This window comes from Canis aureus, chromosome 33 (genome assembly GCF_053574225.1).
Source record: "Canis aureus isolate CA01 chromosome 33, VMU_Caureus_v.1.0, whole genome shotgun sequence".
Lineage (NCBI taxonomy): Eukaryota > Metazoa > Chordata > Mammalia > Carnivora > Canidae > Canis > Canis aureus.
Genome location: NC_135643.1, coordinates 30,866,286 through 31,154,643, shown reverse-complemented (window position 1 = coordinate 31,154,643; position 288,358 = coordinate 30,866,286). Strand labels below are relative to the sequence as shown.

Below are 288,358 nucleotides of genomic sequence, written 5' to 3'. Positions count from 1 at the left end.
AAGAGAGGACAGTCAGGTAGAAGGAATCATGTGAATAAATTCCCAGAGGGCAAGATAAAGGGCATGAGGGGGGAATGATGTACAGGAATGTGGGAATAGAAGCTTGTAGAGGAAGCTAACATTGGAAAGATAAGTCACGGCTGGATTGCAGAAGGCCATAAATGCAAGCCTAGGATCTTGGACCTGATTCCTTTGGCAATAGAGAGAGTTCTTGAAAGCAGGAAAAGACAGGAAAAGTCCCAATGAATGCTGAACCCTAGACAGGTCAGTCTCAGAGAGGTGCATTGAGGGCTGAGGAAGTAGTAGGAGGGTTTGCGATTTTCTGGTTGAGAAGAAATAAGGAACTAAATTAAGACAGTGTCAGAGATGATGGAAATGCACTGGTGAGCATGAGAAACAATTTTATGGTACAACTGACAAAACCTAGTAATTGATTAGATGTGGGAGAAAAGAGAGAGGGCGAATCCCAGTCAAGCCAGAGAACACCGGATGAGAGGTTTTGTGGAATGAGTTGAATGGAGATGAAGGCCTTGCTTTTGAATATTGTAGAGGCTTGCTGTTGAGCTTTACTGTGACCATAATATCAGGGTGACCTTATTAAGATTACTTGCCCTTAGATCAGGAGAAATAACTATTTCAACTACTAGCACACAGTAAAAATTGTACTCAGCTCCAAAATGATATAATAAGATAATATCTCATTAAGATGATTTAATCTTAATCAGAAAAACATATAATTTCAAACAGTTATGCTTTTACAAAAGTGATCAAAGAATCTATTGCTCTTATACCAAAATAAAGTCACTTACTTCAGCATACAACATATGGTTCCCTATCTTTTCAATTATTTAGATACTGGTATAAAAAGAAGTAAATATTCAAGGAGAGACACAACATTTCCTAGGATCAAAATAGTGAAAAGTTAAATTTTTCCAAACCCTGGGAAGCCCGGGTGGCTCAGCAGTTTAGCACCGCCTTCGGCCCAGGGCGTGATCCTGGAGACCCGAGATCAAGTCCCGTGCCGGGCTCCCTGCATGGAGCCTGCTTCTCCCTCTGCCTGTGTCTCTGCCTCTCTCTGTGTGTGTGTGTGTGTGTGTGTGTGTGTGTGTGTCATGAATGAATAAATAAATAAAATCTTTAAAATTAAAAAAAATTAAAAATAAATAAAATTTTCCAAACCCTAACTCAAATCCTTTTAGTATAACAATCTTACACCTTTGGGAAAATAATATCAAACAGCTTTTGAAAATATGCATTAATAATATGTAAACAGTCAAAGAAGACAGTTGGTTTAGAAAAACATACTTTAGAAAATGAAAAGCAATAGCAAATTATCTGAAAGATGAACTCAATGTTAGCAACATAAAACAGGGCCACTAAGGCGAATTTTCAGAAACTTAGATATCTATTTTCTGCACTCTCCAGAAAACAGTAACAATGGGGCAAAGAAATGGAGGCTTTAGCTCCCTCATCTCTTGGTACAAGGATCAGTGTACCCCCAGGACACCCTCACCACCTTTGCACCTCTTCAAATCAATGCTGTAAGCAAAATGGCATTTCCTCTCTCATGTTGGGTCCTGCCTCCCAAGTGACTAAGCCAAAAGCTGTTTCTACAGTCTTCCTCTCAGCTTGAAGTTAAATCCCCCTAAAGAATTAGTAGCTCTAGTCTGGGTATTTAGTCCCAGAGATTTTGCTTTTGAATAGGGGCTTCAAAGTCCAAAAGATAAGTGTTACAAGTATTATAAGGGTCCTGCAGTAAACTGCAAGTGCCTGAAACAGACACCATGCTTTGTCTGCTTTCGCGTCATTTCAGTATCTCACATGGTGCTTAGCATGCAGTAGCTGCTCAGTGAATAATAACTAAATAGAGAAATAAACTAATGCGTCTCTAATCATCTAATTTTAGGCGCACACCCAAGGGTATTTGAGGGCTGAAGGGGCTGCCTGATGCTCCTGAAATCACGCCAGATGGATCGCCCACTCAGAAGCCTAGCCTAGACTGGGAATGTGAATGCCTGGTACCCACAGCATATCATTAATACAAACTCCTAGTTACCAAACAAGGAAGATCAAGGTCAAGATAAATTAGAGAGCGTTCCACAATAAAATTATGTGTGGAAAACAAGAGGAAGAAAATGTCTTTAAGGGGAAAAAGGGTGGGAAACAACAGAGAAGAAGGGGGAAAAAAAAAAACTTTACTTAAGTTCCCTGTCTTTAGAGAGGATAAACAGGTTTTCAGATGTGGTCAGATATATGGAGAATTGTCCTTTGATGATCCTGCACTAATGCTATTTCCTGAGTCTACAAAAGTGGCCAGACAGATACACTTCACAGACTTCTTCTACACACTGTATCCTGTTCCTTAATAAAGACTGCCTTCACTGCCCTTGGAGTCTGTTGCTTTGGAAATCCTAACCCTAACATTCTCATTGAACACAGACATGTTGCTTAAGTTAAACATCCATCGGAAATAGTAGCTGTGATATCCAGTTACGAAACCCAGAAAATGTCAGCCTGTTGGTTCCAACAGTTACACTGGACCCCTGAATGTCCATTGTCAATATGTGAGTGGTACTAGTACAATCAGCACAGTTTCAGTGATACTTGCAGAGTGATTACATTCTAATGGCTTACTGTGTCCTTCTGCCTGACTGTATCTACTGACATCCTGATGAATTAGTCCTCTTTCCTAAGCATTTTCCTACCACTGACTGTGAGTTGGGAAACAGAGACAAATATGCAGAGCAAAAAATCCAACTTTATGATGGGCTCTCTGGGGTTTTTACAACTCTCTTTTTAATCTTCTTGCTTTATAAAGCTGAATCATGTATTAACCACACATCCAACTCCCTTTCAAATGATTTTGTCCTTTGTCTCCATGAGTGTTGAATCTGATAATCTTAGCTGACTGTATCATTGTGCTAATGAGGTCAAAGTTGGTCTTCAATTTGATTCCCATGTAGTCCAGTTAACTCTGATCTGTCTTATTCCCAAGGTCCCAACCTAAATATATTGCCTGGGTAGTATAGGTATGGTTCATGAAAAAGAGAACCAAGAATAACAGAGAACAAGCCACCCAGCACTCTATTGAAAAGCAAATTTCCTATTTTATATGGACATTTATGTATGTCATACAATGAATGAGTATATTCCATTATATGTGGAACTGGGTTGATCTGTGGGTATGTGCTCTACTCCACTAGTTCATTATTTGTAAACCTGAAGCTGGACTCTCTCCAACAGTAGTCTCCATGTGCAAAGGGTTAATGCTAAGTGGGATTGACCAGTCCTTTTCACAAATGGACATCAATAAGAGAAAGGCTCAAAACATAAATATTTTTTTCAAAAATATTTTTTTAAAAGCATAAATGTATAGAGACAGATGTACCTCGGTAACTACATTCCTGCGTTATTCATAGGTGGATTTTTACATCTTTTCTATTATATGAAGCAAAATTTCAATTACAGCCTAATTACATGTGTCCCATAACAAACTTGATGTCATCATCTGGTTCATGCTCAGGAAATACAAATTCTTTTCATTCTTAGCCTAAATAAAACACAACAAAATGAGGCAAATATGGTGTCAAACTATGTTGGATAGATAAAGATGACTTTAGTGATAATAGATAATAGCTTTTCCTAAAAGTGCACTTACATATTGATGATTCACAATTATTTTATATGGTAGATATATGAACACTTTTAATTTTACTAATTATTCACTTGTTTTGTTACAAATAGAAGTATGCAAAAAAAATTGAAGTATGCCAACTAGAACGTAAAGTTTTGATTTCTCAGAGATTATTCTTAAGAAAGAGTTAAAAATGCACACACACACACATTAACACAAATGATATAGAGAGATTACAAAAATCTTGAAACTGGAATGTGAATAATTAAAATTTGGGAAATGAGTATATGTTTCTAAAATAAAAGCAATGATATTGGAAAATATAGGTTTATAGTTTGTTTTCACAGGTATTTTTAAAAAAGGAAAGGATGATCCCAGGAACATCAATTTATCAGTTAATTTTCACTTATTATTTTGCACGCAAAGAAAGCAGCTCTTGCACACCTTTTTACCTGTATGTTACCAAATCAATTCCCCTCAAAATGATACAAAACTTAAAGGAATTAATGATTGTAGAAGAAATCATTCTGACCATATTCTCTTCCCAAAGAACAATCTCCTGCCTGAAACTGCCCTTGTGAGGACTTTCAAATGCAAAAGACCACCCACCTGCCACAGTTCTGGTCCACACACAGATATAGGTAAGAAACCCTCCACTTGGAAGGCTCAGCCTTCTGGAACCCTGGGTGCCTGGACTAGAGGGGCACCTCAGTTTCCCTGCCACAAACAGCTTATATTAAGTGACTTAACACCAAAATATACCTTAACTATTTTTCTTTCTTCACATCATTCTATTAGCTTAGCATTTCAAGCAGAAGGGAGATGGAATATATCCTGACACAGACAAAATCTGGTCTGTTCGAGAAATTCAAGAGGACAGTGTGATGGAAGGCAGTGAGTGAGGGATAGTGTTCCACGGGGTGGGAGGCAGGGAAAGGGCATGTAGATTCTGAAGGGCATGTGATTGTTTGGATTGTATTCCAAGTACAACAGAAAGTCACAGAAGAGTTTTAAGCAGGGGAATGGAATGATCTGACTTTCATATATCAAGATATTTCTAGATGCTGTGTGAAGAATTAATGTTGGATGGGGAAGGCAGAATGGGCAGAAGAGAGATTGGTCAGAGGCTGTTAAATTCACTTAACAGTCAATGATCATGACCTGGGCTAGAGTAGCAGTTTAATGATAGAGGAAGTGGATGTGAGTAAGGTAAAAGAGGAAGAAAGGCTGATTTCCAGACTTTGGGTAGATTTTATTGAGATAATGAAGAGTTGGAAGAATCATAGACTTGGCTGCATAAGAATCAACAATTCAGTGTGGAGTATGTTAGTTGAAGATACAAGGAGATGTACAAATGGAGATGTCAAGGAGGCATATAGTTAGATATAAATGTCTGGAATTCAGAAGGCAGGTCAGAGTTGAAGACATCAGTTTGGGATTCATTCATATATAGAATACTTCAAACTATGAGACTGAATGAAATAACCTGTAGAGAGTGTACAAACTAGTAAGAAAATAAGTTCTAGGTCAAAGCAATGTATACTGAGCAGAAAAAGGAGGAAGAGCCAGCAAAGACGGAAGGCACCACCAGGGAAGTATGGTGAAAACCAGGAGAGCAGGGTATGGTAGAAGACAGACATGGGTATCAACAAGGAGGAAATGGTCAACAGTGCTGACTTACAGGGCAACTAAGATGAGGAGAAATGTTGCTGACACTGGGCCCTCGGCAAGAGCAGTTCCAAGATGACAACGTGTAAAGCCAGGTTCAAAAAGTCAAAGAATAAAAAGAAGATGAGAAAGTGGACACAGAGTGGATAGATAGTTTAAATTAAAATATATATATATTTTAGTGGGGAGGGGCAGAGGGAGAGAGAGAATCTCCAGCGGACTCCCCAGTGAGCTCAGAGCCCGACATGGGGCTGGATCTTTTGACCTTGAGATCACGACTCAAGCTGAAACAAGAGTCTGACTCTCAAATGACTGAGCCACACCGATGCTCCTAGATAGTTCTTTTTAAAAGTTTGTTTATACAGTGTAGCTGAGAGGGAAAATGCAGATTCAAGAGAGCTTTTGTTCACTTTTGTTTGTGTTTAAGGATGAATTAGTTAAATGGAGTGGCAGTATTGGTGCTGCTCTGATCTTCCCAATGCACTCATGTCCACTTTCTGGATCTGGCCAGTACTTGCAAGCATTTGGTTGAACCACAAGCAGACAGTCCTTCCAAGAAGAAATACAAGACCCAAAAGTAAACACCTACTTAATCTCCCCACTTAGAAGCATCATTTTCAGATAGATTATTTGATGAATTATAAGGAATTTCAGTTCATGTTAATTCACGTTGAAACTGTTTACCTATAGTAAGAAATTTTTCTCACCAAAATGAAGCATCTTCCCGCAATGTTTTAGGTTAGAAATAAAACCAAGGAGTTCAGAAATGGTTAACAAAGTCTTTATTCTTGTCAAATGCACTTTACTAGTTTGCTAGGGCTGCCATAACATGGTACTACAAATGAGGCAGCTTTAGAAATCTATTGCCTCACAGTTCTGGAGGCTAGCTTTCTGAAATCAAGGCATTAGTGGGGCTATTCTTTCTGAGGGTTGTAAAGGAGAATCTGCTCCAAGGCTTTCTCTTGGCTTACAGTGGTTTGCTGGCACCCTTGGTGTTGTTTGGCTTATAGACATGTCACCAGACCTTTGCCTCACATGGCACTCTCCCGGTATTATGACTGTATCCAAATTGCCCCCTTCTATAAGGACACCAGTTATATTGAATTAGGACCTACCATAATAAGCTCATTGTGAAAAGGCCTATTTCCAAATTAGGTGACATCCTGGGGTACTGGGGATTAGGACTTCATCTATTTTTTGAGGACATAAACCCATAAAACGGGCTAAATAAAATATAGTCTTTCCTTTACTTAGAAAAAGGGGGAAGAAACACTTTTTGTGAGAGACACCTTTAGATTCATGGTATTCAGGTTTGAATCCCACAGTTCTCAGGCAGCCAGACTCGCATGTGTGTATCTGCAGGATGTTCACTACCAGAAGCAAAACTTCACAGGGTTCCTAGATTACTTGTGGGGCTTGAAATTCAAAATAATGAGTAGTAATCATCATTTTGCAAGTGATAATTTATAGTTACAACTGTCTTAAAATGAAATGGTTTCTCAATATACAAGTATTTTATTTTCATAATATAAATAGTTTTATGGGATTGGGGTTGAATTTTTCAGAGATTACACATAACGAAGATGAATATTTACCCAATGCTAAAATTCTTGTAAGATATTCTTCATTAGGTAGAGAAGTTTTTTTTTGTTCTGTCAAATACCTTGATAGGTTCTTTTTTCAATAAATAAATAATGATAGACGATAGATGAGAGATGATAGATAGATAGATAGATAGATAGATAGATAGATAGATGATAGATAGTCTCAAATGAGGGCTCTGAAGCAAGAAATACAAGAGAAGAGGGAAGAGGGATCAGGCCTGACAGGCTGAAAGGAGGGAAAAAGTGAGAAGACAAGCAGTGTGATATAAAGCCAGGCTCTATGCCAAGAACCAGACCTGTGAGGAGCTCTCAGAGGCAGGAATTATAAAAGGACTTTGAGATCTAATATTTATTGTTGATTATTTTCTAGGTTGCATATTATCTCCCTTCATAACCCCAGGTCTTCAGTAAAAGTCTACATGCACAAACTTGGGTCTGTGGAACTTTGGGGAAGTTCAGGAATTGAGGTATCCAGAAAAGGATGAGAGAGTACAGAAAAGTGGCAGCAGCATCTAAGGAAGGATATAGGTTGGGAGTTGAGTGTTCTGAAATTTTAGATGATTAGCAGAGGTAACCAATCACAACATAAACTTCCCCAAAAAATCTTGAACGTATTTGAGGGCTGATGTAATTCCCTCCATTCTTGACATAGGGTCCATGGCAATTTTATTTAAATCTGAAAGCAAGCTGGAGGACTCTGATGACATCTAAGCAGCTGCCCCTTGGCTTACCTAAGTATAACAGTATCCAGTTTCTGGCACCTAAGAGGACCTGAATACATCTTTGTTATTTTTGTTTTTATTTTGCAATTTGAGAATCCTGTAGAAATACAGAATGGGAAAAACCTCACTTACAAGTAGTTTACATGAAAAAGATTAAGGGATTTTAGTTGGCAAAAAGATCAATATTAGTCAACAACGTTCCCCAAGAAAATAATGAAATCTTGAGCTGCATTAATAGAAGTAGAGTGCCCAGAAGCAGGAAAATGTCATCGTCACTGAATCTTCCTGAGTCTGATCATATTTATAATTCAGTTCTGGACATTTAAAAAAGACATTGCCAATAAGGAATAAATATAGAGGGTGGCAATGAGGCTGGTAATGAATCTGGGAGCCATTCCACATATGAAACAAATAAACAACAACAACAACAACAAATAAACATTTCTTATGTTAACCTAAAAAAAAAAAAAAAAAGGAGGAGGAGGAGGAGAAGAAGAAGGAGAGGAAGACGTTTTAAAAGATACATATTTGTAGTTATGTGGAGAATAACAACCCCCAAAGAAGTCTATATTATAATCCCTAAAACCTGGAAAAGAACTTTGTAGATGTGATTAAGGGCCTTGAGACAGGGAAATTATCCTGGACTAGGCAGGTGGGTCCAGTATAATCACAAGAGTCCTTAAAGATGGAAGAAAGAGATAGAAGGTCAGAGTCAGAGAAGGAGATAGAATTAGAGGTGCCAGTGGTATGGGGCCATGAGCCAAGGGAAGCTGCCAGTCTCTAGAAGCTAGAAAAGGCAAGGAAATGAATTCTCTCCTAGAGTACCCAGAAGAAACACAGCTTTGCTAACCCATTTTAGACTTCTAACCTCTAGAACTGTAAAATAATAAATTTGTAGTGTTTTATGCCAGTACATCTGTGGAATGTTTTTGTTTTTGTTTTTGTTTTTGTTTTACAGCAACAATAGGAAACTAGTACAAAGAGTAAATTATCTAAAGAATGCTAAATAACATAAGGAAAGCAAGTAGATGGAAGCCGATGGGATAAAGTTTCAGTCCAATCCAAAGTCCTAGTCCAACAGCCCCAGAACTCCTGTCACATGGAGCTCAGTTACCAACCCCAGGGCCAGGAGGACATGCCCTCTCCAGCCACAGTCTCCTTCTACAGGCCTGCCCAAAGACATAAAATAGTAAAGACTAAAAATATTTTTTATAAAAAGGTACAGGAATGAGAATGTAAGAAGGGGGGGGGGGAGCAGTAGATGAGGAAATCCACACATTTTTGAAAGATGGAAAGCAAATGAGGAGTGAACATTGGTATATTAGCTAATATATGTGACCGGGAGATTGGCAGGGCCAATTCTAAATGAAACAGAGAGCAGCATTACCAAATAATACAAGGATGATCAGGATCAAGGGTGCCAGAGCTAAGGGGCACCTGGGTTGTTCAGTGGTTGAGCATCTGCCTTTGGCTCAGGTTGTGATCCCGGGGCCCTGATCCAGTTTCACATCTGGCTCCCCTCAGGGAACCTGCTTCTCTCTCTGCCTATGTCTCTGCCTCTCTGTGTGTCTCTCATGAATAAATAAATTAACAATATTTTTAAAAAGAAAGAAAAGAGCCCATTTATGTGCTGTCCCCCATGGAATCACTGGTCTCTTTCCTAACAGAACCATCAGAGATCAGAGAAGTCCCACCAGGAAAAGGTGGGGTACAACTTGCCATTTTCAAAAAGTGAGGGAAAGGGGGCAAGAAACTGAGAGGCAAGCAAAGGAGAAGAAGGGGTGAGGGAAAGAAGAAAAAAAGAAAGAAAGAAAAGAAGGAAGGAAGGAAGGAAGGAAGGAAGGAAGGAAGGAAGGAAGGAAGGAAGGAAGGAAGGAAGGAAGGAAGGAAGGAAGATGACACTGACTGCTGACTAGAAAAGAAGAAAAGAAACATTAAAAAAGAAAAATCATTAGGCAGGCCGTGGAGGATTTTACACTCCTGTGCCTCATGCCTCTCAGGCTCTTTGTTTTGATACAAAACTTCATTTGTTCCTTTTTTATTTTGCATTGAGGTAACATTAAGCATCTCCTACTTACATAGTAAGTCTACTAAAGGTTATGCCAAAGCAACTTTATTACTTTGTGATAAATTACTTTACTGATATGATTGAGGTTGGAAGTTTCTCTTTCTCAGAGGCTCTGTGTTTTATATGCTGTAGACGCCTAAGGAAATAAGGCTTTGAGATTAAACACTAAGCTGATATTTGAAAGATAATAGATTCATAGAGGTTGCGGTATATGAGATCAATATCTATCCTTGATCATTGGCCATTTTCTTTGTAACTCAACTTTGGAAGAAAATGCACCACTGCTCAAATCAAGAGATCTGAATAACTCTTCTGACTTTAACACTCTTCTTATAGTCAAAATGCTATAAAATAGAAAGGCTCTTTGGGTAAAGAAAACAAAACTAGATTTTCATAAGCTCCAAGTTCTACACAAATGGTCTTTGTAATGCATTTGGGATAGAGGGGTCTTCTTATTTTCAAAGCATCACTAGAACATTAGTAGTATAGAGAGAGATTAAAAACCCACATGTAAAGTCAGGACAAGGATATAGGTATGTAAAAGCATACCTCTGTACTGTTTCCATTAAGGTTAAATCATCCATTTCTTATCTTAAACCCCTAATTTAGATTTCTCAGGATGATTGATATTTTATTTTAGTTTTCTTAAAGTAGTTGAAATTAGAAGGTTCAAATTCCAGTCTAGATTCTAAAATTCTCAGGATAAGGAACTGTGCTTCACTTGCCTTTGTATTTTCCAATCTTGAAGAAGCACCTGGAACCAAGTAGCCTTTCAATGTGTGATTACTGAAATAAACGGAATAAACTGAGGGGACTCATTTGGCTCATGTGGCTTTCTATTTTTTTAACAATGGAGACAACTTGGGGGATCCCTGGGTGGCTCAGCAGTTTAGCGCCTGCCTTCGGGCCAGGGCATGATCCTGGGGTCCCAGGATGGAGTCTCACGTCAGGCTCCCTGCATGGAACCTGCTTCTCCCTCTCTCTGTGTCTCTGCTTCTCTCTCTCTCTTTCTCTCTCTCTCTCTCTCAAAAACAAAAACAAAAACAAGAAACAAAAAAAGACAATAGCGACAACTTTCAGTATTGATGAACACAATTGCTAAAATGAATTTACTGCAGATAAAAAAAGAAACAAATTTAACTTCTTCAGCCTTTCATGACTTGCTCCTATAGAGAATTTTTTTTTAATTTTTATTTATTTATGATAGTCACAGAGAGAGAGAGGCAGAGACACAAGCAGAGGGAGAAGCAGGCTCCATGCACCGGGAGCCCAACGTGGGACTCGATCCCGGGTCCCCAGGATCGCGCCCTGGGCCAAAGGCAGGTGCCAAACCACTGTGCCACCCAGGGATCCCCCGAGAATTTTTTAATTAAAGAAAAGGGTGGGTAGGAGAGAGTCAATTACAGAAAGCCAAAGTTACAAACACATTTCATCTCAGGAATAAGTAAATTTCATATTAATAATATTGTGTACTAAAAATTTAAGGGGACATTCAAAATAAAAACCAAGAACAGATTAAATATTCAAACTGGTATCTAAAAATAAGTTATCCCAAGGAATAAACAATGGGACAGAAATTGCAAATGATTAAAATGTAGGTAGCAAAAGTAAGCATGCACTAATTAGAAAGCTTACTGAACAGTATTTCGTTGCCTTCTCCCTACCATACCAGGCCATACTGACCCCAAGGACCATCATGTCTGATATTAGGTACTTTATTCCTGGCTTATAAAAACTATTAGCCAAAATATGTATCACTGGCTTAAAAAAAAAAAGAAAAAAAGAAAAAGAAAAACTCTGTAAATGTAATTAAAATGACTTCACTATTTTAACCAAATATTCATTATAAACTGTAAAACTGCCACCTAGTTTATCCACGTAGGATTTACTATTTTGACATTGCAAATTTAAAAAGTGTATTAACCTTTGTTAAATTGGAAATTACACATGCAGTAGAAAGACCACCCATGCCAGCAGTGGGAATTGATGGCTTTCTGATCTGTTTTACATGTGTTTGATGAAGGATGCAATTCAGCTGTTGTACTGATTTCATTCTTGGATGACTTCCCCTTGGGTAGCATAGTGACCACTTTTCACTGGTTATTCATGTGCTTTATTGATTGACACCCTAAACCAAGTTATTAGATCCTTTTTAAACACAAGGCTTTCCTGTGGAAAAAAAAATAGCTTTTACAGCATACAAGTAATGTATTTTTTAAAGATAATTTATATGCTTTACAGAAAGCAGAATAACCTTGCTACTGAAGACATTGATACTTTCTCTGGAAGATTGTTTCCTTCTCAAAAATAGCTTAAGAACAAAAGCTCAGGTTTTGTATAAACTCAGGTTTTATATAAGTTGGTGAATAAGACATCCAAAAACTAACAGAAATAAACTAATAACTTGGATTAGCTGACATGATATTGGGATTCCTAAACTTTTCTTGGTGTTAGAACAAACCCCCAAAACCAAACCAAACCAACCAACTAACCAACTAAAAGCCTCAGGCATGCAAGTTAGTCTTCAGCGTAGGTATGACTTGTAGTTGGTAATTACATGCAATGAGGACAAAAACAAATCTTCGTAACATTCATCAAACTCAGCCTAATGTTATTACCACATACGCCCCCCTTTCCTTTTTGCTGCTTGTCTCTATATTCTGAGACATGTTTTAAAATGCCTGTATACTTGTCCTTGTCCCAGAGGAGCTAGATTCTCCCCGAAGTCTGTTCTCTTCTTCGTGGACATGGCAAGACTATTTTTCATAGCCTCCCTTGTTTCTAGTTATATTTGGCAGCTACATTTTCATCCAATGGACAAATGCCATACACCATTTTGAAGACCTTCTTTAAATGGCACATAATACAGATTCTATAACTTTGTTGCCCCTTCCTCCTTCCTGTTAACTAGAATGTGCACAAGATGACTGGAGGTGGAGTGGCTATTTTTAAAAAAATTTTTTTCATGTATTTAGTATTTATTTAAGAGACAGAGTGAGAGAGAGAGAAAGAGAAATCACAAATGGGACAGAGGCAGAGGGAGAAGCAGACTCCCTACTGAGCAGAAAGCCCAACACCGGACTTGATCCCGGGATCCTGGGACCATGACCTGAGCCAAAAGCAGATGGCTAACCAACTGAGACACCCAGGCACCCTGGAGTGGCTATCTTGAGCCACAAAATATGCTTGATAATAGACCTACATGCATGCAAAGGAGCAACAAGATAGAATCAGCTGGGTCCCTGAACACTTTGTGGAACAGACTCACCACATCAGTATTAAACTACTGATCTATAAACCTTTTCCTATCCAAGAAATAATTTTCAGTTTTATTTAGGACACAACATTTTGGGTCTGCAATTCTCAGTAAAATCTACTAAATAGCAACATCCAATGGCATTAGAGAAAGGGGCAAAGAGTCAACCAAGGAACTTTTAATACACATGACATCAACCATGGAGCTTTTAATACACTCTGTATCAGAAGATATATATACCTGCAAATATCTGCCTCTAGAGAATAATAGAGTTAAGAGTAGCAAATATAACAACTACCATTCCTGAAGGAGAGCAAAGTGATGCGTAGGAACGCCGAGACTCAGGCAAGGTGACACATACAAGGTCACATGGCCAGTAAGAGACAGAGCCAAGGTAAAAAAAGATTAGACCCAAAGAAATGAAAGCCCCAGGTCAGATGGTCCATGGTACTATATCTGCCATAGTCCTCATCTGAGCAATTAGATCACTTCTGTGAAGAGAGTAGAGTGCCCTGCAGTATTCCTCAGACATATCCCTCCCCTGCAGCCAAATACTGCAGTAAGCAGGGTGGTACCACTCTTTGCTCTGAGGTCAAAATGATGAGGCTATTATGTGAGTTCCTACGAGTACAGCAGAGTCTCTATCTCAGACATTTATAAAATATTATTGCCTACCTCCCGATACTAACAGTGTGAAATAATTAATCCCTGCCACAGAAGAAAAATTAAACCACAGTCTAAAATGTTTTGTATTTTGCAGTTCACAAAAGCAATTCTTATATACATAATTATCTTTGCCCACAGTTATTTTACAATGCATGCAAAAGAGATATTATTTCCATCTTAAAGACCAAAAAAAAAAAAAAAAAAAAAAGCTAAACATCAGAGAAATTAAGTAACCCAAGCAGTGTCATACAGCTATTAAAATATAGGCCCAAAAATTGAGATGCATCTTTACACATTTAGTATCCCTTCAACCGCATCAGAAGGGTTCCCTGTCTTTTGAAACCATTTCTTATCTCATCATTAAAACTAAAGCTATGGCCATGAAATCGATACCATAACTAGGACCAGATTCTCCAAAAGCAGAATGGTTAGTCAGGAGATTCTGGAATTTTTATTATCTCATTCACGTTAATAAGATGGTAATCAATGCACCACAATTTTCAAGTAGCTTTAAATTGCTCCTGGGGATTAGCATTTATTTTGCATTCAGTTGCCTTACTTATATATCATAGGCATGCAACTGTAAAAACATCATGCAATCAATGGATATCCAAATTTGAAAAATAAAACATAATATTCAAGAGCTGGAGAAATTTTTGGACATTGTCTAGTATGACTCCCTCAACTATGGGAAAGCTATCCTGCAATGTTATGTTTGCTTAAAGTCATACAACTAGTGACAATTAGGACAAGAATTGGAACCCAGATCTCTTGGGGCTAACTAAGTCTTGCATTCTTTTGTACCACAACTACCTACTTCCTAACACAAATGTAGAGAGTAAGTTGATGAAGCAGATATTGGTATTACATTAAGAGGATTCTTCAGGTATCCAATATTTTCTTTCTTCCTTCTCTCTTTTTCTTTCAGATATATTTCAATAAAGTGTTCTATTGTTACATCTAGGATGTGACTCGATTCATAAAAAATTAATGTTATATGCAACTCTTCCTTTTATAGGTTAGTAAGACTCATTTTATAGGGGATTTCATCTAGAGAGTGGGATCCCTCTGTAGCCCATATGAATTAACTACACAGTTAACCACTAAATTCATGACACAACCATAATGAAAACCAAAAATGAAATGCTTAGATTTGGTAAGTCACTACAAGTTCACTTCATCTGTGTACACCAAATGTAAGATTCTGAGGCTAAATGACTAACACTGTTTTCCCTAGTGTTTATAATTGCCTACATACACATAATTCTCACATTTTTCCAGTTAAGTATTACCTCCACTAACCGTGAGTGTGTGCATTCTTGCCAGGTTATTGTGGTATTCCCAAGAAAGCACTTGGGTGGTTACAGGAGAAATTTGAATGAAGATGGGCTCAACCTTTATGTCCTGAGACTTCTCAACCCCTTCCTCTCACTTTGCTCCCACCCTTGCTACAGGTAGAATATATTTTTGAAGCTGCTCTATAGATTTATTTCAAATCTCTTTATACTATGATTGTCTTATTCTTAACCTGTCCCCCCACCCTGTCAATCCTTTGCATCAGCAATTATTTTGAAACATATTCAAATTGATGATGTGTAAAAAAGACAGAGGCAGCTTTTTCTCCAGAGAAGATAATACTGAGAGTCAAACCATGGGTAAGAGATATCAGGAAATATTACTTCAAAAAACAGTGTCACTTTTCCTATCAGCATTTAAATAATACTGCAATATAAGAATTTTTGGTTTGGGGTGTTTTATGGAGGAGGAGGAAGTTGGCTTATTTCACTAATAACTAGTAGTCTGAAAATAAGTAAACAAGTGAATGAATAAATAAATTTAATGGTTTTCTTACCAAGAGACTTGGTCATACCCTATTTTGTGAAATAGATGTCTCTTCTTTTGTTTTACAAATACTGCAGTATCATGTCCCAGGCAAGTATGTCAGAAAGACATAACTCACTTCATAAATTTCTACAACTTATGTCTGATCTGGTTGGAATTTTATAAACATGCTGTTTTCCCAAATGACATGGCTGTGATCCTGAGCTTACTTGAGCAAGGCATAGGCTACGTTTAGAGCAATAGGGAATAGACACTCATTCACATACCTAGATTCACTATTCCTTGAAAATGCAGCTGAAAAGAGGAGTTCCATACAGAGGCTTATTTACTAAGACTTCTTAATCTAAATTAGCTAAAGTGTCATTTTAGTGAAAACCTTGAACCTCTTTACTTTGGAATTCCTGATGTTCAGACATCTATGTTGAAAATAGGTCCCTTTGTTGTTTTTCATCATGTCTACTATTATCAATCACTGTTCAAGGTGCTTGAGAAACAAAAAGAAGTAGATTTGGTCTTGCTCACATGGAGCATAAATTACAGTGGAAGATTATAATCATACGCAGATAAACTAATGAATAAATGAAATAAGGATTTGTGAAGTATAATATAAAAATAAATAGTTAAAAACAGGAGAACGGTGTGATACTATATTCTCTCTTAGAAATCACTCTGGTTTCTTAAAGGAATGGAAATGAGCAAAAATGAAAATGAGGAGGGGCGCCTGGGTGGCTCAGTCAGTTCAGCATCTGACTCTTAGTTTCAGCTCAGTTCACCAATCTCAGGGTCCGGGGATCCAGCCTGAACCTCACATGGGGCTGAGCTCAGTGTGGAGACTGCTTATCCCTCTCCCTCCTCCTCTGTCCCTCCCCCTGCTCAAACATACTTGGACCTTCTCTCTCTCTCTCTCAAATAAATAAATAAATAAATAAATAAATAAATAAATAAATAAAATCTTTTAAAAAATGAAAATGAGGAGATTGGTTCAATAGTCCAGGCAAGAAATTAGAAAGACTTGTTCCAAGGTGGTCCCCTAAGAGGGGAAAATGAGTTGACAAGTTTGTAATATATTTTAGAAGCTAAGGAGACAGAACCTTCTGATGGATTAAATGTGAATGATAAAGAGACAACTTAAGAATGGTATCTAAGACACTAGCTTGTGACTTTATTGGATGTTAGTATCATTCACTGAGAAGGGGATCTAGAAGGAATTATAGATGACAGAACTGTAGCAAATTCCATTCTGGGTAGATTAATTTGCAATTTACTGTGGAACATCATAATGATGTATATTGGCTAAGTATTTAAATATAAGGGCCTTGATTTCAAAAACAAATCCTAAATTAGAGATGCAATATAGAAATTCATCAGTATATGACAATGAAGCCATAGGAGCAGATCCAACTGATTAGCAGGAAACATGCAAATAAAAAGAATTGGTGCAAAGGCAAAATACCACTGTTTAAAAAATATACCAATAAAAGGGAAATCTGCAAGAGACTGAGAAGCTGGAGGAATCCCTAAAGACTACCAGATTCCTAGATTAAGGATCTAGAGGGTGATGGTACTGCTACTAAGATGTGGAAGACCAAAGATGATTATTAGGAAAAGAAGGGACTGAAATCAAGAACTGTGTTAGCCATGTTAAGTTGAAGATGTCTGTAATTCCTCCAGAAATAGATCTCGAGGAGATAGTTTGAATATTTGAGTATATAATTCAAATGAGAAGTCTGAGGAGAAGATATAAATGTGAAAAATTCCTGCATATATGGTATTTAAAGTCATGAAGTTGGGGGAGATCACCTTGGGGAAAAACATAAAAAGGAATGAAGACTGGATCAGCCCTGTAGATCTCCAACATTTAGAGGTTGAATCAAGAGGAAGAGCAAGTAAAGGAGAATGAGACTGGGCTGCTAATGAGGCAAGAAGAAAGTCAGCAATGTGTGATATCATGGAAGCTAAGAAAGAGAAATGTTTGCAAAAGAAAGAAGCACTAAAGAAAGAAGGACTAAATTGTGCTGAATGCACCTGAGAAATGGAGTAAAATGAAAATAAAACATAAACACTAAATTGGACATGAACAATTTCAGTGAAGTGGTAGAGATGCAAGCCAGATTTCAGTGGTTTGAAAACTGAGTATAAGGTGAAACAGGGTAACAGCATATGTAGACTCCCGCTTCAAATAATGTGGCCAGGAAGGGCGTAGAGAAATGAAGCAACAGACTAAAGGTCAGGGGAGATGAGAGTTTACTGGGTTGGGGCGTGTTTGTTTCTTTAAGAAGAGGGATATGATAGCATTTTTTTATAATGATGAGAATAATCTAGTGGAAAGAGAGGTATTCACAATATAAAAGACACAGGAGAGACTGAAGTATTTAAAAAGACAAGTGGGAATGGGATTCCAAGCAAAATTAGACGGACTGGCCTTTGGTGGAAGAATTGACTCCCCTTCCACCTTTTCTCTAAGAAAGATAGAGATACAAGCTATTTCTACATTTAGTAGAGAGTTCTCTGATAAGTATAATTTTTCTCAGTGATATATGAGATAGGGTGTTCTGCTAGGAACTGGGTAGGAAAGAGGGTGAAGGGTAATGAGAACTCTGAGGAGCAAGTCAACAGATCAAATAGTCATCTTACGGAGTAGAAATGTCAAGTTATTACTGTAACTTGGGCAACAGATTTTGATACATATTAACATGGTTTTCTCTTTTGCATTTTCATGGACATGACCTTCCCTCTTCTCAGAGACATCTACTTATAGGGAAGTTAAAGAGCAGGTGCCAAGGGGCACGGGGGGTGGGGGGAGTGGAGAAGAGGATGATGATAACAGGAATAGGAAGAAAACGACCAGTGTTCCATTGAATCCCTAACAACACCTCAATCTGAAAAACTTTGAGATTTTGAAACACTTTGAAGGTTTTGTCAAGAGAAATGCATTTTCTAATTCCTTAGACTCTCAATAACGTATCAAAAGCCAGTCTGGCAGATTTGACCATCAAGTTTATTACCTGTAGAGAAAACCCAAGAGAGGGCACAGGAAAAGTCCCTGCCAAATGGAAGGAAGAAGAGCCCACTCAACCCAACCTGAAGAGAAATGTGGACAGAAGAGGAAAAGGTAGGGGAAGGTCTTTCTCTTTCCTGCCATTGTCAGGATTGGATCCCCATAGTGGGCTGTAGGAACACTCTGATAGATAGAGAAGCACTCAAGAACATGAGCACTAACAGCCTGCTTCTCCAGGCAGAGCCTGGAGGAGACACAAATGACTAGCAGAAGTCTCTTATTTGTTTCAGCACCATGACCAATGGCCATGGAAGCAACAGCACACATATTGCTACTGGTTTTTTGAAGACTATATGGGATATGTGTGGATGGAAAGGTGCTGAGATAGCTGGCTGAACAGAGGAGACCTGGCACTGTGAAAAGGAGACCAAAAGGAATGATATCTGTGCAACCAGATTGTTGGCTTAGACTGCAGATTTCATAAACAGAGACATGCACAAGACCTCCAAAAGGCCACAGCAGACCAGACATGCTTCCATGGACTCCAATGCAAAGGGCCAAAGGTCAATGCAGATAAGACACTTCTCCTACCCAGCAAAGACAACAGATGTCTAGAGTTTATTAAGTGAGTCTGGGTCTTCTTGCTCTTTATCATAAAATCAAGAAAGTCATTCCATATGTCCAAAAATCATCATGAAGAGAAATTTGAGAGAGCAGAAATTTGGAAGACAAAGCACCCAAATGCTGTCCAAAGCAATAATTTCTGAAATTGAGACTCCATTAATTAAATTTTATAACTAAGTTTCCCCTTCCCTACAATGTCATCTCCCCAACTTTTGCTTCTATTACTAAGTAAGTGAGACGTATGAGGCAGGAGATCACATCTGTTACCAAAAATTATAAGCCACTTTATTTTTTCCAATGAGAGCAAAAGTGTTTAAAATTTTGATCCACCAACAGACAGAAAAGTAAAAAAATAAAAAAAAAAATTAAAAACTTAGATTGTGTTTGAGCCCATTTGGAGTTTGAGATCAAGAATTTAAAAACATACAAGTCAGATTCACTGTGAGAAAATTTTTCCCCAAATAGTTTCAAGGAAGGGGATGGTTGGGTTCAATCAGGATTGAGCTTTTGCCAGTTAAATGTGAAGGAGGAGAAGAGGGCCAAGGGAGTTTACGGCATTAGCAAGGGAGTGATCATAATGATGGACCATGACATTATGCTGGACAAGAAAGGAAATGAAGACGGGGGGACTGATGGATAGGGCACTTAGGGTCGATGGACTGAAGGTCTCAATGACATTGAAGAATTGTGGCAGTGGGTGTACCATAGCAATTGAGCTGGAAAAATGAGATGGGAGTTGGTGAATGGGATATTTAAAGATTTCATAGATGGTGGTGGTAACATTCACAATATTTTACACGTGTTCGATTTACCAAGTACATTTCACATACATAATTGTATTTATTTAACTATCCTTGCCTGCCACAATAGGGAAATTTAACAAAGCGACCTAAGGTTCAGGAAATTATTTAAGACATTTAAGAGGAAAAATCTACATTCAAGTACCCTAGGGGAAATTCAGAAACAACTCTATAAATACACCTAAATACGAATCACAAATTCATCCTTTTTTTTCACTGATATAGGTCTCCTAAGAAACTAAACCACAATTTTTATCAAATTATTAAGTGGGTTGCTTAGCTGATTCATTAGAGCTTTTGTTTTTCTTTTGTTGTTGTTGTTGTTGTTGTGTGTTTTGCTTTTTGAGGGGTTTTTTGCTTTTATTTTTCTCTATTTTCTATTTATTTTTAAGTAATCTCTACACCCAATGTAGGGTTTAACCCCACAACCCTGAGATCATGATCCCATGCTCCACTGACTGAGCCATCCAGAGGTTCCCTCTATATTTTCTATTTAGATATATTTCTTGAAGCTAAATGAAATTTTAAAATTTTAATCCAAAGTTCTAGCTTTAAGAATAATAAAATACAATCATTACAAGTTCCTTCCACTTAGGCACAATGATCAAACATTTTAATTTTCCGCCATTTTACCAACTGACCAACAAAATCAGTTCATCACAGAAATAGACACTAAGCCACCTCTACAGTTAGCCTTTCTGCCTTTTGCTATCCAGTGCAGTTTCTGACCGTTTTTTCCATATCTCCATGGAATGCAAACATTTCATAATCTTAAAAAGAAAATATTCTTATAATATTTCTACATTTGGAATTTGAGACATTTAGAAGCTGATCAATAGAGTAAGTCTATATATCCACTGTTAAAAGTTAAAATACTATTTGATGGCTAATTAAATCAACCCTCAAAATGAGTAAAAATAATCTAAGAAATGTATTCATACAATTCAAATTTTAAAAGAATGCTTTAGTTTGAAATATGTAATAAAATGATAAAAGCACCAAGTTTTTTTAAAATATTAATTCATTAGTTAACATACAGTGTAATATTAGTTTCAGATGTACAATATAGTGAGCCAACACTTCCATACAACACCCAGTGCTCATTATGATAAGTGCACTTCTTAACCCCCATCACCTATTTCACCCACCCCCCATCCCTCACCTCTGGTAACCAGCAGAGTTAAGAGTAACAGTTAAGAGTCTGTTTCTTGATTTGTCTTTCCCTCTCTCATTTTACCTTTGCACCATCTTTTTAACTAACATTAAATCAAAGAGTCCCCACATTGAGTACCAAGGCCTAATCTGGCCTTCTCAACTCTGCTAAGTAAGCCAGTACTCAAAAATGATTTGGATTTGGATACCTTAAGGCAGGACAGGCCACTCCTAAGTTCCCACAGTAGACCTTACTCTTGATGTTTTCAACCCAGTAACTTTACTTTCTGACTATAAATGATTTATAACTGGTGACCTCTGGTCTATATAACTCTCTATTTTTTGTACAGAGCCTGTTTAAATTATATAGTTCTTATTTCCTTTTTTAATATATTAAGCAATCTTAGTTTTTTTTTAATTTAAACTATCCTTTTTCATTTTCAAAGTGTCTATAAAACTTCAATCTCTTTCAGCAACTATTTGACCTGAATTCCTTAAGTAAAAACATTATCACCCAAAGATTTGAGAAGACAAGATAATTCTTGAATATCTTCCAGTTTCAACCACAAAGAAGTTAACCCATTTTTGCAAACATTTAGAAAAAAACACACATATATATATATATACACACACACATATATATGGGCTTATATATAGGCATATATATATATAATTTTCTTAGATTCAAATTCCTTGAGGCATCATTCAAGCTTCACATGAGGTTCAAAGTGTAGTAATTAGCAGTAGGCTGCTTACATTGCCAATATATTTGTACAAACATATGTTGGCACTCGGTTCCATATCAGCTACACATCAAAGAAGGGTGCTGAGGAGGAATTATTCCACCTAAGGGCTGGATTAGTGTCTGCCTGAAAAAGGCCTCATTTAAGGGTATGGTTTTGGGAAAATTAAAGAACCCACATGGCCTGGGCATGGGAGTGAATCCATTAACAAAAAGCTGTGCCGAGTATTTCTGCCCTTCTTTTTCCTGCCTTGCCACTATAATCCTGGGGCAAGTTGTAACCTCTTTTATCTTCAGCTTGCTAGTCTACAAAAGGCAGACCATGTAATTCCCAAACACCTCACAGAATGGGCATGTCAAGAATTCTCATGTTAGGAACATTGGTGCTTCTTTCTGATAACAACTTTTTCCAGGTATGCACAAACCTTCCTATCATTTCCCTGCATACCCACCACAATATTGCTGTGTAGGGACTAAAACTAAGCCCCCACCCCCAGCCCCCTGCCACCTTGATATGGTCAAACCAAGGGCCAGAGACTGAGAAAAATCTCAGTCTTAATCTCACCTGCCAAGAAAAGCTGGCTTTCTTTTTATTATTGTAAATTTGACACTATTGACAACATGAGCCCATTATTTCAGAAGAAAACCAATATTAGAATAATAATAGAACTGATGTAATATTAGTAATATTACAACTGATGTACAAGGCTATGATTATGTTTCCATAATTTGATCCCCCACAACAACTTTTTAGGGTGGGTACCATTATCCCCATTTGGCATATGAGGCAACAGGATTAGACATTAACTAACTTACCTACTAAGTTATACCACTAAGCCACAAAGCCAAAATTTTAACTCAATCCTGACTCCAAAGCCAGGTAACTTAATTGTTCCACCAGGGCTGAAAGTTCAGATAAAATCAGCAAAACTGATCAAGAAGTGACTGTCAATCAGTGATGTGCTAGAGCCAGTTCATGCCAATGTGAGAAAGCCAACTGCTAAATTCTCAGGAATTTTATGACAGTCATTATTAAAATTTAAATTATGTAATATATAAAGAAATTAATTATTTAATAATAAAGATAAGAAATACTCAAAACTGTAAATGGGTCAACACAATTTCAGAAAGACCTTAAGATGGAAAAGTCATTCTCTTAAGAAATATTATGCTCATAAACATTAAGAATGCAAATTTGAAAACCCTACTGTTTCATAGACTCAAAATACAGAGAACAAACTGATGCTTGCCAGAGAGAGGGAGAGAGGTGAATGTGCAAAATAGGTGAAGAGGATTAAGAGGTGCAAATTTGGGCAGCCCTGGTGGCTCAGCGGTTTAGTGCTGCCTTCAGCCCAGGGCCTGATCCTGGAAACCTGGGATGAGTCCCACGTGGAGCCTGTTCTCCCTCTGCCTGTGTCTTTGCCTCTCTCTCTCTTTCTCTCTCTGTGTGTCTCTCATAAATAAATAAATAAAATCTTTAAAAAAAAAGTAAAGGACAAGAATAATCAGATATGATACCAAACGTATCTGTTATCCTTGAAAAAAAAGAGGTGCAAGCTTCCACTTATAAAATAATTAAGTCACAGAGATGAAAAGTACAGCACAAGAAATATAGTCAATAACATTGTAATAATGTTATATGCTAACAGGTGGTAACTACACTTCTCATGGTAAGCATTACATAACGCATAGAATCCTGGAATCACTATGTTACACACCTGAAACTAATGTAACATTGTACATCAAATATACATAGATAATATTTTTAAAGAAAGTTATTATATAAATTATATATACAATATTATTATATATTATATATAATAATTATATTACAATATATTATATATATTATATATAATATTATTATATAGCTATATATAATATAATGAATATATAATTATATATATAGTTACCTTTTGCTACCACAAAACTTCATGAATTAAGCAATTACCATTTAAATATATCTCATAATTTTTTGAGTTAGGAAATCCAGCAGGGCTGGACTGGATGATTTGTCTGTTCTACATGTTGTCAACTGAGGTGACAGATGGGCTGCTCTGGATAGTCCAAGATGGCTTTACTCACATATCTAGTGCTTTGGCAGAGAGGGCTAGAAGGCTGGGCTCAGCTGGGTCTGTTGACTGGAGTACTTACACATGCCTTTCCATCACAGCTGTCTCAAGGTAGTTGAATTTCTTATGTGAAATTCAAGGCTCTCAGAGAAAGTGTTTCAAGAAACAGAAAGTGAAAGCTCTTAAGACCAAGGCCCTGAGGCTGGTATGGACAGCATCAATTCTGCCGTATTGAGGCCATGGTGACTGGCCAAGACAAAGAAAGGGGTCATAGATGCCACCACTTGATCAAAGAGGGTCAAATGATTGTTATCACTTTTAACCTACCACCAAGAAAATTATTATTTTCTTTTCTCTATGCCAGATTTTTAATATTATTATTATCTAGAGATATTGCTGAAATATTTACATATCAGATGATACGATGTAAGCAGTGAATCAAGGTATAGATAAAATAAGACGGGTCACAAGGTGACATTGTTGAAGTTAGATATTGGCTAAATGAGGGTTCATTACCCTATTTATATATGTTTGAACTTCTCCATATTTAAAAAAAAACTATTTCAATATCAACTAAGCAAAAAGCATTAACCTAGATGCATACACCAAGCACATGGGAAGACTTAAAGAGAGTGCAAAACACAGTTCTTTAAAAACTGTTCTGACCAAGGCTCCATGGAGAAATGGTTAATTCTAGGACTGGAGCAGAAAATATACAATATGATCCTGAGGCATCTTATAGTGCAAGAAAAAAGTTAAAACACAGAGATAGGGACACATCAAAGGGACAAAGGAGCCAGATGAAAGAACTCCCAATGGCCAAACTAGGACAATTTAAGCCACAAAATAAGGTAGTACCGGATTATAACCCAAAGTTGAAAATAAAAATCCATGAGTCTATACTGACATAAGTGATTGATTCAAAAGGTAAATAAATAGGGAGAATGAACAAAGTGCCAATACAGAACAATTCCAAATAACATGTAGATACTATATCCTTAAAGAGGTAGAGCACAACTCCCCATTCTTGCATCATATTGTGATACAGATTCAGCTATACAACTCGCCCCTAAACCCTTGTAATTTCTCTTAGTTCGTGGTGATAAATTCTTCTAGATGGACTGTATGTATAATGACTTCCTCCCAAAGAGTACTATACAGTGAAGAAACATGACAAACACTACTAAATCAGGTGATCAAGGTTAATATTAACAGTGGCAAGTCATGTTGGTCATATATACCCTTGATATCATGCATTGAAAATAACACTTTTCCTCTGTAGTCACCATTCCAAAACCCACAGTCCCATTCAAATTGTAAGAAAGCATCAGACAAAACCCAGTTGAGGAACATTCTACAAAATATCTCAGTAGTACTTAAGTATTCTCCAAAGTTGCCATGGTCATCAAAAACAAGAAAAGTCTGAAAAATTGTCACAGCCAAGAAGAATCTAAAAAGACATGATGACTAAATGTAATGTGGTATCCTGGATGAGATCCTGGAAAAAGGACAATTAGGAGGAATTCAGAAAATCTGAATAAAGTATGGAGTTTAGCTCCAACTTGTATTAATACTGATTCAATAATTAGAACAAATATGCCATATTAATGTAAGATGTTAATAGACAAATAGGGTATGAGTTATATGAGAATTTTCTTTACTATCTTTGCAATTTTTGTATAAATTTAAAACTATCCTAAAATAAAGTTTATTTTTAAAAATTATAAACTGAGGCTCCTGCGTGGCTCAATCAGTTAAGTGCCAGACTCTTGTTTTCAGCTAAGGTCATGATCTCATGGGTCATCTGATCAAGCCCCTGGTCAGGCTCCACGCTCAGCAGGGGGTCTGCTTGAAGATTCTCTCCCCCTCTCTCTCTAGCTCTTAAATAAATAAATCTTCAAAAAATGTTTATATTAAAAATAATAGTAATAATTAAAAATAAAAATTATAAACTGCTTCTGTAGCCCTGATGGAAATCTGACAAGCTCTAGAGCCTTGGAGTTGTTATTGTAGTCCATATGGAAAAGACTTAGAAGTACCAAGAGAAACCTGCACTTAAATCCAAATCTGGTTATTAGATGAGAGAAGATAACATCAAGAAAGATACACCATTGACTGAAAGAACTAGCTTCTTTCCCTACCTAAAATACTCCTTTATGTGGATGCGTTTCTGCTCTATAGCACAAGAGAATAAAGAATCAAGATCTAATGCTACCTGAAAGACAGAGAGGTCCCGAGGATTGTCTCAATTACAAATGAAAGAACATTCAAGAGGCATAAAGAAATTAATTCATCTTCCAAATATGTCAAAAAGGCGGGGGTTTTTAGAGACTTTAAGCAAATCTGGATCATTTCTCTTGGTATCCGGGAAAGAAACAATTCCTTGGTAAGTATCTAAAGATATCTTAACAATGTCACATATCCTCTTAAGTAGGTCCACATTGGAGTTTGCTCAGGTTTAGGAGAAAAGGTCAGATAGCATGCCTACCTGACCCTAGAGCAGTCCTCATGCTCCAAACATTTAAGTGGCCATTGCTACAAGGTCAATCTTGCAATTATGAAAAGGAAAAGCATTAAAAAATCAGGACAGGGACGCCTGGGTGGCTCAGCGGTTGGGTGTCTGCCTTTGGCCCAGGGCATGATCCTGGAGTCCCGGGATCGAGTCCCACGCTGGGCTCCCTGCATGGAGCCTGCTTCTCCCTCTGCCTGTGTCTCTGCCTCTCTGTTTCTCATGAATAAATAAATAAAACCTTAAAAAAGTTTTTTTTTAAATCAGGACATTCTTCCTCTTCAGGTTACCTTTGATGAACCACTGTAAGCATCACCGTTGACCATCTGATTTTGCCATCTAGTCAAAATAAACCTGCACCCAGTGCTGAAAATTATTTCTGGCTACCATTGAGAAGAATCTCAACTACTACTGGAATCATTCCTTCAGTGGTCCAGGAGCAGCCAATATCCAAATCTAGTTCCGGGTTTACATCTCAAAGATTGTATCTGGCAAGAGTACCATAACCACCTGCATGTCCTACTTGGGTGTAGGACTAGACACCACCACTCCAAATACTTTTATCTGCTGCAAAGGGAAGCTAAAACTCAGATCTGCTGGGCCTCGGGCTTGCACACCCCATAACTTGGAGCTTACAGAGTTTGCATTTGTGCCTGCATCATACCATGGTGTATGTAAAAAACACCAAAAACTCGCATAATTTCTCTAGTTTGTGATGATAAATTCCCCTAGATAGAATTAACAGAGAATCTCCTTTATGTTCTTTATGTTAAGTAAGTGAAAAGTAAGTTGATTTAAACTCCTTATAGAATCAATCATCCATTATTACTATCAATGGAGGAGTGTAATAACAGATACTTCAAATGTCCCACACATGTGACTATACAAATTTTGTGAAATAAGCATAATTGTCTTTTACTTACATAATATTAAAGTAAGTTTTATTGTGCAGAAACACAGACCAGAAATGTCTTGGGCTGATTGAAAGAAGATATCTCAAATTAAGTATTACATTCGCTTTTCATTGTGTGCAGAGAAATCAGACTACTCTAGAGGGACCAGTGTGGAATAATTTTGACTCATCAAAAATGGCCAGACAGTCATTGGGGGGGGGGGGGGGTGTAACCCACCACCTTTAAAAAAACAAAAAACACAAAGACAAGCAAAGCACACCCATAAATTTAAAACACAGCTTTAGCACCTAAATTTAACTTGCTGTAGTTTAATTAAGTTGCATCAGCCAGCTTTATAGTTAAGATCTGCAGACTTTAACAGCTTTAGAAAACAATTTAGTGACCAAAGAAAGCCTCATTACAAAGTGGCAACTCAAGAATATATAGTCCCAAAAAACACTCACTCACTAAGGCAGACATGAAATGAAATCTAAAGATATGGTCTCTCAAAGGCATGATGCAACAGGAACCAGGAAATAGACTGGCAGACATAGGTACATAAGATGGACTACAGATAAACTTCTCCATTTACCACCTTGATGGAATCTTAACTATGCTTTATTTACTAAAGAGAGGCTAGATTGAGTCTAAAATATAAAGATGTATCTGACTGACATTTTAAAAGTATTTGTTTTAAAACAACACGGTCAGTGGACATCTAGCTATCAATTAATTGAATCAGTAAAAGAAATTTTATAATCCAAATGAATGACTTTTCTTAAATGGACACTTTTACATGAGTGATAACTAATTTTTAACTGATTCTTCAGAATTTTTTTTAAAAGACTTCATTATTGAGAGAGAGAGAGAGCATGTATGTGCTGGGGGAGGGGCAGAGGAAGAAAGAGAATTTTAAGCAGGACATTCAACTGACTGAGCCGCCCAGGTGCCCCTCTACTTCACATTCTTAAATCATTTCATTTTCCCCTAGTTTGACAATAAACTCATCATCATTTTCTCATCACATAATACTATACCCCTGGAGTCTCAGCTCTGCCTATGAAATGTTGAACTGAAATATAAACCACACTGCATTTAGGAAGATTTCTCCCAGACTCTAATCCACCTTCAACCCATGACATTTATTGGCCTTTAGAAAGCAGTGCTACACCATGTGGCCATAACTGACAGTATCATCTGAGAATCATGCCAAAGACCTGAATCATGAGAATCATGCATTGTTGTTTTTACACTTAAATCAAAAATCACCAACAGCTTTCAATTTAAAAATTTCATCTGGGGTTGTCAACACATTTGCCAAATTTCAGTTGATGGTGATTTGGAATGGTTAGATTACACAACAATCGAATAGCAACTCAGTAAACGGAAACACTAACAGGCTTTCAGCTCATGGAATTCTCTCAAGGTCAAGGCAGCTGAATCAAGGAAATGCTCCCAAGAAAGCTCAAGCAGGTAGATGAAAGTACTTTCTCCTGTATGTGCCCCATCACAAGGTTGGGAGTTGCCCTGAAGCCTTTGTAGGCTAAAGCCAGCCAGCTGATTCTCCTGGTAGAGAACAGACAGCAACTTCCTAAAGCCTGGGCTCCCAGGGTCCTGGTATTTAATGAGAATTCTGAGGTAAATGTCACTGGCTTGGACTCAGATGACCCAGGTTCCAGGCATGATTGATTGGCCACTAGTGTTCTGTGGATCACTGGGCAAAGTATCCACTGGATTTCTATACTTTCCTACTAGACTATATACTTCACTATTGGAAGTGACATGTTTCTACCTAGTGAGGTGCTTTTTTTTTTTTTTTTTTGCCATGTGCCACACCCATGTTCTGAGGTTTTAACACACCTGCATGTGTAACAATGGACTGCACACACTGATTTTTTAAACTGTAGTTCAGGTAACTACATGTCTAACCTTTCAATTACTTCAATTACCTCAGGAGAAATTTCCATGAATAAAGATTGTGAAAAATTTGCATTGCAAAATTTCATTTAATGTTTCCCAATAAATCTAACCTCTTGAAAAGCTTTCAAGAAAGGTCACTAATAGATCATCAACCTTTCTAAAATTGTGGAGTGATTATATTTGGCATTTTGAATTTAATCCAAACATGACTGTTCAGAAACACCTTCATTTCTTCTTAGCCCTCAGCACTAATTTTCCCATGTAATCTGTTCTTTTAGAACCCTGGGAGACTCTATTTAAACAATTGTACTGACAATTTTTAAAAGTTGCTTAATTAAGTGAGTAGGATTCTTTTTTTCCCTTGAAAAATCCGCAGCCCATATCTAGATCTTGTTTTAAACCCTGGTATTTTAAGGATTCTTTCAAGGTGTTTGAAGTATTCTTAATAGTTACTCAATTGCTATAAAACCCAATTTCTATTCTTCTAATCTCTATAATCAAATCTTTACTTTCATGACTTGCTATTAAGCCTCTATTTAGGATTATAAAACCAGATATTCATCTTCTGTGACTTGTTACCATCAAGTTGAAGATGGCGAGAATTTCGCACATACTTAACAGTGGATATACTTGTTAGGCACACAGTCAGGAATAAAATGTATGTTAAGGTTCCTGTATTGTTACTCGGAAAGCACTTACAGAGAGTTGAATCCACAGCATAAAGCTTGATGAACACAGTAGACACATGTGCACCATTAAGCTTGCAGATGCCCTGATCCATAAAGTGTATTGTGCATACCACCTAAGAATCATAGGCATCTAATAATATCCAACACCAGTGGGATCTCTCTTTGAATACAATGACTAGAGTAGGAGCCACAGACAAGAGAAGTTGGAAGAAATAAAATGCAGGACCAGAGACTTAAAATAGTTATAATATCTGTACAACAGTGTGATTGTACTTAATAGTATCAAACTGTACACTTAAAATGGTTGGAATGATAATTTTATGCTTTGACCACAATAAAGTAATAACAGTAATAACAAGAAACAGCAAGGATATGTGTGCTTCCTGTGTCAGCTGCTTCCTAAGCATTATCCATTTAGTCTCCAAAGTAACTCTTTGAGGAGGTCCTGTTATTGTCCTCCCTTGAAGGATTGGAAACCCAAAACCACATAAATAAAGTGACTTCTCTGAGAGTTAATAAAGTAACTTCTTCAAGTAGGTTCTCATAGAACAATAAGTGAGAAAGGCACACAGGAATCTAAATATTCTAAGTTTATATTCTGTGATTTTTAATTATTTACAATATGACATACAGATATTAATGAAAATAGTAAAATTATAGGGAAAGGGGGTTCATGCTAAAAAGTAAAATCATCCCAAAACTTTAGTCAAAACAAAAAGATGACTAGCTGAGCTACACCAATAATGTAGGAGGATATGGTGGGAGAGTGGTTGGTTTGTGATTATTTTTCATCTAGGCAATAAATAATTGGAAGTCTACCAGGTGCCAGTTACAGGCATTGAGGATATTATGTGAATAAGATAGACAAAGGCCTTGATTTTCTGGAAAGATAGTAAAATAAGTAAATAGATAAATTTTAAAGTCACTTTGACTCTCAACAAGTGTGATGAGGAAGTAAAACATTGCTGGCAAGAAGGTGACAAGTGTTAGAGAGGGGGGTTCTTTTGGAGGTTTTCCAATCTTGGCACTCTTGACCTCTTAGGCCAGATAAGTCTTTGTTGTATGGATGGCTATCATGCACATTGTGGGATACTTAGCAGCATTCTTAGCCGCTACCCATCAGATGATAGTAGCATAACCCCTCCTCCCCAATTGAGACAAAATTGTATCCAGACATTGCCCAGTGTCCCATGAGGGACAAGATCACCTCCAGTTGAGAAGCACAGGCTTAAAGGATCATGGAAGTCTTCTCTGAAAAAGTGATACCTGACCTGAGGCCAAATGGATGTGATAGGGCAAGCCATGAGAAACCTGGAGAAATAACATCTGGAATCAAGGCAAAGGGATAAATAAGAGCAAACACCCTAAAATAAGAAAAAAGATCAGAAAGAAGGCTGGGATGGCTGGAGCCCAGTGACGTGTGACAAGAGTGGTTGGAAGGGGTAGCGGAGAGGTAGCCAAGGGTCAGGCCACAGGGATCCTATAGGTAACTGAGTTTTTTAAGTGTTTTAGTTTATCAGGAAAAATTTTGCTTGAGAGCACGCAAAATTTTTTAACTCTAAAACAGATAATAAAAGCAAGTATCTTTCCATTCTCTCTAAAATTCTAAAAACAGCTAAGCATTTATCACAACTAACACCTATCTAGGATGAAACTAGCAATGACCTCTTTAGGTTCTATATAGTCATTTCTTCATTCATACCAATATCTATTGGGTATATCTATTGGGTATGGTTGTTTGAAAACCAACAATGGGTAGGTGGAGCCCTTTAAGCCATTTTTGTTTGGGGACTCAAATATACAGGTATATCGCAACTAGTGTGAATCCAAATTAGGATTAATGAGATACAGCCAAAAATCTGTCAATCAATCTTTCATATGAGTAATTTGCAATGTGTGTTATGCCACCCCAGGCTGAGTATAATTTTCCTTTTTTGCTTTATTACTAAACAAATAAGCTAAGTTAAAGCTACAAAAACAGTGACAACTTTGAATGAACTCATAGTAGGTACATCCTCCCTGCAACTAACTTTTATCAAATGACTCTTCAAATAAAAATAGAAGGAAACACGTTAAAATCTTTCAAAACAAGATAAATGTATTCGTTTCTTATGGTAGCTGCAAGAAATCACTACAAACCTGGTGACTTAAAACAACAGAAATTTATTCTCTTACTGTTCTGGAAACCAAAGTCTGACATCACGTTCACAGGGCCAAACTCAAGGTGTGTCATCAGGGCCACACTCCCTCTGGAGGTTCCCGGGGACAATCTGCTCTTTGCTTCTTCTGGCTTTTGGAAGTGCCAGCATCCCTTTGCAATGCCACATCAACTGCAGCCTGCATGTCACCTTCGCTCAGACTACTCTAATCTCCCTCCAACTCTCTCAGAAGGACATTTTTAGGGCCCACTTAGAAAATTCCAGATAATCTCCTCATCTAAAAATCCTTAACTAATCACATTTGCAAAAAATGATTTTCAAAAAAAAGTAGTATTTACAGGTTCTAGGGCTTCAGACATGAGGATCTTTTGGCAGTCATTTCTCAGCTTACCACAATGAACAGTGTTCTCTTACACAGAGGGAAGTAGGGAACCAAATGTAAACATTTGGGAGAAGTCCCTGCTCTCATATAAGCATCACAGTTCATCACTAAATATCACTTCAGCAGTAAGTGCTACTCCAGTTGCCAGAATTTTGTATCCCACTAAAATGAACTGGAAGTGTTAAATAAATGTCAGCGACAATATATCAAACCCTTCCTAACATTAATAGGTTTCATTTTCTTTGACTTGAAAAAAAGTGACCATGGGTTCTAGATAGGGTCTTTGATTTAAAGAAAAATATTACAACAGAACTGTTTTTATTCCTGTAAGGATATGCTTTACATTCCATCGCTCATAGAATTAGGCCTTAATTCCAAGCTGTCAGTACAAACCAATACTAAAAGAGCAGTTTTAAGAATCTATTTTTTAGACTAGTACTTTATGTTTGCTAAGAAAGCTAACCCCTAGTCTATGCTCAACTACTAAAAATCATGGGGCATGAAGTTCTATTTCCCTTAGGACTGAAAAAGCCAAAGAGATCACTCCTTCTCTAACAAGAAAATAAAAGAGATAACCCACAAAATCGTAACTCTTCCTGGACCCAGCAGAGAGCTAAAGTCACAAAGTCAAAAGACAATCAGATAAACTAAATTTGAAAGAATGATAAGCCCCTCTGAAGATAAATGGAATGCATGAACTGTTTCATCTTTGTTTGGCAGAGTACAAGAGGAAGAAAGAATCTGCCATCATAAAAATGGACAAGAAGAAAACTAAAATTTTTACAAATTCTTAAAGGCCAATTATAAATCAACAATAAAGGCCAGTGTACTAAATCAACAATTTAGCATTCTTGGGTGCTCCAGACCCAAGGAGAGTACAGGTTCATTCTCTAGCACTTTTCCATGAGCCTTGACTCACAAGAAAGATTGGGGTGAACAGGAGAGCTGAGAGAGCCCTCCTTGGTGAAACTTTAGGGGTGAAAGCCTGCCTGCACCCAGACCCTTCTCTCATATGAAGCAAAAGCTTAAGCCCTGAGAGAAGAGCAGGAAAGCTCCCCTCTCAGGCAAAGATCCCCTGTAAAATACCGCAGGTCCAACTGTTCAACTATCAGCTTAAGTAACACTGGCTCAACTATTTGCTTGAAGCTAAAATGACACTGGTGTCTGGGAAGGATGGAAAACAGAAGAAGCAGGAAGTTGAAGATGAGAAGCGGAAACTTGGAAGCAGAGCAGGAGAGCAGTAAGAAAAGGTCTCTCAGAGAATAAACTGAGGGTTGTTGCAGGGGAGAAGAGGAGACGGGCTAAATGGGTGATGGGCAGTAAGGAGGGCACTTGTGATGAGCACTGGGTGTTATATAGAATTGATGAATCACTAAATTCTATTCCCAAAACCAACATTACACTATATATTCACCAACTTGAACTTAAATAAAAACTTAGAAGAAGAAAAAAAAAAAAAGAAAACTTCTCTCCTGCTGGAGATGATGATGTCTCCAGGCCTCACACTAGGGGTGGTCTTTGTTTGGATTTGAGTTTCATAGACTCAATTGAGCTTCAGAAAGCTGGATAAGCAACAGGAGATGTTCAAAATACAGTAATCTTGTTCCACATCCCATGGGAGGTAGAAATACATAATAGTTAAAAGCACAGTGTGTGGAGTTCTACAGATCTAAGTTTAAGTCCTGGTCCTGCTACTGACCAATTATGGCTTTCTCTGGGTGCTAAATTCTGTGTTTCAGTTTCTTCATTTCTATGAAATAACAATAATAATATTTAATAGACAATTATTTATGATGATTAAATGAGAGCTTGTCTATAAAACAACTGTAACTGATACAGCAAACAGTAAATCATAGCTGCAGTTGCTCTTGTCATTATGGGAGTAGTGGTAGTGGTACTAGTAGTGGTAATAGGAGCAATCCTAGTAATGGTAGTAGTACTGGTAGTGGTAGTGGCAGTGACATTGGTAGTTATTGTGGTAGCAGCTTAATTATTTTTCTGCTTATGGTTAGGGGAGTGGAAGTTTGTAGGGAAAAGGATTAGAAGACTCAGTCCACAGTTCTTGTCCATTCCAAGTCCTTTCCACTTCCATCCTTCTCTGCTGTGACTCAGTTCCTCCAACGGCTTGCAGAATGTGAAACAATGAACTACAGTGTTCTAGGTGAGAAGGAAAAAAGAAAGAAAGAAGGCTAGGTAAGATTTTATTTCTTCAAACCACTTTTTTTCATATAAAACCAAAGCATGATCAGCCAAATATTTCTTCCTAGAACACAGAAGGGTGTATTACTGTTCAGAGCAAAGTAATAAATATAAGGACCCTCATTTTTATGAGCTGGTTTGGAAGTTTGGGGAAGGCTCTGACCACGCAACATTTTAATATTCTGTTGGTACCAGGAGATGGATCCTGCCTCTTTGAAGAAGGTGTAACTGACACCTTGGAGACCTGCCACTTACCACACATAAAATTCAGAGGTTATCTAGAATAGAGAAATTCCCTCAATGTGGAAATTTTACTTTGCCTTTATTCTGTAAATCACAAAGCAAATTTTATGGACTGTAAATATATATTTTACAATATGTCCATATACATGATAATGAGACCAGGAAATATGAATTGTAATTGTCATATGACCTGTGTAAGTTAAAGTCCCAAATGTGTAAGAGTTTTGAGGGAAAGGACTGAGTGAGGAACAGGAAAAAAAAAAAACTTAAAAATAAATACATGTTAAAAAAACATGAGGGGCACCTGGGTGGCTCAGTCAGATAAGCATCTGCCTTCTGTTCAGGTCATGATCCCAGGGTCTTGAGCCCACATTGGGCTCCCTGATCATCAGGGAGTCTGCTTCTTCCTCTCCCTCTTCCTCTCCCTCTTCCTCTCCCTCTTCCTCTGTGCACTCTTTCTCTCTCTCTCTTTCTCTCTCTTACTCTCTCTCTCTCTCTCTGTGCTCTCTATCTCTCTCAAATAAACAAAATCTTTAAAAAAGAAAACATGAGAAATTAAGGACAAGAGACAGCACGGTTTGTGAAGAGGATATGGATGAGAGAAGCAGTAGATTTAGGAGACAGAAAGGAGGAAGAAGGAGGAATATAAAGATGACAAAGGCCCCCATGTACAAGAAAATAACAGATGAAGGCTGGAAGAGTCTTTGAGGAGGTAGACCATGGGAATTTTACTCACCATGAGTCTGAGATGCCACAGGAAGAATTTCTTCATTGTTCATCAAAGCCTGAGTTTCAGAAAGAACCTCTCTTCCTCATTTACCAAGGTGCTAGGAGAGATGGTTCTAATGTGAATTGAAAGATATTAGGAAAAGGGTCAGAAAACCCCAAGGGTCAGAGATTAAGGGAAAATATGGAGAAAAGAGCTATTAGGATCTGATTAATCAATTCAACAGCATTAAACTAATTTAAATAGCATTATCATTGACTTATGACATAACTACATCTATATACAGGTCCATTCTCTACGTTCACAGTAATTATACTCTAGGAAGTTGCTGCAAACAGTGAATCAGCAAACACTGAACCACTGCTCTTAGAGGAAATAGAAGTTTAGGTCCCTTTGAGCCTCTGGCCGCAACATTTTTGTCAATTGATTAATATATAAACCTTACTTTGTGTGTGTTTCTGTTTCAACACATCTTAATACATACTTTTTATTTATTAACATTGAATTCGTGACCAACAACACTATACCTCGTACCTGAGGGAAGTTTATCTGATGTATTTTCTCTCTCATATCTGAGGGAAGTTTATCTGATGTGTAAGGCACATCACAACCTTGATTCACTTGGGAGCACTGCAAGCCCTTAAGTACTATGCATCAGGCTTATTTTAAGCCGTGAAATCACCAATAAAAAATACAAAACTGTGGCACTAAATAGACTGTAAAAAGGATATTTATGTTTAGTATGAGAACTAAAACCAAGAAAGCAGTGTTGCTTTGTTCAGACTCAACTGGGAACACTCATGTAAGGCAAATCACTCTCTGCAAGTCCACGAATAACCATAAAAGTGCCACAAGTATTGATTATGGGTTACCAATAAGTATTTGCAAGTAAGCAAATTCATACATATGGAATCTTAACAGTCCGGATCAGCCCAGGGTAAGCTTCATATGTTCCTGAGCCTGTGGCCTTTTCTATGCAGAGAGAAATAGAAGGGGAAAGACTATGGGCCTTGGACACCTGGGTGGCTCAGTGGTTGAGCGTCTGCCTTCAGCTCAGGACATGGAGTCCCAGGATCGGGCAGCCCGGGTGGCTCAGCGGTTTAACGCTGCCTTCAGCCCAGGGTGTGACTCTGGAGACCTGGGATCAAGTCCCACATCAGGCTCCCTGCATGGAGCCTGCTTCTCCCTCTGCCTGTGTCTCTGCCTCTTTCTCACTCCATGTCTCTCATGAATGAATAAATAAAATTAAAAAAAAAAAAAGAAAAAAAAAGGGAGTCCCAGGATTGAGTTCCACATCGGGATCCCCACAGGGAACCTACTTCTCCCTCTGCCTGCATCTCTGACTCTCTCTGTGTGTCTCTCATGAATAAATAAATAAACAAAATCTGAAAGAAAAAAGAAAGAAAGAACGAATGAACCATGGGCCCAAGAACAAAATCTATGGAGAAGAAACTCTAGTACCTTGGGCTGGGGTGGCAGAAAGTTCAATCATAAAAATTTCCAGAGAACCTTCTGTTTCAGAGTTAACTTAGAGAGACTATTATATATATATATATATATATATATATATATATATATATATATATAACTTATATAACAGACAAACCTGAATAGGCTTTCCAAAATATACAAAAACTAGTAAAAAGGCCAAAATTAATTTAGGAAAAACTTTAATACTAAATGAAATATTAAATGCAGTTCTAAGGCCAATAGGGAGGCAAGAAAGGCCAATTCTTTTCCTTTCTGTTGGAAAAAGTTCCAAGAAGGAAGCAGCATCTGGCATGGCATTTGGTAAGCTGGAGGGAGGTTGTTTCATACTGAGGACAGAACGTGAAAAAAGCGTGAGAGCAGAAAAGCACCGACATGAGAAATATTCCACTTTAGCTGGGAAATGTAAAGGGACAGCCAGAAAAAGTTGGGGAAATTTTTATGACCTGGCCCGTGAAAACAGACTTAGTAGTTGGCACCTAATTCAACAAGAAGTTGGCAACCCTCAGGATGATATGAGCATGAGATTCATCTGCCAGCAAAGCAGGAGGGAAGAGTTGAAGAGGCCATTATAATAGTCTAGGTAAGAAGCAGTGAATTTCTAAACTAAGGTTTAGGCAGTGAAAGGAAAAAAAAAAAACTGTGAACTTACTGTGGATATATAGATGTGAGAGCTGACTTATTTGGCAGAAGCAGAGAATCATGGAACAGGCAAGAATAAAAGGAGGCTCTCAGGGAAGATGGGGTTTTATTTTGAATGACAGGGAGTGGTGGTGCCATTGAAATATACCTTAAACTTGAGGGAAGAGCTGGAGGAGAGAGTTGATGAGTTAGGTTTCAGACAAGATGAATTCTAAAATGTTCCCAATCCATCTCAATAAAGACTAGAAAGAAAAGAAAGGGATCTGTAACTGGAGATGAAACATAAATTTAGGAGAGGGTGGAGAGAAAGAAGAGAATATTGGGACTAGGACTTGGGTTTATCTACATTTAAGAAGAAAGAAAACAAATTAGCAAAGAAGATGGGCAAGGATGGTCCAGTACTAGAGATTTCCCATCAGACAAAAATTTTTTTATTATTACACTGTGCACTCAAACATGAGCACTTCAGCTATTGCTCTACACAAACAAAAATAAAAACTCATTTCCTTTGCTACAATAGAACAGAATATTAAGACATTATTATGATCCATCAATTCAGTCTCATGACTTGCCAAATACATGGCTAGAATACGATCCACTAGAAAATTTTAAATTGCTCTGCCACATATCATCTTTACATATAAGTTCAGTAGAATATTTTCTTTTAAATATCACTTAAAATCACTCAATTATGAGAATAGAAGGAGAGGGCCCTTTAGAAATAGTGTTGAATATTGGAATGAAAATCCTTGAGCTCCTTGTCTTATGAAATAAGTCTTTTTGTGTGCATAAAATATAGTTCAACATTAAACATTTTCTACAAAATGGGGGACAAATCCCAGAGTAATCTTCATACAAAGTTATTTTAGGTGCCTAATGCCTGTAAAATTATAGTTGTACATTGTCCTAAAGTTGAGAGCCTTTCAACGTTTTCATCATAAACCCCGTTTTTCAGGGGCTTAGAGCTCAACTAGAGAAATTTGCTTCAGGATGAAACTTGGAATACCCAATTTCAATCTGATCTAGTTATAACCAGTTGAAATAAAGACAAAAAAGTTTGCATTATATCTTTTTCATTTGGCTATCTGTAGTTTTAAGTTTAAAAAATCACTTTCAGACATTTCCACCAATTTTTCAAATATCTTTATCTTTGGAATTTTTGAAACATAGAAAAAAGAATAAAAAGACAATTTGATAAGTAATTAATGTCACAAGAGAAGGATAAAGATGTGCTGAATCTTGTACAGCCAACTTACCCTCCAAAATCGAAGTAAGGTCAGCAGATATTGAAACTTATTACAACATAACACTTATTTTCAGTGAAGAGCTTTTATTTAATAAGAATAGGATAGCCAACTGAGGCCTATTGCATGGAAAGATATGGGAAAATTGAACCCTAAACAGTTCAGCATACAATGAGGTAATATTCTAGATTTTTTTTAGAGTAAAACAAAACAAAACAAAACAAGTACTCTGAAACAAATATTTTTCTTTACACATATAAAAAATTACCTTTTTTCTAAGAGAAGGAAAAATATTTAAATATAAATAATTATAAACCATTGTTATAATTAAGTCCTTGGAGAAGGTGTACAGAATAGAATGTTTTCACCACCTAAGATTTGTCCTAGTTCCTTAGCAACTAAATTACTATTTGGCAAGATGAAGCACAACAAACGTGATCATTGCTTGCTTTATTTTTCCTACTAAATGCAGCCATATGCTTTCAGAGCAATCTGTTTTCATTTACATGTCTGTGTCTCCCATCTTTTGTACACTCCACCTTCATTGATTGTACATACTACCTCATACTACCTCGGCACCACCTAAAGTGTATATAAAATAGTCTTCTCATGTCTGGCAAATAGCAGGGACTCATAGCTGCTCCAAGTTCCCTATGCACTTCTCTCCTTCAAGTACATCCATGCTCAGTAGCTGGTCTTCAGACTCTATGCGCACCATGCACTTTTGACTTTCTTCCATAATGCACCTGGGCCAGATGTAATAGGTTTAAGGTCAAGAGACAAGAAAGAAAATGAAGCTTGAGAGCTAAGATGTGTAAACTGACAGATGATACATTTTGCTGAAAGGTAACAAGACAAAAACCATTCCAGATTTTAATCTCTATTCTGCTACCAGCCAGCTATTCTTCACCTGTCTGAGCCTGACTTTTTTCATGTGCAGGATAAAAACATTAGATCAGAAGATTTTTGACATCCTTCTTGTAGGTTCTAGAATTCTTGTGGAAATAAGTATTTAGCTCAGTGACGTACATTTTTCTCTTATGCAGTCCAATTAAACTCACACAGATACCAGTTTTCTCCCCCAAAGCATTTTACTGTCCTGACTAAACAGGATATTCTTTGGTCAAAAATCACACTGTCTTACTGAAGTTTTATGTTTTACTAATTCACACATGCCAAGACATTGGAGGATTCCGTTCCCAGCACTAGACAGCTGACCATGTGACCATTGCCTGACCCCACAGCCAAACCTATAGAAGAAAATAAGGGCAAAGATAGTTGCTGAAATCCCTCAATCTTGTAGATTTTAAACAAACCCATTGGAAACTCCAGTGGCTTTTGTGGGTTAGCCATGCATGTGAAATGCAAGCTTGTTAAGAACTTAAACCAATATCCATAATTTGATGTCAGTCAGATTCCTTTTCCTTCCCATCCCTTGTGAAGTCTGAAAGAAGGATAATGAAGATGAGAGAAGGAAGAAAAAGAGCCTGTGGAAAATGAACAGAACAGAAAAGAACACTGTGAAAATGTACAACAAATTTTAAAATACTAGAATCTGACAGTGCTAAAAGAATTTGGCCACTCAGTTTGCTTATCTCAGTAGCTACCCAACTAGAATATGGTAAAAACTTAAAGACACACAATTAAAACAGATCCAGTCCTTTCCCACTTTTAGAAACAGATCTTTTTCTGCAGGCAGGTCAGAATGCCTGTCTTTTCCCTATATATTAGAGCTGCTATCAGATTACCTGGGAACCACAGTTTGGCTCCTACTCTGCATAATTCCTGAAGTAGAATGGGGATCCCCCTTCACACCAGGGAGGAAGGCTATGCCTTAAAGTGCTAAAATAATTTCAAGTAAGGATAAGCAAGGATAGCATAGCAATACATAAAGACTGGGCATTTTCAGAAAGTGGAGGCAATCAGATTCCCAAATGAATCTCTCTGGGTTTTTTTAAGATTTTATTAATTTATTCATGACAGGGACAGAGAAAGAGACAGAGACATAGGCGGAGGGAGAAGCAGGCTCCCTGCAGAGAATCCCAAGCAGGACTTGATCCCAGGACCCCAAGATCATGATCTGAGCCAAAGGCAAATAGATGCTCAACCACTGAGGCACCCAGGTGCCCCCCTCAATAAATCTCTGATCCCCTTAAGTGAAGACTTAAGACTGCAACATGAGCAAAGATCCCAGGCAACCACATAACTCTTGAGGACATGGCAATTTCTTCTTTATTAAGTAGCTTTGAGGTCAGGAAGTATAATCTCAACTTTGCATCTCATTAGAGTACTGGGCACACTGTAAATATTGAAAACAGAGGGAATTTAGGGCAGGAATTGGTTACACAGGTAATGAAATTGGTGAGAAAACAAACTGGAGAAAGAGAAACAACCCAGAAATTAGGAAAAGCAGGAAGCCACTCCTTATGCTGAGGAAACAAAAGATGGAGGCAATATTATCAGAATCCAGTGAATGGCATTGCCCAAAAGAGGTTAAGACAACTGCAGCTTGTTCAGGAGAGGCTGGAGTCGCAAGGGTTGTGGAGCCATCCAATGCAGGTCGAGCAGAGAAATACCCTGGTTGGTCCCTTTCGCCTGCCCTTTGGTCTCCCCCAGCTACCTTCTATTGCCCAAACCCAGAGGGAAGATAGTTGTGTGGGACCCTGAGAAATGCAGCCTGCAGGGATCAGCTTTCCTGAGGCATGGAACAGAGCTGAGGACAGGTGGGAGGGGAATGAATCTGCAAGCACTGGAGTCAAGAAGCAGAATGAGTATTTTCATCCGTTCATTAACATGCATACAAAATGAGCACCTACTATGGGCCAGGCAATCCTCACTGGGATAGACACCACGAACGCAACAGGTCCCAAAGAAGTTAACGTGTTGTGGAAGGGACAGATATATAAGCGCATAATTCCGACCCTACCTGTAAGAAGTGATAAGGTACATCAGAACTCAGGGAAGGGAGTGGCAGTCTGGGAAAGGGGGCTTGTGATATGGTGAGTGTCCTTGAATTAATTTCCTCAGGAAAAATGTTAAAATGATGTTATCTCGAATGGGAAACACAGACTGTCTTCTTATCAAAGAATCTCTTCTCTTAAAAATCCACAAAAAGGTCCTAAAGAAATTATTGTTGCTTTTTTTTGCTTCTCGTTTCCCATGATCAAATGACTTCTGTCATCCTTGAAGGATTTTGACTTTCTCTGGAAAATGATGGCTAGAGTAACCCAACCAAAATGAGTATTGCGGTAAGGAGGCCATTAGGCTGGAAAGACACCCAGCCAAAAGTGCCTTCAGAGACTACAAGTCAAGTAGGGGGTGAGGGGAATGAGAACAAACTCAGCCTTTGCAAATGTAAGGAGATTTTCCAGTAAAGCGACAATAATTTAATTACAAAAATGCTTCTGATACTGCTACCCATGAAATCTTTTTTGGCAAAAAGACCGACAGAGTAAGTACAGCGGGCTAAGTGATTACTGATTGGTTTGAATTAGAGCCAGATTAAAGGTACTGTACTGGCTTTCCGTGTAGGGTGCTTGAAGCAACAGCCAAATGTTCAAGCCCGAACCCTTCCTCTAGCATATAATCCAAGGCCACCATGTTCTGTCAAGACACATTAACAAGTTTTAAGTCAGTGGGCTGACCACCAACATTTTTCTCTCCTGATTTATTTATCATCAGTACAAAATATTAACATGAGTCCTACTGATTTCTATGGCAAAAATCAAATGCTACCACAATCACACTAGACGACCTAAGTACGGAATGATGACTTTTAAAGAACAAATCATACCCACCATAAAGAGCCCCAGTAGCATTTCAATCCCTCTTTGCCCCTCAGTGCTCTGTGTTTTGTAGCCAAAGTCTTTAACAGCCCGTGAAAGCTGATAAACACCTTGTATTTAATAGCAGACTAAGAATGTAATCATCATTAAGTGATTTTTAAGCCCAAGTGTGGCTCCATTTATATTCAATTGGTTTTAAAAAAAAATGATGCTTTGTATTTTACTGGGAACCATCCAGATTTTTATTTAAAACAGAAATGCTGAAAAAAAAAAAACTAGAAAAAAAAATACTACACAGTTTCTGTTCTGGACCATTAATTTTTCAGTCAGATCTAACTATCATTTAATTGGTTCCTGATGCTAAAACTTGGATTCCACTTTAAACGCTTGAAACTAGAGCATATAGAATAATTTGTTATGCTGAGCTATTCATCCCAAATGTCCAGGGAAAATAAACCAATCTCAAAATAAAACTGGGCTACTTTCTGTGATGACACAAAATTAATAACACAGTCTGAGAAATAAACCTTGCATCTACGTTTGCCAAAAAAAAAAAAAAATCATTAGGATCTCCATGACGAAGTAATATTTAATTCATATTAATGTTTAATGTAAAAGGAGGTCTGTTAACTAAAAAAACAAATTTTGAGAACATAAACTGGAGATATCCTGCCTAATTTAACAAGACTCAGAATAATAATTCAGATAAATCTGCCTTCCTTGGGTATGTAAATTAATTTTTAGTACTTCTTATTTTTTGTATTTACAGATAGGTTAAAATTAGTTGTGGTAATATTTAATCCGATGATGAATTTGCTGAAGGAAACTTAAACTTTCCAAAGATTTCAAAGCAGTCTGCCTCGGCACTTTACAACATGAAACCTGAAAGGGAAAATACTTTGTAGATATGACTTTTTCTTTGGTGAGCACAAGAAAACATGTATGTATTGGGTTATCTGGGAATTTAAGCAGAAAAGTGGCTTGGGAGATCTGCTTTGTAAGCAGGTTTCTGTTCACAGGAGTCAATTTGTAATCTGGCTAAACTAACCAGCTCGGAAAACAACCTCTGAACAGGAATGCCACACATGCAGATAAGCACTAGTGAAAGAACTGCTAGTTCAGCGGGAGCCCAGCGCAACTTGGTAACCAGTCCTCTGGATTGATGCCAAATTAGGCAGAAAATTTCTCTGGCCTGAATGTAGCCCTAGAGATGCTAAAATCCAAAATTCTTCCCAGCTTCTTAAGGCTAGCTGGCAGGTCCTCAGCTAGTGACCATGCAACAGTGCTAGTGATATTTCTGCAGCTTCAATAATAACAAAGGACTCTGTAGATGAGGTGCTCTCTTTACCAGTGAAATAAAGTTTCCAGACAATGTGGCTGAGCTGTTTGCCAGCAATTGAAACTGCCAGAGAAAAAGGAGGCATCATATGCACAATATCTTTCATGTAGAGAAGGTAGGTATAAACTTTTCTAGTCCTCCAAAAGCATTTTAGGAATATATTAGTAAAATGTATCCTCATTCTTTTAACTCTAACCCCCACCCCAGTCAATACTTTCATCCAGATGCAAGGTACTAGCTTCATATGTATTTTTATAATTTTTTCTTCTAGTCAGCTGTTGATTAGTCATTTTCTGGGGCTTTCTGTTAGAGTTTTATGTAGCAGTATCAGAAGTATTTAGCAGTACTAAATTTTGAGCATTTTTTGTAACGACATTATCGTCACTTTCCTGAAAAATCTCACATTTGTAAAGACTGAATTCATTCTCATTCTTTGCTGCCCACTTGACTTATAGTCTACGAAGGCATTTTGGCTGTGTGCCTTTTCAGCCTAATGACCTCCCCGCCGACCCATCAGAATATATGTTGATTTAACTATTTGTCCTGGTTCTTCTTGATAGAAACAGCTTCCACCGGCAAGATAGTTTGTTAACTCCACAATATAGTCTGACTTAGTGCCAAGAAATTTATCACCTTGCCTTCCCCCAAACCTCTCCCACCTCCAGTGCTGCCTAGATCAATGAGAGTGCCAAGTCACAAGGTAGAAAATTGGCTCCACTCAGAGATTCCTCTTACTCCCTCAACCCCCATGTCCCTCGGTTAAGTCCTGCCCAGTGGACCCCCAAATGCACCTCTGTTTTAACACTCATGCAGGCAGGTCCCTCTATTTCACAAAATCATCAGTGGCTCCAATGCCCGTGGCTTCAACTCTATCCTCCTTGCAGGCCTTACAAGACCTTCTGGGTTCCATCTCTGACCAATCAAGGTATTGATTCCAGTTGGCATTTCCCCCAAATATCTCATTTTCTTTTTATCTTTGAGTTGGCTGCTTCCTCCGCATGGAATATCTGTCCCATCCTATCCCCTAGAATCTGTGTAAAGAATTCCTTACAGACTCAGGTTCTCCTACCTCCTGTGGGCAACCTCCCAATACACACATACCCACTCCACCCCTCTACCCAGCAGTAGGGCTTTCCCTGGTCTTCCTTCTCAAGTACCATTCCACACTCCCTTAGGACACATACCTGCTGCTAGGGAATTATCGGTTTACAGATGGTTGAGTTCCCTGGGAGCCGGGATCTTTTTCTGACCCATTTTTGTATTCCTAGCACCTAATCTAATCTTGAGAATCTGAAGAAGGGAGGGCAGCCCAGGAGGGAAGAAGAAGAGAAAAGAAAGGGAAGTAAGGAAAAAAGGAAAGGAAAAGAGGAAGAAAGGAAGGAGTCCAGGAGGGGAACAGAACCACTTTCATACCCCTGTTGGAATAAATACTTTTAGCTGAGTGAGACAACCAACTACTGAAAAACTGGCTCAGTAAAACATGCAAAAAAAGAAACACACCCTTTGCTTACATGGGAAGCTTGTGTGTGAGTCCTGAAAGAGGTCTGCAAAGATAAGAGTACAGTCCTTTCTAACAGAACTGAGTCACATGCTGAGCTTGGTTTCTGAAACCAATGGTATCTAAAAGTAAGGAAAATCATGAATGTCAGAATGGCATATAGGGGTGGATCTTTCTCTGAAATACACCCTAGAGATTGGAAAGGGAGAGGGTCAAGGTCAACTAGACCTGAGAGGAGCCAAAAAAAATCACCTTTTCCTCCCTTTGAAAGGCATCAGAGAAAGGAAGGGGAGGATTGTACTTTAATGGAAAAAATCAACCACTCTGATTAAATGTTACACATTTTTTATTCACTCAAATTTCAGAAGACTAGGGGAGGGGCCAAAGGGTGTGTTTTTACGAATGATTAATCTCTCCGTGTATGTGTTTTTCAACCCGGTGACATTGTTAGACTTGGGGCAGGGGAGAGAAGAACTAAGCTAGCCAAACGTAGGTTCTCTCTGACTCTCCTAGAACATTATCCTTAATGCAAGTTCCCCTTGATTATTCACTTTTATGTACCCAGTGAGAGGCCTGAATTGAGAGGGGTTTTTCTTTTATGATTTGGCACCAAAACATTTTGTCTCTTACTGTGAAAAGTCATCAAATAAAGGAAGTTACAGAAAAACATTACTGTCCCCAAAGCAATCTATAATAGATAAGGCACCCAAAGTTATGTTTGTTTAAAAAAAAACTTCTGAGATGACCAGTTGTTAAAATATTTGAGAAAGCTAAGAACATCTAATTCTAAAGGAGTCTGTTCTTCCTATATGGTGGCATAAAAAAAAAAAAAAAAAGGCCTAAAGACACAGCAGGAATAAATAATCCACAGTGATTTATTTACAGAGCCTGAAGTGTATGGTTCTGAACAAGATATTTCCCAGAGCTGCAGCGGCAAGCCTGACACAGCACCAGACCCGTTTCAATCTCGCAAACTACTTTTCCACAGCCATTTGCCTCTGTTCTCCTGCTATATTTCCTGCTCCAAGGTCAGTACCTTATTTCATTTACTTCTTTCTCTGACCCATATGCCTATCCTATGACACTAATCTCTGAGGTCTCCATTTCAGTGATGTTGGTGACACTGACCCCATGTTGTTTAATCACCAGTCAATCCAAATGCTCATCTGTATTTTATCACTGATCACCCCAAGTAAGCCATATACCTTCATTCATTTGTTCGTTCATTCATTCATTCCACATATCCATCATGAGAAACTAGTATATACCTGGCACAGTGCTAAGTACTGATGGGCAAAGGTTAACAAGGGCTATTCCTCAGTGTGAACCACAGTGACAATACTGGGTAACAAAAGGAAAACAGAAAGTAAGGATGCAGAGAGGAAGCAGCAATCAACATTAATTCCTTTTTCCAAAAAAGAAGTTTGCCTTCAAAGGCAAACTTTTAACATTTCACTCCAGAAATTATCAGAATATTCTCATGTGCCATTGGATTAGCATTTACACTTCTTAAGACCTAGGTCTGTAAGATCATCTTCTATAGAAAAAACTAAGATGTAACTTAGAGAAATCATCTAGATACCTGTTTGGAGGGGGACAGGAGGGAGGGGATTACCTAGGGAAGAGTGTCAACATGTATAAATTATTGAGAGATTTGCTTAGAGTGCCTGTGGAAATGTGATCCAAGTTCACATATGTGGTTGAGAATTAACAAAATGCCTTTACCAGAGGCCTGCCAGAGCAAATTCATGGAGACTAGTCCTAACTTACAGTGATATAGGACTTAATGGGTTTTAAAGCACTTTCATCCTCATTATCTCCATGCACCTAAGGGTATATATACTGAGGCACTCAGGGAAAGTAATAAATTCCCAATCTGACTGGGAGAATTGAGGATCAGAGAGCCATGCTTGCAAATAGCATATCCAGGATGAGCTCTCTGTTCTTCTGAGTCCTGCCCAGTGCTCCTCTACCAATACGACAACTTTACACTTCATTGTATGAAGAAAAAGAGCAGGGAGATTAAAATCTAAATACAAAATCAAGCTTTCGGTCAGGTCAGCAAAATAGATATGATTGTATCACATAGATACGTTGCAAATAAATCTGATTCCTAATGACCCCCGGTTCTCCACTAAATAGCTGGAGTAGGTTCATCCCCATGCTAGATCTCATGCTGAGAAAGAATAAACTTAGAAGAGCAGGAGTGGGAGCAGGGCATCTTCTTTAAAGACCTTGGAGATTTTGGAGATCAGTATTTTCTTCTGTGGACTAAAGGAAGCTCAGGGGATCACAGGGAGGAAAAAGTCAACCTAGGAAGTGACTCTGAAATCCACTCAGTACCAAGGATTTTGACCTTGTAAGTCTATTCACTCTTTCAAAACACCGGGGAGGGTTTTTCCCTGATTAGCAGGAGAAAAATTTGGTGTAGACCAGGATTCAGCTTGACCCATGGCTGACTGGGGGAGAGATGCCTTCCCAGGGAAGGTCTGTAGTGCTGATGATGCGGAAGTGAGTAAGCTCAGCCATGGTGAAGGTTGTCGAATCCAGGACTGGACCATACGAAGCTTGGGGACTGCATCAAAGGAAGGATTCCACACACACACATACACACATGATCTCCTGATTCCACATGTTGGTTTGGCTCTGGTAATCGGCAGACCTAAAATGACAGTGTCTTAAACAAGATGGAAGTTTCTTTCCCAAGTGTCAGTCCAAGCCATCCAGCGGGTGTGGTGGTTCCCTGGTGCCAGGAACCAAGCTCCTTCAACTGGTTGCTCAATCCTGTGCCCGCTCCAGCTCCAGTCCTCCCAGCGCACCACACTGTAGGCAGTGGAGAGGAAGGGCACGAGGATGCAGTCTACAAGTTGCACACAGAGCTCTTGTTACTATCTCATTGGCTAAAATGCCATCCCTTGTGCATATCTGGTTGCATGGGAGGCCTGGCTAAAAACTCTTGTGACTCTAAAAACATGGGAGAGCAGATGTGAGAGGCAGTCGTTTCTGCCACAAACACAAACCTGAAGAATCGTTCCCAACCAGGCTTCCTCTTTTCCTTCAGTTCAACAGCAACTATTTTCTAGCACTTTGCTGTCATGATGAGGCTCCTGTTCCATCTGAACTGTGACCCCCTGTCTGAGGTATTAAGTCACTGGGGGCTCCTTGAGTGGGAGCCACAAGCTTAAAAGTTGCTCACAAGGCCTCTGCTCCAAAGTGATTAATTAGCCTCACAAATATATTACTGATATTTTTTACTGCTAGCTCTTAGCCTTGCAGGCTAAGAATTAATTTTTAACCAAAAGAAATATTATCTGCTTGGATGTGAGAGCCATCTGGTTGTGACGTCTGTCACCCCATTGACTGCCAGAGTTGATTCTGCAGACCTGGCTGGCTAGGCAGGTGTCCACTTCCTCCCTCACCACTCCAGGTGTGTCCCTCCACACCAAGCTGCACACTTGGTGGAAGAGGATGACCTTCCCCGATAGAGGAGGATCATTCTTCCATGAAGGGTATATGCGCAGCTGTGCTCTCCTGCAAGAACCTCCAAACAAGCCCTCAACGTCCATTTGTAGGAAAATGTAGGATAGTCAAGCTTCCAAGACTGCAGACACTTCCAAATGAGGCATTGCACGTGGCAGTCTGCCTTAAAAAAAAAAAAATGCTTAATAGGAATATCAGTCTATGAGAGACAAATGGTCTCTGCTCCCTATTAAAGAAATCATGTACTTTGGGGCATGTTAAGAATATTATATCACTTTAATACTTGAGATATGAAAAAATTGATGGAAGTGTTAGTATCTATTTCAATGATAGCTTTAAAGTGATGGTCAAAACACATTTCTTCAATTCTCTGTCCATTTAACTATCTCAATAGGTCACTACATCAAAAAAGGGAGAGAACACCAAAACTGAGGTTAAAATGAATCATGCTCAGTTCCAGTCAAAATTGCATCGAATGTATGTATGGAATTTATTTGGATTAATATTACTCACAGCAAAGATACCAAAAATACTGTGTGACAGGAAATTTGAGGTTCTCACCAGTGTCCAGAGCATGCATACATACCATCCAGTAGTTATGTTACATTGTAAGGGTGCTGTCAAACATCTTGTATAGCAACATTAAATATGGGTCTGGAAGCCAGTAAGAAAATCCCTAAACCGAGTTTATTTGAGAGCTTAACAATATAAATTGCAGAAGAAGAGAGAATCTCCTAGAGAAACTTCCCTATAATATAACACTACAAACAGCCATGCAGAAACATATTTCATCAACTGAGTAAGATCCCCTTGGCAGGCCATCTCCCAGGGTAAGCTGCAACATCTGTAACATCTCCAACTCTGGGAGAAAGATGACGTTCTCGGAATCCTGGAGGAACTGTGTTTTCCCCTTAGAACAAAAAGCATCATCCTAGGGGTGGGCCCTGTCAGCTTTATTACGACTGCCAAACCCCACCATCTCCCTTCCCCCAAATACATACACTGACACACACATACACACAAACACACACATACACAGTCACTATGAAGAGCAGATTTTTGTTTTTTTGAAAGCATAATTTGTAATAAGACAATTATATTACTCATTAATGCTTTTTGGAGTCAAATAATTAAGGTGATCTGATCACTGGGGTGTTTAGACTCTTCACCATTTGGCTTTCTACTGGAAAAAGAACAAGGCATCTGTGACTGAGCCTGGCAGCTGCTTAACCTTGATGTCCTTCTTGGGAAGAGAACTCTGATTTTACTTGGGCTTATTATCCCCCCAAATAAAAGACTATGTTTCCTGGGCTCTTTTCAGCTAGGTGTGACCATGGACCATGGATCAAAATTCTGCCCAATGTGATGTTCTGTGGATGATTTCTGACAAGCCTATTGAAAGGGCCTGACTCAGATGGGAGAGCTATTTGTCCTTCTACTTACCCTTCTTCTGATTTGCAACGTGGATATGGTAATTGGAACTGTCATACCCAGATGGCTCAGGTGGCATCTTGAACCATGAGGTGAGTCTGAGAATGTCAACCACACCTAGGATGATATCTTAAATAAAGTAGGCTAAGCTGCTGTAACAAAGAAAATCCAGACTTGGTGACTTGGAAGACAGATCATTTTTCTCTTATATAAAGTGAGGGTTCTCAGCAATGAGCAGACTTGGTCCAGTCATTCAAAGACTTAGGCTCATGGTAACTTTGCCATCTTTGTTGTGTGGCTTCCAAGGCCACTTTAGCTATTACCATCCAGCCAAAGTCAACTGGGGAAAGAGTGGAAAGCCCGGATCAGAGGTCTCCTCTTAGGCAAATGAGGAGGAAGCTGCTTACATAATCTCTCCTCACATCCCATTGGCAAGAACTTTACCACATGCCCAAATCCAGCTAGGAGGGAGACTGGGAAATTCAGTGAGCCTAACTGGAGAGTTATATCTCCGCTATAATTCTGTTACTATGGGAAAAGAGAAAAAATTATTTTTTATAAACAGATATCAGTCTCCAGACAGAAAGTAAGGTGGAATGATAGGAGTCTGGGCCCTGATGACACCATAGGACTGAACTCTATACTGACAACATTGACATTTCTTTTACTTGAAAGAAAAATCAGTGTTTATGTTGTTAAGCTACTTTTATTTTGAAAGGTTTTCTCCCTTCTTTACAGCCAAACATAATCCTAAATGGTACAAATTATCAAATTTTACCTTTCAACATAGGAACATTTGGTTTATGAGTACAAAATACTTATTGGTCACTTAAACAATTATGGGAATTTAAAACTATAAAGGATTACTCTAATGAGACATTGGAGATTATGGCTGCAATTTTGAGTTAGCATTTTAAGTGGAACTTTTTCTTATCTTCCTTAATATTACTTGTCCTTTTACTTTGCAATACACCATGTGATTTCTCTGTGGCCTAAATATTAATAATATTGATGTAAAAACTAAGATTCACTTTTATGCTTTTACGATATCAGAGTGAGGTACATATATTTATTCATATTTTGCAAAAAAAAAAGCACATGTACACATAAAACTTGCACTTGAGGGAATCATGAGCCCCTCATAAAACATTCAATCAGATTTTCCTCAATGCCTCAGTCAGTGTGTTCAGCCTTTTAAGTCATTAGGGCTGCATTTAGCACCCCTCACCACAATATAAAATTAAAATGACTTCGAAAATTACTTTGAAATCTGCTTGTTAACTTCAGTGGAGAGTTTTAGGTATGGGAACCAGAAGACATGGGTTCTGGTTTTTACTTACCAGAACTCAGATCCCTGATTAAACAATCTCTATCATCTTGCTCTACTTTACCAATTATTTTCCCAGTTCTAAAGATCGCCCAACCCTGAGATGACAAGCCAAGCTTGCACAGGGATGGCAAATGGCATCACCCCACAATAAAAATCCTTAGGAACATGGGAGTAGCCCATGTATTAGTCAGAGATGGTTACACAATTGTGTAAGTCATGAGGCTGTGTTGTCCACCCTCCATGACAACTTTTAGTAACACAGATAGTTACTTTTTACTGGGAGTTTATTATTTGCCAGGCACTGTGCCAGGTGAATTACATACAGTATCTCACTTAATCCTCCTGACAATCTCATGAAGGCATTGATATTATCCCCATTGCATAGATGCGGAATCAGAGGCTTATGGCGATTAAATAATTTGCTTGAGCTATGCAGAGGGTTGACTAGAACCCAGGGCTGCCCAGCTCCTGAGCACTGGCTCTTCAGCACTGTGCGGAGAGATGACTGCAGGAGGTCAGGTGGTCCTGGCAAACTGCTCCCCTGACCCCACTCCTAGGCATGCCATTTGAGTCACTCATATTTAATTACACCATGAAGTCTCCATAGTAAACATTCTTTGTGTCCCTCCAGACTCCATTCCCTTACTTCTCCTAATAATAGATGCGAACATTAATTGAGCACTTGCCACAGAGCTCTTCTCTTTAAATAGATTGTCTCATTTATCGTCACAACAATCCTCTGAGATAGATACTATTATTTCCTCCATTTCACAGGAAGGACACTGTGATAGAGAAAAGCTAAGGATGTTGCCCAAGCAACCCAGCTACTGAGTGAAAAATAAATGTTTCTAATTCCTAAGTAAATAAAAATTGATAAACTCTGGTAATATTCTAAAATGGACACACATTGATAGTTAACAATGTGCTGGGCCCTGTGCTAATGATTCACATAAACCATCACATTTAACCCCGTAAAGAGGCATTATTGTTTTTGAAGTAATGTGAAAGATAACAAAACCCAGGCAGTGTTGACTAAGTCATGAGAGAAAGTCGAGCAGAGGCTATAGAACAAAATGTTCACAAGATCAGGCTTTCCACATCACACAGACAACTGGTTAGTACCACCGGTGGTGTGCTCTCAACAAACTACTCAATTTTGCTCTGCCTCAGTTTCTCCACATGTGAAATGGGTGCGTTATGAGGATTAAATGTGTTAATATGTGTAAAGCTTTTGAAACAGTCTCTGACACAGAGTAAGAACCATGTGACAATTAAGGCAAAATCAGTAAAACCCCAGACATTGCCTCTTACTACCAAAGTTGTTTTATTTTTCTCTGCCATAGTCTTGTCATTCCCCAAATAGGAACAATACCAGTACTGACCTGGAAGTGTTGTTTTGAAGAGGAAATGAGTAATGTGTATAGAGAGTAAATGAGTAGATACATATTAGAAGAGTGCATGGCGCTTAAATATTCTTTCATAGTAGTTGTTATTAGGATTATAGCATTATTGGCATTTTGATCCTTTTCTCAGTGACACAGACACACACACACACACACACACACACACACACACACACACACAATCCTCCTCTGCTTCAGCAGTGATCAAGCCAGCCCCGCCTGAACTCTTTTTCCTCAAGGGAACAGAAGTGATGCCTAGGGTGGTCAGTAATTTGAGTCATTTCAGATGAGCAATACACACAGATTACAGACTGCTTTTTTCCTCAGCACTCACCCCCAGGAAGACAAGAATAATTCCCAGTACCCGGGCATGAATGGTACTCACTACACCATGTCAATAAGCCCATAATTATACCCTGCCCTGAAATGTTTTCTAAGAACGTGCCTGACTTGCATGACTGCAAGTCTTTCAGGACAGGGCCTTGACGTCCACTGTCTTGATGACTCCTGCAGCACCCAGCTGTAGTCCAAGATTTTGACTGATCGTTGGTTGACTAATTGAGACAGAAGCCGGCCCCTCTAGCTGCTCAGCTTCCAGTGCAGACAGTCCTGCTCTGGAGATGCGGGACTGTGGGAGGCTTACCTGTTGCCAAAGCCTGACTCCCTGGCTTTAAGACCTTCCTCCATTTTCTGTTTAGGTGAACTTAGGTCATTTATCTCACTTCTTTGTGCCTTGAAAAGCTCTAAGATAGGAATCATAAGAGTCTCTATTCTGAGGATTAACTGGATTCATCATGTAAGGACGTAGAAAGGTTTCTCAGCATAATAAGTACTCGATACATATTAGCTTGTATTTTTTTTTTTTTTTTTTGGTTTCCAGTGTCTCATTTTGGATGAACTGACAGGCTTTTTTTTTTTTTTTAATTTACTTAAATTCAATATGTTTAGTGTTATTGACTGGCTCACACAGCTAACTTAAAGTAATCTGGGTTGTCCAGTTACCTCACAGTCACATGGTGTGTCCCCATCTGAACATAGAATAGACAGTGCTTCCCTCCTTTTGTGGGTATAGGCTGTCGTCAGTCCAGCAGAGAGAAAGCTTCCACAGCAGCTGTGCCCTGCCCATCACTCCAGCAGCGAATGTGGGCCAAGCGTACATACCTCCATGAATCATTTTGGCTGTTAAGAATCATTCACCAACATGACCTTCTCTTTTCTTCTTGAGCCATGCTAATAAGGCTATATCACTTACCACCCACACGTACATACACATCCAAAATAAAATTTAATCTTGCAACAATTATGTCATATAGATTTGTCCTTGGGCAAGAAGAATAATATCTGTTCTATCTCTCCCTTATTCTGTCCATAAACATTTACTGAATGTCCATTACCTAGACACAGGTCTAGGCATTATGATTATAACAGGGAAAGTCGTTTTAGACCAGAGTTTATAAACTGGAGGGATGAGGGACACAGAAGATGGAGCACGAAGAGAAGTAAATAAGCGAATATAAGGCCATGTGATAAAGCGTAGGGTTTCAAGCAGGGAAGGCAGGGAGGCTAAATAATTAGACATCAAACTAAAAAAGCAGAGTTTCAAAGAAAGCTTCCCCAACAAAATGGCATCCAAGCTGAGCCTTAAGCAAAGGTATGTTAATTCACATCAGTATTCTGTTATGTGGGTAGAGAAACTGAGGCACGGGGGACACCAAAATACAGTTGCAAAAATGCACAAGAGTCTTTGGAATAAAACACTGTCCTGAAGACATGGAGTTCTTTATTTCCACCATCACACCATGCTCCCTCCCTCCAGAAGATCTAAACATTTTAAGTTTATGAGTCTGACAACTTCAATGGCATTCCTTACCCAGGCTATAAAATTCTAGCCCTGCCACCACAGAGCTCTTTTTTCTGAATTTCACAAACTTAGAGATAACACTGACTCTAGTTTTCTGGCTAGCAACAGTAATGGAGCCCAGGAGCGTGGTTTATATTTGAAGACTAACTTTACAACTAGAAAAAAGCTGCTGCCTGTGAAATTCAGGCCAGAGGGTGAGGGTAGGGGAAGGAGTTTTCTCTGAGATTCCCTGCTTTGGGAAAGCTAGAACTTTCTACTTATTTCGTAAATCTTGAATTTCCCTTCAAAGTTATGTTTTTGGAGAATTTTGTTTGTAATGACACAGGAAGATATCATGTCATAGCAATATCTACAAAGTAATAATTGAAATACTCTTTTCAAAAATAAATACTATGTGTAAAAAAATTAAGTAATGATAATGCAATTATTTCTCATGGATATCTACTATACAGTAAAATAAAGAGGTAGGATCAACATGCCAACTTTGCACAAAGTTATCAACACATAACCTGCCTCATAAAATAGTTTCTAAGTAAGATTGTAAGTAAGATTTTCCCTCTTTTTCACAAGAGGATGCCTATGTCCATCCTCTTGGTTCTGATAACATTGTACAAGCATTCATTAACCAAGAAACTTTACATGCCATGGTAACACTGGTTCAGCCAAAATAATTAATGAAGATCCTTTGCCAAGCATGTGAAGGCTATTGCTTTTAGAGCCAAATCTGGTTGACTTCCACTCCTACAATCATGTAATTTGACACCTGAGATATCCCTACTCCCACCCCAATCCACTCCATCAGACTTATTCTACCAAAGCAGTGCAGGTTTATAAAGAACCAGAGAAATTATCATCAGAAGAGAGAAAGATGTTATTTTGGCATAATTATAATCAGTAACCTGAGGCATGCCAAAGTTAAGTCAATAAAGGTTATTTATAAAGCATGAGGTAGCACAGTACTGTTAGGAATAAATAGAACCCAGGACTTCAATCCTTGACTTCAGCTAACAATGTTCTCTACTGGGAGAACTATCTCTAAAGTTCTAGAAAAGGAATCATGGGGAGAATATCAGCAAGACCTATATTTTGCATTCTTTACTGAAAGAGTATTTTAGAAATGAAATGTGATAACAATCAGATGCTCACTCCTACAAGGAAGAATGGACTAATAGCAACTTTTGCCTTCATCATCTGATGGTAAACACTGCCTGGAGAGCTGAATATAGACCTAAGGCCATGGAGAGTACAGAGAGAGCTGGAGGTTAGAAAGCAGGTTCACTTAGGGGACCTCTTCTCTTTAGATAACACTTTACAGTTCACAAAGTTTGTTTCAATTTCGCCAAAACCCATCAGGTGTCTTCTGTGTGCTGGCATTATTCTAGGCATTCTGGTGTCAGTGGCCAACAAGGAAATCAAAGTCCTATCCCGGCTGTCTTATTTAATCCTTGAAACAAACTCACAAGAGGTAGACATTATCCCTATTTTATGGTTAAGAAAAGCGAAATTTAACAGGATTAAGTGATTTTCCTAAGATCACAGAGCCATCAGACTGAGAAAGTAGTAAGAATCTAAACACTGGTCATTTGACTCCCAGACCCACACCCTGTACAATAAATCACTCCACCTCCAGGGGGTGCCCTCGAGCCCTCTTGTGGCTATTCTTCAGCTTTTTTCTGTTCATATCACCTTTTGTCTGGAGGACAGCTCCAGCAGTCAGCCAATTGACCTTTGAACAAAAGACTGGACGATCGGAAGAAGGCTCAGAAACTAGAGATGGGGGGGGGGGAGGTGATGTAAAGAAAGGAGGGGTAACACTCCAGTCTCCACCCTTCTCTCAGCTCCATGCCTGGATTAATGGAAAATTGTGATTTTCCTAAAGTAGCTACCAATTGTGATATTAATGTGTTCACATTTATTTTTTAAATAAGTTTGGCTTCCACCAAATTTTACAGTTGCTCAAAAAAGCATTTAGCTGGTTATATGCAGAATGTAGAAGTTACTCCTAGACTCAAAATAATTTAATATTCAGGCAGAAACTATGCAATAACAAATCCCGTAGTAGTGACTCATCTTTAGGCTGAACATTAGGATGGAAAGTTTTTAAACATTACCAAATCCCTAGGACCTTCTACAGACTAATCAAACTGGAAGTCTTGGGGTTGGAGCCCCAGCATGAGTTTCGTGTCAAGCTTTCCACATGATTCTACTATACAGGCAAAGTTGGTAACCTTTCAGTGGTTCTCAAAGTGTGGTCCTGGAGGTGAGCAGGAGCAGCAGGAGTAGCAGCAGTACCTGAGTCCTGTTAGAGATGCAAATTGTCAGGCCCCACCCTAGATCCAAAAGCCAAAACTCTGAGGGTGAGGTCAGGCTTGCTGTTTAAGAAGCTTCCAGGTGATTCTGGCAAAAGCTCAAGTTTGAGAATCAATGCCTTAAAATATTTTGTTAGTCTACGAACTATGATCAATCTAGGTGAACATCCAAAACACCTCCCAAACCTTAGAAGCAATGAACATGGAACTACTTAAAAAACACATTTTGCATTTGAAAAAAAATGATGGCCATAGCAAATAAATTTAAGCTAAATGATGTAGGGTGGGGGAAACTTATTAAATTTCTTTTTTTCTGAGTTTTTCTTATATTTTTCATTGATTTTATTTTCCTTCTGTTTCTAGTGATCAAATGCTAAAGCTTTCAGAGTGCTGGCCTAATGTAAATGAGTTCCCTCTCTCTTTAATTGCATGAGACACATGTGAGCACAGAAATATGAGTTACAGATTTATGTGTATTAATCTTTGTGAAAGCAGCATTCTCTGAGTATCATGCAAGCCTCACGTGACAGTGTTGGGTGCCACAGGCAGGCATGAGTTGTTTACATTAGCAAATACATTTCAACAAAAACACATGTTGGCAGTTAGCGCTCTCTCAGCTCCTCACACAAGCCATTCTGTGGGGAGCTAGACTTTGTTAGGAGAATTTTAAAAGTCCTTTTTTTTTTTTATATTTGGTTCCTAACAACCATCTGAAGATCTCAAAGCATTTTGGATATGTCCGATTTTCAAATCTCTGTAAATACAAAGAATTAATATGACTGATCCAAAACCAGAGAGTGAAGTAAGAAATTTCACAGTCTTCAGGCCACACTTTGAATGAACATCTCCATATGAATGCTTTTGGGGGAAAGTGGGGGGGTGGTTAACTTCTCATTCAGAAGCCAACAAAAACAGCCCCTGCTGTGGAAACGAGGACATAAATAGTCCAGTTAAGCAGAATTCTGAAGAGCCCAGGAATGTCATTAAAGTGACATAGGATGAGAACAAGCAAGCCATTTCCAGAGGCAGGGCTAAGGCTACCCAGCTTGCAGGGCCAGCTCTGTTGGTACAGGATGCAAATACTTCCATATGGATTGGTAAAGAATTGATGCTCTGAGCTCCCACAGTGTCCTCTCACTGCGATGGCCACCCCTGATGCTCCCTCTCCTACCCCGGCACTCCTGCCCTCCCCACTCCAATCCTGCAGCTGCAGAGGCAAGGCCAGACAGACCAGGGCGTTCCCCTGCTGAAGCCCTGCAGCTGATCTCTTCCGATAGCCGGTGCCCACACCATGTAGTCTGTTGAAAGTTTTGAATATCACCCGGTGCCCATCTAAGCCTAAAAATGACTCTCGGAAAGGAATGAAAAGAGTTTTGGGTGATTTAACAAGTCACTAATATACTTAACTTCACACCGTGTATTGTTGTACTTGAATGAAATGCCCTTAAGCATATATACATTTTTTAAAGTGGGGGTAGTTTCTGGCACTTGAGGCCTTATTCCTAATGGTACCATTGGCCTCAGCAGTGTTCATGGTGGTCATTGTGGTGACAGTCATGATCACAGTTGTACTGACATTCCACCTGTGTTGCTTCTCTCATTGCAACTTCTTCTAACCGGAGAGCACTATGGGTCACCAAATTCAGAGGAAGGCAGTTCTCCCATCAGATCAAGCATGTAAAGGAGCACATAATGGCTTGGGAAATGGAAAAATGCATAAAAATCTCCTACTTTAGAGTTTGAACTTGAAAACGTTTTTCCCCCTTTCATTTCAAGACATTTATTTCTGCTGTGTTTTCAGAAAGGGTCTCCCAATGGAAGTGTCCCAATGGGCTGTGGATGAGCTGTGTTGCACAGTCATAAACCCAGACCCTCCTGAGAGACCATCCCCACCCTTCTCTTTCAATACTTTTTGGCTAATCAAGAGAAAAGGGAAGGTGCGAGAAAGCACATGATACTATGCCATCCAGCACAGTGTATGAACTCCTGCTTGACAGGACCTAACTGTCTGAAGCAGGCTCAGACACAGCCATGCAGCCTCAAAAACTTTTTCAAGCCCCCACCTCCCAAACCTGCTCATTCAGTTTTGCCTGTTGTCTGATCCACACCCAACAATTCTCTCCAGCTCTCCGTTTTCATTCTTTGCCAGCTCCCTTAGCTGGAGGCTTTACCAGTTCCTTTACTTCCTGTTCTACCCTTGACCCTTGTGTCCCACGCCTTCATGTTCTGCAACCTTGGGACAGTTGCTACTACACACGCAGCCTAAGTTCCTGGAAACCCAGCCTGAGCAGAGCCCCCAGACCTGCTTGCTGGGCCTGGGAGCACAGGAGCCTGGTTTCATCTGCATCACTATATTTTCACAAGAGGACTTGCTAACCTCAGGATCATTCACTCTCCTCTACATTGTAGTGCCATCTAGTCAGCTAACCACCTCTAAGCACCAACTCTTTACAAGTTACCTTCTCAGAGCTACGGAATCTGTGCCTTACCAGGGACTGAATCATTCATGGCAGTAGTGGTGAGTGAGAATAAACATAAAAGAAAAGAGATAGAGAATAAACATAAAAGAAAAGAGATATTTTAAGATCTACGCAGGGGGAAAAAAAAAAAACCTATTTAAATAAATGTAAATATCCATAGTTTTCAGCAGGGAAAAAGTCCACATTACATACCTCTTCCTTACATAGTTACTAATGAAGAATTTCCAGTTAAAACAAGCCCCAAAGGCATGTATCCTTTTTTTTTTACAAAGATTTATTTATTTATTCAGAGAGAGAGAGGCAGAGACACAGGCAGAGGGAGAAGCAGGCTCCATGCAGGGAGCCCGACGCGGGACTTGATCCCAGGTCTCCAGGATCACACCCCAGGCTGCAGGCGGCGCCAAACCACTGCGCCACCAGGGCTGCCCCCAAAGGCATGTATCCTATGGAAAGTTCTTTTTCTCTTTTTTCGGTTACTCATTTATGAGGAATTCTAGGAAATGATATTAATTTAGTGCCCAAGACTTTACTTTAGCCTTAAGTCCTCTCATCCAAATTCTGATGAGATTTACTATGTAAAGAGGATTAACTTTAACATTTAATTTAAGTGCCCTTAGGATTATATTATCCATAAATGTCGGTAAATAAGTATTATCTTTCTCCTTCAGTATATAAAATGTAACACTCCCATACCACACTTGTTTTCCAATAACAGTTGGCAAGTTTGGTGTGGGGTGGGGCTTTTTAAGAAATTGATGTGGAACCAGCAAAATAGGTTTAAGATGCATCTGGCACTTAAATTCTTTTATTGTCTCCCATTTACTCCAGGCTTATATAAGTTTTAGATTTAAGTAATCAGCCCCATAGTGATATCATCCATGTTTCTCAGAAGTAGGCATCTTTGTCCTCTAGATTTTAGTATTTCACGTACCTTCTCTTTCTAAATCCCTGCTAGTGAGAAACACTAAATTAATTCCACCTGACCAGCAGGAACATTGGGTCTAAAAAAACATTGCTTATGGGTGGCTCAGTGGTTGAGCAGCTACCTTTGGCTCAGGAAGTGATCCTGGAGTCCGGGGATCGAGTCCCACTCGGGCTGCCTGCGTGGAGCCTGCTTCTCCCTCTGCCTATGTCTCTGCCTCTCTCTCTGTTTGTCTCTCATGAATAAATAAAATCTTTTAAAAAATTTTTTTAAAAACCTTGCTTATCAACTTATTTACCATGAATATTTTCTTTGTGCTTCTTCCTAAACTTTATTATCACATTCCCTGTTGTTAGAACTCTGTGAACAAATCTGGCTATAAATTCATCAAAATTAGTGCTTTCAAGAAATTTCCTATAAAATCATTATCTGCAACCACTGTCCTAAATCTCACCTCTACTAAAAGTATTAGTAAAGCATTCGATTTCCAATGTCACCCAAAATTCTTATTTTCTTTATTTGTTGAGTATTTCACTTGGAGTTATAATATTAAAAAAAAAAAACCTCAAGGGTTTAGTTCATATATGAAACGTTTGGAGAACCTCCAAGGACCTTATGTAGAAATATATTTACAAAATAAGATAACACGTTAGAGATGTTACAAGGCAAATAACTAGAGTACTAAAAACAAAAGGAGAGAAGAAACAGCCAGTGCTTGCTTGGTTTCCAACCAAAACTTCACTTCTGAAAACGGCAAAACATAAAGACCTGCTTTTCATGGATTATCTTTAAAACTGAAATTGATTTCAATCAGTTCCGCCAAAGTGTATTAATCATAATAGCTACCATGAATGAAAGCGCAGTGTCAGCCACCTCTTGTATGTCACCTCTGAGCCTCTGAGCGTCAGCTGTCTCTGGGATCCTAAAGCACCTGTTGGGCTTCAGCTGCCTGTTCCCTCCACGTCCGCTAGGGCTCCTCCCAGACACCTGGGCATCCTGTGCCTCAGCATCACTCACAGCTCCTCACCTCTCACAGTCTGGAGGCTTTACCAGTTCCTTTACTTCCTGTTCTACCCTTGACCCTTGTGTCCCACGCCTTCATGTTCTGCAACCTTGGGACAGTTGCTACTACACACGCAGCCTAAGTTCCTGGAAACCCAGCCTGAGCAGAGCCCCCAGACCTGCTTGCTGGGCCTGGGAGCACAGGAGCCTGGTTTCATCTGCATCACTATGATATTTTCACAAGAGGACTCGCTAACCTCAGGATCATTAACCCTCACCCCTCATCCCGGGGCACCAGGTGCCCAGGACTTGTTCACCACCCTCACAGGAGCAACTGGAAGTGAAAAGGAATTAATACCCATGAAGTAAACATTTGATAAATGGAGGGTACGAAACAAAAACAATTTTGTTTTCCCTTTGCCATCCCCATGATACAACAGTTCACGTGTCCTTTCAGAAGGCAGTGTCACAAGAGTGTCTGTACACCAAGTAGACACAGGCTTAGTAGCATCCCCTCGTATTTGCCCCACCTCCCTCATCACTCCTGTTTCCCGAGGGTTGCACTCCCTTATCACAGCTCTAGGTAAGAGGAGTGACACGTGGCTCTGCTTTGGTCTGTCTGCTTGCTGGGAAACCGGTACACTGGTTAACTATTCCTGCATAACACAACTACCACACCTCAGTGGCATGTGACAAACAGCATTTCATTCTTTGCCAGTGGGCTGGGCAGCTGTGCTTCAAGCTGTGACTGCTGAGATGGCTCTGCTGCTAGCTGGGGGTCCGACTGGCCATAGCTCCTTGCTGCAGGCTGGGCTCAAGTCAACCCCACGTGTACTGTGTAGTAACCATGGAACTCGGACTGTAGGATCAGTGAGGGAAGTTCTTCTTACAGGGCTGGCATAAGTGTAAAAAGCACCACAGCCCCTGCTTGAGTCACGTCAACTAATATCTCGCAGACCAAAGCAAGCCATATGACTGAATCCAAGAGGGGAAGAGGCACACCTAGTGAGAAACTGCAGGGTTATGTGGTAAAGGGCCTGGGTATAGGCAACAGGTCAAGAAACCGAGCCAATGATGCAATCTATCAGATCTGGCTAAGACAAGCAGTCTTGTAACAATTTAAAAGATATCTATAGTTTACAGATGAAGAAATAACCATCCTAAGAAACAAAGGAACTTACTCAAAGTTAATCGGTTTGACTGAGCCAGGATCCTAACACAAGTCAAGTCCATCAGACTCAAAAGTCCATTTATTCAGAAATTGCAAGTGAGTGCCCACTCTGCACCAGGAAGTGTGTAAAGTATTGGGGATGCCAAAGTATCATTCTGACCTCCAAGAGCTTGAAGACTAGTGGAAAGACATACTGACATATAAGTACGATATAATCAGGTGATTGCTATAATGGAGCTGTGGGCAAGCGTGGGAGACAGGGCATCTAAGCCAGAACTCCCACGACAATCTGAATGTCCTCATTTTTCACATTTCTCCACACAGCAAGCTGCTCATTTCACAACACAGCATGTTTCCTACCCATCTCAAGAACATTTGTACAGATAAAGCTAAGAAATTCCAGCACTGTAACATCTTACTCCATAGGAATGCCCTAGGCTTTATTTATGGAAAGATAGAAATGTAGACATTCCTTCCCCAAATGAGATCAATTTCTTGCATAAGTAATCAAAGAAAAGGTAGATCTTCCGGACACATTTTATTGTTTTCCCAGAACTTAGGCTTACATACCTGTTCCTGCTAAGAGTCACAAAAGTTCCTTTTTTCTTTTTTTTTAGATTTTATTTATTTATTCACCAGAGACACAGAGAGAGAGAGGCAGAAACATAGGCAGAGGGAGAAGCAGGCTCACCCAATGCAGTTCTCAATCCCAGGACCCTGAGATCACAACCTGAGTCAAAGGCAGATGCTCAATGTTGAGCCACCCAAGGGTCCCAAAAATTACTTTTTTAATCCCAAAGTACAATACTGTTTATTCAATATAATTTCAATTTATGGCAAGGCATTTTGCATCTCACAACACAAAATATGCTGCATATGTTTATGTCACGCTAACTGGCAAAATATTATGATTTATATTTTTATCTTTCTTCCTTCCAATCATTACCATCTTCATTCAAAAGACTTAGAATGAAATTATTAATAGCAATGAAATGAAAGAAGGTATCAGAGGAAAGAAGGCTTTGTCCTATTATTAGTTACCACCCAGAATTTGTACCAGTGGTTTTCTATCCTGGCTACATATCAGAATTAGAATCCATTTTTGAAAAATGTTCAGGCCACATAGAGCAAATAAATCAGAATTTCTGGATGTCGTCTGGATATCATCTTTTTTTTTTTTCTGGGGTCACTCTATGCATTTTATTGACTACAGGGAAGAGGCCACCTCCATGTCACCAGAGGTGCTCACAATTTCTTCAGCCACTCCAGGCTGGGGCCCTGGGGGTCCTGGGGGTGTCTGGGCATGTCGGGCATGTTCCCATCATCTCGGAGGGGCACTGGATAGTTGTGGGGTGTGGCCTGGTTGATCATGGTGGCATATTTGGTGAAGGGACTGAAGATGGGCAGAATCACAGCGAGGCCCCGCATGGTGAAGGACGCAACCAGCACCGGCTCTTTGGCCCAGGCGTCCTTGAGGAAGGCAGCGAGTCTCCCGGCCACCTTGGTCTCTGCGGCGGCAGCCTGGATATCATCATTTTTAAAAAGCTTCTTAGGTGATTATAATGACAAGCCAGGACTGAGAAACACTGTTCTTCTATACCATAAACCTAGATTTTCCCCATTTTAACTTGATTTCTTTCCTTAGCATAAAGTTGCTATTTGAGATGTTAAGGTATATCCAGTATCCTCAGTAAAAATGTTTTAATTCACTTATTCAACAAATATTTGCTGAGTGCCTGCTACATCCCCCATGCTACTACATACAGAGGGGAGGTAAAGAGTACTGAGCAGGAGCCATAGTCCCTTTCTTTAGGGAGATTATGGAACAAAAAGCAAACATTTAACAAGTAAACAAAGGCTATTTAAAAAGTAAACCAAAATATTATAAATTATAAGTGGCATGAAGTAAAAGCCTGCCTGAGGACATTACATATAAGCTGAGATTTGGGGGATAAATGGGAATTTACTAGACAAGGAGCTGGAGAAAGAGTTTTCCAGACAGAGGAACAGCACGTGCAAACATGCTGAGACAAAGGGTTAGGCTTGTTCAGGGAACTGAAAAAAAGGAGCTGTGGTTGGGACAATGTGAGGTGGGAGAAGGGGCTAGGCTGAGGGGCCCACATGGTTAGGGGGTCCGGTTGTGTTAAGAACTATATAGTATGCTCTAAGTACAATAAGAAGCTTTCAGATATTTAGAAATGGGGAGAGGAGGTGAGGGAGAGTGACAAAATCCAATTTACCTCAATTAAAGGGAATGAGTGCTCCTCCTTAACCTACCAGGAGACATTTCAAGAGTCAAATGCTCAGAAACTATGAAATGATTAGTGGAATCATTTAATAAAGTGTTTATGAAAATAAAGCATATATTTATAAATCACAAACACACACACACACACACACACACACACACCGTTGTCACCTAAAGTTTATTCATACTAACTAGTAGAACAGTTCATGTCAATAGTGGTACTGGAGTGCCTGGGTGGCTCAGTTGGTTCAGCATCTGACTCTTGATTTGGACCCAGGCCATTATCTCAGAGTTGTGAGATTCAGCTCTATCTGGGGCTCCCCTCCATGCATGGAACCTACTTATATTCTCTCTCTCCCTCTGCTCCTCCCCCTCCACACACATTCTCTCTCACTCTCTCCCTCAAAAAAAAAAAAAAATACTCAGCTGTACTGTTCCTTTTAATAACTAATTTTTTAATACAGTGCTGGCTGTTCTGCAAAATTACAAGCAGTGTTTGTAATCATTCTCTTTTATTGCCAAACCTAATTGCTGTCTTTGTTATTGTAGAACCTGAGTTCCTTCTGAAGAGGATGAAACACTCATCCATTTGCCCAGGAAAGGCAGTATTATTTTAAGGAAAATGTTGCTTTGATTTTCATTGATGATCTTTAGCCAGTTGATAAATCTTCAAAGAGAAACTTATACCTACATACAAGTATGATGGATTTCTGATACGCTAATAAGATCGGTCCTATGAAGAATCCCAGGAAGATAAATATACTCTGGGAACAAATGGCTTTTTTGCTAAATGACAGATTCATTGGTTTTAATGACTTCTTCCAAGCCTTCCTTCGGCAAATATGGTGCCTCAAAACAAATCACCAGTAGTGTGTTTAAATTATAATTTAATGACTTAAATGAATCATCTATGTGTTCGTTTAAACAAATAAGTGTGATCCTTTATATTAATTTATGAGGACTGTCATAACAAATTCTACAAACTTGGTGGCTTACAGCAACAGGAATATATTTTCTCATGGTTCTGGAGGCCAAAGTCCAAAATTGCCAAATTTTCCACTTTAGAGGAAAATCCTTCCTTGCCTCTTCTAGCTTCTGACACTCTGGCTTGCAGCGACATAACTCCAGTCTCTGTCTTTACATGGTCTTCTTCCCTGAGTCTCTCTCTGTCTCCAGTCTCCATCTTACAAGGACACATCACTGGATGTAGAGCCCATCCAAAATCTAAAATGATCTCATCTCAATATCCTTAATTGCATCTAGAAAGACTGTTTTCAAAAAAGGTCACATTCATGGGTACTGGGGGTAGGACTTGAATATATCTCTCTAGAGCACAAAATTCAATGCACTATACTCTCATAAGCTAAGTAGTTAATATTATGATTGGCTATAAATGAAAAAGCTCTCAAAATAATAGCAGCGTAACCAAGAATAATTTATTTTTCTCTCAAGATAAAGCTCAAGTAGGAGGACAATGTCAATATAGCTCATATATAGGCCAGGGTATCAAGGACTCAAACTCTTTCTATCTTGTTTATATAAGAGAATGGCCTCTATTCTTAAATTTGCCTCATGAAGCAAAATAACTACTCTATCTCCAACCACCATTTCTGCATCCCAAATACCTGGAAAGTAAAAAGATAAACAGAAGAATATAGCTTTTTCTTTTAACAAAACTTATTGAAAACTGTTCATATCACTACCATTTACATCTCATTGCCAGAATTTAGTCATATGGCAAACCTAGCTGCAAGGGAAGCTAGGAATTCTAGTTTCTATTCTGGGTGGGCATTTGCCCCCCTAAAATTTAAGGATTCCATTACTGAAGAAGAATCGGAAAGTGGTATTGAAGAACACAAAAACATCTCTGCTCCAATGGCGAAATAACCGCCCAGGATTGTTCTTGAAGAACTAAACATCCTGAGTTGCTATGTTCTATAAAAAAAAAAAAAAAAAAAAAACAATGCCTGCACAGGCCTGAATTTACTCTAATCTCTGAAGTGAGCATATTTTTACACTTGTTTCCCTTTGGATTTCTTTTCCCTAATTATTACCTAATTTGCTTGTTTGATCTCCATAGAATACTGTGATGTCTCCACCAAATGTACCAGTTAAAAAACTATTACATTTATTGGCCAGTATAACAGTCATTCCAATTCCCTTGACTGCTAATCCTTTCTTGAGGTACTATCCCCCTGTATCTCATTGGGGTAAGGACATGAATGGAAAGCAAAGGAGCATGATTCAAGTAACAGGGGGATTGCATCCTAAAGAAGGAAGGAACTAAGTGGACTTGGGAGATAACAGAAGCAGCAGCAGCTTCCGTCCCAGCAGGAAATGAGCAGTTCGTTTTACCTCCAAATGTGACTGAAGAACAACTGTTTGACAATTGAAACTTAAGGCTGAGTAGTAACCGGGCATCTCATCTGAGCTGATGGAAGAAAGACATGCCTCAGGAGCTCCCATAATGGTAACATTCAGAGTCAATTATAGACCATGGCATTAACTGGGGGAGTTAGCTTAGTGTAGCAGAAAGGAGATGGAGGAGGAAAATCTGCTCTATGAAATAGAATTCATTGGAATGAGATCAGGAAACAAGCCCCAGTAGGCCAGCCAGGGTAGTGGGTCACCCTTATTCCCTACTAGAGACAAAAAAGCAAAGACAAAGAAATCCAGAAATGAAAAAAGTGCTGGGAAGTGGGGAGAAAAACTGTCAGAAGCCTCTACCGAAGATAGATTCAGAAAATACTTGTCAGATATTGCCAACCACAACCACAGAATACAGTATCCTCTGGAACTGTGCCCCAAGGAACAAGCAAGCAGAGGATATTTGCCAAGTAGTGAGTGAGGAAAACATGTCTTGATACCTTGATAGGTGGAAGTTCCACCACAACCTGCTAGTGATATCCCATTTACTAATTGTGAGGACAAGTCCAGCAAGGTAAAAATTGACTACCACTTTCTCAAATACATGTACTTTTGTACTTAAAGTACCAAGTCCGTTTCTTCATTGACCCCCATTTCTGTGGGCTCTAGTGTTAATCCTAAAAATAAGATTGTTTTTGTAATAAAACCAACAGCCAACTAATTTCAGGTCTTCAGTTTTTCTGTTCCTAGGCATACAACTTCTACACTTATCAATAAATCCATGTTTTATTATTCCCTTGAGTCTAATTAGGGAGACAAATCCTCTTATTCTGAATCACTATTAAAAGGGGCAAATCCATATCTCCCATTTATAAACCTATGAAGGGAAATCCTCTGAATTCAGGCCCTGGCAGAAGAATTCATGTGTATCCAAAATGGTAGAGAACGAAAGATTTCTTTCACTCTCATAATTTGGAGCACAGATTTCATAGTCCCCAAAATATTAAAAAAGAAGAAGTAGCTTAAGTAACATACCAACCATTACCAAAAGTGGTGAAATGGTTGTGTGATTAAAAAGAACTTTTGTCTATTGTTGGATCAGACACCCATCATCTGACCAGCTGTAGCTCAGATGATTTTTTCCTTCCCGAATGTTCTTTTTTTTCTTTCACATCTATAATAAGGGGAGCAAATCCCCTACAAACACTACAGAGTTCACATAAAAATAATATAAGGAAACAGATGTGAGGGCATTTGGTGCAGTACAATGAAATATATAGATGCAAGATGTTCGTATTTCTACAAGAATGAACACTTCCCTCTAGGAGTATTTTGCTCAGTATTTTGCTCACTTTGACTCACCACAGGACCAGTGTAATTGCCAGAGTGTTGAGAGGATTTTGTTTTATGTTCATTGTTATATAGTTCGTGTTCCCATTTCATCTTTTAGGTCTTTATCTTGATTCTTTGATTTGTTTGCTGAATTTTCATTTTGCTTGCTCAGGAATAAAAATCTTCTGTTTGTGATCCCTCCACTGCACAGTTTTCTCATTCCGCAGCATGGAATTGTTGGTGTGTCTTTAAAGGCTTCATTCAGGGGACCACACAGGCTTAAACAAGGAGTGACTTCAGTTGTTCTTTCATTGCTGATTAACTTAGCAAATCTTAGAAAGACAAGAGAACAAGTTAGTTCAGTGGATGATTTGGTGGAAGAGGGGAGCAGGGATCCTCAGCCATGCACTCTGCCTTCCAACCCCAGGAAGCCTTTGAAACACATACTGAGACAAGGATGTTTTTCCTTCACACCAGACTCCATCCACCCTGGCCTCCAATTTTTCTGACAATAATAATCACAGTAGCTTTTTGAGGAACCTCAACTGAACCAAAGAGTAAGACAAAAAGAGTCACCTACTGAACAAAAATACCAACTTTACTCCTGATGCAGACTGGATTAGAAGACTTAGCTTATCATGAGAACTGAAATGAGTTTGTTCATTCCCAATATTTACTCTCATTGTCAGAACAGCCTACCTAAAGAAAAGTGTGAGACCATGAGGCACACACTCTTACCCAGGTCACTGCCTCCACTTCTCTAAGCAGAGAGTGGAAAGAAGCACACCAACTCCCCTCACACACAGGACTTTTAATAGAATAGTTCCCCACAAGCAAGGAAATTTGAGTAATGGCTATCACTAGACAAACACGTCACCAAGAGGAAGAAGGAATTGGTCCAAAGGTTGGGAGTACATAGAGACCATCATTCCTCACAGAAACCAGGACTCAAGGGAGAGATTTCTCTCTAATAAATACTAATAGCTAACACTTATTGAGTTCTCACTATGTGCTAGATACTGCTCTAGAAGCTTTACCTAGATTAACTCATTTGATCCTCGTAAGAAGCTTTTCCCATAAAGTACCATTGTTATCCATTGTTATCTCCATTCTACCGATGAGGAAACTGAGGCACAGAAAAGTTAAGTAACAGGAGAGAAAAGAAAATCATGTCCAAGCAGAAGACTCACCAGAAGGCAAAGCAACATTGTATCACTTATAGGAATTCCTGGAAAGTCCAGCCCAGATGGAAGAGTTTCTTTTCTTCTATATTTAGGGTTTCTCTTCCCAATACAGCCAAGGCTGTAAGAAAATCCCAACACACAGTGCTGCTCACGAACTGGGCTGGCCTTGATGGGTACGACAGGAAGGACAGGAGGAATGTTCTCTCTTCAAAATATCTCCCCCTTTGGCTGGGGTGGAACCTGCAGGAAGTCCCCACTGACTTCTCTGCTGGCATTATTGCAACCAAAATCAGCTGTAAAACATAAGTGTGATTAAAATGGGGTAAAGATGAGTTATAAACAGGGACGCCTGGGTGGCTCAGCCGTTGAGCGTCTACCTTTGGCTCAGATCCCGGGGTCCTGGGATGGAGTCCCACATTGGTCTCCCCGCAGGGAGCCTGCTTCTCTTTCTGCCTATGTCTCTGGGCTTCCCTTTGTGTCTCTCATGAATAAATAAATAAAATCTTTATTTAAAAAAACGATTATTATAAACAGGATTTATCTCCTTGCAACATGTGAATGTAAAGGTGGGGGTTAGCTCCAGGAAAAGAGCCCTAAGGAAATGAGACCGATTGAAGAAAGGTGAGAAGAAGGAAAGAGCATTCTCAAGCTGGAGAGCTTGGTGAGAAGGGCTCACAGATGTCCAGGAAGCAATGTGAGGGCCCCACGACTAAAAGTGTAAATACAGAACAGGGGATGGTCTGCCCCTCTCTCATGCCTTCACTTTATTCGACCTGATGTTCCCAAGCCCTTTGAGGGGGAAGTTTTCTTTTAAAAAAAAAAATTTATTTATTTATTCATGAGAGACACACAGAGAGAGGCAGAGATTTAGGCAGAGGGAGAAGCAGGCTCCATGCAGCGAGCCTGATGTGGGACTTGATCCGAGGTCTCCAGGATCACGCCCTGGGCCAAAGGCAGACACTTAACCGCTGATCCACTGAGGCATCCCAAGAGAGAAGTTTTCTTATAAAATCCCTCTCATTTGCCAAAAGGTCATTATTGCCTGTCTATATTAGAACAAGAACACTCTTCTGTCCCTGAATCTCTTCAACTATCCATTGCCACCAATACATGCCCTGAGAGTCTGTAAAGTCAGCAATGATACAAAAGACATCAGTTCCAGGATGTGATATATAAATATAGATTATAAGGATACCTGGGTCGCTCAGTGGTCTGCCTTAAGCTCAGGGCCTGATCCTGGAGACCCGGGATCAAGTCCCACATTGGGCTCCCTGCATGGAGCCTGCTTCTCCCTCTGCCTGTGTGTGTCTCTGCCTCTCTCTCTGTGTCTGTCATGAGTAAATAAATAAAATCGTTTTAAAAATAAAATAAAAATAAAATAAATATAGGTTATACATAAATACATGTTTTTATATAATCTGTATATAATTTTATATATAACTATATATTTACATATCAGTATATTTATATATACAGGCTATATATAGGCTATATATATACTTTACATATGAAACATCAGTTCTATAATATCAGTTCTCCCCTTCAATATATTAGTTTCCTGTGGCTCCTATAACAAATTATCACAAACTGGGTGGCTTCAACAGAAATTTATTCTCTCACAGTTTTGGAAGCCAAAAGTCAAAAATCAAAGTGTTGGCAGGACTGTATTCCCTCCAGAGGCTCTAGGGGAGAAATCTTCCTTTCCTCCTCCATCTTCCCGTGGCTGTCCACACTCCTTTGCTTCCTTGACTTCTGGCCACACCACTCTGATCTCTGTCTCCATGCTCATATTGTCTTCAATATATGAGCAAATTCAATATGTAGCAAATTCTTTGCAACATCTTCTCCTCGTCATTCAGTCTCAAATTTTTTTCTGTCTTTCTGTCAAAATCACTTTATTAAAGATCTATCCAGATAATCCAGGAGGATTTCATCATCTCAAGATTTTTTTAAAGTATTTTATTTATTTATTTGAGAGAAAGAGAAAGAACAGGGGGAGGGGGAGAAGCAGACTCACCACTGAGCAGGGAGCCCAACATGGGGCTTGATCCCAGGACCCTAGGATCATGACCTGAGCCTAAGGCAAGTGCTTAATCAACTGAGCCACCCAGGCACAACCTCATCATCTCAAGATTTTTAACTTAATTATATTTGCAAAGGCAATTTTACCAAATAAATTGGCATTCACAAGTTCTAGGGACTAAAATGGAGCCATATATTTCGGGGCACTACCATTCAACCTACTATATTCCATCAGAAGAACAAGCGAAAAAAAATGAGAAAATAAATGGAGTAATAGAGCCTCACCTCATGCCACTTCATCAAGTTAAATACTAAAATGAGAGATTGTATGGCAATGCCCTGAAAAAGTGTACCAGAAAAGAGCACTGAGTAACTGTCCCAACAATTTTGACAACCAGGCATGTGATCTTAGATGATTCATTTAAGGCTTTCAGGGCCTCAGTTTTCTAATCTGTAAAAGAGGGTTGTTTGGATGTTCCTTGAGTATCTTCCAATCTCAACATCTTATGATCCCACAGAAATTTCCACATATATTGTAGAGCCCAGTATGCACACTGTTAGAAAACAGACAAAAGTAATGTTATTATCCAGCAAACATTGCTGAATGCCTTCTTTTTGCCAGGAAAATGAAGAGGGTTCTGCACATCAATACATAAGCTATCGCACTAACTCAAGCAATCAGCAGAATCTCTCAGTGATGCTAAAATCAACAAGCCCCCCTCCCCAACAAAATTAAACTGTTTTAAACAAGTCTACCCTACCCAAAAGGGGGGGAAAAGGGTAAGAAGAAAAACCTGGCATAACGAATCTGAAGCAAAGTGGCCTGGTTGCCACTAAACATACCTGATTTTGTTCTGTGCTAGGGAGATACTGTGCTGCAAAAGAAAGAGTATGCATTCTGGAGATTCAGTTCGATCTGAAATTGATCCCAATTCTATGAGATCTTGAAAAAGTCATTTAACCTTCCCAAATCTCTCTGCTTTTGTGGAAAATGGGAAAACCACAAGAATGCCATGGGGAAATAGTGAGAACGCAAGTGGAGAAGGTATGGAAGTCATTCAGTGGCAGCTGCCTGGCATGTGCTGTTTCCTTCTGTTTGCCCTGCCCAGGAGAGAGTAAATAGATCTGACCTTAGACAAAGCTGTAAAGTGTTTGAAGTTCACTTTTCACCTGCTTTCCCCTACTTGTCTTTTCCCTCTTAATGGTAACCCTTCCAGGCAAGGAATTTGTCATTTATAGATGTTTATTTAAAAAACGGAAATTACTCATACCAAAATGTTACCCGTAGCAGACTTCTGATTATTTTGTCTCTCACTGTGGAATGTATGTCACAGAATATATAAATGTGAGCAAGCAGGTGACAGAAGATCAGGGTGTGGGAGCAGAGAAGCTGATTTTAAAGTCCTCTGAAATGAAACTAGCCCCTCGGCAGACCCAAAGGAAGATTCTCATTAGGTATTTTAGAATTGCATGCAAGGACTGAATGCAACAGCATGTTGATTCCTCTCTTTCTTACAAAGTCAAGCTGAAAGCTAGAAACTCATTCTAATCTGCTGTGATTTAAATAATGACAGTACATATTCATAAGAATAAGAAGCCTATCCCATTGTCACATTTGCCTTCCCCAAATTTACTTAATGGGAACACTTCTCCTTCCCCAAGATATCAAGATGTATGATAAATGTTTTCTGAAAGAAATTTATGTCGTGTGGATATTTGATAAGTTTTTCAATGCCAATCCTTCCCCACAGCTCTTATCCAAGAGTACAACAAATTAGATTTCTTGTTTCTTTTCATATAAATACATTTAAAAACCAAGTGGCAAAAGATACTGAATATAATCCAGGCCAGTTAATGTTTATATGGAACACTGTGTTTATAAGGAGAAAAAAATTCTTCATAAATTCTGAATTTGTTGTAGTTTCAATACAGTTTCAATACAGTAGCATAATTGGCCAGGCCTTTCGACATCAAGTATTAAGATGAATGAAAAGGGATTATTTTTACCTTCCCAGTGCCAAAACATTCTACTGATTAGAATTGGCACAGGATACGTCATCTAAAAATATTCCAATTCGTCATTTTCTGCTATATAAGACCATGTCACTTTTTTTTTAATTGGTCTGAGACAAGGAGGTTTTCATTAACTCTTACCAACATTATTCCAAAGAAGAGTTAGCTTCAGATAAAGCCATATACTTTTTAATTATGTGTAACTGTGCCAAGATATTCTTGGGGAGAAAAAAATAAAAAGCTCCCTCACAACCCTTACTAAGAATCTTACCATGGGGACTTTGCTCTTATTTAAATTAAGAGTCAATCCTTTATTAAATATATTCTAACTAAAAAAAAATATATATATATATATTCTAACTAGCTATTACTATTATGGGAAAATCACCTCTATGAATGAGGAGATTAGGGGTAGGAGAGGCAGGGAGAGTCTGAACTAAATTGTTTGTTCTTTACAATTCATCAACACTCAGAGAATGCTTTCGTAAAAACATAAAGCATTACTTTTACATTTTAAGTATTATCCTATATAGAATGTAGTGTGCAGTTAAACTTTGTGCTAGAGCTTAAGGACTTCATGAGTTCACTAGGGAATGAGAAAACACCTTTGGTAAATAAATTAGAAGTACTTAAAGGATTGATATTTCAGTTCTCTATATGAGTCGGAGAGTTTTCCCATTCTAGTTATTATTTATCCTATTCTTTATTTGTTTTTGTTGTCAAAATTATAAGCAGATAGAAATTATAGGAAATGTTGATATATTGTATATGTATATATGTGTATAAATGTTTATCACACATTTATAAAGGATGACCTATCTGAAATCATAATGCTTTACATGGACCTCCTATTGGGAATATTTAAATATATATTAATTTTTCTATATATGGACAACAGAATATTGACAGAGAATATATTCACATTTATGTGACTCTTTTAAACCATGTTTCTTAATTAAAAAGGGTGAAAAATTAAACAAAACACTATCATAAAGTTTAATGTTACTTCTAACTAGATAGCTCTGATTTAGCTTATGATGACTTATTTGTATAAGCTTTTTTTTTTTTTTAAATAAGTTGGAATTCAAGTATAAAGAATGAAAATCTGGCCAGAACAAAAACCTAAAAAAAAAAAAAAGAAAAAAAAAGAAAACCATTGTTCAAAATAATAATGACAACCACAATCAATGACTTACAAAATAATGAGATATTTTTCAACTCAGCAGTAATATTTACCTTTTTTTTTTAAACATTTTATCTGTTTATTCTTGAGAAACACAGACAGAGGCAGAGAGAGAAGCAGGCTCCATGCAGAGAGCCCAATGCAGAACTTGATCCTGGGACTCCAGGACTCCAGGATCATGCCCTGAGCCGAAGGCAGAAGCTCAACTGCTGAGCCACTCAGTGTCCCAACAGTAATACTTATCAACTAACACCTAATAGTTATTTAAAAAAAAAGTGACTATTACATCAGAGTCGGCTTGGTTATTAGCTGTTTTGAAGATCTAGATTCACATCAATTTCATAGTTTTCAGATGTCTGGCAGGAAATCAGACATAATAAATCAATTAAAATCAATAAACTTTATCCAGATCAGCAATTCACTGTATTTTAGAGAGAATTAAGTTTTTCTCATTTCACAAAAAAAATGTTGATTTTTGTTGTTTTCTCCCTATTCCTCAACTCCACATATCATATCTTTGTCTTTCACTATCTATATAGGTCATAGCAGGTTGTCAGGGGCCAATGACCCAGTAATAAATAGAATACAGACATAGGGGACACCTGCGTAGCTCAATGGTTGAGCGTCTGCCTTTGGCTCAGGGCGTGATCCCGGATTCCCAGGGTCGAGTCCCTCATCGGGCTCCTTGCATGGAGCCTGCTTCTCCTCCCTCTGCCTGTTTCTGCCTCTCTTTTTCTGTGTGTCTCTCATGAATAAATAAATAAAATATTTTTTAAAAAGAGAATACAGAAGTAGGATCCTAGGGGGCAGCCAGGACTCTTGCACATGGTAACAGAGGGATAATTCAAGGGCTCCATTGCTTCTACCCCAGCATTATGGCTCAAATACCTCTGTCCTGGCAGACTCCTCATTCTGCATGGGCTGTATGACCACCAAACCTGGAACTTCTGGGGTATAGACTCTTTTGAGGAACTGTCACAGATATCATTACCTGTAGGAGTTTGCTGGTTTGATGGCAAAGCAAAATGATAGCAGCCTTGAACCTGATGGAAATCCTCATCTTTGCATTCCTTCAAATCCTGGGAGCCATCTATAGTCAGAATAAGCTTACTGATTGGCTTACAGATTTCCAATGAAATAATCCTTAGAGGGATCTGGAAATAATGTACTTGCCCAGTGTTTCCAAACCTCCAAAAGATATATTTAAAAGTAAAAACTAAGATAGCAACATTTAAACTAAATCACAGCATCTCTTATGATACAAATTATTATAACAAAATGATTGCAGACATGAGAAATTAACTTCACCTGTGGATAAAGTAAATTTTCCATCTAAAAATGTAATACTGTTTAAATCCAACCTGGGAAACAAAAGCCTCAAAAAAACAGTCTCCTAAAGTCATTTTGCAAACCATCCTACTCTCTACTCTCTCATCTTCCCCAGCCCTGCACCCTACCACACCAACCTAACCATTCCTCTTTTCTTTCCTTTTTTTGTGATCATTTGCATATAATTAAAAGATTTGGTTAGTCTTTTTTTTAAAACTCAGTTCATGCCCATTGAAAATCTAGAAATATTGTTTCCATCATCCAGAACTCAGCCTCACAAATTACCACAAATTAAATCTACTAAATTGAATGTATCATCTGGCTGAACCACAATCCTAAATGGTGACTCTGCTTTTTTTCCTCATTTTTATTCTGTCATTCCTTTTCCTTTCTTGATTTTTGTCTCCCTACTCAACACATTCTTGCGCAGTTAGCAAAGTGGAGAATGAGGAAAACATACATGATTTGTGTGTACCCTTTTAAGACATAAGAAGACAATAAATATTTCAAGATGAAAGGCATTTTTACCTACATTTGTAGAACCTACTTGATTTTTGTAAATCAGGAAGCAATAGAATGATATTAATGCTTTGGGAAAAGAGGGATGAGTTGTCCAAAAGATAACTGTGGCAAAAAGAATAAAGAACTATAAGGATATGGCTTTAACTTCTGCAATTCTCAGCTGCTCTCTTATAGGAGAGGAAACTAATACTAAATATTCTCCATAAATACATCCCTGAGAGAATAGATATTTCAGGGAGAGGGCATCCTGGATGGCTCAGCAGTTCAGCGCTGCCTTCAGCCCAGGGCGTGATCCTGGAGACCTGGGATCGAGTCCCACGTCAGGTTCCCTGCGTGGAGCCTGCTTCTCCCTCTGCCTGTGTCTCTGCCTCTCTCTCTCTCTCTCTCTCTCTCTCTTTCTGATGAATAAATAAAAATAAAAATCTTTTAAAAATCTATAAAAAAAAACATACTTCAGGGGAGAATGAAGAGAGCAAACTTCAAAAAAGAAAACAAGTAAGAATCCTATTGCTTTTGATTTGTACATTACATTCAGGAAAGAGAACTTTTTCACATAGTCCAGCAAAAAATGTTGGAATATGTGGATTTGAAAGAAGAAAGAGCATTTACATGCAGATAAAGATAATGATGAAAAAAATCATATTTGTTCCACGATTACTCCAACATTTTCCTTCAGGACATTTAAATATCTTTCAGTGAATCAGTGATTTCAGTTTCTTGAAGTCAGACTTGGGAAACATACTAAACACACCTGTGAGAAAACAAGCTTCTGAACAGAAAGGCAGTTTTTATAACCTCAAGAGTGACACAGACAAAAATGATCAATACCCTCCCAAGAGACAGTGTAAATATCCAAAGTGCTAATAAGTGGAGGCGGAGCCCTCATGACAGAAGGTGTGGTATGTGTACAATTTCCAGATAAGAATGAAATCATGGCACTTAAACAGTAGCAGCAGTGTTAGTTACATGTAATATTTGAAAAATATGACAACCATCTCAATCTGCTCAAGTAGCTCTCATGGTAAGGGTGAAATTTTATCAACATTGGTTAACTTATGGTGTGTTAGAAAAATAGCAAGGAGATAAATTGATGGATTAAAAGATAAGCTACTCACAGGCAGACAAACAGAAGGACAGATAGAGTTACAATCAAACATGTACTTTACTCAAAAAGATAATAACTAGCCCCAAGAAGTGACGGGTCTGCTAGGAAAGCCTTGAACATAGAATTTTCTTTGTTTTTAATTTAGTTCTCGCAGTGTCATACTGCATAACTGAGGATAATGCTTAAAAGTCTCTAGGACACTGTTTTCCATCTGTTAAGTGAGGCTAATGATATTTTCATATAGTTTTTTGAGGGTAAAAGACTTATGAAATATTTGAAAGACTCTGGAAAAAAATAAAAAAATAAAAAAAAAGAAAGAAAGACTCTGGAAGAAATGCCCTCTATTAATTGGAGCTATTTTTTTTTAAGATTTTATTTATTTATTCATGAGAGAGACAGAGCGAGAGAGAGGCAGAGACACAGGCAGAGGGAGAAGCAGACTCCATACAGGGAGCCCGATGCGGGACTCAATCCCGGGGCTCCAGGATCACGCCCTGGGCCAAAGGCAGGTGCTCAACCGCTGAGCCACCCGGGCGTCCCTAATTGGAGCTATTTGACATGACATTATTTTCTTTAGTAACTGGAGTTCAGCCAATAGACAGAAATGCAGTGTATATATGAAATGATGAAGCATCTGAATGCACTATGAGGGGACCTTAGGGGGTTCTTTGCTGAAAAGGGGACTGGCTATCTTTCTAGCAGTAATTTCGACATAAACCAAGGGAAAGGGTTGCCCTCTAGATCCTTTCCAATTCTGACGTCTATGGATCCTAATTTCTCCTGCCCATTAAAAAAAAAAAAAAATGTTAACAAGAGACCCACAATATAGAGATGGAAAATAAGACTGTGCTTGCCCTCACACTTTACTTTCAAAAATACCATAGAATTTCACAAGAGATAGTCTGTATTACAGTATAGGTGGTGATCCCCTTTAAAATAAATTCAACTACCCGTTTTCATTATATGACCCACTCCTCATGTACCTTTCTCTACACACAGCACAAAGGAATAAGAGCGTTTTTGCCAGGAAACAGGAAACCATATTCTTCTTCCATTTCTTCTTCTCCTGTGCTTCTTAAAATTGGAAGCCACACATGCACTTATATTTATCTATCCCTTCTGGAAAAGGTCAAAGTGAGTCCATTTTAAATCATTTTTGACAATGGGACAAACTTGAACTGGGAGCAACCTTTTGGACCAGCATGTGGTCTGCTATGATGAAAAGGACCTTGTAGATGACTCACTGGCATTCTCTCCTGGCTCACATTCCACCACCAACAACCAGTATATGGTCCTGCATTGGTACCCACAGACGACTGTGGGATCATTACCTTTCCCCTTTATTTGTCTCTTAACACCCATCCACTCAAGGTTTCTTTTTCAGTACAGGAAGTCAATTTCCTTAAAATCTCAAATGACTTTACTACAGTAATAAAGGCATTAGACTACAAACTAGACAGGTAGGTAATGATAAGTAAAATCTCATTTCTCCTTTGAGTTTGGCATAGTGTAGCACCAATAACCAGATTCCTAACAGGTTTTTCTACATTTCATTGTCCCACTCCATTTGTATGTTCTTGCAATGTGGATGTCCCTATTACTCAGTCCTTGTTTATATTTCTCTCTGGTTTTAGGATAAAACTACTCAAATTTCAATTTTGACATCTTATTCTCCCTTAGAATATCTAGGAAAGAGTTCTTGTAAACTAGATTCCTGAGATCTTATACCAGGCTTAGGCCAAACCTGACAATCTGAGCACTAATTTTCCTACTGTTCAGAAATATCCTAGAAATATCCCTGAAAGAATATTATCTTTCTCTTTCCTAGAATGACCTGCCCAGGACAAATAGTAGACATTGGTTTTTCTGTCCTCTCTAATTTAATCATGTCTCTTTTCCTCCTCTCCAGCACGTAAAACATTTCTAACTTTCTCTGTCCCCCAGGTAATATATTTGCTTTTCTTATCTCTGTGTTTTCCTTCTGTTTTTTCAGATGTTCCACATGGAAGGTCTATATTTCTCTCCTCCAGAGGATTCTAACCCTCCTGTTATGGTCACCATCAGTTCGCTGTACTACTAAAGATTTGGGACTTTTGAGCTAGAAAATCCAGACTCAAATTCCCACTGTGCCACTTAACACCCATGTGATCCAAGGTAATCTCCCACTGACTCTGCACACCAGTGGCTAAAAGCTAGGTGACCGTGGGCCAATGACATGATCACTCCAAACCTCACTGCCACTATTTACAAAATGACAGTGCCTACCTTACAATGTTGGTGAAAGGAGTAAATGTGATGATCAACACAAAACTGCTCAACATGATTGCTAAACAAACGAAGCACTCTAGAGATATTACTTATTGCCATTATTACTAATGTAGACCCATACTATGTATACTGGGTTTCCTGTCTTCACTTTGTTCTCAAAACAAATGCTATTATTTCTTAAACCTAGGCTTCATCATACCTCATTAGCCATGAGAATTTCCCTCAACAGTCCACATGAAGTTTGGAGTAGTAAGCTGGGGGAGTTGCAAGCACACCCAGACTTTTTACATAGTCAGAGCCATTTAAGCATATCTGAATTTGAGTTTTGATGAGTCCTCACTTGTTCCACCTCTTCCGTGTGCTACAGCTCATGAACAGGGCAGCTTTCACCTAAATACACCAAAACCTAAACACAGATTATGATAATAAGAGAGCTGCAGCTACAAAACATCATTGAACTAGAGACTTTCCATAAAACCACACAGTGAAGACCACAAGGGAGAATGGACATGCACATCAAGAGCTTCAGGATCCCACAGTTGGGGGAGGTGGGCTCCAATTCAAGAGAAATGCTGGGTGGGAGATCTGACCACTGCATCAGTCACTTCACTGACTCTGGGTATTTTCAGCTACAATTTCCAATGTGTCCTTCCTCCTCCCTCACTCTGAAGGCCATTCCTCCAGACATGAGAGCCTGTCAAAGAGAGTATATTCTGTGAGAGAGCTTGTTCCTGTTGCTGCCAACTTTTGTGAGAAATTCCAAGAAAGTTTACTAGATCCTTTTACAGGATGATGTGAAGTACAGCATTTCAAGTGCCAATTATTAGACAAGAAAGAATTTAGCTTTTCGATTTTGTTGTTTGTGGTGGTGATGATGATGAAACCCAACCCACTTCCCCCAAAGGTAAAGAGAAGACATAGAATACTACAAATTATTACTTGTAACAATCAAAAAGGAAGTTCTGAGGTGAAAACTGGGAGCTGCGTAGATTAAACTAATTTTTTATGTTATTTGAAAACCAAGGTTATGCTGGCAGAAAGGCCAGCTTAAAATCAGACCAGAAGTTGAACTTTCCTAATAACAAATATAGACTCAGACAATAACCAAGTCTGGTAAAGGTGCACAAGCCCTCACAGCTTACCTGACACAAAACCAGAAACAATACTATACTCCTGAACTCACAGGAACAGTCAACTTAAGGGGTTTACCCAGTTCAGGGTGCCTCTGCGGATTTATTTTCCGAGGTTGCCATCAGAAATTAAATTCTGTATAGCAACGTTTAATGGAAATGCAGATTAGTCAAAGTACATGAAATAGAGCAGTTTGTGTCTTAATTCCCACTATTATAAACGAAGTTAAACCACTGTAGACTTTGGGGGTCTTCCTTTCACTGATGATCCGGGGGTATTATCCTCCCTAATGCCAATAACCGTGTTGACATATCCTTTCCTGTCTAATTCTGCATGTACTGAAACTAGGTGGTTACAAATAAAACCCTGAGACATAATTTGCATTTGAATGAAATAATCCTGAAATTATTCTGCTTTTTCCTGTGGCATTACTTGTTGTTCCACAGAACAGGTTCCTTTGGGCCTCCCACTTGCCATGACTCAGTGCAGATGACGGCCAGAGAGCTGATTGAAGAATCCTGAAATTGAGGATTCTGATTCCTGATGCAATCTATATTCCCAGTCTACTACACTAGTTTCTCTTTATTCACAGTTTGGTAAAGAATGCAGGTGGAGATGGTGTGGGCACACTTGCACACATGTTCAAACTGCTTAGAAAAAGGAATGGGCAAGAGAGTGAGTATCCAAGGTTAAAATCAGGCCGGCATTTCAGATTTCAAGAGATAACTGAGAAGGGAACATCTGTTAGATCCCCTGGGTTGGAGGACAGTCTGTGTAAGTCTTCATATCTCTTGAGTCTGTGCACATTGTGGAGAGGGTGGAGTCTTCCATCTTCAAATCTAAAAAGATTGAGCAATTTCGGAAGGCCCAGATGTGCCAAAGGTCAGAAGGATCAATATACAGGCCTTACTTGGGGGGGGGGGGTGGAGGAAAGGAATAGAAAACCGCTACAAAAGGGAAGCCAATGAGAGGTAAGGAAGTTTCTGAATAATTAAAAAGTTAAGAATAAGCAAACTCAGTTGCCATGGGGGAAGGAGGTGGGGTGGGGGATAAAAATTAAAAAAAAAAAAAAGTAGTTGATGTGGTAATTAAGAATTTGGTGAGAGCCTGGGCAGGTCACCTCCTTCCTCAGATCAGAGCCCCATCAGAAATTCTTTCAAGTGTCCTTCTGCGTCGCCAAAGATGACAACAGCAAATCAATAAGTGCTTGAAATGAAAGGGGTTGTTGGCGAGCCCCCAGGCTACAGATTTCCCGCCGCCAGCCTTTTCTGAACTCCTAGCGTGCCTTTGCACCGCCTCTCTTAAGAAGAGCTACCTTTTATTCCTATTCTCAGGACGAAGGTAAGTGCTCAGTTAGCATATCTATTAAATGTCGGTTCTAGTTCCAGCTCTGCGAGCGCGCCGAGAGCGCGGCCGCAGCTCGCCCGCCGGCCGGCCGGGCTGCAGGAGGGGGGCGGACTGGCCAGGCCGTCAGGGGGGCCGCAGCCCCCCGGGGCTGGCCCGGCGTCTCCCACGCTTTAGCACTGCTGGGTTACAGCCCAACGGTCCCTGCCTGGCAGAGCAGAGGGCCGGAGCCACCGCGGCCACCAGAGCGCCCCTTGAACTTCACTTATTTACAAGCAAGCACAAAAATCATTAAGAATAGGCAAGAACCAGTGCTCCAAAATTACCGCTCGGCATCACCGGGAACTCCGTCCTGAGTTCCATACTCTGCTCCGTTACCCTTCCAATATTCATCCCTCCCCTAATATGTCTCGATCTAACAATCTTTCCAGACCCAACATCCCCGGGACGTTTTAATTAGGTAATTCATTAGTGAGTCAATACGGACATTTATATATTCTTTTAGCTCGAGTGGTTAAGTACTAATTTCGAAATGATTATAAAACACCGGAATAGGCAACGCATAATAATTTTAATTTATATGCAAATCAATTGGTTCATCTTAATGCCTTGTTTTTTTTTTTTTTTTTAATTATTGTATTGTAGCATGGGGGTACGGATCAAAGCGCCCGAGTGGACAATTCGGAAACCGGACCTGGACTAGGGAGAAATTTTAGAACAGCCAACAAATCAATAATGTTTGAGGCAGTTAAACATCTCTAGCCATTGGTATTTACATACTCGCTTGTTGTCAGATAAGGAGCTGGGGAAATTGCTTGCCAGGGTTGAGATCATAATCCAGAGTGAAGAAAGTAAATGATAGCACGCACCCCGCCGCGGCGGGCTCTAAAATAATACTGTACCTTTCCCAAATGCTGACTCTTGGGTGAGAGTGGGTTGGTGGAGGTCAGCGCACATTTGTTCTCGGTTTTGCCCCCCTCTGATCACAAAATTGTATGTCCTCCCCCAGCTTCACAACTTGATCCTTGTTCTAACAGTTGTCACCTGCTTCAAAATATTGGGGGCGGGGGTATAACTCAGAATCTCACTAAAAATTATCTGGACCCATTTAGCCAGCACCCCTCTTCTTATTCTGATGGGGAGGAGGAGGGTCTGTCTAATTCCGTGTGTCCTCCCACATTATTACATTAGATAACTAAAAAGACAGAAGAAACGGCTGTGGGAAATGATCCAGTGCCTTGGCTTATCGGAGGTTATTATCTTTAGACATAGCTTAGAATTTTGGAAAAGGAAAAAGAATGTAGTCTTCCGGGGAAAACAAAAATTTGAGATATTCTAGAACAGTGAGTCTCACTGGGGATTACTAGAAGATCCACCGGAGTTGTTTACGTATAAGTGTAACATCCTTGAAATTCACAGATACATAAGGTCAGTGTCTCCCCACCCCCCGGCTCCCAGCCCAGGCGATCTGGCCCTTAAGGAGCTGGTACCTTTGATGCTACAATCTTGTTTACATCTGCAGGGCAGGGAATTGCTTGCTTTGCTTGGACGCTCCCTCTACCCCCTTCTAATTTGAAGTAATCGGAATCTAAATACAATCGCCACGGCCCCACTCTTCCATTTCTGCTCTGACGAGGGAAAAACCTGAAATCCATGTCTTAAGTCAGCTCGGTGGTTCGTAGGCCCCCCCCGCCCCCAGCACCCTGCCTCTCCGCTGCATGCCTAATGTATTCCCTAGTGGTTCTGGGCATTAATTAGTTGTTTAATAGGAGTATGACTAAAAATGTAAAAGAAGGATTAGGAGCGTGAAACGTATGTCCAGCTCCTTCCACACACTCGAGGAGGGAATGAGAATCATTCTGTATCTTCTATTTCTCCAGGAGCCATTAGCATTTCCCACCAGCTGCTCACTTCAGCTGCACTGGCGCTGGGCGAGGCGAAGACCCAAAAGCTCAGCGCGAGGTCTGAGGCGGCCCGGACTGGGGTTAACCAGCCCCTGGCGGACGAGACTCCAGACAGAAGGTGGGGTGAGGGGAACATGAGCTTCCAGGAGCCCCCTCATCCCAGCCCGGGTTTGCAAACCTCCGAATCTTGAAAGGGGGAGGGGGTTGCACGCCCTTATCTGCGCGTCTCTCCAGCGCCTGCCCCTTTTCTCTTTCCCTCGTCTCTCCGCAAGTCTCTGAATCTTCCTGTCTCTGATTTTTTCACTCTTTTCCCACTTTTCCAAGAGATTCCTCATCCTCGCCACCAGACGAAAGGAGGTCGTTCTGCTAGGAGCGTCTCTTAATCTCTGTAAAATGAAAAGAAAAAAAGGGGGGGGAGGACACTAACCCATTACTCAGGGGATGGGGAGAAGCAAAAATCGTTGATGGATAGAGATGAAAAGGTCCTTCTCTGACCGCACTCTCCTGGTTTGCTGCGACTTTGGATTGCAGTTGTGGGACTTGTTGAAGAAATTTTATTTCCTTGATTCAGCAGGATTTCAAAAACCAGAAATAAAAATTCTCAGAAACGGAGGGGAAATAAAAATAAAAACAGCGCTTGGGCATTTCTCTCTCATTTCTCCCCCCTTAAATAACACTGCCTTGAATTTCCAATGGGTAAAGAGAAAAAGTTTGAGTTTTCATGGATGTTAGGTGGAGGTTAGAAATGGCTTCAAAAATGTAGATCTCTCAGTCAGTTTTCTTCGTGGCTGAAGAGGCTAACCCTTTCCATAAAATGAGTCCATCTGTCGACTGTTAGCTATTTCAAAGTGAAGGGATTTAGCACTCAAAACAAATTGAGCAAGTTTGTTTGCCTGTTTTTACTGCTAACTCAAATGAATTCAAAACACGGAGTAATTCAAGAAAACACATAACATGTTCCAGACAGTCCCCAAATGTAGGGAAAGCCCAGCACCTATGTGGTGACCTGGGTTATTTTAAACGCCAGGCTTTTTGTAATGTATACATTTCACACATGCTCTCCCAACAAGTTATTATAATTTCCTAAAATTGAGAGAATTGGTATACTGATTTAGGAAGAGCAATACAACTTTTAGATGGAACTTTATTCTCTATTGAGGACCAAGGGGGAGGGCTCTTTAATGGAGGGCCTGGGAAACTGTTGTTCCTATGCAGGAATTAATACTGATGGGAAAACCAAACGGTGGTGGTGGTGGTGGGGGGGATATGATTGCTTTCCTACGCTTTCCAAAAACATTAACAGGATGCCCTTGAAATTCAAAAAAACTTTGTCTAGTGTGCCCGGCAGAAGCCTTCACACCTGGTCTTGCAGACGAATCGTATTTATAGTTCTTACGCCCAAGGCAGGACAGAGCAAAAATACCCTGTTTGCTACCCAAATACACGCCCTTGCTTCCAGTCAAGAAATCGGAAAATCAGGGTTTAGAAGTAAGGCACACTTTTCGAGTGAAAATGACTCCTATAACTTCACGTGTTTTTCGATTTTCAGGAGCAAATGTGGATTTGAGGGTGGCTTCCCTTCCCACCCCCACCGCCATCCCTTGCAATTCAATACCATGCTCGCCAGGAACCTTAACCTCGTCATTTTAAAAAATGAGATATCCGTGACCCGGGGTGAACTTGTTGAGTGTAGGTACAGCAGAGGAAATTCTAGACTCTATGAACGCCCGAGCCTTGCCCAGCGCAGTGGTTTCGCGTACACTGGTCAGTGCGCGACCGTGCCCACCTGCGCACGGACACCGCGCGCGGCCTGCCCGGGGCACCCGCCTTGACCTCGGGAGCCGGGTCCCCGCCGGCAGCGACGGGCCCCGCATCTGGGCCTTCCCCGGCCGACTAGTCTCGCTCGCTCGGGGCTGTCGCCCTCCCAGTTCTCTTCCCCACCCTCCCACCACCACCACCACCACCCACCCCCGCTCGCCCCACTTTTCTAGATTTCCCTTTAGTCATCCTCTCACCCCCACTCCACCTACTTTCACCCCAGCCTCCCGCGCGCCCCTCACTTGCCCACCACCCCCACTCCGCAATCCCTCGCCTCTGCGACCTCTTCCTACAACCCCGCAGGCCTGAAAGGTCACGTACAGGCTCTCTCAGACTCACACGCCACTGCCTCGCCCCAAACCAGCCCAGGCACTCTGTCCTTTGTTCCATTCCTTGGGCCACTTGCCCCGTCCCTTCCTCCTCCTCCGTCCTGGCTTGCTCCCCGGGAGTACGTTCCTGCCTCCCGGACGCGCGGGTCCCCCCACCCCACCCCTCTGATTTACTAGCGCTCCCGGTTCGGCACCGATTCCTTTTCCTTCTCCTCCATCCCCGCCTCCCCTCCTGTCCTCCTTTGCGCCCGCTGCGCGTCGGCTCCGGCTCCGGCTCCGGCTCCGGCTCCGGCTCCTGCTCCCGGCCCGGCTCCCTGCCCCTCGTCGCTCGCCGGGCTCGCTCTCCGTCCCGCGCCCAAGTCTCCCGCCCGCCGGCCGGCGCGCCCTGCCCTGCCCTGCCCGGCCCGGCCCGGCCCTGCCCCGCTCCGCGTCGCCCCCGGCCGCTCCCCCCCGCGCCCGCCCGAACGCCCCGCTCGCTCCCTGAACGCCCGCCGCGCAGCCGGGCTCGGCCGCCCGCCCGCCCGCCCGCCCGCCACTGTGCAGCGGAGTTTGGTGGAATCTCTGCTGACGTCACGTCACTCCCCACTCGGAGACCGAGCCGAGGGAAGAGAGAGGGATGAGAGCGAGGGAGGGGAGAGAGAGTGCGAGACGGAGCGAGAAAGCTGGAGCGGAGCAGAGAGAAACTGCCAGCGACGGCTAGGTTCCCGCGGCCGCCGCGCACCCCTGGACCCCCTCGGAACTTGGCACCCTCGGGAGCCCCGCGGTGCTCTCGGGCTCGGCGTTCGGGCGCTCGCGGTGCAGCCTGCGCCTCGGCTCTCTGGAAACCTCCCCGGGAAGCGGTGGGACGCGGAGACCGCAGCTCGCTCCCGGTAGCCGGTAAGTGGAGGCCGTCTCTTCCGCAGGGATGTGAGATCATGCGAGTTTGGAAATTTGTTCCACTTTGGAGACTCTTCACCGAGGGTGATTTGTGGTTCTTGGGGCTGCCTCTCCCCTCACCGAGGTAAACTCAGTTGGCAAACAGACCTTGCAAAGCCCTGTTCCTCTAGTCCCCAGTCGCTGACACTAACAATCTATGGGTTTGCTGAAGTCGAGTGGGAAGGGAGACCACGGCTGGCATTTAAAACGAGGTATCTTCCCTTAAATCTCGGTGCCAACACTGCAGGGACAAATCCTCAGGCTGAGGATTAGCATTCTCAAGATAAAGGGCCGGGTACAAAGTTTCAGCTACTGGAAGATTAGCCCCCTTCCCATTGTTACCAATTGGAAAAAAAAAAAAAAAAAAAAAAAGATTCCATCTTAACTGGCAGTTAGTGACCTCTCAGGCCCAAGCGAATTACCTGGGAGCCAGGCCTGGATGCCAGGCTCACACAATTACTTTGGATTATAAATCCTTTAAATTGATCACCAGTCAACTCCAATCTTGCACTTGAAGAGATACGTTTTTAAATGGTAAAGAAGAGAGGACTGTTTTCCAAGTGTCGAGTAAGAAAAAATTAGGATTCTAAATCTGGGACTTACCGGTCTCCTTTCATTCCAATTCAATGACTTTACTTTCCCAAGTAATTAGAAATCATAGAGTGGTATGATTTTTACTCTTTTTTTGCGTGAGTACTATAAAGATATAGTAAAACTAAAGTAAAACTAAATGAAAAAAACCTTACTATTATGAATTAAAATAATACAGGCATGCATACATTCTTAAGTATTTGTATGAAAAAAATCTGATTTAAAGAGATTCCTTTGCATTTTCTGAGCCATCAATAAGAATTAAACATGGATTTAAAATAATTTTGGAGGAAATTTATCTAAAATTCAAATACCAATTATGTCAAGGAAACAAAGCACGTAAGTAAAATAGATTGAGGATGTTTATTGTTGTAACATAAAATAAGCATACAAGGTTTCAACAATCAAACATTCTCTAAAAATTAAACAGCTACTTCATTTGCGAATGTTTTACTTTACCTCAGCAAAACTACACTTAAATTATTCAGGTGCTTTGTTCCTCAAGTTGAGCATGTTTGTCTTCAAGTGTTCATAAAGCATCAATATTAATTGGTTTAAAAGAAGGCTTAAACTGGTAAAATGCAGAACTGTGTTAAGCAGTATTTTAATTTCCTTAAATGATTACCCACTGCAAATTAATTTACTGGCTAATCTCACCAATTTAGTTCATTTAAAACATATGTTCTTGTGCTGTTTATTTTTAAACTTTCCATTAAAGATTTTGTTATGGGGTAACAAAATAAATGGAAAGGGGAGAAATGAGAAAGGAGCTGGAATTATTAGAACTCTATTTTATCCTGCAATTTCCTCATGTGGCAATCATCAGAAATTATTTTTAAGAAAATTGTTTTATTTTCTTACTGCTTTACTGCCTGCCTTGGCCAGTGTGGTTCAGTGTGCTTCATTAACTATGTGGTGCTTTTTAGCATATTCACAATAGGAAACTCAAGCTGGCCAAAACAAGATTGCCTGGCATATACATTCAAACCGGGACTTGAACTTTTGGGGTGAGAACAACTTCCCATCAAGAAAAGTTGTGCATCTTAATTTGTGAGATTAGCGGGAGAAGCTAGTCCCTAAATCCTACAGCGAAATTTGTCTAGTAAGACTTGTCTCCCTTGACAGGGCAAGTTTAAGGATCAGCAGGCAGGAATTGGAGGTTATTTTTAAAAACTGTCTTCCCTAGTTACTTAGATTCATTTCATCTAGTAGGCCTAGTAATTATATCAAGCAAAAAATAAATAAGTAATGCAGGTCTCAGGGCACATTCTGACTGCAAAATAAATCCCCAAGTCACAAGGACACTTAGAAGTGAGCTAAGGAACACGCCTTGACCTTCTTTTCAGTCCTCAGAACAGAGTTCTTGAAGATTTGTTTTGTATTGCTTTGTTTGGTCTTCAGCACTGAAGCTTGGGAGTAGGGAGAGAATGTGTAATAATTGACTGACTTTACACTCAGCGACCCCATCTTTTTCTTCTGTATATTTCATTCCTCAAAAAATAAATAAAAAATAAATAAATAAATAAAAACTATTTGCAGTTACCATCTGCAATGCTTCGGCTACCCGCTAATAATGCAGCCGGTTCAGATGTTTAAAAAAAAAAAAAAAAAAAGGAAAAAAAAAAAAAGATTATCGAGTTGATGATGACATGCAAATTTCCCCCGAAATTATCATAAGTAAACATTTGAAGTCTGGACTAATAAAATCCCATCTGTGTTACTTCATATCGAGTTAGTAGAAAGCTGTGATAATGAATTTTGTAATATCTCACGAACAGACATCTCAATCAGGGACTAATCCTGTGATTTTACTGCAGAATCACTAAATCTGGAGCCGCCAAACTGCTACTACTGGGCCCCCGGGCCTGCAAGGATCCGCAGAGCCCCCGCCCACGTCCCAGCTAGCCCGTGAGGGGAACCCCTGGGTCCCCCCGCCGCCGCGCGGGGCAGCCCCTCCGCTAAGCAGCGACCTTGGCCAGAGGCCCCCGAGGCGCAGCTCGTTCTGGGAGAGGCCGAGGAGCCGGGAAATAGGACCCAGACTAGAGCCAGACTCGCAGCTCCCTGCCCCGCCTCTGCTCTTGGGCCCAAGGGGCAACGCCCGCTCCCACCCTTAGCCCTGGACCCCAGCGACGCGGGCCCTCCCGCCGCCGGCGTACCCGGGTTAGCGTGGAGAGTGCCAGGCGCCGCGATCCAAGGGCCTGGGGAGCCCGAGACCTCCTTTCTTTTCTTCCGTCTTTAAAGCAGCCGCGGCTCTTCTAACCCACCCCGACAAGGTCTCTCGCCACCCACCTCTCCCGGTTTGCCTGTGGCGGAAAAGGGGGCGCGCGTTAAACGCTTGGCTCGCTGCGCTGTGGTTGGAAATTTGAAAAAGATTTGGTTTGCCGGGGAGAATCGGGGGAGCCGTCCTCGGAGAGTTCTTTCTACGTCCTTGGTGGGAAGAAAACCCTCCGGACGTTTGCCCCCGTCCTCCCTCGTCTCACCCAAGTCACCCCGTTTACCTCCTCTGCGATCTTAAATCTTCACCTTAGGGTAAATAAATGGCCGGGTGAGTACGTCCAGGGAAAAGTGTGGCTAAATATGGATAAGCGGCTCCTGATGGATGAGAGCCCCGAAGCCAGCTCGCTCCCGGGGCACCCTAGGCCAAGACCCTTAGAGTCCCGTTCATTTCAGAATTACCGAAAATCTAGGGCAACTGCTGTCTAGGACAGTTACAAGTTGACTCTGATATTCTATAAAGGTTTACTGAGCTCCTACTAAAGGAAAGCACCGTGCTTGACGGTGGCCTTCCACACAACCCCCTAAACAGGGGGGAAAAGTCCTCCTCATTCACCCCCAAAATGTTGCATCTGCTTAAGTTTGGCCTCGTGTTCCGACGGCCTCTTAACCCTTGACACAAGCATCTTGTGAGTAGACTCCACAGCCCTGAATCCGCCCCCACCCCCACCCCCACCCCACCACGATGCTTTTATCCGTAGAGAGCGCCAGGGCCCATTCACCGCCACCCCAGAGGAGAGGTCCCCCTCGGGCCCATCCAGACGTGCTGGACCAGGGGCTTGGCTGCGGACGAGGCTGGGCAGCCCGAGGCGGTCAGGGCAGAGAAACGGGCCCGAAACCCAGCACAGAGTAGGCGCTTAATAGCGACTTTGAAGCTGTCCGCCCCGCTGGTGGCCTCGGTCGAGCCCTGCGCACGCTCGGGACCGCCGCCACTCACAGCCCCTCCTTGTCTTTTATTTTGCAGGTTACGGGGAATGGAGACCAACTGCCGCAAACTAGTGTCGGCGTGTGTGCAATTAGGTAAGACTCGCTTCTCCAGCCCGGGTCACCCGACGGGAGCCCGCACCACGCGAGCGCGGCAGGAGGGCACCGGCCCCTCGGCGGGGAGGCGGCGAGGGGCTCCTCCAGGAGGGGCCGGCCGGGACGGAAAGGGAATCCGAGCCAGGACGCTGGTGGCCTCCCCCGGGGGGAGGTGGGGGCGGGGGCTCTGGATGCGGAGCGAGCGGCTCGCCGCGTCCCGACGCCCCGGCCTCCTCCTCCTCCCCCCGGGGGTGGGGGGGGCCGCTGACAGCCGCCCCTCGCCGGGTTGCCAGAGGGTCCGGGGGACTGGAGTGCCCTCCGCCCTTTCCTCTAACTGGGTCTTTGCTCTTTGTCCCTCTTTCTCCTCCCGTCTTGCCTCCTGCCCCCGCCTCCCCAACACCCCCGCTTCTTTCCGCGGCGGTCCCGGGCGTCTCTCTCCCCGCTGGTGGGGCGGGCGCGCGTGGCCCAGGCGTGCAGCCGGCGGCCGTTGAATGCCTCTTCTCCAAAGACTCCGAAATCAAAAAGGTCGAGTTCACAGACTCTCCCGAGAGCCGGAAAGAGGCGGCCAGCAGCAAGCTCTTCCCGCGGCAGCATCCCGGCGCCACTGGTAAGGCCGGGAGCGAAGTGCAGGCCGCGCGCAGGGCACCCGCCTCCGGGCCTCTGGCCTTCGGGTAAGGCGCGGGCAGGCCAGGCCGCCAGGGGCGACGTGCCTGCTCCTTGACTTAGACACTTGGCCTCTGGGTGGGACGGGAAGCCGCCGTCCCAGGGACCTTAATTCCTTTCTCCAAATTATACTGCACTCCTGAGACCCGACACCTCTCCCTCTAGCTCTTTCTCGCTCTCTCCGTGTGGCCTGATCCCCTACGCACACCCCAACCTACCTCTGTGCCTCTAGCTGGCGCGGAAAAGTAGTCCAACAGCGACCTCTGTCGCCCGCCACGTCCCACTGCGCGCAGCTCCGCCAAGGGTCCACCCCGCCCCTGCAGCTCTCAGCCGCGCCCCGCCCAGGCTTGTGGGCGCGGGGTTTACCGCGGAAGGCGAGCAGGGGACGCTGGTGTTGGCAGAGATTCGCCTGGCCGGGAGGGGAAAGAGCTGACTAGAGCCCCGCAGAGCCTGAGGGCAGCGACGGTGCGCCGCAGCCGAGGGTGTAATGAAGTGTATGTGCCCCCGTCGACGCGAACCTACCTGTTGTGCAGGTTGCAAGGCCTCGGGTCTTGGTGGTGTCGTTGCTTAATTAGCTGGTTTCATTGTGGAAGAGTCCAGGGACACTGCTGCTCAAAGTCTGCAGACTTGTGTAAAAGTGAAATGTCTCCAACCCACTGCACAGGGCTTTGCTGAACTGAAAATTACCCTTTGGGTTTGTGTGCGTGTGTGTGTGCGTGTGTGTGTGTGCGTGTGTGTGTGTAGGGATGAAGGGACAAGCTTTCCCTTGGAATACATGCAAAACTCAAACTTAATTGTTTTAATATTCTCCGGGTTTTCCAGGTTGCTATAATAATGAGTGCTTAGCCTTAGGAAGTTGTTGACCTTTGATAGTGTGAGGAGATAAAGCCCCCCACCGCCCTCAGCCCCTAACCCCCTCTTTCCGGATTAAAGTGTAAGGACACAAATGTAATGTGTGCCAGAGGGGGGCGAATTGGGACCCCCACCAAGTAAACAAACCATATTACTAAGAAGAAAACAAAGGCTCTGCATTCGAGCTTCCTAGCGAATCTGAGAAAATTATCATTTGTCTAAATAAAACTTCTAAAGTGGTCTGGAGCGGAGCAGTCTCGACACCACAATATCGCGAATCCTCCTGCTGGGCCAGTTAAACGCTCACTTGTCCGGGATTAACCCCATGGGGTTAAATGGGGCCATGCAGAGATAACGTTGGATGATTTCTGTCATTAAGATTGTGTTAAATTCTTCCTCTGTTTGATAATCGGTCGTAAAAATAAATTATTAGACCGGAGAATGTTTGGGATATGGTTAAAAATCAAGAACAGCGATGACTCCCCGGGAAATATTTTGTGCGGGTTCAGCGGTGGCTCTGGCCAGTCGAGGGGAGCTCCCCAGTCTCACTTCCCACGGGTTGGGCTGGAGCCAGCGAGCTGAGGCGCAGAGGGTTCCCGCTGCCCGGGAGCAGGAGCCCTACAGAATGTCTTCTGTCCCCACCACCCCAACCCAGAGCACCTAGACCTTTCTGAGGACAGGTGGTCTCCATCCCAGTTCGGGAGAGCGGGGCCTTTTCTGCTCCTGTCACAGTCCCCACTCGGGCCACCGGGCATCCAGTTTTGGTAATTAGCAGGTAAATGAAGAACTAGAAATAACGAATGATTGTTTTCTTAACCATTACTTTCAAGCCAGGATTATTTTAGTGCGTGTGAAAGGCTCTTCCTCTACGCTGGCAACAATCTGTTTTCTTCCTTTTGGAGGAAAGAAGAAAATTGCTGCCTAAACATGTTTGATGCCATTAATTAAGAAGAGGCATGTGATAGGGAGAAATGCTGAAAATCTTGATTTTATTGGCTTCTAGGGATGCGGTAGATTAAGGAAAAAAAAAAAAGCCACACACCAGTAGGCAAAACTACAGTGCCTGGGAAGGGAGGTTGCCAGAGCCCCCTCTGATGAATATAAGTAAATTTAACTTATGTGCTATGCAAACTCCTGGCATACCCTGCTTTTAAAAGAGATTTTTCTCCTCTTTTTTTATGACCTTTTTTTTTACTTTCAAAAAGAAAAAAATGTTTACAATGACATGCAGTTTTCAGAAGAGATCATGATGCTTTATTATTGGCACTACCGTCTCCTCAGCAACGCCCCCCCCCCCAACACTGTGTCCTCTGTTGAAGATCGAAACTGGTCTCTAAGTAGACAAGGTTAACTTCTGGAAACCTCCAACTCTGCATTCCTTCCAAAGGAACCCTCATCCCTTTGATATCCATTGGGCCAACCCCACAGCCTGTCTGGAATCCTGAAACTTGAGGGGCCTAGAGGTCGACTGGAGACTCTTAAGGCCAGGGGTTTGAGAGAGGATTGAAAGAGGAATGGCTAGGCATCCAAGTGGAGGGAGGAAGAGTTGGCAAGTTCAACTGTACCCCCCAGAAAGAAGGGGCAGTGGTCTGCTGAGAACGGCCCCCTAGACCAGAGGTCCTTGACTTCGCCCTTTAGGTTTCCCAAAAGTAGCCTCTTTGCCCAAATCAAAAAGTGCTCCTGACTTTCAGGAAGGGGAGGGACTGATCCTCCCCTGTCAGTAACCCTTAAAGTTTCGGGGCGGTGGCTCTGGTTTGCGGGTTGCAGTCCGACCGAGCTGCCGCCCCACGGCCCAGGTCGGGGCGCCCAGCTTCCGCGACCGACCGTGCTTGGGCAGGTACCTTCGCGGCCTTCCCCAGACACGCCATTAATTTTTAAATAGCGTCGGCGAGTGGATGAGCTGAAAGAGTCTCACCCCGGTCTCCGGTGCGCTCTGACTTCCCTCCCTTGGGACGGGGACCCCAGGGCCCTGGTGGCGCCCCCAGCCGCGACACACACCGCCCCAAGCAGTCGCTCGCCCCCATCTAGTTCGAGGACCCGGGCAACCCCCGCCGCCTCGGCAGCAGCAAACCCTTCATTCATTCAATCAGCAAATGTTTGCCGAGCACATACTACGTGGATTCCTAATGTACCCCCTGAAAGCAAATAAGCCGGTTTCCCTTCGCCGTCGTGAAGCAGCCTTAATGCTAACAGGGACACCAGCGAGAGCAGTCCAGGCCATCTCCAGCCAAATGCGGAGTGGGGGTACGTGCGGCCAGGGCTTGGGGCCTGGGCGTTTTCAGCAAGAAGGGGGGTGGGTGGGTGTTTAGAGGGTAGAGGACTCTTAGTGGTGAGGCCCGGGACAAGGGACAGGGGCAAGCAGAAGGGGCATGAAGTTGGAGGGAGAAGCAACCGGGATTACCGAGAGGAGATTGCAATTTTCTTTTCTACTGCACCCCACCCCCGCCCCGCCCCGCCAACTCTGTAGCTTATTGGCAGAAGCTGCCTCTGAGATGTGTGGGGGCTTTTTCCCCCGTCGGGGGAAGTCGTACCAGTTGTGCAATAAGTAGCCAGTCCCTGCGGATCCCCGCCCGCAGAGATGGTCTTTACAGGTCGTCGTGTTCCTCGCTACTGACACCAAAGCGCGCTCCAAGTTTTTCGTCTGGCCGGTTGGGCTGTTATTCCGCACCGCCCGCTGTTAATATATGCAGCAGTTGTTAGAGCGACTCGGGAGGGAAAAGGAAATGTATAACGAAAGCTTATTCGTGAGCAGGAATATACTAATGGAACAATCTGATGTCTTCTTAATCCTATGTAAAAAGCTTTGTCGTCTTCCTAATATTGACTGAATGGGTAATTAATGGCTCTTCATCTAGGCGAATACCCTGTAATCCAAAGATAGGCAAAAGACAACAAGCCCAAGGTAGAAGACAAAAGGCCCAACTGTGGCCGGCACCCCCCTCCCCCACCAGGGTCTCCAAAGAGGAAAGTTTCCCCCCAGGGGAAAAAAAAAAAAGCAAACAGGAGTGGGAGACTATAGGTACCTTTCCTACCTTTCCTAGGCTAGACTTAATGGCAGAAACTGGTGGCTCAGGTCAGTTCACTGCTCCATGTGCCCACGCCACCCCCGAGTCCTTGTCTCTGCATTTCTTTCTTCTCCGTTCCTCTAGAGAGTCACCCCCATTTGGATCCTGACCAGAACCTTGTCTTCCCCCCTAAGCTCCCATCTTTCCTTCAGGGAAGTGATTGATAACAGAGGACCAACACACAAGATCCTCAAAAACCTCAGGCAAGGATGGAACCCCCTTTCTGATCCAGCTGGAGAATCCTTTCTTTTACAACATAAGGCAGTGTCTGAGCGGACTAAGATGGTTGGGAGGGGAGGAAAGAAATTAATATCAGGAGAATGAGCAGCAAAATTGTGTATATGTGTTAAAGAGTGATCGGGAGCGATGGAGTCAACTTCATTGTAAGGATCTGACATGGGGAGTGCCCAAATTCTCCCAGCGTGTTTTTAACAGGCTGACATTTTAATTTAAACCTTTAGAAGTAATATATTACTTGGGTTACTACGATGAGGTGGGTTCCTTTTTTTTTTTCTTTCTTTTTTTTGTCAGCTGACAGCTTTTAAAATATTATTTCGCTAGGGAAATAAAAGCTTCATCTCAGATTATAGGTGGGTATTTTTGGATTTATGTGATTTATGGTCACCATGACAACTAATGCTGAATGTTAGCTACCAGCATGTCTGGGAGAGTGAAGACAGAAAGAAGGGAGAGCAAGAGAAATAGTAAAGGGAAACGGACAAGAGCTAGAGGGGAGAAATACAGAAAAGAGAAAAAGAGGCGCATTTTAATCCAATTTTTAAATGTGACTTTAGTCAGTCTCTTGCCAGTTCTCCTCTCTGGACCCGGATATTAATGAATCTCATTCTCTTTTATCACTTTCTCTCTCTGTCTCTCTCTGCCCCCCATCTATCTCTATCTCTCCCCTTTGGCTGACACAAATTTATACCATTCTCTTTATATGACTTTTCCACAGCTCATTGTTTTCCAAGATTCAACTATGGCCTAATAAACCTGTAGTGTTAACAAACTACTGTGAAAAAGCATATAGCACGTGGGTTTCATTGACATCCCCCCTTCAACCCTCCTGCCTCCTCTAATCCCTGATTTTCTCTTCAGGCGCCAGTGTGGGGGTACTTCCTCCTACCACCCCAGCACCCCCGCCAGTTACTACAAACCTCAGGTGGTTGAGTGTGTGGGACTAAAATCTGGATGCCATTTGCAGGGACCCAGAGAATGTGAGTGTTGCTCAGTATATGCACAGATTTTCGATTCAGAGAAGAATCTGCCCCTTTTTACAAACTAGCACTTTTTAAATCCATTTAGAGAATGGGGATCAGAGGAGTATCAGCCGCAATAAAGTTTTTAATTTCTGGGTGCTTTCAATTCATGACTGGAGCAGCAGGGATACGGAGGAACAACGAAAGGGGCCTTTACAGCTAGCTGCGTGTGTGAAGAAAGGACAGGCAGAAGAAGGGGAGGAAAGGCCACTCCTTGGGCAGGGTGCAAGGTCTCCAGCTGACCTCTGCGCTTTACACCATACGCACAGGCACACACACTCACGCCCGTCACGGGGCTCTGAGCTGAGTCTGGGCGGCCGTGGCCTTGAGCTGGGACCAGAGCAGCTTCTCTCCCCTCTGTGATGTGACAGTGCAGGGAGACATCTAATTGAGCCATCTTTCAGATGAGCTTTGAGGACAGATTTTTTTCCCCAAAAGTTGTGGATCACTTGGTTGGATAGCAGTTCATACTTGGGCCACCGCACCCGAGAGTTTGGCTGCGCAGTCCAACCAATCTCTCCACGGGGGCCAAAGGGGCTTTGCACAAGTAACACTAAAGAGTGTGAAATTAAATAAGACCTTAAGACTGGTAATCGGTGGCAAATACCAGCAGCTCAAAACCTGCCTGACCCGGTGTCACACATTTCCCTCCTCAAGGGTCTTGCTTTGAAAGAAAGAAAAGAAAAGAAAAGAAAAGAAAAGAAAAGAAAAGAAAAGAAAAGAAAAGAAAAGAAAAGAAAAGAAAAGAAAAGAAAAGAAAAGAAAAGAAAAGAAAAGAAAAAAGAAAAGAAAAGAAAAGAAAAGAAAGAAAAAAACAAAACAAAAAAAAAACAAGAAAACCCAAATGAGAATTCTTGAATGTCTTCGGATTCGAAAACCCAAACCTGCACTGGGTTTTACTTCCATGGAGGCCTTACACACTTCCAGTTTCCCTAAACTGACCACCTTAATTTTTTTCTGGACTGGAAATTTCTATGACAGAGGCTAGGAAGTCCCTGAAATTCCTAGAGCCAGTCAAAGAAGAGTGTGTGAAGCATGGAGAACACAAGAGGAGTGCTCAATCTGCAAAATACGTAGGATTACTTTCAACTCCTTCCTTAGCTATACTACCAATATCTGTGTCCCACAAGTTTTTTGTAGATTGTTTCCAGAGCTGCCCACCACCACCACCACCACCACCACCACCACCACTGTTTTCACTGAAAAGTGTTTCTTCATTGCCCAGCACTCACTTGCCTTTCTCCATCTAGACTTTTCATGTTGGTGTACTCCTACCATCCACGGAGTGAATTCAATTGGGCCTGAGAAGGGGGTCAGCCAAGCTCACCACGGGTAAAGTGATCAGGAGAGGTTGAAACTCTGGTTGGAAAAATGCAAAGAATTGCCTAACTGGCTCAGTTGATGATGGGGTGGGGCATTATATATTATGTATGTATGTGTGTATCTAGAAGGATGATAGATGATAGATAGATAGATAGATAGATAGATAGATAGATAGATAGATATGGTTATATTTTTACTTTAATCAGAGATCTCCAGATAATTGTCTTTATTCCCCACTTGACTTTGCAGTGGATAGATACAATTTAAGATTCCTTATCTTTTTAGGCTTTTAGGCTTCCTGGAGATCACCAGTGCTTTCAACGTCTCCCACAGTTTTGGCACTATGAGGAGCTGTCACTTACCCTTGGGGGTTTCAACCACTTTGCAAGCAATTCAGAGATTAGATCTTTCATATGTGCAATTGCCATGATGAGGGTTGTTAATCAACAGAGTCAAGGAGTTTAAATAAAAATTCTGTGGCTTTCGTGAGAGATGGGCTTCCATATCTATATGGTTCTGTGGAGCTTCTCAGCTCTCCTAAGTAGGGAGTTTTGAGAAACACCCAGAGCCTCCACCAAAAATTGCAGCTCAGGGGTTTGAATCTAGAAGAAACTAACACTAAGAAAGTATGCTCACTATGGTGGGGAGTTTTTCATTCTTTCATGTGATGGAGTTTCTTCATGAAATGAAGCTTTATGGGTGTGTTATTTTGGGGATCACGACTATGCCGAGGTTTAAGAAGAAACTGGAATATGATTAGTAAACACATTGGGCGGAAAAACTCCGGATTCATATTGACTTAGTTATAGGTCATCAGCTGGCAGTGCAATGGGAGGAAATATTTACTTTACACATATACTTTATGATCTTGGGGGAATTAGAGGAAATTCAATAAGAAAACGGCTAGAAACATTTAAAACCCTTATTTAAAAGACTTAAGCAAATTAGAGTCTTATCAGATTAAAAACCACTACAAATGTAAGAGCATTGTCTTCGGTGAAACGCTGTGGGGTCTGAGGAGATTCTCTGCCAAATCTCAGGGATAAAATGCGTCATTTAAGCACCAGATAATGAGCAGAATGTAAATTAATTTAACCTTCTTTACCAACAGGCTGCTGGTGTAATATGTATAATTTAGTGATAAGATTGCAGGACCTAATATAGCTGGATGTATGAGCCTTAGCTAATGCAAACCTGTCACATGGGGATGTATTCTGCTCTGAGCAGGTGTGTGTATGCTTGAAATGGGGTGAACTGGAATAAAAGGTTAAAACCAGAAATGGCTGATTTAAACCTTAGTATAAAGAAATTTCCTCCTTGCAGCTGTATTTTTCTTAAAGTGTGATGATACTTCTGGGGGGAGAGATTGAAGAACAATTCTCATCTGGTTCTTTGGATGGCTCTCAAGCATATTTAAAATGGGGGAGGAGCTGCAGATAGGGTTTGGCAGGGAGAGCCAGGCAAAGGAGAGACACATGGGTTACAAACATATTTGTAGTCTGCTTCATCAACACTGCCCCAGACTACATAAGTTTCCCAATCTTGTGAACAAGGACAAGGAGGGAGTTTTCTGAAGATACCTCATACTGGTGTTACAAATCATTGACTGTAATGTCAAACAAATACACATTCAGGGATGATAACGCTAACTCCACAATAAAGCAATCACCAATGCAGAAACCCAAAGAGGATTAGTTTGTGCTCTCCCGATGACCTAAGCAGAGGACAAAAGGACTTTCAAAAATAATTTTGAATGATATGTTTGTATTTCTTTATTTGAAAATTAATATTTTTTTGGAAATAGTGTTATAGACTTGGATGTCCCCAAGGTGTTTTTTCTTTCTTTTTAATAAAGTAAATGAATAAGGCTTGGCTTTTCCTAGCTGAGTGTTCTCCTAGGCTTTTGCCCTTCGCCCCCACCCTACTGCCTCTGCCTGCTTGGACTTTGAAGATTCAACAGCCTTGAGCTTCCTAGGAAAAGAAAATGACTTAAAAATTATCCTTGAAATTGGTTATTTGGCAACACTCATAATTGTATGGAAATTCATTAAAGCATATTTTATATATAATTAGCTCAAGGTTGTTGATTCTGCAGGCTTTATGGATTTGAATCTGATTGATAGTAAAGTAAACAAGAGAGTCGAATTTAAAGCGGGCTCTCTCTAGGGTTAGGACAAGCTTAATACAGTGTACAAGGAATTTGAAAGATCTAGGATATGTGTCTTAATCAACGCTAAGTAGAATGGATAAGCTTTCAGCATTTTGAAAATGCTGGGTTAGGGTTTCTATTCTATTGTGTATTTTCTGTCTGGGGACTAATAAGCATTACAGCGAACGTGATCTGAGGCGACTTTTATTCTTGTATAAATCCAGAGTGAACCACCAAACAGTTGTTCGTTTAAAGTCAAGGTAATTTTCTTCTGACGGGTCCATTTGCTTCTCGATTTCTAATTTATTAGCCTGCCCTCTCAGGGCTTTGTCTCCTTTGCAATTAAAGTAAAGCGTCTTCAGATTAGCACAGCGTTCGCTTGACAGGCTGTTTGGAAAATTTAAGCTCGGAGAGGTGATTTGTTGCTGTTTCTTAAATTTTTTTTTTCTGGTTTTAAGTAGCATGTCTTCTTCTTTCCATCCAAGAAGAGAAAAACATCTCTCGATTGGAAATGGATGTAGTGAGATACAAAAGGAAGGGGTGGGGAGGCTTGTGGCTCCTCGTACCTTTCAGCCCTCGACCTCTCCGCTCCTTTCTCCCGAGCCTCTTACTCGCAGCCTCACCTCTCCACCTCCCAGCTGAACTGAAGGCCGGACGGTCCTCGGCCGGGGCAGCGCAGGAGTCCCGGGAGCCGGGCGGTGTAGACCTGGGGGGCGCGGGGAGGTATTAGCCCGGCCCCGCACAGCTGATAGGCGCAGGCAAGGCTGTCCCTCCGCCGCGGCTCGGGGTCTCCTGATTGGTGCGGAGCCACGTCACTCCCGCTGGCGAAGGGTCTGGGAGGGGGCGGAGGCGGGGAGGGCGGGGAGGGCCGCGGCAAAGTGACGTCTGGGCACCAGGAAGCCCGCCTCTGGTTTTAAGATGTTGGGCCAACAGGGAAGCTCGGAGCCGCAGAGCTGGTCCGTCGCTCGCCTGCGTGCGGGGAGTTGAGCTGCTGCGAGGCGGTGCTCGGGCTGCACGGCCCGAGGGGGTGTGCGAGTGCGCGCCGCGGAGGGGGCGCCCGGAGGCCCGCGCCGCAGCCGCCGCCGCCGCCGCCGCCGCCGCCGCGGGGGATCCGATATCAGCTACCTGTCCCTGTCACTCTTGACACTTCGCTGTCAGGGCTGCCGCGCGGGGGGCGGGCAGACCGCGGACGCCGTTAGCTTTCCTTATTGGAGGGGTACTTGGGGGAGGGAGGGAGGGAAGAAAGGGGGTCTTTGCCACTCTGGTTTCGCTTTGGAGCTCGGAAGCCTGCTGCCCAAAGACGCTCCGCGCTGTGCCCTCCTGCCCACATCCCCATGTCTCCGTTCGCCCGCTGACTTTCCGCCGCTGGACCCTTTCGCTGGAGCCTGCCGCAGGAGACGGGGGCGGCTCGGTTCAGAGACTCAGCGGGGTTTGCCCGCGGCGGCCACGGCGGGGAAACTCCGCGCCCAGAGCGCACCGCGGAGCAGGCGGCGGCGGCCACGGGGCTTCGGCCGGGAGGCAGCCCCGGACTTGGAGGGCGGCGCGCTCCTTCGTCCATGAACTGCATGAAAGGCCCGCTGCATTTGGAGCACCGAGCAGTAGGGACCAAGCTGTTGGCCACCGCCTCGCCTTCCTCCTGTCACCATCCCCAGCCACTGGCCATGGCTTCAGTCCTGGCTCCCGGTCAGACCCGCTCCCTGGACTCGGCTAAGCACAGGCTGGAGGTGCACACCATCTCTGACACCTCCAGCCCCGAGGCCGCAGGTAAGGCGCCGCGCGGCCCCGCAGGTACCCCGGGGCAAGCCGCCCCCGGCCGCTCGGCCCCCCTCGCCCCCAAGGAAGTCGGCCCCTCCTGGGGGAGGCGTGGTGGGAGTGGTCGTTTCGTTTGCTCCCGGCAGAGCTTCCGGAGCCAGCGTCGTTTGGCCCCGCGTTCCTTTCGCCCCACCTCGACCGCCTTAGGTGGCGCGAACGACGCGAGCCAGCCTACTCTTCTCGGTTCCTATCCTGGCCTCCCTGCGTCTCCCGGGTCACAAAAAAGCCCCAGCATCTCCATCCGAGGACGTTCGGAGGCCATCCCCCATCCCCCACCCCCAACCTCCACCGCCACCCCCCACCCCCACCCCCGCCCGGGTCCCCGTTCCCTCGGCTTTCAGATCCCGAGAAGCTGCGCTTGTTAGAAAAGTATTTCTGAAACTACTACGCCGCAGAAGCAGCGGTATTTCTAAAAGGGTAGAGGAACTCGGGGTGGGTGGCCGAGTCCCAGAGTCTACCTTTAAGCCGCCTTCCGAAACCGCATCGAGACCTGAGGGGCCTCCGTAAAACGCGCCCGTGCGGGTGTCCGGGGAGATTTGGTGTGTCTGCGCGGAGGCGTATAAATATACTTGAAAGCAGAGGCTATAAAAATGAATGTGCCTTCGCTCTGAGATAAACATGTAAATAAAACGTGCGGCGCTGGGGGAGGGGAGCAGATGGGGCGCTCACACCCACACTCACGCCTGCACACCCTGCAGTCGCAGCGCTCCCCGCGGCCCGGAGGGGCCGCTCACACCCCGCTCCCCTCCCTGCTCCCCACCCCGCTGGCGGCCCAGCTCTCTCCCCGGCCTCCGCCGCCCGGGCCCAGCTGGAGTTCGCGGGCAGCAGGTGGACGTGCTGACGGGAACCTTTGTGCGTTTCGCTTTCAGAGAAAGATAAGAGCCAGCAGGGAAAGAATGAGGACGTGGGCACCGAAGACCCGTCCAAGAAGAAGCGGCAACGGCGGCAGCGCACTCACTTCACCAGCCAGCAGTTGCAGGAACTGGAGGCCACTTTCCAGAGGAACCGCTACCCGGACATGTCCACGCGCGAGGAAATCGCCGTGTGGACCAACCTTACGGAAGCCCGAGTTCGGGTAGGACCCCTGGCGGAGCCTGGGAAGGCTGGGAAGGAGGGCGCTGCAGACGCGCAGGCCACGTAGACCCGGAGGGAGTGAGGAAGGCGGCGTCCCCCGGAGGGCGCGGGTGCGGTGCCTTTGCAAAGGCAGGAGGGCCTCTCTCGGCGGCCCGGGCTGCGAGGTTACAGCTCCCCCTTACGAGACCGGCGGTAGGCCCCGCTCGGCTGGGGCGCCCCGTCGCCCCGAGCCCTGCCGAACTGGGCCGCGTGGCATCCCCCTGCACAGGGTATTGTGTTCGGGGCTTGCAGTCGCCAGACGAGCGCTCATAAAATCCCTCCCAGGCCAGGAGGCGAGAGCAGGCTCCAACCTGTGCGCTTTTAACAAGGAATACCCGCCGGAGACATGCAAGGTTTGGTCCTCCTTGGGAAACTTTCGCGCCCGGCCTAGCCCGGCCTTTTCTCTCCACCCGGCTCATCCTCCTTACATAGTCTTTGAGGTTTTTCGGCCATTCCGGTCTCTCCCACACCCTGTCCCTCGGTTTTGTTATCTACGGAAGCAGTTTTGATACACACCTACTATCCTGTTAGTTCTCTTAGAAAGAAAAGGAAAAAAAAAAAAGAGAAAGGCTTTTCGGTTTGGTTTATTTATCTTTTCTCAGGAGATTGTTACTCATATCCTTCTTCCCAATAATAGTTTTTTTTAAGGGGGAGGGGTGGCTTACCTTTGTAGCAAATCGGTACTTTATGGATTGGCAAAAGTGAACTTAAATGAATTACCCAGTAGCAACATCCTGGTTTATGCTGGTCAGTGGAAACTCCAAACACGTTAGGATTCTGGAAGCAGAAACATACATAGCAGGATCCAGGGGCTTTGCTGTTAAAAAAGAAAAAAAAAAAAAAAAAAGCTCTGGATAGAAAAATAGAGCCCCCAGTTACAGCAGAGAAGAAAGAAGAAAATACTATATACAACAATAACGATGAAAAAATAAAGACCAAAATGCTTTCCCAAAGCAGAGGGAATGAAGGCACTCTCTGGGTGGCATTTGTGTAGGATATGAGGCAATGCCGGTGGATAACAGCCCGGATGAAGCTGAAAATGGTTTTAGTTTAACTGCTCAGAGTTAGAACTCTTGCTCTCAGGCCGCGTGGTTTTAGGCAAGGTCAGTCTTTCATTAGCAATCCTGCGCATCAGGGAACAGGACTTGCACGTACTCTTCTTGCCTGGGCAGAAGTTTAGACAGCGGCCTAGGGTGGAAATAGCAAGTAATTAAAATAACACAATCAGTGGGTTCTCTGGACTCCTTCGGAAAAGATTTCTTCCTATCCCCTGCCTCCCGCCCTGCGGCTTTTCTGCAAGCCCTCCCAAGTTCCCCCCGCTACTACCGTGCTGGGCTGTCCTGTGGCTCCCTCAGGCTGCCTCCTTCCAGGCCCGCCGCATGTCCAGCCAAGTGGGAGTGGAGCGTGCTTATTTATAACAGTCCGGCGCAAAGAGGAAGGGGGATAAAAAGGAAATCAAGAATGAAAGGGAAAAGGAAAAAAAGCGGATTAGGCGGCTGGGCCCGGCTGAGACGTGTAATGTGAAACATCACCGATGTCAGCTCTGAAATCTGGGGCCAGGCCTCGCTCCAATACACAAAAGCCGCAGTCTGCGGCGGCGGGCGGGCCGATGTGGATTGAGAGAAGGGTTGCGTCGGGGCCACCGGACGCGGGTGGGGGCTGACCGGGTTAGGCGGCTGCTTGAAAAGCCCAGCAAACTGTCTGGGCCCGGCTGGTGCGCGCCGGGTGAGGGGCCTGGCCTGGAGTGGGCGGAGGGAGGAGGAGGCTGCCGAGCGACCTGGGTTCCCAGAGATTTCCCAGCCAAGCTCGAGGAGTTAGGAGGCTGAAGGAAAGGCGGCTTTTGGCTTTTGCTTTTTAATTCGTTACTTTGCTAGGCGAGGATGGGGGTCGCAGCCCAGCGCCAGTTGCCAGAGCATGTAGTGTGGAGTGGGGGGCGGCGGGGGAGGTCTGAGACGGAGGGAGGAGCTGTGTGACAGAGAGCCCCGGCCTCCGGTGCCCTCTCAGCTCCCTTGTTCTCATCACTGTGTCTATGGGAAACAAGTTTGCAAGGTGGCCTGGTAAAGGGTTGGGCAGAAAACCCACTGAACCGCGTTTATTTTACAGTAAGTGTTTTTGGATCTTGAGGAGGGCCTGGGTTAGTGAACAAGCTGCCCACAGGCCGCCAGGTGTTAGACTGGGGTTTGTGGCACAGTTCAGAGCCTGGGCTCGCAGGCCTCACCTGGCCAGGCCGCCCTCTTTTGGACGGGACTCAGGCAGCCCGGCCAGCGGGGCGGTAGGGGGTTGGGGAAAATGTGGAAGCCTGAGTGAGTGCGTGTCTCCCCCTGCCCCCCACATACGTGTGTATGTGTGTCTTGGTGGCCAAAGGCCTCTGGTGTTTTCTGGGATCAAGATTTTACTAATCTGTTCTGTGGCATCTGTTTGCTCCCTTGCCTTCCACCCCCAGGTTTGGTTCAAGAATCGCAGGGCCAAATGGAGAAAGCGGGAGCGCAACCAGCAGGCCGAGCTGTGCAAGAATGGCTTTGGGCCGCAGTTCAATGGCCTTATGCAGCCGTACGACGACATGTACCCCGGCTATTCCTACAACAACTGGGCCGCCAAGGGTCTCACGTCAGCCTCCCTGTCCACCAAGAGCTTCCCTTTCTTCAACTCTATGAATGTCAACCCCCTATCGTCGCAGAGCATGTTCTCCCCACCCAACTCCATCTCCTCCATGAGCATGTCGTCCAGCATGGTGCCCTCAGCTGTGACCGGCGTCCCGGGCTCCAGCCTCAACAGCCTGAATAACTTGAACAACCTGAGCAGCCCGTCGCTGAATTCCGCGGTGCCCACGCCTGCCTGTCCTTACGCGCCGCCGACTCCTCCGTACGTTTACAGGGACACGTGTAACTCGAGCCTGGCCAGCCTGAGACTGAAAGCAAAGCAGCATTCCAGCTTTGGCTACGCCAGCGTGCAGAACCCGGCGTCCAACCTGAGTGCTTGCCAGTACGCCGTGGACCGGCCGGTGTGAGCCTCGCCCACAGCACCCGGATCCTAGGACCGTGCCGGATGGGGCAACTCTGCCCTTGAAAGACTGGGAATTACGCTAGAAGGTCGTGGGCACTAAGGAAAGGAAGAGAAAGAAGATATAAAGAGAAAAGGAAACCACTGAATAAAGAGAGCTCCTTTGATTTCAAAGGAATTTCCTCAATGTCTGACATCTTTCACTAAAAGTATTTCCAACAGTTGCAAGGACACACACAAATGTTTGACTGGATATGACATTTTAACATTACTATAAGCTTGTTATTTTTTAAGTTTAGCATTGTTAACATTAAAATGACTGAAAGGATGTATATATATCGAAATGTCAAATTAATTTTATAAAAAGCAGTTGTTAGTACTATCACAACAGTGTTTTTAAAGGTTAGGCTTTAAAATAAAGCATGTTATACAGAAGCGATTAGGGTTTTTCGCTTGTGAGCAAAGGAATGTATATACTAAATGCCACACTGTATGTTTCTAACATATTATTATTATAAAAATGTGTGAATATCAGTTTTAGAATAGTTTCTCTGGTGGATGCAATGATGTTTCTGAAACTGCTATGTACAACCTACCCTGTGTATAACATTTCGTACAATATTATTGTTTTACTTTTCAGCAAATATGAAAAATGTGTTTTATTTCATGGGAGTAAAATATACTACATACAAATCAGTCTGGATTCTTTCTGCCCTCCTCTGTCGCCTGGCCAGGGTTTCTCAGTCACTGCTTCCTAAACAAACCAGTACCCTCTGCCTGCCTAGTTAAACACACAAGGCAGCAGGACTTATTTAAATTTGGTAGAAATAAATTATAGTCATTCATCAGAAACTAAAAAGAAAAAAAAAAGCCACTCCCAGGGAAAAAAAAGGGGGGGGGGCTGCAAAGTCTGGTCTTGTCTCCCTGATTTTTCTTTGGCTTAAACCCAGAGTATTCCATTGTTGCTAGCAAATAATATAAGAGAAAAAGAAGAAAGGAGAAAGAAATTTAGAAAGTATGTCAGCTTGGAATGACTCTCAAATACACTTTTTTGGGGGGGGAAGGTTTCCACATCCAGTAAATTGTTCTGGAGAATTATGTGTGTATGTATACATGTACAGTTTATATACATTCCTCTCAAGACGAATACATCTATAATAAGTTTACAAGGAAACACCTCCAGTTCAAAATATTTAGGCCTCCACGTTTATCTTTCAGGCTTAAGTAGAGAGATTCTTCATGTTATATTGCATTCTATTTCCAAATCCTTTCGAGACATTAAAAGAAACAAAGGCCATTTCTAATAACTACAGCCCTTTTAGTTTCCCAAAGAGCCCAGGGGTTGAGAGGTTAGAGTGGAGTTTCCTGAGTCTTGTCGAGCAATATGTAGTTGAGGCAAAGGTCATGCTCCCCGTGTTTTGTTTTAAATAATATTGACCCATTAATTCTAAACCTGCTTGTTCCTGAAATTATACAGGATTATGGTTTGCAAACTGCGGGACAATGAAGCAAATCAAGATGAATTACAGCCCTGGCCCTCCCTCCCATCCTCTGACATCTAAACGGGGAAAGAGATCGGTGTGAGTGTTTAAAGGAACTTTAAGCACCCGCTCTTCCTTTGTTGGTGGTTTTCAGCTTTTTTTTTTTTTAATGTGAAATTTGATTTCGTAACAAATCGTAGCAAATACGACTTAGTCCGAAGGAATTCATTACTGAGGCTCTGGGGGAGAGGGGGGTGAAGGGTAAATCCTGAGGTCCTTTGCAATTCTGGTCACCTCCTCCCCCCAGTGGGCGAGGACAAACACAACCCTGGGGAATAAGGAGCGAAAAGTAGCCAGCAGTTTTCTGGAGCCGAGAAAACCTGTGTTTTTGCGCTTAGGTTACTTTTATCTGGCTGAAACTTTACCTAGGAGCTTTTGAGGCTCAGACGCGGAGTCTTTGTCCTGCATGGGACTGCTGCTGCCACTTAAAGAGATCGCAGATAACGTCCCCGATGTGAGATCAGTGCGCAATGCACATTAACTTTTTTCTTCTTTCTTTTTTAAGCTCTGCCTCTAACCTACGGAGGGATCACGCGGCAGTGGGGGGCAGATAAAAGCCCTTTGGCCGAGGGTCACCTCCGTCCTTGTTGTTCACTTGAGAGCAGTGGAGAGGAAAACGGTCCCCACGGGCGGACTTTGGCTTCTGGAGCCGCGCAGCCCAGCGGGCCGGGCCGCCCGGAGCTCCGCCTGGTATGGGGGGGAGGGGAGGCGGGGGGCAGGGAGGGAGGGGACGGGGAGAGGGGATTTGGGGATCGGGGCTGGCGAGGCTAACGAGACCTGCTGGGAGGATCTGCGTCTCCTGCAGGTCCCAGAGCGTCTTGGGAGAGCTGGATGCTGAAGGCGGACCTCGGCCTAGTTCGCGGGCTGAAATAGGACTCGATTTCGAGGAAATCGATCAATCTGCAGAAAACAAAACAAAACAAAACAAAAATGGAAGTCGAGGTTTGGGAAGGGTTGTCTCATCCCCATCCCCAACTTGAGTGGTGCGCGCTGGGGGGCGGAGACTCAGGACTGCTCCGAAGCCCTGTCTCCCACCTCAGCTCCTCTCCCTGGACTTCCAGAAGGAAGAATTTCCCTCTTCACCCCCCAACCACCCCCGCCCCCCCCCCCCCGCCTTGCTCCTCACACCCATCCCCGCTGGCCCGCTGACCCTTTCCCGCACCTCTTTTTCCCTTCAAGTGAGACCAGCCTAGCTCCCGAGCCGGCGGAGTCGTTCCTCTCGCCCCTCCCGCCCCCACGCGGGCCCCCCTCCAGCATCGCTCCTGCCACCACCTCGGTTCCACTCAATCGATTTTTGCTGCATGTCAACACTTATTACCGGTGAGTGTGAGGGTATTTTTCCTCCTTCTCCAGGTCTCTTAATGATTTCTGAGCTAGTTGTGTATTAAAGTGCTTAAAGGAACCTTTAAGGTAATCTATAGCATGAACGGCCGCCTCCTCCGCTGGGGATAAAGATGGCGAGCGGGAGGTCGGGCCCCCAGGAGCCCGGGCTCGCAGGCCCCAGCCCCCCGCCGCCCTGCTCTGCGCCCCGGGAGGCTGCGGACCCGGCGCCGAGCGCAGAGGCCCCACACCGCAGTTCGCCCTGCCCTCGCCGGGCTTTCCGCTCCCCCCCCAGCGGCCGCCCCTCACCTGTTACTCGAACCCACCCTCCCGCCCGTCCTGGGCTTTTTACACTTTCCAAATGCCCGAGGCCTCCAACTCCTCATTCCCCTAACAGCGAATTCAGATGGGGGGGGGGGGGGGGGGGACCTGGGAAAAGGTGCCTGTGGCCCACGTTTGTCTCCATTGCCTCCCAGTTCCTGAATCTTGAGTTTTTACTGCCCCTAAGTTGGTTAGAAATTTAATTTTAAAAACTCTGTTAGGCAACCTGAGCCGCGTGGGCGGTTTGATTAGGAGGCAGATCCTCCCCTTGGCCTCCCGGCCCTGCTCTTTCTTCCACCGCCCACCCTCGGGTCCCGGGAGGTGCTGAACCCCGGGAGTGCCTCTAGGAGCGTAACAACAACAGAAAGAATGGGAGAAAAATGAAGGGCATCTTAAAAGTCCCAGTATTCCTCGAAAGCCCCACAAATTAACCCTGTGAGGAGCAGCGGACCCTTTTAAGGCGAGTCTAGAGAGACCTGGCGGCGCGTTGTCGAAAGATACCACCCGCCCCCCCCCCCCAGCTCCCTCCACCCGCGTCGCGAATGTGACCAAACAAAGGTCCGTCCTGCAATCCACATCCTAATCCACGGGCGCCTTCGCCGCCGTCGCCGGGGCTCCCCGCCTCCCGCCCGCTGCTGTCCGTCGACGCGGGCTACTCTGGGAGTCCCTTGACTCGCCGAGCTACATTTTTTTTTTTTTTTTTTTTTTTAGAGAGAGGGACCAAAAACAAAAACAAAACAAAAAAAAAGAAAAGAAGGAAAGAGGAAAAAAAGAAAAGAGGGTGTAATCAGATCTGATGCCTTTCTGAATATAGAGTCCGTATTGATTGATTTATTAACACCCCCACCCACCCCCACTCCCGGCAAGCAGCAGTTAATTTAAGCACATGGGGAAGCAAGATACGCAGCTGATTGAGGTAGGAGAAGTAAACACGAGAAGTTTCTTATAGCAGATTTTCAGAAGGAATTTTTTTAAAAACTACCCTTCCTGGCCCAGCGTCCCTAATCTGACAATTCCATTTTAACTGAATTTGAGAAAGTGATAATTGAAGAAGAGAGTCTTTAAAAATAAGAATATGGTTCCGTAGAAATCTGATTTTAGAGACATAACTAATTTTCTCTTTCAGATTTTAGCAGATGACACCAGGAAGATTTTTACTCTAATCTTAAAAGTTTATTTATCACCCTGCTTCCCAACCCCCCCTTCCCCGCCCCCCACGAAGGGGGGGGGGCTTCTCATTGTTGACATTCTATCTGAAAAGATAGAATTCAGCATTTGTTGTGTTTGAGATGTATAACTTTCATTCACTTCTTGCTGAGTATTTTATGCATCTTATGCATCTTATGTAAATGTAATGTTATAGATTTTGTTTGAAGATTAGAGAAGGCTTGGAAAACATAAAATATGCCATTGAAGATGTATTTAATTCTACTTAATTGCCTTTAGAAAAAATCATTGCTACTTCTGTTGTAACAGTGTATTAATAGTTCAGTGGCAACTGTGGAAAACAGGAGATAGTTGAAGCTTAAATAACTCAGTAAAAAAAAAGACAAAAAACTATATAAATTCCTTTCTAAAACCTTTAAAAATATTTAATAAATGTACGGTAAAGGTGTTTATTTTTGGAGGGTTGTGTGAGGGATTGCTTTTTTTTTTTTTTTTCCTTCTCTCTGAAGGGCTAAAAGAAGTGGAGAATCATTGGGTCCTGGCTGAGCAGGGTGTGTGTCTGCACCTTCTGACTTTGATGGATCTTTCCAGACCTAGTTTAAGATGCTCCCCCCATCCTTGCCCTGTCTTCCTCCCTGCCCCTCATCTTCTCCCTCTTCTGTTTTCTTTACCCACTCCAAAGTTTTCTGTTCTTTTTTTCTTTTTCTTTCTTTTCCTTTTTTCTTTTTTTTTCTTTTTTTTCTTTTTTTTTTCTTTTACATGTTCTATCAACTTAGAAAATGGTCCTCTTATGCTGGGACCTCATATACCAGGGCTAAGGCTTAGTTAGCAGAGTTAGCCCTTAGAGCCCCAGGACACTCTTCTACCAATGCGTCCTCCGTCCAGAAGTAGCAAAACTTTTCTGTCTTTGACAACAGTTTGCAGCAGCGCTGGACCCCCTGGCACGCAGTCCTGGGCAGGAACCCTTATCTTTGTAGCTCTGGCGAGATGAGACCTAGAACAGTCTCAGCTGCTCCTGAGAAGGCAAGCGGGGCAGCATACCGAATGTGACTTGGTTCCCGAACTAGCGGCAACCCAGTTCTTGGGCTCTTTCCCCATTCTGCTTGTGTTAGCAGCCCCCTCAACTCTGCTGCTCTGAGTATCTGGGTGGGATTGCTGCACCCAGTTGAAGCTCCATGGTCTCTATCTCTGTCCTACGGAACGGACTAGCGGGGCCTTCTCCAGCGTCACTTAACGCGGCTACTTGCGTTTGGCTAACGAGTGTGTCTGATTTCACGCGGCAGTGTGCGGGCATGGGTTGGGGGACGCTGATGGGGACAGAAGTAGAGACCCTGCGGGCCATCCCCGGTGCCCAGGAAGGGGCTTTACCTGCCAGAGCCCAAGGCGACAGACGACAGGTCGCTTTGTTAGAAAATAATATAATATCAAGCAAAAGAAAGTAAAATAAAACCCTTCTTCTGGGGGCCTCGGGCAATGTTCATTCACAGTATTCTACTAATCTCAGCGCCTCCAGCCCTCGCTTAAAAATCCGTGAAATCGTAGGAGCCACTCTTATCTGATGAGGCAGGGTCTTGTTTGTTTCTTTGACAGAAAAAAAAAAAAAAAAAATCCCGCCTGCGAATTCTAGGCTGCTTGCTCAGGGCACGAAGCTCTCCTCCCCAGCCCGGAACCTCCTTTTCCCGTGCAGCAGCCCCCTCCACCCCCGCCGGGTCAGCTGCGCAGCTCCGGGGCCTGACAGTCTGGACTTCTGGCCAGGACCTTCTGGACCCATCGATTCCGCGGGAGTCCAGCTCCTGGAAGGAGCCGAGGTGCCGCTGCTCCACCTGAACTTGCCCCCGGCGCAGGTTCGCCTTGGGCCTCACTGAAACGCCTGACACTGTAGCTGGGCCACCGCCGTGCCTACCGCCTTCTACTGACCGGAACAGCTGCTTTATCTTAATGTTCTTTTTTTTTTTTTTTTTTTTTTGGCCCGGCAGCAAAGGAGAAGATGGTGCAGCCTCGCGTTACCCTGAGGATATTTTCAGAGGCTCCCGGAGAAGTGGTGGCTCAGACGGCAACCTACGCACCTCCGAAAGGGGACCCCTTCGCGTCCCCGCACTGTTGTCTGCACGTCCCTTGGGACAACCAACCCGGAATCTGATCCTCAGCTGCCGCCACGCGCCCACCTCCCTCTGGCATCCCCACCCCGCTGCTCCTCGCTAGCGTCGAGGCCGCGGCGCTGGGGCAGCACAGACCCGCCCCGGGGTCGTTCCGGGGCGCAGCGCCCGCCCCCGCGCTCCCGTCGCCCCCGCACGCGCCGCTCCCGGGCCGCGGCTGCGGCGTCGTGGGCGGTCGCGGCTCCGGCCCGAGCACTGCCTCTTGGCTGCGCCTCAGGGACGCCTGCCGGGCCCGGGCCGCGGACCCGCTGGCTTCTCCGCGGTCTCAGAGGTGGCCTGGGGAGGCCCAGGCCGGAGGAGCGCCCAGTGCCCGCACCCACCGCCGCCACATCCGTCCTCACCCTCTCTCGGGCTTCCGCGCCTTCATTCCCGAGCGGCCATATACCTTGAATGGGTCATCCCTGCCTGCCGCCCTAGAGCTGCCTCTCGAAGCCCTGGGGTTGAACATTAACCAGCCGGAGCTATAGAGTGGGGTAAAACGTTACATATAAAAATGAATCATCTATCCGATCCTGGGAGAGAGGACCTATAGCGAGCTCTGCGCCTAGAGCTGCCCCGGCAATGTCCCCGGCCCAATGCACAGACCCTTCTGGCATCCACTTCCTAGGGACCTTTCGGCCGCTGGCGGCTGAAGTTGGGTGGAGGCGGGGGAGATGGAGGTTTTCGACCCAGACGTTCTCCTCGAGGAGCCTGATGTTTAGGCTTTCTAACGCAAGTGCATTTCCTTTCCTTTCTCACTCGAGGTACACACAGAGGTCTGGAACAGCCTTTTGTATCTTAACAAAGTTAGAGTAGCTGAAGTTGTTGGAGGAGAGGCTGCCCACATGCTCGAGAACCCAAGCTGATCCGTGGACTCCGGGGATCGGCCGCGAGCCCTGGCGCTCCGGATGGACCCTGGGAGGCAGGGCTGGGTGTGCAGAGAGCGGAGCCGGAGCCCTGCAAGCCGGGCGGGAGCCTGAGGGGAGGCGCAAGGTGGGCGGTGCCAGGGGCGGGGGTTGGGGGTGCCTGGCCTCCGGGCTGAGCCGCTGGGCACGCCCCGGCCAGAGATCCGGCCGAAATCCGAGGCTCAGATCGCACCTCCACTCCCCTCGCCTGGGCCCAGCCTGTTTCCCACTCTGACTTGTTTCTTCAAACATAAGTACTGACTAGACCACACTGGCCAGTCAAATATACAGAACTTATGAAAAGGTAACAACTGGGAAAGAATTCAAGATAGTGCACCTCCTGAGTTCTTATGCCCTCACCTGAAAACATTAGCAAATCGTGGTGCTCAGCAGATCCCTGAATAGAAAAGTGATTCGGTTTCTGAATCTCTCACTCCCTCTTGTCTAACCTCTTCCTTTCCCTCCCCTACTCCATTCAAGAAAAGGGATAAAGTAGGTGCCAGCCAGAGAAAGATGTAATGTTCTATAAAGCTTTCAGGAGTTGCCAACCAACCTGCAGAATAATTGTCGTATTTCTTAAGAAGATTGGTTTATTTCTACCCAAAATATCTGCTTTACTCAAAACACAGTGCCTAGCCCATAATATCCTCTTAGCAACGATTTCTTAAACAGATAACACCCCCGTTCCCCACCTCCACCTTGAACTATATCTCTGATTTGTTTATTGAAGCAGCATAATTTTTACTGAGAACATTCACTCAAACCTTTGTTCTTAGGGGTGTGAGAAAGTGGCTGTGGTGGCATATGTCATGTCTTAGCTTCTTTAAAAACCACTTCTCTGGTGTGTTTACAGCCTGTACAGCGATTGAGAGAATTTCTGGCAGGAGGTAGAGGATGGCAACAGGGACAGACGTTCAGGGAACAAGGTTTCAGAGCCTCAGCAGGCATCAAGTGTGTGGTGAATACCATGTATTTGTATTAGTTGACTATTAATCAGTTCCAGGAGAAATAACTTTGAGTGTAAGATGTGGTTACAGGATATTCATCACTTGCAGTAGTTTCAATGCTCTAACTTCAGAGCATACAATATTCATGTGATTCTCATAAAGCAACACAACCCACGTTTGTCATCACCCAACTTCATGTTACCCGACGTCCCCAAGAAAAATAGAATTGACTCAAATGTTCTACCAGTTAGCTCCCCAGAGGGAATGAACACATCAAATAAATTAAAAGATATGAGTCACACTCAGTTGCCCTGCAGTGACTTAGAGACACCAGAGAAACATAGGTAGGGAAAGGGCATTTACTTTTAAAGGTGCAGGTAGCTAGGGAAAGGGGTAAGATAAAGGGTATTGCAGTGCTCGCTCAAACGGTCTTCTCCCCCACCAAATTACTGTGTTATCTGACACTCTCAATCTATTTGTGTCCTGGGTAACAGACAGTTTGACCAAGAGGTCATAGACTAGAGAGCTTGGGTGATTGGAAACAAGTTTGACAAGAAAGGAATCTGGGTGAGGTGCCACCGTGGAGGTGGAAAGAAGATGAGGCCACATGGCTGGAGCAGCTGGCAACCCCAAGTCTCTACTGGACTCTCTATTCCCATGCAATGCCTTGTCAGAGAACAGAGGGCTAGGAAGAGCTACCAAGACAACTTCATGGATGGGAGACAGTCATGTCTCTCTCTTCACATCCCTTTTCTTTACCTTCCCTTTGTTTCCTGCTATCCCCATGTCCTCCTTTCATTTCACCCTTCTACACCTTAGTAGGCTCTCTCCATAATTCTGGCTGCCCCTGGATTATCCTCTACTTGTCCCCTCTTCTGAATTAAGGCTTCACATTGTAGTGTTTACTCTTTCAGATATGAAAAGTTGTTTTATCCAGTCTACTTGTAAACCATTTGTATTCATAAATATGGAGTGCGTGTATGAATGATAAAGGTGTCAGGGCTGATAAGTAAAGCAGGCAACGTCGGAATATGTCTTTTCATAGCAACAGAGACTGTGAACATTCTTTTAACAAGGGCCCATTGCAAGCAGGATATCCCAGAAGGGTCAGTGAACACACTCCTTTCATCCCAGGCAGAGTTACCCTTGGCATTATGCCCCCCAATGTGGTAAAAATCTCAGTTCACTTTACTGTTCTCAGCTTGGAAGCTCCTCTTTGCCTGAAACTACCAATTGTACACATTGTCAAAATTATGTGTTCTAAAGGAACACAGGATACAGTCCTATGCAGAGTTTATATGCTAACATGAGTTCCTTTCTGCATCTCTCCAAACAAAGGTACTTATTTTTCTTGTGCTATATCCTATTGTTATTGGCTCAGCTGTACCTTAATGGTGATTTTTGTTCCTTTCATGGTTGGAAAACACCTTCATTGTCATCTTGCATTTTCAGATTAGAATTTAGAAAGACGTCTTCCTCCACCGAGGAGTTGCCCCATTTCCACCCTTCTTTGATTCCTTTTCCTTTCTGACTTCTTTCAACATCTCTTTTAGAGATAATTTTACTCTCACAATTCTCTCCCTTTTTACTTTTTAAATTTCATTTCTGGGCACTCAGTTGTTCCCATACCAGAAAACTATTTCTTGTCTATATTACTACTTTGTCAATTACCATATGGGATGTATTACTATGAGTTAAGATTTGGGGGTCATTTTCTTTTTTTTTTTTTCAGATTTTATTTACTTATTTGACAGAGAGAGAGCACAAGCACGCTCATGCACAAGCAGGGGAGTTAGGGGGGCAGGGAGAGCGGGAGAGGTAGAAGCAGGCTCCCCACTGAGCAGGGGGAGCCTAATGTGGGCTCCATCCCAGGACCCTGGGATTATGACCTGAGCAGAATAGCACTTAATCAACTGAGCCACCAAGGCACTCTAGGGTCATTTTCTTTTAAGCTTTTAGAGCCTGGAACCATATTTGCTAAATAGTAGGTGTTCAATAAGTGCCTATTGATCAAATGGCATAAGTAAAACCTTTGTTCACTAAAATCCAAGTCCAAAGATATTAAAATCTATTGAATTAGCATGAATTAAATATCAGATAAATTCTCTTTCATTTCTAATTTTCTCTCAACAAATCAGATATGTAAAAGAATTCCATAGTAGAAATTTCATCTTAATCTTTTTTTAATCATCTCTACTATCATTTTTTTATTCTATTAGAGCACTTTTAGGATAATGAATCATATCATATTTTTAGGGTGATGATCAGAGTTCATAAGGTACCGGACACATGGTAATATTTCTTAATAAGTAGCTTGGAAAATGTGTGTGGTGAGGGAGACAAAAAAGAAATGTATATGTGGAGGCTGGAGGAGGGGGGCACATAGGTGACAGTAGTGTCCAGCTTATAATATCGGAACTTAGGATCATTCTACTAGTTAAGAGATTATGATCTCCAGTCTTCACCATTATTTTACACTCTTAACAATTTAACTGTTAATAATAAACAGTAAAATATAGTGCATCACAATATATGATGGACAAAGTTGTTTTTTTCATTTTTGTGGTTAGCAATAAGGAACTTGAAAAGTTGAAAATGTTAGTCAACCCCAGAAAAACAAGAGTATTTTTTTTAACAAGAGTATTTTTAAAACAATCAGACTTTAAAGTCATAGACCAAACATTTTTATTTCTGTTAATTGTTGCCCCATAAACCACTGATATTTTTTATTAATTTATCGGTAGCAAAATATTCCTTAGATCACTTACCCTATCCACTCCCACTTTCCAGCTGCTATCATAAACAATAAACATATTTCACCAGAACAATGGGAAGATTGACATTACTTTTGATTAAACAAGTATGAAACATTTAATAAGTCTTGTTATATACCAGAAAAAAAATGTTTTACCTTATTATGCTGAATAAACAAACAAACAAATACATATATGAGTAAGTTTATGTATGTAGGAGCTGGAATGGTAGAAAGTTACAATGAGGTAAATTTTGCAGTGCCTATACGGTTTTCAAAATCCCATCTCTACTGAAGAAGCTCTCTCTAGTCCTGGCCTTGCCGTTTTTTTAGAAGCCACTCTAGATTAGGCTGAGGATTCAAAGAATCAAGGAGGAGGATGACTGGGAAATTGCAAGATGTGACAGAGTAGATAAATTATCTTTGATTGGTTCAGGCACTGTAATCATCAATTAAAAAATTATCTACATACTTAAGAAACAATGGGCCAATATTATTTTCACAGCACTCTAAATATATTTTTGCCATTATATTTGACCTGATTTTATGCATAATCTTTCCTAAACATAACTATTGAGTGATGCAAAAGATGTGACTTATTGAATATTTCTTTGAGCCAAGCACTGTGCTAAATGCTGTTCACGTATTATTTCAATCAGTTCTCACAACAATCCTATAAAATAGATACCTTTTTTATTTGACAGATGAGAAGACTGATACTCAATGGTGACTTGCTTCAGACTACCTGGTCAATGACTACCTGGTCAATGGGTGGCAGACTCAGGTTTAGAATAAGACTCAAATCAGAAACAATCTGACAAGCGGTTCTCTCAACCACTCAACGAATGGCCACTGTGAAAGAATTTAGTGTTCTCTACCACTTTTGTTGACATTAGAAAATGCCATTCATAAAAGACATATAAAGGAAATATATTAAAAGTGCTATGAAAATATGTTCCCTAGTTATTCTTTGAGATGATTGGCGTTTGAAAAAAATGATAATTCTAGTAACCGAGACAATCAAGGGCAGATTTGTTCTACTCTTTCACATGTGTCTCAAGGTACATTTCCTAGACTAACGTAATAGGCATAACCTCTTAAGCTAATTTGAAATGTGACGTTTTATTTTACTTTTAAAAAAGTAATCTCTACCACCAATGTGAGGCTCAAACTCATGCTCCATGCTCAAGAGTTGCATGCACTTCCAACTGAGCCAGCCAGACATCCCTGAAACGTGATATTTTACATATGATAGGAAAAGGAGGAACCTCTTGCTAATATTAAAGAAAGAATTCACACACACACATACATACACACACACACACACACACACATCAGTTGGTATATGATCAAATGATTTTTCCTTGGTCTTGTACACTATGACCTGCTTCCTCCTTTCTTGCCTCTCCTCACCCTCCATTGTCCCTTTCGATACTAACTCTAGGTGTCAGCTTAGATATCCCTACACTGGAAAAGGCTTCTCTGACATCTTGGCATTGATTAGGTCAGGGTGTCCCTCCTGTGTGCTCCCATAGCCATATCAAGACACGGGACACAGTTCCATGAACTTAACACTTTTGAAGATTATAGGTAAGTTATTTTGTAGAGTGTTTTTCAATCTGGGAGGTATGTGTGTGATATTTTTATGTGGTTAGATTCCAATTATGTATCTTTTATAATATTCAGGAATATCATAGAAATGATGATGCTGTGTTCTAAGCCACATAATGTACACTTAATATTTCACGATGTTACATTGCTTACTTGATTTAGGTGGCATCAACTAGCTTCTCTACTATATTATTACACTTTCTCTTATTGTAGTTAGTATTTCACAAGCATAAAATATTTCTTTATAGTGAGAAACTGAAGCCTCCTGCCAACAGCCATGTGTGCGAGATTGAAAGTGAATTCTCCAGTTCTCTGAATGACTGCAGTCCTGGCCAACAATTTGACCCGACACCTAAGCTGCTCCCAGATTCCTCACCCTCAAAACTGGATGAGATAATAAATATTTATTGTTTTAAGATGCTAAGTTTTGAGTAATCTGTTACATTGCAATAGGTAACTAATTTGCTATGTATGTACTCCTGTCTTCCAAAACTTTTTGTCACTTTTCATCTGTTACAGTCTTGCGTCTTCTTTGCACTTAAGGGTTCTCTCCTCCACTCTTTCTCTCCCTCACCCCCACCATTTTAATAGCATTTGGGAGAAAATAGAGAGAAATCTATTCAATTAGTCAAATTTTACCAGAAGTCCGAGGAAGTGAATCTTAAGCACAGATTTGAAGGAGGGAAAGGATAGGATTTAATGGTGCTGTTTAAGAAAAACATTTGAGGGGATCCCTGGGTGGCGCAGCGGTTTAGCGCCTGCCTTTGGCCCAGGGCGCGATCCTGGAGACCCGGGATCGAATCCCACGTCGGGCTCCCAGTGCATGGAGCCTGCTTCTCCCTCTGCCTGTGTCTCTGCCTCTCTCTCTCTCTCTCTGTGTGACTATCATAAAAAAATAAAATAAAATAAAAAAAACATTTGAGATAGAAGAAATTTAATATAAACAGTAGGAGACAGAAAAATAAATTTATAGAAAATAAGCAACTGAAAAGATATTTTATTTCATACATAATAAATAAAATTCTGAATTTTTAGAAGTATAATTTTAAGAATATTTCTTTCATCTGCCCAGCATCACTCTCCTTTTTGAAACAAAAGTGTCTTCTTTTTGGAGGAAATGCTCTTCTCTTAAACTATATTGTTTTTTTGTTTTGTTTTTTAAGACTTCATTCATTTACTGGAGAGAGAGAGCACATGAGCGGGGTGAGAAGCAGAGAGAAAAGCAAGCTCCCTGCTGAGCAAGAAGCCAGATATGGGGCTCCATTCCAGGATCCTGAGATCATGATCTGAGCCAAACACAGACACTTAACCGACTGAGCCACCCAGGCGCCTCATTAAACTATATTGTTTTAGTGGAGGCTGCCAATTATAAAACAGGTCTTTTTGTTCATAAAAGGTGGTATACAACCTAGGCCGACCCTTCAGTTCCTCTCTGGGAATTTTCAAACGGGATTTAGAGAGAAGTCGTCCTTTTCTTTTTTAAAGATTTTATTTATTTATTCATGAGAGATACAGAGAGAGAGACAGAGACATAGGCAGTGGGAGAAGCAGGCTCCCTGCAGGGAGCTTGATGCAGGACTTAATCCTAGGACCCCAGGATCATGACCTGAGCCAAAGGCAGTTGCTCAACCACTAAACCACCCAGGTGTCCCAGAAGTTGTCCTTTTCATGAAGAGATTTCTAAAGCGAAATTCTCCAGGGCAGAAGTTTGCAGTGTCTATAGTAAGACAGAAAGCTGACACAGAGAGAAGCACAGGTTAGGATTGGATGGGGAGAGACATGTCCCTGTTTCTGTGACCCTTGAGGTCCATGCCCTTCCTGAGATTTTGCTACACATGTCAGGATTTATTTCTGTTTTGCTCAAGGTAGTTAAAATTGGATTTCTGTTACTTACAACCATAAGAGTTCTTGCTTTCAATAGAGCTTCCTTTTTCCCACTCCAACAAATAGTCTTCTGCCCTGAGAAGCAGGAAAAAAGTCCTTTTGAAATTATGATTTGAGATTGTCTTTTGGGATCCTCAAAGGCATTGGTGTAAGAAGAAAAATCTCATTTTGTAGTGCCTTCTGCTAACACTACTGGGGAAGTATTGAGGGGGTGAAGGAGAGTTGTGTACACAAACATATATACACACCTGTTAAGCTTTTTTGCCAACACAATAATATTTATCGAAGGTCTATTATATTTCAGGCACTTTTACAAACATCTTCTCTGCATTAGTCCAAGAAAGTAGATTTTCAGACTGTTCCTAATTATAGATGAGATAATACCTTTAAGATAAAAGGTGTCAAATATTAGTTTTTCCAAAATGGAAAAGTTATGAACAAAGACTCTCACTTTGTGCTCCTTTTTTTTTTAAATTTTCTATTTCTATTTAATTTAGTTAAAATACAGTGTGTTATTAGTTTCAGGGGTAGAATTTAGTGATTCATCAATTGCATGTAACACCCAGTGCTCATTACATCAAATACCTTCCTTAATACCCATCACTCAATTACCCCATCCTTTCACCCTGTGCATCTTTCTATGTCTTCTTCAGGTTTAATCACCATTTAGATGTTTCTTTTGCTTTTATAATGAAAGGTTATACCAAGAAACTTAAAACAAGATTTCTGGTACAAATGCTGTTACAGTTCTACTATTTGAATGACTTGTTTCTAAAGACATTTTGAGAAAGATGATAAAAAAAAAATGAGCAAAAATCCAAATCAACTATAACTAAATAGTATGACTTGCCTTGAAATTCTAGCTTTATTCATCTAAGTTTGTGTCCTCTAAAGAAACGGACTAAAACAAGTCAGCCCAAATCCATATAAACAGACTTAAGTTCAGGAGAGTTGTGGTGCTAAAGGCATTAATTCCACTTTTGATTATTACTTTGAAACATGGGAAATTAGTGTTTGTCCAGTAATTTCTCATGTGTTTTTCCCTCTTGTCTTCTTGGGGGAAATGGTTACAATAGTTTAGAGCTCTCTTCTGAAGAAATTTCCACACTGGCAAAAGTACCAACTCTTCACTTTCATAGTGGGTGGTCTGGCATAGAAATTCCCCAGTGGCTGAGAATCTGGAGCCTGGCTGGGCCTCCCATAAGCTGCAGTATTAAACATTTTTATATGTAATTTAAGATGTGAACTGTAATAATTAAAAATAGGTAATTAGGTTTTTCCCATTAGAAAATTGTAAGGAATTCCCAGCATATTATGTAGAGTTAAGACTATAAGTCTGTTTCATAAATTAAATTTCTTCTTGCTCACTTAAAAAAAAAGTAGTATCTTGATTCTTGACTTTGCTCTTCCCTTTTTTATCCTGTCTTCTATACCCTTCTAATGTTTTTTCTTAATTATTAAATATACATGCATATTTAAATTATAATTCATAAAAAGTTTTTATTTTCTAAATAATTCATTTGCTTAGTAAAAGGTTATCAAACACTGTGCCAGGAAAAACAGAGGCTAAGAAGGTAACAATTATTTATTAAGATAAGTGTTTTATATCCAACAGCTCATTAATGATGACAACAAATCTATGAAATAGGCATTCATTGCCATTTTTCAGATGAAGAAACTGAAATGCCAAGAGATTAATTTGCCGCAACTCATATAACTAGAAACTGGCAAAACCAAATTTAAATCTGGGATTGTTTGACCTTCAAAAGTTTTTCTCTTGATCACACTATACTATGTTCCTGTTCACCACCCCAAACCAATGTAGAATACTTAACCCAACTCATTCCATGGTGGTTCCAACTTAGAATCAACCACTTCTGAGTAAAGAGGATGTGCTAACTACTATACATGGAATGTTCTCAGGAAGCTTAAAATATATAAGAAGAGATAAATCAGGGACACCTGGGTGGCTCAGTGGTTGAACATCTGCCTTTGGCTTAGGGCATGATACTGAGGACCTGGGATCGAGGTCTGCGTTGGGCTCCCTGCAGGGAGCCTGCTTCTCCCTCAAAAAGAAGAAGAAGAAGAAGAAGAAGAAGAAGAAGAAGAAGAAGAAGAAGAAGAAGAAGAAGAAGAAGAAGAAGAAGAAGAAGGAGGAGGAGGAGGTAAATCATGTAAGCATAGAACTGAAACCTTAGTCAGAATTCACTAAGTATCTTAAGAGTGCTACAAAGTACCCTGGACTTTCAGAAAAGAATGAAAATGCTTCTGGCTGAGAGGATTCTTTAAAGCATCATGTCTGAGATTCCTTTTGATTTTGGTCCTGAAAGATGGGCAAGGTTTTAATGGAAGTGGAGGGAGAACATTTCAGGCAGAGGGAAAAGTGCTATAAAGACTTAATGGTAGATGTAGGATGAGTTTGGCAGACAGAATAATCCAGTGGGTCAAAGTAGTGGAAAATAAGGATGGAAAGCTAAATTGCGGCTAGAATGTGGCAGATATTGAAAACTAGTCTAGAAAGTTTGAAATTAACTGTGTAGGCACTGAGTAGATGGGAATGAGGTTTTTGAGCAGAATAATGAATAAATAGATGCTACGCTTTAGTAAGTTAATGAGGCAAGGATGTATAGCTAAACTGTAAAGAGAAGTAAACTAAAAGGTATGGTAGAGATAAAGGAAAAGGTAGAGTTGAGAAAGAGAGCCGAAAGACTACATTGGATGAAAGGGTTTAGGGAAAGGACAAATTCAACAAACTTAGTTTTTGAGTTTATGTGATTGATTGAATGATGAGCCCATTAGCAGAAATAGGGAAATGCCTTTCATTTAAAGACTAGTTTCCTAAGTTAGGTGAACAAGAAAAAGAATCATGGTAAGTTATATATAGTGAGAAATATAGTTTTCGAATCCTAATATTAGGAAGACCAGATTTTCCTGGTTGAGAATTCACCAACTGACCTGTTCAACCAAGACTAATCTTACTGAGAAGGCAAATTGATGGCAGCCTATTATGGCTGTAAGGCAGCCAAAAGCTTGCCCAAAACTTTTCACTTATTTGTCAACTGTATCAGAAAATCCACATCATTAGATGCTCTAACATGGATTAAAGCATCGACAACAAAAGGTCCCTAAATGTTGTTAGACTGTCCAACCTCGTCTTTATTAAAAATAGTCAACTTCTGATTGAATAGAGGGAGATTGAGAAAGATTCCCATCTTGGAACACTTCTTGGAAGTCTTGGAAGACTTCGGTAAGGTAACTGATACAGGCAAGAGGAAGTGGGTACCAAGAAACTTGGGAGAGGGGAATTCATGGCCTGTCAATAATTTACTAAAAAATATTTATTAAGGATCTACAAGCATATTTTGCTAAGTACAATGGGAAAAAGTAATGACAAAAACATTGTTTCTATTCTTAAGGAGAGAGCAAAGGATGATGAATTTATCCTACCTCATAATTTTGCCAAAGGCTAATATTTTATGTACAGCTCTAGCAAATAAGTTATGTTTCAAGTTTTCACACTAGAGAATTTAAAACATGGTAGTCTTCAATACTCATTTCTTGAGGACTTTGTCTAATTAGTTAATCTTTCAAAATATATTAGAATTCCTAATGAAGTTGGAGCTGGCTACTGTTTAGCATACTACGTTTTTATATGAATAGGAAAAGTAGATCTGTATTTATATATGACAGAAAATAAATTTTTTTTGATAGAAAATAAATTTAATGCATCATTTCTAGAATGTACTTATTTTTTCAACTAAATAGTCTAGGTCTAGAAACACAAATGTTTAGCAACATTTTAATCAGTAAAGTCATTTTTTAAAAAATTCCATAACCTATCACACTTATCAATAATTCAAAGCTGTGGAGTGTTGTTTATCTGACAGAATTAAAATTCAAAAAGATCAGGCGCCTGGGTGGTTCAGTTGGTTAAATGTCTGATTCTTGGTTTCAGCTCATTTCATGATCTCAGAGTTGTGAGATTAAGCCCAAACCAAGTCAGGCTTCACACTCCACAGTAGAGTATGCTGAGATTCTCTCTCCTTGTCCCTCCCCTTGCTCTCTCTCTTTCTCTTTCTAAAATAATAAACAAATCTTTTTAAAAATTCAAAAAAATCTGAAAAGGCTGAAATGCTGAATTGAAACTACAATTGCAATTTCATGATAAAAATGGGTAATTTTTATATTAAAAAAATCAATAAATACCAAAGGGGATGACTTAACAGGAATTATAATACCAATAATAATACCAGGAATGGCTTAACAGGAATTCCTAAAAATTCAATTATACAAGATTTTAGTTGATGTAGTAGCCAGCCTTCACGAACCTAATGATTCCAGGGTTCTATATCTTCTTGCAGTTCCCTCCCATAATGAATATAATGAACCTATGTAGCTAATAGGAAATTGCGGAAATGATGATGTATGGCTTCCAAGGCTAGAAAAGGAGAATGGTTGTTCGTCACCCAGTCACCCCCACCCCCTGCCCACCTCCCCTTCCACCACCCCTAATTCGTTTCCTAGAGTTAGGAGTCTCTCATGTTCTGTCTCCCTCTCTGATATTTCCCATTCATTTTAAAGAGAATGGTTTTAATAGAGTGGCAGAAAGTTGAGCAACACTGTCACCTGAAGTGACGTGGGAACTAGAAAATATATCTAACACAGTGGGTGACTTAGCTAAGGGATTTTCGGTTACAGTTTTGAAGTTGCTGCTTGATTTCTTCTTGCTGTTTATAATCAAATATGAGGGGTAAGGGAGAAAAGCTAAAGGAAGGGCTGTCAAACCAAAAAAAGCCAAGATTTGTTAGTCTTAGAAATTGCCAGCTTCTCAAGATGGGAAACAATACTAAAACAAAGAAATGATTTCTGAACAAAGATCAAATCCAGCCTCTGCCAAGTAATTATGGTATAAAAATGAATCTGAGGGTCGAGCAGTAAAAACCCTTGCTAAGATCTTAGGAAGATCTAAAGTTAGAACTCAAGAGAGATATCCAGTCAGACACGAGGGCTTCTGGGTTAAGGGTACTGTCCCTCAGTAATCTCAGCAGAAACCTTGAGTAGAGGAGTGCTTATCTCCAACGTATCTGTAGATGTGGCTTTGGATAATGGAAGATTACCCAGGAATATTCCCAAGAGACTCACAATTTTTTTTTTAATATTTAATTGTTAGAAACAGCAGCATCTTGGACTGAAAGAAACAGAAGTAGAATAAAAGGAAAAGAAGACTTTGGACCTGAAAACTTCTATAGACAGGAGCCAGACTCAGAAAACTACACAGCTACAAACCTAGGCTACCTTTCATAGAAAAACTGATTTGGAAGGCAAAACCAATGGAGCACATGGGTGGCTCAGTCATTTAAGCATCTTCCTTTGGCTCAGGTCATGTTCTGGGGTCCTGGGATCAAGCCTGACATCGGACTCCCTGCTCAGAGCCTCTCCCTCTGCCCTTCCCCACCCTGCTCGCGCTCTCTGTCTCTCTCTCTGTCTATACTCTCTCTCAAATAAATAAATAAAATCTTAAAAAAAAAAAGAAAGCAGAAGCAAAAGCCCAAAGGTCTACCCAAGAGTCATGGAAAATCTTCTAGGAAGCAAGAGGAAGTTCTAGTTAAAGGACTAATATTTGCCTAGCTGGACTACAGAATCTCTATGGACCAGTGATTCCTGTAGTCCTTGTTTCCCCCTTTTTGAACAGGGACATCTATAGTAGTCATCCTATTCTTTCTCCACTATTGTATGTTGAGTTGTGTCATTGGAGGGTGGGAGGCAGATATCTTATTTCTTCAGTTCACAGGCCTTCAGATCAAGGAACTGTTTTCAAAGACCTAGGCGCAAAAAGCCACACCCAGAGAGCTTCATCCACATCTGGGCCTGGTTAAAATGACACAATTCTAGACTATGAGATAATGAATGCTGTAATGGGATGAGACTTTTGTGGCCTTGAGAAGGTGAGAGTTTAATTTATCTGTGGGAGAGAGTTTAGTTTAGTCATTGGGGAATAGAAGAAAGATTCTAGTGTTAGTTTGGGACATGGACCCAAATAATCCTTGCTTCCTGATATTCATGCTTCTGTGTAGTCCCTCCCATACTGGATAGGGATAACCTGTGTAACCAATAGTATATTATGAAAATGACAATATGTAGCTTTCAATACTAGGACATAAAAGATTTTGTAACTTCTGCTTTGCTCTCTCTTGGATCATTCACTCTGGGAGAAGTCAGATATCTTCTGTTGTCATGAGGACCTTTAAGCAGCCCTAAGGACTGGTCCACATGGTAAGTAACTGAGCTATAATGAACTTCACTGCCATCTAAGTGAGGCATCTTAGAAGTAGATCCTTCAGTTTCAGCCAGATTTTCAGAGGACTGTAGCCCTAGCTGAGATTTTTGTTTAAAGATTTTATTTATTCATGATAGACACACACACACACACACACACACACACAGAGAGAGAGAGAGAGAGAGAGAGGCACAGAGACACAGGCAGAGGGAGGGAGAAGCAGGCCCCACGCAGGGAGCCGGATGTGGGACTCGATTCCGGGACTCCAGGATCATGTCCTGGGCCAAAGGCAGGTGCAAAACCGCTGAACCACCCAGGGATCCCTCTAGCTGAGATTTTAACTGTTATCTCATGAGAGGCATTGAATCAACTACCCAGCTAAGGTGTTCTCAAATTCCTGAGCCACAAAATTGTGTAAGATAATAAATATTTGCTATTATCTTTGGCCACTAAGATTATTTTATGATTATATTTATTTATTTCTAATATTTTAAGTTTTTTTTTTTTAAGAGAGAACATGAGGATATGGTGGGGGTGGGCAGGAGAGGGAGAAAATCTTAAGTAGACTCTGTGCTGAGTGCAGAGCCTAACACAGGGCTCAAACTCATGACCCTGAGATCATGACCTGAGCTGAAATCAAAAGTTGGACACTCAACTGGCTGAGCCTCCCAAGTGCCCCTTTTAAGATTTTATTTTTAAGGAATCTCTACACCCAATGTAGGGCTCAGATTTGCAACCCTGAGATCAAGAGTCACATGCTCCACTGACTAAACCAGCCAGAAGCCCCATTCAGCTGCTAAAGTTTGAGGTAATTTTTATGCAGCAAGAGATAACTAATACAGTGAACTACAATCTTATCATGAGACAGTAATATGAAATGACTGCTTAAAAATGTTATGTGTCTTTCAACTGCATCAATTACATACAGTTTCCATATCAACTATGATAATAGTCCATTTCTAGACTTACATCAATTTAAGAAACTATATATAATCTGAGTCACATACTTTGAAAGACATTGGCAAAGTCACTGAGAATACTAAAGGCCAATCAGGATAATGAAAACAATACAATATAACATAAAGAGGGTATGAGAACAACTGGTGATACCCTGAGTAGACTTAGAGGTGACATAGCACCTGTACATAATTTAAAGCAGTAACATAGGAAACATGTAATATGTATATACTGCATATACTCTGTTCCTTCAAAGGGGAGAAAAAGAACAAAAAGCTAAAAGTTATAGAATGGCAGATTTTAAATAGCGTATTAAAGCATTTTTTGATGCTTCCAATTCTCTAAAAAAAATAATAATGGTTTCATCATTGGAAGAGTTGAAACACAGGCTAGATTATCACCTATAAAAAAAATGCAGTACAGAAAAATCCTGGACTAAGATGTTGGATAAACTGAAAAATGTCTCTAAGGCTGCTTTCCCATATGATCTAAAATATATTTGTTCAGTTACCTGAAATAAATAGCAGATTTTTAGGAATTCCCTTATACAAACCTCTAAAGTCTTACAGAAGTTTCATCATAGATAACACAGTGGACATGTTGCAGATCCATGGAATATCATTAGTGTTTTCCCAATTACATGGCCATCTAGAAACAAAGCAGAAAGACAACTACAGAGGAAGAAACCTCTTGTTCTCCTTATTTTTTTAAAAGATTTTTAAAAATTTATTTATTAGAGATACAGAGAGAGAGAGAGAGAGAGAAGCAGGCTCCATGCTGGGAGCCTGATGAGGGACTCGATCCCGGGTCTCCAGGATCACACCCTGGGCTGAAGGTAGGGTGAAACTGCTAAGCCACCAGGGCTGCCCATGTTCTCCTTATTTTATGTGAAGATTTAAAAAAAAAGACTTTTCTGGGATAAACATATTTTCTGAAGCTAAGATTCAGACTCAGCTTTGGCCTCATTTTAAAGCAGAACGTCGTAGATTTTCTAAGATTTAAAGTCAACTTACATATCACAAAATACAAAGAAGGTAAGCATAAATCATTTTCTCCACCGGGAGTCATGTCATTACATATTGTTGGAGGTTCATCTAGAGGGTCCGTTACATGCCACGCATGTAAGGGTTAAGCTTTTAATCAGCTAATCAAAATCCTATAATTGCTGATGACAGAGTTGTGGAAAGAATGGAGGATACATAAGTCTTAATTCTAAATTCACAATTTTGGGGTCTCCTAAGAGCTATATTATTTTTTCTTGAATGATAACCATAAAATACATGGAAGAAAGATGAGTTTATATCCTTATCCTTAAAAATAACTTAGGAATCATTACTACAACAATATAATGATAAAAACAACAATATGTCTGTAATACTTTACTTATTAGATAATTGTGTATAATGTAATAATTTTTAAAACATAAATGTGAAAAACAAAACCATACCACATTACCAATTGGCTCTGAAGTTATTAGAGAATGCTTTTTCAGTTTCACCGTCTATAAATCGGGATTAATATTTATGTACAACATATAAGAATGTTATGCAGACATTGATTTATCTTTTGGGCTTTGAAGATGACTATCCTGATAATTTTGAAATATTTTTAAAGGACAGTTTCATTTCTCAAATTTATTAAGACATGAATCATATTTCTTCTAGAATAATGCATATTAAAATGCCAAACTTAAGTCTGAAGTAAACATTTTTTTTTTTGATGTTCCACAGGCTCAGTGTTCTGAGCTCTTCCCCAAGAATGTAAAAGCCCATTTGTAAGTTGCTGTCTTAGAAAAATTTTTATGTTCAAGGTCTTTTCTTATCACTGCTCCTCCAGGCTAAGCCTCCTAAGTTATTTTTCCATCATCATTATTTTTATTTTATATTACCAGTTAGATTAAGGAGAAAAATATATAAGGCAAAGTATTCATAAATACATCAACATTCATATATGGATACTTGCCTTTCAAAATGTTAGTTAGCATGCCAAGATTTTTAGATTGTAGTTCAAAGTTCTTCAGTTCTTTGCTTTACAACTGAGGGGGAATGGCTGCTCTTTTCACTTCTTACAGAATATGTCCGTAGTCTATAAGCCTACACCAGTCCCTGGGATCCTCTGGGATTAACATTTACAAGCTGAAGATACACAAAAAGTGAAGGGCCAAGGCTTTCCAAATATTAATAAATTTGTTTTCCTTGCATTGGTAAAATGAGGTGATTTTAGTTACTATTGAGGAGAAGAGAGAACACTCATTTTCAACACATATTGCGATTAAATTCAGTTTCTTGAAAAACTGAATTGGTCTGAGTTTAGAATTTGGAAAATTTATAAGAAAGTATATTTCTGAAAATGATAGGGGAATCCACTTTTAACATTGGCTATTTATGTGTGTCAATATTAAATATTTAAAATACTGAAAAATTAATATATTTAGTTTCCTTCTTGGAAAGGCTAATGGCTTTTTAATTCTAAAGCCACTGTTAAACTATTTTTGAAGATTTATTTTAAGGACATTATAGCCTAAACTAAGTAAAACATGATCAGAATGTCTTGGAATATGGAGCATAATTTTTTATTGCTATGTATTTATTTTCTAGGAGGGCTAACCTCACATAATTTTAAAAGAAAAATTAATTTCAAAATGTAGAATGAATGGATTCTTATTTTCTCAACTATCTCTATAAATTATATGCCAATAACAAAATATCTCATTGTTATTGGGATACACGATATTTATGAAAGTTCAATATTCCTTGTTTTTTTTTTTTTAAAGATTTTATTTATTTATTCATGAGAGACACACACACACACAGAGGCGGAGACACAGGCAGAGGGAGAAACAGGCTCCATGCAGGGAGCCCAACATGGGACTCGATCCCGGGTCTCCAGCTCACGCCCTGGGCCGAAGGCGGCGCTAAACCGCTGAGCCGCCAGGCTGCCCCAATATTCCCTTTCTTTACGTCATAGCTTAAACTGAGTTTTCAGTATTTGACTTCAAAGAAAATTAATCCATTCTCAATGTGTGTAATCATTAGCCCTATCTTCCTTAGTGACTCTGATATTTATACCTTATAGCATGATATTTGAAATGATGCTATCAGTACAACAAAAATATACATCTTCATATTTTAGAATATAATTTTTGTAAAGATTTTATTTATTTATTCATGAGAGACACAGAGACAGAGACAGAAACATAGGCAGAAGGAGAGCCTGATGTGGGGTTTGATCCTGGACCCCAGGATTATGCCCTGAGCCAAAGGTAGACAACCACTGAGCCACCCAGGCGTCCCTAGAATATAATTTTATAGACACTTTGATACACTATTATCATTCATAAAAGCCTATAGTTAACCCAGTACATTATAACATTGTAGAAATATATACTATTTTAGATGGTGCAATGGGAAAGAAGAGAGATTCAATGTAGAAAACATTGACCATTACCAGGGGTTCATTGGACACCTATCCTTTTTCTTCATTCTTAAGTAGAAAAAAGATTAAAACCATCAATTCAATAGCACAAATGTTCAGGTTGCATTTTTTGAAGAAGTGTTTTAAGGAAAACAGTTCAGGGAATGCAGTTCGGAGAACATCTGGCCCATCCACATACAAATAAATAGTAGTAAATACTTGACTTGGAGCTGCCAGAGTTGACGATTTATATTCTAAACATGCCTTATATATTGGAAGACTAAAGCTTTTCGTTTAAAAACTTTGAGTTTTTGTGATGGTTTTCCAGAAATTAAAAAAAAAAAAAGGCATGCCACTCCTTTCAGTAAAAGACTTTGGTTTCTTAAATATATAGTTTTTTTTTAAAAAGTGAAGATAATTAAATTATTGTGGAAATTTTTATTTTAAAAGGATCACTAAATTGTGAGCTAACTTGGATCTTATTTATCTTTGTATTTCCAGATCTTAACAGTATTCAGTACCAGGTAGAAATTCACTAAATATGCATTGCATGAAATGTTTCACACACACAAAAAATTTTCATTTAAAAAATTTAGCATCTTTGATATTATTAAAATATGACATTGATTTCATAACAGCTAAAGTTTATTTTATCCCCAATGGCCAAATTTGTATCATTAAACGTTAACATTTAACAGGCAATCAAAACTTAATATAATTAGGCACAACTGTATAAATACTATTTATTAATTCCACATTAAAATTTGCTTAAAAATGTTTTTCTGGCTAAAATCCCAAGTATTAAATTTGTCAAATAGTATGCAAATCGAAATGAATTGAGGTTAAGTCACAAACAGCCAAAATATAAAATGTATAGCAAAAATGTGAGTTGGTCTGAATATCTGTCACTTATGTTGCTAACTAGAAGAAGTTATCTTTATTTCATTGAATCTGGAGTTTATTTGCATTTATACCAGATACTTTTAAACTAGCTCTTGTTACTATGATGGTTGATAATGCTGTGCCAAGTTTGGTAGGCAGTAATTTCTTGTCTAAAAGTATGAACGCGTGAAAATTAAAACAAAATGGGAATGCTGATAGATGTTCAACTTGAGTATTACTACCTTGGCCTTAGTCTGTTTTCAAATTCTTTTTTCCCCTCAAGTTTTTTTTTAAGATTTTATTTATTTATTCATGAAAGACACAGGAATAGAGGCACAGACACAGAGGAAGAGGGAGAAGCAGGCTCCCCTCAAGGAGCCTAGTGTGGGACTTGATCCCAGGACCCCAGGATCATGCCCTGAGTCAAAGGCAAACGCTCAACCACTGAGCCACTCAGAGGTCCCCCTCCTCAGGCATTCTAAGAGAACCTCCAAATAACCCTTGAAAGGATAGTACATCTTTACTGGGATCCCTCTCATGAATTATGCATATTTTTATTCTCAAATTATTTTAAAGATCCAGATCCACTCTAGGACCACTGAATACATAGAGCTAAGTGATACTAGTTGGCTAAAAAGAATTGCTCCCTCTAGTGAATTCACAATATTACTTCACTTTCTGGCACTGCTGCATTGAGTAACTTAATAAATGATATAAACGATGATGACTATTAGGCTGATGATAGTGGTCTGGCCTACTTTTGTGATCTTACATTTTAATGTTTTCTGTACTTGAATATAGGGAAGTTTTGTAATGATTGATTAGAGCTGCTTGCTAGATATTGTAGAACACCACATTTAAAAACCCTACATTAAAAAAAAATTTACTTCTCAAATTCTTCAGATTACTTTTGAAACACATTTGGTACCATGTTTTTTTGATGGCTATGGCCCTATTGACATTAGCGAAGTAAAGAGGGGGAATTAAAGTAATTGTCCTAATAATTAAAAGTGTGTCCTGATGGAAATGAGTTTAACTGGAAATGTAATTCTAGACACAATGCTCGTCTTTGCTTTGGTTACCATATACTTCAGAAAAATTATACATTATTAACCTTATTCGTCTCTACTAGTCAGAAATGCTGTGCAACTAATGATACAGATATACACATATTTGAAACTTTCTGGAGTTTTATTTCAATTTCTATTATAGCACGTGAAATAAAAGTAGCTTAGTGGGGCTCTTATGAAAGGAAGAGCATTATTTAATTCCCAATCTGTTAATGCAGACTTTGCTTAAAATACTTCATTTTAAGGAGAAATTAAAATCAAGAGGTTGTTCAGGTGGCTACATTGATTCAACGGATTAAAAGTGACAATAATAATTAAACAAAACAAACGACATGGATCAAGACTCACTTTTTCTTCAAAAGCAGAATTCCATTTTCTGGGGAATTTGAATTATCTGGTTAATCATTTCTGCATTGGACCACTCTGCCTGGCTAGGCAAAGTCTTTCTACATTGTACTTTCAGTTTAGATAGCAGATGGCACGGATTACCAATCCTACCGAGTTACTGTTTTTACTGTTTTTCTGTATCAATCACAGTAACTCCATCAAGTTTTATGTAGTTTTCACCTTCCAAGTGCTTAGCAAATATTAATTCATCCTTGCAGCACTCCTATGAGGAGGTAGGAATTTTTAATAAATAAAATATAATAAAATATACTCTAGATTAATTTACTTGAAAGCACCTGTGAAAGGCAAGCAGAGTAACTCTAAAAAATTAAATGATTATATTAATTACATGAAAGAAGGTAATATTGGTTTATGATTCACTCTCCCTGGAAATAATTTCAGGAGGAACTCATGGGAATTAGGGGCTTGCCAAGGTTTAAAACATTTTGTCTGCACTCCTCTTTCCCCAGTGAGGGAACAATTAGCAATACCTCCCCGGGGGACGTGACTGGACCCAGGCAAGGCGCAGCCCTGGTCTCCCGCAGCGCCCCGCCCCCGCCCCGCCCCCGCCCCGGGGTCCTGGCCCCCAAAGCGCAGAAGCCCCGCCCCGGACGCCGGGCTCGCGCCTGCGGCCCCGCTGCGCCGCAGGCCTGGTCGGGGAGGCAGGGCTTGCGGTCACCTCCGCGCCTTTCCCGAAGCTTCCCTCCTTCCTCTCCACGCCCCAGCGAGCCGTTTATTTTGAGGAGCCTGGAGCTTCGCGCTCGAGCCCGGGGCCTCTCCGCGCGCACTTCCCCGGCCGCCCGGCCCGGGGGGGAGGATGCGCCACACGCGGGAGGCTCGCTGCGGGGAGGGGCGGCGCTGCGAGCCGGGGAAGGAGGGGCCGGTCCTGCGGCGGGGGCGGGGGCGGGGGCCGGGGCCGGGGCCGGGGCCGGGGCCGGGGCGCGGGGGGCGGAGGCCGCGGGGGGCACCTCGCCGGCGCTAACCTGGCGGCGCGTGGCGACCCCAGCGGGGCCGGGCGGAGGAGGGAGCGGGCAAGGCCGCCCTCGGAGGCCCCTGAGAACCGGGAGGCGGAGCCACACACCCTGAGGACCGGCGAGGTTTGCGGCCTTTGTCGTTTCCCACGTTCCCAGAGGGTGGAGCCCGACGATCTTGGCGGGAGGGGGGCGATGCGCCGTGAAGCTGCTGCTTGGCCCCCCCCGCGCGGCGGTTGGTGTCCTACATGCGGTGCCCAGGGCGTGGATGTTCCCAACTCCCTGGCGCTGTCCTTCCTGCGAAGTTAAAAAACAAACAAACAAACAAACAAACAACCACCACCGTCCTGGGTGTTCACAGGCTTCCTGGAGGTTCCTAAAGACAGCGTTGCTAACCCCATAGCGGTAGAGCTCCCCGTGCAGGCCGGGCCGGCCTCGCGTCCCAGCACCTCCCTCCGATTGAGTTTCAGCCAGAGGTAACATCCGTGTCTTTGTAGCAGTAACAACAGTCTCTTGATTCCTTCATTTTCAATTTCGTGAGTGCTGAGAAATCAAGACTTTAAGTAGATTCCAATTCTGAGGAAAGAGAAGTGCAGGGAAGAAAACATTTGGTACTTCCCAGCCTTAACTCTTGCACTGTTGGAGAGAGGGGCCCCCCCCCGCTTTGAAAAGATGCCCTGAGATTCAGGGAAGTTCATTGTTTCTGTTTGGAAGAGATATTTCTATTTTCCTCTGTAGTATTTCTACTTTGGGTCACTCCTGATTTAGAGAGACAGACTGGGTGGCTCAATTGGTTGTGTCTGCCTTCAGCTCAGGTCATGATCTCAGGGTCCTGGGATCGAGTCCTGCGTTGCGCTCTCTGCTCGGTGGGGAATCTGCTTCTTCCTCTCCCTCTGCCCCTCTGTTTGTGCTCTCTCTCAAGTAAATAAATAAAATCTTTACAAAAAGAGAAGAGGAAGAGTTGCACTTCAGTTCATCAAACCTATTTGTCTTCATTCAGGTTTTTGTCAGTGATTTCATTCCTTAACAATAAAATACTCCCCCTACCCCCATCCCGGGGTTCAGATAATAGCTCATTCAGTTAATAGCCTATCTCTGTCTAAAAAGAATTTGAGGTGGTTTTTTAAATTACGTATATAGAGAAGAAAACAAAATAGAACTATTATTAAGAGCACTCAAGGTGGGATGAAATTATGTATAATTGCTAAAATTTACTAACAGACTTGGCTCTGAGCTTCCTCAGGTTCCTTGGATAAAATGTCTTTTCTGCTCATAGCAAATAGTAAAAGAAATAAAGGCAGTTTGGTTTCTGCAAGGTCACTTTGTAAAATCCTTAACCTGCCACTAGAGGCTGCTCTTAATTCTTATTATGTGAGGACTAATCTAGTGAAAAGAGCTTTTTTTCCCCATAGCCAGTAAGGAACTGGAAATTGCTTTGGAAATTGCACTGTTTTGCTACTAATATTTTCATGTCTTTTTCTCCTTGACAGTTCTTTTTAAAAATTTATTACTGATATTATTAGTTTTGGTTCTTATCAGTTCTGTTTGATGGTTTATTTTCGGTATCCAAATAGAAGATAAAGGTACTCTTACTTTGGCTTATGCTTTTGTATTTCAGCACAGTATGCGGTCCTGGGATGCTTTTGGTCACTGTTATGAATTTCCTTCTTGCGATCAGAAAAGGCACTTTTATTAAGGCCCAATTCATGACTAAAATGCATTGTGTCTGTTGCTTTTCTTATTAACTGTTATAGTGAATTAAATGGTTGTTCTCTTTTACTACTTTCTTTTTAAAAATAAGGGATATTCAGAAAGGACTTTTCAAATAGGCAAGACATAATTAGATTTCAAGCAAATACAAGGTGAAGATTTATGAAAAATTCTAACAGCTGATACAGGGTTTATCCCTCATCAAAGGCATATTGCATTCAAAATATTTTAATTTCTGACGAGTGATACCAACCCAGTAAGTGTCGGATAGCAAAATATTAATCTGCAACATGAGACTTAAACAGTCAGCCTTCTACATAATGTATAAGACCTGCCCATTTTGACTTCCAGATTTCATTGTAATTTGCAAAAGGGACAAATTTTAGTACTTATTGAGCTCTTGCTATGTGCCAATTATGGTGCTAGGTGTTTTATGTATAGTTATCTCATTTTTATCCTTACAGCAGTCTTATGAAGAGACATTAGCACCTTTTTAAAATGAGGAAACAGGCTTTATGAAAAGTAACTTGTTTAGGATTCAACAGCTATTGAGTGGTAAAGGTGAGATCATATCTGGTCTGGTTGATGCCAAAGCTCATCCTCTTTCAACTTATCACAATCGAGAAAGTGTGGCAAGAACAAGGTTACTAATAAAAAATCACTCATACATTTGATAAGTAGTTATAAAAATTTATTTTTAAATACTTTATTCCGATTTCCTTAGTTCTTATCAAATGTGCTTTTTTCCTTCCCACATCCCATCCAGGAAATGATATTACATTTAATTGTTATATGTCCTTAGGCTCTTCTTGGATGTAACAATTTCTCAGACTTTCATTATTTTTGAATTTTTATTTTTTTATTTTTAGGAAACCAAAGACACCACTTTTTTTTCTTTTTTAACTTGATATTAAAATGTTTTCATTTGTTTTTATTGAAGTTAGATTTGCCAACATATAGTATAACATCCAGTGCTCATCCCATCAAGTGCCCTCCTCAGTGCCCATCACCTAGTTACCCCAATCCCCCACCCACTTTCCCTTCCACAACCCTTTGTTCATTTCCCAGAGTTAGGAGTCTCTCATGGTTTGTCTCCCTCTCTAATTTTTTCCCCACTCAGTTCCCCTCCTTTCCCTTATAATTCCTTTCACTATTTCTTATATTCCCCGTATGAGTGAAACCATATGATGATTGTCCTTCTCCAAATGACTTGCTTCACTCAGCATAATACCCTCCGGTTCCATCCACATTGAAGCAAATGGTGGGTATCCGTCCTTTCTAATGACTGAGTAATATTCCACTGTGTATATAGACCACATCTTCTTTATCCATTCATCTGTCGATGGACACTGAGGCTCCTTCCACAGTTTGGCTATTGTGGACATTGCTGCTATGAACATTGAGGTGCAGGTGTCCCGGTATTTCACTACATCTTTATCTTGGGGGTAGATACCCAGTAGTGCAATTGCTGGGTCATAAGGTAGTTCTATTTTTAACTCTGAGGAACCTCCACACAGTTTTCCAGAGTGGCTGCACCAGTTCACATTCCCACCAACAGTGCAAGAGGGTTCCCCCTTCTCCACATCCTCTCCAACATTTGTTTCCTGTGTTTTTAATTTTTGCCATTCTCACTGGTGTGAGGTGGTGTCTCATTGCGGTTTTGATTTGTATTTCCCTGATGGCAAGTGATGTGGAGCATTTTCTCATGTGCGTGTTGGCCATGTCTGTGTCTTCCTCTGTGAGATTTCTGTTCATGTCTTTTGCCCATTTCAGGATTGGATTGTTTGTTTCTTTGCTGCTGAGTTTAATAAGTTCTTTATAGATCTTGGATACTAGCCCTTTATCTGATACGTCATTTGCAAATATCTTCTCCCATTCTGTAGGTTGTCTTTTTTTTTTTTTTAAGATTTGATTTATTTATTCATGACAGACACACAGAGAGACAGGTGGAGACATACGCAGAAGGAGAAGCAGGCTCCTTGCAGGAAGCCCGATGTGGGACTCAATCTTGGGTCTGCAGGATCACATCCTGAGCCAAAGGCAGAGCTTAACTGCTGAGCCACCCGGGCGTCCCTGTAGATTGTCTTTTAGTTTTGTTGACTGTTTCTTTTGCTATGCAGAAACTTTTTATCCTGATTAAGTCCCAATAGTTCATTTTTGCTTTCGTTTCCTTTGCCTTAGATGTATCTTGCAAGAAGGTGTGAGGTTAGCTTGTGTATTTGAGTTTTTTCCAATTCTTTTGAGGGAGGCTGGTATTATTTCTTCTTACTGTGGCCAAGTTCAAAAAAGTTGTTGCCTGTGTTCTCTAGGATTTTGATGGATTCTTGTCTCACATTTAGATCTTTCAACCATTTTGAATTTATCTTTGTGTATGGTGTAAGAGAATGGTCTAGTTTCATTCTGCATGTGGCTGTCCAATTTTCCCAACACCATTTATTGAGTAGACTGTCCTTTTTCCAGTGGATATTCTTTCCTGCTTTGTTGAAGATAAGTTGACCATGGAGTTGAGGGCCCATTTCTGGGTTCTCTATTCTATTCCGTTGATCTATGTGTCTGTTTTTGTGCCAGTACCACACTGTCTTGATGATCACAGCTTTGTAATACAACTTGAAATCTGGCATTGTGATGCCCCTGGCATTGGTTTTCTTTTTCAGTATTCCTCTGGCTATTCGAAGTCTTTTCTGATTCCACACAAATCATAAGATTATTTGTTCCAACTCTGTCAAGAAAGTCCACAGTAGTTTGAAAGGGATTGTATTGAGTGTATAAATTGCCCTAGGTAGCATAAACATTTTCACAATATTCTTCCAATCCATGAGCATGGAGTGTTTTTCCATCTCTTTGTGTCTTCCTCAATTTTTTTCAGAAATGCTCTGTAGTTTTTAGGGTATAGAACCTATACCTCTTTGGTTAGATTTATTCCTAGGTATCTTATGCTTTTGGGTGCAATTGTAAATGGGATTGATTCCTTAATTTCTCTTTCTTCAATCTCATTGTTACTATATAGAAATGCCACCAATTTCTGTGCATTGATTTTGTATCCTGCCACATTGGTAAATTGCTGTATGAGCTCTAGCAATCTTGGAGTGGAGTCTTTTGGGTTTTCTATGTACAGTATCATGTCATCTGCAAAGAGAGAGAGTTCGATTTCTTCTTTGCCAATTTGAATGCCTTTTATTAAAAAAAAATGAATGCCTTTTATTTCTTTTTGTTGTCTGATTGTTGAGGCTAGGACTTCTAGTACTATGTTGAATAACAGTGGTGGGAGTGGGCATCCCTATCATGTTCCTGATCTTAGGGGAAAAGCTCTTAGTTTTCCCCCATTGAGAATGATATTTGCTGTGGGCTTTTCATAGATGGCTTTTTTTTTTTTCATAGATGGCTTTTAAGAGATTGAGGAATGTTCCCTCTATTCCTACACTTTGTTTTTGTTTTTTAAAGATTTTACTTACTTATTCATGAGAGAGAGAGAGACAGAGACAGAGGGGGGGTGCAGAGACACAGGCAGAGGGAGAAGCAGGCTCCATGCAGGGAGCTCAATCCTAGGACTCCAGGATCACGCCCTGAGTCAAAGGCAGGTGTTCCATAACTGAGCTACCCAGGCATCCCTAATCCCTATCCCTACACTTTGAAGAGTTTCAATCAGGAATGGATGCTGTATTTTATCAAATGCTTTCTCTGTATCTATTGAGAGGATCATATGGTTCTTGTTTTTTCTCTTGTTGATGTGATCTATCATGTTGATTGTTTTATGAGTATGGAACCGACCTTGCATCCTGGGGGATAAATCCCACTTGGTCATGGTGAATAATCTTCTTAAGGTATTGCTGGATCCTATTGGCTAGTATCTTATTGAGAATTTTTGCATCCATGTTCATCAGGGATATTGGCCTATAATTCTCCTTTTTGTCTGGTTTGGAATCAAGGTAATGCTGGGCTGGCATCATAAAATGAGTTTGGAAGTATTCTATTCCTTTCTGTCCTCCAAAACAGCTTTAGGAGAATAGATATTATTTCTTCTTTAAATGTTTGATAGAATTCCCCTGGGAAACCATCTGGCCCTGGACTTTTGTGTCTTGGGAGGTTTTTGATGACTGCTTCAATTTTCTCACTGGTTATTGGCCTGTTCAGGTTTTGTATTTCTTCCTGTTCCAGTTTTGGTAATTTGTGGTTTTCTAGCTTCTAGATTGCCTAATTTGTTGGCATATAGCTGCTCATAATACATTTTTAAAATCATTTATATTTCCTTGGTATTGGTTGTGATCTTTCCTCTTTGATTTGTGATTTTATTAATTTGAGTCTTTTTTCTTTTTAATAAGGTTGGCTAGGGGTTTATCTATCTTATTAATTCTTTCAAAGAACCAACTCCTGGTTTTGTTGATCTGTTCTACAGTTCTTCTAGTCTCTATTTCATTGAGTTATGCTTGAAACTTTATTATCTCTCTTCTTCTGTTTAGTGTAGGTTTTACTTGCTGTTCTTTCTCCAATTCCTTTAGGTGTGAGGTTAGCCTGTATATTTGAGTTTTTTCCAATTTTTTTGTGGGAGGCTGGTATTCTGATGTATTTCCATCTTAGGACCTCTTTTGCTGTATCCCAAAGATTTTGAACAATTGTATCTTCATTTTCATGAGTTTCCATGAATATTTTTAATTCTTCTCTAATTTCCTGGTTGACCCATTCATCTTTTAGTAAGATGCTCTTTAATCTTCATGTGTTTTGAGTTTCCTCCAAATTTCTTCTTGTGATTGAGTTCTAGTTTCAAAGCATTGTGGTCTAAAAATATGGAGGGGACAATCCCAATCTTTTGGTATCGGTTGAGACCTGATTTGTGTCCCAGTATGTGGTCTATTCTGGAGAAAGTTCCATGTGCATTTGAGAAGAATGTGTATTCAGTTGTGTTCAGATGCAAAGTTCTGTATATATCTGTGAAATCCATCTGGTCCAGTGTATCATTTAAAGCCCTTGTTTCTTTGGTGATGTTCTGCTTTGAATATCTGTCATTTGCTGAAAGTGCCATGTTGAAGTCTCCTACTTTTAGTGTATTATTATCTACGTATGTATTTACTTTGGTTATTAATTGCTTGATATACTTGGCAGCTCCCACATTAAGGGCACAAATATTCATGATCATTAGGTCCTCTTGTTGGATAGACCCTTTAAGTATGATACAGTGTCCCTCTTCATCTCTTACTACAGTCTTTGGGATAAACTTTAATTTATCTTATATGAGGATTGCTACCCCAGCTTTCTTTTGAGGACCATTTGAATGGTAAATGGTTCTCCACTCCTTCATTTTCAGGCTGGAAGTGTCCTTAGGTCTAAAATGAGTCTCTTGTAGACAGCAAATAGATGGGTCTTGCTTTTTTATCCAGTCCAATACCCTGCGTCTTTTGATTGGGATCTTTTAGCCCATTCACGTGCAGAGTAACTATTGAAAGAAATGAATTTAATGTCATTATGTTACCTATTCAGTCCCTGTTTTTATGGATTGTTTCTTTGGACTCCCTCTTTCTTTTACAGGGTCTGCCTTAATAATTCTTGCAGAGCTGGTTTGGTGGTCACGTATTCTTTCAGTTTCTTCCCATCTTGGAAGCTCTTTATCTCTCCTTCTATTCTGAATGACAGCCTTGCTGGATAAAGTATTCTTGGTTGCATGTTCTTCTCATTTAAGACCCTGAATATATCCTGCCAGCCCTTTCTGGCCTGCCAGGTGTCTGTGGAGAGGTCTGCTGTTAATCTGATATTTCTCCCCATATAAGTTAAGAATCTCTTGTCTCACACTGCTTTAAGGATTTTCTCTTTATCTTTGAAATTTGCAAGTTTCTCTATTAAATATTGAGCTGTTGAATGGTTTTTATTGATTTTTTTGGGGGGTCCTCTCTATCTCTTGGATCTGAGTGCCTGTTTCCTTCCCCAGATTTGGGAAGTTTCAGCTATGATTTGTTCAAGTATGCTTTGTGGCCCTATCTCTCTCTCTCTCTCAGCCTCCTCTGGAATCCCAATTAGACGTATATTCTTCCTTCTCAGGCTATCATTTATTTCCCTAATCTTTCCTCATGGGCTCTTAATTGTTTTCTCTTTTTTCCTCAGCTTCGTTCCTTACCATCAACTTATCTTCTGTGTCATTCACTCTCTCTTCCACCTCATTAACCCTAGCAATGAGGACATCCAGTTTGGATTGCATCTCATTTAATCTATTTTTACTTTCGGCCTGATTAGATCTCAATTTTGCAGTAATGAAGTCTCTAGAGTCCTTTATGCTTTTTTCCAGAGCCACCAGTAGCTTTATAATTGTATTCTGAATTGAATTTCTGACATCGTATTGAAATCCAAATTCTGTAACTCTGTGGCAGAGAGTACTGTTTCCAGTTCTTTCTTTTGTGGTGAATTCTTCCTTCTAGTCATTTTGTCCAGTGCAGAGTGGTTGTATGAGCAGGCTGAGTCAAAAATATAAACCATGACCTAAGTAAAATACACCCTTGTTAGAAGTGAAAACTTTTCTCTTTGTAGCATTCCAGCTGTTCTCTCTTTAAATCTCAGGTCAAATTCGTAGGTGTTCAGGATGTTTTGAAAGTTATCTAGGTAAGTTGGTGGGGCCAAGTGAGTTGAGGACCCCTATTCTTCTGGCATCTTGCCCCCCCCATTTTTGAATTTTTATTTTATTTATTTTATTATTTTTTAAGATTTTATTTATTTATTCGTGAGAGACACAGAGAGAGAGGCAGAGACATAGGCAGAGGGAGAGGCAGAGACATAGACAGAGGGAGAAGCAGGCTTCATGCAGGGAGCCTGATGTGGGACTTGATCCTGGGACTCCAGGATCATGCCCTTAGCCAAAGGTAGATGCTTACTTAACTGCTGAGCCACCCAAGTGTCCTTATTTTTGAATTTTAAAATTCGTGTTTATGTCATTATTTTTGACAGTTCTGAGTCATGGTCAGGTATTTTGTAGAATATTCTTCTATTAAAGTTTGATGTTTTTTTCATGATTATGCTGGGATTATGGGTTTTGGGAGGATGACCACAGAGGTGAAGTGCTCGCATCACATCATATGAATGGTACATACTGTCCATATGACTTACCACTGACGTTGACTTGGAACAGCTTGCTGAGATAGTGTTTGTCAAGTTCTCCACTTGATTTATTTTATTTTATTTTATTTTATTTTATTTTTATTTTTATTTTTTTTATTTATGATAGTCACACACAGAGAGAGAGAGAGAGAGGCAGAGACACAGGCAGAGGGAGAAGCAGGCTCCATGCACCGGGAGCCCGACATGGGATTCGATCCCAGGTCTCCAGGATCACGCCCTGGGCCAAAGGCAGGCGCCAAACCGCTGCGCCACCCAGGGATCCCGATTTTTTTTATTTTAAATTCAGTTAGCCAACATACTTAGTCTCAGATGGAATATTCAACAATTTATCAGTTGTGTATAACAGTTGTGTATAACATCCAGTGCTTATCACATCACATGCCCTCCTTAATGCCCATCACCCAATTATCCCACCCCACCCACATCTACCTCCCTTCCAGCAACCCTCAGTTTTTTTCCTTTAGTTAAGAGTCTCATGATTTTTCTCCCTCATTGATGACTTCCCATTCAGTTTTCTCTCCCTTCCCTATGATCCTCTGCACTGTTTCTTATATTCCACATATGAATGAAGCCATGTAATTGTCTTTTTCTGATTGACTCATTTGCTCAGCATAATACCCTCCAGTTGCATCCACGTCAAAGCATAGAGTAAGTATTCCTCCTTTCTGATGGCTGAGTAGTATTCCATTGCATATATATACCACATCTTTATCCATTTATCTGTTGTTGGACATCTGGGCCTTTCCACAGTTTGGTTATTGTGGACATTGCTGCTATGAACAAGTGCCCCTTCAGATCACTACATTTGTATCTTTGGGGTAAATACCTAGTAGTGCAATTGCTGGATCATAGAGTAGCTCTGTTTTCACAAGTTCTCCATTTTAAAGTTGACTTTTATCTCCCTTTCCCTACTCTTTGGAGGAAGTTATTGTGCATAGCCTGCACTTAAGGAGGGGTAGGGAGCTATGCACCACTTCCTTGTGGGCATAATATCAACATCAATTATGTGGACTTCTGCACAGGATATTTGTTTACATTTCCCCCTTTGTCAATTTATTTAATCTTTTATTCATATCAGTGTGGACTTGTGGATATTTCTTTTATACTTTGGGTTATAATCCATTGTCTTCACTTATCAAATTAGTCCATCTTTGGCCATTGGGAACTCTTCCAGTTGGTTCCTGTGTCCCTCCAACATTCCTCGATGATCTTAAGGTTGTTTTGTTTTGTTTTTGAGCATTTCCTTGCTTTCTGGAACTATAAGTTGCTCTAGGCTAATCTTGAATATTTCCTGCCTTCGTCCTAAAATCAGCCGTTTTTTTCCAAGGACCCTTCGTTTCTTTTATTGGAGAATAGTATCAGAAGCCAAGATATGGATGTTAATAGCATTAATAGTATTAGAAGCCAAGATATGGATGTTAGTACCCAAGTACTACTGAGGTGTCATTGCTTCTAGTCTTTGGCAGCTGACAGACCAAGGAAAGAATGTGTGTTTATTGACTTCTTATATACATATATCTATAAATATCTCTATCTGTAACCTATTAAGCTAAACATGAGTTCATACTGATGTTTCAAACTCTAATCGATTACCATATGGGTCATTCCTTTGCTTGTGTGTAATTCCCATTCCAATGGTGCAAAACCTGGCCCCTACCATCTGCCTTCCAGTTACTTGTTCATTTATACTATATATGTGTGCGTAGTGGTATCAGGATTGTTAGCCAGAGCTCCTATGGGAAACAACTTTATCAACAAAGCACAGTGTTTGTATATAGTTTCTTCTGCCCTTAGTCTTACAGGCTTCACTCATTTTCACAGTTACAGAGACTAGCACCTTTCCCTCTACCCCATTCAGTAAGATTATAAATACATTTGTAATAAGTTAGGTGTTTTGGTCACATTCTGTACTTGATCTTGAATCCTCTACCCTCATACATGATTTTTTTCTAATTTGAACACATTAATGTTTATTCTTTGTGCTGTACAATTTTATGGGTTTTGACAAATGTAAGAGATTGGACTTCAGATAGAGACTTTGGAGACATCCCTATGCACATGACAGTAAAAGCCATGTAAGCATGGAGCCTTAGGGGGTAGCATGTGGAATAAAAAGCAAGACGAAGGAGTACAGAATGCTGGGAAATACCAACGTATAAGGGGAAACTGGTGGAAGAAAAACTAGAAAAGAAAGAAGAGTGCTCAGAGATGTATGAGAGAGATGATAAGGAAGCCAAAGGAGGAAAATGTCAAGAAGGAGGATGTTAAGGGTTGAAGTCCTAATCCCTAGTACCTCAGTAGGTAACCATATTTGGAGATAGGGTCTTCATAGTGGTATAAACAAGTTAAAATGATATAATTAGGGTGGGCCTTAATCCAATACTAGTGCCCTTATAAAAAGGGGAAATTTGGACACAAAGACACACATACAGGGAGAGTACTGTGTGAACATGAAGATATCCATCTAAGCCATGGAGAGAGGCTTGGAACACAGCCTTCCTCCATAGCCCTCAGAAGTAAACAACCCTGCAGACACTTTGATTTCAGATTTCCAGCCTTCAGAACTGTGAGACAATAAATTTCTATTGTTTAAGGCACCTAGTTTGAATGTTTTGACATATTTTTGTTTTTGTTTTGTTATGACAGCTTTAGAAAACTAATATGGAAGGAATGGTCAGTTATCTTGCTTGTTGGTGCTTGCTCAGGTAAGATAAATGAAATACTGCCCAGGGATTTAGCAATTGATACATTGATGGTACTTTAGCAAGAACCATTTCCAATGCAGAAAGCATATTGTGGTGGGTTGAGGAGTAAATAGTGGATGACCAAGGAGAGACTAATAGGTTTTGCTTTAAATAAAATTAGTGATTCAGAGAAGGAAGAAAATTTATTGAGGTTCTGGTCATTTCTTCTTCTTTTTTTAAGATTTTATTTACTTATTCATGAGAGACACACACACAGAGGCAGAGACACAGGCAGAGGGAGAAGCAGGTTCCCTGCAGGGAGCCTGATGCAGGACCTGATCCCAGGATCACGGCCTGAGCTGAGGTAGATGCTCAACCACTGAGCCACCCAGGTGTCCCAAGGTTCTAGTCATTTCAAACTTCCTGCTAAATTGTACTTGATTCTCTTGCTAATTCTGTCCACCTTCTTTAAAAAAAAAATCAAATTACCATTTCTAATTCTTTATTTTCAGTATATTTTTTCCCTGCTCAAACATTTTTAGTGATTCTGTTATGACTTTGTTAAGTTAACCTTAAGTGGGGCACAGGATGCTAAATGGTGAGTTGTGACTCAACAACATACCCGGGAAATATGCTTTCATTAGTGTCCATGGTGGAGTGCTTTTGGGTTCCCTGTGCTAAAGCCTAATTGGTTGATTGAAACAAAAAGAGCAGAGTTTTGGTAAGCTTTATAGGTGTCTTCTCTAGGGAACGCACAAGGGGAAGGGTCCTGCAGGAAGGAGGGACTTTTAATCACAAGGGCAGCTGGGAAAGTCATATTGGGAACTTATATTTGCATGTGACTCTGTAGGCTGTTATCTAGGGCATGCACTCCATGAGAGGTTTGTGTCAGTTTAAGGTCACTACAGACCCCTGGCCAAACAAAATGGATACTGAGGCAGCAATACCATGGAATAGCTTCACTGAACTTTTTTAGTATATGTGCTGCCGAGGCGAGCACAGCTTCACTAAACTTTTGACAGGTTCCTTAATTGTCTGTAGGATAAGGCCCCAGGTTGACTTTCAAGATTTCACATATTCTGGACCCTACTACATCAATTCAGGTTTGCTTTTCACCACTGTGATCCTGCATTGTGATGCTAGTCTCTCACTATCTCTCCCACATATATCAAGTTTGTAAAAAAAAAAAACCAAAAAACCTCTAAACCTCTCCTCAACTTTGTTGTGCCCTTCTAGCTATGTGTTCCTCATTCTTCAAGATAAACTTTAGGCCCCAAGTAGGACTTGGCCAACTCTTCAATTACTGTTTAAGGCCAACCTCTGTTATTACATTATCAGCTCAAAGCTAGCAATTTATTTTTATTTACCAATATACATTTAAAGATGGAATTTCAGAAGCAAATAGTGGAAAATTGGGAGTATTTCTGAATAATGCTAGTTAACTGATGTGGCTGAGCAAATACAGCTTTTTAGAGCTCTGAGAGGAACTCTATATTGATGTTAAGTTTCAGTGCATCAGTAATTTATATGTCTCCTTCTTCCTACCTGAATTTTCAGCCAACTGAGAGATAAATAGTTATTACAGATAGAGATGTGACTGAGGGACATAGTTCAGGTGTGCAGTAATAATAATGAACCCAAAGAATTAAGTATACTCATCACTCTGTCCCAGTACCCTGGGTAATTTCATACCACTTTCCCTACCTCACAGGGAACCTTTATTGTTAAATTTGCTTTATTGATAAAAATAGATCGGAAAGTATGCTTTCTGAAGAAGTAGACTCCTGGAAGAGAAAAGAAGGGGAGGGTTGATACATTCTTGCTCCTAAATATAAGGAGAGAAATGAATAAGGAGCAGAGAAAGGCCAGTACTTTTGCTCTCTTAGAAGGTACTTCCTCAGTGAAGGACACATTAGAATCGGAAAGAAATTCACTCCTAACATTTAGTAAGGAAGACAAAGAAAGATCCTTGCAAGAGAATCCTAGACACTTATAGTACTTGCATCAGTATTTTGGAAAACTTCAAGAAAGAGTCTTCGTCCTCTCTGAAATAACTCAAATTCTTGAGTTTACTATGTGTTTATCTACACCCTTGACTTAGTATTCATAATTTCCTGTTATTGACAGTGTCTCATTTGAAAAGGACTGGTGGTTAATAAAACAAGGCACAACTAAACCTATGGCCATTATCTGTTAGATATCATGTGAAATCAAAACATCCACATTGGACCTTGTATGGTTAAATCTTATTCCCTATTGCCTTGAAATAAAGACCTTCGCTTCCCCAATACCAACATGAAATATGAAAATAAAAATATTCATGTAAGAAAAATCTAAGTATGGCAGAACTAAAATTTAGGGTAGATTCTGGGGCCTACTTTTAGAAGCATGAGTTAGATCAGATACGAGTTGACTACTGAGACTCTTCTCAGCTTTGTAGTAAAGGCCAACTGCTCTAAATCTACATTTTGTGTTGCTCTCATTTTATGACTGCATAGTTGATTTAAAAGTTTAAACACGATATTTTTATGTACAGCCATTGACTAATGCTAACTGGATCCAGAGTATAATCTATCACCTTATATTTAAAAGAAATAGGGGAAAAAGCACAGCTCTTTACTTACCCCAGATTAAGCATCTGTTTGTTTAGCAGGCATTTTGTTCAAATTTTTTAAAGTATTTATTTATTTATTTTTTAAAGTATTTATTTATTTATTTGTGATACACACAGGGGGCGGGGGCAGAGACACAGGCAGAGGGAGAAGCAGGCTGCATGCCGGGAGCCCGATGCGGAACTCGATCCCGGATCTCCAGGATCATGTCCAGGGCCAAAGGCAGACGCTAAACCGCTGAGACGCCCAGGGATCCCTGTTCAATTTTTTCATAGTTTTCTCTTTGATAAACTTCACATTAGGCCTCTTCTGAAAAATCAGAGCATAGGTTCTCTTTATTCTTATGTTGATAAATCTTTTAGGAAGAGTATACATTTATTTGGGCTTCTATTGATCCTTAGACTTAGACCTTTAATTCCTTAGATAGGAATCAGTTACACTGCTCAGGGATAATCTTCATTATAATGGTGACATCTATCCTTCCCAATTATAATACATCTGCAATTTACCTTAAAGTGTTATTTGCAAATATATATTGATTAAAATAATTGATTTTATGATATACTTTATGAAGAGTTATTTTATTTTTTTCTTCCTAAAAGGAAATGGCTGAGGAAGAAGATTGCCAATGTTTTCTTTAAATCTTTTACAGGCTTAAACAACTGGAGCTATATTCTACATCCTGTAATTTTGGGACCTTAATATCAGTCTATGTATAGAGTAGATAGGTTCAAAATCATTTATCAGGAAAAGTCTTCTTTGCTCAATGGTGCTACTTTTAGTGTAGATTCCATTCAGATAACTGCTTCTCAAATTTTATAAGAATATATTAACATTTGTCTCAATTCATCTGGCTCTTAAAGTAGCGAAAGAGAAAAATCTGTACTCAGACTCACTACAATTTTGATAAAACACCAAAACTCTACTGAGAATATGGTTTCTTTAGATTATCTGAACAATATGGTCCATTTCATTTGTCTAAAAATTCTAAAATTTTTCAGAGTAAGCCAGGTATCAATTAAATGTATACTTGGACACTATTATTTCTGCTTTCTGTAGAATTGTTTTAATTGAGAATTGACTTGAATTTAGCAAAGTGACTTCAGCAAGTGTAGTTTCAGTGTAATAATGGGGATGAAAGCCCTACTAGAATGGGCTCAAGGGAGAAATTTTATTTATTTTTTATTTTTAAAATATTTTATTAGAGCAAGAGAGAGAGAGAACATGAGCAGGAAGGAGAGGCAGAGGGGAAAACAGACTCCTCACTGAGCAGGGAACCTGATGTGGGACTCCATCCCAGGATCCTGGGACAGATCATGACCTGAGCCAAAGGCAGATGCTTACTGACTGTGCCACCCAGGCACCCTCAAGGGAGAAATTTTAGATGAGCCTAGATAACTCTTTGTTTTGTTTTTGTCTTTCATTCTCTGATAAAAGAAACTGTGTCAATTTTTAGCATAGACCTTGGACATAACAAGTGTTCTATAATATTGGTTGAACAAATAAAAGAATTTCTTTAGGTAGACATATATATGGATTTTTCTAAAAGGGAATTTAATAGAATTGCTAGGTCTAATGGCATAATCACTTAAAATCCAATAGTTTCTGCTAAATTCTCTAAAACGGCAGGCAGAGACAACTCTTTAGAGAAATTTTGCTGAAAATAGGAGCTATCTGGAAAAAGAAATGAGGTGAATAGGTACATATTTTAACTTTTTGGGAAATAATAACATGTTTCTCTACTAAGGTAAAGAACATTAGAGAAGAAAACATGATGTGAGAAAGAGAATGGAGATTTACTAGTGCAATGCTTTGTGGAGTTGAATAAAGATGAGACCTAGTACATTGGCCTTAGCTAGGAGCTTATCTACAATAGGAGAGAAGATAGAACATTTGGGTGGGTATGAATGCAGGTATCTTATTCCAGTATATGGAAACATCATAATTTATTTAACATGTTTAGTGACTGGCATGTTTTTACTTTCAGGAGCTAAGCAGTGAAAATCCTTTCATCCTTGTATACTAAGAATGTCTTTGTGCAGGATCTACAGGATAAATCTCTAAAAATTGGATTGCTGGGTCAAAGGAAAAGCATACTTAAAATTGTAAAATGCGTTGACAAATTCCCATTCAAAAGACTATTCTAATCCACACTGCTACCAGCCATTTTTCTACCCCCTTACCAACAGTGAATTCTACGAATCTCTAACTTTGGTTGACCTGATAGATAAAAAAATGGTGTCTCTTTATCTTGATTTTGTTTATTTGGGGATATTCTTTCTCTCCCTTTTAAATTTTTAGGTGATTAAAAACATTTTTATTTAGACATAATTCACATACTGTATTAAAAACATCTTTATTTAGACATAATTCACATACTGTAAAATTCACCTATTTGAAGAGTACAATTAAATGATTTTCAAGATCTATGTTGTAGCATGTGTCAGAACTTCATTTCTGAGGGAGGAGTTAAGATGGCAGATGATTAGGGGTACCCAAGCTTGTCTCCTTCCTCCAAAACAGCTAGATAGTTATCAAATCATTCTGAACACCCAAGAAATCAATTGGAGGTCTGAGAGAACAAAAACTGGAGGCCTACAACTAGAAAAATGACCACCTTTTGGAAGGTAGGAGGTGTGGAGACTTGAATTTGGGGGAGATATAGCTGTGGATAACGTAGTGGGGAGGGAGCCTACTTACAGAGGCTACAGTAAGGTACTATATAAGCCATGGAGTGCAAAGTCAGAACTTTTAGAAGTCTCCTACAGTAGCAGATGTGCCTGGCTTAGAGGTGCCCGAGTAGAGAAGCAAAGCAGAATCCCAGGTGTGATACCATGGTCTGAGGATCTCCTGGGTCACAAGAAGAATGGATCGTGCCTAAGTGCTCTTCTGTTCCCAGGCATCAGAATGTGGACGATGGCTGAGAACAGTGAGTCTAGATGTTGGCTTTCTGCTCTGTGTTGCCATAAACTGCAAACCACTACATGGTCATCTGACTGCTTTCCTGGGATGAGTCTGGCAAATGGAAGAAGCATGAGGAGACCCTCCGTAGGAGGAACAGTATGGTTCTGTGCCATGGGAGTCCCTAAAATTTGGAGTTTTAAAATGTAGTCATGTGCCTGAGATAAAAAAGTTCAGACACAGGCAGAGTGAACACAGGGTTCTGACAGAAACCAGGGAAACAAGTGATTACTCTTCAGTGAGGACTCACTGAAAAGTTGAGGGGCTGGTTTGCACATTTTCAGCTCTGGTGCTAGAGAGCTGGTTGCAGCCATATTCATCCAGCCCATCAGAGCAGACAGTCTGCAGGGAGCAAAACAGCACCACCTAGTGGAGTCTGGAACTGCTTACGCCAAGCCTCTCCTCCCTGCAGCCTAGAGGCACAATTCCACTAGGGCAAGTTCACCTGGGAACCTTCCCCAAAAGACCAGCACATACAATTCCTTTGCACAGTTTACTGATCATAGAGGACTGCAAAGTTTCAGCTCTAGGGAAAAACAGTATCTAGCCTCTTTTGTACTTATTTTTTATTGTTTTATTATTTTTTCATTTATTTTATTTAATTGTTTTTAACTAATTTTAATATATATATTTGTTTACTTTCATTGTATTTTTTTCTTTCTTATTTTGGGCTCTAGATTCTTTTAATAAGCTCACCAAACACACCCAGGATCTAGTTTCTTTGTTTTTTTTTAATTTTTTTTATTATTGGGGGAGTATTTTTTCTTTTTCTTTCTTCTTTTTCCAGGCAAAATGATGAGATGGAGAAATTCACCCCAAAAGAAAGAACAGGAAGTACTACTCACAGCCAGGAGTTAAATTAATATAGCTATAAGTAAGATGTCTGAAATAGAACTTAAAATAATGATTATAAGAATACTAGCTGGGCTTGAAAACATAGAAGACCCTAGAAAATCCCTCACTGCAGAGATAAAAGAACCAAAATCTAGTCCAGCCAAAGTTAAAAATGCTATGACTGAGATGCAGTCCCAAATGGAGGCCATATAAATGAGGATGAATGAATCAGAGGAGCTACAAAAGATAAAATTATGGAAAATAATGAAGCTGAAAAGAAGAGGGAAAGAAAGGCAATGGACCACGAAGGTAGACTTAGGGAACTTAGCAACTTATTACAATGTAACATTTATATCATAGGAGTGCCAGAAGATGAAAAGAAAGAAAAAGGGGCAGAAGGTTTATTCAAACAAATTATAGCTGAAAACTTCCCTAATCTGGGGAAGGACATAGACATCAAAATCTGAGAAGTGCAGAGAACTCCCATTAAAGTCAACAAAAGCTAGCCATCACCATGGTATATCATTGTCAAATTCACAAAATACACAGAATCCTGAAAGGAGCAGGGGGAAGAAAGTCCCTAACCTACAAGACCAGACAGATCAGGTTCACAGCAGATCTGTCTACTGAAACCTGGCAGGTCAGAAAACAGTGGAAAGAAATATTCAAAGTGTTGAATGGGAAAAATATACAACCAAGAATTATTTATTCAGCAAGGCTTCATTTAGAATAGAAGGAGAAATAAAGAATTTCCCAGACCAACAAAAACTAAAGGAGTTCATGACGACTAAACTAGACCTGCAAGAAATTTTAAGGAGGATTCTCTGAGTGGAGGGGGAAAAAAAAGCAACAAAGACTAGAAAGGACCAGAGAATATCACCAGAAAAGCCAACTCTACAGGTAACATGGTGGCAGTAAATTCCATAGCTTCCAGTAATCATTCTGAATGTAAATGGACTAAATTCTCCAATCAAAAAGCATAGAGTGTCAGAATGGATTTAAAAAAAACAAGATCCATCTATATATGCTGCCTACAAGAGACTCATTTTAGACCTAAAGACACCTGCAGATTGAAAGTGAGGGGATGGAGAACCATCTATCATGCTAATGGAAGTCAAAAGAAAGCTAGAGTAGGCATATGTAGAAAAACTAGATTAAAAAAAAAAACTGTAACAAGTCATGAAGAAGGGCATTATATCATAATTAAGGGTTCTCTCCACCAAGAAGATCTAACAATTGTAAATATTTATGCCCCCAACTTGGGAGCACCGAAATTTATAAATCAATTAATAATAAACATAAAGAAACTTATGTATAATAATAGGGGACCTTAACACCCCAACTTCTAGAAATGTACAGATCATCTAAGCAGAAAATCCGCATGGAAACAATGGCTTTGAATGACACATTGGACCAGTTGTACTTAACAGATATATTCAGAACATTTCATCCTAAAGAGTGGAAATATACATCCTTCTCCAGTGTACATGGAACGTTCTCCAGAATAGATCACATACTGGGTCACAAATCCACCCCCAACAAGTACAAAAAGATTGAAATACCATGCATATTTTCAGACCACAATGCTGTGAAACTTGAAGTCAACCATAAGAAAAAAATTGGAAACCCTAAAGATACATGGAGCTTAAAGGACATCTTACTAAAAAATGAGTGGGTTAACCAGGAAATTGAAGAAATAAAATACATGGAGGTAAGTGAAAATGAAAACATGAAAGTCCAAAACCTTTGGGGTGCAGTCTTAAGAAGGAGGTATACTGCAATATCAGCCCATCTCAAGAAGCAAAAGTCTCAAATTCACATTCTAACCCTACACTTAAAGGAGGTAGAAAAGGAACACAAACCTAAAGCCAGCAGAAGAAGGGAAATAATAAATATTAGAGCAGAAATAGATTATATAAAAAAGAAAAAAAAACATTACAACAGATTCATGAAACTAAGAGCCAGTTCTTCAAAAGAATTAATAAAATGGATATACACCTAGCCAGACTTAACAAAAAGAAAACAGAAAGGATTCAAATAGGATTACAAATGAAAGAGGGGAGATCACAACCAACACCACAGAAATACAATTATAAGAGAATACTAGGAAAAATTATAAGCCAACAAACTGGGCAGCCTGGAAGAAATGGACAAATTCCTAGAAACCGTCAAACTACCAAAACTGAAGAAATAGAAAATTTGAAGAGACCTATAACAAGCAAAAAAATTGAATCAGTAATCAAAATCTCCCAACGAAAAGAGAGGCTGGGTGGAGAAAGTAATATCAGGATTCCGTTGTTGCTTCTCGAAATCTTCCCACCCTATTTCTTATCATTCCGGAGTTCTTTTCTATTAGCCAGACTTTTTTTGTAGTCTCTTCTTGCCTCTTCCCTGGAAATTACTAGCTTCTTTAGTTGCTGGTTTCCTATGTTTGGGACACATACAGTAAGAGATTGTAGGGGAAAGTGTGTAGTTCTCCACTGAAAGTTAACTCTCCTCCCCTCCCATTGATAAAAATGGTTTACATTTACAAAAAGATTCAGATGCAATCTTTAACTATTCTGAAACCAGCAGGACATACCTGACTTTAATAGTTTTCTTAGCTGAAATTGTAGATGTTTTTCTTCAGTTTAACTTATGAGAAAAGATTATCTGATGCATTTTTGTGTTGAACTTCCCCTTTAGTGGTTTATCTTGTCTTTTTCTGCCCATCTGTCTACTAATAAAATGTGAAATAAAATATACTTGTATTGCTACTTCAAAAAAATAAAAAAATCCATGCCTGGATAAATTCTCAGAGGAATTGTACCAGACATTTAAAGAGGAGTTAATACATATTCTCCTCAAACTGTTTCAAAAAAAAAAAAAAAAAAGAAATGGAAGGAAAACTTCCAAACTTGTTCTATGAGACCAGCATTCCCTTGATTCCAAAACCAGGCAAAGACCCCACTAAAAAAGAGCATTATAGGCTTATATCCCTGATAAACATGAATGCAAAAATTCTCAATAAAATCCTCGCAAATCAAATTCAACAGTACATTGAAAGAATAATTCACCATGATCAAGTGGGGTTTATTCCTGGACTACAGAGGTGGTTCAACATTCACAAATCAATCAACGTGACATACCACATTAATAAGAGAAAGAATAAGAACCATCTGATCCTGTCAATCGATGCAGAAAAAGCATCTGATAAAATACAGCATCCTATCTAGATAAAAACCCTAAACAAAGTAGGGATAGATGGAATTTACCTCAGCATCATAAAGGCCATATTCAAAAGACCAACAACAAATATCATCCTCAATGGGGAAAAACTGAGAGCCTTTCCCCTACAGTCAAGAACAGGACAAAGATGTCCACCTCACTGTTGCTATTTAACATCGAACTGAAAGTCCTAGCTGCAGCAATCAAACAACAAAAAGAAATAAAAGGCATCCAAATTGTTAAGGAAGAAATCAAACTTTCATTATTTGCATATGATATGATACTCTGTGTAGAAAAAGTATGTAGCAAAAAATTGCTAGAACTCATCCATAAATTCAGCAAAGTTGCAGGATACAAAATCAATGTGCAGAAATCTGTTGCATTTCTTTTTTTTCTTAAGATTTTATTTTCGGGAGAGGCAGAGTGCATGCACATGAGTGGGGTTGGAGCAGAGGAAGAGAGAGAGGAAATCCTTAAGCCGACTCCCCACTGAACTCTGAGCCCAATGCAGAGCTGAATCCCAGGACCCTGAGATCATGATCTGAGCCAAAAACTGAGAGTAGGCCACCTAGGTGCCTCAAATCTGCTTCATTGGAGCAGCAGAAAAAGAAATAAAGGAATTGGTCCCATTTGCAACTGTGCCAAAACCAGTAAGGTATCTGTGAATAAACCGAACCTTTAGAGGTAAAAGATCTGTACTCTGAAAATTATAGACACTCATGAAAGAAATTAAAGAGGATGCAAAGAAATGGAAAAGTATTACATACTTATGGATTGAGGAATAAACAATGTTAAAATGTCTGTACTACCCAAAGCAACCTACACATTTAATGCAATCTCTGTCAATATACCACCAGCACTTTTCACAGAGCTAGAACAAATTGTCCTAAAATTTGTATGACTCCACAAAAGATCCCAAGTAGTCAAATCAATTCTGAAAAATAAAAATAAAACTGGAGGCACCATGGTTCCAGACTTCAAGCTATATTACAAAGCTGTAGTCATCAAGACAGTATGGTACTGGCATAAAAACAAACACGTAAATCAATGGAACAGAATAGAGAACTGAAAAATGGACCCACAACCATATAGCCAACTAATCTATGAAAAGCAGAAAAGAATATCCAATGGGAAAAAGATAGCCTCTTCAACAAATGGTGTTGGGAAAACTGGACACCAACATGCAAAAGAATGAAGCTGGATCACTTTCTTACATCCTACACAAAAATAAATTCAAAATAGATGAAAGACCTAAATGTGGGACAGGAAACTATCAAAATCCTAGAGGAAAACACAGGCAGAAACCTCTGACCTCAGCTATAGCAACTTCTTATTAGACACGTGGCTAGAGGCAAGGGAAACAAAAGCAAAAATGAACTGGTGGGACTTCATCAAGATAAAAAGCTTCTGTACAATGAAGGAAACAATTAACCAAACTAAAAGGAAGCCTACCGAATGAGAGAAGATATTTGCAAATGACATAACTGATAAAGGGCTCGTATCCAGAATCAATAAAGAATTTTTAAACTCAACACCCAAAAAACAGATAATCCAGTTAAGAAATTGGAAGAAGACATGAATAGACACTTTTTCCAAAGATGACATCCAGTTGTCTAACAAACACATGAAAAGATGCTCAACATCACTCATCATCAGGGAAATGCAAATCAAAACCATGATGAGATACCACCTCACACCTGTCAGAATGGCTAAAATTAACAACACAGGAGAAAACAGGTGTTGGTGAGGATGTGAAGAAACAGGAATCCTCTTGCACCGTTGGTGGGAATGCAAACTGGTGCAGCCACTCTGGAGAACAGTTTGGAGGTTCTTCAGGCTGTTAAAAATAGAACTATCCTATGATCCAACAATTGCACTACTAGATATTTACCCAAAGAATACAAACATACAGATTCAAAGGGATACATACACCCTGACATTTATAGCATCATTATCCTCAATAGCCAAACTATAGAGAGAGTCCAAATGTCCATCCAACTGCTGAATGGATAAAGATGTGGTATATGTATACAACGGAATGCTACTCAGTCATCAAAAAGAATGAAATATTGTCATTTGCAATGACATGGATGGAACTAGAGGTATTATGATAAATGAAATAAGTCAGTCAGAGAAAGATAAATACCATATGATCTCACTCATATGTAGAATTTAATAAAGAAAACAGACGAACATATGGGAAGGGGGAAAAGGAAAAACGGAGAGAGGGAAACAAGCCATAAGTGACTCTTAATGATAGAGAACAAACTGAGGGCTGATGGAGGGAAGTAGATGGCTAGATGGGTATTATAGAGGGCACTTGTCATGATGAGTACTGGGTGTTGTAAGTGATGAGTCACTGAACTCTACTCTAGAAACCAATATTACACTGTATGTTAACAAAAAAAGTTGAAAGAAAAGTAAGCAAGAGAGAGAGAGGGAGAACTTCATTTCTTTTCAGTAATATTCCACTATGCAGATATACCATATTTATATTTTTTTTGGCTTATTTTTTGAGGTTTTTATTTTAATTACAGTTAGTTAACATATAGTGTTACAGGTATAGTATTAGTTTCAGGTTTATAATATAGTGATTCAGCACTTCCATATCACACTTGGTGCTCCTCACAAGCCCATTCCTTAATCCCCATCAACTACTTAACCCACAGATATACTATGTTTTAAATCCATTCATCATTTGGGTGTTTTCCACTTTTTTAGCATTATGAATAATACTGCTATCAACATTTGTATACAAGTTTTTGTGTGGGCACATGTTTTCTCTTGGATCTATACCTAGGAGTAAAATTGCTGGGTCATATAATAACTCTATGTTTAATATTTTGAAGAACTGCCAAACTGCTTTCCAAAGCAGCTGCAACATTTTACATTCTCACTAGCAATGTATGAAGGTTCCAATTTCCCCGTATACTTGCCAACAGTTGTTATTGTCTGTCTTTTTTATTATTGCCATTCTAGTGGGTGTGAAGTGGCATCTCCTTGTGGTTTTAAATTGCATTTCACTTTATCTTTTCATGTGCTTATTGGATATTTGTATATCTTTAGAGAAACATCTGTTCAAATCTTTTTCCCATTTTTATTGAGTTATTTGTCTTATTATTGAGTTGTAAGAATTCTTTATATATTCTGTATGCCTGTCCACAATCAGATGTATAATTTGCAGATATTTTCTTCTATATTTTAGGTTGTTTTTTTCACTTTCTTGATAGTATCATTTGCAGCAGAAAATTTTTGAATTTTGATATAGTCTATTTATTTTGTTGCTTGTGCTTTTAATGTCACATCTAACAAAACATTGTCTAACCCCAAATCACAATGATTTACTCTTGTGTTCTCTAGCAATTTTGTAGTTTCAGTGCTTAGATCTGTGATGCTTTTTGGGCTCGTTTTTGTGTATGGTGGAAGAAGTCCAACTTCTTTTTTTTTTTTTACATATGTATATTCAGTTATCCCAATACTATTTATTTAGAAGACTATTTTTCCTCATTGAGGTGTCTTGACACCCTTCTCAAAAATCAAATGACTGTAAATGATTTATTTCTGAACTGTCGATTCTATTCTGTTGATGTATTTCTATCCTTATGGAAGTACCACATTGTATTGATACTGTAGCTGTGTTGTAAGTTTTAAAATTGAGAAATAAGTTCTTCAATTTTGTTCTTATTTTTGAAGATTCTTTTGGTTATTTTGTGTCCTTTGCATTTCCATATGAAATTTATGATCATATTGTCAATTTCTACAATAAAGTAAGCTGGGATTTCATAGAGATCATATTGAATCTGTAGATCGATTAGGAGAGTATTGCCATTTTAACAATTAAGTCTTCCAGTTTATGAGCCTGAGGTATCTTACAATTTATTTAAATCTTTAATTTTTTCAACAATGTTTTATAGTTTTAGGTGTATAAGTCTTAGACTTGTTATTAAATTTATTCCTAAGTATTTTATTCTTTTAGATGATCTTAGATTGAAATTGATTTTAATTTCATTTTCAGACTTTTTTTTAAAGATTTAATTTATTTATTCTTGAGAGACACACACACACAGAGACATAAGCAGAGGGAAAAGCAGGCTCCATGCAGAGAACCCAATGTGGGACTGGATCCTGGGACTCCAGGATCACGCCCCAGGCCAAAGGCAGGCGCCAAACTGCTGAGCCACCCAGGGATCCCCATTTTCAGACTTTTAAAAAAATATTTTATTTATTCATGAAAGAGAGACAGGCAGAGAGGTAGACAGAGGGAGAAGCAGGCTCCTCACTGAAGCCCAATGCAGGACTTGATCCCCAGACCAGGATCATGCCCTGAGCTAAAGGCAGATAAATGCTCAACCACTGAGCCACCCAGGGGTCCCTCATTTTCAGATTTTTATTGCTAGTATATAAAAATACAGTTAACTTTTATATATTGACCTTGTATCCTGCAATCTTCCTGAACTCATTTAGTAGCACTTGTATGTTTATGTTCTGTATGTGTGTGTGTTACAAGTTTCTACATATAAGATCATGTGATGTGCTAATGGACATCATTTTACTTTTTCAATATGGATGCTTTCCTTTTTCTTTCATAATTATCTCTGCTAGAACCTCCACTACAATGTTAAGTGATAAGAGAGAACATTCTGGTCCTTTTAATGACCTTCGGGAAAAACATTCAGTTCTTTTATTATAAGTGTGATGTTAGCTGTTGGTGTTTCATAGATGCCCTTTATCAGGTTGAGGAAGTTCCTTTTAATTCCTAATTTGTTGAATATTTTATCATGAAGCGTGCTGCATTTTGTCAAATGTTTCGTCTGCATTTATGTGGATGATCACGTGTATTTTGTCTCTTCTGTCAACATGGTATATTACATTGATTGGTTTTCATAATTCAGAACAACTTTATTTTCCTGGAAAAACTCCAATTGTCATGGACATGGTCAGGGTCTTTAATTTTTTTTTTATGTTGCTAGATTTGGTTCACTTGTAGTTAGTCAAGGATTTTTTGTGTCTGGATTCAAAAGTGATATTGGTCTGTAGTTTTATTCTTCTGAGTTCTTTGCCTGGTTTTAGTATCAGAGTAATAATGATCTCAAAGAATGAGTTGAGAAGTGTTCCCTCCTGTTCTATATTTTTGCAAGAGTTTGTGAAGGATTGGTACTAATCTTTCTTTAAGTGTTTTGTAGAATTCACTGGGAAGCCATCTTATCCTAGGCTTTTGTATATGTATATGTGGAAAGTGGTTTTTCCCCTTCGATACAGATTCTCAGGCCCCACTCCAGACCCATAGAATCAGAATCTGCATTTCTTTTAATTTATTTATTTGAGAGACAGAGAGAAAAAAAAGCATGAGAAAGGGGAGGGGCAGAGGACAAAGGAGAGAGGATCTCAAGCAGATTCTGCACTGAGCAGAGCCCTCATGGTGTTGATCTCACAACTCTGAGATCATGACATCATCTGAAACCTCTGGATTTCAAGGCTCAACCCACTGTGCCACACAGGTGGAAAGTGTTTTCTTATTACTAAATCAATCTCTTTACCTGTTATAGGTCTATTCAGGTTATCTATTTCTTCTTGACTCAGTTTCATAGTTTGTTCTTTTCTGGGAATTTGCTCATTTCACCTAATTTATCTAATATGTTGACAAACAATTGTGTATAGTGTTCTCTTTAATCCTTTTTATCTCTCTAAAGTTGGTAGTGGTGGTCCCTCTTTCATTCCTGATTTTGGTAATATGAATGTTCTTACTTTTTTCTTGGTTGGTCTAGCTAAAGGTTTGTCAATTTTGTTGCTTTTTTCAAATAACCAACTCTTTGTTTCATTGATTCCTTCTATTATTTTCTTTGTTTTGTCACAAGTTCATAAATAGCTGAAGTAAAACAGGTGAATCACCAAAGTACTAATTAATTAAAATTTATTATGCCCCCACCAAAAAACAATTTGCAAACTGGGAGCACTCAAACCAAAGCATGGAATGAGGCTCAGGGGTATATTATCATAAAGCAGCTTATATAGTGAGACAAAAGTAACTGTTTATTATTCACAGTGATTTGGTTATAATATAAGATTTTTTTTCAAATGATAGGGAGTTGTTTAGTTATTACTTCATATCAGCCTTGGGAAACAGTTTATAAACTTTTTTAAAAAAGATTTTATTTATTTTTTCATGAGAGACAGAGACAGAGGCAGAGACACAGGCAGAGGGAGAAGCAGGCTCCATGCAGGGAGCCCAGCGTGGGACTTGATCCTGGATCCCCAGGATCACGCCCTGGGCTGAAGGCGGCACTAAACTGCTGAGCCACCCAGGCTGCCCTATAAACCTTTTTTAAAGATTTTATTTATTTATTTGAGAGAGAGAGACACACACACAGCATGAGCTGGGGGTAGATGCAGACAGAGAAGGAGAAGTAGACTCCCTACCAAACAGGGACCCCAATGTGGGGCTTGATCTCACAACCCAGAGATTATGACCTGAGCTGAAGGCAGACACTCGACCAACCTAGGTGCCCCAGAAAATAGTTTAAATTTTGCTTATGATTTTCAGAGGCATAGGCAAGAAATAGCGCAGGTCAAGGTAGTCTTTTAAAATAAGCTAAATTAATCTTTGTTTGTACAACTTAACTGGTTTTGTCTGCTCAGGGTATATTCTTTTGGTCATTTCTTTTTTTAAGGTTGTATTTATTTATTCATAGAGACACAGAGAGAGAGAGAGGCAGAGACACAGGCAGAGGGAGAAGCAGGCTCCATGCAGGGAGCCCGACGTGGGACTCGATCCTGGGTCTCCAGGATCACGCCCTGGGCTGCAGGTGGCGCTAAACCGCTGCGCCACCGGGGCTGCCCTCTTTTGGTCATTCTATCAGCAAGTTAAGAGTATGACCAAGCAGTATAGTGTTATTCTCAGTTACTACTGTTGATGTCGTCAGGTCGAAGAATCACATATCCACTGTTTCAATTAGTTGAGTCGTTAGACTAGAGGGTCATGTGATGATTTTTTATGTGTTTGCTGTTGATTTCATCCAGTTGTTTGATTCTAATGGATACCATTTGGCAAGTGAGGGGCCACTGACAGACTTTTTAAACCCTCAAAAGTATAGAACACACTACAGAAGTCAATATGATGAGTACACAGAGAACAGTAGCCAAGGATTGAAAATTTTCCTGGAGCATAGATTCCCAGGAGCCAAGATTTAACCAATGAAATAACTGAAATGTGTTATAATTTTTTAAAGTTGGCATTTCTGTGGAAACAAAAGAAAAAGTTAATAGTTTGAGCAAATTATAAATTCATAGTTTCTAAGTTTAGAGAGCAGTCAATTGAGAAAATCTCTAGGTGTCAGTTTCTCCAAGCTTCTTCAGATGGAGTAAGGTGGCAATCTGACAGATTTTCCTGGTTTTCAGCTTGAAACCCTGGTGATCCTTCTGAATGCTATTAGCAACAGGCATGAAGTTTGTCCACACATGAGCTATTGTGATTATTTCTCTGAAGGTTGTATCAAGTTGTCCAGCATTGGCTTGCATGGCTTTGAGAAAGAGCAGTTTCAGTTTCCTGGTGATTCCAAGTGGAAAGAGTGGGAGAAAGTTGGAAATGTTAGTTTGGAGATGGCCAATGTAATATTGGGGGGAACCAGAAGAATTCAGGATCCAGTCCAGCCTTCCATGTAGAAAACAAACCCTCAAAGATAATTAACAGCCCTAGAATCTGATATCAACAAAGGTATATGACTAAAACATAATTTTTCTATAATAATTCCCATTTCTGTCAAAGACAGAATACTTTGTGCTTAAAGTACAGTTCAAATTATAGTAAGATTGATCTATTTGCAAATTAAGTCTGGTTTCAATAAACTTGCTCTTATTATTTACATAGTTTCAGCAAGAAGAGTGATTGACTATATAGCTCTTTTAAATCTGCTTTGCTGGAATTTCAGATTCAACTTTCAAAAGCCTTCTGAGGCTAGGAAGTCAAGCCAAGGGCCTGTCCAATTGTGTCCAGTTACAAGGAGAACAAATTTCTATTGAACTTATACAAATACATGTATTGTCATGAAAAATAAGAGTATTTAATAAGAGTTTCTTAATACTGGAGGGATTGGGTAGGGAGAAAAGGATAAATATTTCAACCTTTGTTGCAAAGATCCACTTTACCAAATGGCTGTAAGTTATGTATAGCTTGAAAGAGAGGAGAAAGGGAATCCTTTAAATCAGGAAAACAAAACATTAAAGAATTAGTAATGTTTTAAATATTGTAATAAAAATTAAAATTATCAGTTCATTCAGTCGTATTGTTTTGCTTGATCTTGGGTTAGCAGTTTTATGAATCAATTAATTTTCCATTAAAGTTTTAGAAATTCTTACCCAGTTTCAGTGTTACAATCTTAAAGCTTTTTAAGTATATATATATATATATATATATATATATATATTTTTTTTTTTTTTTTTAAGATTTTATTTATTCTTGAGAGACACAGAGAGAGAAGCAGAGACATAGGCAGAAGGAGAAGCAGGCTCCTGCCAGGGAGCCTGATGGGGGACTGGATCCTCAGACCCTCCCCAGCCCCGGGATCATGCCCTGAGCCGAAAGGAGATGCTCAACCACTGAGCCACCCAGGCGTCCCTACAGTCTTAAAGTTATCAGAAAACTGCTTTAGAGTACCTGTCAGGGTTTTTTCCATGAATCTCTTTGAAGATAAAGCACTTTTTCAGGAACACTTTTGCATAAACAGTGCAAAACAATAGCTACCTGTAAATGACAAAAGACTTAAAAATGGCCACAGTTAAAGATCTGGTAAGAGTTCACATACACATACACACAAAAAAATGATGCAATTGATAAATGTGGTTATTTTTGTGACATACAATGCTTTATTAATTAGAATTATGACTGATAACATTATACCAAGTGGGTAAGGAAGCTACTAGAAATAATTAAGGTGAAAGAAAGTAAGTATATAAGAAAAGTGGGTAGGCAGCTGTGAACTGGCAAATTTATATATACATTTCATAATTTCTAAATGTATAGTCTTCCTCACAGTATAGTTTTCAGTGTGGTACAAAATATATTTATAGACCTGAATATCTTTTGTCTCCCTGAAAAATTTAAAAGCCAGAAGTAGATAAACTTATATTTGACATTTAATGTTTAGCTTATTTGGAGATGATTTGGATATGCAATAAATATCCATTATTTAGTTTACCTTAAAAAACTTTTATCATATTTATATTTATTTAAATTACTTGCTTTTAACAATTATGCTTGGATTAGACATAAAACAGCTAATTATTATCTTAAGTTATTTTTCTTGTTGACAAATTTTGAAGGTATAGAAATAGGATGATTTGATTCATAAACCCAGGCAGAAAAAGTTGTGTGTTTGCATTACATTTTAATATTGACAATGCTGAACACATGCCTTTTTTATTAAACTGACAAACTTAAACTAGCTTTTATTTATCAAAGATTATCCCAGATCATGTGAACTTGAAAAACATTTGGGTTAGTTTCTATGTTTCTGAGAATATATTTGATTTATATAAAGCCTTAATTTTCTTTAAGCCAATTAAATAGAGCTCTTTACAAATTAATTTTGGCTGCCTATGTCTCTGCCTTTCTCTCTCATGAATAAATAAATAAAATCTTTTAAAAAAACATTAATTTTGGCAATACTATTCAGAAGTAGAAAAATATCACATATCTGTAACATACATACATAGACATATATAAACATAGAGGTGGACAAAGATACCTTATAGCTTTGGTTTGAAAAATTTTAGCCATGTCTCACATACAAAACTCAATTGGATCCAAATTGTCCATCTGGCAAATGGACTAAATTAAAGTTATGCTCCTATGGCCAAAGAGTTTTTACTAAAGATTTTTTATTTGTATGCTATAAAGATCCTTTTAGAGCTGTTTTTTGGAATCACTTTGTTTTCAACTCTTTGAGGAACCTCCACACAGTTTTCCAGAGTGGCTGTACCAGTTCACATTCCCACCAACAGTGCAAGAGGGTTCCCCTTCTCCACATCCTCTCCAACATTTGTTGTTTCCTGTCTTGTTAATTTTCACCATTCTCATTGGTGTGAGGTGGTATCTCATTGTAGTTTTGATTTGTATTTCTCTGATGGCCAATGATGCAGAGTATTTTCTCATGTGCTTGTTGGCCATGTCTATGTCTTCTTTAGTGAAATTTCTGTTCATGTCTTCTGCCCATTTCATGATTGCATTGTTCGTTTCTTTGCTGTTGAGTTTAGTAAGTTCTTTATAGATCTTGGATATTAGCCCTTTATCTGATAGGTCATTTGCAAATATCTTCTCCCATTCTGTAGGTTGTCTTTTAGTTTTGTTGACTGTTTTGCTGTGCAGAAGCTTTTTATCTTGATTAAGTCCCAGTAGTTCATTTTTGCTTTTGTTTCCCTTGCCTTCATAGATGTATCTTGCAAGAAGTTACTGTGGCCAAGTTCAAAAAGGGTGTTGTCCTCTAGGATTTTGATGGATTCTTGTCTCACATTTAGATCTTTTATCCATTTTGAATTTATCTTTGAGTTTATCTTACCCTACAACCCAGCAATTGCAGGGGTTTTGCCCCAAAGATACAGATGCAATGAAACGCTTGGACACCTGCACCCCAATATTTATAGCAGCAATGTCCACAATAGCCAAACTGTGGAAGAAGCCTCAGTGTCCAGCAAAAGATGAATGGATAAAGAAGATGTGGTCTATGTATACAATGGAATATTACTCAGCCATTAGAAATGACAAATACCCACCATTTGCTTCGACCTGGATGGAACTGGAGGGTATTATGCTGAGGGAAGTAAGTCAGTCGGAGAAGGACAAACATTATATGGTCTCATTCATTTGGGGAATATAAAAAATAGTGAAAGGGATTAAAGGGAAAGGAGAGAAAATGAGTGGGAAATATCAGTGAGGGTGACAGAACATGAGAGACTCCTAACTCTGGGAAATGACAAGGAGTAGTGGAAGGGGAGGTGGGTGGGGTGTTGGGGAGACTGGGTGACAGGCACTGAGGGGGGCACTTGACGAGATGAGCACTGGGTGTATGCTATACGTTAGCAGATCGAACTCCAATACAAAAAAATATACAAAAAAAATCACTTTGTTTTTGAGAAGTTTTTGCATACCAATCAAAGACAATCATTTCATTGTCTCTGAGAGGTTTGGAATCCTCCCTTTTAAGACTGTCCCTTAAGGTGGACTTACGTAAGTTAAAGATTCCCCAAAGTGGCCTCTACAATTCCAAAAGTTCACCCATTTTCTAAAAAGGCACAAGATCCTGGTCTTTAAACTAGGTGGAACCGAACTTTGCCTTTGGATTCCCTAAGACCTTTTAACTAAGAGTGGCTTTGTTTTCCAACAACTGCTCTAAAACACATGGAATCACATGTTTCAAACACTCTTTTAAACAAAATAGTTGGTCTAAATCAATACTCATGTCAACGACGTTAGATAACCTTTCAAAAGTCATTAATGGCTGAGTGAAGTAAGTCAGTCAGAGAAGGACAAACATTATATGTTCTCATTCATTTGGGGAATATAAATAATAGTGAAAGGGAATATAAGGGAAGGGAGAAGAAATGTGTGGGAAATATCAGAAAGGGAGACAGAACGTAAAGACTGCTAACTCTGGGAAACGAACTAGGGGTGGTAGAAGGGGAGGAGGGTGGGGGGTGGGAGTGAATGGGTGACGGGAACTGGGGGTTATTCTGTATGTTAGTAAATTGAACACCAATAAAAAATAAATTAAAAAAAAGTCATTAATGAAATTGCAGTGGAAAGTAACTCAGAATCAATTTATTTAATTACAAAAGAACCCTTTCTACAATAAATAAAATAAATTCTAACTCTGCCACGGGTGGCATACCAAGAAGCTTCAACAAACAAAATAAAGGTATGCACAATAAAGTTAGAAAGCTCAAAATGCAGAGATAACAGAGCTCAGAACCAAGAGAGATCCTCAAATCCCAGGGTTGGTGAGAAAGCATCAAAGCTCAGTGGGCTCTGTGGATACCAGCTTCTGTTTGCTTACTGCCCTTGGAGTCATTTAAGATCTCCTTTGGATCCCACTTCTGATGCCATGAAATGTCCAAAATTCATAAATAGCAGAAATAAAACCAATGAATTACCAAAGTAATCATTAGTAAAAGTTTAGTGTGGACACGTCTAAAAGACAGTTTGCAAACCAGAAACACTCAAACCAAAACATGGGATGAGATTCAGTATAGTGTTATAAAGCAGTGACTGTTGATTCTTTATTGTCATTGATTATATTAGAATTTTCTTAAGTGATAGGGAATTGGTCAGTGGTTACCTCATATCAACTTTGAGAAGTAACTGAAATTTTGCTTTTCATGATTTTCAGAGGCATAGGTAAGAAATGACAGGTCAAGTTAGTCTGGCAAAATAAACTAACCTAAGCTTTGCAAAACTGGTTTTGTTTGCTCAGGGAATTTTTAAGGCTGGTCTTCATTTTTCTAATTTTTTTAAAACAGTTTCATTTATCAATACCATAATTTTTACTATTTCCTTTCCTCTAGTGGCATTAGTTTACTCTTCTTTTTCTAGTTTCTGCAAGTAGAAACTTAGGTTATTGATTTGAAAACTTTTTTGTCTTTAATATACATGTTCACAGGTATGAATTTCTCTCTGAGAATTGCTTATGCTTCATCCCACAAGTTTTAGTGTATTGTATTCTTGTTTTCATTCATCTCAAGCTATCTCTTAATTTCTTTTGTGATTTCTCCTTTGATCCATTGGTTATTGAGAATTGTGCTGTTTAATTTCTGTATGCTTGTGAATTTTCCAAATTTCCTTTTGTTTTTGATTTCTTGTTGGAAAACACACTTTATATGATTTCAGGGTTTTTTTTTTTTTTTAGGGTTTTATTTATTTATGTGACACACAGAGAGAAAGTATACAAGTGGAGTAGAGGAGTGGCAGTGAGAAACAGAGGGAGAATCAGGCTCCCCACTGACCAAGGAGCCCAACAAATGGTTCTTTTTTTTTTAAATTTTTTATTTATTTATGATAGTCACACAGAGGAGAGAGAGAGAGAGAGGCAGAAGCAGGCTCCATGCACCGGAAGCACAATGTGGGATTCGATCCCGGGTCTCCAGGATCGTGCCCTGGGCCAAAGGCAGACGCTAAACTGCTGTGCCACCCAGGGATCCCCCCAACAAAAAGTTCTATCTCAGAACCCTGAGATCAAGTTGCAAAGGCAGCTGCTCAACTGACTGAGCCACCCAGGTACCCAGGTACCCTTTATTTCAATTCTTTTAAATTTACTGAAGCTTGTTTTCTGTCCTAACACATGGTCAGTCTTGGAGAATGTTGCCTGTGCACTTATGAAAAATGTGTATTAAATAGTTGTTAGGTACAGCGTTCTAAGCATGTCTGTTAGGGGCATTCTCTTTTAATAATTATCATCTTTGATGTAGAAAAATAAGTTTTAGACTGAGAAAAATAAAGACAGCAGCTCTTTGAGAGGAACACTATGTAAGTTTCATGTATAGAAAAATTCAAAAAAGCATTATGAGTTATTCTCTAAAAATATGTTGCCCTCATTTCCACTTCTGGACTTTATCCCTTCTTAGATTATAAGATCACATTCTTCTAATTAGACAAGTATGTATCATTACAGAAAAAGGCAAAGATTCAAAGATACAGAACAAGGTTTGCAACTGACCACACTTTTACTTATTGCTTAGAAAAGTAACACACTATAAAATTTTAAAAAATAAATTGATATCTGTGATAAAAATTAAAATTCTTCCTAGGCATTTTATTTTTTTATTTTTACTTTTTTATTTTTTTAAATATTTTATTTATTTATTCATGAGAGATACAGCAAGAAAGAGGCAGAGACACAGGCAGAGAGAGAGAAACAGGCTCCATGCAGGGAGCCCGATGTGGGACTCGATGCTATGTCTCCAGGATCACACCCTGGGCCAAAGGCAGGCGCTCAACTCCTGAGCCACCCAGGCGTCCCTTCCTAGGCATTTTAAAACACATAATACAATATGACACATGCTTGAATTAACAAACATATCTTATAGGCTATGTGCTTTATCCTGCTTCATTAAATAATTTTTTTTCTTCTTCATATGGTTTAGCTTCTTCCCTCAGTATCTCTTCTTGGTTTATTTGCAGGGAGGGAAGGTGGTTCTTTTACTTGTTTTTCCTATAGCCTTAGAGATTTAATGATTGATTGCTTTTGTTTTCATGATAATGAATATAACATTGGTCTCACTTACTAGGGTTATTATTTAATTTTTCTACTTCTTATTTTTTTTTGTTTTGTTTTGTTTTAAGATTTTATTTATTCATTCATGAGAGACACGGAGAGAGACAGAGAGGCAGAGACACAGGCAGAGGGAAAAGCAGGCTTCATGCAGGGAGCCTGATGTGGGACTCGATCCCGGGTCTCCAGGATCAGGCCCTGGGCTGAAGGCGGCGCTAAACTGCTGAGCCAACCGGGCTGCCCTACTTCATAGTTTTTAAATGGAGAAGAAAAATGCTATGGTAATATTAGAAAACAAATTAGAAGGGTTCTTCCATTTACATGCTGATATGTGATGATAATTATCACAATTTTCTTATTTTTCCTTCCTTTTCAACTAAAGTGCTCCCTTCCTCTCTCTATCCCTCGCTTCTTCTTTTCTCTTTTCTCCCTCCCTTCTTTCTTTTGTCCCTTGCTTTCACCCAGCAACAATTGTTGACCCTTTCTTTAGTTTTAAAAATGTATTTTCCGTAACATTCTCCTCTAGCTATATAATTTTCCTTGGGAGAATGTGAGGGAACAAAGTATTGAGGTTCTTTTCATTGAAAGTGACAGAAACTCAATTTAAACTAGTTTTTTTTTTTAAAGATTTTATTTATTTATTCATGAGACACACACACACAGAGAGAGAGAGAGAGAGAGAGAGAGAGGCAGAGACACAGGCAGAGGGAGAAGCAGGCTCCACGCAGGGAGCCTGACGTGGAACTCAATCTCGGGACTCCAGGATCACGCCCTGGGCTGAAGGCAGCGCTAAACCACTGAGCCACCTGGGCTGCCCTAAACTAGTTTAAATGTAGAGAAAATATATAGATTTATTTTTTTCCCAAAAGATCTAAGGGATGCCTCCATACAGACAGAATCAGCGGCTCAAATAATGTCAGGATTCTGTGTCTTTCTCCTAGTAGCTCTGCTATTTCTGCTTGGCTTCTCTTTATGTGGTAGTAAGATGGCCAAGAATGGCCCAGGAATCTTCTATCTCAGCAACCCCAGCAGAAAGAGGACTTCTCTAATATTCATGTATCATAACCCCAGAACGTGTTAATTTGCTCTGCTTGGGTCAAGTGATCACTCCTGAGCATCATGGGGGTGGGACACCATGGTAGGAAGGGTGGGAGGTACAGGAAATGAGGCACTATGATTTTTAGTTCTGTCAAGATCACATGGAATTCTGATGATGAAAAATGCAACTTACGAAACAATCTTTGAATAAAAATATAAGGATCTCGTGGAATTAATAATGCAAATTATTGAATCTGGAAGTAGAAAAAATTTAAGGAGAACAACTTCTTAAGCACTTAGTGCTTATGCCACTAAATTTCCACTCTCTATTGCAGAGAATATAAGGCTTTCTCATGAACCAGTACTATTCTGTGATTTGGTTTAGTGAGACTCCAAAAAGGAAACACAAATTTTTTGTAATAGGTTTATTGAGATATGTCATAGATCATAAAATTCAACTTTTTAAAGTACTATTACAATTCCGTGGTTTTAAAAAAAAAATTCCGTGGTTTTCAGTATATTCAGACTTGTGCGACCATAATCATTATTTTGTTTTGTTTTATTTTATTTTTTCATTTTGAGTAGGAACCACACCCGACATGGGGCTTGAACTCATGACCCTGAAAGTAAGTCACATATGCTCTACTGAATGAGCCAGCTAGGTACCTCAGCATTGTCTAATTTTAGAACATTCTCATCATCTCAAAAGAAAGCATTAGCAAGAAGTCCCCATATCCTCTTCCTGAGCCCCTGGCAACCACTTATCTACTCTCTGTCTCTACAGATTTGCCTAATTAGGACATTTCATGAAAATAGAGTTGTACAATGTGAGGCTTTTTGTGACTAGCTTCTCTCAGCACAGTGTTTTCAAGTCTCATCCATGTTAAGGTACATGTCATATTATTTCATTTCCCTTTAAAGTATGGTTTTGGGATCCCTGGATGGCTCAGTGGTTTAGCACCTGCCTTTGGCCCAGGGCATGATCTTGGAGTCCCGGGATCGGGTCCCCACATCAGGCTCCCTGCATGGAGCCCACTTCTCCCTCTACCTGTGGCTCTGCCTCTCTCTCTCTCTGTGTCTCTCATGAATAAATAAATAAAATTAAAAAAAATAAATGAATAAAAAATAAAGTATGGTTATACTACTTTTTGTTTACCCATTCATCAGTTGATGGACATTTAGATTATTTCCACTTTTTGGTTATTATGAATGATTCTTTGAATATTCATGTATCAGTTTTTGTGTGGACTTATATTTTCAATTCTCTTGGGTATATTGTTGATAGTGGAACTGCTATATCATTTGGTAACTCTTGTTTAACATTTGAGGAATTGAGGAAGTCAAGTTTGATGGTTTATCAGTGATGCATTCTAGTGTGCTTATGTATCCCAACACAAAAGGGAAACACACCACTCCAGCTTTTTTTTCTCCTTTATTACAGATACGAATCTGACTCAAATGCTCCCTATCATGATTTCTCCTATACTGTAAAACTCATAAGGCTGAAAGTAGACTCTCTGAGGGTCAATCCAGTCTGTGCCAAGCAAAGGACCCAGCTTGGAGCTTTTTATATGCTAAGGACAATGGCAGGAAAAGGAGCAGTGAGTACAATGGAAATATAAACCCAAACAAAATCTGTAGTTACACTTTGTATCACTCAAGGGTCAGTTCAGAAAAGACTGTAGATATTCCAAGCAGAAAAAATATCAAATACATGAAATTAGGCACTTATACATCATTAAAAGGCGAGGAGGAATAAAGTGGGAGGGTTAGTGCCAGTCTTTTTTTTTTTTTTTAACTTATTCAGAGGCAGAGAGAGAGAGAGAGGCAGAGACACAGGCAGAGGGAGAAGCAGGCTCCATGCAGGGAGCCTGATGTGGGACTCGATCCCAGGTCTCCAGGATCACGCCCCGGGCTGCCGGCAGTGCTAAACCACTGTGCCACCGGGGCTGCCTGGTTAGTGCCAGTCTTCTGCAGAAGTTTCAGGTTTGCATGTCATCACCTTTCTGATCCAGAGATCAAAGCTGCTAGTATCACCCAGAAGTGAGGAAACAATGACTGTCTCTTCAGAGCTTCCCTGCACTTCAGAGATGGCAAATACACAGGGACATGAGTTCAGAAACTATCAATTCACATCTACCCCAGAAACTGCTTTCCCCTGTGTTCTCCTGGAAAGGAAGAACAGCCTCTCTTCTCTCTTTTCCTTTCAAGTCTCATAGAAGTGCTTATCATTGGCAGAACTTAAATAATCTGGAAGCCAGGGAAGTGCAATTTTTGGCATCCCAGCTTGGCAATACAGGAGGATGGGGACAGAGAAGATGGAAGAAATGGAGGCACGGTGACAATGGACAACGTCTAGCACATTGTCAAATACAATCTAGATCCGACGATCTAAATTACCATTAGGAAATACATGTTTTATTCATGTAAGTGGAAAATAGTATTTAAATGCTTTCCAGTGGAGTATCAGGTCAAAGTATTATCATTTGCTGAAGTTAGTCAGTCACTTCCCACATTCTCCTTGCCCCATGTTTTTCACCCTGCTCTATTATTTCTTCCAGTTGTCTTCTTTTTATTTTTTTTTTAAAAAGGATTTTATTTATTTATTCATCAAAGACAGAGAGAGAGAGAGAGGCAGAGACAGAGGGGGAAAAGCAGGCTCCATGCGGGGACCACAGGATCACACCCTGAGCTGAAGGCAGATTCTCAACTGCTGAGCCACTAAGGTGTCCCTGTCTTTTTTTTTTTTTTTTTTAAGTAGATTCCATGCCCAGCAAGGCACCAAACGTGGGGGGCTTGATTTCACAACCCTGAGATCAAGACCTGAAATTGAGATCAAGGGCCAGTTTATCTGACTGAGCTGCCCAGGTGCCCCTCACCTATGTTCTAAATCCATTCCCAAATCTAGGTCAACAGGTTTGTCATATAATAGATTTCTTTCTTTCCTTTTCTTCTTTCTTTCTATCTTTCTTTCTCTCTCTTTCTCTCTCTCTCTCTCTCTCTCTTTCTTTCTTTTCTTTCTTTCTCTTTTTCTTTTTTCTTCTTTCTTTTCTTTCCTTCCTTCTTTCCTTCATTTCTTCTCCTTTTTTAGAGAGAAAGAGAGGAGGAGAGAGAGAGAGAGGGGAGGGGCAGAGGAAGAGGGAGAGAGAATCTTAATCATGTTCCACACCCAGCACAGAGCCCCATGAGGGGCAGAGATCATGACCTGAGCCAAAATCAAGAGTTGGACACTTAACTGAGTAAGCCATCCAGGCAGCCATATAATAGATATTTTTTAAATATTAGTTATCTGAACAAATATATGAATGAATGAGTACTTTGTTCAGCCTTCTTTTCATTATCATTCCTTACCTCAAACTTCTTTTTCCTTTCAAGGGTCTTTGGATTTCTATACTCTCCTCACCTGTCACTTACATTGGCTAAATAATGTCCATGGTATCTCTTCACAAGTTTAAGAATAGGCAGTGATCCTCAACTGGGGAGATTTGGCCTCCTCCAGGACACTTGGCCATGTCTAGAGACATCTGGGGTTGGGGGGAGACACTACTGGCAAGATAAAGAGGATAAAGGATAAAAGATAGAGGATAAAGACCAGGGATGCTGCTAAACATTCTACCGTGTGGAGGATTGCCCTCCACAGCAAAGGATTAACAGACTCCAAAAGTCAAAAAGTGCCGATGTTGAGAAACCTTGGGTTGGAGTATGGAAGAAGGGGGAGGAAGGGGAAAGCATTGAATGAAAAGTGAGGTAAGAAGTAAAGATAAGATCTAGCAGGGGTCTGCAAACTTTTTCTGTAAAGGATCCAAGAGGTAACTATTTTAGGCTTTGAGGACCATAAGATCTCTGCTGGCAACCACTCAGCACAGCCATAATTAATATGTAAATGAGTGCCTGTACTCATGTTTCAATAAAACCTTATTTAAGGGCACTGACTTATTTAAATTCCATATAATTTAAGGCAAGAGAACTGGAAAAATAACTCTGCTAGAGTACCACATTAGTTTGGTACAAGACAGATTAGGCTAGAATATGCTGAGGTACAGACAACCTCAAAATCTCGGTGGTTCACTGTAACAGAGGGTGTTTCTCACTCACAGTGCAGGTGCACTGTGTGCAGGCTACATTCTACTCCATGTTGTTTTCATTCTGGAATTCAGACCCACAGAGCCACCTTTATCTGGAACATTGCTGGATCTAGTGGCAGAAGAAAAACAGAAGGCATGGCAAACATGCTGACTTTGGACATTTCTGACTCAAATCAGCATACATCACTTTTACTCATATTTCACCAGCCAAAGTCAGTCACATGCCCCTGCTACACTTCAGTGGGGCGAGATAATGGGACCCTCCCCAGGGAGGGGCAGGAGCTATTTGTGAACAATACCCTAGTCTGACACATCACCTCCCCTTAGTGCCTTCACTTGCTTAGGTTTGGTTTTTCTTGAACCCACGTTTACAGTGTTGTCCAAACTAATGTAATAGTGGGGACTAGGAGAAACCATAATTATGACAGTAAAAGCATCTAATGTTTATTCGATGATTATTATTTCCCATCCATTGAGACTTGACCTGCATTCTTGCATTTCATTTTCACAGCAACCCATTGAGGTAGTTATTATTTTTGTCCCCCCTTTATAGATGAGAAAACTGAGCAACAGAGATTAAAGGTACTTGGCTAACAAGTAGTTGAGATTCAATCCAGATCACTCCAGTCTAATTTTTTAAGTTTTAATTTTTTAAATTTATTTAAATTCAATTAATTAACATATGGTGTATTATTTGTTTCAGAGGTAGAGTTCAGTGATTCACCAGATGCATATAACTCCAGTACTCATTATATCACGTGCCCTCCTTACTGCCCATCACCCACTTACTCCATCAGATCAATCACTCCAATTTTAAAGCACGTTTCTATTCTAACACTGTGGTTAAGAACACAGATCTAGTGATAAACTGCCTAGGTTCAAAATCCTGGCTGGTGCCAGACACTACTTTATGGCTTGAGCAAGTTCTGTAACCTCTCTGTTTCAGTTTCTCCATCTGTAAAATAGGATATTAACAGTACCTACCTCATAGGGTTTTTGTAAATGTAAATATAGAAATTAACATATGTGGAGTGCTAGTGTTTAGAACAGTGCTTGGTTAAATAAAAAAGTTTGCTATTATTATTGTTATTATTTGCTAATGTTTCAGAAAGCCCCTGCCGTCTGGTCCCTCCTTATTCTCAATTTCCTTTGAGAATTACTATTCTAAATTTTTGTTCCCACATTATATTTATCTTTTTTTGGACTAATTCTTTACTAACATGGAGGGTAAACTATAGGAATACCATTGCCTTCAACTCAGTTGTATATCTCTGCTTCCCAGACTTTCCCCACCTGTCACTTTTATGTTCATGGTTTATTATTTGAACTGCTACTTTATATTTATGTGGGTGCATAACAATGATCTGGAATATGGAGTAGACTTCCTAGGTCCAAGGCAATAACACAGACCCTGCTCCTTGCTACATGACCTTGCTGATCATTTCTTCCAGTTAATTTTTTTAAGTTGATGGTTTACTGCGGTTTAATTTTGGAAACAACATACTAATTTTCCTCCCTTGTGAAAATCAGGACAAACCAAGCAAGCAGAGTAGTAAATTGTTCTTGGCATAGATCTGTCTTTCGGTCTTCAGCCTTTTAAAAACCAGATGCTGTTTGAGAAGGGCCTGATGGGCTACTGAAGTTATTATGACAGAGTGGGCATAGCTCCTTTTCACGTGGAGTAAGGAGAACTAAACAGTTCATTCTCCATTTTAGGCTTAAAAGGGAATGAAACAGAATGACTTGTAGGCAAGTTGGAATGGATTTATTCCTTAAACTTATATTTTTCTTTAAAAAAATTATTACATAAAGCAGGAGGATCAACCATGAGGATAGTGGGGCTTTCCTGATGATTTATATTGTTAATATATTTTTTCTTCCGAAGCAATTTAAAATAATATTTTTAAAGTTCTGGTATGGAAATTTCTTTTTTTTTTAAATCTTCTCTACCCCACCCCCCACCTTTGAATTTGTCAGTTTAGCTGTGTAGATTGAGAAGCAATAATTAAGAAATAGCAGTAGTTTAATTAAGGCCCATTATTATGTAAATAAAGTCAAAGCTAAGATTTTGATTGTTTTTGTGTGCTTTAATTATCATTAAATCAATCTTATTTTATACTTCTGAAGATTCTAGATAAATTTAGATTTTCTAGATATAGCAGACTCAAATACAGTCATTTACCTTCTTTTCAATTGGACTTACATTGTGGATCTACTAGGCATCAAGTGCCATAGTAAACATATTCTTGCCGCTGGCTGTTACAAAATTGATACCTTTAATCAAGTCACGAATATGAATTTGATCAGTGCTATTTTGTATGGATTAGGATCTAAGGGTTTGTACATAAAAGTTATCTATGAGAAGATATAGCCTCAGATATGCAGAGTCATGCTGGAGATATACATGGGTTTCCTCATTTTCACACTTAGATTGCTAGGTTAGATCAAAGCTAAATTCTAATTCCATTTAGTTTTATGGAATAATCAGCCTTCTCTCTTTCCTGACCAGTTTCCAATTATTTAGCTTTTTTTCTCTAAAATCCATGGAGCAAAGTTAAGCACCGTCTTCCCTCTAATTTCATAGCATGTTTGAAGGAGCTTTGTAGGGAATGGAGCAGGACGACAGAGTCCCAAGCATGAAAAAAGCTAGGTTCTTGAATTGTATTTGCCTCATGCTAAATTATTTAGGGAATGCTGCAGTCATTATTATTCGAGAGTCAAGTGACACTGGAACACAACATTTTTTTTTTCAAGTTAATCATTCAGATTTATTTTAAAAAGGAGAGGAGAGTTCTCTTGTTGATTTTATAGTGAAGGCAATAGCCATTTCTTTGGCTAATTCATTTGAGTAAAATTTAAACCTGGGTTACTGTGGTAGGATTTAAAGGAATAGGACACATGTGAATACAATGATATTAGGTATGTGTAATTCTGAATAATAAAATAAAGATTAAGATGGTAATTTAGGTCCCTCAAGTACTGGTATTTAAACTTTAAAAATCAATCAAGAGAGAAGATTAAGTAGTGTTTCTTTGGTACTAAAAATGTAAAGCTAAGACCAAATTGTTCTATTTTCACAGATTTAAGATATAAAGAATGATATTTAAAGACATTAAAATGGCTATTAAATTCTCTTCAGTTTGCGAAGAATCTCCAATGAAGTACACTTAGAAAAAAATCCCTGAGTACATTAACTACTCTATTAGTATCTTCCTTCATAAACAAAGAACAATTTAAAAGCTTTGCAAACCATATAAACACACTACTTAGCAAAAGCAGTATCTGTGTATAAGACTCCCTCCATAGTACTTGTAAATTTGGCCACCAAATATAACAGATTCACAAAACCAAAATATGACATTTGGACACATTAGCCATTCTTAGGTAAATCCAAAAACCACTGTCTTATCGTGTTCCTATTTTGTCTTAACCACTCGATATTGTTCTTCACTGTTTCCAGCACTTGTTCCCTGGGTTTTTCTCCTGCTCCAGCATCTGGATATCTTTTGAAAAAGCTCTCCATCTAGAAAAGAGAGGGAAATAATTAAGAAAGTCATTTTAAGCCCCATTAGTTTTCAAGGCTTTTATTTACAGGCTGGATTTGTTTCCTTCTTCCCTGGAAATTCACTATCATTGCACATGTCTTGGTGCATCATTTGGACTGAGCCTGTCTCTTCGATTGGCAATCATTACCCATGGCTTTTGGACTGTTGGCAGCACGTCAGGTCAAAAGAGGCTCTCCCATCCTGGGGAAGGAGAGCAGCACATCGGTGGCTGGTGTGCCCCTCTGTGATTCTGCTGCTTCTCTACTTTGTGCGTTCCCCGGGGTGTTCCCTGGAAAACCCAGTCTGTCAAATGCTGGCTTGGCTTATCTTTCACTTCAGGAGTCCAGAACATTTTAATATACTTTCAGTTCCCTTATTAAGGACTCACAATAACCTCTCTGTTACCTTGGTTCTATCATTTGTCTTCCTTCCAAAATCCTCCCCCAATCATAGTATTGTTTGCTACTTACACAAATAAAAGTTTTTTTTGGTTCTTAACACACAGAATGTTAACATTCCAATATATAATATACAGATATTGAAAATTCATACAATCTCAATTTTCCAACATCCATAAACATTTTCCTCTCTGGGAACTGAGATATTTGAAACTGAAAAGTCTTTAAATTCCAAAACAGTGAATTTTGGAAGGAATCAAATCTTGACCATCCTATTTCAGGTCACATTTACTATCCATGCTTTGGTAAAGTCAAAAGGTCTCATGTAGCCTTCTAAGCCTCTCAAGGCCTCAGCTTTCTCAACTTTTACACTTTGTTTCTTAGTTAATTGAATTTTTTCAGTTTAGAAAAAAATAGGTATACATTTAATTTGATATAAGAATTATTTCTTTCTCCTTGTCTGAGAACTAAATAGAGAAAATGCCATTTCTATTTAAAAAAAGAAAAAAAAATTGTAATCCTGTTCTTCCTAGATGAGTATAGAGGAATTTAACTTCATACCTGCCACAGCTGTAGTTCAGTGTTGAATGGTTCTGCTATTGTGACAATCCTGCCAAGATTTCTGTCATTGATTGTGTATCTGAAGAAAAATTTAAGGAAGTAAAAGGGAATATAAGTGCCTAGAACTTTAAATCTTGGATTTTGTGGATTTTTAATAAAAGTCATTTTCAAAGTAAGCAAAACACAGTAAGTAAACACATTTCATTTAAAATTTCTTTTTTTAGTTTTAAAGATTTTATTTATTTATTCATAAGAGACACAGAGAGAAAGAGAGAGGCAGAGACACAGGCAGAGGGAGAAGCAGGCTCCATGCAGGGAGCCGGATGTGGGCCTCTATGGGCCTCGATCCCAGGACCCCCGGGATCAGGACCTGAGCCAAAGGCTGACGCTCAACCACTGAATCACCCAGATGTCCCCTCATTTAAAATTCCTATTCAAGAACATTTCTTAGCACATCTTTCAGTCTTTTTGTAGACAGGGCCACAACATCATCCCAGATGTGGTCAACTGCTGGTTGGATTCCCATCCAATGATCTGTTCTTTTATCCTGCACATGTGAGAACCCAGACAGAGATAACATCTCTCAGCCTCCCTCACAGGTAAGTGCAGACCGGCAGCTCAGTTCTTATCAGTGGAACAGGAGCAGAAGCTCCACCACGTTCAACCTCTGGCTCCTTGCTTAAGTCAAGGAAAATTGTTTGCCTTGGACTTCTTGGGTTTTTTCCCCCTTCTTCCAAGCTTCAATCACACCGACAAGATAAGGTAGGCCTCCTGGGGCAGAACCTTTTAACAACTTAGAGTGCTCACTTCAGGAGCCTAACATGAGTGAGAAATAATTATGTATGTCCTTTAAGCTGCTGCATTTCTGTGTTTCCCATACAGCTGAGAAGCTCAGTCATATAGGCTGATACAGACTAATAGAATAGGCAAGTAGCTAATAAAGCTTTTTGAAAAAAGAATAAATAGCTTATATGATCTGTATTACTCAGGCTACGCAGACACTTGAAGCTAAGTGCAAATATAGGATTTTAGAGATGATACTCTATTCCTGTCTCTGTTGTACTTTTTTTTCTTAAAGAGCAAGAATCAGAAATTTCCTTACAGACCGTAATACAAAAAATTGTGATACAGATAAACATCTCATCGCAATCAATCACTGTGTGAGAAAAACCACAAGAATTATGTATTAACTTTGAATCAGTGGAATACTGGTGAAGAATAAAAGAAAATGTATCGCTATACAGACAGGTAAGCAAACAATAGAAGAAATTCTACATTTAGTAATTATCACATAACAGGGGGGCCTGGGTGGCTCAGTCCATTAAGCATCTGCCTCTGGTCATGATCTCGGAGTTCCCGGATGGAGCCCCATATTGGGCTGCCTGCTTAGCAGGGAGCCTGTTCCTCCTTCTGCCCCTCACCCTCTCCTGCTCTCTCTCTCAGAGAAATAAAATCTTTAAAAAAAATTATCACGTAACAATCACAGACGCCATGGAGATAAAAGCTAATAAAGTTTGTTGTACATATCTTTACATTTTTTATACTAAAAACTCATAAAATTAAGGCAAAATTTTTTTTGTTGTGAAAAGAGGAAATATTTTCACTATACAAAGAACACTTACAAATTGGTAAAAGGGAAAAATATGCCAATGTGAAATTATGAAAGAAATGAATCAGCAGTTTGCAGAAGAAACATAAAGAGAAAATATACCAATGGGAACAAAACATGACATGTATCTAATAATTAACACTGATTTTCAGTGGACTAGGTCCAGTGTTCACTCTTATCACAGATACCACTGAATTTTATTCCACTATATCTTTCATCTTTCATGTCACAGAAGTCTAAGGTAAGCAATTTCCCTTAATGTTATCAGTCATCCCAAAATAAGACTGAGCCATCTATTCTCAACATTGTCCCGATAATGTATATGCTGTACTTCCTTGCTCCTGACAGACTCTGAGATTTCCCAATCTCTTGATCCCTTCCACCTAGCCTTCTGGAACTATCCTTTTCCAGGAAATATTACTTCTCATTTGGAGAACGTTTATTTTCCCACATCCTTCATAGAACCAGATCAGAAAAGAAGTTGTATGCTCACGCTCCCCACTGTGGATTCCAGACCTTTATTTCTCCACTTTTTAAAAAGATGTCTGTTCTTTCTAGTTACTCCTTCCCCTCACCTAATTTATGATACACTTTGACACCTGACTTCTAGTCTTCCTCTCTACTCAAGCTGTGATTTCAAGGTCCACATCGATGATAAATATAACATCATAGCTCCTTAGTTTCTTGACATTCTCATTCCCAATGATTTTTCTTTACCTTGGCCAACAGTTTTCTATGATCATATCTTGTGGTCATCCATAGGTACACTATTCATTTATGCATCCTCCATGATAAAATTTACCTTTAGTTTTCACTATGACTATTCTCTGACTGGATTACTGGACCATTGACCATGCCTATCTCTACTTTCTCCTGGACCATCAGCTCTTCCTTTTCTTGCACTTATTTCCTTCTGTAATTTATAGTCCATGGTTTACCACTTTCAATAACATTTTTTTCTAGGTCCTAAACTCCCTGATAGTTTAATAGTTTGTTTCTAGCAAAACTCCAGCTTGTGATGAAATCAACTGCCCATTTCCACTATATCTGCCAAGGGAGGTTTCTCAACTTTTTCTAAAATGTTTCACTATAAATTCATGAACATCCGTCTTAAACGTTGACAGTCCTCTTACATTACCCTAGTCAATTCATTCTCTCATTCTTTGAATTACTTTTTTCAAGTGTTTTCACTCTCTTCCAACCTCCAGACATTCTTCTACTTCCCTCCCTCTGCAACAAAGATGACCTTATCTTCTAATTCACAGAGAAAACACATAGTAACTCCTACATCTTTTAGTTTACAAACATACAAAGATGCCTGTTTTTCTTCTATCATCTGTGCATTGCTCCAGTTTCTCCCATTCTTAAAAATTCTACTTTTAAAAGAACCTTTTATGTCTTACGTATTAAATTTCTGGGTCTTTCTCTTCAGCTGTAAAACATATTAAACATATATAAACTATCTTCCACATAAAAGAAGAAAAAAATCTTCCTTGATCTGGCATCTCGATATCCTTTCTTTCACCTTCACATTCATAGTCAAACTTTTCAAGAGATTTCTGTATATTTCATATCTTCATTGATTGATTTATTAATTTGCTTCAATTTAGGTTCTGCCACTTTCACTCCACTGAAAAGCTCTTTCTAGAGTTACCAATAGCTTTTGTGCCGATAAATCTAATGGGCATTTTTCGGTCTTGGATTTACTCAAATCTTAAGTAGCATTTGACAAGGGATAATAACTTCCTTGAAACAATCTCCACTTCAATATCTCAAAAAGAGACTCAAAGGCATCATAAATAGCAAACTAAACCCATTGTTCTTCTTCTCCTTATCTTTTCAGAAATCTAGGCATTATCCTTATTACCTCACCTCTGTCCTATTTCTAATTCACCAAGCTCTAAATGTTGTCCTTATCTCTCTAACATCATTATTCTATCCAGAGTCCAATCTACCACTATCTTCTGCTCAGACTGCTCCAATAGTTCTCTAACTGCTTTTCTCAAATTCACTTTGGCCCCCATCTACATCTATGCTTTACCACCACAGCTTTCTTTTCAAAGTAAAATCAATCATTTTACTTTCTTAATTAAAACCCTTTAGTGACTTAGCATTGCTCTTAATACAATAGCCCAAATCTTAACCTGACCCTGCAGATGTTGGCCCTTACTTTTCTCTTTTCTGATAGAAGGTATCAGGAATGCTTCACCTCCTGTTCACCTAATTCTCTCCTGCTCTTCCTTTAGAATTCAGCTCAACAAGCCCTTAATGTCCAAATTCTCTTGACTTGGTCAGTTTCCCTTTTACACTCTTTCAGTGTGACCAGAACCTCTTCTATTTATAGTTATTACAGTTTTAAGTGTACATGTATTTGTGTGATTCTTTTATTAATATCAGTCTCCATTACCAGACCCTAAGCTCCAAGAGGACAGAGAGCCAGGTCTATTTCTACTATCATATCTTCAATGCCAAGCACAGTGTTTAGCTCATAGTAGATGTTACACAATATTTACTGGATGAAAGGATTATAATTTAAAATGAGATATCAGTTTTTATATACTCAATTACCAAGGAATTTTCTATTTTTCCATAATTTAAATTCTAGTCAATTGACAAAGTTCAGTATTACTTCAGGAAAAGAGTTCAGTGGTTCATCATTTACATATAACATCCAGTGCTCATCATAACAAGTGCTCTCCTTAATACCCATCAACCGTCTATTCCATCCGCCTCCCACCTCCCTCTATCAGCCCTGGATTGCTTCTCTATAATTAAGAGTCTCTCATGATTTGTTTCCCTCTCTCTCTTTTTCCCCTCTTGAATGTTCATCCGTCCATCCATATATACACACACCACCTCTTCTTTATCCATTCATCAGTTGATAGACATTTGGGCTCTCTCCATAGTTTGGTTTTTATTGATAATGCTTCTATACATTGGGGTGCATGTACTCCTTCGAATGTGTATTTTTGTATCCTTTGGGTAAATACCTAGTGATAGAATTCCTGGGTCATAGGGTAGTTCTATTTTTAGCTTTCTGAGGAACTGCCATACTATTCTCCAGATTGGCTGCACCAGTTTGCATTTCTGCCAACAGTGCAAGAGGGTTCCCCTTTCACCGCATCCTCACCAACACCTGTTTTCTCCTGTGTTGTTAATTTTTGCCATTCTGACAGGTGTGAGGTGGTATCTCATCATGGTTTTGATTTGTATTTCCCTGATGTTGAGTAATGCTGATCACCTTTTCATGTGTCTGTTGGCTGTTTGTATGTCTTCTTTGGAAAAATGTCTATTCATGTCTTTTGGCCATTTCTTAACTGGATTATTTGTTTTTTTGGGTGTTGAGTTTGATAAGTTCTTTATAGAATTTGGATACTAGCTCTTTATCAGATATTATTTGAAAATATCCTCTCTCATTCAGTAGGCTGCCTTTTAGTTTTGTTGATTGTTTCCTTCATTGTGCAGAAAAGCTTTTTATCTTGATAAAGTCCCAATAGTTCATTTTTGCTTTTGTTTCCCTTGCCCCTGACGATGTGTCTAGTAAGAAATTGCTGCGACCAAGGTCAAAGAGCTTGCTGCTTGTGTCCTTCCCTAGAATTTTGATAGTTTCCTGTCTCACACACATATAGGTCTTTTGTCAGCAAGAATATTTCTAAGGACAGCCCTAAATATTAGCAAGGATTGGAAAAATGGGCACAGTTAACAGTAAATCTTTTTCTGGGTGACCATTCTACAACATTCATCAGAAGATCTGGAACAGTTTTATTATCCAACAGATAGAGATTGGCTAAATAAACTAATGTATCTCCACACTGAAATATGATTGAACATTAAAGATAAATTGAAGAAGCATACTTAAAGACTTGAAAAGACATCCACAATAGAGGATGATATAGGGAGAAAATCAGGTTATAAAACCATGTGTATTATATGATTCCATTTCTATAAATAAACAGCCATAGAAAAATGTCTCAAGAAAACAGTAGTATGACAAGGGTTATTTCTAGGTGGTAGAGTTACAGGTGATTTTTGTGTCCTTATTTTTGCTTATCTGTATTTTGTGCAAAAAATACTTACCTATTTTATAATAAGAAAATAGGGATTTAAAAAAGGAAATCACATTAAGTTGCTATATTGATATTCTGTAGATTCAAAGAAAGTCTGTTAATTAGAGGTAAGAAAACAATTTTTCTCAGTGACCTTCTATAATTATAATATTCCTCTTCTGTTTTGTTCTTAGTGATTACAAATTAAAGGATATTTTGGGGAACTAGCAATGAACAGATTGAATTAAGACTGAAACTACTTGTATAAATACTAAAAATGTAAGAACAAAATATGTTTATCCCAATAAACCAGTATCATATGAAGTATAGCATTTAGAGGGAAACATGCTGTAAATTTATCATATTAATTACTTTTAAAATAAGAATTTATCTTAAGGGATCTCTGGGTGGCTCAGAGGTTTAGTGCTTTCCTTTGGCCCAGGGTGTGATCCTGAAGTCCCTGGATCAAGTCCCACATCAGGCTCCAAAACATGGAACCTGCTTCTCCCTCTGCTTGTGTCTCTGCCTGTCTCTCTCTGTCTCTCTTATGAATAAATAAAATTAAAAAAAATTTATCTTAAATATTTAAAAAATAGCACACAACACAACTGACTTGAGTTCATTTACCTTCACAGTTTCATCTAAGACTTTAGCGGAATAAACAAAAGCAAAGACTAATTGCAGAAGTATCTTTGGAATTTTTTGAGTAAATCTCGAACTAGAAAGGGCAATAGTAGTGTGGCCATCAGTTGTCATAAAAATGACATGAAAAAACCCTTTATAAAAAAGCAGCTTACTTATTTTAGGATGACAATAAATTGTTCAGGAACATAGGCAGGAAAATCACTCATTCTGAGTTCTGGGAAATATTCAAGAGTTTGGAAATTTTTGTACAAAGCTTGCTCATTTTTGTTTAATTCATCCTATCCAATTTTAGTGGGGAAATTCTAGTTATTCAAACTAACCATAATTAATATTGAGCATTATTTTTGTGTGCCACATGTGGTTGTAATATAATTTTATGTTTGAGGCTATGTAAAATAATACCTCAAGAGAATTAGGTCATTAGACTATGAAGAAATATTAAAAGCCTTGGGCAAGGGTTTTAGAACTAGCACTGGAAATGGTTTATCAATTTATTATTTTTTTGAAAAAAATTCAGGATTAGGTCTAATAAATTTATTTTAAGGCCAGGTGTTTATGACTTTTATTACAAAGTAACACCTGTTTTTTCGAATTCTTAATTTTTAACAGGTATGATAAATGAACTAATTTTTTAAAATGAAAAATGTATTATTTGAAATAAATCATACCAGAACTATTAAAAAAAGGCCTTGAAAAGTACTTTATTTAATAAACAATAAGGGAATGGCCATTTTATTCTACAAAATGGAACATTATTTACTTATCTTTTTTCAATAATTCAAAAGTAAGCATTCTTCTTCATCTGCATAGGTTCCCTGTAGCATGTACCAAAAAAAAATGAAAGACTTATAGTCTTTTTGATTAAAACAAAATACTCAGTACATGTCACTAGGCATATATTAAGCAAATGAAAGGTACTAGCTTTCATAACATGAAGTGTTACCTCCAGATAACATGTTTTCAATAAGTAGATTTATAATTCTAATTCTAATAAGTAGATTTATAATTCTAAGTCATGAATTTCACTGAAACAGTTAAAAAGAGATGGACAAAGTATCACATGTGCACACACACACTCACATACACACGTGCCAGTCAATTTTCATAGAGATGGATAAGCAGTTACATTCAATCACTGCAAGAACAGAAAAGGCAAAAATTTATCACAAATAAGCAAAATGTTGGGTATTTTAGTTGAAAGCTACAGATATAATCTGGATATCAGAAGGATGAGAAATGTGAAAGAACCTAATGGCAGCCTGGTGAATTGTGGGGTAGAAAAGAAAACAGAAATAAAAGTTATCTTCATGGTTAGTACTTCTGATAAGGCAGCCATTATCAATGAGGCAGTGCTGATGGGAAAACAGGAGAGATTAGGAAGGGATGACAGGGGCTATTACCCATTGTGGGGATTACAGACAGTAAAGGTCTTTTGGTCAATATTTACACATCTATTTGGGATATATAATCTATATTCTATTTGATATTCTGTCAAAAAATTTTTAATGAGACTAAGCACTAAATTTGGAGGATTGGGACCAAGAATAGCAACATTTCTTCTAAATGAGGGTGAAGAAATAAGGAATTTGGGAAACCATCTGTTTAGTTTGATTTGCTCCTCTCTTGTCTCTATTGCCTGGGAAATATAGGTCCCTATAATACCTAAAGTATAATTATCTGGTCAAGGGAAATAAAAGTTATCATCCATATAAACTCAGTAAGATATAAGGCTCTAGTTTGAACCCAAGTCCAGAAACTTACTTAGTTTTCATTAAATATTGAAATTAAATAAGTGCCTGGCATTATACCAGGTGCTAACACAACAGGAAGAATCATATTAACTTGTTTTAACCAAACTAAAAATAATGCAATTTAGGCATCTTTCCAGATTTCAAGACTCTGTAGATCAGATGGAAACAATAATTTCCAGAGAAGGAATTAGGCCTAAAATTAACTAGTAAATTGCTTCCTGAGCAGTAAAATACCATGATCCTTTACTTCTAATAATATGCCATTCCAGATATTGTATAGATGGCAGAGAAAGTACAGCAGAGAGAAAAAAGAAAGAACCTGTAGATGATATCAAACAAAGAGAACAAAAAAACCATTGTCTAATTATCCTACCTGTTAACTAGATATTCCCAGTTGAGCTGAATCCAATTCCAGGCCATAGTCTTTCCATAGCTGTTATATGAGATATATCGGATGACTGTAAACACATCCTGACTTTTAATAAGGTTTGGGTCCTTGAGCAAATCTAAATATCTAAGAAAAGACAAATAGAAAAACAATTCAAAACGTTAACTATTAACTTTAAAAAATTAATTGAATTTATTGAATAGAAGCACTTCACTCACCTTTATCCCACTTAACTAAAAAAAAAAAGATTAAATTAAGGGAAAGTACTTATACTTTTATTTTCTAAAAGATAACAATTACATCTTATTTGTTCTTCCCCCAGATTATAAGAAATAAACTTCTAATGTAACCTATATGGTTAGATTAGTTAGCTATAATTATAGTCTAATACAAAGAAGTCAAAGATAAATTAAGTGACCAAGTCAATAGATTTTTATTAACTCTATGCTGTGTCTGTACCTACAGAAATATCTCAACGTACTCTAGACCATTGAACTTCCAGAAACTGCACTTTAGTGATAGTCCTGAATTTTTGTGTAACTTATCATTCATTCTCTAATTCCCAAGAGTCTTAGTAAGACAAGTAAGCATTTGCTAATTTTCTCATCCTATAATCAGCACGCTGCCATCAAAATAATAGATCAATACGATGTTTTATGGAATGGCAAAATGATCAAGTTCTTGGTAGATTATTTTAAGGCAGAGAGCAGGAGAACTGACATCTACCTTGACGCAAGATGATAAAGGAGTATTGTTGGCTTTGCCGGGTGAATACAAACTGCTTCCAGTAGTCCTTACAAACTGGCTATTGCATTGTAATTTCCTAATTTAAATTCTGCCTCTCATGAGCTCTACATTTCTCAAGGATAGATATTATGACTTATTCAGTTTTATTCTCACAATTTATATACCTACACATAGACAGGACATCATAAGTGTTAGTTAAGGGAATGCAGTAAGTAACTCAGAAACCAGAACTGAATTAAGGCAGATGCTAGTTGATTTGGAGCATCGGTGAAGTGGTTGAGGATTCATAGCTGCACTTCAAGCGACTTTCCAAGTGGAATATAAATGTATTTTGTGTTTTCTGTGCATATTGTGGCACAGACTCTTTCTCCGCTGACAGAAACCAACTTTGTTCTGGGCTTGGATCAATGTATCCCTGATCCTAGGAAAGTAGGTAGGCGCCTACCCTAGCCTCAGACTAAGATGATGGCCCAAATCAGTCAAAAGAATTCAAGTTCCTCCTAGCTGGCAAATGATCAAGTGGTAGATCTAGAGTTTAACTCAGAATGATCGGGATCCCTGGGTGGCGCAGCGGTTTGGCGCCTGCCTTTGGCCCAGGGCGCGATCCTGGAGACCCGGGATCGAATCCCACGTCGGGCTCCCGGTGCATGGAGCCTGCTTCTCCCTCTGCCTGTGTCTCTGCCTCTCTCTCTCTCTGTGTGTGACTATCATAAATTTAAAAAAATAAAAAAAGATTTAACTCAGAATGATCAAGTGTGATCCAGCTCTGGTTATGAGGGGAAGCAAAGATAACTCACCTTTAGCATAAAAGACAAAGCCTTGTGAGGAGGAACTCTTTTGCTCTTGTTCTTCTTTCACTGAATGTATTTGTGTGAAGACAAAATATTTGGAGCTCTAGAGGTTATGAGACATCCAGTATGTTGAGGATGGAAGAACAGAAAGAGAAACACCCCAGGCCCTGGATGAAAATGTTGAACCACTGCTCACCACTAGAACCTGCCTACTCCCAGAATGTTTTCATAGGAGATTACATTTCTTTATTACACTCGTACACGGATATTTTGTTTCTTGTCGGGAAAATACATTTTAATAGATTTTCTTGGAAATGTATCATACTTTAATTAGCATCTTAAAGTGACCGTGATGCATAAATCATCAAATGCCATTCATATGAGGGAAAAAAAAAAAAAAACTTACCTTGACAAGAGAGTAACGTTCTTCACTGATGCTAATCCATACAGCAGTTTTTCTTTTTCCTGAGCTAATGAAGTTTTCTGGTATTGATCAAGAGTGTAGTTCCATGAAGTCTCATTGCCAGAGTTCTGCATTCCATACCGATATACCAGAAGCCTCAGATTTACAGGAAGCCTAGAAGAAGAAATTGTGCTTCAGAGATTTTATTTCTTCATTTCTAAGTTTGAAGTCCTCTAGAAATGAACACACAGTGAACAGTCACCTTACAGTCCCACTTAGCCACTGCTGAAATAATTGTGTAGCATTGTTCAAGGCTTCTTGATCTCCCATTTTGCATGCAAGCCCTAATACGGAGGCACGGAGCAACCTTAAAAAAACAAACACACACAAAGCTGGGCCAATGAGCACTTAACTTTTTTAACATACACAAACAAATATTAAATGAAATTTAATTTTAAAAATGTAAGAAATAACTTTGTAAGGTGGTCTCCGACGTCATTCCATCCTAGAAGATCTGCAATGGGCTTCACTCGACTTTGGAAGTATTCCTGAAATAAAAGAACCATGTACAATGAGTAATAATTTACTATTCAGCAGTTACTCATTTGTTATAATTTACAGTTTCCCCCCATTGTACTCTTCTCTCCTACTAGTTCAGAGAACTTTGGGCCTCTCCTTAGGGAAGGAACATTTTCAGTTCTTATCCCATTGCAAATTTGCTTTAATCCTGAAGAACAGAACATCCTGGATCATTCTATAATGTTTTATAAAACTTTGGGTAAGCCCCTTTTAACCTCTACTTTTTAGTTAACATTTGTAAGAAATAGAGTAACACTGGACATACTGCACTGAAAAGATTAATCAAATATTGATGAAATAAAAATAGTGATAACCAATATACATATATTGCCTTTGGATTTACAAAGGATGTTTATTTTATATGATCTATACCTATCCCATTGCCACAGGCAGGGAGGTGCAGACATTCCTATTGTACAAAGGAAATGAAGACTCATAAATAAAATCATCAGTCCAAGTTAGTAAGTAGAAGAGCTAGAGATTTGAATCCAGAATTTCCTTAAAATTGCAAGTGTCCTACCAATGTGCTGCAGAAAACACAGAGCAAAGTATTTAGAATAACTATCCTATAATAAAATCTCAATGTGGAAATAACAGCAGTAGGGATAAGGAAATATAATGGTATATTTTAGCAAGAATAAATTCATTTTAACATAGATAAATCCATTAAAAATAGGATCTAGTTAGTATCCTGTCTATTGCAACTAAAATATTAATTCTTGTATTCTCTCTAATACTAAAATACATTAAGTGGTACGCCAAACCAAAAACACTGATACATCTCAAGTTGAAAAAAAATAGAGATAGCATCTCTTTGGTTTGACTAGTCATGTCATTATACTTTCCTTTAATTTCACTTGGCCGGCGGATGTGCTTTTGTGTCTTTCAGAAGCTCCTTCCCTCAGAAACCTCCCTATTCTGCTCATGCTGCACATTTACTTGCATAAGATATATCATTAACATCACCTCAATCACAGGGTAGAGTTCTGTATCATCTTCGAACATGCTAATGATATAGGTTACAGCTGAAATTACTCTCTGCCATGGTAAAAACTCTTCTTCCATTTTGAGATACTTGGTCAAGTTTAGAGCCATTTTATAATCTAGAAGTTGAGCTCTAAAGAAGAGAAAAAAAAATGCCCCTTAATTAAAAACCATAGACTACAAACAAAACAAAACAAAAAACCCCAACCATAGACTAGTACACATTTGACTGAAAGTACTCATATGGAAATCACAGAATTTAGTGTTAATGAGAATCCTTCTATTAAGCAATTAAGAAAATGCATTTATTTTGGGGGGTTCAATCAAAGAGGTTTATTCACAATGATGTGTTAACGCTTTCATATATTCGATAGGAAAGAGGAAAATAGAACATTAAAAAGTACATTTGAAAAATCACTGAGGCCAAATTCTGAATACAACAAAAGCCCTTTAGCTATAGTTAATATTGATGAATAGACACAAGCTGATTATAATTTACAGATGCAGGGCACCTGGGTGGCTCAATTAGTTAGGCATCTCTTGATTTCTACTCTGGTTGTGATCTCAGGGTTGAGGTATCAAGCCCCGTGTGTCAGGCTCCATGCTGAGCAAGGAGTCTGCTTGAGATTCTCTCTCTCCCTCTGCTTCTCCTTCTACCCTCTCCTCCTGCACTCTCTCTAAATATATAAATAAATACCTCTTTAAAAATCATCTATAAGAAAATAATATACAAATGACACATATATCTTATTATAATATAATAATAATATAATAATATACCCTGATAAATATATCTTATTGAAATTACATTTGATATGAAGAGGAAACATAACAATACTCATGAATTATGAATGCTTAAAAATTCTAATTGAACTTATTTTTCCCATTAAAATAACTCCTTTTTAAGGGAGACAGAACATGGAAGACTCCTAACTCTGGGAAACGAACTAGGGGTGGTGGAAGGGGAGGAGGGTGGAGGGTGGGGGTGGCTGGGCGGCAGGCACTGAGGTGGGCGCTTGACGGGATGAGCACTGGGTGTTACACTGTATGTTGGGAAATTGAACACCAATAAAAAATAAATTTATTATTTAAAAAATCTCCTTTTTTATACATTTTCAACAATATTGATAAATAAAAATGGATTTTGTTTCTCCACTAAATTTGAAGTTTCTATCAACATTTCAAAGTTTAAAGAATCCAATTTCTTCCTCCTTAAAAGGGATTCTAGAACTTTGTGAAATACTTTTCTCAAAAATCTGTTATGCCTCAAATTTTACCCTAGATTTTTAAAACAGCCTTAGATGGGAATTCTGTCTTTTCAAATTATATTTTGAAAGTTTAAACTGAATAATAAATCTTGAATTATTGAATTAGTAGTACTGATGCATTGAATGCTATTAGGTTTGATAGTATTTTGTGAATGAAGAATGTAATTATATCTTGATTTCTCCCCAAGAGTTTGATTAGAGGATGAACTAGTAGTTTTGGACATAAATAAGAATGGAAATCTTGGGCAGCCCGGGTGGCTCAGCAGTTTAGTGCTGCCTTTAGCCCAGGGCGTGATCCTTGAGACGCAGGATCGAGTCCCACGTCGGGCTCCCTGCATGGAGCCTGCTTCTCCCTCTGCCTGTCTCTCTGCCTCTCTCTCTCTCTGTGTCTCTCATGAATAAATAAATAAAATCTTTTAAAAAAAAAGAACGGAAATCTTTGGCATCATTTGATTTGTACTAGTGAGATATGATAGAGTTTTTTTTTCAGTTCAGAGTGCTAATTTCCCCTATTTTCTCAGGTTCTGATCTTAGTTAGAAAGAATTACATTTTGGAGCATGCAACCTCCCTTAATAAAAGTTCAAATAATATGAAGAAATGGAGGGACGCCTGGGTGGCCAGCAGTGGGGCATCTGCCTTCCGCTCGGGTCGTGATTCTGGGATCCAGGATCGAGTTCTGCATCGGGCTCCCTGTGGGGAGCTTGCTTCTCCCTCTGCCTGTGTCTCTACCTCTCTTTCTCTCTGTGTCTCTTAGGAATAAATAAACAAATCTTTAAAAAATATTGAGAAATGGAGTGTTTTACTGAGAATATTTTTTTAAGTAAGAAAAATTTTAGAATTTTGTGTTGATATTTGAAACTTGAGAATTTTCTAATTTTGACGATTCTCTATTTTTCCTAGGGGTTACAGCAACAACTATGTTCAGTTGGTAATTTTTAAAGGTGTTCATAAAGAATAGTTGTTGCTCTGAGGATCAATTTAGTGAAGAGAATAATGAAAGGTTAGGAAGAACGACAGTTTGGTCAGAAACCAAGTGGTCACCTACATTTTAGGTAGGTGAAAAAATTAGAAGGAGTGGATTTCAGTTACCAGAGCCAGAAAAATTGGCTAATTAGGTAGCATAAGTAGAAGTAAGAAGGGAATCCAATTATCCAAAGGTTAGAGGTTCTGAGGAAATACTATGTATTCAAATGTTGAAAATCGATATCTTATCCTATTGCCTTATTTTTCCAACATGCTTGATAACTATGCAATAAGTCCATTTTGGTATCACTTGTTTTCTTTAAGTCTTGAGTCATATGGTCAGAACATTGGACTGGGAGTGAATTTTTGCTGGTTATTATAGGCATAACATTTTGAGAATTTAGTTGATGGAATTTTCATTTCCCACAAATTATGTTACTCTGTAGCTTCAAATACAAGTGTATTTGATACTCCTGATGAAGAGCAGTATCATTTAGAACTATGATTCTCAAATTTGAGCATCTATCAGCAACACCTGGAAAGTTCATTATATCACATACTCTTCACTCCCACCGCCCCAGAGTTTCTGATTTAGCAGGTTTGGAGTGGAGCATAAGAATCTGCATTTCTCACAGGCTTCTAGCCAGAGTTGATACTGGTGGGACCACATGAGAAGACCTGGTTCTGAGAACAAAGGCATCTATATGCCCTTCTCAGATCCCCTTACAGTGCTCTGTTGGCTCACAGCTGCCACCTTCTTCAAAGAATAGCGCTTGGCCAAATATATCCATCTTGCCTAAGAGGTTAGGCAATCTCCATCCCTTGCCATTAATTCTCTGATTCAGGAATGCAACAAGCCAGCCTGCTTCCCTCAAGTTGGACCCACTCTACAGCACAATTTATAGCTTCCTAGTAGAATCTGGCAAAGCTAGACTCCATCTGAGACCATATCAGGGCTGAGCTTTTAATCCCTGCCCTAACCTGGTTTTCATACTCCTTATCTCATTAGAGTACTCTCTTAATAAACTAAATGTACATGAACCTGCGTTTCATACTCTGCTTCTAGGGATCTCAACCTAAGGCAGCATTCTTATGCAACTTTGAGTCTCAAACTCCATTTGTAAAATCCATAGGCACATAGTAGTTCTGAAAGTCAGATATGGTTAAGCATTTTATTTAATTTTTTAAAAGATTTTATTTATTTATTTGAGAGAAAGAGCAAAGCAGGGGAGAGGGACAGAAGGAGAGGGAGAAGCAAACTCCCTACTGACTAGGGAACCAGACAGGGGCCTCAATCCCGGGACCCCATGATCATGACCTGAGGCAAAGTCAGATGCTTAACTGACTGAGCCACCCAGGTGTCTCACAAATTTTTTTTAAAGATTTTATTTATTTATTCACGAGACACACACACACACACACACACACACACACACACACAGAGAGAGAGAGAGAGAGAGACAGAGACAGAGACACAAGCAGAGGGAGAAGCAGGCTCCATGCAGGGAGCCTGATGTGAGACTTGATCCTGAGTCTCCAGGATCAGGCCCTGGGCTGAAGGTGGCGCTAAACCACTGAGCCACCAGGTCTGCCCTCCCACAATTTTTTTTTTTTAATAATAAATTTATTTTTAATGGTGTTCAATTTACCTACATACAGAATAACACCCAGTGCTCATCCCGTCAAGTGCCCCCTCAGTGCCCGTCACCCATTCCCCCCCACCCCCCGCCCTCCTCCCCTTCCACCACCCCTAGTTCGTTTCCCAGAGTTAGGAGTCTTTATGTTCTGTCTCCCTTTCTGATATTTCCCACACATTTCTTCTCCCTTCCCTTATATTCCCTTTCACTATTATTTATATTCCCCAAATGAATGAGAACATATAATGTTTGTCCTTCTCCGATTGACTTACTTCACTCAGCATAATACCCTCCAGTTCCATCTACGTTGAAGCAAATGGCCTCCCACAAATTTTTAAAAAATCTTCCATCATCTAGAAAAAGCCCAGCCTGATGGACTTAAACTATATAACTATCCTATCACCTGGAGAAGATGGAGGCTATAACTTAAAGTTCCCACCAAATTTGATGGAAAAGAGGACAAATGGGTCTGATGAGAGAAATCTTGCCCTCCTATTTTGGGCTGAGGTACCCAGGAAGTTCGGGGAATCCTATAAAAAAAGGTTTGTTTCTGGGAAACAAACTAGGAGTGTTGGAAGGGGAGGTGGGCAGGGGGTGGAGGTGACTGGGTGATGGGCACTGAGGGGGGCACTTGATGGGATGAGCACTGGGTGTTATTCTATATGTTGGCAAACTGAACACCAATAAAAAATAAATTTATTAAAAAAACAAACAAACAAACAGACAAAAGGGTTTGTTTTTGCTTCACTAGATATGACCTGGAAATACAGTATAGTCCTCAGAGAAGCTGAGTTAAGCAGTGTTTTGTCCAACATCTCTCTTCACTGAGACATTAGAAATGGTCCCGAAAGGTGCCTAGGTAGATGCAACTAATCCCATGTGCTCATGTCCCCCAGCAAAGCCTTTGGTGATGTGGAGAATTTCAACAAATCCCCGTTGTGTCTGCTCTCCCAGTGTTTACTTGCCAATTAAATTCAGATTTCTGGCTTAACACAGTCTCTTTGCAAACAATTAGGTCCTTTTTGGTATCTTCCTGATTACCCTATTTCTCCTATGTTTAAAAGGCAGCATGAAAGTGTGTGTGTATGGGGGGGCAGGGAGTAGGAGGGTGAAGTTGCTTATCCAGTCCTGCGTTGTGCTCTGGTTACCTCTGCAAACACCTGTAAAATGGTAAGACCCAGTGACCCTAGAGGTCTATAACTTGGTGTGGCTTATGCTCATTTGGTGGTCTTTATTTGGTAACTTGCTCCTCACCTTGGATATCATGAGAGCCACTGCTGTGTGAAGCATGTGTGGCTAAAATTCTGTTTGGATGATTAGCTTAGATGGCCTTTTAAACCATCCTTTGCCATTGTTTCCTCACCTAGAGACTCCTGCTTCCACTCACAGGCTTGTTAGGCAGTGCTCTCTGCTTTCCCTTGTTATTCCTCATCCCTTTCCTGGCTTTAGCAAACAGTGGTTACATAGCACAATAAGCTATTGAAAAAGAAAACCCTAATGTAACAGGTGGACAGAAAAGGATTCTTTCTGCCTCTGTTCTGGCAAGACCCCTTGCCTAACCCCCAAACCAGGCCCTTTGGCCTAAACCCCAAAATAAGATACAGGCCCACCAAGTTGGAACTAACGTGGTGACCCTTTTTGTGACCTTAGCTGATAACGTATCACCAGCTATTAAAAGCACTGGAGAGGCTAGGGGCAGAATGAGACATGTTAAAAGAGGGCTTTGGGGGAGCACTGTCAGGGTATTGTGAATATTCTCCTCCCACAGAGAAGAGGAGGATGCAGGAGGCTTTTCCTCTCACATGAAGCCTAGGAAAAGGGGCTTCAATGAAACCACTTGAAGAGTTGTACCTGCGTATCCTAAAGTTTGAGGGCACAGTGGCCTAGTGTTTGATACTCTGAGAAATCTAATAGATAAGAGACTACGGTTGACTACTGCTCTAATCTCAGAGTGAAGGAGTTAAGACTGTATGAAGTCGCCCATTCTTCCAGACTTTGTTGGGGGAAAAATATATTCATACTTCCTTTGGACCAGATATGGTTCAGAGGTTTTCACTTACCCATCTCAAGGAACTACAAGAGAAAGACTCTTAGCAGTAAAAATGGGTGCAGATGGCAAATACCCCATGAACACAGCACACAAGAAAATGAGCTAGTATTAAACATCTACGAAGTTCACAGAGGACCAAACGTAGATAGCATATGAGGATCTTTCTTCCCTTCACCTGCTCTCCCTCCCTGCTCTCCTCACCTTAGTTCTGGAGGAATCAGAGGCAGTCTAGTGAGTAAGGAGAAGTAGAAGTTCCATGCAGCAAAATGGAGATGACATTAAGCACCTTGTTCCCACTGTAGGTGGCTGGCCTGAAACCAGCCTGAGTTGGGGGCAGGGAAGAACTTTAAACGAAGTTGGTAACTTTGGTGGTTTTACTGGACTTGACTCAAATTCAAAGACGGGGGGACTTGAAGTAGCTGGGAGAATTTTTATTCCTTGTCTTGAACAAATGTGCCCATCTGGATATTCATCCAGGACAGTAACAGTACTAGCTCCTCTATTTTGGGGATAGGAGAATCAAGAATACATTTATATTTAGATGTGCTCTTTTACCCCTGCTTATGAAACACGATAGTTAACATTTCTTTTTAAACACCCAAGTAGAACTGTATAAATTCTTATCTTATCACAGGTACTAACCTGTTTAACTACGTTTCTCCTTTTTTTCTCCCTAAAGTTTCAGAGTGAACCACACCTGGCTATAGCCAATATTGATGGACTCTACTTCCCTGAGTCCTGTTTTCCTCATGCATTACAGAAGGAAATTGGATGATAACTAAATAGCTCAGGTTATAGCTCAGGTGATTGCTCAACTATTTTCCAGATCAGTTGCTGTGTGATTTTACGTATTTTTTGGTTTTCAAATTTCTTTTACTTTCTTCCTTTCCGTATCTCTCCAAAATTTTACTGGGCTGTGGCCAAGGAACTGGGCAAATGCAAGAAAGTCTTTCAATTGTGTGAATTAATTGCTTTATACACAGTTCCCCAGAGTGACCTGTTCAAGAAGCTTTTACTTCTTAAAGCAAAAAAGAACTGTCTGCATTGTATTATGATGGGAATTTAACCATAAAGATATTGCAGTTCTGTGTAATCTCTAACAGCCAAGATGCCAAGCTTTGGAAAAGGTCATGATGCATTCCTAGGAGAGTTTCCCCCCAAAAGAATTCTTAATAGTTCTATTGTGTTTTCATATACTGATTATCTTCCTTTACCATTTAATTTCCAAGGCCTATGCAGTGTCTGGTACAGTCAAGTGATACACTTTATTAAGCACTTGCTATGGGCCAGACATTGTTTGGGGTGCTTTATGAGCATTATTTCATTTATTTCTCAAATGAGTCTTATAAGATCATCTCCATTTTACTCATAAGGAAATGAAGTCAGTGAGAAGTTAAGAAATTTACTCAAGGTAGGACGCACAGTTAAGTGTCTGCGTTCATGCTCAGGGTGTGATCCTGGAGACCCGGGATCGATTCCCCCATCGGGCTCCCTGCATGGAGCCTGCTTCTCTCTCTTCCTATGTCTCTGCCTCTCTCTCTCTGTCTTTCTCTCTCTCTCTCTCTCTGTGTCTCTAATAAATAATAAAATAAAATAAAATCTTAAAAAAAATTTACTCAAGGTAATACAGAATCAAGATTTTAATTGTCCCAGAACCTGTTTTATAACCCTATCCATTTCCTCCTTAAAAGATGTCAAGAAGGTTTTCTGACTTCCAGTGTATCATCTAGGAAGTCTGTGTAAAATAGTTCTCCCATGCCTTTGGTGATGGTATACTATCCTTCAGACATGTGGGGGTCATATTTAATGAGCTTCTGCCATGGGCCAGTCACAGTTAAGAGCCAGGAATAAAATAAACAGGAACATAATCTGGGTGCCTCCCCTCACGTAACTTACAATTTGGTAAGTGAGATGGACAGTTAATAAGAAATGATAGTATAGTATTGTGGTGACACACAGGGCCCATGAAAGGGACACCTAACCCAGACAAAGGGGCTAGTGAAGACTTTTTGAGAAAGTAGCATCTCCTTCTCAGTACACTGCTTGTATCTAGGATGAAGCCACTACAAAGCCAGCAAAACCAGTTGGTTGTGTCCCTGGCTCCTACAGTAATCCCAGAAATTCAACAAACACCTGTTGAAATAGTGGTGTCAGACTACTTGAAAACAAAACAAAACAAAAAATCCCAAAGATACTGTAGTTACTACTCCTGCATTTTCCCAATCTATGCTGATTTTTTTTTTCTAAGTGTAGGTTACCTTCAGGCCATGAAAACAAAAAAAGTCGAATTTCTTAAGCGGTACCTTAATTCTGATCAATCCTAGAGCACCCGGTCTCATTCTTCTTACCCTCATGACCTGAACAAGAGTTGACAACTCTAGCCATAAACTCATACAGTGGGCTTAGGCTCATAGAAGTAAGTTAATGAAACACATTATCATTTTATTAAATCAAATTATGAAGGTGCACTTTTGAGCATTTGCAAATGTCACTCAAATTAGCTCAAAGGCTCTGATATAAATGAACCTTACTCAAAGTCAGTAGGGTAGGTGAGTTTTTCTGTGTCTGTTAAGAGTGAATATGAGTATTTCAGCTATGAGGCTTATATGAGTTTTAAAAAAGAGTTAAGGAAAACAATAATGTTATAAATAGTGACTTTGGATATTTTAAACTACCACTAATACTTAAACTTGGCTGCAATTCATCAAAAAAAGAGATTCATGACAAAATCCACTGTTCTTTAAATAGTCCACTCTCCTTCCAAAACTCACCTTGCCAAGGCAAAAGCATCATCTATAAGACTTGCACGGTCAGCAGAAGAAAAGTTCTGAAAACAAAAAGAAAAAGAGGTAAGTAGCACAATTACTAAAGCAAAGCATGTTGAAAAAATTAATATCATCAAGATGCTGTTCTTAGAGCAAAAGTAAAACAATTCACAACCACAACCAATTTTTACTCTTACCTTGTGGTTTAAGAAAAGATTGGTAGCTATCCATTCCCAAGTTGGTATTTCATAATTTACACGATAAAACCCAATATGATCTGGGTTTATTTTGAGAAAAAAATTTCCAGCAGGATTAGAAGAATTCAAAGTGATTCCTGTGGTAGTAAATAAACACTAATGAGAAACATGTTTGCATATGCTGTAAACACAGAGAAATTAGGCCCAGAGGGTCAGAAGAAAAGAAAAGAAAAGAAATATCAGCTCAAGGAGTCAAGTTTGATTGGATTCAAAACCCCAAAGCCTAATTCTTCTTTAGTTGCCTAAGTTTAGAATGTCACTGTAGTGCGTGAGCTGAAAAAGAATAACCAATGTAAATAAGTGTCCTATGGTTTGTGACTTATACTTTTTACTGGTAGAAGCTTGCCAAATGAGTGAAATAATGCTGTGCTTGTCAATCCTCCAATAAAAGAAAACAATGCCAAAAGACAGAAAGGTCCATGCTGTTGGGGGTAGTCCATATATTTTTAATCATGATGGATTAATTACACAAAGAATATTCATTGGGCAGCCTAGGGAGAGGATAAAAATGTAAACATTTAAAAGAATGCTTCATTTTTTAAAATCAACATTTAAATGGATGGAAATGGCTATTGCCTATCAAAATAATGATTTAAGAATCAGTAATGCTTTTAAAATGTCAAGAAGGTTTGCAATAGAACTGAAATCCAAATACAACATTCTTGATTTTGTAATTCATGTCATACTTGCTCTTCTAATTTTATTTATCTTTGTAAAGTCTTCTGTTTCCTTATTTCAATTGATTACATCAATGCTTTTCATCAATGGATTTGCCAAATTAAATCTCTTTCTAAAGTAGCATCCAGTATTTACATAGGGCTCTAGTATATAGATTTTTAGAAATTCAATTAAAGAAACAGAGACTTATGTTTGAGGTAAAAAAATATTCACTTAAAATAATAGCTGTGCTCTGACATGACCAGTATTCATTTGTTGGCATTGCTTTTATATTTTTAATTCATACAGTCTTTTGTCTGCAAGGACAACATACAATTTAAATAATAAGTGAGCAGCAGCATCACTGCAAGAGTGATGGTGGTGGTGCAGGAGGGTGATAATAAAATCCTTTTTTTTTTTTTTTTTTTTTACAAATACAGGCTATATTGGAGGATGCTGGGGGGAGGGGCACAAGGGCCATCAGGGGCCATGTCAGTCCTCTTTCAGGCTCCCGAACAGGGCGGCCAGCACACTCTGCTGCTTCAGCCGCACCTCGTTGGGCTCCAGGTCCATCTCGTCCTCATCCTCATCCTTGCCCAGCTCAATCTCCTCGGGGTTGTCTTGCTGCACCAGCTCAGCCAGCCCCTCCCAGGAGCTGTGGGAATGCTTTGTATTGTTTAGAAATTTCAAATAGTTTAATGTAGTGCAACATAGGATGTGATACTGGAAGATGGAAGATGAGGCTGTAAAGAAAGTCCAGGGCTTTGGAGTGCAAGAGCCACGTGCCATGTAAAGGAATCCATCTTCTGATACATGGTTAAATAGAGAGGATTTTTAAGCAGGGCAATAGCATGCTCAGATCTGCTGTCTAGAAAGACAATTTTGATGGTGGTATGAGAGAGATATTGGAAAGAGGTTTTAGAGTCTCTTATAATAACCTATGGCAAGAGGGAATGAGACCCTACTCTAATGTGGAGGTAATGAAAAAGAAAGAAGGTGATGTTTTCATGACACATCTCAGGTCAAATCAGCAGTCAGTTTTCTTACTAGATGTGGACGGTCAGAGGAGGGGAAATGGCTTGCATGATGGGATGAATAATGATGTTGCCATTGCAGAATAGAGGAAGGTGAGTTAGTTTGGGAGGAAAGAAGATTTAAATTTTGAAAGTGTTCACATGGTTTGGAAGATATCCAGGACACAGTAGTTTTTCATAATATGAGTAAGCTCTTCAACAAGACAATACATTTTTTTTAGGAATGTTCAGAGTAGGTACTTGACAAATTATAAACTTTTACCTCACTCATGTAGTATTTATCTTTCTTTGTCATTTTCCCATGGACAAGTTGTTGAAAGGAAGCTAATCTTTTGGCAACCGTACACTTTGAATGTTTGTATCTGGAGGAGAGCCTCTTGCTAAGCGCAGAGCCATATGTTTTAGGAAAAAGACCATGAACTTTTGAGTCTGACAGATCTAGGATAAAACCGTTGCTCTGTGACTAACAAGCTGTGTGATCTTGGCCAAATCACTTGACCTCTCTGTGTCCCCATTCACCATAGGGAAATCGGGATAAAAATCCCTCACAGGGCTGTTGTGAAGATTAAATAAGATAACATTGGTAAAGTGTTGGTCACACAGTTATTTGTTCAACAGATGGTAGCTATCCTCATTATTATGAAAGGGGATATGCCGCAGTTCTATAAATAGCAAGGCGAATATAAATAACATTGAGAAGTTCCTGGCAATCCATCTAAATACTGCAGTATTTCAGTGTGCTTTATATATACCTAGTTAAGCCTGTCTAGAGTTACTGTGATTTTTCTCACTTTATAGATGAGGAAGCTGAGATCCAGGAAGTCAGTAGTTATGGACTTTCCAAGTTCATGCTACTTTCAAAACAGTTGTCAACAGCAAAATACTGTTGGATTGTTTAGTTACATAGTGAAGTAAGATAGGACTAAAATACTGGTGCCCATTCCTGGCATCACATGGCAGTCGGGGCGTATGTTTCCTCTTGTTTCTCCACTTACTTTTAACTGTTTTTCTGATTGTCACGGTCCTGTGTGTTCCTTACAGTTCCAAATATGTATTTGGAAAATACAAAAAATGTTTAATGAATATAAAAATTACCCACCACTAGTTAACATAATGTTTTTGTCTTCTGCATGTGTTCCCTCCATATATGTGCATAGATGTGCACACAATACACATAATGGGACTTTCCTGTTTTTAAGATTCATAATCCTTTTCATTTGAAAGTACATTGTAAATATCTTGCAACTTTGTCTTCTATACAGAGCGCCCCCCATCTGAAAGTGGAGCATTCCTGTGAAACCTTTCATAACCTGAAATGGCATAAAGAGAGGACTCTCATTTTCTAAAAGTCTGTAATAATTCCACTGTGTTTTCACAAAAGACCTACATTAGTACCTGCTTTTGCTAATGGAAAGAAATCCAAAGAGCATCTTCATTTTTATGGAAAAACCCATTACCATACTAAGGTAGGTCTTTTGTAAAAATGAATGGTAGAACATGAATATTCAGAAAGTGGGGGATATCTGTGTGTGAAAATGTGAATCTAATGGCCACATAACACCCTATCATTCAATTAATAGGTCACCTTGTTCTGTTTCTTGCTATTTTTATGCATAAAAGGGTTGAGTGAATTTTTTGGGGGGTAGGAGTTCTTTCTAGAAAACTTCTTTTTTTCTTTTATTTGTCTAGATGGTGAGGATGGATAATTACCTTTTCAAAATTTCATCCAGGGGCTATTTAAGGTCCACACAGATAGATTTCTGCCATAGAGTTCTCATAACAGTTCTTTAATCCATGCATACCTCACTCTATTATACTTTGCTTATTGCACTTTGTAGATACTGCATTTTTTTACAGATTGAAGGTCTGTGGCAACCCCGTATGGAGCAAGTCCATTAGCATTATTTTTCCAACAGCATTTCCTCACTTTGTGTCTCTGTGTCACAATTTGGTAATTCTTACATTTCAAACTTTTTCATTATTATTATATTTGTTATGGTGATCTGTGCTCAGTGATTATGACTCACTGAAAGCTCAGGTGATGGTTAGCATTTTTAGCAATAAAGCATTTTTGAATTAAGTATGTCCATTGTTCTTTAGATATAATGCTATTGCACATTTAACAGATTACAGTATAATGTAAATATAACTTTTATGTTATGCACTAGGAAGCCAAAAAATTCATTTGACATGCTTTATTGCAATATTCGTTCTGTTGTGGTAGTCTAGAACCCAACCTGCAATGTCTCTGAGGTATGCCTGTATACTATTTTATATAAATAATTATAACAAAGTTTAGACAACTAGATAGTTTGTGATAGCTTGATAATTACAAAGAAAGAAACATTTTTCTTTAGTGATATAAATGCTTTCTTGCATTGATCCTTTAAGCAAATTATTTTTTGGTATAAAATGACAGTTGATATTACATTTTCTGCATCACATATTAGTAAGACAGCTGAAAGATACATGAGTAGTACTTTTTGACTAATGACACACTATTTATACTTAAAATTTTCTACTAGGATGCACTATCAGAATTTAGGGTCAAGGAGGAAAATTTTAATCTCTGAAGCTAAAATTAACATCATCTATTGTAAAATGGATAGGGTATACATTTGTGGTAATATTTTAACAAATCATTTATTTAAGAAAGTATTAGTGATTATGTTATTAATAATAATTATAGGGTCCCTCTTAAATTAAATGCAAGTGGCCTAGAAAATCTCCCTAAAAAGAAAAGTATAATATAATTAGCAGGAATCTGGAAAAAATGCAACCTGGCTTCTATGATGAAGAATGATCACTGGTGATGTTTTGGTGACTACAAAGAAAAGTTGGATAATGGGAAGAAATAATTACAAAGAAGAGTTGGATAATGAAGATCTCTCAGGGTGTGTCAGTCTACCCAGGGAAGTAGGTGCACAGTTGAGCTGGTACATGGACTCCAGATCTTTCAACAGATTTCCTCTTATTGAGAACAGTATATGTGACAGAGATATGTTAGTTATTTACCACACTATTCTTTTTTCTCCTGACTTTATTTATTAGTCTCTCTTGCAGTTAGGTAGCAAAATGGGATTGACAACTAGACACAAACTGTGGGGAGAAGTAATAAATGCACTTCTAGACCTGGTCCCTTCATTATCTTCCTCTGTCTCCTGGTCAGATGCAAAGATCCAGCAGAGGAATCAGAGGTCCAAGGGGCAGTGGAGCCATAAGAGGAAGGACAAGAGGATTTCTAAGTTATTATTTGAGAGTGGGCCACCTAGGAGAAATAACATTTCAGGAATATCTCCATTGGACTGATGCATGAATAAGAAACTTTCATTGCATCAAAATAGCCTCTAAATGCAATAATTAGACTCCCCTGGTTAATGCAATATATGAGGCTATCACAGCGTGATGAAATCTCTAAAATAATTGATCTACCTTAACTCTCTCTTTACTCTTATTAAGTAAACTTTCTTCCTGGAAAGAGATACCTAATTAGCTGACAAGAGTATTCTGGTTCACCTTGGCCAGTGTATTTTTATTTGTATAAATTAACAAATTAGCATTCTTACGTGTTTGCTTTGTGTGAATAAATCTACCAAGACTTGGTTGACCAGGGCTGAATTGATGAAACTGAGCTCTTGAATCTGCAAAACTGAATTCATAATGATCCAATCAAAATTCAAACATTCCATGAAGCTCAGCTTGAAAGAATGAAGAAAGTCTCTCTTTCTCATTGTTATTAAATTTAAAAATATACGCCCATAATTATTTTGACATGAAATATTTAAATATAACTACCATCAACTTCTAGTAATATTCTATTTATATGTAGTCAGGGTTTGGTTATCTAAACCATTCAGAATGTATCCTCAAATCTACAAGAATTATGAAAATGGTCATCACAAAGTCTATACAATTTCCTATTGCCTAGACCCTCTTTTGGACCCTATGTACTTAGAAATACCTATTTTAAAATATTATGTTTCAGTAAGATTAATTTTCTGACATCATGTGATAATCTTCAAGTCTTCTAAATATTAGAAAGCAGAAGATAAAAAGCAAAAAGGGGATATACTACTAAATGTAGTAACTAACTACTAAATGTATACTACTAAATGTAGGTACACTGACAAAATAGTAGCTGGTACTAAAGATAGAGGCATGACTAAAGTATATACAGATATCCTCTAAAATCACAGCAGTCTGAGAGCAAACAAGCATCTATTCAGCAAGGACTCACTAAACTCTTAGTAAGTCTTAAAATGTGCAGAGAACCTTGCTGAGAATAGGGTATTCCTGACCTGCCATCGAGGAGTGTGATGTAGAGGTTGCATCTCCAAGGACTTTATCATTTACTTAAAAAAGGAAATACAAAGCATACGGAGATTAAATTACAATGATGATATTTAAAATATAAAGTAGTAATACTAGTTATAAGGAAGGATTGATTAAACTGATAGATAAAACATACTATAAACAATGAGAAGAGAGATTACACAGGGCAGGTTGGAACAGCCTGAGAAGGTCCTATTCTTTTGTTATAAATTACATGTTTCATTTTTCTAATGTTTAAAATATCATGTACAACACAAATGTAAATAAAAGACCTTGGGGGAAGTCCCAACATTGCCTGGGAAATTTCTAACTGATGAATCATCAAAGAAGCCAAGAGGAGGGAGGTAGGGCTGGTAACCTGAGCTGACTGCCCATCCAGTGCACTTGGGACATGTTTGTCATCTGGGCTCTAAGCTGAGAGCTGAAGATGTCCCCAAACAGGAAACAGGAACTTATTGCATAGCCTAAAAATGGAGCAGACACTTTGAAGTAGGAAGAGATTTCTAGTTTGCTTCTAGCTAAGTAAGCAGTCATGATTCTGAAATTTCAGATAAAGGCAGGTTTGTCATCAAAGCTCTGTGAACATTAGAGCCTCTTCATTCATTCTTGTACTCTTTCATTCAATAAACAATTACTGGGTAGCTGATAAGGATATAGAACAACCACAAGCAAAATAAATAAGCTCCATTTCTTCAAGAAATATTGTATGGGGAGGAGAAAGACCGCTAAGTCAATAGTTATAGTTGTGTTCAATGTAAAAAGAGGGTTACAGTTGTTGGCAGAGCCTTCTGCCCTAACTTTCCTACTAGCATTCTCTGCCCAGAGCATAGTTCGTATCTACACTTGGTCAATTCTATCCCCCTAGCTCTCAGCCTAGAAGTTATTTTCTTTAGTAACTTCTCCCAAACCCCCAAATCTGGGCTGGTATTTCTTCAGTGAGTCCCATTGGCTATTACCACATCAGCCACTCACGACACATCTTTGCCTGCTGACTTGTGTGCACCCTCCCTAGACAGTAAGTGCCAAGAGGCGAAGAGTTTTTTCCCCTCAGCATTATCTCCATGCCTACCTCTGTGTCTGGCACACAGTTAGTTCTCAGTAAAAACTTCCTTGAAGAACGAATTAATTGATCGATTGATGATTGATTAACATGGAATAAATTTATTATTCAAATATTCTAATAAGTATATAATCCATATAAGAAAAAATGTTTATTGTTAACTCTTCAACTTTATTTTACAAAACACTTGAGTAAGCTTTAGATATCTGGAAAATTCACTTTTTTAGAAACTTCATTCCATGAAAATGCTGTTAGCAAAGACAAATTATTCATGCTCTAAATTTGTTAGCAGCAAATCAAGCAACTGCCAAAATTCCTCTAACCCTCAGTTAACCAATAGTAACCAATGTGTGTGCAACACATATACTTGTACATATTCTAATTTTAAACCAAATTCACGGAAAACTTTCCAATGGAATGGTAGCTTATTATGCCTTTTATCAGTGGTATTTGACATTTTTTAAGGAGGTGGTGAGACAGAGGCAGAGGGAGAGCAAGAGAGAGAGAGAATCTTAAGCAGGCTCCAAGCTGGTCGTGGAGCTTTACTTGGAGCTCAATCTCACAATCCTGAGATCATCACCTGAGCCAAACTCATAAATTGGACACTTAACTGACTGAGCCACCCAAACACCCAAGTGGTATTGCACATTTTAAAAAGTCTTTTTTTTTTTTTTTTTTTGGTCTTCTCCACTTTCCATTGGCAAGCATCCTTATGAGTAAGAGAATGGTCAGAAGGCAGATCTTGAAAGATAGAGCTCAGTATTCAAAACAACATAATCATATGTAAAAGAGTTAGATGAAATGGCATTGATCTGGGAACTCTAGAAGAATTTGGGAGAAATGTTGACCATAACAATCAAAGTAATTGTTAGTATAAATGGTCAAGAGAAAGTTTTGCAATAAAGTAACAGAAAGCATTCTTGTCTCAACAGTAGCAAAGCTGGTAGAGTTTATAGTAAAAATAAATACACACACACACAAAAGAATTTATAATAAAAGTAAAAAAAAATCCAACATGAAAAAAAAACCTGGATTTGCAGAAAAATTTGTACACAAATGTCTATAGCAGTATTAACAGCCAAAAAGTAGAAATAATGCAAATGCCCATTAACTGATAAATAAATGGGAAGTGGTATAATGATATGATATGAATATAATTTGTCAATAAAAAGGAATGAAGTATTGATATATGCTTACAACATGGATGAACCTTGAAAACATTATTCTAAGTGAAAGAAGGCAGTCATGAAATACTGCACATATCATTCTATTTATATGAAATGTTCCAAATAGGCAAAACTATGCAGACCAGAGGTAGATTAGCAGTTGCTTAGGGTGGGGGTCTGTGAGGGGAGAGGGATGGGCAGCTAAAGGGTACAGAATGTCATTTTTGAGGTGATTAAAATGCTCTAAATTTGACTTTGATGATGATAACACATATCTGCAAATATAATAAAAAAAGCCACTGGATTATATACTTTAAATGGGAGGAACTGTATAATATGTGAATTTTATCTCAATAAAGCTGTTTAAAAAATCAACCTCCTTGAAATGGGGTAAAAATTTTCTTGCTAGGGGAACTCAGACCTCATTAATATTTTATAATATTTTGCCGGAGCAAATAGGCATATGTAAATAAAGGATAAATGATTTACTTTACTTTTATTTCTAAGAGGCTACAGGTGAAAGCCCATGCCAAATGCTTTTCTGAAACCAACTCTGCATGGGAGGAGGTGAAGAAGAGTATCATTCGTCTTAGGAAAGAAACAATTTGGAAACATAAAACAAGTACAATGGTAAAAGTATAAAAATCAGGAATCTCTGGGATGGTTGTTAAAACTGGCTCTGTTATTTTTTTTCAACAATTTGGAGGAGAGAACCTGTGTGATAAAAGGCCTCCTTGTTTTTATATAACTAAATTTTTTCAACAAAGGAAGAGATAAACCAAGAGAGATAGAATACACAAATATATTTCTAGTTGATTTAAGTGAGCAGAGTAGTCACATCTGAATTTTAACACAGGCACATGCCAAGTAATTCATTTAGGGAGATGGATGGATAGATGGGAGAATGGAAGGAAGGAAATAGATATAGGTAGTGCCTTGAGCTACTGGTGACAATATATAACTTAGAAAAGATAATTTTGAGTTATTAAAGATTCTAAAGTCATACTGAATTGGAAAAATGGTAAATCCAATTTAATGATAGCATTTTAAGAAACCAGGCTTGTCACATAACCTTTTAAGAAATTTTATGACTTACTTCTCTGATATAAAGGGAAAAGAGTAAAGGAAGAAGGAAGGAAGGAAAGGAGGGAAGAAATGAGCAAAGGAGAAAGAAAGAAAACTTACACATTGACCATCCAATGGTTGGTGTGTGACCCTTACTTGGATATGAGTATTTGTTACGGTTTCAGTCATCGTAAATCTTAAAAAGAATATCTCCTCGGTAGGAAATTTCTCATTATTGTAGATAAGGGCTTGAATTCATTGGTAAGTTACTTAAGAGGTCTCTTTTAGCTGAAATTTACATCATAAATTCCAAATTTATTGTGGTTTCTTTACACTTACATTAGTTTAATGGGGCACATTAATTCGAAAGAAGAAACAAATCAATTGATGATATTTACCTCCTGTTTCTGACCTGTTGTAGAATGTAATACTTGATACATTATCTTCAGTCCATTTAACTGGAATATTCCATGTGTAACTAAAGTTTTTTAAAAAGAAAAATGTAACTTTTATTACTAAAAAATAAAAACATTCCCCAAATTAAAAAAAAATTAAAAAGCCAATAGACAAGCATGTTTTCCTCATAAATCATCATCCAATGAATAGGATATGGTTAATGCCGTTAATATAACACTCTTTAGTGATGAAGATAGGCATATAACTGCTTTAAATTTCTATAAATCTCTAAAATTTGGAACTTTGTATCAACAAATTAGCTAAGCATGAAGATTATTTCAATAAAATGCTTTGAGGGTTTGAAATAAAGATACTGTGTAAATATAATACAGTATATGATAACATTGAGCTTTTACACACATACTTGCACATATTCTAATATGCTTAGTTTCTGTCAAGGAACACAAAGCATTTTTCAAATTCAGAAGACAATCTTAAAACACCATGCAGGAAATAACACATTTTAGAGATTATGTTGAAATTTAAATTATACCACTACCATCCGTCCCTTAAAGAGTCTCATGTTCTTTCAATATCTCCTATTTTGCATCATGTGAATCAGGTGTACTGCAAAGGAAATATCATCAGACAAGCATGTTTGGGAGGTTTTTAGTGTTCTCAGTATTTTCTTGTGGAGCAGGGGGTGGAGGTTAGCTTCATACTTAGGTATGATATATACTTAATATTTTAGTCTTGAAATCTCACAAAAGAGGTCTTAACTTTTTTTTATTGTTCTCATATCATGTATTATCAATCAGAAAATTCAAGAGACCTAGAAAGAAGACAAATCTGTGTTTGTCTTGGGTTTGGGTTTTGGGTTCTGACTCAAAGTTCGCCTTGTTTTTCTTCATCTGTGATCATGTAAGTCCCGGCCAGAGAATGGAGAATGATATTTCTCCTTCAAGATATAATAAAATTTATGCAATTCAGGGAGAATACATTTTTAACTATTTTATTATTTATTTATTTATTTATTTATTTATTTATTTATTTATTTATTTAATTTCAGAAAGATAGTGTGTGTGACAGGGGAGAGGGGCAGAGGGAGAGGAAGACAAGCAGACTCCCCACTGAGCAGGGAGCCTGCTACCCTGCTCAATCCCAGGACCCTGAGATCAGGACCTGAACCAAAATCAAGAATTGGAGGCTCAACTGACTAAGCCACACAGGCACCCCATGGGGAGAATACATTTTGCCATCTACATGGAAGAAGTAATCCTTTGTTTCATAACTGTTGAAATATTTTATGGGATTGAGTTAAGTAGTGTTCTTTGAGGATTTTGTTGCTGTGGAATGTTTTTGGCTATAAGCTCCACAGGACCAATACATAAATTGTTTCTTAGGTCATGTTGCAAGCATTGCCAGTGCTCCACCTTTATCCCCTTGAATCTCTTTGTCATTTTTGTACACCCCAGATCCCAATGTGCATGCTCTCCTTGCCAATAGCCAAGCACCTGGGTGTCTCTGTCAGAGGACTGCCCTCTAGCTGCCTGAGCAAGGAAAGCCAAAAGTTCATTGGAATTTACATTCTTAGACACAGCCCTTAGCCAATGATGAATGGGTATGAGAACCTTCCTTGCCCCATCTGTAAGGACCATGCTAAAGCACTATCTCCAGAGTTTCCCTGCTGCGTAGGTACCCTCTATAGCACCCGCTTGATAATTGCACTTTGCTGCTTGACATCCCACTTCCCACTACCCTTTCAGCCTTTCTTAGAATCATTTCTAGGTGAGTAGCTTTCACTTGAATCATCAACTCAGGATCTGCTTTTAGGGAAGCCAACCAAAGAGTGATCCTTTGCAGTTTCTCAAGAGATAGACAAACAAGCATTTTTATGTTATTTATTTATTTTAAGATTTTATTTATTTATTTATTCATGAGAGACACAGAGAGAGAGCGAGAGAGGCAGAGAGAGAAGCAGGCTCCATGCAGGGAGCCTGACATGGGACCCAATCCTGGGACTCCAGGATCATGGCCCGGGCCGAAGGCAGGTGCTAAACCCACTGAGCCACTCAGGGATCCCACAAACAAGCATTTTTAAAGGTCACATCCTATCTACGTATTTCACTCTTTTACTACTCTTCTGTTTTGGTGTTGCCACATAAACTAACATTTCTTTCCTTTACTATATTTCCCCAATGCCAACCTGACTGAAAGGATGAAGCATGCAAGTATCTGGATGCCCTGTGTGCACAATCAAGATCTCATATTTTGACTATCCCCTATAAAATGTGGTCTCTGGGACCACACTGTGCCTAAACATGGACATATGATACACTATGAAGTTATGTAAAAAATATTGCTTTTAAGTCTGAGGGGATCATAAGACTAAAAGGATAGAGGGTTGAGGCTATAGAATTTTACAGTTTTAAAATCCTTTATAGGATCAAATCTAACCTGAGTAAAGTAATAGATTTGAGTACAAAGTGTCAAGAAATGGAAATTACATAAATGGAATGAGAAAGTCTTCTGTATGTTACCCAAAATCCAGGAGGATCAAATTTCATTTTTAAAGATATGATTCACTTTTTTGTATCTAACACTATAACAAATTCTGGTAGTATTAAACATGACCAACCTAATTTTCACTAAAGAAATTCACTTTGATTGCCCCAAAATAATACACCTACTCCCCTTTTCCCCTGTTTACATTGAGGTGGACTGCCAAAGACATGTCCCTGATAGAGAATTTCCCCTGATGGAGACATAAAACTAGTTTGTTTCTAAGAGAAAGTTGAGGCCATAGTGTTAAAACAATAACTTACACATGTGTGGGTCATTTGGGTTGTAAAAAGTTTCTGGTAAGAATTCCCTAATCTTGAAATATTTAAACAATGAGAAAAGGGAGGGGCCCATAGAGTTTATAGTACAGTTTAATCAACCACATTTCCCACCAGACAGGAATATATCTGGACACTAACATTGGAGAAAAGACTGATTCCTTTCTGAGGGCATGAGGGCACATATTATGATCTAGCTTCTCAATCAGGTAAAAAATAATGAGGGGTCACTTTTGATATTATGTCACTTTCTCTCTTACTTGTTCAGGTGCTACTATAGATTTTTAACAAATGTTCTCAACAGGATAGCACATGTTTTCTGGGTTTATTTTCCTGTATACATATAACTTTTTTTTTTTTTTACAAAAATGGAGCAAGTAGATTGACTTAATAAGTGATCACTAAAAGTCATGTATCTATGAATCTAAATAAAATAAAAACTGTATCTGAAGGTAAAAACTAAAGAAAATATTAGAGAAACGTATAAATGTTAATATAGTTCTAAATCTAGATGAATTCAATTTAAAGATTTGATATAACTTAAAAAGTGAAAACCTGATAATATATGTCATTTGCTGAGTAATAATTTTTTTTATTTGTGTGGAGTGGAATGCATAACTAAAGAGTAATTTAAAAAATGCAATCCCACAGTTTAAAAACAGTGCTGGGTATGTCTTTGGCTTAACAAATCAGGGGATACATATTATAGAAAGCAACAATTACTATGAAGCTTTTCTAGTGGAAGTTTGTTTCTCCAGAGAGAAATATTTTTAATTTTAATATCCAAAGGCTATTAGATAGCAGTATTAAATATAGCCAATCTAATTTGCTAGAACATAAAACAGTAACTATAAAATAAACAGTTTATAGTTAACAGAATGATTACACTTATATTGATTTTTGTAATTGAATTATCACTTAGTCAGATCTAGGTTTCAATTCATTCATATATTATGAAGAGGAAAGAGTGAAAACAAAACTCTTCTATAATGATCTTTCCTTTCCAAAATAGAAAAAAAGATAAAGAAGTATATACAGACACTCCCTGATTGATCTCATTTGATCGAGGAATTCAGACTTCCTTTGTTTTGGCATGAACTATTAGTTTTCAAAATTCCTATCCAGCAAGATACCCATTTCCTCTGAATTTCATTCATTGTGATAGAGCCAAGTGTCTGATGCTTCCAGGAGAAGAGGCTGATCACAGGCCTTAACAAAGTGAGCACCCTTGGCTTTCTTGATGTTGTTCCTGTTCAGGAGCCAACCAGTATCTTGAAAGTAGCTAATTTAATAATTCTGAGTTCTCATCATTCTCTGATGCCTGGATGGAAAGTCTAATTTGAAATTTGGCAATTTGGATGTTCGGAAACCCCCAAGTGTGCTCTTACTGTGATTTAATTTTTGAAGCCCTGAATCAGAAACCGGAGAACAGGTTCTGTTACTCACTGTATAGAATATGTATAAGTGGGTCTCTAAAGATCTTTCGGCTGTGACCACTATAGAACAAGATGAGAACAATATTCTAAAATGAGACTGTTATCTCCAAATTCATCCAGTCCAATTCCCTGCATCTCATTTATTTAATGATAAATTTTAGCTCAACCCAATCTTTGTCAACATCTGCCACCCCCTCTGGCCCATGGCCACTCTCCTAGGGCAGACCCCATCTTCTGCATCATCTCTCACATGAGTCACTCACTGCAATTATCATACTAACTGGTCCTCCTGCTTCCACACTGCCCTCTGTTCTGACTTATTCTACATTCTTATAATGTAGCCAGAGGGAAACTTTGAAAAATGTAAAGGTGACCTGCCAATTCTCTCTCCTTGAAGTCCTCAAATTTTATACTGTTGTTCAAAATCTTTAACACAGTGTTCATGCCTGGCACCTGCCTCCTCTCTCACCACTGTGCCTGGTGCCTCTCTCTGCTGTTCAGTTTCTCTGAGCCAGACTTCCTGTGTTCAAATCAAAGTTCCATCACATATACTCTGTGTAACCTTGAATAAGTTATTTAATCATCTTCAGTTATTTCTGTTTTCCCACCTGTTATAAAAAATGCTCTAAAGTGCTAAAAGTAGCACCAGCTACTTAGTAAATGCTCAATAAGTGTTGCATATGATATGAGTAATGCTACTTTTTAAACACTGGGGCCTTCATATATGTTGTAGTTTCTGTTTTAAACATCCCCCCGTATCAATCTACTCAGGTTAAATATCACTTCCTTAGGAAAATCTTCCGTGGCCCTCCCTACTCAAGCACACCTGCTGACTCACCTGTTAATCCAGACTCAGTGTACCAATGGGCACATATGACAGGAGAGAGTAATTACTGTGAAACTCCACAGTGAAAGCTTGTTTTACAAGAGAGAAATACTTTTAAAGTTTTAATATCTATTAAATAGCAGTATTAAATTTGGCCAATCTTAATTTGCCAAAACATAAAACAATAACTATAAAAGATCCATGTTATAGTTATTCTGGGACACCTTTGTCACACCCTATAATTCTCCTTCCTCATGTTACCTTAATTGCTATCGAATAATTGATCTTGTAATGATATATACATAAGTAACTATAAAATAAGATCATTGAGACTATTAAAAAGGAGATAAAGAGGTCAAAGGACCTTTTCAGTGAAAATTGGGCAGTGGAGATTAGAGATCATTAGAGTAGAGATTAGAGACCAAGTGGCAGTGGGTGCAAATGTCTCTCTACCAAACCAACTATTCAGAAGTTGAAAGAAGAGACAATACAAATGGGCATGGGTGATAGTTGAATCTATTGTGGTGGCCATTTCACGATAGACATAAATCAAAACATCATGTTGTATGCCTTAAACTTATATATGACATTTGTCAATTATTTTTCAATGAAACTGGAAAAAAATTGGCAAGGGTGAAAATGAAAGGAAATCTCGACAACCAGTTCTGTACACACTATGTTGTTTGCATTTACCCAGGATCCTGTCTAGGAGGGGACACATCTGGGTAATCGGGACTGAGACGATATCCCCAAAGTGGTATGTGGCCAGCCCTATACCAGAGGTCCTGAGATCCTGATTTCTTTCTCTTCTCTTGGCAGCCATTGGCACCCCAGAAATGTATACAAAAATAACTAGTCATACAGAAATGGATATAATATTAAGAATTTTTCCCATCACTCAACACATGTTCGTGGGGAGCCTGGTGCTAAACCATTCGTAGACGACCTGCTTCTGGGTTGGGGTTTTGTACGTAGCAGAGCAGCTCCCTCGCTACGATCTATTGAAAGCCCTCGACACAAGGGTTTGTAAAAATAATAATAATAATAATAATAATAATAATAATAATAATAATAATAAAACAGAAAAATAAAAATAAAGATTTTTTTGGATAAGTTGTATTCATACAAGTGTGATAAGTGTGACATTTCATCAGCTTTTATAATATTTCAAATGTTTTAAAAAATCTGGCACATTAGAGGGAAGTGACATATTTATAATTTTAACTGAAATTCTAAGGATATCATAACCCAGTAGTCATGTTTAAATTGCCTAGAAAAGTATGAGTTTGTTAAGTTAAAGGTTTGATTCTCAGTATGCTGAAAATGCCCAAGAATTCTGATATGCTCTATGAATTTTAATTTGTTAAATTCATAAAAACATATAGGAAGTTTTTTAAAATTCAATTTATAAATCTATTTCTTTAGCTGTTTGTAAAGCTAAAATTATAAATGGGGTTTAATAAAATTTTAAATAGTGATGTCCAGAAGTTTCTTATAAGAGATACTAGTGATAGAATTTTATTGATCAAATTTATAATTGCTGTTTAAATATTCAGGAGATTTTTATTTGTGTAATTTATACAAAGACACCTCTTCATCAAAAACCAGAAGGACTGCCATTGAAAAGCCAGTCTCCTTTTCCACCCTTTCCGCCCCTCTTTTGGAAGCATCCCCTTTTAAAAAATGCTTCTGGGTTTAATACTTCTGATGGCTAATTCTGTAGCTCTAAATAGTTTCTTTTTTTTTTTTTCAGATAGTATTTGTTAACTCATAAATGAGAGAGGGTGATTGAGTTTATTTATACTACTTTCTCTTCCATTTCCCCAGTAACAGTCAAAATTTAAGAAAGTAAAATTATTATTGGATTTCTATAGGTTATAATTGTTCTTTTCAATCTATACTCATGCTGCCATTTCCTGTTTCATAAATTTTAGTATTGCTACTCTCTCCTAACTGTAAAATAGGAGATTTTATCCCTATTTTACAGTGAGGAGAAACTGTAGGATATCCTAGGGAGTGCTGGTAAATAACTGCTCTTGGGGGTGGTGGAACAGAATACAGTATTTGCTGGTTTCCATTAACTCACAATATAATCAATTTCAAGCTACCAGCATGATGGCACTGAGCTGGGATTAGGGTCAGCACCAGCACATCACTGAATTAGTAGCCCAGCGCTCTTCTAGCTCTCCTCCCTCTCCCACCTCCTTTCTTTTGCCAGCTTTTTTATTTTCCTGTTACAATGTTAAGACCACTTATAGTTGCAACCTTCTCTGCTACTGTAACAAAATTTTTATGCTATTATTTATCCTTGGTTATAAAAGTTAAAAGTCAATATAAGTAACATTTATGAAATCATACTGTTGTATACATATTGTTGGCTAAGAAGTGTGTTAGAGTTACATTTCCTTCTCTATAGGCCGATTTCATGGCCCCCGAGTCACTTAAATAAAAATTTACCCTAACACTCTAACATAAGGGTCAAATGCATTCCTTTTTCTTGTGTTTATCAATGGCATAAAATTATACTACCTGTTTATATTTTTGGATCACAATTTTTACATACAGCCTTGATTTTGTCTAATTTTCCTCTTTAGAGTTGACCTAACTGATGTGCCTTCATCAGCTCCTCAAGTTTCTCCATTCTCTAAATCATACTTGCTTTTTCCTGGCCATCACCTAGCCGAGGCAGTTTTCCTGCCCTTAGGCATGGGATCATGAGCCCCCTGGGTCCCGAATGGCCAGCCTTTCCTTTGATGGCTTTCCTTGTTGGATGCACTGTTTCCAAGATCCACATCTTTTTTTTATTATTATTATTCATATTTTTTCTCCCTAGTAACTTTCTTTTTTTTTTTTTTTTTTTAAGATTTTATTTATTTATTCATGAGAGACACAGGGAGGCAGAGACATAGGCAGAAGGAGAAGCAGGCTCCCTGCGGGGAGCCCAATGCAAGACTTGCTCCCAGGACTCTGGGATCACGCCCTGAGCCAAAGGCAGCTGCTCAACCACTGAGCCACCCAGGCTCCCCGCCCCTAGTAACTTTCTAAGAAGTACATGTGGAAAGCATTTTCTAGGCTGCATATCTGAAAATGTCTCTGTTCTTTTGCATTTGGTTCAGTTCAGGTAGAGAACTGGAGGTTGAAAATATTTTTTTGCTTCAACCATTTTTAGATGACTGTTTCATTCATGAGGATATAGCTAGGTATATATCTTTTTTCCTTTTTGGTACTGTGTACTCAGTGGGGCTTTTAAATCAGAATCCTTGTGTCCTTTATTATTTCTTTGATATAACTTACCCCTCAAGTTTCTGTTTTCTTTTTTGAGAGACATCTATTAGTTGGGTGCTGGATGTTCCGTATTTGTCTTCCCTTTCATATTTGTCATCTCTGTGTGTTTGCCTTATAACTTGACATAATGCCCCAAATTTATTTCTACTTGGTCTAATAATTCTTTGACAACCAAAAATTTAATCTTCCGGAGCAATGCTATATCCTAAGTTTGTCTTTTCAAAGACATTCTGCTTTTAATTAACGGGTGTTAAAAGCTTCTTTGATCTCTGAATGTATTTCATAAATTTATTTTCTATTTCCTCAACTATGTTTCTTATAGAGACAGCCTTTTTGTTTGTTCAAGTGGGATTTTATCTTCTATGCTTTTAGACTTTTTTATATGTCTGGTGATCTTAATGGTCCACCCATATTTCAGAAAGAAGGACTATATTATTTTTGGTATCTTGTATGTAATCCCTCTGCTGTTGAGAGGGAGGCATATTTTTGAAACAGGCTTTTCCTCTGACCAGGAAGTCTGACTGGGAGCTCTGTGTATGTATACGGGGAGCTGGCACCTCTAGCCCATCCATCCCGCAAATGCCATAAGGAGGAAAGCTTTACTCTGGGCATCCTAACCAAATGGAAATCCTTAGCTCTCCTCTACCGTTTCAGTCAATTTATTTGGTGGGGGGAGGGGAGGGAGAGGCTTGGATTCTTGCCTTGGGTCATTGCCAGACTTCTGGCAGATTCTGAGAGCTCTGAACAGAGGAAAGGATGGCAGCAGATGAAGGGAAAATGGAATGGAGGTGTGGCTGACTGGCACAATTGTCCTGAGTCCGGACTTCAAATTAATTGCCCAATTTTCAGCCTCACTTCTCATTCCTGCACTCCATTCTTCATGCTGACAGTAAGCCCAGAGCTTGCCTAGGGATAGGGAAGATGTTTCCACCTCTACAGCAAGTCCCTTTTTTATCTGGCTGCATCTTTCTCAGTTTCTTTGTTTTCTACCAATATTTCTCCTCTGGCTTTTATCCTAGAATTCTATGATGCATATAGCCCTCCTCTTTGTTTTCTTTCCTTTATGAGTTTATTCCTTTTAGCACTTTTATTCTTTTATTCAGTGATTTCTGGGAAGAACAGGACTTGGATGCATGTGGTCAGTCCACCATTTTGAACCTGGAGACCATGGAGCTATCTTTGAATGCTTTTGTTTCCCTAAAGATACTGTGTTTTTATATTTTCACCCATCAGTCATGTACTGAAGAGCAAGATCCAAGCAAATGGCCAGTATTTCCAACAAATTTCTGCCTTTCTCTTGAAATGCATTATAGATGCTTACCCAAGAGGTGAATGTGGCTCAGAAAGATTAGCTCTTGAGTCCAATAGAAAACGTTTCTGTGTGATATTCTTTCTATCTTTCACATTAAGTACAGGATAACCCATCTGTTTGGTCCACGTATCCATTACTTCTTTCACTGGAAACTTACTTGCCTGATATTTAAAAAACATTAACAGTAATTAATAAATTAGGGGAATAAAAGGGTAGAACAGTCAGATAAAGAAATGACAAATCATTTGTTAATCAGACAAAGAAATACTTCAGGATATACTCATTACCTCTTCAAGTGCTCTCCAAAAATCTTCAGTTTTTGCATTCCCAAATTTGTATCTTTCCAAGTAAATCTGTATGTGAAAGATAACAATCATTTTAGAAGTCAACATTTGCTTTTCTCATACTTCCACAACATCATTCTAATGTATAATATGGCAAATGTACCTATAATAAAATAAAATTATATATCACATGTAAAACATTCTGTAACCTATAAAAACATTGTACAAATTATTTATAAAGCACAAAAATATTTTCCTTATTAGTGATATAACTTGTTCTTTTTAATAGTCTAATGGAATTGTGGACAGGAGAGGAAAAGTTCAATTTTTTCAGGACTAGAAATATAAGATATTTAAGGGCAGTCAGGTGTTCAGCCATCAATAGTCTGTAACATTTGTGATCCAATATAAGGAGAGATCCATAATTCTCTGATCTTTACTTAGTGGTGTTAATTTATCACTATTGCTACATCCCCTACTTTCATTTATAGTGCTATTTTCTCATTTCAGACACTAGATGACCCCATCACACATGAGTGATAGAGACAATATCCAAAGATAGAACAGGTGAGTTTGGCTCTAAGACAGGGCTCAGCAAACTTTTTCTATAAAAGGCTATATTGTAGAGATTTTAAGTTTTGTGGGTTATGTATTGCCTGTAGCATCTACTGAACTCTGCCTCTGTAGCACAAAAGTATCCATAGATAACATGTAAATGAATGACCATGGCGGTTTTCTAATAAAACATTATTTATGCACTCTGATATTTGAATTTCACGTAACTCTCATTGTCATGAAATCTTCTTTAGATTTTAAACCATTCAAAATTGTAAAAAGTGATTTTGTTTGGGGACCTTACAAAAATGGGCAGTGGTCCAGATTTAGCCTGCAGGTAGCAGTTAGTAGACACCTGTTTTAAAGCAATGGGTATATGATGTTTTTTGAATAATAAGAATGATGATAATGGTCATGATCATGGATAAATTGGGTAGATTATTCACTTTATATTTTTTAAGATTTTATTTATTCATGAGAGACACACAGAGAGAGGCAGAGGCATAGACAGACAGAGGGAGAAGCAGACTTCTCACAGGGGGATCAATGCGGGGCTTGATCTCCAGACCTGGGAACATGCCCTGAGCCGAAGGCAGACACTCAACCACTGAGCCACCCAGGTGTCCCAAATTATTCACTTTAAAGAGTGTCTTCACTCTTCAGTTATTTTTAAGATATGAATTTTTTAACTAGAAGCCTCTCTCTTTTGGCAATTCTGTTCACAAAATTCCGAGTTTTCTCCTACTCTCATAATTGTGATTCTCCAGGAAACCATCCGAAGTTCCTGCTGTATCATGCCTCTGCTGCTGTCAAGAGTTGTCCCATTCAAAATATGGACATCTTTAATAGAAACAGAACCTTCTTCAGTGTTCCTTGAATTTCAAAGAAAATAACCAGTAGTTGACTTTGCACTTGACATTTTTGCTCTAAGTTGCTATAATTTTCAGGAGGCACTGTGCCTACGTCACGTTATCTTCTAAATTCCTTTCTTCTCAGGCATAGAGAGATAAAACAATATTATCACTACTGTCCCAAGAAGTCTGAATGAGGATTGAGACCAGTTTGGAATGCTGCCTTCATTTTTGTTCTTTTGAGTTCACTGCTCAGCACTACCACTGGAGGGCAGGCAGAGGAAGGGAGAAGAAATGAAAGGCAAGTATTTGATCATCAATTTTAGGTATTTGTTCCAGAGCTTTGCACAAATCATTCATTCTAAATAAAATAATGAGATATTTGGAATAGTAATAATTAATTGTAAATATAGCTACCTGTTAATGACAATTTCTAGTGAGTCATAGCTTCTTAAAATTAATTTAGAGGAGTTTATTTGTATACTCACAATGCCTTGAGTTTAGAATGTGCAATCTCAGAACTAGAAGTGATTTTAAACACTATCTAACACAACTCTCACACTTTTAGGGGTATAGGAAACCGGTGCCTAGAGAGGTGAAGATAGGTGAAGAGAGTTTCCTGCAGTGACCTTGAAAGAATTCTGACTCCTGGACCAGTTTGTGTGGGTTTCAGTGGTGTTGGTATTATTGTTTCTTAAACTGCAGTTTCTTGCTTCTCCTGAACTGCAGGCTATATAGTCATTTATATAAACAGTATATTAAACGACATAAATTTTATTTTGTCTAGATTAGTGCACTTCTGAATAGTCTATATGAAGAAATTTCTTTCTTCACCTTGAATAATCACAATGCAGTCATTCCACTCAAAATTTTATGATGAGCTAGGTGCCCCAATAATAGTTCATTAGCTGGTATTGGTGTGGTAAGAATAAAAGGAAAAGAGCACTGTTTCTGTGACTAGTATCCCAAGAAGGGAAAGGCCATGTTCCAGCTGAGCCGTTCCTGTCCTATTAGTGATACTGCTGATACTAGGAGAAAAAGAAAGGATGGATATGTTGCTCAGCTTGATTTCATGACCATATACTGTTACAAACGCCCCATTATCTATAATGATTTTTTCTTATGCACAAGCATATCCTTAAAGATTTTCCAGGTGATGACTTTGCTCTTATTTTCCCACACTGTGCACCTACTTTGTTATCTGGGATGGGGTTTGGAGGAGTGTGATGAGCATGAAAGAGAACAGACAGCTGAGCACCCCCAGATTTCATGCCACACCAGGTTAGCTAATGAAGAGTAACTTTGGACAGAAAATTATTATTTGCAAGGAAAAATTCTGAACAGTATCAGATTGTGGGATTTAGGGGCAGCAATCATAGCGTGATAACTCAAGAAGAGATACTATTTGGATACTTGAGTGAAATAAAGGAATGTTCCAATTTGTTGGAGAGCTATTGAGTGTCGCCTATACTGATCATATACTATTTTCAGATATTAGCTAGTGTTTGAAGATTGTAGGGAAAAGTGAATGTTTTAGTAGGGTTTTTTTTTGTAAATTTATTCTATAGCACTATGATGAGGCATGAAAAAATTAATACCTATTCATTCTAGTTCAGTTTCTAGCTCCATCTATAGTCACAGGGTGGATGAAGACAGTTTTCACCTGAGAAATATTAGTTTTAGACAAGACAGGCTTTTTAATTAATTATACCATAGATATTTGGGTTAAAGGAAATATGAAGAGTATTACTGAATTATTAGATTAGCTATTTACTTTTAAAGATTCTTTTGGTACAGCTCTAGTAGTTTCTATAAAAATCACTTAATCTGAAGTCAGCTTTGAAGATTCCAAGAATGCATTACTGATCAGTTTAATTTAGATAAAAACTATGCAAATGGAATTTTAACTTAATTTTTAAAAAGGAATTGTCTTTGCTTTTTTCTATATTTCATACTACTTATTATAGACTGTTGATTCACTCAAGAAGCATTTTTTGGATTGCCTAACATGTGGATGCATTCTACTAGGTACCAGAGGAGACACAAAGATATAGAAGACAGCATTCCTCCCTAGAGGTGCTCACAGTGAGAGAAGACAGGATGAAATGTGAGTTTGAAGCTGACGGGAAAGTTACAAGATGTTCTCATGTACACATAAGAACATGCACATAGCTTTTCCCTTTCTATTAAGTGTCCACACAGAATATTTTTTTTAATGGGCCAAAGGAGTAAAATGTACTGATGTACTACCTGAATATTCCCCAAGTTCTGGTCCTATTTCTTTAGTAGTCACTTAGGAGTTTTAGCACTGTGTATAAGCGGACGATCTCCTTTTGGGAAAGCATAGAAAGCACTACATGGCACATAAGAAGACCTGGTGGTAGTGATAGCTGAAGGCATGGTGAGCAGGCATTGTCCTGGGGAATTACATCCAGAAGAAGTACTGGCACTCTTTGGGAAAGCTAGCAGGGTGCAGCTCTGATCTGCTGTCTGCTTTCTGGACTGGCCACCAGCACCGCCACTCTGCCGAACTACCTGGGCATTGCAGTAGGGAGGATGGAAATGAACGGGAAAAAGTAGGAAGACAACTCCATCTCTAGGCTGGAATAGGGGCAACCTGCACACAGGACAGTTGCAGGGACAGATTGTAGCAAAACTGATAATATAAAATCTTAAGAGGATTGGCTTAGGTTTTGCTAGAAAAATACAAATGAAACTGAAATATCTACTGGCGTAAAAAGCTTAAGTGGGATGTGTGAAATGCTTTCGAAAATTTATTGTCATTTCTGTTTCCAAAAGGAAGCAGGCCCTCTTTATTCAGTGACTCCATCATAATAGGAATGTGTATTTATGCCAATTTTAAAAACAAGGAAAAAGTCCTTTTTTAACTGTAAGGGAAGACTTAGAGATACATATACATTTTTATATCATGTTGCTATGGACTGAATTGCATTCCCTGAAATTCATACATTGAAGCTCTAATCTCTGATGTGATGGTGTTTGCAGATGAGGCCTCTGGGAGGTATTTAGGTTTAGATGAAGTCAGGAGGGTCAGACCCTCATGACAGGACCAATGTCCATCTGATAAGAGGCACCAGAGAGCTCTCTCTCTTGCTCTGCCATGCGAGGATACAGCAAAGAGACAACCATCTACAAGCCAGGGAGACAGCCCTCTTTAAGACACAAATCTGTGGCTCCTTGGTCATAAACTTCTCAGTTCCCAGAACTGTGAGAAAATAAATTTCCATTGTTTAAATGACCTGGTCGATTGTATTTATTATAGCAGAGTGAGCTAATTCACATATAAATGGTATCCAAAATAATTAAGGATGCCATTCAACTTCTTCATGAGATTTCTGTTAAATGGTAATTACAGATACAGTATAGGCACTTAGTTGGACGTGAAGTCACCTCTTTCTGTTTTGGTATTTAATCTATTCCTGAGTAAGGAGAGAAAAAGTAAAAAGGGAGCCGTCCTTAATCAATCACATATTGACATTCATCAGCCGCATATCAGTGTAGCTTATGTTTAATACTATTAAAAAGTAATAAATCATACCTGGCATCCTTTCCGAAATTTGTCTGGTGTTATCCAGTCTTCAAGCATCCTCAGAATGGAAACTCCCTGTGGTGGGAAAGAATGACAAATTGAACTAGTAAAGGACAGGCAGGAAACACACACCAGTGATCACTATTGTGAAGAGTATTTCATGATCATATTTGTGAGATTATGTCTTCTAGATGACTCCACTAAATTACCTGGCTTTAGCTTTACAGTCTTAGGATAAAAATGCCATTTGGCACAGCCCCTGTATCTGCTTCTAAAGGAATTAAAGAGTAAAGAGAAAAAATTGATAAAGTGGCCATCATTTTATTGATTTGGGGTTTAAATAATTATTGCACTTCACCAAATGAACCAGCAGATGGGGCTTTTCTAATGAAAGAAGAAGGTTAGAAATACTTTTAAAAAACTATTTTTGGGAGATATAAGGAAAGTAATTCCATGATAAAATTCTGCTTACTTCTAAAATATATTTCAATACTCTAAAAAGATTATATTTAGTGGAAATAGATAGTTGAGGAGTTATCTGGTCAAATAGTTTAATATAGTTAGATGTATCACTTAGGCATACAATCATCTTCGAAAGTAGTTTATCTCATTTGGTTTTATTTTGTCTGAAGGATCTGATGAATACCTCTGCTCTCTACTTTCTCTGCACATGTTATAAGATTAATACTAAAATTCACTATTTATGTATTTTTAAATCAATTTTCAGGTGACTTTCCAGAAAACATGTATCTTCTCATTTAAGTTAGCAATTTTTACTGTCATTTAAATACAAATTATTTTTGTACTTAGTAGAAGACTTAAGGCTTAGAACATTCATTTATTTCTGACATAATGTCTTAAATCCATAGAATATTCAGGACTCAGAAACTGGTTTAATAAAATATAAATATCTCCACATGAGATATTAGAACATACTATAAGTAGATTAGAAATGTTAAGATGTCCATTTAAAAAAAAAAAAAAGGATCATTGGTGATGTGAAAGAAAAATGAATAAAGGAAGCCTAAAAAGATGCCATGGATAATGACAGGGAAAGCCAAAACTATGACACTATAACTTTGAAATAGTAATATATAGAAGGCTTTTTTCACTCAAGCCATTTTATCTAGTATTCATTTTAATAGTTATAATATATTGTTTTATCAGAATAAAAAAATGCATTTGTTTGCAGTGGCTTTTGAGCAATTTAGCATAGTGGGTAAACCATGAGCAGCAAAAGGGAAATGACTAAATTATACTGCATGCAGTCATGAATATGTTTGGAGGAGGATCTATAGGAAACACTGTAGGAGAAATGGGTCACTGTAGATTTATAGTAGCTTTGCAAAACATGTTAATGGACAAAAATCCCCCATCTACTACATGTTAATAAAGTCATCTTTATATCTTGTATAAAAATGCATAAAAGTCATTCCTTCAAACTGAGTTGGGTTTAAATTCTTCCTGGCTTCTCTAAAAGATTCCATTAGGAAAGATATCCACATATATGGCATTTCTCAAACACCACATAGCAGGAAAAAAAAAGATATGCTGTCTTTTAAAAAAAATCAAATAAAATAATTTTGAATTTGAAGCTTAAAGTATAAATGTTCCAGTAGAATGATAGAGGCTATAAACAAAAGCGAAAGGAGAAATTTTTTAAAATCTGATTCAAAATCCTGTGACAATGACCAGCATTGATCAGTTTGACTAAAAAGTACAAACTATTGAATATTCAGCACCCAGAATAAGCTCTACACTGTTTCCTAAAGTCCATTAGCATAGTCTCACCAGTCTTTCCATTTTTAGTATTTACTGAAACTCATTAAGCAGGAAGATGTTCACAACAATGTCATATTTTCCCTACCTTGCTATAGGATATTCCATCAAAAACAGATGTTATTTCAGCAGGAGTTGCCACAGTGACAACAATTGGGTGTGAAGATATCAAAGAATCATCTTCTTGTACAGGTAATACATCTTCAAGTAACATCTGGTCTCTCTGAAATGACAGGAGGAACCAAAAAAAGACAGCACTTCCTTTATACCAGTTCATATTTCAGAATATCATTTATATAACCCTGGAGGGGGGAAATAAATATAAATGACTCAAATTACTTAAGACAAGGACTAGGTATTCAAATTAATCATATTTTGCATTGATTGATCTATACAGGTTCCATGCCCTTCTTCTGTTATAATTCCTTTGATTTTACCCCTATATGACAGGCCATGAAGACACAAGCATCTGTAAATTCTGTTTATGCTACTTCATGTGTGACTTTCAGACATGTGTCAAACTCTTCAAGCCCTATTTCCATATCTGTGCAATGGGAATAATATCACCTTACAGATTTGTTCACAGAATTAAGTGAGACTGCATGTTGATCAAAAATTGATGTTTAGGATTTTTTTTTGGTCGGTGAATCATTAGAATTTGGATGATTCATAATTAAAGAAAATATTTGTTTTTGCTTTAACTCTAATGATCATCTTCTCATTCCAATCCTATGTTTTTTCAGCAAAATAGAGTGGTTGAGAGGTCTAGACCTATAGTCAGACATTCATGGCTCATAGCTCAATTTTTCCACTTTCTAGATTTGTAAATTTAAGCTCCCTAATCCATCAAATTTCATATTTATAGTTTAATTTCAAATAAGGATAATAATGGCATATGCTTTTTGGAATTAGAGAATTCAATGATAATGCATGATATGCATTTGGCATAGTACCTGGCAGAGTGAAACCTAACACTTTAACTGCTATTATTATTTTGATTCTTTATCAATTAGATTCTGAAATCTCATTCTGTTAAATCACTACTAAAAAAAATCAAGTCTTATTAGTCTTACTTAATTAAAAATATTCCTCAAAGAAGAGCATACTACTTTCAGATTTTCCAATTTTGTGATTTCCATTATAATAGGCAAGGTACTATTGTCAAGTGATGACTGCCAATTAAGGTAATTTTGACTTGGATTTTAAATTCTGTATACCTGAAAGGCTTAAGTAAGTAGAAAGAATTCAGTTCTCAGTGTCAGGAAATTTGACTCTAGTTTTGGTTGTATTACACAATTGTCTGCATGAGATTGGAGAGTTATATTTCTGGCCATCAGCTTTTTCACCTGTGAAATAAGGCTCCACTGTTGTGTTACTTACCAGGCTCTCTTACAATTTACCTTTATTTATATCTGTTCCCCTCCATCCACCAACTCTTAGTTGGGAACTCCTTGAGGGCAAGAAATATGTTTTATTCTATTTTGTATCCTCTGTAGTATTCACTGAGCACAGAAGACTGAATGAATGGATAAAGAATGGATGGATGGATGGATGGATGGATGGATGGATGGATGGATGGGTTGGACCATGTAATTACATTTCATTTAAGAACTACATACTAGGGGCACCTGGATAGGTCATTTAGTTAAGCACCCAACTCTGGATTTCAGTTCAGGTCATGATCTCAGGGTCATGGAATTGAGCCCCACATTGGGCTCTGCACTCAGCAGGGAGTTGCTTGGGATTCTCTTTCTCCTTTTTGCTCTGCTCCACCCCACCACTCATTCTCTCTCACTCTCTCTCTCTCTCTAATAAATAAATAAATCTTAAAAAACTAAAGAACCTGAATACCAAATTCTTCTGAAATTTATTTGGTGTTTTGAAGTACCAAATTGGAATATTAAAATGTTAAATGTATTATATATAATACAACAATATTAAAATGTTATAATTTCTTACAATATCTCGCAATAAGAAAGCCCTCAGTTTACTTTTTAGAAAATAAAGGAAAATATAATTTTTCATATTTATAGTTTAATTTCAACAATACAATATCAACAATTTTCAACATATACGAGTGATTCTCAACTAGGGAAAATTTTGTCCCCCAGGGGACACTTGGAAATATGGGGACACATTTTTGGTTTTACAACTTGGGGGGTGGGGAGGTGACCTGCATCTAGTAATATAAGCCAAGGGTGCTCCTAAGTATCCTAAAATACACAGAACAACCCCCACAAATGTCAACCACTTTCAAATTATCTGGTCCAAGATGTCAATAGTGTCATGGTTGAAAACCTTAAAGCAGGAATTGTTGGAAATTAACTTTCTCACTCTTTAAAGTAGGTTATGGAAACTACCAAGGGCTTCAGGCCTTTAAGGTTGTCTTTTTATTTTTTCCAGTAGAGGGCAGTAGTCTCTATAGTACACAACCTGTAATTCTCTATTTTTATACATCTACACACTGACTCTTTCATAAATCCAGGCAAGAGTACTTATATCACTTAAGTATTGATAAAAACAGATTTAGCTTTTCAGAAAAAAATATCTTTAGGGTTCATAGGTGCCTCTTTTCAGGCCCCTCACGGACAGGAGGTAGGATAATGGTAATTAGATGTATTGTTTAGAAGCTTTTAAGCTTACAAGGAGAGAACAACTCTCTTCTTTCATAGAGCAGAGAACTGACTCAGGATATGTCACTTGCTCAAGGTCACATCCCCTGTAACACCCAGTTTATGCCCTTCTCTCTTTACACACTATTTCAGCAACCTGCATTAGGTAAGTCATTTGCAAAATTAGACTTAGATTTTTCAAAGGATTAACACTACAGACACTTCAATACAGAGCCTCGTTGTCTAAGCTCACTATTTGTTTTCCTGCCTTGACATGTGTTATTGAGTGACTCTATCGAGGACATCCTCAGATTGGGGTGGTCAGTTGCCCTCCAAGGCCTGGGCATTGGCCTAAGCAAGGTATAAGTCAGTAGAATGAACTGACTCCGCTCCATACTGACAACAAAATTCCGAATTCACCATCGGACCAGGCCCCTGATTCAGGGACACTGTCATGGTGTAAAGGTTTCTGTGCTTTGCAGGAGACAAATAGACATTTAGAGCTATGTGTTTTGTGGCTCACCATTTGCCAGTCTTTTTCTGCTTGGTTTACTCCCAGGAACTCAAAGAAGGAAGCAAATCCTTCATTTAGCCACAAGTCTTCCCACCATTCCATGGTCACGGTATTTCCAAACCACTGAAATGATAAGCAATAAAGAGAGTTAAATTCTTATGCTTGTGGTACAGAAACCTAGAAATTTTCAATACATTTATTTGTCCATATAAATATTGCCACTTGACACAGAAGTGGCAGACATTGTACTTAAATAACATTTATTTCCTGTTTTTTTTTCAATTTCTCCTGATTTTTAAATGATCTTAAATTCTCTTTAGTTTATTGCCTTTATTTAGGTATTATTGGGCCTATTTAAAGTCAGAGTGAGGTCTCCTGTGCATATACTAAAGGCAAAACAATGTGTCTTAACAGGTTTGTATGGTAACATGTTTACTATCACTAAGAAAGACTTTGAGCAGGATTTTCTGATTGGCTGTTTTTTATTTGCTAAGTTATTGTTAATTTTCATAATTCCTATGGGTCTTAAGCCACTTTTAAAAACAAGCTAATTTGATACTAAGATTCTATACCTGATGCACAAGTTCATGGGCAACCACACTGGCCACCCTCTGCTGGTTTGAAGAGGCTGATTCCTGAGGGTCATAAAGCAAGTTTGTTTCTCTGTAAGTGATGAGTCCCCAGTTCTCCATAGCCCCAGTGCCAAAGTCTGGAATAGCGATTTCATCTAAGGAAAAAGAAATGGTCCCATGAGAAATACTTCTTTGCATTTGTTTATAACATTTCTTACTAAATTAAGTTCTTTGGATGAATGTTTTTTAAAAGGACTAAAAATAATTTCTTGGAGTAGAAGACAATCATTTATTTGTGCAAACTTTTCAGCCTTCATGCATTCAAACTTTCCATGGAACTTTTCCTGTTGACTCCAGATATCAATGTGTCTTTTAGTTTTCAAGGTTACTAATGGCATTGCTCTTTTCAGTCCTCTATAATTTTATGGCTTTTGTTTCTCTCTATACTTCATTTTTGTTAGCTTTTTTTTTTTTTTTTTTTTTTAAGATTTTCACTTAGGTAACAGAAAGTCTATTTTCAAGGATAAGCTGTGAGGAATAAGGAGTGAAGTTTTCAAATGAAGACTTAGAAGTACACAGCTTCCAAGTACACAGGAATATATGTCTATATAAGGATGCAGAATATTAGAGAATATGAAATTCTGCTTTTTCCCTACTTCTGTACAACTTAAGATTGTACCCAATTCCCTAATAACTGAATAGGTTTCCATCCATTTCCATGTGTTAAATAAGTTGGATCAACATAAAATAGAATATATTCTTTCTAAATTATCTTCTAGACCTAAAATGTTGGATTCTACCAGGAATTTCTATTCTTTTCTTTTAAAATATTTTATTTATTTATTTATTTGAGAGAAAGATCATGAGCAGGGGGGAGGGGGAGAGGGATAGGGAGAAGCAGACTTCCTGCAGAGCAGGGAGCCCGATGCAGAACTTGATTCTAGGACCCTGGGATCATGACCTGAGCCAAAGGGAGATGCTTAATCAACTGAGTCACCCAAGTACCTCAGGAATTTCTATTCCTTATTTTTGTTTGGGCCTATAATCTTCGATACAACATCTGACAGGAAGAAGCAGTATCTATCAGTTCTATGTTAAATCCCAAACAGAAAATGTTGAGCTTGATTAGTGGAAAGAATACAGATTCTTCAGCTAATGAACTATAATAAAATAGTAATTACTTTGTTATTACATACAATTTTTTTACAGTAGGCTTTATGCCCAGCATGGAGCCCAACGTGAGGTTAGAACTCACAACCCTGATATCAAGACCCGAATAAGATCATGAGTTGAATGCTTAACCAACTGAGCCATGCAGGGACCCCATGTTATTATATATAATTTAAATGAGGCACATAAATAAAAATAAATTTTTATCTGACGTATAAGCAAAGGTCCTTTCTGGTTAACATAAAGATTCTTAAAGCTTTTTATAGGGGCACCTGGGTGGCTCAGTTGGTTAATCGTCTGCCTTTGGTTCAGATCATGATCCCAGGGTCCTGGGGTCAAGCCCCTGGTGTGTGTATTGGGGGAGTTGTCCCTGCTCAGCAAGGGGCCTGTTTCTCCCTCTCTCCCTTCTGCTCCCTCTGCTTGTACTCACTCTCTCTCTCTGTCAAATAGTTAAATAAAATCTTTTTTTATTTTTATCATTATTTTTAAAAAATTTTTTAAAAAGCTTTTTATAAGAGAATGAAAAATGGATATATTTTAAATAAAAGTCAAGATTACAGCAGTAGTTTCCTTTTTATGTCATCTTCATTCATAGGCTTGGTTGTTTTGTCACAAGAATACCATTTAAATGGTGGAGAAGTATTCCCCCCAAGAGCCATTATTTTCTATAATACTATGGAGTGTAATTTGTACCTAATCCTTGAATGAGAGGACTTTTTTGTAACCTCACTTCTCTAGCGAGTATTGACATTATAATTAATTAACTCCAGTGTATTTAATGAATGGGGAGTGAAATAAATGCAGATTTCAATTGTACAGAAAGTCTAAGAGTGAGTCAACTCGGAAAGGACTGAAAATACATTTAAAAGTATAAAGAAGGCATATAGGAGAAAGAGGAAGAGAAAAGAAGAGCGATATAAATTTGTAAGAGCTCCACTGCCCACTTTTTCCCAGGTGTTTCAAGTGAAATAAAGAGAAAAGAGACTTTTAAAACAATGTGCTTAACATTTTATTAAATATTATTCTGATGTTGATTAAAAGTTGTTTCTGTTCCTGTCTCTTTCTCTAATAGTTGGGAGCTGATGCCCTTGAAGAGAAAATGGAGCATCTACAAAGTTGCCCAGAGCCACAGCCATTCCCATGTAGAGAATTTGGTGCCTCAGTCACTTTGCACTAATAGTTTATTAAAGGAGAAGCATAAAAAGAAATAGAGAAATCAGTTTTGGGTTGGTCGGTTTCCTTATTGTCATCATTTTATCCCTGCAGACATCTATATGATTGTTTCATTTACAGTTTTTGTTAACACCACTTAAGCTTACTAATAAAGCACCTCTGCTATTGGTAGAAGTATCATATCTGCACCATCTTGATTATAGCCCTATTTTTATTTTAAAAAGAAAACATGCCCCCCCCCATTAGAAAAAAAATATTTATGGAAGGAGCATCAGTATTTCATTTTAACTGCTGGGGAATCTAGAGTTAATCCTGTACAATGGAAAGACTACACATAGGACTCTGATAGCATCACTTATCCCTATGAATTATCACCTCCTTGATGGTAGGGAGGCAATGTAAACTATTGGAATGGTAATGATTTTGAAATCAACTAATATAGGTTGCTATTTCTGGCTTGATTATTATCAATACCTGCAGTTTTGCACTTTAAATACTTTAATCTTTATTTGGAAATAAAAGTCTATGCATTTATCAGGTAAGAACAGATAACTATGGACATTATTCTTGGAGGAATCTAAAGTGCATCTTTCAGCATCTAATAAATATGAGACACATATTTTAGGCATATAATAAAAAGCCTAAGGGGAGACTATTAACTAAGAATACTAAGATTTGAGGAAATGATTTAACTTAAATAAAAGCAAAGGCACTATTAAAAATAAGAAAATAAAAAATGAATCTCACCTAATTTAGGAAGAGCATAATCCATAGCAAAGTATTCTTCAAAATAGTCAAATGCGATCTTAGTTATGTTTGCAGCATATTCAGCTGTGTGCTTTTGCTGTGGCTGGACATATATAGTGAGCTATTAAACAAAACACAAAAATTTAGTGAAAATTATTCTTTATTTGAAAGAACACAAAATCTATGACATATAACATAGTGGAAAGAAGGTGAGCTTTGGAGTCAGGTAAAGACTTATTTGGATCCTGGTTTTGGACAAATCACTTCACATCTCTGAGACTTAAGTGTAAAGGAAAACAATACTGATAACTCTCTGAGTGATTTCAGTAACTAAAAATAATGTAAGACACAATGGTTGGCATATTGTCCAATGTATTTTTAAACATTACTTTTTTCTATTTATAATATATATTCTTAAAATCTATGTGTCTACCTATCTTTCTATCAATATCTATCTATCTATCTATCTACCTATCTATCTATCTATCTATCTACCTACATACCTACTTGCTTACTTCTGAGTAGTTTGTTTCTGAGGAAATGAATCATATGATTTTTCTCATCTAAAGAGCCCCTGGATACATTTTTTCCACTTGTACTCTTCTATCCATTACTGTCCAAATTACCCTTTTAATATTGTAACTATTTTGCTCTGAGAGTCTAAAATACAGTGATTCAAAGTATTCTGAGAGGGAAGCATCAATTCTCTAATTCTCTAAGATGTTATTTCATGTCCCTATGACATGATTTATAAATCAAATCCAAGCATAGACTTTTTATCCCCCAATTTCAACACATATGACCCAGAATAGCTAACCTGATATTGAAGGATAAAAACAAAGTTGGAGGACTAATACTACCTGACTTAAAGACTTACTATAAAGCTACACTAATCAAGACAGTGCAGTATTAGCAAAAGAATATACAAATAGATCAATACAACACAGTGGAGGGTCTAGAAATAGACCAACACATATAGTCAATTGTTCTTTGATAAAGAAGCAAAAGCAATACAATGAAACAAAGATAGTCTTTTTTTTTTTTTTTAGATAGTCTTTTTAACAAATGGTGCTAGAACAATTGAATATCCATCCACATGCAAAAAAAAATGAATTTAGATACAGACTCAAAACACTTCACAAAAATGAACTCAAGATGGATCAGACCTAAATGTAAAATGCAAAGCTATAAAACTCCTAGAAAATAACATAGGAGAAAACCTGGATGTCCTTTGATATGAAGATGACTTCTTAAATGTAACCCAAGGCTTGATCTATGAAAGAAATAACTGATCATTGACTTCATTTAAAACTTCTACTTTGTGGAAGACAATGTCAAGAGAAGGAGAAGACAAGCCAAAGACTGGGGTAAAAAATTTGCAAGAGACACACCTGATAAAGGACTATTAGCCAAAATACACAAAGAACTCTTACAACTCCACAAGAAGAAAACAACCTGATTAAAATATGGGCCAAAGACCTTAACAAACACTTCATCAATGAAGATACAGAGATTGTAAATCCATATACAAAAGGATGCTCCACATCAGATGTCATCAAGAAGATAGAAATTAAAACAACAATAAGATGCCACTACACACCTACTTGAATGCCAAAATCAGGAACACAGACAACACCAAATGCTAGTGAGGACATGAGTGATAGGAACTCCCGTATGCTGCTGGTGGGAATGCAAAATGGTATAGCCTCTTTGGAAAACAATTTGGCAGTTTCTTACAAAACTGAATATGCTCTTACTATGTGATCCAGAATTGTGCTCCTTTGTATTTAACTAAAAGACTTTACAACACGTACAACAAATACCTGCACATAGATATTTATAGCAGCTTTACTCGCAATTCCCAATGCTTGAGAGAAGCCAAGATGTCCTGAAGCAGGTAATGGATAAATTGTGGTCCATCTAGACAATGGAATATTATACACTGCTAAAAAGAAATGAGCTACAAAGCCATGAAAAGACAGGGAGAAACCTTAAATACATATTACTAACTGAAAGAGCCATTATGAAAAGGCTTCATACTGTTTCATTCCAACTATATTAATTTTGGAAGAGGAAAACCTATGGAGACAATAAAGAGATCAGTAATTGCTAGGGGCTGGGAGGCAGAGGAAGAAGGAAATATGAATAAATGGAGCACAGAAGACTTTTAGGTCAGTGAAAATACTCTGTATGATATAATAATGATAGTTATATGTCATCAAACATTTGATGATATAGAACATACAACACCAAGAGTGATCCCAAAGGTAAGTTATGGACTTTGAACACTATGATGTGTCAATGTAGGTTCATTTTTGGTTAAAAAAAAGGAAAAAGGAAAAAGAGGAGTCACGTGGTTGCTGGGCCGGGGAAACGGCGGCTCCAGGAGAGAGCGGGGCTTCGGCTGGCGGAGGGAGCACCGAGGAAGCATTTACGACCTGTTACAGTGAGGTGAAACAGAGAAGAGAGATTCGTTCTAACATCCAAAAATCAGATTGAAAGATTGACCCGTCCTGGTTCTTCCTACTTCAATTTGAACCCATTTGAGGTTCTTCAGATAGATCCTGAAGTGACAGATGAAGAAATAAAAAAGGGGTTTCGACAGTTACCCATATTGGCACACCCCGACAAAAATCAAGATGATGCTGACAGAGCACAAAAGGCTTTTGAAGCTGTGGACAAAGCTTACAAGTTGCTACTGGATCAGGAACAAAAGAAGAGGGCCCTGGATGTCATTCAGGCAGGAAAAGAATACGTGGAACACACTGTGAAAGAGAGAGAAAAGCAATTAAAGAAGGAAGGAAAACCTACAAATGTGGAGGAGGATGACCCTGAGCTGTTCAAACAAGCAGTATATAAACAGACCATGAAACTCTTTGCTGAGCTGGAAATTAAAAGGAAAGAGAGAGAAGCCAAAGAGATGCACGAAAGGAAGCGACAAAGGGAAGAAGAAATTGAAGCTCAAGAAAAAGCCAAACGGGAAAGGGAGAGGCAGAAAAACTCCGAGGAAAGTCGAGATGGCCGTGTGGACAGCTGGTGACACTTCCAAGCAAATACAAAGGGGAAGAAAGAGAAGAAAAATCGGGCCTTCCTGAGACCACCCAAAGTAAAAATGGAGCAGCGTGAGTGACCACCTGGGGTCACAGCCACAGAACCTTTTTCCAACTGTCTCCCCTCCTGCTTTGAAGGACTCATTCTTTCCTCCCATTTCCACCCCAACATAGAGTAGTAGTTGCTTTTTAGTCCATTTTGTTTTCTACAATTTAATATCGATCAGAGTAATTCTTTTGTACATTGAAATGAGGGGCTCAGTTTAAAACGATACCTTCCCCACCCCCTACTCTTAGACCAACCAGGATTGGAAGGTGCCACCACTGGTGTTGCCTTCTCTTCCCACAGCCTGTAACTTAATGTTTTGTACTTCACTGAATTGTGATGGTTAGAAACTTCGTGTATAGTTTGTGGAAATCGTCCAATTAAACATATTGCTTAAAATGGTGTTGCCGTGACTTCAGAGACAAGCCTGGGCCACCTTAGGAATCCTCTCTGCTTCAGTTGCTTGCTTCTGGGTGTGGCATCCTTTGAAGCCCCAGATCAGATGGGGAAGGCATTGGACACACAGAGCAGTCACTCGGTGCCCTGACCTCCTGCAGTGTCTGACATGCGCTCTCCCTTCTGACTGACCATTCCATGTGGCATGAGGCTCCGAGCCACCCAAACCTGTTCACTTTCCAAAGAGCTAGCCATCTTCCATCCAGTATCATTGTGTCCTAGCCTGTCTGCATTCGTTAATGGTCATATTCTGTACCTGTAATAAATTTTTATACCCTAAAAAAAAAAGAAGAGAAAAAGAAAAAAGAAAAAATGTACTATTTGAGGGAGTGATCGTGATAATGGGGGAGACTCTGCATATGTGGGGGAAAAGGGTATATGTAAAATCTTTGTACCTTTCCTTCAATTTAATTGTAAACCTAAAACTTCTCTAAAAAATAGAACTTTTTAAAAAAAAGTTTGTGAGGAATTCAAATGAAGCATATTTGCTAAAATTAAGACCTGATTCAAAACCCTCAAGTAAAGCAAAATATGCAGTTATTTGGTAAATTCAAGCCCATCTACCCAAATGGAACAGGTGACTCATCATTTTAAAAACAGAAAACAGAAAGAGAAATTATGTCTACTTTCTTCCTTTATTATTCCAAAAGTATTGCCAGTTTTGGTGTTCTCTTAGGCACACATTTCAGGCCATCTTTTCTTAGATGTGAAAAACAGAAAAAAGATCCAAGAATTTAAAGGACAAGTACTGAAAGAGCATCCCTGAAATTACCAGAGCTGGCTCACTGTTCGCACATCCCCTGGGTAGTTGACATTCTTGCTTTATTTGCAAAAGTAAAGATGTGTTCATCTTCATCTCCAAAGGCAACACAACTTACTCAACAACCATCCCAGCATTCTTTGAGATTTGTCTTGGGCTTGGTTTTGTTTTTGTTTTTTTTTTTCAGTAACCAGGATAATTGATACATTTTCTTACTGTTCTCATTCTCTTTATGAACAGTGACCATGCATTTTCCAAGAAGTTAAGTGAAACTAAGGATCCAGCTGGTGGCCACTGTACAGAGCAAAGGTAATTGCCCCCTATGAAATCAAAACCATCATGTTCAGACAGGATTGCCATATTGTACTGAGATTCTCAGAACTTTTCAGCTGTGAATTAGACTGTCAAAACTCCCTCAGAATCTCTACCATATCTGTTCTCTACCATTAAAAACTTCAGGAAGGGTAGTTCCTCTTGACTTACTCCACTGTTGTCCACACACTACTTTTGTTCCACACATGATGTTTGAAGAATGAAAGAGGGTTTAGAAAAAGGGAGAAAGAGGAAGAACAGATAACAGTGGGAGCCCCAGGTGGAACAACGAGGAGGAGAAAGACTCTGCTCTTTGTACCCAATCTTCCCTCTCATACTTGTAGGTTGACTCCCTTCACACAGAATGCTTCTGAGACAACATAATCTGGTTTTCCTCACTCTCCATATTTCTCTTGTTGGATTGATGTTAATCTAAATTGAATCAGAATGAAAGTAGCCCCTTCCTCTTTTGTTTCTGAGAAAACCAACACCACGGTGTAATGTTCTGTCTTCACAGTCTGGCCAGTCTGAAGATCACCTGTGATCTGTCATCAGTCATATTTTATGACTATTGCTCTGATCGCCTAAGCAAACCAATCACAGAATATGTAGATTTAGCCATTAATCTTGTAACATAATCATCCAAAGTTTATCTAGAGTGTGTCCTATCTATGATATGTAACAAATACATTCTGACTTTAAAGACTCTACCATCATGCCAATATTGTGTGCTATTGGAAGCTTCAAGATCCTTTATGTGGCATCCATTTAATAGATCATCTGCAATGTTCAGATTTGGTGACTTAAACATCCTTCTCTCTGCTGCTGCCTGCACTTGTCCTCTGCTCAGCCTTTCCTGCTCTCCAACTTCATCTTCAGCTTACATTCCATCTGCACCTCCCTCTCCTTTCTGTGGGCTTTAGCAAAGATGGCTAGCCTTCCTCCATCGTCAGCTAAGCCACAGTGCTTCTGTCTGTGACAAAGTTAGGAAATTACCCCTGAATTGTCATCACTTTGTAATAATTGTCATCTTTCTAGTTCACAAGCTTGCTTCACTGAGATGACTTTTTTAAGCATATGACTGGCAATACTGAAACAGCACAGAGCTAGGAGGGGGATATGCATGTATATTCTTTCTTCTTTCTTGCCTTCTAGAAGAGTCATATATCCTTTATTATGCCAGGACTCTGTTAAAGGTCAAATATCAAGTTTATATTTAAACTTTATAATCTTATATAAAATATAAAGTGTGTAAGCCTTCAAGAACCTAATTTGCATTCATATATTTAGTTTTTAGAGGTAATAAGTGCCTTAAGTAATTAAATTACCTAGATATACCACTGTTGGATACCATTAGTCATACCTCAAAGTACTGAATCTATGGAGCTGGTATCAGATCTAAAGTCTGTGCTTTCCAATGTGTATATTCAGCTGATTACTCTTTGAGGAGGTGTGATATATCTATTTTATCGTTGTTGTTGTTACTTTTCTCATCATATGGGAAGGCTTTCATAGTTCTTACTATTGTCCCTTTCATTCAAGTGTCTCCAGGAAATTGAGAGATGGAACTTATGTCAACAAGAATTAAGAACCTGCCTGGTTACTGCTGCTTCCTTTATATGTCATCATTATGATTAATCATTAGACCTACGGAGTGCTTAAAATTTCCAGGTAATGTGATAAGCCCTTTCCATGCACTGTCTCATTCTACACATTAATTCTATGAATCTGGCACTACTGACAACACTAGAATATAATATGTCGCCTCACTGATAAGTTCCATTATTCCAGTTTGCACAATTATAGAATCCAAAGAGTCCTGAAAATAAAAAAGCTTTTTATATGTTCAGAGCAAACTAATTGGGAAGTCTTGTTCAACCTGAACAAACAGTAGTTTTTTTTATAATCTTTATCTCACCACAAAAACATTGCTGCAGAAATATGATGATTGTAAGGCACTGCCCCAGATCCTGCTGCAGTTACTCAAACATATGCAGTAGTGGTACCATATTACCTGTACGAGTGTGAACATTTCTGAATATTAACTTACAACTAGCCCCCCGGTTTTAGATAAGAACTGTAGATCCCTATTTCATATTTTAGAATTTGAAGGGTTTTTAAAATAAACTTCCTCATTGTGTACATGAGAAAAATGATGACATAGTCTTCAGTCCAATGTTGGGGTTTTACTGTATCATGCTGCCTCTTCTCTCTACTCTAAGAGTGGAACCTGATTTTTCCCAGCTGCAAATTTGAGATAACAAGAGCCCTTAGCTCATAGAGTAATTGGGAGCATTAAATAAACTAGTCATAAAGCAGTGCTTGACGTGTAAGAGTTTTATGTGTCCCATCGAGAACACTGGTGTCGTTATAGATAATACATTGAATTATTAATCTCTGTGATTTTCTTTGTCTACATTTTCTTATATGTGAGTGATCGCTACATAACCCTCAGGGACAGTAGGACAACACAGAGGGGAAAAAAAGTAAAACATTTTTGACTGCCAAAATAGGCTTTTCATGCCCACACAATACATCTGAAAGCCAAAACCTTTCAATTTGCAAAAGAGTAGCTAGAAGGCTTTTGGAAATAAAAGCAGAAAGCCAAGAAAAAAACAAACATCAGAATTTATACTACATCAATAGATTGGAAAGAGAACAGAGGAAGATCCAGCTCTCCCTCAAAAAACTACATGAGACTTGCCTGCACCAGGAGAGGGATAGTGAAGTGGACGGGTTGGGGTTCTTGAAGAGCACGTTAGGGTCTGAGGTGAAGGCACTGAACATAGAATGACCCTATGAACAGAGAGGCATCAGCCTGAACAGAAGGCCAGCCACAACTGTCACCACCGCCCTGGTCAGAAGCCAAGCCAGTGCCTGCAAGTTTCCCACTGCCACCTGAGAGCACTGCAGATCAGCTGTGCCCTGGATCCATGTCCTATTGTCCTTGTCTGTTAAGTGTTTTCTATCGATAAAGGTAACCACATCAGCCAGGTTTGCCCAGGAATGTCCCAAGAATGTAAGTCTATTGCTTATCTGTGTACTCCTCTTGTCCCAGCATTAATAACACTTTCCCTAATATTTACATTTTATAAATATGTAACACCCTGCCTTTCCATTGTTGATTGTTTAGCAGATTTAGCACCTGTTCATCTCTTGAGATTTTATAGTTTTATCTGAACTGTTCCAAGTAGGCACTCCCCTGTATAGAGCCCAGGACCTTTGCAAGGCCCCTGTAACAGAGGGTGCTATGTTTGGCATTGAAAGAGATGGTATGACCAGCCAAGACCTGAAAACACACTTGGGTGATGCTGGACGGTGGTGACCACCTGTTTCACGTCTCAACTGAAGTTTTCTTAGCATCTTTCATTCCCTTCAGGGTTTAGCCTCCTCCTTGTGCACACTGAGCAATGTGACAATGAATGGTCAAAGCTTTAAGGAGAAATCGAATAGGTACATAAGCTTTTTTTTTAAGATTATTTATTTATTTATTATTTATACAGAGAGAGAGAGAGAGAGAGAGAGCTCACAAGCAGAGGGAGCAGCAGAGGGAGAGGAAGAAGCAGACTTTCTGCTGAGCAGGGAGCCCACTGTGGGGGTCGATCCCAGGACCCCAGGATCATGACCTGAGCCAAAGGCAGACTCTTTTTTTTAAATTATTTTTTTATTTTTTTATTTATGATAGTCAGAGAGAGAGAGAGAGAGAGAGAGAGGCAGAGACACAGGCAGAGGGAGAAGCAGGCTCCATGCACCCGGAGCCCGATGTGGGATTCGATCCTGGGTCTCCAGGATCGCGCCCTGGGCCAAAGGCAGGCGCCAAAGTGCTGCGCCACCCAGGGATCCCCCAAAGGCAGACTCTTAACTGACTGAGCCAGGCAGGTGCCCCAGTACATAACATTTATTTTTTTTAAGATTTTATTTATTTATTCATAGAGAGAGAGAGAGAGAGAGAGAGAGAGAGGCAGAGACGCAGGCAGAGGGAGAAGCAGGCTCCATGCAGGGAGCCCGATGTGGGACTCGATCCTGGGTCTCCAGGATCACACCCCAGGCTGCAGGCGGCGCCAAACCGCTGTGCCACCGGGGCCGCCCCCCAGTACATAACCTTTAGTTATCTCTTCCTATAAGTATTTATTCATCACTGAGGTAGGTAAAATATATCTCCATAAATTCTCTGATAGTCCTCCCTCCAGGAAGTGGGGATTAATTCCTTTCCTTTTGGGAATGGGTTGTAGTAATTTATACTATGGAAACCTAACAGACATCACCTTAACCAAGTGATCAACGTTAGCCTCACCAGTAATAAGTTGTGTTGATAGCATATACCCTGAAATGATCTAATGAGAGGGGTACCTTATCTCTATGGTATTTTTCTTCCAAATCCAAAACCCCACTCTAATCATGAGAAAGCATCAGACAAACTCAAATCGAAGGATATGGTACAAAATATCCGACCAGTACTCTTCAAAAGTATCCATATCATTAAAAACAAGGAAAGACTGAGAAAATGACACAGACTGGACAAAATTGAGGAGATATCATGACTAAATACAATGTGGTATTATCTATTGGGTCCTGGAACAGAAAAATTACAGTAGTGAAAAAACTGGTGAAATTCAAATAAAGTCTGTAACATAGTTAATAGTTTTGTACAAATACTAATTTCTTAGTTTTGATGATAACCAATTTTGTAAGATGTTAACTTTGGCAGAAGCTGAGCGAATGTCACATAGGTACTTTGTTGTATCTTTGTAATCCCTGTAAATCTAAAATTATTTCAAAATAAGAAGTTTAAGAACATATCTGAGTATTAAAACAATGAAACTTATTTCTAATAAGACTATTTCTTTTTTTTAAGACTATTTCTATGTAGGGGAATGCATAAATTAAAATCCATGGCATAAAATCTAAAACTGCTCTAAAAAATAAAGTTTATTTTTAAAAACCCCAACAATACATGTATTTGTTGCCCTCAACCAATCTTTCCACTACAGACAAATAATGGGCTAAAGCCAAAAGTAAGAAGACATGGGCAAGTAGGAAGGATTCATTCAAAGATATAAATCCAGTGCACCTATTCAGGAATCATCCTGTAACTTTTTGGAAGCAGGCACAATATAATCTCTTTTACTGAATTAATCAATTAGTATGGTTATAGCATAAACCTAATTCCATGGGTAATACCAGCACTCTCTTAGTCCCCCTCAACTTCTTCCCTCTGATCACGAAAGCCAAGGAGAATTTAACTAGAGTTGAAATAATCTCCGCAAGGTAACTCCTCCTTTCTGCATATCCTCCTTTACAAAAGACAGAGGTCAAATGCCCAAAGAAACTCAAGCCCTAATTAGAATTTACTGTTTCTCAGGAATAGGATTATCCTTTCCACTTAACTTGTCCTGAATTTGGTTTCTGGAAAACTGGGCAAAGCTAAAAATTCTGGCAAAGTTACTGAGGTCATAGGTCAAATATACTTCACAAAGCTATTAGATATGGGTGATTTTCCTTTTTTTACCTGCTTTTTTCCATCCAAACTTCTAGTAATGTATGTGTATTAAACCTCTAAATTTTATTTTATTTTATTTTATTTTATTTTATTTTATTTTATTTTATTTTTATTTTTTTTATTTATGATAGTCACACAGAGAGAGAGAGAGAGGCAGAGACACAGGCAGAGGGAGAAGCAGGCTCCATGCACTGGGAGCCCGACGTGGGATTCGATCCCGGGTCTCCAGGATCACGCTCTGGGTCAAAGGCAGGCGCCAAACCGCTGCGCCACCCAGGGATCCCTAAACCTCTAAATTTTAAAACTTAGAAATATATTCATAATCCATGTCCTGGATTTGAAAATGGAATACAATATAGCCCAATGGCAAACTTTGAACTAACCTATCAGGTTAATGACATATTTATCAAGGACATTGTATCCCATAACTTGACTCCTATTTTTAAAAAGTGCATTTTATTGATAATTTAGGAGTTAATTCACTTAACTGGAAAGTCATAGAGTCTCCACATTTTGTACTTGTCAGATCTTTTTAATTTTTGTTTTTCTAAAGTAGAATTCAGTGATTTTGTTTATTTTATTTTTTTACTCCCACAACTTGTTTATTTTATAACTGGAAGTTTGCATCTTCTGACCCCATTCACCTATTATACTCACCTTCCACTCCCTGCTTCTGGCAACCTCCAGTATGTACTGAATCTATGAGCCTGTTTTTTTGGTTTATTTTTATTTTTGTTTTGTTTGTTTTTAAGTTTCCACATGTAAGTGAAATCTTACAGTATTTGTCTGTCTTATTTCACTTAGCACAATGCTCTTAAGATCACCTATGTTGTTACAAATGTCAAGATTTTATTCTTTAATGGATGGATAATATTCCTCTGTGTGTATATAGGTGTGTGTATTTATCCACCTATCCATCAATGGACACTTAAGCTGTTTTCACCTCTTGGCTATTGTAAATAATGCTGCAATGAACATAGGGGTGCATATATCTTTTCAATTTAGTGTTTTCATTTTCTTTGGATAAATACCTAAAGATTTGATTTACTTTAAAACCCTTAAACAATCAACTAAACCTGAAAAAGGCCTCAGGTGATTTCTTACCAACAGAGTTTAAAAAGTCTTTCCACCAATGGCTGGTCCTAATTGTTGCTAAATTACTTGGAGTAACTCTTCAAGTTATTCTGTTTTTTCAGGACCGAATCAAAATGTAATGCAAATAGTATTTGAAAAAGAAAATATACAGAATTAAACTTAAAAGTCTCTTCAACTACCTTCCAAACTTGGTTACCTTTCTTCCTAATAATTTTTGGGATGAGTCCTTGAATCTAATTTTTTCTCAAGAGCAACAAGGACATTTTAAGCATAATGAATGGTTCAACTACTAATATCTGCTATGTAATCTCCAGTAAACAAGAAGAACATAGGTCTGGATTCCATGTTTACTTATATAAAGAATCTATTGCCAGAATGGCAAACATACCCAAGAGAGCTTAATCAGGGTGCTATTGATTCTTGATTGTACAATATAATCTGACTATGAATAGCAAATGATTAATGTACCAGAATAATACTGTCAGAAGCAAAGTGGCTAAGAATGGTCTTTTGGGGGTATGAGGGTGGCTCCGTCAGTTAAGCGTCTGCCTTGGGCTCAGGTGATGATCTCAGGGTTCTGGGATGGAGCCCTGAGGTGGATCTCCCACTAGGCAGGGAGCCTACTTCTCCCTCTCTCTCTCCTTCTGCCCCTCCCCTTACTCATGCTCTCTCTCTCATTCTCTCTCACAAATAAATAAATAAAATATATTTTTCTAAGGTTTTATTTATTTATTTATGAGAGACACACAGAGAGAGGCAGAGACATAGACAGAGGGAGAAGTCACAGGGAGCCCAATATGGTACTCGATCCTCGGACCCTGGGATCATGCCCTGAGCCGAAGGCAGATGCTCAATCACTGAGCCACTCAGGTGTCCCATAAATAAAATATTTTTAAAAAGAGAATGGTCTTTTGGTTCATGAAATTTCTACTAAAAGTATGATATAGCACTAAAACTACTTAGTTCCATTTTTTTAAAACTGAAATAGAAATATGGGGACTTTGGGTTAAGATGGCATAATAACTTGAAGATTTGATGCATTTCCACATACAGAAATGACAGATGCAATGTAAAAATGGAAAACCCACAAAACATATTAGGACTTTAAACAATATCTCCAGGACTTGATAAAAATACAAATCAGTGGGCAGGACTGAAGCCATAAGCTTATTGGTAATTGGTAGCAGGTTCCTGGAGGTCAGAGCCAAGTTATGCTTTGGAAATCATGTTTTTAAACTCTGACTGCTGATTTCTTATTGTTTTCTCATTGCTTTCTGTTCTAGTTTATGGTGATCATATTCTTGAATCTATGAGAGCAATAATTAAAGGTTGTATGTGTGAGGAAGTTTAATTTGTTATGGATTTTTTGGATTTCTCTTTACTTTCCCCAATTATTATTATTTGCCCCCACTATGTTTTTTGTTTCTTTGCCTTGGATTTTCTCTTTTATGTTGTTATTTTCCTCACATGCCTGTTTATTGTAAGTTGTCTGTTCAGCTCTAAAAATGTAGTACTGAGGCTGGTTTGCATTCTCGTTGATGTCTCATCTAAGCAGATCTAACTAGGTTGGTTTCCCTGTAATTTTTTCTGGAATGGCAAATTGTACTGGGGAATTTGTGCTTGAGTGTTAACTGCTAGATGTCAATTTAGAGGGAGTGGGTAGGAAAAGCCAGGCAGGGAGACTCTCAAATGCCAATGAGGTGGAATTTACCATAAACTGACATTCACATTAGATGGCTTAAAAGTTTTCTTATAATGTTCTGTTCGCATTTTGCAGAAAACAGCCCTACCAGGTTTTGCAGGAGGGAAAAATGTGGTTGCCTGTCTCCTGTAGACGGGGTGGAGGGAAGGGTACCTACTTTGCTTAGCTCCATGCTTCACTTTCACTGAATTCTCCTGACCCAGATCTCCAGTAAGTATCCAAAGAGATTATGGCTTTCTGTTCCTCTCTTATCAAATAGATGGTCAGAAAGTAAATACATTATGACAATATTCATTTCCTACTCAAATGGTGAAAACTTCACCAAATTTACAACAGAATGTTATGAGCTCAGCTCTGATACTTAAGAAATATTTACCACTTAAAAGGCATTGGGATCTTTTGCCAAATTATATTTTTCATATGTCACCCAAATCCTTGATATAAAATCCATCAGTAGAATGCAGCTAACTAACCGGGACAGGCTTTAATGACTCAACCAGCCAGTGTCACCACCTTACAAATAAGTGTCCTTGGTCAGAGGACCAGGTGATAGAGTCCCATTGGAAATGCAAACTCCTTGTCACTCTGGAAAATGGCTCCAAGTACACTGTCGTTTTGCTGATTGGTTGGTTGCGTTGTCCTTATTTAGGGAATTACATCATCATTAGTGAATTGTTTAAGCTTTCTGCTTTGCCTTGGCATTTCTTTTTTTTTTAAGTTTTTTTTTTCATTTATTCATGAGAGACACAGAGAGAGAGAGAGAGAGAGAGAGAGAGAGAGCCAGAGACACAGACAGAGGGAGAAGCAGGCTCCATGCAGGGAGCCTGATGTAGGATTCGATCCCGGGACTCTGGGATCATGCCCTGAGCAAAAGGCAGGTGCTCAACCACTGAGCCACCCCGGCGTCCCATGCCTTGGCATTTCTACTCAAAATTTAAAAACTTGCCCCAAATCTAATCATCATGTTTAAAATGTGGTGTAGAAAACACCTGCACATGATGAGACATTCATGCAACTGAACCGCAGAGGAAGAAGAAAGCATCCTTGGATGAAAATCCTATGACTGCTATGATATAGGAAGAGAAAAGCAGCTGGATGAATGCTTTTCCCTCCATATGACGAAGGAGGAGCCCCAGCGATGACATTTGGCACAGCACAGAAAAAAAAATTTCCTCTTTCCAATGGCATTTCCTTTTTACACTGAATATTATCTATTAGCCCCTGGCAGTGCTCTTCACCATGACTGAAGGTCACATCAAAGCAACACATGCGATAAGGGATGACAGAAGTCATCACGATGTACAGCCTCTTTGAAAAGGTCTCAGGACATTCCCCTATCCCCTCTAACCTGGATACAGTACAGGCAGCATGCTGATAACCACGCTCGACTCCTACTATCCGACACAAAGGTAAATTCCCTTGGCAGGTAGTTGCATGGGAAATAGAAGAATTCAATCCCTTCCTTCCAGTGATTGGTGAAGAGGTAAAGATATTTTTAGAATATTATATTTCAGAAGGTGCAGCAGAGTACAGTATTTGGAAAGAATTTGAGTCCCCTGACGGGATGAGCAATGGGTGATATGCTATATGTTGGCAAATTGAACGCCAATAAAAATAATAATAATAAAAAATTCAAAAAAATTTTAAAAATTTAAAAAAAGATTTTGAGTCTCCACCATTTGCCAGGCAGGTGATCTCGAGCAAATGACCTGAACACATTAAGTGTCAATTCTCTCATCTGTAAAATAGAAGTGATGATTTTTTTTCCCTAGAAAGTTATACTGCAAAGATTATGAAGTTTTATATATATGATATGTAGCAGAGAGGCAGACTAACCAAAAGGCAGATTAAGCAAGTGTTTAGGACATAAACAAAATGGGGGCCTCAAAATGAGAAGACTGATTAGGTCAAAGTATTTGTGTTTTCAAAAGGAAATTACTGAATTAGTTGTCTTGATTTTTAAAAGCTTATTCATCTCTTACACTTTTTAAAAATGCTTTTTGACACTTTTTTGTTGTCTTATTTTGAATTACATGAAGGAACTGCATCCCAAACTTTAAAGAATACTCATCTTCCTGTGGTCTCCTCTCACCCTGGTCTTCATCCAGGACTCCACCCAAATACATATACTCAACCACTTTGCTAAACTGGGCATGCTCAACTCTTTTAATATATGTGTGCTGATATAATTAGGAGTGTGCTTTGTTTTTAGAGTGAATTTTCCTTTTAAAATAATTCAAAACTAGTTATTCCTATGTCAATTATATTTGCTTATTCTTCATGTGTCCTTTCTGCTTATGATCTTCTATATTGCTCAGAGTATCTATCATCAAGTGCACAGCCCCTGGGAACTAATGGGCTCTCCTTGTCTGCATGTGAGGAGAAAAACTATTCAAAAAACATGGAAAATTAATCACAGATGCATAGGTAGGAAATTTTTAAAAATATAATGAGACTCACAGGTATTCCCTTTTTTGATGTTCTCTGAACATAGTCAAATTGATGTACAGCAAAGCACACCAGGTAGGTGCTCATAGGGACAGACTTCTGGAAAGTTGTTCTATTCCATTTATCATCCATCGATTCTTCTTTCTATTGAAAACAAAAGATAATCTTTTATTTAGCAAAAGATCAATCATGTACAAGACAAATGATTTCTCTAAACCTGCCTTTTCAGTCAGAGCTCCTTTGTCAAAGCTTAGGGATAAAATTTGTTTTTCCTGCTCAATGGTGATATTGAAGAAGACTGAGGGAAAGGCATTTAGTTTTAGTTCTGTGAAAGCGTGATTGAACTATGCACTGTATGAGGTTTCCCAGGGAAAAATACAACTTTGACTATGATATAGGAGTTTGTCTTTCTACATTAAATACACAATCCTGACCATAATATTTGAGGGGATACCGGATCCATCAATGAAGAAAATGCTTGTGCTTGGTGCCTTGTACACAGGAAGAATGGAGCAGATATTTACACAGAAGGGCAATGGCTGTACCAGGCATAGCAGGATGTTGGGTTCTCTTTTCTATCTCCAGTGTCTACATCAGAGATCCAAGGTATCATCACTAAAGTTACTGCCTTGGTTACCACGGACAGAAAGAAGGATTTCATTACTTGATGTCACTGATGACTCCACCTGTCTGGTTGCCTGTCCATGTCAGCTTTGCCTTCCTCACTGCCAATCACCAGCCCTAATAATTCATCCATGAATACTTGCCTGGCTCCCACTATCATTGTTTAAATACTTCCATGTGCCTTGCAGCCATGCAGTAAGTCACTACTGTGGAAAGCTTTCAAAGGTGATTCAGCGAGGAAGGCTGGACTAGAATCGATGCCTCATTGACAAGCAAGCCTGCTTGTGCAAGTGCTTGTAGAGAAGTGTCCGAGTGCCAGCAAAGTTACTCTACAATAAGAACAGTATCAGTTTTGTACTCCTAAGGATCCAGGATATTCTCTTTCTTCTGGTACTATTGTCTGGAACAAGTAACAAGTGAGGAAATATACGCCACAAAATGAAAAGGTCATCTGAGAGGTCTACAGCAGAGGTTGGGAAGGTTTGCATCCTCTCTTCTCCCGTCGGCACTCCTCCTTCCAGATGGAAAATTCAAAGGGCCTTTTACCCTGACCCACTCTTCTAGATTAGTGTGTCAGACTTGTTTATCTTCTCCAGTCAAAGCTCAATTGGCCAAGTGACCAACATCAGAAGAAAACAAATTGATAAACTAATTCACATCACAAGGTGCAAATGACTAACAATTTACTTTTTAACCCTCTTAAAGCTTTTGTTTGCTTTATTTTGTTCTTGCTTTTTTGAGGAATATTTATCATTAAAAGGGATGAATTTCAATGATGACATTTCAGATAGTGGATCAGAAAGATGGGAGATAAAAAAAAAAAAAGAAAGATGGGAGATATAATTTAGGCAGGGTGTTTTTCTAGTGTTAAGGAGAATGACAATTATATCTAAGGATGAGTCTGACCTTTTAACATGTCAATATATGTGTATTTATTATATGTATAAGGTATAATAACCCTCAACGTTAGCTAATGACACTTTAGTTAGCTGCATTACCCACTCTGTGGTTGAGGAGCAGTAACAGAGGAAACAATCTTATGCCAATCATTACAAAGAACTTACTGGAGCCTATTCTTTGTTAGCATTTCATAAGTACTACTTGTTTACTAGAAAAATCTATGGGCACAGGTTTCTCTGAAGTTGGCTTCTATACTCCAATAGTGGAGTGATGGTTTTTTACTCTATCTTTTTACTCTATCTAGCTCTATCTTAAATACTATGCTTATATTCAACTGAAAACTAAGAACAGTGACCGGGCCCAGGAATATTTTTGAGTCTCTAATTCCATGAGTTTGCCATTACTCTGTCATGACTAGGAGGTTCTTTAGTTAAGTAGAGCCCAGCTGATGAGTGTCTACTATATTCACTCATGTTTGGAACCCAACCATGGCTTTCTGACTAGACCATGATATGTTGGGTTAAAGACTATCACGACTCAGAGAAAAGAGATTGCCAAAATGCATTTTCAAGCCTCTAAATGAACTATGAGAGCATAGTTTAGAATTTTAGAATTCAGTGGCTTTTCTCACTGCAAAGAAGATAACTTACCTGATATTATAAATAGACGATCTGCATAAATAAAAAAATTTTAAAGTACTTACCTCCACTGGCATATTTGAAACTGCTTTGTATTCTTTGGGGTGGATGATGGATATATTATAAGTTGCCTTTTTGTTGGGCTCATCAAAACAAGGGAAGGATTTCCTGGCATCTGTTGGTTCGTGATCAGTGGCTGCTATGCTCCTTAAAAACAAACACACAAACAAAATACATGTCACTTCTTCTGACAGCCCGTGTTTCTATTCATATAGAAAAAGTCAATTGTGTGATTACAACGGCATATAATTATAACTACTATGTAATTATATTACATTCTTAAGATGATTTTCAGTCCAGAAAACTATCAAATAGTTCTGTTTCCTGGAATTTTCAGGTTAACAAATAAATGAAAATCTGGAAACTACTTCAGATACTTTATATGAATAGTCTGATAGTTTGGTGCCATAATGAAAAATCTGTGAATCATAGATAAGCAAAAATAAATCCAATTATGAGCTATCACTCTTTCCACCCAAAAACTATCGAGCAGCAAGTAGATAAACACAAAGCCAAACTCAAGGACTTGTTTCTAATTGTCCTTGTGAGAGGGAACAGCTGTGTCCTGTCATGGAGTGGAGGAGTATCTTCCAGAATCCCCAGATCCTATCCCTCATAGCACATTCTTTCTTATTTATGTTGCACCAGGGACAAACTCCAATTTCATTTCCATGCAAAGGCAGTGAATGCTCTGAGTAATTTCCCAGGTGAAACAACCTTTGGCCAGGCTGAAAGCCTGCTTCTGAAAAGAGACAGCACTTTTTTTTTTTTTTTTATGGCTCTAACTAGGCAAATGCCTGTGTTAATTTTTAGTGTTTCCATCATTTCAAAGTGGAAATAATATTTTTTTCTGAGTAACTGCTCAAAAACCCAAAATATATATTTTTACACATAGTTATATCATGGTAAGATATCGTATATTTGCTCATTAGAAGAGTAAGCAAAATAAAAAGGTTTAAAATTAAATAAAAAATTAAAAAAAAAAAAAAAAAGGGATCCCTGGGTGGCGCAGCGGTTTGGCGCCTGCCTCTGGCCCAGGGCGCGATCCTGGAGACCCAGGATCGAATCCCATGTCGGGCTCCCGGTGCGTGGAGCCTGCTTCTCCCTCTGCCTGTGTCTCTGCCTCTCTCTCTCTCTCTCTCTGTGTGACTATCATAAATAAATAAAAAATTAAAAAAAAAAAAAAAGGTTTAAAAGAAAGGAGGAGTAAAGCAATGTTGACCTATCTGTTAACAACTTGGGTAAGGAAAATATTTTGTCCCTTAGGTATAACATAAAGAATACCAAGTTAAATTATTAGATATTTCCCTCATCCAATATTTATTGAACCCTTTCCTTCTATACCCTTCCCCCTCCCCCACACCACACACACACACACTTGCCAGTCATTATTCTAGGGGCTAAGGGAATAACAAAGCCTAAGTAAAACATCAGGAGATTGATAAGAGGCATATGGAAAATAAAATAGAGGAAGTGACAGAGAATAACCTAGAAAAATTGTGAGTACCGTTAGGTAAAATAGTCAGGGACAATCTCTTGGAATAAGTAATGGTTTGCTGAGATCTAAATGATGAGAAAAAAACCAGACAGGGTAAGCATAAGAAAAATATATTCTAGCAGAGGGAACAGCAAGTATACAGTCACTAGGGTGGAAAAGAACTTAATGTGGCTGAGGACCTAAAAGGTGTCCAGTGTAGCTGAAGTCTACTGAACCAGAGGGACTGTGCCAAGAAAAAGAGTTTGGCTAGTCAGTAAGGGCCATGGTAAGAGTCTGCATTTCATTTTGGTTCAAGAATGTATTATATACATTGACATCTAAGAAATAATATGCCATAGGTCAACATCCGTCTATAAGAAATTAAAATATTTTTGAATTAAAAAAACTCCACATATAAAACTTACTTGTTAAAGCTCAACCAAAAAAACTAATCTGTAAAAATTAAAACCTGAAAGGTGGCTGTCTTCTGGCAGATGATTGACTGAGGGACAGAACTTTCTGGGATGATATATCTGTATCTTATAAGGGATGTGAATAACAAAGATGTATGCACTTGTCAAAATTCATTGAATTGTGTCCAATAGATTTGTGTGTTTACCATATATAAATTTTACAAAAAAAATACTTGTAAATGAATATTAAGTTCTAGTAAGTTGTATTTTGCAGTGGTATAGGTTAGCAATTCAGAAATAACCTTCTCTGTATTCTAGGCTTGAGCAAATAAAAAATAAAAATGAGGATAATGGAAGGCAGGCTTCTCATTGTTGGGGAAGAGAGTTACAAATCTGTAAAAGGGAAAGACTAGAATGTATCCTTGATATTGAATTGTAATTGAGGATTTGGTGTAAATTCAACTTTTATTTGTATAGGTAGATGGAAAAAAATTCCAAACTGAGACATATATTTCTTAACTCTGTCTGCTGAGCCAGAACTAGAAGCATTGACAAGGTTGCAGCAAATGAGCACAGCTAGTTCCTAGATGATGATTTCTAAATACCACTCTCCACATAGAGGAACCAGACTCCTTAGAGAAATGGTCAATTCCAGAAATGGGTCAGGAAAAGTCCGAGATGATCCTGGAACAACATCTTGCTTTGCCCAAAAGTAAGGAAGTTCTCAAAGAACCATGGGAACAAGTCAAAGGACACAGAAGCTCACTTGAATGGAGTATCACCGGTCAAATCTGGTCCCCCAGATTAGAATGTCAAAATAAATAGTGAAATTATAACCCACTGATTAAAATAAGAATCCTTGAATCCTTACTCTGATATATATATGGAGGGGAAGAGAAGGGAAGCTGTTTTGTTGTTGTTGTTGTTGTTGTTAGTTTGTTAACAGATTGCCTATTAGTGATTTTAGGAGGAATGATGGCTTTAGAAAATCATCAGTGGATACCAAAACAAGTGAGTGAGAGTTTGATGAAAGGGTATCTGAGGTTTCAAAGAATCTCTCAAAAGTTACTTACAAGGAGAGGGTACTACTTTAAGCGAAGTGATTAATGACAACATCACTAATCATTGGACAAATCAACGTAATCTGTCTCCTGACATGACTTCCTGAGAGGGGCACAGCACCACTTCGGTGAAATTCCTGACAAAAACTGCTTAGTTTGCATTTTTAAATATAAGGAAAGTCAGATAAACTAAAATTGAGGGACATTCTCAAAATAACTGGCCTGTGCTCTTCAAAACTATCAAGGTTGTGAAAGGCAAAGAAAGGCTAAGGGACTGTTCCAGTTTGAAGGAATCTAAAAAGGCATAACCTTAAATGCAATGCGTGAATCCAGACTGGATACGGGACTGAGAAAAAATAGCTCAGAAAGACATTTTGGGGTTAATAATTATGACTGGATTAGATCATTGTTCGGTATCAATATTAAATTTTCTGATTTTGATAACTGCACTGGGCTTATGTGGGAGAATGTCCCTACGCTTAAGAAATATATACTGAATGTTAAGATGTAAAGGGAAATGATATGTCAAATACTGTAAAGCGAGAGAGAGACAAAGAGACAGAGGCATGGGATGGGAGGGGGAATAGGAAAAAATGTTGATAATTGGTGAGTCTGAGTAAAATGTTTCTAGGAGTTTTTTTGTACTATTCTTGTAATTTTTCTGCAAGTTTGAAATTCTTTCAAGATAACCTATCCCAAAAAAAGCCTCAAGAATTTATTCTTCAGTAGAATAATTACTGATTAGCTTTTGTAATGATAACAGCTTAATCAACTGAAGTTTCTAACATTGGGCAGACAGTAGAGAATTGCAAACACATCAGGATATAATGAAACCTGCACACTTTCCCAGGGTACTAAGGTTTTGCAATAAACTCCACCAAGCTCTAGCCCCATGTTTAGTCAGCTGCCTTTTCTTCTGAATTCTTCTGGCTTCTGATTTCTTCCAGAGGCAGAAGAAAAGGAAAAATCACTCTCTGCAAGAATGTTTCAGCTTAGTCACACTTCGGAAATAAGCCAGCTAACTAATTTGGGAATAGGAGAGAGAGAGAGAGAGAGAGAAGAGAAGAGAATGTGTGTGTGTGTGTGTGTGTGTGTGTACACACGTGCACCAGAGAGGGAGAGAGAGAGAAGGTGGGGTGAGGGTCAGGGTGAAAAGGGAATGAGATTCCACTTTCCTAAGCAATAGCCATTGGTAGGTTTTCAAATCTGTTTCAGTCTGTCCTCCATGCTAAAGTCCATACCCCCAAGTGCCCAATAGAGAGAACTTTTGGTCATTCTCACCTTCTCTCTTTAAAAGAGATCACACTCGGTTGTACACAAAAAGTTGCCTCCCTGACTTAGAGGATCTCAGAACCTGCCTTTGGAAATGGAACAGAACAGTGTTGGTGGTGTTTCTGCATCATGTGTTTGGTCTACCTCGGTGGTCCTGTCAGTGAACGTTAATCATACCAAGTCCAGTTCAATTACAGTGATTGATGTAGGTAAAGCGATGTAAAGTGGCATTCATCTACCGGAAGGGCTACCAAATATCAAATATGTACTATTTTCTTTTTTAGAGTACAGAGCTGACATGATTTCATGGGGAAAACCTTTTTTTTTTTTTTTAAGATTTTATTCATTTATCTGAAAGAGAGAGAGAAAGAGAGAACACAAGTGGAAGGGAGGGGCAGAGGGAGAAGCAGACTCCTCACTGAGCAGGGAGCCCACCTCCGAGATATGGGGTGCCATCCCAGGACCCTGAGATCACGGCTTGAGCTGAATGCAAATGCCCAACTGACTGAACCACTGAGGCGCCCCAGGGGAAAACCTCTTCTAAGAGTAAAAATTCCTAGATTCCAATCCTGCTTCAGCCCCCTAAAGTGTGATCTTGTGCTAGTCACAAAGCATACTGATTCTTAGTGTCCTGATCTATCAAACCTGGTTACCAAAGCACATCTGGCCTCTTCACAGGGTTATGTGGGGGTGACAAGGGATAACTCACATGCAGTAATGTATTTGAAATTCCCTTCACATTTACATGATAGTATTAGGATACACCTCATCTATTTTCTTTATCTCTAGAAGGCTGACTATGCTTTCCACTAATGCACTTTTCACAATGAACAGACTTCAAAGTTCATCCATTAAACAGGAATATCTGTACTGGAATAAAAGTACTTAGTGTGTAAATGCTATGGGCAATATAATGAAGACTTTCAATGGTAACTTGTTATTTTTTCTCATCAACTCCTGTATAACTCAAAAGCCCCTATTTATATATGCTAAATTCCATCCAAAGTTATTGAAGTTTTCTAAATATTTGCAAATTTTAAAACAAGGTGTATAAGATGCAAAGCAATTTTAGATCATAACTTCTTTGGGGAGATTTTATTCGGTGATTAAAACTTTTTTTTTTATAATCAAATGTGTTGTACTGCAAATTAATGGACACAGCCTAAGGCTAAGAGCACAGTATGTTCAGGAGTGATTCCTGAGAATGTCCTGAATAATTATAATGCCAAGCAAATGTGCTGAGTTAAACCATTTTTCCATAGGGGCCTCTCTGTGTCATGTTAATAAGTCACTTACTAGACCCAGCACATTAAAAATACAATTCTGTGTAGCTTATTAATTCACAAAGGGAAAAAATCCCTCTGACTTCTCTGAGTACCTCAGATCAAGGTGATTTTAGAGAAAGAGGAGGTGAGGATGCAAGTCACATACCAGTTCACTCCCAATCAACTTAAAAAAAAATTCTTCATTACCTCATAAATCATCCGGCACACTGTTTCCAACAAAGACTCTCGGGTATGTTCAGCAATTTAGTCACTCAAACCAGCAAAATAAAGGGCAAGGTCTGGGTGAAAACCTTAAACAAAGGCCATCTGATGCAGGGGAGGGAGCCACAATTGCTAAGAGTCTGTGCAGACTAAGTGAAGGGTTCCAGAATTAAGTACGGGAGCTGATTAGTACAAGACAACCCATCTAGATTATTCAGAGTCCAACATATTTTTTTTAAGGATTTATTTAGTTGAGAGAGAAAGAAAGCATGTGCTTGTGAGTGAGGGGAGGGGGAGAGGAAGAGGGAGAAGCAGACCCCCCACTGAGCAGGGAGCCCTACAAGGGCCTGGATCTTAGGACGCTGGGATCATGACATGAGCTGATGTTGGACGCTAAACTTACTGAACCACCTAGGCGCCCCCAGACTCCAACATATTTCTATGGTGGTTTGAATAAACCAGTTGATTATTTAAATTCATTGTCCAATTGCTTTTTTTCTATGTAGAAGACATTCAAGGTCACTTAACGTTGCTTTTTGCTTCCTTGCTTCCAAAATAAAACAAATTACCCTGCCTCCTGTAACAAGTAATAAGACCAAAAAGAATCTATTCTTTATTGATCATGGGTACATTGATAGCTCAACATATCCATCTAATGAATAATCAATAAACTGACACACAACTAAAATTTCAAGATCAAATCCACAAAAGAACATATATATCCATTCATGTGAGAGTGTACCACCATAGACTTAACTGAGACCATCACACTGGTGTCTCTCCTGCCGTGTTTCCATCTAACTCTTAATCTTTCTCCTAAGCCCTAAGCTTGTGCTTCAGATTTATTTATCCAAATGCCTACTGGACCTGTCTTCCTAGATGCTTGACAGGCATCTGACAACAAACCCATGACCTTCTCTCCCAAACCTGGTTCTTCTCTTCTATTTCCAGTGTCTATTTCCTGTCCTACTGATCCTCATCTTCTCTTTCTAGGATCCCTCCAATATCTCCCATATACCCACACATGAATTTAGCTCTTTCCTTCACCATCCACCTAAATAGTCACCAGTTAATTTTTCCTACATGCCTGCCATTAGCTGTCCTTCCTTTCTTTTCTCTGACAGGCTTCCCAGAGTTGTCTCTAGCTGGCCTCTTCATATAAACCTCTCCTACAAACTAATTCCTCCCCCTCACTCTGCTTTTCTGACCTAGCACCTTTCCCTTTTTACCTGCTTTTTTTTTTTAACCTGCTTTTATGTTCTCACTTGCCTCTGCCTCTTGCAATCCCACCATTATATCAGAATTCACCTTCAATCCTAGCAATCCTGTAGACATCCAGAAAGCACAAACTAGAAACCATCTGTCCCTCTTGTAAATTTTTGATGTGATTCTTGTTAAGCAATGATTCTCAGTCCTTAAAATATGAAGACTGCATTCCCAAGTTAAAAAAAAAAAATTTTATCAATTTCTCATCTTTTCAGTGAGATGGGGAGAAAGGGAACCAAAGAAACATGTCCATCCTGAGTGAGTGGAAAAATAGAGAAGTTGTTAGTGGACTAATATTAGACTCCTTAATGGGAAAGGGCTGTGGCTCTGCAGTACATCCCAGCATGTACCATAGGACATTAATCATGTGAGAGTCTATGTGAAAATGTTTCTATATATTTATTTAGTAATATTAAGTACTCCTTGTGCTAGCTAGTGAAAAAGAGAGGGACAGACCAACTCCCAACTATGGAAGATTCCACAGTCTTGTACAGTTGGGAAACTCCATACTCCAGAGATTCATGGTAGTCTCTAGAGGTTCATAATGGATGTTCTTATATAAAAGTCTCTCAGAAGACGCATCATTTAAACACACACACACACACATCACTTTTGTATTTAGTGTTATTGTCCAAGCTAACTTGGCCACAGAATCCCTCCCCTGCTTTTTTTTCAGGCAATAGCTATTAATATCCTATGCAACTAGAACTCTGTGGAACAGCAAGTTGGAAAATGCTGTGTAAGAGTAGTTCAAATGCTGAGAAGGAAATGCTGACCCTCAGAGAGAAGAAAATAGTATATACTTTGGAGATGTTGAATGGAGGGGAACTCTGGGAAGAGAGCAACTGGAAATGCTACATAACACAGTGAGAGTGTGGAGGGTATTGGTGGTAAGGGCAGAAAAACACTCTAAAGATTCCAATTATTTTAAAAGTGGTTTCTTCAGATCATAAGGAACAGACCACTGTAGTAAAAGTGACTTAAGTTTCTCAAACTTTCTTCTCCTAAGCCTCATTACAACTCTTAAAAAAAATAAAAATAAATTGTAAGGATCAAGTATTACGCAGCTTACTCTATAATATGAAAGAAGAGTGCTGCTCCCAGTGAACCCACTCCTGCGTCCTTATGTCGATGCTGTGGATGAGCACCCCCATAGGCCCGCATGTCAAAATGTCACAGGCTTGAAAAAAAAAAAACCCAAAAACAACAGACTTTCCTCATATGCTTGAAATATTTCATAACAAGAAAAACAAAAAGTGTTCCATTTAGACTAACTGAGGTTACTGAGTATGTGCCAGAACTGTTCCAAAACCACATGTGGATGCAGAACTGGAAGCATCCTGGGTAATATGAGAGCCTCAACTGCCACCAAGGAGAGCAGACAAGCTCCGGGTTACCAGTCGTCCCTGAGAGCCCGCCTCTCTCACCAGTCTTGCTGTAATGTGGTATTTGTTGTCCAATAATTACGACAGCCGAGTTTCAGGATATCAGCTCTCAAGTATATATCTTATGGTAAAATTTATTGGTACGATAAAATAATCCAGAGTCAAATGACTAATATATATTTCAGTATATAATGCTTTCTTAAATTTATAAAGTACGTAAGAGAAATTTATTAATGGAATTTTGTTCCATATCTTTTGGCCTTCCTGTAGTATATGGAATTTTTAATAATTTGGTGGCTTTACTCAGATGACGTTTCTACTGTTTTCTCAACCCAAGAAACAATTTTAAAGTCTTAGCAATAAACCACTTACAAGTTTTGATTTGTTTTCACTTCAATTAATGAATTTTTAGAATCTCTTGGAGGTGGATATTCTTCCAAATATCTTGCCTTTCCCCCACAAATTGAGAACATTTTAAAAACTCACTTAATCCTTAGTGAATCTCAGAGAAATAGGCATTTTTATTCCTTATTTGTGGAAACATAATTTGAGATATATTTTTGGAAGTCAGTTTGGAGACACACACACACATGCATGCATATCACATATTTATGTGTATGTGTGTATACATACACACAGATTCATGCATCCATACATAGGTAGTTTGAGCCAATTTCCTAAGAATTTTCCTATAGAATTATTAGAAAATGTTATACATATTTTGATAAGGATGTTATTATATTTTTATAGGTGTTTATTAAAAAGGTAAAAAAAGAAGAAACGTAAAAGCCCAAATTTAATGGAAAAAGTGGGGAAAAGAAGTGGAATAAGGTACATTATATTCATATAATAGACTATCATGTATCCATTAAATAAATCCTCTACCAAGCCATGTTAAAGTGTTGATATATTCTAAAAACATGTTACACAATACTATGTACAACATAATGTCATCTTTACCTGCATTCAGAAAAAATATTGGAAGGGTATCTGCCTAAATATTAACAATGACTATACTTCGGTGGTAGAATTTTCTCTGTTTTCCAAGTTTTCTAGAGTGACTGTGTGTTATGAAATCAACAAAATAACTGTCACAAGTTTCTCGATACTCTTTGACCCAGCAATTCTATTTTATTGAATATATCCTAACATAAGGAAATAAACAGATATATACTTAAAGATTTACTTACAATTATGTTCTTTTCCGACTCTTTTATTGTAATAAATACTGAAAGCAATTTAAATATCCAGTATTAGGAAACAGGTCTTAAAAAATAAGAGTGCATTCATGCACGGTCTTTAAAGTCAGATTCTTGAAAATATGGAAGACTGAGAGGAAATGCTTATATGAAGGCAAAAAGGTATATATACATAAACATTATGTAATTACAATCTGATTGTCTAAAAAAATATTAACATGTAACCAAAGTTACCATTGGATGTGAAGTTTCTCTTTATAGTTTCTTTTGATTTTCCTTCTTTATAATTTTACATGCTTACACTATTTTTAATTTTTATAAGCAGAAAAAAAACAAGTCAGCAATAAAGAAGCCTGTTTTATCACTAGTGATATTAAGATACAGTATATGAGCATGTTCCCTTCAAATGTTTTTTTCAAACTATCATTCCTACTCAATTTATTAGTGTATCCCACAGTAATATAGGGATACTTAAACATTTCATTTAGTCCTTGGGTCTCTCTAACAAACAATAGGAAGAATTTTGACCAAAAGCTTTACTTTGCTCTGTAAGATGCTTAAAACAACATAGGGAAGGGATATTCAGTGGGCTGGCCCTGGACTCACATTTCTGAACTATGACACTAAGGTTTCTTAATCATTTACCTGTCAAGAATCGACATAAGCAAAGGTCAAAGCAGTTTCAAGTTCAGTGATACCTCAAGATAGCCTTCCTTCCTGATGCAAAGGTCACACCCACAGAGTGAAGGTTTTTTCTTTTTTTTTTTAATTTATTGAGAGAGTGTATGCCCTTCATGTGGTTCTAGGAATAGCATCTGATTGTCAAGGCAAGTAACCATCTTTGCTAGACGCAGAAATGAAAAAATGCATATATTCATCACTTGACATATCTTTATATCCTTAATTACTTAATATATCTTTTATACTGCAAAAGGCTTAGCATTACCATTGCATGTTGCATGATGGACAATGAGCCCAAAGAGTTATCCATGTGCTGCCACGAACGTGTGAACTCTGTTTGGTGAAAGCTTATGTGTGAAACATGGTTCTGGCCACACAAGATAAAGACGGAATCGTGCCTCCCTTCCTAGTGACACCAAGACAATTTCGCGGACTTTCCATACTCTTTCAGCATCTCTTCTCCAATAAAATACTCAAAATTATAACTGTCACTTGCTGAATTTCACTTAAACTTAGTATAAAAGTTCACTTTGAAATCATTGTCATGTAGCCCAAGACTATGGCAGTGAAATACGTGTATTTTTAGAATCTGAGGTAGTTTCTCTGGGCAGTTTCTGCCTTCTGACAGGATTCAGTACCTTATGACTTTTCCTGATGAAGTAAAAGACTTACATTGATTCTTGGACTCTGTGCAGCTCACTCTGTACTTTTAGGTTTTTTGATAGGCTTTGAAAATACTACGGGTCTGGGGGGATGCCTGGGTGGCTCAGTGGTTTAGCGCCTGCCTTGGGCCCAGGGCATGATCCTGGAGTCCGAGGATCGAGTCCCGCATCAGGCTCTCTGGCTGGAGCCTGCTTCTGTCTCTGCCTCTCTCTCTCTCTCTCTCTCTCTCTGTTTGTGTCTCTCATAAATAAATAAATTAAAAAAAAAAAAAAAGAAAATACGACGGGGCAAGAATTGGGTTTCGCAGGTGAAGGAGCAGAACGGAAACCAAGTGTGGGTAACAATCAGAGCAACATAGACGATTGAAAAGGTGGAAAGCGAGAAGGAAAGGGAAAGAAATGGAGAACAAATATGCGAGCTGAGGGCAAACAAAGCAAAAATTAGTAGTTACTTGATCTGTCCGTTCTCCTCGTAGGTCGTCCTGTAAAATCCCACGAGCGAGCCGTTCAGCCAGCCGGCGAACCTGAGGGTCAGGAGGTAGGTCCCCGGGCCAGTGCTGGGGGCGAGCTCTTGCTCCGCCTCCACCACCACGTACTCCTGCTTCTTGTACTCGAAGCACCGGCGGACCTGCACCTGCGCCCCCGAGGGCGCCTTCAGCTCGGGCAGCTGCGTGAGCCTGGTCTCCCGCAGGTGCAGCCACAGGTGCCGGGTGGGCGCGCTCACGTTGACCGCGATGGCCACGCTGCCCGTGTACGTGTCCTCCTGCAGCAGGGGCTTCACCTCCAGGTCGTAGTGCACCGGGCTGATGAAGTCCGGCAGCCGGAAGTTCTTCCAGTCCCCGCTGTCATCCTCGCTGGCGGGACAGACCCCCTGGTCCCCGGGCGGCGGGGTCTCGGGCGAAGGGCCCTGCGAGGGGGGGCCGGGCGCGGGGCCCTGGCCGCCGCCCCCCGGGGAGCTGCCGGGCCGGGTCAAGCCCACCGACAGGCCCACTATCAGTCCCACCGCCGCCACCACGGCGCAGATCACCGCCACGTGTTTCGTCCTGATGCAGTACCTCTTGGCGTCCTCTCCCTCCGCAAAGTTCATTTTTGCTTCCCGAGGCAACTAATTACACGTGGGAGAATGTTAGATTGAGCTCACTAACGTCCGCCGACTTCCTTTTCAAGTTGGGAGGAAATCCCGGGCTTGGCAGCCGGTCTGCGTTGTTTCCCACCCCCCCCCCACGCCCCCCGGCCCCCGGCCCCCGGCCCCCGGCCCCCGGCCCCCGGCGCCTGCGGCCGTCCCCGCCGCTCCCGCTCACGTCCCGCTCCAGCCTCTCACGGTGGACGCGGGGCCCCGGGGGTGGGCGGAGGGCCCGGGAGCGGCCCGGCCGAGCTGGCGGAGGAGCACTGGCGGGGACGCGGCCACAGCCCCTTAAGAACACGCGTCCCCACCCCGCCCCTCCGGCGCAGGAGGGAGTTCAATATGAAACAGGGCTGCGCTGGTCGGGGGGCGGGAGGAGGAGCCTCTGCCAAAGTCCGGTCTGCAGCTCCCAGGGAGACAGCGTTCCGGGAGAGAAGTGTGCTTGCAATTAAAAAAAAAAAAAAAAACCAACCTCAACCTTTGCCACTGAGTCTATGGCTTCTTCCTGTTGTGCTCACAATCTCTCTCCCTTAACGAAAGGGGCTTCTTGGATTTCAGCTTGTTTCATCAGGTAGCTTGCCAAAGATAAGTGTTTTCTTTTCGGTATTTCCACACACGCACACACACACACACACACACACACACACCCCTCTCCTATTACATAAACATGCAGACTCTGCCTTTACCGAAGTCATTCCCTGGGCTTGGATGCGCAAAGGGATACATAAATTCAAGGAGCACTTAGTAAATATTTGTTGGATTGCTGGATTAGCAAAGCATGGCCAAGTTACTCTGAATCAGTTCAGTAAATGCTGGATGGGAGAGGGGGGAAACAGGAAAGTAGCCAAAGCAGTCCTGGAGCTGAATGAAGAGAAGAAGGAGAAGGAGAAGGAGAAGGAGAAGAAAGAAGAAAGAAGAGGAAGAGGAAGAGGAAGAGGAAGAGGAAGAAAGAAGAAGAAGAAGAAGAAGAAGAAGAAGAAGAAGAAGAAGAAGAAGAAGAAGAAGAGGAAAGGAGAAGAAGAAAAAAAGAGGCAGAAAGGGAAAGGATTGAAAGGATAGATAAACTTGTTAGGTTAGATAACTAAACTGGGGCAGATAAACATATCTCTGCAGTTGGCCTCTGAGTGAGATTGACTTGTGTAGACGTGGATGTGTAGATCATGTTTGCAGCAGATTCCAGATGTGAAAGCTGGCCTGTCGGGAGATCCATTTTCTGTGTAAATCTATTGCCTCTGAATGACAAGGGCAAAATGGCAATCACAGCAGTGACCTGAATGTTTGTGAGTAGCTAAGGTGTAGACCCCAAGCCACCTCTCATACTAACAATTCAATAAGAATTATCAAAAATTTGAGAGCTCTCTATGAGCCCGGCACTATGCTAAGTACATTATAGAAGTATTAGTTAAGTCTTCCCAATAACTCTAGAAGATTGGTACTATTTTGATGCCCATTGTAGAGGTGGGAAGACTGACTTTTGCAGAGGTTAAGGCACTTGGACAAGGTCACACAATCTGCAAATAGAAGAATTGGAGTTTGGGGCAGCCAGGGTGGCTCAGCGGCTTAGCACCACCTTCAGTCCAGGGGATGATCCTGGAGACCCAGTATCGAGTCCCATGTTGGGCTCCCTCATGGAGCCTGCTTCTCCCTCTGCCTGTGTCTCTGCCTCTCTCTCTCTCTCTCTCTGTCTCTCATGGATAAATAAATAAATAAAATCTTAAAAAAAAATTGGAGTTTGTACCCATATTGTCTGAGTCCAAAGTGCCTCCGTTGTCTGAAGAGGACAAATATTTAAGGGTTAATAGCTCTAAAAAACTTCATCAATGTTTCCTACAGTACAATTCATGGGTATTAGTTGATACACTTGTGGAGCAGGCTATGCTGGATTAGATGAAATTAAGAATGTTCTTTTACTACCCTCCATTCTCTCAGAGCCTCCAGATGGTAACATACGTTGTAAATCTCCAGACAGGATAGACTATTGAGTAATTTCTACATTGAGTCGATGAGAGAACATTTTTGGTGAGGTAACTTTTGTGGGACTTGTGTTCCATGGAACACTCAGAATGCTACTTTAAACTGTTCCAAATTACCAACTAAACAAACAGGGTGGGGGGAGACTTTAAAGGCAGAAGAATCCATTTTACTCTGTACATTTCTATTATTCTCTCATAAAACAGTACTATGAAAAATGGAATTAAAGGGAGGAGGAATATACTATTCTCGGTTATAGGTTCATCTTGCATTTATTAATTTCCCATTCTGAAGCAGTCTTAGACTTTTTAAATCATAGTATGCTTAGTTTTGACAAATCAAATTCTTGAGTTTGAGCTCTCAAGAAAGCCTCTTTTTTATTGGAAAGATCACTTGACATTTCACTAAATGAAAGGGAAAATGTGGATCACATTTATCTCAACATAATGACTAAAACGAAAAGTATTTGGAAGAATGTACATGAAATTGTGTGAAACCGGAAGCATTTCTAAAAAATCTCAGTTGAGACAAATACACCTGAAACTCTAAGATTCAACTTTATCTAGAAAGACAGCAATGTTACCACCAGACCCTATGCTGTGGCTAGACTGAACAAAATAGATAAAAGACCCTTGGAATAGAGTGTACTTACAAGGCATTAAGAATGGTCAATCGCTATAAAATACCTCCTCTCTTCTGCCAAAAATTCCACCAAAAGGGATTCATTATTTAAACATGATACTTTTGATAGTAGAAATAAAACACCTTAAATCCATGTATGTAGTGTGTGTATATACATACATGCACACGTCTGTGTTAATTTTGAATCTAAGTCCCAGTTCTAACCACAGCATCTTAGTACCAATCCATGAGGGCTGCCTACACCCAGTGAGGGGTACTACATCTTATCAGTATCAGGGTGTTAGAAGTCCCCTAATGTTACAGAGCTAAATCATTCAGCCAGATAAGTGGGTGTAGCAGAGCCAGCATGTGCATTAAACATGTTTAGGATCAACATATTAGGATTTACTAAATATAAAGCCCCTAGCTTTCATAATTTGATAACACTGCACTCCATTGCAGCAGTACTTGCTGTCCTTCCTCTCATTGACACTGAAATATTGAGTCTATGAAAGGAGGCTCTTGATCTTGAAAGCCAAATCTAATCCACAGCAAAGGTCAAGGTAGTCACTGATGGAGGACAGAGAGAGACAGAGAGAGAGAGAGAGAGAGTCTATTCCTAACAGGAGACCAATGAACCATCATAGGTGCTCACCTAGATTAAACAGTTTACACTGGCTAATCCTACATTAGATACAAGTAACATGAAAAGGCTACCTCTGGTCAGTTTCCACTTGGTAGGTTCAAGCCAGTGGAGTGGATGCAAAGCCATTCATTATAGATACTAGACCACGCTCTGCTTGCCCACAGCTTTTGACAATGTGTGTTATCACTTTTGTACCCAAGAAACAAAGTTCAATATCTGTTCCATATGTGGCATAAATGTTCATTGATTGCTGACTGAAAAAACAAGTGAATAGATAAATAGAAAGGAGGGAAAAGAACACCAAGAATCCAGAATGAGAAGGGTTCATGGGTATAATATACCAGAAATGTCGAGATAAAACAAAGTCAGTTCAAATTTTAAGAATGACTGGAAAGAAATTCCATGGAGATTAGGACCTGGAAATCATACCTGATCTTGAAAAAGTAAGGGATTTCTTGGCTAATTCCTTCCCACAGCAGGTAGATTGATGCAAGAGACCCACCATAATACTGAATACACAGTGTGCACCTCTCTTTTTCTCTAGGAGCTTCAGTTTAAAGCTTTTCTGTTAGGTCCCAGGAATGACATGTACCCAAGAGGCAACTGGGCCTTCTGTAGACATGGGGAGCTGCCAACTCACGCGAGAACTAGGAACACCTCCAAGACTGTTGTCAGTAATTAATACAACAGTGTGACTATTTGACTGGCTCTTTACTCCTATTAGTTGGTCAGAGCCAAACTCCATGGTTCAGCAAAATAACAAACCATAATGACAAGCTGCAGTCGTAATAGGGGAAGCAGAATAATCTGCAACTCAGGCTGTATAATATAGGGAGCAGGGAGGTTGGGAACCTGCTTGTCTTCCCCTTGTGGCTGGGTCACTATTATCAAGCATATCAACTCTATAGACCCCATGGTCAATCCAGGTATTTCCAAATTTAAAGATTTAGTTAGAATTGAAAAGGCATTGCATTTGGCTTGGTGGACCAGGAAGTCTAAATCCATACTGACAATGTTCAGTGTGATCTTGGTCAATTACACGTTATTTCCTAGCCTTCATCTTGTTTTGGACTCAGCAAATCTTTTAAAGGGTTCAGTTGGTTTTAAGATTAAGTGATCTCAACTAACTTTTTCCAAGAGCTGAAAATAGCTGCAGATATTAGGACAGAAAATGTTGAGCGCTCCACATCTAATTTTTATTGATAGGTAATAATGAATTTGTCCAAAGACTGCCACAATGTGGAGAACTACACAGCAGGCAAGATGAGAAAGCATAGAATGAGAATGAAGGTCAAGAGGCAAGGAAGAAAAGAGGGAGAAGAAGGATTTTCAAAAAATATGTTGAGAAGAAATCTCCAAAACACATCTAAACATAATTAAACAAAAAATAAAAATCAGTGAAAATAAAAATCATAGATGTACATCTTCTCTATCTATTGTTTGCAGACTGATTTGAGAGTCCTTCTGCAGGCTTTTTTGGGATACACAGATTGTATTCATGATGTCTCACACCCACATGATGAACAGGTACCAGGGATTCATAAGTCACAAGCAACAATCATGTTTCTTTTTTTTTTTAAGATTTATTTATTTATTTGAGAGACAGAGACAGAGAGAAGCAGAAGGAGGGACAGAGCGACAGGAAGAGAATCCCCAATCAGACTCCCCACTGAGCACAGAGCCCAACAGAAGGCTCAATCAATCCCAGCACCCTGCGATCATGACCTGAGCTGAAATCAAGAGTCAGACATTCAACTGATTGAGTCACCCAGGCACCCCAGCAATCATATTTGTTACTCATTTGGATCACCTCGGAAAAAATCAGTTCACTTTACTTGCCTTTCAAAAAGTGTCTGTGGGCCACTATTCAGTTATTCTTTTTTTTTCAATCATTCGACAGATATATATTGACTCAATAAATACTTAATTCTTAACAAAAACCTACTGGACAAGGAATTCTAGGATAAACTTTAAAATGTAGACTTTTTAAAAAATGTTAGTAAATTCTCTTAAAAGCATGTATGTAAACACCTGCTTTGTTCTTAGAATGCAGAGGTTTTGAAAATACTCAGAAAAGCAAAGAAAATAAAACAGAAGGATTTATTATTTCTATAATTTTAAACTGCTTTTATATTGGGTTCTCCAATGTCAGTAATACACTTAGGAGACTGTGGCAGGATATAGAAACAATAGGAGAAAAATAATAGTGATAATATAGTCTAGATTTCTGTTGCTCTCAGAATTTCAAAATAATCTTTATAAATTTTCTCAGTACACTAAACAATAGCTCTAGATTCTGAGTTTTAAAACTTCCTAACATGCTGAATTCACTCAGCGTTTTCTTTCAGTCTTTGTAGTGTCAAAATTCTTGGCAATATTTTCTCGTATTTTCTCTCTCTCTCTCTCTCTCTCTCTCCCTCCCTCCCTCTCGTCTCTCCCATCTGCAGAAGTCTGCAAAAATAACGTTAGTGTAAGCAAAATATCTCACCCGATGTTCTTTTATTCTATAAAAAGTCTAAGTGAATTACACTAGCAGTGATGAATTCAGGTTATATCTCCCACAAAAATTCTAATAGATCTATTCTTCATCTTCTTTCAGAAGAAAGAACTGTAACATCTCAAATTTTATTTATTAACACTGGCTGTTGGTTTGAAATTTTTTTATTACCACATTAATTTTAACAAATACAGTTGTCTTTGGCTGCTGTTTTCATTGTGAGTAAGGACTTTAACTGCATTAATAGGATCAAAGTCATCCATATGAGTAACAGGAATGTTGTTTCTACTGTTTGTGTTCTATTTTTCTGGCACCTCTTCTAGTTTTTGTTTATCACATTTTTAGTATGCTTTTGTCTCAAGCATTGCTTTCACTCACAATCATTGGCCAGAACTAGTCACGTTATTCCTCTTAAAAGCAAAGAGGCTGGGTTAGGCAAGCAGCAGCAACTCTACCCTTCGGAAGAGGGGGACACGTCTTTGGTGGTCAGCTGGCCATGTCAGCCTCATGCTGGCCTCCCCTCATTGTAGGGCTTATCTTGCTTGGGACACCCCAGTGACTCAGAAGAAGAAAAAGTCCATACATGGAAGAAAAATGCTGTGCCAATTGCTGTTAACATTATTATTAAGACCTAAACCATATCCAAGTCAAAGTACCTTCTAGCTTCCCATACCTGTAAAGATTATTCAGCTACGTGCTGATAGTTTATGCCTATTTCTTACCACTGCTGCTCTGAATATTTATTTTTAACTTGATTTTTTTTCTGAACAGACTTGTATTGTGAGGGGGATACCTTTTTATTTTATTTGCCAGAGGTCATTTTATCTGCCTTTCAGAATACTGCAGAAACAAATGCAAGTAAAAGTAATTGCATGTAGGTGAAAGGAAAGAAGAAGAAAATGGAATGACACAGAACTAACCTTCATGGTATAGATTTACTGCCAGATGTCTTTTATTTGCTATCTTTTTCATACATCCAGCAATTCTATAAGTTATTTATTATGAGCCCCAGCTGCTACTTACCACACCATGCTGCCTCCAAATCTAACAAAAGGAATTTCATACTATTTATGGGTTTATCCAAACTCCTTCATGAATAATTTTATATTTTGGTTACATTACAGATTGTATAGATCTTACAACTAGCCTAGGCAACAAATCACAATATTGTTTCTAAGAAAAAATGTACTACAAGATCCAACATATAAGACATACCTATTTATCATTAAGCCTATGAGGTCGTTGGGAGATTCCCCTCCTCAGCATGCACTGAGCTGAGGTGGCTCTCGCATTACTTTTTCCCCTCCAATGCCCCCAGGATGCTTCTCTCACCCTGGGATGCTGAGAAATTAGATTCGTAGTTATACTACTACCTAGCTTATTAGTTAAATGAAATGGCAAATATTAGAATAGTGAGAGAACCAAAAACTAACCATGAGAAGTGTCCTGCACTAATGTTGTTTAATGCAAACTGATTGTTATTCTATTTTTCAAATAAGTTGTAGTAGATTTGAGGAGCTGAGCAAGTTATCATTGCAGATGATTTTAATGAAGGCTACTTCAAGTTCTTGGCGATAGATGGTTCGAGTGTCTCAGCTTCATCATTACAGACATGAAGTAAGTATACAAACCCCCATATCCAGAGAGTCACCGTGTCACTTTCCTGAGGTCACCTTGGCTATGAGTTCAAGTTCCCATCCAATCTGTCATTTCAGTCCTAGCACCTAACATTCTATCCTGCATCCCCTTGAAGGCCAGCATTGGTCATTTGCCCCAAATGCTTATAAAATTACTTGCATAATGAGTGTGGGTCATTCCACAGAGAAACCTTTATTCGTTTTGTTGCTTTTCTTTATCAACCAAAAATACTGTCAACTCTAAAGCAACAGAGACTGCATATGGCAATAAGACACATGGAAACTTAACCAACAATTTTATCAATTTGACTCATGTAGATATTCAAATCTGATAATTAAGGACAAAATGACATTAGAGGTCCAGGGTAATTGTGGCTTATTGGCAGTGACTGGCTAACTGTTCATGAAGCACATTTCCTTTTCCTTCTGGGTTCACAATGGGGCTTTAACTGTGGAAATGTAATTCTATTTTAGCTAATAGAATGTGGAGAGAAGTGATCTATTCTCTTCAGATCTGGTCCATAAATACCACCTGTGTGATCCCACATCGTCTCTTCCTTGGCCTGCCGGCTAAATGTTGACATCCACAGAAATCTGGAAAGTCATATACTGAAAATGGAAGAGTCACAAGCTGCAGGGATTTTTAGCTTCCCCACGACGACACATCCCTTCTCATCTCCACACCACCCATGGACCCTTATCTGAATAAGAAATTAAATTCTATTCATTAAGCTATAAAAAGTTGAAGAACTTATCTTCCAGTGTAATTTTAACTAGTTTTCCTTACCATACGTCTTAGTATTTAATTGTTAAATTTTTACTTCAGACAGGTAGTTGTCAAAACTTTAAACCTCAACATTTGCCTTTTCACCACTACAGCCTCCTTACCATGTTTACTACCACCATAGTTTATTGCTATGTCTCCAGCAAGTCCCACAATACCTGGCACACATTTATTAAATGTGTGGTGAATTAAGACTGAACAAATACAAACAAAAGCACAGAGAAAAAAAGAATGAAACATTCCTTGCTCTCAACCATCCTCTCCCTCAGCTTCAATGACATGCCATTGTTTTAATTCTTTTCACCCCTGTCTTCTTAATGTCTTCTCCTCTTTTCTCCTAAACGTACTTCTTTGACAAGTCATAGATTTTCCCTTCTTTCTCTTTCTTCCTTGGATAACTCAACCATTACATCTACTTGGAAAACCCCCAAATTTCATCACTTATCCAAATTTTCTCCTTAGATTCAAAGTCAAAATAATGCCAGTCTATGTCACTAGCATATCCCACCCTCACCTGTAATTCAAGTTTGTCTAAAGCTGAGTATCATCATTCCTCATGAAAACATTGTATCTACTTATTCCTTTCCATGTTTGATTTTTAAATATGAATTACCATTCTTTATTGGCATCAGCCAAGACTCTTCCCTCTCCCTCACAAACTGCTAGATGGATCGTTAAGTGCTTGACCATCTCAGCCTCTCTTTCCTGTCTCCCTGCACATTGTAGAGGCTGTCTTGTGTGGCTTTATTTTGTCATTTTCTTGCTCAGATTTTAAAAATCCATAGCAGTACTGATTAACAGAAGTATAATGTGACCCATAATTGTGACTTATAATTTTCTAGTAGCCACAGTAAGAAATGAAAAATAAACAGGTAAGACTAATTTTAGTAATATATTTTATTAACATAATAGGCCTCCAACATTTTCGTTTAATGTACTTAATTTTTTAAATGTACTCAATATAAAATTTAATAATATATTTTACATTTTGTTCATATTATCAAAATCTAATGTATTTTGTGCTTACAACACATCTCAATTTGGACTGGACACATTTCAGCTGCCCTGTACCTAGCTAGTGGTTACTCTAGTGGACAGCATAGCTCTAGAGCTTCAAGATTTTATCTCTTGCTTGTTTGTGTTCATAGTATTTGGTGCAATCTCTGGCACACAAATGTGCTTGACCAAAGAAGCTACCTTTACTTTCACGGAATTGGCTTTTCTTTGTTCTAAAGTGCTGCAGAATGTGTGCTGCACACTGTCTTAAATTTATTTTTTTGCTGGCTTGAGTTGCTTTTACTTGCTTGACATATTTATGAATTTTTCCCCATACAATATATTGAGGTTAGGGTCATTCACTATGTTTTCTAATCTCTTTGTATTCCCCAAACTACACTGCATGGTGCCAAATTCATAGAAGATACTACACACGTAGAATGAGTGGATAAAATGATGATCAGGTAAAATTTAAGCTGAAGGAAAAACTAATTATAAATTTAGGGGCACGTGGATGGCTCAGTCAGTTAAGCGTCTGATTCTTGATTTTGGCTCAGGTCATGATCTCAGGGTTTTGAAACTGAGCCCAGTGTCAGGCTCTGTGCTGAACATGGAGCTTGCTTAAGATTCTCTCTCTCTCCTTCTCCCTTTACTCCTTTCCCCTAAAAAAAGAAATTATAAATTTAATTGCACTAATTTAAATTATAAATTATAAATTTAACTTGCACTAATTATATGCAACAGCATTTTACCAGTATTTCTCTTTAAAATACTAACCAGTTTTATTGTAATGTTATGTTTAAGTGTTTTAATAACAAATATAGACATTGTAAAAAAAAGAAAATGCACAAAATGTAATCTCTGTGTATATACATTAAGTGATAAAGGCAGACAACAGAACAATATGTATAATATGAAGTTCCTGTTGTAAAAATATACACATAGAAAAAAGCCTGGATTGCATAAATCAAAGTGTTAAAAACAGTCATTTTCTTTGATTTTCCCATATAAAATTACAGGAAAATTATCTTGCAGTTTTTTTGTGTGTTATTCTTATTTTGTTTTGTGCATTTTCCTAAAAATATGTTATTTAGTATTTAGTGAAAAATAAACACATGCGTATTAGTACAGTGGGTCTAGTCCTTCATGAAAAACCTAGATGTTTATTAGCATCTCTTACTTCCCTGGACTGTAATAACTGGCCCTTCCAAATCTTGATCCATTAAGTTAAACAAACTCAGAAAAGACATTATCCTGTCTCTAGAAAATACAAATCCATTTCCTGTTATCATTCCATATTTACAGTTTATTAGGATAAGATTATTTATCTGAGTTCCTTCTTTTTGCATCTAGCCATAAATCATATTTTTGAGTGCTGACCTTTAATTTGTGCTGAGATTCCTATTCCATGTGCTATCCATTCCCTCCCAAACTTCTCTCCTACATGCCCCCACCCTGTCCATCCTGGGCCTTCTTTTGGTCATTACTCTGTCACTCCTTCCCTTGGAGTTTGTTCTTACAACATGGATTACAGGAGAGTCAGATAACAAATAAACACTAGTAAGCCTTTATTGAAGACATGCGACATGCAGACATACGTGCAGATAGAGCAAATGTTGCACATTTGAAATCTGATTTTATTTTTTATTAAAGAAAAGCTTTATGAAAAGTTTCTATATAAAGTTTGCTTTTTTCCCTTCTCAATCCCACACAATATAATATACACAGGAGTCAGTAATCTTTTCAAATCTTTTCAAAGTCAGTAATCTTGTTATACTGACAGGAATCAGTAATCTTTTCAAAGTCATAGTATTACTTCTTGCTTAAAACTCTCAATGGGGACACCTGGGTGGCTCAGTGGCTGAGTGTCTGCCTTTGGCTCAGGGCGTGATCCTGGTCAGGGGATTCCTGATCCTGGCCAGGGGATGGAGTCCCACATCAGGTTCTCTGCGAGGATCCTGCTTCTCCATCTGTCTATCTCTCTGCCTCTCTCTCTGTGTCTCCCATGAATAAATAAATAAATAAAATCTTAAAATAAAAAAAAAAACCTCTCAATGGCCTCCCTGTGCAATTGAAACAACATTGAAAGTCTTTCCTATGGTCTGCACGTACTTCAAGTTATCTATTCTTTTTATCCCCCGGGGTCCAATCTCTCAAGCTTTCTGTTCCTTTTCACCCCAGAGTCCCCTTTCCGGGCTATTTCCTTAAAACACATTTTTCCAACACCCTCGCAAGGTTGCCTTCTTCTTGCCTCTCATGCCTAATCTCAAATGTCGCTTCCTCAGGTTCCCTTAGCTTCATTATCACTGCCCTGCTCCCTCCTCCCATTACACAACTGCATAGTTTTCATACATAGCCTTCTCTACACCCGACTTCCCTCCCCTCAGTTACTCATTAATGTGCATTGCCTGTCTTACTAGACTGTAAGCTCCACCAAGCAGGAACTTGCTCTTGTATCCCCATTGCTAGAAGGCCCGAAATAAAGATCTCTTGTTTGGGAATCTAAACAAAAACTGGCTTTGAATAATACACAGTAGCTGTGCCTTGTTTTCTCCCTCAAATGGCTACAGAATCTGCTACTTAGGATAAAGGAGCACACCTTCCATTTTTAAGTACAAAATCCTTTCTCCCAGTTTCTTCAGCTTCTCAAAGTCACCATCCTCAAACTGTCAGCGCCTTTTCAGGCAGCCACCAAAAGGGCAATTGTCCTGGCTCCACTTGCACTTTCTGCCTTTCACCGAGTTCCTGGAGAAATTTCTTATTAGTTTCTATCATGGAAAATCAACTGGAATCAATGAATCTCAGTGTTGTCCTTTGGTTTGTAGAGGTGATATTATGGTGCTATCCTCATAGAGTTTGGGATTGCAGTTGAATTGCCACTTATCTATCACACCCATTCCCTAACCTTGAATCAGGTTTCTGCAAAACTGGTCAATAGGGCATGGTATGAGTCTGTTTTAGAACTTAGGTCAAAATGGAAATTGTGAGAATGGTTTCATTAGCATCAAAGCCTAACCAATTCTTGTAATTTGTCCTAAAATTTTATTCAATCATATCTTATTTTAAAATAAACACATATTTGTTTTTCATAAGAACATGGCAATTTCGAGCTGCAAGCAATTTTAGATATAATATAACTTGCAGATAAGGAAACTAAAACCAAGGGTGAGATTAACCTTCCAAAGGTCACTAAGCCAGACAAGGGAAGAGCCACATTTAAACATCCAGACCAAGGCTCTTCCCACTACATTTCATGAAATCCAGTGTTTATTAGTTATAAGATGGACTATTTTGTGATATTTAATCATTTCTTTCCTGTCACAGTGCCTTGCACATAGAAGGAAATCAATAAGTTTGGTGATACATGAATACACAGTTAACATGAAGTTTTTAAAAACATTTTTGAGTTTAGGAATTGGCTTCAATCTGGAATAGTGGTTATCATGTATTGGTGCTTCTCATTTATCTCTGTCTTTTGAGGATATAAACTGTAGATGGACTGTTACACACAATCATTTATTTTTTTATCTATTTATTATTTTTAATTGAAATTTTAGGTAGTTAATATGCAAGTGCAATATTAGTTTCTGGAGTACAATTCAGTGATTCACCACATACATATAATACCCAGTGCTCATCACAAGTGCCCTCTTTCATGCTCATCACCCATCCAGCCCATCCTAAACCCACCCCTCCATCAACCCTCAGTTTGTTATCTGTTGTTAAGAGTTTTTAAGGTCTTGTTTCTCTCTCTCTCACCTTTTTTTCTTTTCATACTTCCTATATGTTCATCTGTTTTCTTTTTTAAATTCCACATGTGAGTGAGATCATATGGTATTTGTCTTTCTCTGATTGACTTATTTCTTTTTTTTAAAATATTTATTTATTTATTCATGAGAGACACACACACAGAGAGGCAGAGACACAGGCAGAAGGAGAAGCAGGCTCCATGCAGGGAGCCCAATGTGGGACTCAATCCCAGATCCCAGGATCTCACCCTGAGCCAAAGGCAGACGCTCAACCACTGAGCCACCTAGGTGTCCCTTGACTTATTTCACTTAGCATAATACACTCTAGCTCCATCCATGTCATTATAAATGGCAAGATTTCATTCTTTTTGATGCCTGAGTAATATCTTCTTTATCCATCCATCATTTGATGGACATTTGGGCTCTCTCCCCATAGTTTGGCTATTTTTGATAATGCTGCTATAAATGTTGGGGAGCATGTACTCTTCAAATCTGTGTTTTTGTATCCTTTGGTTAAATACATAGTTACACAATTGTATCAAAGGATAGTTCTATTTTTAACTTTTTGGAGAACCTCCATACTATTCTCCAAAGTGGCTGGGTGAGTTTGCATTCCCACCAGCAGTGCAAGAGAGTACCCTTTTATCTACATCCTTGCCAATACCTGTTGTTTCTTATGTTCTTAATTCCAGCCATCCTGACAGGTGTAAGAAGGTATTGCATTGTGGCTTTGATTTGTATTTCCCTGATGAGTGATATTGAGCATCTTTTCATGTGACTGTTAGCCACCAGGATGTTTTCTTTGGAAAAATGTCTGTTCATGTCTTCATGTCTTCTGGGTTTCTTAACTGGTTTATTTGTTTTCTGGGCGACTCTGATAAGTTCTTTGTAGATTTTGGATACTAACCCTTTATCGGGTATGTCCATTGTAAATATCTTTGCCCATTCCATAGGCTGTTTTTTAGTTTTGTTGATTGTTTCTTTGCTGTGCAGAAGCTTTTTATCTTGATGAAGTCCCAATAGTTCATTTATGCCTTTGTTTCCTTTGCCTGTGGTGACATGTCTAGTAAGAAGTTTTTACAGCTGAAGTTAAAGAAATTTCTGCCTGTGTTCTCCTCTAGGATTTTGATGATTTCCTGCCACACATTAAGATCTTTCATCCATTCTGAATTAATTTTTGTGCATGGTGTAAGAAAGTGGTCCAGTTCCATTCTTATGAATGTGGCTATTTAGTTTTCCCAACACCATTTGTATACACAATAATTTAAACAATATTAATTTATATGATTATCTAACTCTCACATGCTTACATGATGAACATACCCAGAATGTGTATACATCTTGGTATTCATAATGCAATTTATGTAATTCAATTTCTGATGTGAATAATGTTCTGATATATAGTAATGCTATTTCATGTACTTACTGGTAGTTATTTCTAAAAGGAAAATAAGGAACGCCTGGGTGGCTCAGTGGTTGAGCGCCTGCCTTCAGCGCAGGGCGTGATCCTGGAGTCCTGGGATCAAGTCCCACATCAGGCTCCCTGCATGGAGCCTGCTTCTCCCTCTGCCTGTGTCTCTGCCTCTCTCTTTCTCTGTGTCTCTCATGAATAAATAAATAAAATCTTTAAAAGAAAATAAAAGGAAAATAAATTATGGTGGAAATGCTGGATTTAATTATCAGTACTCTTCATGTAGAAATTATTTTAAAATATTTGGCACTGGAATAATAAAAACAAAAATTTGGCATTACATCTTTGGATGCTCTCTTCACGCACTCAAAATATTTGAAAAGTTACATGACAAATTCTTAGCATGATGAAAAAAAGTTCAATTTGACATTAAATGTCGTAAGCATGATGAAAAAAAGTTCAATTTGACATTAAATGTCGTAAGTTGTAGGAAGTAGGAAATTAAATAAAGAAGAGTTCTTGAAATTTCAATCTGAAGAGAAATTATAATGGTGATAATTTTATGAAATAAAATGCCAACCTTTATTTAAGATGTTTTGAAATTATGCTTTATATCTTGAGTGACACAATCGAGCCAAGTCCAGACACAGTCTCATAATCCTATCACTCAGAAGCCATCCAGTGGGAAGCAACTCTATCCTGCTCCATTTAGAATGCAACCCCTGCCCCACCACAGACTCCTCATTGGCTGCGTGCACCCTTCTCTAACTTGCCCCACTTCACCTTTGCACACAACATTGCCCTTTCCTTCTTCAGTTTGTCTTTATTTGTCCAATTCCATGAAATCTTCACTCGCGCTAGTTCTATTTAGCATTCCTCTTGGTATATGTGGAACATGTTTGCTTGTCCTATCCAGTGGGGAGACAGGAGTGAGCAGCATACTCTCTCCCGCTTCATTGGCCAGAGTTCTGACTGCAGCAGTTTTCTTGGCATCCCATCTATGAGATATTTCTACAGACAGCAGAAAAATGATGCTACCAATCTTGCATGAACATACACAGCAGTATTGAAACAGTCTTGTCTCTTGTCCATCAGTCATGTTCACTGACTCAGGTAATGATCAGAGTGATGAGTGATTCCTTGCACTATTTTGTACTGAATGAAATGGTACCTGCCTTAGGGAAGATGTCTCTCCCTCCTGGCCGTGGTAAGGTAAGAGTCTGCAAGCAGTTTTGTGGGACTGCCACAGCTTCAGTACCAGGAGCAGTCAGGATTCAGTTGTCTCTGGGACATAATGCTTTAGAGTTTCAACTGTGAGAAATGCAGAATTTCATAAGTGTTGCCACTTTCCCTTTCTTGAAAGTTTCCCTTACCCCTAAAGGTGATCCTGAAAAATGTAAGTTCTGTGGAAATGAGTAAGAATGCGTCTGGCAGGGGAAAAAAAAGCTTCAAAATCTGTTCATTGACATCCTCTAAAGCTCAGCATTTAAGCCCCATTTTTTTCCCATGAGGCCATTGTAAGCCATCCCAGGTAGTGATTGCTCATCCTTCTAAACTGAAAAATACTATTTTCTCTATCATTTATTTGTAACCTTCAACATTGACCTCTTATGCTACTTTTAATAAACAGATGACTTCTTTCCTTACTAGGTTACGCGAGTACTTCCATACCAGACACTTCTGTATTTCCTACAGCATCTAAAACAGCCATTTTTTTGTGAAGTTCTTTAAAAAATTTAAAGATGACTTTATTTCCATGTGGTTAAGTGTAGGTTCTTGCAAAATATGATGTCTGCTTTAGAGGTGCCAGGAACCATAGTCTCCGTAAGAACTCAGGTGGAGGGCAGGCATTTCTTAGATCAGTATATCCCTGTGCATGCACGGGGGAATAAACTCTTTTTCTCCCATAGTCCCTACAACTAGACTCTGGAGAATCACCCAGGCTTCATGAAGGAATGCATGGGGCTGCTTTATATCCACATGAAATATGGATAGTAAATCTTGCAAATGTGACCACATAATTTCAGCAGGGTTGTGCTTGTTAGCTTCATTCCACTCCTGCAGTACCTCATGCTATGGCATCCCAGATCCACAACTAAGAAGCCAGACGAGGCAAAGTTCCAGAGCAGAAAGATCTGCTAGGTTCTTTATATTCTACTAGGCATTCCCCTTTCCGTAGATTAAGTTGTTGAGAGGAGGTGGGTACAATTTTAATTTTGTGTGGGTAAAAATATGATGTCCGAATCCGCTGCTGAGATTTAGAATAGATTTGTATAAGAATCCCATGAGCTTATTCGTAGAACAGAGATTGAGACCCCCAACCCTATGGCAGCCCCAAGAGCAGGTTTAACTCCCTCCACATAATCTCCCTCATTCTCTGATATAATGTATTTTTTCAATATTATGTAAAATATATGCCAACACAGCTGTAAGTCTTTTCTTTGAATAAGATTACCATCTCTAAACCTCTCTTATTTAGACATTCTTAAAACACTGCCTCTTCAGATCTTCCCTTCCAAGATGGAAAATTATTGAAATCTGCCTAGTGTTCAAAATTTGGGTGGAACTGCTATTCAACATAGTACTAGAAGTCCTAGCCTCAGCAATCAGGCAACAAAAAGAAATAAAAGGCATTCAAATTGGCAAAGAAGAAGTCAAACTCTCCCTCTTCACAGATGACATGATACTGTACATAGAAAGCCCAAAAGTCTCCACCCCAAGATTGCTAGAACTCATACAGCAATTTGGCAGTGTGGCAGGACACAAAATCAATGCCCAGAAATCAGTGGCACGTCTATACACTAACAATGAGACTAAAGAAAGAGAAATTAAAGAGTCAATGCCATTTACAAATGCACCGAAAAGCATAAGATACCTAGGAATAAACCTAACCAAAGAGGTAAAGGATATATACCCTAAAAACTACAGAATACTTCTGAAAGAAATTGAGGAAGACACAAAGATATGGAAAAATATCCCATGCTCATAGATTGGCAGAATTAATATTGTGAAAATGTCAATGTTACCCAGGGCAATTTACATATTTAAAGCAATCCTTATCAAAATACCATGGACTTTCTTCAGAGAGTTGGAACAAATAATCTTAAGATTTGTGTGGAATCAGAAAAGACCCCGAATAGCCAGGGGAATTTTAAAAAAGAAAACCAGAGCCGGAGGCATCACAATGCCAGATTTCAGGTTGTACTACAAAGCTGTGTCCTCAAGACAGCGTGGTACTGGCACAAAAACAGACACATAGATCAATGGAACAGAATAGAGAATCCAGAAGTGGATTTTCTACGGTCAACTAATGTTTGACAAAGCAGGAAAGACTATCCACTGGAAAAAAAAAAACAGTCTCTTCAATAAATGGTGCTGGGAAAATTGGACATCCACATGCAGAAGAATGAAATTAGACCATTCTCTTACACAACACACAAAGATAAACTCAAAATGGATGAAAGATCTAAATGTGAGACAAGAATCTATCAAAATCCTAGAGGAGAACACAGGCAACACCCTTTTTGAACTTGGCCACAGCACCTTCTTGCAAGATACATCCATGAAGGCAAGGGAAACAAAAGCAAAAATGAACTACTGGGACTTAATCAAGATAAAAAGCTTTTGCACAGCAAAAGAAACAGTCAACAAAACTAAAAGACAACCTACAGAATGGGAGAAGATATTTGCAAATGACGTATCAGATAAAGGGCTAGTATCTAAGATCTATAAAGAACTTATTAAACTCAACACCAAAGAAACAAACAATCCAATCATGAAATGGGCAAAAGACATGAACAGAAATCTCACGGAGGAAGACATAGGCATGGCCAACACGCACATGAGAAAATGCTCTGCATCACTTGCCATCAGGGAAATACAAATCAAAACCACAATGAGATACCAACTCACACCAATGAGAATGGTGAAAATTAACAAGACAGGAAACAACAAATGTTGGAGAGGATGTGGAGAAAGGGGAACCCTCTTGCACTGTTGGTAGGAATGGGAACTGGTGCAGCCACTCTGGAAAACTGTGTGGAAGTTCCTCAAGCAGTTAAAAATAGAACTACCCTAAGACCCTGCAATTGCACTGCTGGGGATTTACCCCAAAGATGCAGATGCAGTGAAAGACCGAGACACCTGCACCTCAATGTTTATAGCAGCAATGTCCACAATAACCAAGCTGTGGAAGGAGCCTCAGTGTCCATCGAAAGATGAATGGATAAAGAAGATGTGGTTTATGTATACAATGGAATATTACTCAGCCATTAGAAATGACAAATACCCACCATTTGCTTCGAGGTGGATGGAACTGGAGGGTATTATGCTGAGTGAAATAAGTCAATCAGAGAAGGACAACATTATATGGTCTCATTCATTTGGGGAATATAAAAATTAGTGAAAGGGAATATAGGGAAAGGAGAGAAAATGAGTGAAAATATCAGTGAGGGTGACAAAGCATGAGAGACAACTAATTCTGGGAAAAGAACAAGGGGTAGTAGAAAGGGAGGTGGGCGGGGGGTTGGGGTGTCTGGGTGATGGGCACTGAGATTGGCACTTGACGGGATGAGCACTGGGTGTTATGCTATATGTTGGCAAATTGAACTCCAATAAAATATATATATAAATTTGGGTGGACTTACACATTCAGCCAGTACTGATCAACAGGCACCAGATTTATTGGGGGGAATTAAATACATGGTTTTCAGGACAGCAGATATCGGGCAACATAGGACAGTTCCCCTCAAAGGACAGGATACAAATTAGATGAGCTCTATTTTTGCCCTAGGAAAAGTGAGTTTCCAGATGGCGGCACAGAATAGGGAAATACAGGAGGAGCCTAGAAGACTCCTTAAGTTGCAAAGATGGAGCTAAGAATCCAGGGAGGCAAAGGCCACAAGACATGGGTAGAGGACCGAGGAGGGGAAAGAAACCCAGAGATCTACAGTGAGTGTGTCCACAAGATTATGTCACACAATACTCATTAGTGCATGCTTAGGTAATGAAACTATTAAAGACAAGGGAAAGAATCATCAAAAGAATTAGAGGGCACAGTAGGAGTACCCACATAGACCAGGTATAGTTCCTAGATAACAGCCACATGGGAGATTTCTACATGCACTCAGCATTGGATAAATTGTTCAGAAGAGTTTAGCTATAGCTGTGGGAAATAATTAGCCGAAGACTAAACATGGCTCTGTTCTCACCTAATAAATCTTAAAAAACAAGACTCAAAGGATCAAAGTATTTTCCTACACTCTTAACTGTATCTCAGAACAAAGCTCAAGAATATTGATAGGAATACAGAAATATCCAGCACTCAACATGATAAATTTACGTCTAGCATCCAATCAAAGATTACCAGGGATGCAAAGAAGTGGGAAAATAGAAACCTTAAATAGATGAAAAGTCACTCAATTAAAACCAGAACTGACACACATACTGGAATCAGCAGACAAAAATCCTAAAACAATTATTATAACTATATTTTGTTTGTTCAAAAAGTTAAGAAGATGTAGAAGTAGTAAAAATAGCCAATTGAACTTCTGGAGATGAAACTACAATGTTTGGGTTGAGAAATACACTGAGTGGGATTAATGATAACTTACACGTTGCAAAAAAAAAAAAAAAGATTAGTGAATTTGAAGGCATGGCAATAGAAACTACCCAAAATTAATGGATGCATGGACCCTGACTAGATCAGGAAAGGGCATGAAAGGTCCTAGAGAAAAAAGTTTCCATGAAGGTAGAAAGAAATAGAATTGGTGAGCTGATCTTCGCTATGAGTGTGTAGTCAGGGGGGAATGGTTTGGGTTTATGGGTGGCAGACACTACTACCATTCCCAAATTAGTCATCCACCTCTGTGGTATGGGAGTATCACACTTCTGTACTTAAAGAATGGTCCATGTAACATTAAGAACTGTTATATTAGAAGCTCAGACCAATCTAAGGGTGCCTGGGTGGCTCAGTCTGCTAAGCATCAACTCTTGATTTTAGCTCAGGTCATGGTCTCAGGGTTGTAGGATGGAGCCCCACTTAAGGATCCCTGCTCAGCGAAGAATCTGCTTAAGATCCTTCCCCCCTTCTCTCTCTCTCTCTAAAATAAAATATATTAAAAAGAAGGAGGAGGAGGAGAAGGAGGAGGAGGAGGAGGAGGAAGAGAAGAAGAAGGAGGAGGAGAAAGAGAAGAAGAAGGAGGAGGAGGAGAAGGAGAAGGAGGAGGAGGAGGAAGAGGAGAAGAAGAAGGAGGAGAAAGAGAAGAAGAAGGAGGAGGAGGAGGAGAAGGAGAAGGAGAAGGAGAAGGAGAAGGAGAAAGGGGCACCTGGGTGGCTCAGTGGTTGAGCATCTGCCTTTGGCTCAGGGCATGATCCGGGGTCCTGGGATCAAGTCCTGCATCAGGTTCCCCACAGAGAGCCTGCTTCTCCCTCTGCCTATGTCTCTGCCTCTCTCTGTGTGTCTCTCATCTTTTTAAAAAAGAAGAAGACACTCAGACCAATCTAAATGCTAACTAACTAACACTTGTGGCTTGGTGATAACTGTCCTTTTTTGTACCTTAAAGAACTACTCTGGTGATTGCAGCAATCCTCATCATGAAGGCACCAGCAACATGATCCAATGCTGGCTATGATTAATGCAGAATTTCCTTGGACAATGCAGGTTTTAACTATATTAACATGTAAAAGTGACATAGCATGTTCTGGACACCCAGCCTGTCTTAGCATTTGTGGAGTTTGTCACTCTCAGAGGAGAAACAATCTGAGTTCTGGTTCCAGCAGCAAGCCACAAGCAAACATGGCTGGTCTCTCAGAACAAGTAAACATCCCGAGACATTCTGGGACATATCAAGGAGGAGCCACCCAGGCATCCCCTTTGTGGTATATTTTAAAGAGCAGAAGTTTTTAATAAAGTCCAATTGATCAACTCTTTCTTTAATACTCTTAACTTAATATTTTTTGTGTCCTAAGAAATCTTTGTGTGTCCTGAATATTTTCTTCTAGGAGTTGTATAGCTTTTACTTTTCATTAGTTTTCTGATCCATTTTTGAAACACAGTTATGCTGATTAGGACTGGGACTAGTGTGAGGAAAGTGAGGCACTCACCTTAGGCACAAAATTTAGGGGAAACCAAAAATCTTGGATAATCAAGAAAAATATTTTAATGCAATATTTTAGGATTAAAATTAATGCAATAAAGTCCATGATGCAATTGTAAATGGGATTGACTCCTTAATTTCTCTTTCTTCAGTCTCATTATTAGTGTACAGAAATGTCACTGACTACTGGGCATTGATTTTGTATCCTGCCACGCTACCAAATTGCTGTATGAGTTCTAGCAATCTTGGGGTGGAGGCTTTTGGGTTTTCTATGTAGAGTATCATGTCATCGGCAAAGAGGGAGAGTTTGACTTCTTCTTTGCCAATTTGAATGCCTTTAATGTCTTTTTGTTGTCTGATTGCCGAGGCTAGGGCTTCTAGTACTATGTTGAATAGCAGTGGTGAGAGTGGACATCCCTGTCTTGTTCCTGATCTTAGGGGAAAGGCTCCCAGTGCTTCCCCATTGAGAATTATATTTGCTGTGGGTTTTTCATAGATGTTTTTAAGATGTTGAGGAATGTTCCCTCTATCCCTGCACTCTGAAGAGTTTTGATCAGGAATGGATGCTGTATTTTGTCAAATGTTTTCTCTGCATCTAATGAGAGGATCATATGGTTCTTGGTTTTTCTCTTGCTGATATGATGAATCACATTGATTTTTTTACGAGTGTTGAACCAGCCTTGTGTCCCGGGAATAAATCCTACTTGGTCATGGATCTATACCTTAAAAACTATAGAACACTTCTGAAAGAAATTGAGGAAGACACAAAGAGATGGAAAAATATTCCATGCTCATGGATTGGCAGAATTAATATTGTGAAAATGTCAATGTTACCCAGGGCAATTTACATATTTAATGCAATCCCTATCAAAATACCATGGACTTTCTTCAGAGAGTTAGAACAAATTATTTTAAGGTTTGTTTGGAATCAGAAAAGACCCCAAATAGCCAGGGGAATTTTAAAAAAGAAAACCAGAGCTGGGGGCATCACAATGCCAGATTTCAGGTTGCACTACAAAGCTGTGGTCATCAAGACAGCATGGTACTGGCACAAAAACAGACACATAGATCAATGGAACAGAATAGAGAATCCAGAAGTGGACCCTCAACTTTATGGTCAACTAATATTTGACAAAGCAGGGAAGACTATCCACTGGAAAAAAAAAAACAGTCTCTTCAATAAATGGTGCTGGGAAAATTGGACATCCACATGCAGAAGAATGAAACTAGACCACTCTCTTGCACCAGACACAAAGATAAACTCAAAATGGATGAAAGATCTAAATGTGAGACAAGATTCCATCAAAATCCTAGAGAAGAACACAGGCAACACCCTTTTTGAACTCGGCCACAGTAACTTCTTGCAAGATACATCCACGAAGGCAAAAGAAACAAAAGCAAAAATGCACTATTGGGACTTCATCAAGATAAGAAGCTTTTGCCCAACAGAGGATACAGTCAACAAAACTAAAAGACAACCTACAGAATGGGAGAAGATATATGCAAATGACATATCAGATAAAGGGCTAGTTTCCAAGATCTATAAAGAACTTATTAAACTCAACAGCAAAGAAACAATCCAATCATGAAATGGGCAAAATACATGAAGAGAAATCTCACAGAGGAAGACATAGACATGGCCAACATGCACATGAGAAAATGCTCTGCATCACTTGCCATCAGGAAAATACAAATCAAAACCACAATGAGATACCACTTCACACCAGTGAGAATGGGGAACATTAACAAGGCAGGAAACCACAAATGTTGGAGAGGATGTGGAGAAAAGGGAACCCTCTTGCACTGTTGGTGGGAATGTGAACTGGTGCAGCCACCCTGGAAAACTGTGTGGAGGTTCCTCAAAGAGTTAAAAATAGACCTGCCCTACGACCCAGCGATTGCACTGCTGGGGATTTACCCCAAAGATACAGATGCAATGAAACACCAGGACACCTGCACCCCGATGTTTCTAGCCGCAATGTCCACAATAGCCAAACTGTGGAAGGAGCCTCGGTGTCCATTGAAAGATGAATGGATAAAGAAGATGTGGTCTATGTATACAATGGAATATTACTCAGCCATTAGAAATGACAAATACCCACCATTTGCTTCGACGTGGATGGAACTGGAGGGTATTATGCTGAGTGAAATAAGTCAATCGGAGAAGGACAAACATTATATGGTCTCATTCATTTGGGGAATATAAATAATAGTGAAAGGGAATAGAAGGGAAGGGAGAAGAAATGGGTAGGAAATATCAGAAAGGGAGACAGAACATGAAGACTCCTAACTCTGGGAAACGAACTAGGGGTGGTGGAAGGGGAGGAGGGTGAAAGTGGGGTGAATGGGTGACGGGCACTGAAGGGGGCACTTGACGGGATGAGCACTGGGTGTTATTCTGTATGTTGGCAAATTGAACACCAATAAAAAATAAATTTATTATTAAAAAAAATAAAGTCCATGATGAGCTAAATGTCAAAATTTCAGATAAGTTCAGTATTACCGATTTTTCATTTTGCTTCAGGATCCCATATAGCTTGTCACAGTACTTCTGTATAAGATTCTTCACTGACAGATTTTTACTTTATTTTTTTTAATTTATTTATGATAGTCACAG

At 39.3% G+C, this 288,358-nt stretch overlaps 3 protein-coding genes, 3 long non-coding RNA genes and 1 pseudogene across 22 annotated transcripts; 4 read left to right on the top strand and 3 right to left on the bottom strand.

Moving 5' to 3' along the window:
• Positions 1–64,140: 64,140 nt before the first annotated feature.
• On the bottom strand, positions 64,141–76,363 carry LOC144303977 (NADH dehydrogenase [ubiquinone] 1 alpha subcomplex subunit 3-like). The gene is made up of 2 exons (XM_077882398.1): positions 76,295–76,363; positions 64,141–64,475 (listed from the first exon to the last, which is right to left on the bottom strand). The coding sequence occupies exons 1-2, from the start codon at positions 76,361–76,363 to the stop codon at positions 64,200–64,202; spliced, it is 345 nt and encodes a 114-aa protein (XP_077738524.1). The 3' UTR covers positions 64,141–64,199.
• Positions 76,364–87,659: 11,296 nt separating this feature from the next.
• On the top strand, positions 87,660–107,782 carry PITX2 (paired like homeodomain 2). 3 transcript variants are annotated; one of them, XM_077882296.1, is made up of 5 exons: positions 87,660–87,929; positions 91,798–91,853; positions 92,323–92,460; positions 103,846–104,051; positions 106,533–107,782. In XM_077882296.1, the coding sequence occupies exons 2-5, from the start codon at positions 91,808–91,810 to the stop codon at positions 107,094–107,096; spliced, it is 954 nt and encodes a 317-aa protein (XP_077738422.1). In that variant the 5' UTR covers positions 87,660–87,929; positions 91,798–91,807; the 3' UTR covers positions 107,097–107,782. The 3 variants fall into 3 exon arrangements, with proteins under 3 accessions (XP_077738422.1, XP_077738423.1, XP_077738421.1); XM_077882297.1 differs by lacking the exon at positions 92,323–92,460; XM_077882295.1 differs by lacking the exons at positions 87,660–87,929; positions 91,798–91,853; positions 92,323–92,460 and adding an exon at positions 102,392–102,928.
• On the bottom strand, positions 103,291–114,538 carry LOC144303886 (uncharacterized). Of its 3 annotated transcripts, XR_013370890.1 has the most exons (3): positions 109,793–110,198; positions 105,416–109,530; positions 103,291–105,277 (listed from the first exon to the last, which is right to left on the bottom strand). It is a non-coding gene; the product is annotated as an uncharacterized LOC144303886 (long non-coding RNA). The 3 variants fall into 3 exon arrangements; XR_013370891.1 differs by lacking the exons at positions 103,291–105,277; positions 109,793–110,198 and adding an exon at positions 113,936–114,538 and having other exon boundaries at positions 108,671–109,530; XR_013370892.1 differs by lacking the exon at positions 103,291–105,277 and having other exon boundaries at positions 108,671–109,530; positions 109,949–110,198.
• Positions 108,853–120,204, top strand: LOC144303885 (uncharacterized). Of its 2 annotated transcripts, XR_013370888.1 has the most exons (4): positions 108,853–109,320; positions 109,436–109,572; positions 109,810–109,950; positions 113,415–120,204. It is a non-coding gene; the product is annotated as an uncharacterized LOC144303885 (long non-coding RNA). The 2 variants fall into 2 exon arrangements; XR_013370889.1 differs by lacking the exon at positions 109,436–109,572 and having other exon boundaries at positions 108,859–109,320.
• Positions 120,205–135,615: 15,411 nt separating this feature from the next.
• LOC144303882 (uncharacterized) lies at positions 135,616–261,827 on the top strand. Of its 12 annotated transcripts, none has more exons than XR_013370879.1 (15): positions 135,616–135,756; positions 147,082–147,140; positions 173,468–173,627; positions 174,238–174,452; positions 180,588–180,801; positions 181,694–181,863; positions 204,453–204,656; positions 221,703–221,759; positions 222,744–222,899; positions 223,167–223,260; positions 224,627–224,705; positions 228,026–228,119; positions 239,268–239,336; positions 240,882–241,010; positions 261,418–261,827. It is a non-coding gene; the product is annotated as an uncharacterized LOC144303882 (long non-coding RNA). The 12 variants fall into 12 exon arrangements; XR_013370880.1 differs by lacking the exon at positions 261,418–261,827 and adding an exon at positions 135,992–136,106 and having other exon boundaries at positions 240,882–241,657; XR_013370878.1 differs by lacking the exon at positions 261,418–261,827 and having other exon boundaries at positions 174,265–174,452; positions 240,882–241,657.
• On the bottom strand, positions 176,741–264,431 carry ENPEP (glutamyl aminopeptidase). Its single transcript, XM_077882294.1, has 20 exons — positions 263,662–264,431; positions 252,312–252,453; positions 250,097–250,228; positions 234,716–234,836; positions 231,626–231,780; positions 231,063–231,176; positions 228,016–228,150; positions 226,158–226,223; positions 221,196–221,261; positions 220,918–221,069; positions 211,212–211,291; positions 201,440–201,576; positions 201,249–201,304; positions 192,541–192,691; positions 191,470–191,543; positions 191,258–191,362; positions 190,999–191,169; positions 189,040–189,180; positions 180,616–180,694; positions 176,741–179,634 (listed from the first exon to the last, which is right to left on the bottom strand). Exons 1-20 carry the CDS (start codon positions 264,294–264,296, stop codon positions 179,482–179,484), a joined length of 2,865 nt encoding a protein of 954 aa, XP_077738420.1. The 5' UTR covers positions 264,297–264,431; the 3' UTR covers positions 176,741–179,481.
• Positions 236,580–238,210, top strand: LOC144303928 (dnaJ homolog subfamily C member 8 pseudogene; annotated as a pseudogene).
• Positions 264,432–288,358: the final 23,927 nt, after the last annotated feature.

Coding starts and splice junctions, on each gene's coding strand:
- LOC144303977 (XM_077882398.1), bottom strand. CDS start 76,363: ATGAGGATTTCCATCAGGTTCAAGGCTGCTATCATTTTGCTTTGCCAT. Junction 64,476..76,294: donor AAACCAGCAAACTCCTACAG/GTAATGATATCT, acceptor GATGATATCCAG/GCTGCCGCCGCAGAGACCAA.
- PITX2 (XM_077882295.1), top strand. CDS start 102,721: ATGAACTGCATGAAAGGCCCGCTGCATTTGGAGCACCGAGCAGTAGGG. Junction 102,929..103,845: donor CTCCAGCCCCGAGGCCGCAG/GTAAGGCGCCGC, acceptor TTTCGCTTTCAG/AGAAAGATAAGAGCCAGCAG. Junction 104,052..106,532: donor TTACGGAAGCCCGAGTTCGG/GTAGGACCCCTG, acceptor TTCCACCCCCAG/GTTTGGTTCAAGAATCGCAG.
- ENPEP (XM_077882294.1), bottom strand. CDS start 264,296: ATGAACTTTGCGGAGGGAGAGGACGCCAAGAGGTACTGCATCAGGACG. Junction 228,151..231,062: donor CAGAAAAAGACTGGCAAATG/GTGAGCCACAAA, acceptor CTGTCATTTCAG/AGAGACCAGATGTTACTTGA. Junction 211,292..220,917: donor GAGCCACATTCACCTCTTGG/GTAAGCATCTAT, acceptor AAAAAACTTTAG/TTACACATGGAATATTCCAG.